We start from the raw sequence: 234,832 nt of genomic DNA on the forward strand, positions 1-234,832 counted from the left end.
GTGTGTGTATGAGTGTGTCCATGTATATGTGTGTGTGCATGTGTTACATTTGTGAGCCCAGAGGCCAAAGGAGGATATCAGGTGTGCTGCTCTCTCAGTCTCTGCCTTCCTGCCTTGAGTCAGGCTCTCTCCCAGAACTGCAGCTCGGCTGGCAGCCAGCAAGTCCCAGCAATCCTCCTGTGTCTGCCCCTCACCACGATGAAGTTACAGGTTCACTCAGTCTCACCTGGCTTATTACATGGGTACTGGGGATTCAAACTCACGTCCTCCCCCTTGCACAGCAAGCCATCGCCCAGCCCTGACTCTCCCTTGAAAGCCGACACTTCTACTTTTCAAGAGCCGTTTCTGTTCTCTGCTGCTTCTTTCCGTGGTTTGGTACTGGCTTCAGGGCGGAAACATCTATTCTTATCTAGTCCAGCAACAATATTAATCTTTTAAAGCCTTTCTTCCGTTTTTTTTTTCTCCTGTTTCCCCCAAGGTCACTTTTGTCTGTGTCATTTTGGTTCCTCTCACACCAAAAGCTGATTTGACCTTTGGTTCCCTATTTATATATCAATACCCTTGTGCCAGGCATTTCTTCCAGAAAGAACGCCATCAATCATACACAGGGCGTGGAGGAAGAAGACGTGGGGATCCTGGCTCCTAAAATTTAAGAAGGTGCGTGAACTCAGGGAGAGGACAGGTGAAGGTCTCACCTTGTTAAACCCCCTAGCCTCAGCCGTGTTCTGTTCTCTGGGGTGGAGTCAGCCTCACCTAACCACCCCAGAAGGTCACTATCACACCTTGAGCTCCTATTGGTAGGAAGTTCGTCTTGTTCTTGGTAGGAGATTCTGTTTCTCACACCCTCCCTGGCTGGGGACGGAATTCAAGGTTTTGGGCAGGTTAGGCGAGTGTGCTTGCCCACAAGAGCTATGCTCACAGCCCCTTGCTGGGGGATTCTAGAAGGTTCAACCACTGAGCCACACCCTCAACCCCTTGCTGGTGGGGTCTGGGCAGGTTTTGTACTACTGAGCTGTGCACCCCACGCCCTGCCTAGGCTCTAGAATCCCCCAGTGGGGTGTGGAGGCGTGGATGTGACTAAGCAGTATATTCATTGCCTATCATACAAAAATCCCTAGCAACACCCGCGCACACGCCGCGCGCGCGCGCGCACACACACACACACACAGAATATAGAGAACCTGCCAGACCCTCCAAATTAAGCTAAGTACCTGTTCTCTGTGTCCCCTCAGCACTGAGTGTACATCTGTTCCCATTGTGTCAGTTATCTTGGCTGCACTACAAATTACTTCGGAGCTTAGCGTTTTAAAATGACAGCTCTCATTTACAGTCTCGTGGCTCTGTGGGCTGGGAGCGCGGGGCACGATGGGATTGACTTGGCTTTGCTCCGCGGTGTCTGGGGCCTCAGCTGGAAGTCCTGAGGCTTGAGGGCTGAAGTCACCTGCAAGCTTGACGGAGGCTGGCTGTGCAACAGATGACTCACCTGGCAAGCAGGTTGGGACTGGCGGTTGGCAGCCTGCCTCTCTTCCCCCTGGGTGGCCCTCTCCCCAGGCTGTCTGAAAAGTCTCCATGATACGGCAGCTGGCTTTCCCCGGAATGGATGATTCAAGACAGTGTGGTGCAAGTATCACCTACCCCCCTCCATGTGGGTGTGCATGTGTGTGCGTGTGCGTAAGCCAGAGTTCAACGACAGGTCTTTCCTAACAGTTTTCTACCTTATTATTTATTATTATTTATTTATTCTTATTTTATGAGTTTGCCTGCAAATTTATGTAAGTGCACCGTATGTGTGTAGTGCTCAAGGAGGCCAGAGGAAAGCGTCAGATCCCTGAACCTGGAGTAACACACGGTTGTGTATAGCCATGTGGATGCTGGGAGCCAAACCCAAGCCTTCCACTCGAACAGCAAGTGCTCAGGATTACTGAGCCATTTCTTCAGCCTCTCATCCTATTTATTTGGTCATACATTGTCCAGTACATTTCATACCCCAATAGGATGTATTTGGATCTTTTCCACCCCTCCTTTCTCCCCTCCAGCTCCTTCTGGATGCCCCATTCTCCTCCAAACTTCCTGTCTGCTGCAGCAGTTAGTAACCCACAGAGCTCTCTGTTAAGGGTGGGTTCCTGTGAGCCCCTCCCCTTCACCTTGGTTTTTGAGACAAATTATGCCAGGTGCTCTTGCTTGCCAAGTGTGATGATGGATTCTAGAGTCAGGTCTTAGATGATCCTCTCCACACCAGTGAAGAATAGTCTGGTTTAGGGTAGCCTCTGGGCATGTCTGTGGGGATTACCCCTGTTCAGTTCATAGACGTGGGAAGGGGCTCCCACTGTGAGTAGCACCATTCCCTGGCCAGGAGTCTAGGACTAGATAAACAGGAGAAAGTGAGCCGGGCAGTGGTGGCGAATGCCTTTAATCCCAGAATTTATGTGGCAGAGACAGACGGATCTCTGCAAGTTTGAAGCCAGCCTGGTCTACAGAGCTAGTTCCAGGACAGGTTCCAAAGCTACAGAGAAACCCTGTCTTGGGGGAAGAAAACAAAAAAAAAAAAAAAGGAGAAAGGGTGGCTTGGTGAGTCAGCTTAACGCAAGCTCAACCTTCCTAACATGGCAAGCCTTTAATACAAGTTCCTCATGCTGTGGTGACCCCCAATCATAAATTATTTTCATTGCTACTTCATAACTGTAATTTTGCTACTGTTATGAATTGTGATGTAAATGTCTGATATGTAGGATGCCCACGAGCTGACCCTTGTGGGGGTCACGACCCACAGGTTGAGAACTGATGGCTTAATGGCTAAAGGGACCTGGGTTAGATCCCTTAGACCCACAGGTGAAAGGAGAGAACCAACTCCTACAAGGTAGCCTCTGACCTCCGCTTGTGCCCGCTCCGCACACAAGGTAAAAATAAATAAACAAATGTAATTAAACAGTATTTTTATGAGAGAAAGTGAGCTGAACACAGTGTTCTTGCTTCCTTCTTCCTGCTGGCGACATATGGGGACCGGCTACTCCAACCTCCAGCCGCCTTGGCTCCCAACAGCAGTGGGCTGTGCTTCACAACCAGGGACCAAACAAACCCTCTCTCCCCCAAGTCGCTTCCCTCACAGCGTTTTATCACAGCGACAGGAAAAGAAACCAAGACGCTCAGCAGACACAAGAGGGACCCGCCAGTTCCAGGAGCCGCTTCCTTGATCACCTGACATCTGACGATGCACGCTCTCATTTCTGCTTGTTGGAACTGAGTCTTGAATTTTCACCCAAAACTGAGAACTGGTGAATGGAACTCTGCTTTGCAGGCGGGGGATGCAGTTAGTGGGGTGCCTGCTTTGCATGCACGAAATCTTGGGTTCCTTTCATAGTGCTATATAAACTGGGCACAGTGGTGTATGCCTGTGTCCCCAGCGCTTTGTCGGTGGATGTGGGAGGACCAGGAATTGCAGATGGTCCCTGATTATATAGGGAATTCGAGGCCAGGCTGGATTTAACAGAGACCCTATCTCAAAAATAAAATCTAAACTAAACTTAGAAACTAGTCAGGCAGTGGTGGCGCACGCCTTTAATCCTCAGCACTCTGGAGGCAGAGGCAGGTGGATCACTGTGAGTTCGAGGCCAGCCTGGTCTACAAGAGCTAGTTCCAGGACAGGTCCCAAAGCTACAGAGAAACCCTGTCTTGAAAGAAAAACTATAAATTTTGGATGGAGGCCTCTTGCGGGCTTTGTGGGCGCATTTGAGGGTCACCATGCCATTAGCATGACATTATTTTGATTTACATACTTTCCTTTGCCTCTCCCTATTTTGTAGCACCCCCATAAGGCCAGGCTCTGACACCTGGCCCAGCACCAAACGGAGTGCCCAGTAGAGAACAACTTAATGTAAGAACCCAATTGTGCTGTGTGTGTAGATCAGAGGTCATTGTCAGGTGGTATCTTCTGTCTATTCTCCACATTATTTTTATTGTTGTTGGGTTTTTTTTCTTTTCTTTTCTTTTCTTTTCTTTTTTTTTTTTTTTTTTTTTTTGAGGCAGGGTTTCTCTGTAGCTTTGGAGCCTGTCTTGGAACTCATTCTGTAGACCAGGATAGCCTCGAACTCACAGAGATCCTCCTGCCTCTGTCTCCCAAGTGCTAATTAAAGGTGTGAGCCCCTACCACCCCGCGAGGCCAGGCTTTTTACATGACTGTTTTGGATCCAACTCAGGTCCTCTTTCCCACCGTGATGGACTGTGAAAACCCTCCAACTGTGAGCCAGGATAAACCCTTCCTCCTTTAAGTTGCTTTGCAAAGAGAGACATAATGATTACTGACTGAGGCAATGTTACCATCACAGCAAAGGCTGGTAAGATAAGGGACCTTTCCCACCTCCAGTTTCCCCAGCAACAGCTCAGGTAACTCTTCCTTTTGATGAGGTTAGGGACACAAGGGGGAAAGCCAGTTAGTGCCAGCAGATATGTGGGCCCATGAGCACACAGGCATTAATTATGGAATAAATTATATGTTTCTTGTATAGAGAGAAAAAGAGTGTGTGTGTTTAAATAAATATAAATAACAGATTAAGGGAAATGCAAATTCACTGAAAAGTAATTGCGGTTGCGTTCCTTTTTTTTTTTTTTTTTGTCAGCACAGCTATCTTTATGGGGATCATAAAAACCTTTGAATTGTTAAAAGAGATCCAGGGGCTGAAGAGATGACTCACCATGTAAGAGTGCTTGTTGCTCTGACAGAGGGTCTGAGTTCAGTTCCTGTCATCCACACGGCAGTTCACAGGCATCTGTAACTACAAATTTTGGATGGAGGCCTCTTGCGGGCTTTGTGAGCGCATTTGAGGTAACTACAGTCCCAGTGAACCCAGGGGCACCAGGCACTCATGTGGTACACTGATATATATGCAGACAAAGCACTCATATAGATCGATAGGTCGGTAGATAGATAGATAGGCAGATAGGTAGGTAAGTAGATAGAGAAAGAGAGATGGGTGATGATAGATAGGTAGATGATAGATAGATAGATAGATAGATAGATAGATAGATAGATAGATAGATGATAGATAGATAGATAGATAGATAGATAGATAGATAGATAGATAGATGATAGATAGATAGATATAGATATGATAGATAGATAGATAGATAGATAGATAGATAGATAGATAGATAGATAGATAGATAATTAGATGATAGGATGTAAAAGTAAAACAAAAACAACAGGAGATCGCCGCCCAACACTTGGGGAGGTAGAGGCAGAAGGATCAGAAATTCAGTGTCATCCTTAGCTACATATCGAGTTTGAGATCAGCCTGGGTCTCAAGCCAACAAAGAGAACAAGAGAAAGACAGCGATCTCTAAAATTAGCATCCTAGGTGTTCTAGTATATATGCAAACTGTGATCAACGCTAGAATGTCAATACAGTGCTAAGCGCCTGAAGAAGGATGGAGAGACTCCAAGGACTGACACAGAATAATTTCCACCATAAACTAACAGTTAAGAAGTGAATTGAAAGAGCTGTTGGGCTAAAAGTTGTGCATTTGCTTATGTTCATTCATGAAAAATCTCATGACTTATCTTTCCCTGGAGTAAAGAGTGGGAGGTAAAACACAAGAAACCAACCATCTGCAAACTGGGGTAAGAGAGAGATCTTCCGCAATGCAGCCTTCACAAGTTCTGGATTTTGAATCATAAGACTATTTTGTTCATGTTTAAAAATGAAAGTAAATTCTCTCTCTCTCTCTTTCTGTGTGTGTGTGTGTGTGTGTGTGTGTGTGTGTGTGTGTTTTGCAGTCCTAGAAAGTAAGAGCATGAAACTAAACACTAAAAATAAAGAATGTGGCTTGTCTATACAGCCCCTGCCTAGAATCCCCCAGTGAGGGGCTGGAGTGTGGCTTAGTGGTAGAAAGCTTCCTTATCATGTACACGGTCCACGGTTTGATTCACAGCATCACCAATAAAAATAAATTAAGTAAATAAATATTTGTTTTTTATAAAATTATTTATTTTATATGTATTAGTGTTTTGTCCACATATATTTCTGTTTACCACATGTGTTCCTGGTGCTTGTGAATGCCAGAAGAGGGTGTCAGATCCTGTAGAACTGGAGTTTCAGATAATTGTAAGCCATCATTGGGGTGCTGAGAATGAACCCTAGTCTTCTGCAAAAGCAACAAGTACTTTTGTTTAAAATTTTTTAATTATTTTTATTTTATGTGCTTTAACTACAATGTATGTCTTGTGAAAGTGTCAGATATTAGAGTTGCAGACAGCTGCGAGCTGCTCTGTGGTTGCTGGGAATTGAACCCTGGTCCTCTGGAAGAGCAACCAGTGCTCTTAACTGCTGAGCCATCTCTCATGCATTATATCCCAAATGTAACTTCCCCTCCCTCCATTCCTTCCAATCCTTTCTCATGCCCCCCCCTTTCACCTAGATCAGCTCCTCCCCTGTTTCCCTTAAAAAAAAAAAAAAGAAAGAAAAAAAAAACAGAGAATCCACAAGAGTGACCCTGGCAGGAAGTACTCTTAACCAATAAGCCAACTCTTTAGCCCTTATTTTTATAAAAGGGGGGTGGGTGGGAGGGTGTGTGGAGGGAGTGGGAGGGGACGGAGTGGGACTTTGGATTGGTATTTTTTTAAAGTAATAAAATAAAAGTATTATTCTTTAATAATGTCTATTTTGTATCTAGTGTGTCCATATGTGTATGGGTGGGGGCATGCCATGGCATCTGTGTGAAGGTCCAAGGACAACTTGTGGGCTTTTCTCCTTACACCACCTCAGTCCTAGAACCCAAATTCAGGTTGTCAGGCTTGGTGGCAAGCACCTTTCCCACTAAATCATCCTGACGGTCTTTTTTTGACTCTTTCATATACATATGTAACACAGTTCGGTCATTCTCCACTGCTTTTTGGAACCATTTCAGATTCACCAGCTCAGTCCACTACGGCTCTTCTGCTCTGGTCTCTTCCAGATGAGCTCTGCCATCTCCTGCCAGGGCTGCTACCCCCACTCACTCCACAGTGGGTCCAGTCCCTCACACGTCCATGACATTGCTCCTAACAGCCCTGCCCACATCACCTTCCACCACCCAAGCCACTCACTCATGCATTTTCCTGAAAAGATTCCTTGCCACCAGGGCAAGCAAGAGTGTTCAGATGATCCCAGCACTCGGGAGGCAGAGGCAGGTGGATCTCTGTGAGTTCGAGACCAGCCTGGTCTACAAGAGCTAGTTCCAGGACAGGCTCCAAAACCACAGAGAAACAAAAAGAGTGTTCAGAGGGTGAAGGCACTTGCTGCCGAGCCAGACTGTCTGAGTCCCATTCTGGGAGCCGTGTGGTGAGGGGAGAGGACTGCCAACCCTCCCAGAGATGCTATGGTATGCATGCAAGACACACATCAATGTAAAAAACATGGCCATCATGCAGGTGGCATTTTCTTTGGCCCGCCAGGCAGATCCCAAATATAGACACAGAGACTTATTATTAATTATGAATGCTCAGCCTCAGCTTAGGCTTGTCCCACTAGCGTTTTAAACTTAATTTAACCTGTTTCTATTCATCTACGTTTTGCCCTAGGTCTTTTTACCTTTCTTTCACTCTGTATGCCCTTCCTGCTTCCTCTGAGTCTGGCTGGCTGCCCCTGTGTCTCTTTTCTTTCTTCCTCCCTTCCTCCGAGTCTAAATTCTTCCTCCCACTTACTGTCCCTGCCCAGAAGTCCCGCCTATACCTTCTCCCTAGCTATTGGCCATTCAGTTTTTTATTAGACCAATCAGATGCCTCAGGCAGGCAAGGTAAACCGGCAACACATCTGTATGTACTTAAACAAGTGCAACACATCTTTGCATAGTTAAACAAATATTCTTAGCTGGGCGGTGGTGGCGCACACCTCTAATCCCAGCATTCGGGAGGCAGAGGCAGGTGAATCTCTGTGAGTTTGAGGCTAGCCTGGTCTATAAAGTGAGTTCAAGGAGAGGCTCCAAAGCTACACAGAGAAACCCTGTTTCTAAAAAAACCAAAAAAAAAAATCTGTAGCACCATCAGTTCTGTCAAAGAGCCCTTTTAGATGTTACAGACACAGAGATTAAGGACAGTCCTGTATGTGCTGTGCTGTTTGCCAGGCATGACAGCATCTGCCTATATCTCAGCACTGGGAGACTCAGACAAAAGGATTGTGAGCTTGCCAAGGATACATGTCACCCCATAGCCACTGATTTAAAAAAATTGGAAGTCAGGTGTGGTGGTGCATACCTTTAATCCAGTACTCAGAAGGCAGAGGCAGGAGGATCCCTGTGAGTTTGAGGCCAGCCTGGTCTACAGAGCAAGTTCTAGGACAGCAAGGGCAGTTACACAGAGAAACCCTGTCTGGAAAAAAAAAAGAGGTGGAAAGAGGAGAATCGGGAGTTCAGGGCTATCCTGGGCTACAGTGAGCTCAAGTTTTAAGGCAGAGTGAACTATGTGGAACCCTGTCTTTTTTCTTTCTTGTTGTTGTTTGTTTCTTTCGAGACAGGGTTTCTCTGTGTTACAGTCCTGGCTGTCTTGGAACTCACGTTGTAGACCAGGCTGGTCTCGAACTCAGAGATCCGATTGTCTCTGCCTCCTGAGAGCTGGGATTAAAGGCATTTGCTACCACCACCTGGCTGATGGAATTGTCTTTTAAAAATAATAATAATAAGTCCAGTGAGATATCAGCGTGTAGAGAAGCCTGCCTTGCCATTCTAGTGACCTAAGTTCAGTTCTCCAGAACCCGTATAAAGATGGAATGTCTCTGTGTCTGTGTGCCGTGTGAATGATGTGTGCATGCATAATTAATCGGAAAAAAAAGATGGAAGGAGAGAGACAACTCTACAAAGTTGTCTTCTGCTCTCCACACACTTGTCCCCATAACACACACAAATTAATATATTGTAAATACAAAGATTTTTTAAAACGTCTAATGTGGTGACTCACGCGTGTAATTCCAGAACTCAGGAATGTGATGTAGAAGAATCAGTTTGATGACTGTCCTACGCAGAGAAAAACGCTGTTCCATGCTCCCGCCTCCCCGCCCCCCCCAAAAAAGACATAAAAAAGAAAATATAAAACGGATACAAAGTCGGGTGCTGGTGGCACAAGCTTTTAATCTAAGCACTCAGGAGGTAGAGGCAGGCAGATCTCTGAGTTCAAGGCCAGCCTGGTCTACAAAGAGACTTTCAGGACAGCCAAGACTACACAGAGAGACCCTGTCTTAGGGGGAAAAACAGATGCAAATCTAGACTGCAGGATGAACTCAATGACATCCTGTCTTTCTGTGGCGTCTTCACAGAGCCTAAGCCACAGACGGAAGTCAACTGTACTGTGACATTTTCTCTCAACCGACTAGACTGTGCCTACCCAGCTCCGCTGCCCTCCTGGTACACTGTACGCACGTGAGCCAGGGTTATCATGATGCCAAGACAGAACCCAATTGTCTGTTTTATCTCTGCAGTCAGGCGATGTCTGCCAAGACCAGGGAGTGGGCTTTGCATTCAAAACGTTACATGAAGATGGGATTAGAATCAGGCCTTGAAGAATGGAGATAATTTTAACTGTTGCTGTGAATGTGAGGAGGCTCGTGGACATCCCACTGTGAGGCAACAGGAGTCAAGGAGGCTGGGATAAGACCATAGAAGACCTGCAGTCTGCGACAGGTGCAGTGAAGGACCTGTGTGCACATGCATGGGGGGAGGAGGGATGTGTAAGACGAATGGGTTTAGCTTCCTAAAAGGTTTAGTTGTTGTTCAATTATCTCATGCATCCCAGGGTAGTCTTGAAATTGCTATATAATCTTTTTCTTTCTTTATTATTATTTTATTTTGTGTGTGTTTGTGTGTGTGTGCGCACGTGGGCTGGGGATTAAACCCAGGGCTTTTAAGTAACCAAGTGCTCTACCACTGAGTCACACCCCAGCCCCTCACTGGGGGATTCTAGGCAGAGGCTCTACCATGATCCACACCCCAGCCCCTCACTGGGGATTTTAGGCAGGGGCTCTACCACTGAGCCACACCCCAGCCCCTCACTGGAGGATTCTAGGCAGGTGCTCTGCCACTGAGTCACACCCCAGCCCCTCACTGGGGAATCTGGGCAGGGGCTCTACCACTGAGCCACACCCCAGCCCCTCATTGGGGGATTCTAGGCAGGTGCTCTACCACTGAGCCACACCCCAGGCCCTCACTGGAGGATTCTAGGCAGGTGCTCTGCCACTGAGCCACACCCCAGGCCCTCACTGGGGGATTCTAGGCAGATGCTCTACCACTGAGTCACACCCCAGCCCCTCACTAGGAGCTTACTGAGAGAAGTTAGTCACCAGTGGAGTGGTGGGTCCTGGAGACTCTGCCTTGCATATCCTCCTCTGTTCTACTTGCCCAATCCACCAAGAAGTGAAACACGGGAGCTGGAGAGATTGCGCAGTTGTTCAGAGCCCACACTATTCTAGGGTTCAGTTCTCATCATGCATATCCTGCAGTACCCACTGTCTGCAAAACCCACTCCATGGGACCTGACACCTGCATGCAGGTGCACAGACTCACTCTCTCTCTCACATACACACACACGTGCATTCAATATCCTTTGATGATCCTATTCTGATTGGTTATGTGTAGGTGTGTGTGTGTGTCTCAGAATGTAGTATGTATCCATGAGTATAGGTATACACAGAGGCAGGGGATCCTCTGAAGCTGGAGTTACAGATGGGTGTGAGCCACCTTCCATGGGAACCGAACTCTGGTCTGTGGAATAGCAGCCGTCTCTTCAGCCCCCTTAATATTTAAGTGAAAAGCAATCTTAGCCATATGTTCTAGATGTCTTGGGATTCTGTCCAAGTATGTGGGAACAACTGACCCATACTGAACCTCTGAAACCACAAATCACAATAAAATCTTTCCCCTTTTTTTGAGACAGAATTTCTCTCTGTAGCCCTGGCTATCCCAAAACTCGCTCTGTAGACCAGGCTGGCCTCAAACTCACAGAGATCCACCTGCCTCTGCCTCCCAAGTGCTGGGATTAAAGGTGTGCACCACCACTGCCCAGCTTTAAAAGATAATTTTATCACGTTTCTTTGTGTGTGTCTGAATGCATGTGTTTTACATGTGAATACATGTGCCGTGGCACACATGTGGACATCAGAGGACAACTTTCAGGAGTCAGTTCTTTCCTACCACGTGGATTCCAGAAATCAGACTCAGGTCTTCGGGCTTGGTGACAGCAAGCACTTTCACCCAGTGAGCCATGTTGCTAGCCGCTGTTCGAGAGATATTCTAGGAGAATAATAAGGAAGTTGGAATGCTGGCTCAGTGGGTAAAATGCCTGCCAAACTCGCATGAGATAGACTTTTGGCATCCATACACATATATACTTTTGCATGCCCAGCTCCACACATGCGTGTGCACAGACACATATACTCACATATTCCAAATCCAAGAATCAGGGAGATGGCTCAGTGGGTGAAGCTCTGCTGCCCAAGGGGCAAGCCTGAGAACTGGGGTGTGGAACCCAGAGCCCACAGAAATGTTGGAAACGCCAGGTGGAAGTGGCAGCTGCCAGGAGTCCCAGCATTAGGAAGGGGGAGACAGGAAGCCGGCTAGCTAGATTGTCTATATAGGTCAACTCTGGGTTCAGCTGAGAGACCGTGTCTCAAGGGGGAAGGGGGAACACAGTGGAGGAAAACTTCCTATGTCAACTTTAGGCTTCCAGACAGACAAAGACAGACAGGCAGGCAGGCACGCACGCATTCGCACGCACGCATTCACACGCACACACCCCAAAACAAAACAAGCCAGGCAGTGGTGGTGCACACCTTTATTCCCAGCACTCACGAGGCAGAGGCAGGTGGATCTCTGTGAGTTCGAGGCCAGCCTGGTCTACAAGAGCTAGTTCCAGAATAGGCTCCAAAGCTACAGAGAAAGCCTGTCTCGAAAAACCAAAAGTAAAATAAAATAAATCCTCAAAGCAGAAATCTAAGAGAAGGACAGGAGTCTAAAGCCTGGGTTGAATGATTTGCATTAGGAGTGATTCAGGCTGATGAGATGGCCCGGGGTGGGGAGAGGGGGGGCAGCTGCTTCCTGCCAAGCCTGATGACCCGAGGGCAATCTCCAGGACCCACGTGGAAGAGGGAGAGAACTGATTCCTGCCAGTCGTCCCGACCTCCACACATGTTCCACAGCACTCCCCACCCATATACACGTGTACATGTGTGCATATGAGTATATATGTATATGTGTGTGTGTGTATGTATGTATGTGTATATGAATTCTACAGAATGAACAACTCTGCACTGAGGGTTTGCCTGACAGTTAGGAGGCCCTCCCCAGCACCGCACAAACCAGGCATTGTGGGACACATCTTGAACTTCCTGTGAAACCAATGATGACCCCATCTCCTGAGTGCCGGGGTGACAAACAGGTGTCTCCACACCTGGCTTTGTTTCTGTGCGTCATAGGTAGCATACAGAGTATACTTCTTGTTTTGCTTTGCTTTGCTTTTGGTTTTTCCAAGACAGAGCCTATCTGTGTCACCTTGGCTGTCCTGGAACTCACTCTGTAGACCAGGCTGTCCTCGAACTCACAGAGATCTGCCTGCCTCTCCCTCCCAAGTACTAGAAGTTAGGGTGTGTGCCACCACCACCCGGCTCAAAGTGTATTTCTTTATATCCTTTCAAATCTGCTACAAATATCTCTCCTAAACGGATAAAATCATGACTGATAGTTGCCAAATCACAACATTTATTAAGGTCACAAATTCACATGCTTCTGAGGTTCAAATGAGAGGTCTTGGGTAGCAAAGACTGGAGTTCTGGGGGTTGCAATAGCAGCATCTTGAGGGGAGGGCGTTCCCTGGCCTCCTCAGAGTAATCTCTACCGCGTTCATGGTTACCAAGCAAACATGGTGAATCACTGCCGAAGAAGTCACAGGATTTGGACATACCAGGAAAGCAAGGATGGTATTCCAAAGGCAAGCAGAGAAAAGTGGAATCATGGCAAAAGTTTCTAGAAAGGTTTTTTTTGAACATGTGTGTGTGGGAGCGCATGTGTGTGTGTTTATCCTTGGAGGCCAGCAGAAGACATCAGATCCCCTAGAGCTGGAGTTACAGGCAGTTGTAAAATACCTGGCAGGGGTGCTAAGGACTAAATTCACATCCTCTGAGAGAGCAGCAATGCTCTTAACCACTAAGTCATCTCTTCAGCCCCTACTTAAAAAAAAATAGATGTATACATATGAATGACAATGTCATAAGTTTCTCGCCTCCCACCTTCTTTGAGACATGACCTCTTTGACATTTTTTCTACTACATATGCTAGGCTGGCTGGCCCACAGCCTTCTGAGTATTTTCATGTCTCCACCTTCCGTCTCCCCATAGCCCAAACTTACTGTGGGTTATGAGGATTTGAACTCACCTCCTCCTTATACGAATGCGCTTTACCAGCAGAGCCTCCCCCGACCTCACTCCGTCTCTTTCTGTTCTCTCTCTGCCCTGACATCGGCTGACTCTGGTTCTTTGAGCCATTGCTTGTGGTCTTTTTGGCTAAGATCCTGTGTTGCTTTGCCCAGCTGCTGCTGAAGAACTTGATAGCTCCCGGCACCTCACCGGTAAATAAATATTACGAGTGAAGGACAAAAGGAATTAATTTGCCAACAATGACCCTGCTTGCAGCTGCTGCTCCCCTCCCATCCCCTCTAACGCCATGTTCTTATTTAGGACACAGAAAAGTTTAGCAGTGATGAAAGACTAATTTGTTAGGCTCATTGTTGGAGGAAGTTACCTAAGCCTGGACAGGAAGGAGGGCAGTTAACCCATATCATATTCGGTTTCTTTTTGAGACAGGGTTTCTCTGTGTAGCCCTGGCTATCCTGGAACTCACTCTATAGACCAGGTTGGCCTTGAACTCAGAGGTCTGCCTGCCTCTGCCCCCAAGACGGGATTAAAGGCACTTGCAGCAGCTGCTGCCCCCAGCACCTAGCCGTATCAAATACGCGCGCGCGCGTGTGTGTGTGTGTGTGTGTGTGTGTGTGTGTGTGTGTGTGTGTGTAAAACATTCTTGTGAAAGTCAGAAGACATTTTGTGGGAGTCAGTTCTCTCCTTCCACTATTGTGGATCCTGGGGTTTGACCTCGGTCTTGCTGGAAAGTTCCTTCACCCACTGAGCAATCTGCAGACTCTCATATGGAATCACTGAGGGGACACAGGAAAAGCAGGGAAATGGGTAGTTACACCCAAGAGGAAGAAGGGACAGAGTATTTCACGCTGGGGCTTTCTTGAGGGCGGACTGATAGACCTCCAGGGTCCATCCTGGGGGCTGTGACAATGTAAAGCTCATGTCAGTCGGTAAGGGCTGGCTGGGGATGTGGCTTCGGTGGTAGAGTGCTTGCTTGCCGAGCACGTTTGAAGCCCTGGGTTCCATCACTATGCGGCGAATTTGAAGTCAGCCTGGTCTACATGAGTCTAACACTCTCTCTCTCTCTCTCTCTCTCTCTCTATATATATATATATATATATATATATATGTGTGTGTGTGTGTGTGTGTGTGTGTGTGTGTGTGTGTGTGTGTGTATTTTATATATTATAATATATACATTCCTGGCAAGGTTGTTTTTTTCAAGACTGGGTTTCTCTTGTAGCTTTGGAGCCTGTCCTGGAACTCATTCTGTAGATCAGGATGACCTTGACCTCACAGCTTCCGGACTAAGGGCTTGTGCCACCATTGTTCGGCCCTCACAAGGTTTTTTAAATGCCCCACCTGCCCTTAACTGCCTCCTGGCCACTGGACCTCACCCTTAGTACCAACATAGTGGTAGATCTCCAAGAATTTGACTTTCTGCTAAAACAAGTCTGTGTTCATTAGGACTGTAGCCAAGTAGAAGCCAGTCACTAAATATTTTGAATATCACCCCTACTCGGGGTCACGAAAAAGCGAAATCCAAGCAAGTGTGACAAATGGTTTGTAGAAAATGATCTAACATCGAGCCGAGGTTTTGGCTTCTCCTTGGAGCTTTGGCAGGAGTTATACACATAGGCGGGCCAGTGTTCTGCTTGATTTGTGCAGCAAAACAATGGCTTAGTTTAAAGAACAAAGGTCTAAGTCAGGCCAGCACTCTGTGTACAGGTGTGAGCTCTCTGGCCGCGTCCATCCTGGAGTCAGCCTGCAGTCTGTTCCACTCCCACTCTACCCCAGGGACTAGGAGACTGAGAACTCCGAAGGAAGCCTGCTCAAATGTCATTCAGGTCTCCGGAGTGGTTGGTAACAAAGACTGACAGGCTTTGCAAAGCAACAGAGGAGTTTGTTGTGGTGGCGCACGCCTTTAATCCCAGCACTCGGGAGGCAGAGGCAGGCGGATCTCCACGAGTTCGAGATCAGCCTGGTCTATAAGAGCTAGTTCCAGGACAGGCTCCAAAGCTACAGAGAAACCCTGTCTTGAAAAAACAAAACAAAAAACAAAAAAACAAGCATCTACAATTCCAGTTCCAGGGGACCCTGTGCCCTCTTCTGAGCTCCGCAGGCACAGACACACATGTAGGTGAAGCACTCACACACAGCTGTTTTTTGATTTAGCATTTGTTAGAGTTCATGTTAATACTCATCCTATGTTATGTTTTAAATCAGAGTACAGTCAATAAAATTAATGCTTTTGTTGTTGTTGTTTGTTTATTTTCTCTTTCTTTCTTTCTTCTTTTTTTGTTTGTTTGTTTTTTCGAGACAGGGTTTCTCTGAACAGGCTGGCCTCGAATTCATCCATCTTCCACCTTCCTCTGCCTCCTGAGTGCTGGGATTAAAGACATGCACTGCCTTTACCTGGATGTTTACTTTATTTTTAAAGAATAGACCAGGCATTGTGATGTACACATTTAATCCAAGCATTTGGGATGCAGAGGCAGGTGAATCTCTCTGAGTTCAAGGCCAGACTAGTCTATATAGTGAGAGCTTGTCTCATTCATAGATAGATAGATAGATAGATAGATAGATAGATAGATAGATAGATAGATAGATAGATAGATGGATGGATGTGCTGTGCATGGTCGGTATAGATTTAAGTTTCAACCATACTCCTCTTTAACTTAAAAAAACTAATTTTATGTATATGTGGTGTATGTGTGTGTGCGCCTGAGTGCATGTGTGTGCGCCATGTGCTTGCCAGAACCCTTGAAAGTCATAAGAGGGTGTTGGATCCCTTGGAGCTGGAACCACAGATGGTTTTGAGCCACTATGCCACCATGTGGGTGCTGGGAACTGAACTTGGGTCCTCTGGAAGAGCAGCCTGTGCTCTTACCCGCTGAGTCGTCTCTCCTGCCCTGCACCCACTATTTCCACCTCACTGATGGTCAAGTTTCTAGGACTGGAACGGTGGAATGACAGCCAGCTGTAACCCCAGGTCACATCTGTCTCGTTCTGGTATCTGCTGGCTGTCGGACCTTGGGTTGTTCCTGTCTGCTGTCTATTGAGACTAGCACTGGTGTACAAGCAATTGCAAGAATGCATTTATTAGAATGGCTGCTTTCAGTTCTTCTGGACATATAATTTCAGAGAATTCTATATCTGAGAATATGCAAGGACTTCCGTTTCTCACGATCCTCAATGACAAATTGTTATTTTTCTCCTTCTCGTTTTCTTTTTATTTTCAGATGGGATCTCAACGCAGGCTGGCCTCAAACTCCCTGTGTAGCTGAGGATGACCTTGAAGACCTTGAACTTTACGTCCTCCCGCCTCGCCTCCACTTCCTTCCTGCTGGGATTAGGGATTTCAGGCACACACTGTACTCCTGGTATATTTTGTTTTTGTAGATAGCTTCTATTATGAATTTGTAATGTTTTATTGTCGAATATGTTTTCAATCCTATCCATTCTACTTTTCATTTTAGACTATACGTTTCATTTGCTTCCTTCTTTTTTATTTTGTTTTGTGCTTTTTTTTTTGAGTCAGGGTCTTATATACCTGAGCCATACCTTGAACTCCCAGCTCCACCTCTTGAAGGCGGAATTACAGGCTGCGTCTGTTTTTTGTGGTCGTGAGAATCAGACCCCGGCTTTCTGCATGTCAGACGTGGACTCAACCAACCGAGCGAGCTATAGCTCTGGCCGGGCAAGCCACCTTTGGTCTGGAGTTAACTGGCTGCACGGCACCCTGTGTCTTTGGGGCTGCTAGGAACGTGAGCTATCCCCAGCCAGGCTTTCCCACAGCGCATTATCTGGAATTCGGTTTCTGTGCAACACACGTGCTGATAAGAACACAGCTGACCACCCGAGAGGAGACTCAGGAATGATTAGGGATCTCTTCTCTTCTCTTCTCTTCTCTTCTCTTCTCTTCTCTTCTCTTCTCTTCTCTTCTCTTCTCTTCTCTTCTCTTCCTCCTCTCTTCTCCTCTCCTCTCTTTTCCTCTCCTCTCCTCGTCTCTCTTTTCTTCTTTCTCCTCTCCTCCTTGTTCTCCTTTCTCGTCTTCACTTTCCTCCTCTACTTCCTCTCTTTCTCCTCCTTCAGTTCCTCCTCCTCCTCTTCTTTCCCTCACCCATATATCCCCCCTCCCTCCTCTTTTCCTTCCTCCTCACGTTTCCCCTTCCCCTTTCTCCTCTTCTTTTTTTACTTTGCTCTGTAAACTTGAACTGTCTCAGCTTCCAAGACTCTGGTGGGGCCCATACAGCTTCTGAGTTTCTCTGTCCGTAGAACAGACTGGAAACGGCCTACAGGCAGTAAATTACCGCATTGTTAGAGCTGGCCTCATTTGTCAACCCTTTCTTTAAAAGCCTGGTTTCTAGTTGTGTGTGGTGGCTCAGGCCTGTGGTTGAAGCATCCAGGAAGCTGAGTCACAACAAGCCTGAGTTCAAGGCCAGCTAAGCCTATATAGTAAGTTTCAGGCCAGCCTGTGCCATAGCAAAATACTTTGTCTCAAAAAATAAACCAATAAGGGCTAGGGGTAGTGATGCACACCTTTAATTCCAACACTCGGGAAACAGAGGCAGGCAGATCTCTGTGAGCTCTAGGCCAGCCTGGTCTACAGAGTGAGTTCTGGGACAGCCCAGGGTATTACACAGAGAAACTTTATCTCAAAATAAATAAATATAAGTATATAAATTTTATATAAGTATAAAAATTAATAAGTTAAAATAATTTAATTAAATAACTGGGGAAGTGAATCCACGTCCAGCCTGGTTCAAGTGCATGGGCCTTACTAGGGCAGTGATGGAGTACAAGGCAGGCACAGACAGAGAGCTGGGACCAAGTGGTCTGGGGTCTCTGCTGGGGACACCGTAGCACCCTGGATGGTCTGAGGTCTCTGCTGGGGACACCGTAGCACCTGGATGGTCTGGGGTCTCTGTTGGGGGGGACACAGTAGCACCCTGGATGGACTGGGGTCTCTGCTGAGGACACAGTAGCACCCTGAATGGTCTGGGGTCTCTGCTGGAGACACAGTAGCACCCTAGAAGATCAGTGTGTTCATGACAGAGTTGAGCGGAGAGGCGGAGTCAGTGCGTTTAGCTAGACAAGGAGTAGGGTTTACCGTACACAGCTGGATCAAGGAGACAGGATTAGCTCACCTTGGTAGGAGCAGTCTCTACTGGGGATGAGTCTTCAGGCTGTAGACACACAGGGAAAGAAAGAGATGATGGACATTTTCTGCATACACTGTCAGTGTTCACACTTGGACCAGAGGAAGAATCTGACATCTCTCTGAGCCTGGGGCTATGAGTCCTTGACGTGGCTGTGCCCTGTCAACAGCAACCTTCACCTAGGACTTCTCTTCCACAGGGCTCTCTCCACTTCCCATAGCTGTCTAGATGGAGACCCGTGTCTTCTGTTAATCTTCTACTCTCCAACCCCTTCCAAGACAACACAGAGCTGGGGCAAGAGGATTACATATAGTTTGGGGCAGGGAGTGGTCACAAAAGTAGCTGGAATCTCAGATGAGGAATGAATTCCTCTCTCTACCTACTCCTGACGTTGTTGGGGGTCTCATGCAGGTAGCTCTGATGGAGACGGCAGTGGCTGTTATGTTCATGGCTGGACCTGCAGGCGGGGATCCAGACAGGTCTGTGTCTCCAACCACAAACCTTGCTCCTAACGGAAAGGAGTCAAGGACAGGAGAGACAGCTCCGTCGGCAAGGCACTTGTACAAGCATGGGAACCTAATTTCCATCCCCCTAGTCAGGTGTAGTAACAGGAGTTTGTAGTTCCAGCCCTGGGTCACAGAGATGGGGATTCTTGGGGCTAACTGTCAGCCTAGCATAAGCAGTAATCTCCAGGTCAGTGAAAGACTGTCTCAAAAACAAGGCGCATGGGACCTGGGGGACAAAACCCGAGGGTGACCTCTGGTATGAATACACACACACACACACACACACACACAAGCACAGCAGAAAAAAAGGCCGTTGGCCAGGCAAGGCCCTTATCATATTTCCTAAGCACCAGAAGCAGCTGGACAAATAATGACAATAAAATGGTCCCTGAAAACTGATCTAGTGGTATCTGGGAGACCACACCTGCGAGGCTGGACTTTTCTCCTGCTGATGGGGATATGTGATCCAGTGACTGACAGGAAGTGTCAATTCATCCCCAGCCAAGACAGAAATCGAGTAACAAAGGCCAGGGGAGTGCTTACCATTACTATTCTGTGTGTGTGCGTGTGTGCTTATGTGTGTGTGTGTGTGTGTGTGTGTGTATGCGCGCGCGCGCGCGTGTGTGTATGTGCCCCACATGTGGGTCAGTCCCTGAGGACAGAAGTCATCAGATGGATCCCTTGGAGCTGTAGTAACAGTGGTTATCTATCAGCTAGTGTGGGTACCGGAAACTGAACTCGAATCCTGTGACAGAGCAGCAAGGGTTCCTAATTGCTGAGCCACCCCTCCAGCTCCCACTATGATACTTTTTGATTTTTTTTTTTTTTGGTTTTTCGAGACAGGGTTTCTCTGTGGCTGTCCTGGAACTAGCTCTGTAGACCAGGCTGGTCTCAAACTCACAGAGATCCGCCTGCCTCTGCCTCCCGAGTGCTGGGATTAAAGGCGTGCGCCACCACCGCCCGGCTGGCTATGATACTTTTTGAAAAAGCTTGCTTTCCACCCACCAAATGACCCAGGTTCCGTCGACTTAACTCCCCAAGCGCAAAGGACTCCTACCAGGGACATCACCAAGGCTTCCACCCAGCCACCAGGGCAGTAGCAGAGGAGGGGACCCCAGGCTGCCTGTGCTCTTGCTGATTATGAGGGGACATAGGCTTGCTACTCCCTGATATGACCTGGGTGGAGCAGAGACAGGAGGAGGAAGCAGACCACACCCTGTAACACAGGAACCGACTGAAAGCTGCCAGAGTCCATGGTCATCCTAATTTATTCTTCACCTGCTATGGCAGTGGGCAAGTGCACTGCTTTGCTTACCATTCCAAGAGGCAGAGATAACTGTTGGCTAAAGAGAAGCTGCAAAAGCGGTGGACAGCACAGGGGAACCGCTAAACTCTGAAAAGAGTACAGATGCCTTTTTTCTTCTTTCTTCTTATTTTTTTTATTTTTATTTAGTTATTTATTTAGTTATTTATTTTGAGACAGGGTCTCACTAAGTAGCCCTGGATGGCCTGAAACTCACTACATAGACCAGGCTGACTTCAAGCTTACAGAGATCTACCTGCTTGAAATTCAAGCCATGAGCAGTCATGCCATGCAGCAATGTTTTAAATGGACAAAGATGCTGCCCTTGTGTATCCGGATGGGACTGGGTGGAACCTCCTTCTGGGGATGAAGCACATTTGTGACTATGACAGTTGGAGAGGTGGAGTAGAGTAAACTGCCTACTCTCTCTTACATCTGGACTTCTGTATTCTTTCTTCCTGTGTGTGTATGATTGTGTATGTATGTATATATGTGTGTGTATGTATGTATATGTGTATTATAGATATGTGCATATATGTGTGCATGTGTGTATATGTGTGTGTGTGTGTGTGTGTGTGTATCTATGTATATAGTTTCCTGTCCTGGAGATCAAATACTGTTCCCACCTGCTGACTCAGCAGTGTGTGTGTGTGTGTGTGTGTGTGTGTGTGTGTGTGTGTGTGTGTGCTCATGTGCACAAGTATTTGAAAGCCAGAAGTCTCCAGTAGCCAGAGCTCCAGTGGTCTGGAGCTCATTGATTTGGTTAGACTGGTTGGCTGTCAAGTCCCAGGGATCCCCCTGTCTCTGCATCCCCAGCTCTAGGATTACAGGTGGACACTGGCTTTCACGTGGGTTCTGGGGATCAAACTCAAGTTCTCACGCTTGCCTGGCAAGCACTTCACTGCTCCCAGCCCTGGACTTTCTAGTCTTCATCTGTATGTAACACCTAAGCAACCTCACCACGTCCGTGCCCCTACATAACTCCCTGTACTGATGACTCTGGAACCTATCTCTCTGGTTCTGGTCTCTCCTGGAATCAGGCCTGGCACCCACCTCCTTCATCAGCCCACGTCTGAAACAAAACTGTTGGTTTACACCCCAAAACCTCCTCACTTCCAGCCTTTCCCTTTTGCAGGCAGTGACCAAGGATGACTCTGAACCTCTAAAGCTCTTACCTCCACTTCCCAAATGCTTGAATTACAGGCCTGTGCCGCCATTCTGGGTTATATGTAGTATTGGGGATTGAACCCAGAGCTCAGTACTTGCTAGGCAAGCTTTCTACCAACCGAGATAGATCCCTGGCTCCAGAGTGGAGTTTTTAAAATTGAAAGACTCAGGTTCAAATTCTGACTGAACCCCAAACCAGTTCTGTGATACACTTCATTCAACATGTTTTCTTGAATAATTTTTTACATACATTTTTATTTGTGTGTGTGTGTACACTCTTGGAGCTCAGAAGAGAGCGTACAGGGGTCAGTTTTCTTACAGGAGTGAGCGCTCCAGGGATCAAGCTTGGGTGGTAAGGGTTGGTGGCAAATGCCTTCGTCCCTTAAGCTATCTTTGGCACCCCACCTCAAGTTTTTAAGTGGGGGCTCCACCTATGGCATGGGTAAATAAGACATCTTTTATAAAGCATTCATCCTCCCCTTCTCTGCCTTTCACTTTCCCCTTCAGTCCCTCCTAGGGCCACTTCTTTTCTGCCTTGCACGTCTCTTGTCTCAGCCTGGAACAAGCCTTTGAAATTTGGCGGGAATTAGTGCCAGGCCGGAGGGTGAGCACTGCGCGCGCGCGGACCACCTCCTTTCTCTCGCACGCTAATTTTGCAACCTTAACAACCAATAAGAGTCAGCCTAGGAACCCGTGGCGAGAGGGGGCGGGGACAAGGAGAAGGGCACGCGCTGTGCTTGCACGGTGGGGGGTCTCTGTGAACCAATGGAAAAGGCGGGAGGCCCGTTGGCAGTGGGGCGTGGCTGTGGAGGCTCCAGCAACCCGAGGCCGTCCCGAATCGCACCAATCAGAGCGAGGAGGTGGGAGGGGACTGGCTAATCAGCGTGCAGAACGAGACGAGGAAGGGGGCGGCGGAGTTGGTCGCGGTCGCGGTCGGGGCTGCAGGAGCTGGTGTCAGGGTTGCCGGGCGTGCGAAGGCGGCGGAGGCGGGAAAGGCAGCGAGCGGTTGAAGGGGAGCAACCGCAGACTTGCAGAGGAGCTCGGAGGAGAGATGGTGATGGCGGCTAAGAAGGGCCCGGGCCCGGGTGGCGGGGTCGGAGGGAGCAAAGCGGAGGCTGAAGCGGCTTCGGAGGTGTGGTGCCGCCGAGTGCGGGAGCTGGGCGGCTGCAGCCAGGCCGGGAACCGCCACTGTTTCGAGTGTGCCCAGCGCGGGGTCACCTATGTGGACATCACCGTGGGCAGCTTCGTCTGCACCACCTGCTCCGGCCTCCTGTAAGTGGATCCCGGGAAAAGTGGGTTTGGGGTGAAGGGAATCGGCAAGGAGCTCGGGAGGCCAAGGGGGAGAACCCAGGCATTGGACGTGGTGGTGGAAGGTCGCCTGCTGCAGAGATGTGTCGTGGGGGGGAAAGGGAAACAGCGCGGGGGCACGGAAAGGCGAAGCTGGAGTCGCGCTGCGGAGGGAAAGGTGGGGGCTGTAGAAGGACACGAGGAGAAGATTGGAGAAACTCCCTGAGGGAGGCGAAGGCGAATTGCAGGTGGGGAGAGAGAAAGTGTGGAGAATTGAAAGGAACTGGGGTGGGGTGGGGGAGGGATTTAAAGGGCCAGAAATTGACATAGACCTTTAAAGGGAACTTTAGCTAGGGATGCATTGTGTCTCAGTTGGGAGAGAGCTTGCCTAGCATGCTCCGAGTCCCGAGTTTCCATGCACAGCACTGCATCATACTGAGTACCGTGGCACTCGCCTGTAATCCCAGCACTGAGGGGCCGGTGGATCAGCAGTTCAAGGCCAACCTGTGATATCTGGGACCCTCTCCCCTCCACAAAAAAGGGGGGGGGAGGATGAGGGGAAAGGGGAAAGAAGTAGGGAAGTCAAGTTTAGGATAAAAGTGTCCTGTTCCTTCTAACTTGTGTGCCTCCAGCGATGCGATGTAGCCGGGAATGGAAAACACGACGCGGTTTAGCCCAGGTTGACAGCCTAGAGTGGCAGGTGCGATGCCAGGGATCAGGTGCAGATGCTAATCTTCAGAGCTCTGGAATGCTAGCTAGAGGGTAGACGACTTAGGAAATCTAATAAGGGCAGAAAGCCAAAGGGTTATCCTGGCGGACGGCTCAACTTTCCTGAAGCGATGGGGATCAGAGTGGGATATTCTTTTATTTTTTCCTTTTCCTACCCCCCCCTTTAAAGTTCCATTTTGTTTCTCTATTTTGTACTGTGGGGGCTTCCATGACTTGTGTAGGGACCAACAATTTCCTTCCAGGATGTGGGTCTTGGGATCGGACTCAGGTCCACGGGCATGGCTGCAAACTCCCACAGTTGCTGAGGCGGCTCACTATTTTTTTTTAAATGAGATGGAGCCTCATACAGGCCAGTCTGACCTTTTTGGTTTGTTTGATCTTTTGAGACAGAGTTTCTCTTGTGTGCTGCCCTGGCCAGACTGGCAGAGATCCTCCTGCCTCTGCCCCCCGAATAGTGGATAGGAGTCAAGGCCTGCACCACCTCTGCCCAGCCCAGGCTGACCTTTAATTCACTGTGTAACTGAGGCTAGCTGTGGAAGCCCAGATCCTCCTGCCTTCACCTTCCAGGGGCTGGGATTACAGGCATGCACTGCCGTCCTCAGCGTGAAGTCATTCTTAAGTGCACTAAGTCTCATCTAGTAAACTGTAAACTTGGGGGACAGTTTAATATTTATAATGATTTATAATTAATAATAATGGTTGTATCCAGTATGGACACTATCATTCCCTGCTACTTCTTTTTTTTTTTTTTGGTTTTTCGAGACAGGGTTTCTCTGTGGTTTTGGAGCCTGTCCTGGAACTAGCTCTTGTAGACCAGGCTGGTCTCGAACTCACAGAGATCTGCCTGCCTCTGCCTCCCAAGTGCTGGGATTAAAGGCGTGCGCCACCACCGCCCGGCTCCCTGCTACTTCTTATAACAGTGCTTGCCCAGATTTCATATATAATAAGCTCCCCTTCTTTAGGGAATTATTTGACTAACATCAGGTACCAGATCTTTGGGTTTTGTTTTGTTTTGTTTTGAGATAGGGTTTCTCTGTAGCTTTGAAGCCTGTCCTGGAACTAGCTCTTGTAGACCAGGCTGGCCTCGAACCCACAGAGATCCGCCTGCCTCTGCCTCCCAAGTGCTGGGATTAAAGGCGTGCACCGCCACCACCCGGCAATCTTTGGGCTTTTAGGGAGTTATTTTACCCCGTTTTCTAGTATTATTTTAGTATGCTGCTATTTTGGCTTTTTTTTCAATAAGGAAAGTTATCCTGCTCTTATATGCAACCAGCTTAAAAAAAACAAGGAGTATTGTTCTCATGTGACAGATGGGAGATCGAAAGCAGAAAGGAGTTTAGTAATTTACCCAGTGCCGTATGGAGGATTCTGTTTCCAGCGCTTGTTATTTAGTATGAGTTATGATCGTGGGGAGACCAGAAATGAGGATTCAGGTATCCTAGGAGACAGTTTCGAATTATGTCTCTACTCCATTGTCACCCTCTTTTTCAAATTTCTATGGCTTTTTTTTTCTTTTTTAAGGCAGAGTCTCCTGTAGTCTGGGCTAACCTTGAATATGTAGCTGAGGATGTCTTTAAACTTCTGTTCCTTTTGCGTCCACCTCCTGGGTGCTGGGATCACAGGTGTGCACCACCAGCCTGGTTTGCGAGGTGCTGGAGTCCAGCCCAAACCCCCCCTTACACACACACACACACACCGTCCTCTCTCAGCTGCACTTCTGCATTGTGAGGCTGAAAGTGATTGGGGCCGGGCAGTGGTGTTGCACGCCTTTAATTCCAGCACTCAGGAGGCAGAGGCTGGTGGATCTCTTGAGTTCGAGGTCAGCCTGGTCTATACAGCAAGTTGCAGGACAGCAGAGTCTACATAGAGAAACCCTCTCACCTCCGCCCCCACAAAAAAGAAAATGATTTTGGTCTAAGTAAAAAGCGTTGTGGCTGGGCGCCGTGGCCCATGTCCATGATCTCAACATTGGGGCGATTGAAGCAGGATAGTGGTGAATTTGAGGTCAGCCAGGACTGTTTGGCTAAACCACACACACACACATTCACACACACACACACACACACACACACAGAAAATGCATGGGTTCGAGGGGATGGCTCAGTGGATAAAATACTTGCTATGCCAGCATGAGGACCCGAGTTCAGGTCCACAGTACCCAGGTAAATGCCAGGAGGTCGTGGTAGCTTGCTTGCAATCCTATCACTTAGGAGGTGGGTGTAAGGGGTCCATGGGCAAGCCGGCCAGCAAGACTGGCTGAATCAGTGAGCTTATGGTCCAGGAGAGGCATTGAGCAACCGAGGAAGGCACCCAGTGTCAACCACTGGCCGTTGCATGCACTGGCACTCACACACATGTGAACATGCGTATACACGGAATACGGAATACCCTCCCTGACCCTCAAAGGGAGGTAAGTGTATTATAGCATATGGTAAAAAAGAAAGCATAAATCTTGGAACGTTTTGAGAAGGGAGATCTGCTTTGTTTTCCTGATACTTGGGCCTGAACTCAGGACCTTATACACTATTGGCAAGTACTCTGTGGCTGAGCCATGCCCCCCAGTCCTGGAAATTCAAATTATAGCATTGAGTAGAAGTGAAGAGAAGCCTTAATGATTCCTCAGAGCTAGGTGCTAGAAAGAAACTGCCAGAGAACTATCAATTAGTTCTAATAGTTAGTGGTGATGGCGCGGAAGATAACAATCTCGTGGTGAGCTGGGGCTGAAGAGATGGCTCAGCAGTTAAAAGTACTTGTTTTTCATAAGATCCAGGGGCAGCCCCCTGTACCCATAAAGCAGCTCACAACTGTCTGTAACTTCAGTTCCAGGGGATCCAGCATCCTCTTCTGGCCTCCCAAAGCACTAGGCTTACATGCGTAGAGATATACATACAGATGAAACAGTCGTATACATATTCTTTGTTTCTTGGTTTTGTTTTTTCTCGAGACGGGGTCTCACTGTGTTACTCTTGACAGTCCTTGAACTCAATCTGCCTCCTGAGTGCTGGGATTAAAGGCATGGGCCACCACCTCCCAGCTCATGCACATATTCTAAAAATAAATAAATTAAAACGAACAAACAAAAAACCAGGGCATTGGAGAGATGGCTCAGCAGTTAAGAGCACTGGCTGCTCTTTCAGAGGTCCCAGGTTCAATACCTAGCACCCCCATGGCAGCTCACAACTGTCTGTAACTCCAGTTCCAGGGGATCCAACACCCATACACAGTCATCCATGCAGGCAGAACGCTAATGCACATAAAATAAATCTTTAAAAAGAAACAACAGTAGCAACAAAACCAGAGCCCAATGATTAATAATAATAATAATAATAAACTAAACACAGACCTTTGGCAGGCGGATTATGTATCTCTCTTGGTAGAGAGTTTGTCTAGGTTGCGCATAACCCCAGCTTCAATCCTTCACACTGTGTAAAACCCAGCTGCAATCCTATCACTTGGGTTGACACAGGAGGATAAAAAGTTCAAGGTCATCTTTAGCTACTTAGTGAGTTTGGGGTCAGCCTGTGATCCAGGGAACCTTGTCTTTAAAAAGAGAGATAGGCGAGGGAGATGGCTCAGCTGTAAAAGTGCCTGCTGCCAAGCCTGATGACCTGAGTTCAGTCCCCAGGACCCGAAAGGTGGAAAGAGGAGAGCTGAGTCCCCCAAGTCCCAAGTCATCCTCTGGCCTCTGCACACAGGCCATGGCACAGGTACTCACACACACACACGCACACACAGAGAGAGAGAATAAATAGGTATAATTAAGTTGGGCGGCTGGACGAGGTCTCACTACGTAGCTCAGGCTGTCCTAGAACTGGGCATGTAGACCAGGCTGTCCTCAAGCTTAGGGATCTGGCTACCTCTGCCTCCCAAGTGCTGGGACAGAAGACATTCACTACAACATCCAGCTTGGAAAGATAAAAACCCTGCATAAGCAGTAAGTGCTGACTTTGTTACCAGTATTTTACAGATTTTGGTCTCCTGATAATCTTCGTCTTCTATAATGAATATCCCTCAACCAGGACAGGAGGGAGGCCGAGGGATCTAGGCCACAATAAAAACCTGATTTCCTTTGCTGGCAAAGTTAACTGCTTCCATATCAGTGCAGAATTTGTAGAAACTTACACCTCTCCCTCGAGGTCGCTGTCCCAGCTCTTGGTCTCGCTACTGAAGAGGCTGACACCTGGGCTGGTGAGAGGAGTCTGTGGGTAAAGGCACTTACTGCCACCTCTGATGACCAGAGTTCAATTCCCTGGACCCCCATGGGAGAAGGAGAGAGAGAATTGACTCCTCCGCATTGTCCTGTGTCCCCCATTGGAGGACCAGGGCTCATGCGTACTGCACGCACACACATGCACACACACAGGCACATACACACCAATGTTACACACGCACACACACACACACACACACACGTATTAAGGACTGGACTGATGACTCGGTTAAGAGCACTTGATGTGCCAGGCAGTGGTGGCACATGCCTTTTTTCCAGCACTCAAGAGGCAGAGGCAGGTGGATCCCTGTGAGTTCGAGATCACCCTGGTCTACATGAGCTAGTTCCAGGACAGACTCCAAAGCTACAAAAAAGCCCTGTCTCGGAAAAAAAAATTGGTGTTTTGCAGAGGACCAGGGTTCGGTTCTCAGCACCCACACGATGGCTCTCAGTGACCTATAGCTTGAGTTCCAGGAGAGCCAGTGCCCTCATCTGACTGAGGACACCAGGCATGAATGTGGAGTATATGCACACATCAAGCAGAGCACACATAAAAAATAAATTAAAGCCGGGCGGTGGTGGCGCACGCCTTTAATCCCAGCACTTGGGAGGCAGAGGCAGGCGGATCTTTGTGAGTTCGAGACCAGCCTGGTCTGCAAGAGCTAGTTCCAGGACAGGAACCAAAACCACAGAGAAACCCTGTCTCGAAAAACAAAAACAAAAAAAAAATAATTAATTAATTAAAAAATCTTTAAAAAGTTTTTAAAATGTACTTAAAGAAGTTGACCCTTCCAGGCAGTGGTGGTGGTGCACGCCTTTAATCCCAGCACTCGGAGGCAGGTGGATCTCTGTGAGTTCAAGGCCAGCCCGGTCTACTGAGTGAGTTTCGGGACAGTCTCCAAAGCTACTGAAAAACACTGTCTCAAACACCACCACCCCCAAAAGCTGTTGCCTCTTGTAAGGTCAACAGTGGATGTAAATTGCTGTGGCGGGCCTTGTGCCTCAGACTGCGCGGGCTGCTGAGGATCTTCTGTGCCCACAGCACTCAGTTCTCAATGGGCTGTCTAGGTGGTTCAGTGCGTAAAGATGCCTGCTGCCAAGGTTGACAGCCTGAGTTCGATACCCAGGACCCACGTGGTGGATGGAAAGAACTGGTCCCGAAAGGTCAGCCCATATACAGTCCAGGCCCACCTGCCCAGGGAGGCACCACTGGGCCCTCCCATATCAATCATTAATCTAGAAAATGCCCCATTCCCTCTTGCCAGAAGAATTCTGTCAGGTTGACCAGCCAACCAGGACACGTACCTCAGAGTACGAGGAACTGAATTCAAATGCCCAGTGCACTCAAGAGGCAAAGGCAGCCGGATTGCTACAAATGTGAGGCCAGCCTGGTCTACATAGGGAGCACCAGGCCAGGCGGGACTAGAGATGGCTCCATGTTTGTCTGTAGCTCCAGGGCCGTAAGGAGCAGAGACAGGAAGATGCTAGGGTTTGACGGCTCCAGATTAGGTGAGAGACCCCATCTCAGAGAACAAGGTGGAGCAACACACCTAACACCCTCTTCTGGCTTCCTGAGTGCCGCGCGCGCCACATCCCCCACACCGCACAAAATAAAAATGTCTGTCTCCATGTGTGTCTCTGTATTACCTGCATTCGATCCACTGGAACTGGAGCTACAGGTGATTGTGAGCCTCCATATGGGTGCTGGAATCAAACCTGGGTCCTCTGGAAGAGCAGCCAGTGCTCGTAACTGCTGAGCCATCTCTCCAGCCCCCTGTGTTTCTTTTTTCTTTTCTTTCTTCCTTCCTTCTCCCCCCCCCCCTTTTTTTGAGTCAGGGTTTCATGTAGCTCAGGCTAGCCTCAGACTAGCTACAGAGCCAAAGGTGGCCTTGAAGTTCTGGTCCTCCTGCCTCCACCTCTCAAGTGTTGGGATTGCGGATATGCATGCCCTTCTCTACCCGGTTCAGGAGACTTGAACCTAAGGCTTCACTCATGCTAGCAAGCAACTCTACCAACTGAGCCGCATCCCCAACTCCCTGAAAAGCAGATCAAAGAGCAAACGCTACCCTCACCCCCCTAGTTAGAGAAGAGAAGTAGCAGAGTAGGTTTTTATCTTAAAGGCCATCTTTCTGTTTGACTCTCTTACAAACATGGCTGCCTTTTAGAGATGGAGCCTTCTGGGTTCAGTGTTGCGGAACAGCCAGGGTTCCCAGTTGGCCAGATTGGCTGACGCTGTGGAACTGTCTGTTCTAGCCAAAGCTTAATTCCCTAAGGTTTGAGGAAAGAAAAAAAAAGTCACATTTATTTATGTTTGTGCGTGTTTATCGCGAGTGTGTGTGTGTGTGCATGCCAATGCTATGGTATCCCTATGGAGGTCAGAGGCCAGCTAGGGGGAGTCACTTCTCTCCTCCCACCCTGTAGGCCCTGGGTTCATGCTTAGTGGCAGGTCCCTTTCTTTACTCACTGAGCCTTCTCACTGGCCAGAATCACACATTTCAGCCTTAGCAGACAGGTATCCTACCCTCCTCCCCCGGCCCGCACAAGCTTATATGTTCACACTTGCTTTCTTTGTTTTTTGTTTGCTTGTTTTTCAAGACAGGGTTTCCCTGTGCAGCTGTCTGGGAGCTCTCTCTGTAGACCAGGCTGGCCTTGGACTCTAAGTTCTGCCTGCCTCTGCCTCCCGAGTGCTGGGATTAAAGGTGTGCACCACCACCACCACCACCACCAGCAGCACACTTTTTTTTTTTTAAACGAGGTCTTTCCTCAGCTGTAGCGGTAGCCTGCCACATTGGCGTTCCTGGGAAAGCTGCTAGTCTGTGTAGTTTCTAAATTTACATGCGCCTGCGTACGGGCTACCACAAATGTGGTTGCCAAATCCGATCTAGTTTTGATCGTTTTGTTTTCTTCTGATACCTAACTTCTGCCTTTGGCAGTAGTGGGGATTGAACTTTGGACCTCATTGATATGAGGCAAGCGCTCTGCCAGTGCGCTACAGCCCCAGCCCCCCAGTGCCTAATTTCTTTAACCAGAATGTAGATGTTTTGGATGTTCCCCAGCATACATATATGCTTAAGATCTTTCTTTGTAACTGCATGTATTTATTTATTTGTGTGGAAGCCAGGGGGCAGCTATAGGCATTGGTTCTCTGCTTATACTATGTGGGTCCTGAGGATCCAATTCAGGTCATCAGGTTTGGCAGCAAGTACCTTTACCTGTCAGGGCATCTCACAAGCCCTTGTATTGCTCTCTTGTTTGTTTGTTTGTTTTTCTGAGACAGGGTTTCTCTGTAGCTTTGGAGCCTGTCCTGGAACTAGCTCTTGTAGACCAGGCTGGCCTCGAACTCACAAAGATCTACCTGCCTCTGCCTCCTGAGTTTTGGGATTAAAGGCATGTGCCACCACTGCCTGGCTCCCTGTATTGCTTTTTTGTATTTGTAGGCTCATGTAGCCCAGGCTAGCCTCAAACCCCCTATATAACCAAAGCTGGCTTGCCACCTCACAAGTGCTGGGGTTATAGTCAAGTGTTGTTGGCTTGGTTCCAACTCCCTGTGTCTTGTGTACTTTTGATTCTGATTCTGCTACAGGGGGCTGGTCCTGCCTCTTGGTACTTAAAATGAGATCAGCACCGTTACTAGAAAGTGTCTGTTGAGCGAGTGTGAGGGCATGCACACGTCACACGTAACCCAGCACTCGTGAGGCTTAGGTGTGAGGGCATGTACATGTCACACGTAACCCAGCACTCGTGAGGCTTAGGTGTGAGGGAATGCACACGTCACACGTAACCCAGCACTCGTGAGGCTTAGGTGTGAGGACATGCACACATCACATGTAACCCATGTAACCCACATAACCCAGCACTCGTGAGGCTCAGGTGAGGGCATGCACAGGTCACACGTAACCCAGCACTCATGAGGCTTAGGTGTGAGGACATGCACACATCACACGTAACCCAGCACTCGTGAGACTTAGGCAGTGGGGCAGAGTTTAAGGTCAGTCTGGGGAACCTACTGAGACCCGTGTCAAAGAAAAAGCATCTACTGAGCAAAACCTTAATGTTTTATGTTTGTGTACATGGTCATGCACACATATATGGGGCCGGGGTGAACCTTGTGGGTCAGGTGTCACCCACCTTGGCTTTTGTTTTTGTTCTTTTTTTAAGACAGAGTCTCTCACTGGCCCGGATCCCACTGGTGAAGCTAGGGCTGCCTGACCAGCAAGTAACGGGGAGCTGGCTGTTGCCACCTCCCTGGTCACAGGCCACCACATCCGACTTTCTTTATGTGGATCCTGGGGTTTCAACTAGGGTCCTTGTGCTTGTTCTGCAAACACATATAGACTGAACCATTTCCCTGATCCTTGATCTTTCTCCGGCTTTCTTAAAAGCCACTGTGGGATAAACCACTGTTTGGAAGGAAAACGGACGCCGGTCAAGGTGGCCCATGCCTGCAGTCTCAGCACTTGGGAGCTGGAGGCTGCAGAACAGGAGTTCAAAATCATCTTTAGCTGTGTAGCAAGTTGAGATCAGCCTGGCCTGCGTGAGACTCCTGCCTCAAAATATCCTCTCCCCCTAAAAGAAAGGGAGGGCGGGAGGGATGGAGGAAGGAAGGAAAAAAGGAGGGAGGAAGGAAGGGAAGTAGCTTTGACGCTAGTTTTTTGTTTTGTTTTGTTTTTTTTTCTTTGCAAAGCAAGCCCTGCTTCTGTGCCCTTGGCTGTTAGGTCCTTATTTAATCCTTAAGTGACTAATAGACACTGTTTAAAGAATTTATTTATTTATTTACATTGGTGTTTTGCCTACATACGTGCTTGTGTGAGGTTGAAGGAATTGTACTCAGTTAGCTGTCATGTGGTTGCTGGGGATTGAACCCTGGTCCTCTGGAAGAACAGTCAGTTCTCTTAACCATTGAGCCATCTCTTCAGCCTTCTAACAGACACTTTTTACTCCCTCAGTGAGAATCAGGACATGGGAGCACTCCAGGCGGTGCCTCAGTTTCCCTCTCTGGCTTGCTAGAAGTGGTTGCTGGCTGAAGCACCCTGCCTCTGTGGAAGGCAGGTGTAGCTGGCTGTCCTGTCACTCAGTACTTTTCCACCTGTTTGAATTGGAAAGCACACATGTACCTTGCCCTGTTTATTTCCTTTTGCTCCCTCGCCTCCCTCGGCTCTCATAGTCACCTTTACCGGGCAGAGGTAAATGACAGTTTCATTTACTTATTGATTCAGGCTTTGTGTATGTGGGTACATGGGGGTGTGGCTCCAGGCTAACGGGGTGTGTGGGGGTGTGGCTCCACGCTAAGGAGATATATGGGGGTGTGGCTCCATACTGTAGGGGCGCATGGGGGTCTGACTCCATGCTGTAGGGGTGCATGGGGTGTGGTTCCATGCTGTAGGGGTGTGTGGGGTGTGGCTCCATGCTGTAGGGGTGTGTGGGGTGTGGCTCCATGCTGTAGGGGTGTGTGGGGTGTAGCTCCATGCTGTAGGGGTGTGTGGGGTGTGGCTCCATGCTGTAGGGGTGTGTGGGGTGTAGCTCCATGCTGTAGGGGTGTGTGGGGTGTGGCTCCATGCTGTAGGGGTGTGTGGGGTGTGGCTCCATGCTGTAGGGGTGTGTGGGGTGTGGCTCCATGCTGTAGGGGTGTGTGGGGTGTGGCTCCATGCTGTAGGGGTGTGTGGGGTGTGGCTCCATGCTGTAGGGGTGTGTGGGGTGTGGCTCCATGCTGTAGGGGTGCATGGGGTGTGGCTCCATGCTGTAGGGGTGTGTGGGGTGTGGCTCCATGCTGTAGGGGTGCATGGGGTGTGGCTCCATGCTGTAGGGGTGTGTGGGGTGTGGCTCCATGCTGGTGGTGTTCCTCAGGGATTCTCCTCCTCTTTGGGTTTTGTTTGTTTATTTTGAGACACAGTCTCTGTGTGGCTCTGACTAACTGGGAGCTCACAGAGATCCCCTGCCTCTGTCTCCCTGGTACTGGGAGTAAAGGCCCCAGCCCTGTTGTGCCCTAACACTCATTCTCCCTCTGGTCTGGAGCTCACCAGTCATGCATAGCCTTTTTTCCCCCTGAGACAGAGTTTCCCTATGTAGCCCCAGCTAGCCTGGAACTCGCTCTGTAGACCAGGCTGGTCTTGAACTCAGACCTGCCCCTGCCCCTTCCTCTTGAGTACTGGGATTAAAGGCATGTGCTAATGTGCCTGCTAGCCTAGCTTTTGGTTCTGGACATCAAACTCAGGTCTTTGAGCTTGTGAGATAATCTCTTTCCATCCCAAAGTCCCTGATTTATTCATCTTAATGTTATAGATCAATGAATAACTTGAAAAACCTCTAAAGAAGTAATTAAAAAAAAAAGGTGCAAATAAGCCAGGCATGGTGGCATAAGTCTGCAATCCTAGCCCTGAGAAAGGATGAGTTGAAAACTCAAGGCTAGCCTGGGCTACATAGACCTGATCTAGTCTGAGGTACATAGACCCCTGTCTCAAAAAGCAAAAGAAGAGCCAGTGAAATTGCTCCTGAGGTACAGGAGCCTGCCACCAACCTTGGTGACCTGAGTTCAGTCCCTAGACTCCACATGGAAGGGGAGCACTGACTCCCTGAAGTCGTCCTCTGGCCTCCACAGGTGCTCTGTGGCACACGTGCCCCCGCACACATAGACACACACATAAATAAGGAAGCCCGTGAGACGGGCCAGTGCGTAAAGGTGCTCGCTGTCTAAAATAAATAAATAAACAAACTAATGTAATTATTTTAAAAAGCAGAACAAGAGGGAAAAAAGCAGCTGGGGATGGTGGCACACACCTGCAATCCCAGCCCTTGGGAGGAGGGAAAAGGAAACAGAGGTGAAGATAGAAACAGGAGGGAAATGCAATGCATCAAGGCTTGAGAGTGGAGAGGAAGCCAGTGGGGCGGCAGGCGCGTTCCTGGCTCTGCACAATACAGTGTTGTTTATAGAAGCTGGGCAGGGAGGAGTGAAGTGGGTTGACGCAGAATTTAGATGGAGGAGATTTTTTTACATTAGTGAAATTGACCTTGAAGCAGGGTGACAGGGACCTTCCTCAGGACTGTTGAGTCCCTTAGCGGAGACTTCTTGGCCTGTGTCAAAGACGATGGCTCCGTGGGCAAAGACCCTGGCTTGGGAGCCTGATGACCTGAGTTCAGTCCCCAGGACCTGACTTCCCCATGCATGCTGTGATGCACACACAAGTTACAGAAATCACTGAAAAAGGCTTATTTATTTGGTTTTTTTTTGGTTTTTTAATTAGAAAAGAGATAAATAGGTTTAACCACTCCTTGATCACAAGTAGCAGACTGACGCTTCTAGCAGTAAAGAAACCCAGACCCAGGGTGTTGAGTCTGAACACAAACATTCAGAGGAAAGGAATTCCCAAGTTTGAATCTGGCACCGAGGAGAGGCGACACTAGATGCTGGGTGGGACTGGGTTTTTCCACTGTTGACCTGGCAGAACCTTCTGATCTCAGCCTCAGCAGGTTTGGGGCCCTCGTGGATTGAGATCGAAGCAGAAATATAGGCCGGCATGAGGGTGATGAGGTGTGGGAAGGTGGGGAGACTTGGATCTTTAATAAAATCAAAGGGGAGGAGAGGGAGGCAGGGAGAGGCCCGCGAAGACTCGGGTGTCTGGGCATGCAAGAAGTTGCCTTGGCAGAGGACTCTCGGGTATTCCGAATACTATTAGGAGCCTGGCTCTAAAAAGAAAGTAGAGGCTGGGGACGTGGCTCTGTGGGTGGGATGTTTGCCCAGTGTAGCGGAAGGTACTGGTTGGTCTCCAGTAGCTCATCCGTCGGGCATGGTGGTGCACAGGTCTCATCCCATCATTGGGAGGTGGAAGCAGAAGAATCAAGAGTCCAGTGTCATCCTCAGCTAATAGAGGAAGTTCAAGGTCTAGCCTGGGCTGCATGTTCCAGAAAGAAGTAGGGAGGGAGAAGAAAGAAAGTAGAGGGTGGCACTCACTGGCTTAAGGTGGAAGCCATCCTGGTCCCTTTGCTCTCTGTTGCTTTCCTCTGGGGCTGCAGAGATGCCACGTGGGTAAGAGCTCCGAGTTCAGACCCCCAGCACCCGTGTTTAAAGCTAGGCATGGACATGTAATAGCAGGGACGTGGGAGGTGGAGGCAGGGGGATGGCCGCTTTCTCTGACCTACCACGTGCACACATGCATGCACACACCACAGACACATTAATTAATTAATTGAAAATTATTGCCCAATTCAAGCTGGGCAAGTAAATTTAATCTCTGAGTTTGTCTGGCATGAGTTTGCCATCATGGAAGGGCAGTACCCCCTTCTAATTTGGGGGTGTGGGTGTGGGGGGGAGAGCCTGAATTTTGTTGGAGACACTGGGTGTGAGCCAGAGGGTTGGGTCTGTTTCATTCCAGGCCAGTGAGTCACATCTGGCCCATCACATGACCCTGGCACGCACATGACCCTGGACCAGACCCAACCAAATGCGAAACACCTAGGCCTCTCTCTCAGCTGCTGGCAGGAGAGGGCCCTGTTTCTACATCTGTGTTCTCAGCCAGCAGTGACCTCCGTATGATTCAGAGAGGCAGAGTCTGACTCAGGCCCTGCAAGGAGAAGGCCTCTTCCTGAGCTGCAGCCTCCTTGTGGAGAGTTCTCCCTGCCCCCCCCCCCTCCCAGGCTGCCTGTGGTTATTCATAATCTAGTCCCCAGGCATCAAGGTCAGAGCTGCGCTCTCCAGTTCTCCTGCACAGCACTCTGCACACCGTCAGACAGAAACAGAAACATCCTGTCCTGCGCCTCCCCTCCCTCCGGAGATAGCCCTCCTGTCCAAGCTCCTGCAGAAGGTCTGCTGTTCTTTGTCAGCCACTTTTGATTGATGCCTGCCTCAGGTCTGCCTCCTCCTCCTCCTCCTCCTCCTCCTCCCCTTCCCCCTAACAAGGAAGCGCCTCTGTGTTTACAACTCCTAACAGTTCCTGGTTGTCCTTTCAGGAAATGTCAGTGACCTTCTTATGATAGGCTTCAAATCTGTTTTTCTAATGTAAACATAATAAATTTCACCGTTCCCATGACCTGGCCGGTTCTCTTCCTTCCCCACTGCTAACATCCTGAATCGCATTCTCTCTAATCCATCAGTGTCTGGGTGGCATCTATGGCAATGAAAAGTACACTTGAACAGGCTTCTCGAGTCCCCACCAGGTTTTCTGTTGGTTTGGTTTTTGGTACTGAGAAGTGGAACCCAGGCTTGCTTTATGCACTAGGCCACTGGGCTGCATCACTCTACCTGTGTGTGTGTGCATGTGTGTGTGTCAGTGTGCGCGTGTGTGTCTGTGTGTACGTGCGTGTGGTGTGTGCGTGCCTGTGCACGCTTATGTGTGTTGTGTGCGTGTGCGCACGTGAACACATGCACAGTTTATTTGTGTATGTGTAAGTACATCTGCACATGTACGTTCTTGTGTGGAGGCCCCCATCAATTTCCAGTGTTGTTCACCTTGTTTTTTTGAAATAGGGCCTCAATGGGACCGAAGGCTTGCCGTTCTCCCAGGCTGGCCATCTAGCAAGCCATGGGGATCCTCCTGTCCCTGCCTCCCCAGCCCCGTAGTTGCAAGCATGTATCTGTATCACAATACAAGCATGTATTACAATATTATATGTATTTGTAATACAATACAAGCATGTATTACAAATGGTTCTGGGAATCAAACTCAGAATCTCAGGCTCACGCAGCGAGCACTGTATGGGCTAAGCTGTCTCCCCAATGTCTTCTCTCAGACTTTTCCTTCAAGGCGGGGTCTCACCAAGTTACCTAGGCTGGCCTTGAACTAATTGTGTAGCCAAGGCTGTCTTAGAATTTACAGTTCTCCTGCTTTGGCCGCCCAGGTAACCAAGGCTAAAGGCCCGTACCATACCAGTGAATTCCTTGGTCGTTGGATACACTTGGTGGCCACAGACTATGTCCTTTAATTTTGTATCCCCCCCCACACACACACAGCCTCCATTATAATGCCTTGTACTTTGGCCAAGTAAAGACTTGGTGGTGGCCTGGTGTGGTGATGCAGGCCTGAGTGGTTGGATCAAAGGTTCTTGGCCAACCTAGACTCCATGTGGCTTGGTTTGTAGAGATTCAGAAAGGCTTGGCTTCTGTCCCCAGCACCACATAAAATACACCCTGGTGGCACATGCACACCTCTTTTCTTTAATTTTTTATTTTTATGTACATTGTTGTGAGGGTGTCGGTTCCCTGTAACTGGAGTTATAGACAGTTATGAGCCGCCACGTGGGTGCTGGAAACTGAGCCTTGGTCCTCTGGAAGAGCAGCCGGTGCTCTTAACTGCTGAGCCATCTCTTCGGCCCTGCTTGCCCACCTTTAAGCCTAGCACTTGGGAGGTGGAGGAAGGATGGCCAGAAGTTCAAGGTCATTCTCCGACTATATCTCGAGTTGGAGACCAACCTGGGCTACAAGAGAACCCACCTAAAAAGACAAACGAAAGGGACTTAGTTGTGGGGGGATGACAAAGTGGACTCTGGCTAGCATGCAGAAGGCCCTAGGGGTCTGAACAGGGAGAATCCTGGGGTTAAGAAGAGCAAACAGTAGGAAGGGTTTATTAAAGCAGGCTGGAGTGGCTGGGATAGAGCTCAGTCGGTAGAGTATTCATGGATCATGCATGAAGCAAGCTGGGGTTCGACCCCAGCATGCATAGAAAGGGACGTGGTCTCTACCACTTGTAATCCCAGCACTCGGGAAGTGGAGGCCCTGGGATTAGGAGCTCAAGGTCATCCTTAACCATGTGGCGAATTCGAGGCCAACCTGGATATTTGAGACCCTGTCTCAAAAATAACGAAGGGGGAAAGCAGACCGACTCAAAACCAAATCAAGCCATGAATGAGCAGATGCTCAGTGGGCGCTGACTGCCTGGGAAACCTGATCCTGTCTAAGAGCTATTGTTTGCTCCAGGATCCAGCTCTGCTGTCCGGTCCCCTCTCATCTTTCCTTGGACGTCACCCTCTTGGATACTGCTTGTTGTTTCATAAGGGCATCTGGAGAGCCCTGACTCAAAGGTCCAGCAGCAGGATGACTGGAAATGACCTCGTCTGCAGTGTCCGGCCTTGTAAGGAGCAGTTCATCACCCAGGAGCAGCCGCCCCGCACTGCTCGCTCCGTGGCTTGGCGTCTGCCCTCTCCACACTCCGCCATCACCTGTGATGGCGCGTTCACAGCCGTTCCTCCAAACTTGACAGGGATACCTTTGTGCTGGGCACGCACGTGCAGATGCACGATCCTCACTTAAATCCTTTGTATTTTATTATTGGACAGGTGCGGGTGTCCTGCCTGTATGTATGTCTGTGTACCTTGTGGGTATAGTGTGTGTCTGGAACCTGGGTTACAAACGGCTGTGACCCACCGTGTGGGTGCTGAGAATCCAGAGCAGGTCCTCCAAGAGCGGCGGCCAGTGCTCTGAACTACTGAGCCACCTCTCCAGCCCCTTATCTTTATTCATTTACTTTTTTTGAGACAGGGTCCACAGTCCTGGCTGACCTTGAACTTGCTGTATAGCCAAGGATGGTCTCCACCTCCCCAGAGCTGCGATTGCAGTTCTCAGCCACCACACCCGGGTTCTGCAGGGCTTCATGAAGCATTCTACCACCTGAGTTATGGTCCCAGAAGCTACTCAATGTGTCAATGCCAAAGAGGCCTCAGTATCAGAGATGCTCTTAACGTGTGTCTGCGGTCTCTTATTTTCCTGGTCTAATTTATTTGTTTTGGCTTGGCTGGCTTTGTTTTAAGATGAGGGCAATAAATCTACCCCAGAGTAAAATTTAAAGTAGAAAACAAGGAGGACCTGAGAGGCTGAGGAGGTGGTTCAATGGATAAAGGCACTTGCCACCAAGCCTAACGACCAGAGTTGGATCTGTATGGTGGGAGGAGAGAACTGAGCCCTGGAAGTTGTCCTCTGACCTCCACGTGTGCACCATATAATATGCATGCAATAAGTAAATAAATTTAATTTGAGAAAGGAAAGCATGAAGCCCCTGCCAGGTCAAGCCCCCTGATTTCCCATTAGGATCTCTCCGCACCAGAAGACCAAGTGACTAGGAGGAAGAAATCTTTCTTTTCTATTGTAATCCCACAGGGTGTGTGTGGGTAGACCTGGCTCTCCAGGGAGTTAACAGCAAGCCCAGAAGCGTGGCTGTGAGCCCATGTCATTCTATTTTGTGGTCAAACTTGACTCCTTCCTGCTTGATTAAAAGATCTTGGAGGAAGAAAGCCTGGGCTGTTTCTTTATCCAGATATGGCTTCCCGAAAGGAGGCAGGGCAGGGCGGCTGTCCTCTTCCACCCACAACCCCATCCTTCTGCTGAGAGAGAAAGGCAGCTGGCTTCCAGATTCCGGCTGCTCGATGTTCGCCTGTCTCTGGTTGTCGTCGTCAGCTCTAGTCAAGGACCCCGTTTCTGCCTTATCTTGTGCTTGGCGGAGTTCACGGAACCTCAGGATATGCCGCCTTAGATGAAGAAGACCAGCAGGAAGTGGGATGTGGCTGAGTAGCTCAGCTCCCAGAAGTCACCCCTCGGCCTATGGACAGGATCTGACCAGGCTAGAAGAGACGTCCAGATGACAGGCTCTTCTGCCCCTGCTCCAGAGTCGCTGACAGGGTCACAATGTGTCTGTCTCTCATTCCAAGTGTACAGAATGTTCTCATTTACGTTTTTTCCCTGATATTAGGAATTAGCTTTTGGTAGAGATTTTTAAACTTTTCATTATATTTATTTATTTATTTAGTGTATGGAACACAAGTGCCCCAGTGCGCATGGAGGTCAAACCCAAATTTGCAGGAATCATTTCTCCCTTTTTATTGTGTGAGTCTCTGGTTCTCCGGTCATCAAGCACTGCAACAAGCTTCTATACCCACTAAACCATCTTGCTGGTCTTTGGCAGAACTTAATGTTGTGTAATATTCCCCCCACCCCCATATTAGGGATAGACCCTAGGACCTTATGTATGCTAAGCCAACCAATTTTCAAATGATAAACCACACCTCAGCTCCCCACTGGGGGATTCTAGGCAGGGGCTCTACCACTGAGCCACACCCCAGCCCCTCACTGGGGGATTCTAGGCAGGGGCTCTACCACTGAGCCACACCCCAGCCCCTCACTGGGGGATTCTAGGCAGGGGCTCTACCACTGAGCCACACCCCAGCCTCTCACTGGGGGATTCTAGGCAGGGGCTCTACCACTGAGTCACACCCCAGCCCCTCACTGGGGGATTCTAGGCAGGGGCTCTACCACTGAGCCACACCCCAGCCCCTCACTGGGGGATTCTAGGCAGGGGCTCTACCACTGAGCCCACCCCGGCCCTGGCATGGGTTGAGACTGTCTTACGTGCTGTTGTTTTGTTTCTCCTTCCTTACTCAATGCGTACATTGCCCTGGCTCACCTCTCTATCTCTGCCCTACAGGAGAGGCCTGAACCCCCCACATCGAGTCAAGTCCATCTCCATGACAACCTTCACTGAGCCTGAAGTCTTGTTCCTCCAGTCTCATGGGAACGAGGTGAGCAGCCGCCACAGAGGGAGGAGGTAGCAGACTGTGGCTCGGCCGGCCACTTGCTAGCAAAACTTTGCCTCAGGATGGTTGGAAAACCCAGTAGTTTCCTTTGAATTTCTTTTACCTTTATCTATTTAGAACATGTGTCTGTCTATCTGTCTGTCCGTCCATCTGTGGAAGGGGGAAGACAAGGTTCTCTTCCTTTACCATCTGGGTCCCAGGGATCCAGTTCAGGCCATCAACTTACCTTACCAGCCCCCAACAGTTTCTTCTGGAATGGATTTCTCTTCATAGTTTTATTATATGCTATCACTTGCTTTACATATGTTGTATTTTATGTATGGCCTGAACTACTTACTATTCATGTATAAACGGTGTGGCAGGAGCGCGGTCTGATTGGTAAGTGCCTGCAGAGCCCCCCATAGTTGATCTTGGAAGACTTGGCCTGAGGTCACTAACCAGAGATCCACCCACGGTGCCGTTCACACTGGTGCTGTTCACACACTAATGCATTCGTACACTCCATCGCTTCCGTCCTTCCAGGTTTGCCGCAAGATCTGGCTGGGTCTCTTTGATGCTCGGACATCGCTGATACCCGATTCCAGGGATCCTCAGAAGGTGAAGGAGTTCCTCCAGGAAAAATACGAGAAGAAAAGATGGTAAGGAGCAAGGGGGAGACCCAGGTCCGAGACACCTTGTTCGGCAGCCCCGTTTCCAAAGTATTGCTGGCATTTTTAAGATCAGGTTTCAGCTGGGTCTGCTCCTCACCCTGACTCCCAGATTCAGTTGGTGTTAAATTCCAACATCAAATAACAAATTGAAACTGAGCATATTGGTTCATGCCTGTAACCCCAGTTCTTGGGAGAGTGAGGCAGGAGGATCAGAAATTTCTTTAAAAAAAAAAAGATTTATTTATTTATTCCGTATATGACATTCTGCCTCCATGTATGCTCGCATGCCAGAAGAGGGCACCAGATCTCATTACAGATGGTTGTGAGCCACCATGTGGTTGCTGGGAATTGAACTCAGGACCTCTGGAAGAGCAGTCAGTGCTCTTAACCTCTGAGCCATCTCTCCAGCCCCCAGAAATTTCAAGTCATAGCTGGGCAGTGGTGACATATGCTTTTAGTCTCAGCACTCAATAGGCAGAGACAGTTGGCTCTCTCTGAGTTCAAGGCCAGCCTAGTTTACAGAGCTAATTCTAGGACAGCCAGAACGACACAAATAAGCCCCGTCTCAAAAAACCAAACAAACAAATGAAAATGAAATTCAAGGGCTACTTTGTGAGCTCTGAGCAAGCCTGGGCTACGTGAGACCCTGTGTCAAAATAATAAAATGACAAATTGACGTGAAAAAAAAGAAACTTGTTATGTGTGTCACTAACCCTGCAGTTCTGTTTGAAACATGTAGCCCAGGCTAACCCTGAACTCCCTACATCCCAAAGATGACCCTGAATTTTAGATCCTCCTGCTGCTGCCTGCTGAGTGCTGGGATTACGAGTGTGCACCACCACATTTGGCTTATGTGGTATTGAGAATTGAACCCGGGACCTCATGCCTGTTCGGTGGGTGTGTTACCCGCTGAGCCAAATCCGTAGCCCTAACCCTGCAGTTTTGACGTCCTTCTTGTTGAAAATGATCGGATTGAGCAGGTAGATCTGTCCACATGCACTAGTTTCTACAGCTCAGTAGATCTTGTCTACACACATGTGCATGCGTGTGCCAGGGCGCTTGTGTAGAGGTCAGGTAACAACTTTGTGGAGCAGGTTCTCCTACCAGGTGGATCTCAGGGATCGAACTCGGGTCATCAGTCAGGCTTGGCAGCAAGCACCTCAGCCACTGAGCCAAGTCCAGCCCTCCATCTGTTTTTACGGCAGCGTCTTTGAGTAAACTGGTCACCGGCTGCCCGGTGAGCCCCTGGGACCACTTGTCTCCCCCCTAGAGCTGTGGTTATAGATATGCTTGCCACCACGCCTAACCTTAGGTGGATGTTGGGGGGTGTGAACGCAAGTCCTCCTGGTTATACAGCAGGCATTTTACCCACTGAGCCTGAGACCACTTCCTTGGGGTGTCCTGAAATTAAGATGCTTCCAGAATAAGGGGTGTATGCAGGGAGTAGGAAGGAACTAGAGGTCAGGACAGGCTGAGTTCCTTGCTGAACAAGGCACAGACATTCTCTGTGGGATCGAGAGGGAGAAGTCAGGAAATCTGGTGTGCGGGTGTTGATCCTAGCTGTACCAGAGGGAGTTCAGGGCTAGCCCAGGCAACGTAGTGAGACCCTGTCTCAAAAGAAAAAGTGCAGAAAAGGCTTCCTTGTAACCTGTGGGAGGCCCTAGCTTCACTCTCTAGTGCTAAGAGAGAGGCAGAGACAGAGAGAGCCCCAGAACGTAAAGGAAGGGGGCTCAAGAAGGAAGGGGGGGGGGGCTGGAGAGACATATAGACCCAGTGGTTTAAGAGCACTGACTGCTCTTCCAGAGGTCCTGAGTTCAGTTCCCAGCAGCCACGTGGTGTCTCCCAATCATCTATAATGGGATCTGATGCCCTCTTCTGGTGTAAAGGTATACATGCAGATTAGAACACTCATATATACATAAAATAAACAAATCTTTAAAAAAAGAAGAAGAAGGGCTGGAGAGATGGCTCAGTGGTTGGGAGCTTTGCCTGCTCTTCCAAGGGTCCTGAGTTCAATTCCCAGCAACCACATGTGCTCAAAACAGGTCTTGTAGTAGTGCTATCAATATCATGATGTCATATTAACCAGGTGGAGTTGTTGTGGGGCCCCATTTTCTTCCTGGAAACTTCAAAGATTACTGCAGGAAAATTTTTAAAAAAAAAAGAAAAAAAGAAGAAGAAGAAGAATCTGGAAAATAAGAAAGCTGCTCCATCCGTACTGTTGTGTGCATGATTAACTAAAACCAAGACGGTTTGAGATGTCAAAAGAGGGAGAGAGAAATCCTGTTTTGTTTTTTTAAACATGTATAATGTTCTGCCTGCATACCAGAAGAGGGCACCAGATTTCATTATAGATAGTTGTAAACCACTGTGTAGTTGCTGGGACCTGAACTCGGGACCCCTCCAGTCCTTTTTTTTTTTTTTTTTTTTTTTTTTTGGTTTGTCAAGGCAGGGCTCTTCTGTGTAGCCCTGGCCATCCTGGAACTCAGTTGTAAACCAAGCTGGCCCTGAATGCAGAGTTCCTCCTGTCTCTGCCTGGTACTGGGATTAATGGCACCCACCACCACCTGGTGAAATTCATTATTTTTTTTTAAATTTAAATTTATGCTAAATTTAAAAATTCTTAAATTCTTTGAAGAACGGCTAGGTGGTGGTAGTGACACTCCTTTAATCCCAGCACTCGGGAGTCAGAGGCAGGCGGATCTCTGTGAGTTCGAGGCCAGCCTGGTCTACGAACTAGTTCCAGGACAGGCTCTAAAGCTACAGAGAAACCCTGTCTTGAAAAACAAAACAAAAAAAAAACTTCTTTAAAGAGTCCGGGTGTGGCACATACCTTTAATTCAAGGGAGTGAGTTGTGGGATAGTTATATTAAAGACTTGTCCACAACCCAGAGAAAACTGGACATTCCTGAGGGGAAATATTTATCAAATTCTGGGCATGGTAGTATATGCCTGGAATCCCAGCTCTCTGGGATTGAGGCAGGAGGATCGGTTGAGAGTCATTTATGGGTACATTGTGACACCACGTCTCAAAAAGCCAAAACACTGATGGCAAGATAGCTTAGCAGGGCAAGGCACTTAGTAACCTACCTGAGTTCAGTCCTTGGGACCCACATGGTGGACGGAGAGAACAGATTCCTGCAAGTTGTCCTCTGACCGTCAGCGGCACACACGTCTGTACACTCAGACTTGCACATGTGACACATGCATGCACACGCACATAACAATAAAAAATCCTTTAACATAAAGAAAGATGCATTAAGATACCTGGGGACAGCTGGGTATGGTAGCTCATGACCAAACAATCTGGGGGCATGGCTCAGTAGTAGAACATTTATCTTAGAATCCCCCCAGTGAGGGGCTGGGGTGTGGCTCAGTGGTAGAGCCCCTGCCTAGAATCTCCCAGTGAGGGGCTGGGGTGTGGTTCAGTGGTAGAGCACTTACCTTGCATGCACAAAGCCCAGCTCACAGAAGAGACACACTCAAGAGAACATTGTTAGGTCACTAAATACTTTTTATTCATACTTTAGGTGAAGCAACAATAAAAACTTTGTAACTTGTGTTTTCTCAACCACCTTAGCTGAGCACGGTCCAAGATTTTCGCTCTTTCATTAGGATAACTGTTCTTTCTCATAGGTACGTCCCCCCGGAGCAAGTCAAAGGACCTTCTTATAGCAAAGGCAATGCCTCTACGCCTGTCCAGGGCTCTGTACCGGAAGGGAAGCCCGTGCGGACACTTCTGGGAGAACCTGTGCCATCTCTCTCTGATGCTGCTTCCTCTTCGAGCCAGGTAAGCCTCTAACCTGATCGTCCCCTTCCCACTGAGGTTTGGTTTAGATTGTGTGGAACTGGGCATTGCTTTCCAAAGTCAGATCCTCTGGGTTTAGCAAACCAGCAGTCCAGGAACTGGAAGCTGATTCTCAACCCTGCTACCACCTCTAATTTGTGTCTGGTATCCGGGGACCCCAGCAGGAAGTGGTATCTAATGACCTCAGTCCTAACCCTCCCTTCTGAGGAGCCAGGACAGCGCTTGGTTTTGGGGGCTGGAGAGATGGCTCAGCGGTTAAGAGCACTGCCTGCTCTTCCAAAGGTCCTGAGTTCAATTCCCAGCAACCACATGGTGGCTCACAGCCATCTGTAATGGGGTCTGGTGCCCTCTTCTGGCCTTCAGGCATACACACAGACAGAATATTGTATACATAATAAATATTAAAGAAAAAAAAACTGGTTTTGGGGGCCGATATTCTGAGAGGATCAGCTGAGAGTTACAAGAGGTACTTAGAGGTCTGAGGAACCTGACACACTCTTTCGGCTCCCACAGGCACCAGATACATACATGGTATGCTTATATAAATGCAGACAAAGCACCCATACATATAAAATTAAAAGGAAGAGAGCCACGCAGTGGCGGCACAGCCTTTAATCCCAGCACTTGGGAGGCAGAGGCCAGTGAATCTCTGAGTTCAAGGACAGCCTGGTGTACAGAGGAAGTTCCAGGACAGCCAGAGCTGAAACAGAGAGACCCTGTCTCAAGAAACGAAAACAAAATTAAAAGGAAGGAAAGAAAAGGGGAAAAAAAGAGGCACTTAGGTGATTTCTGCATGGGAACCCTCTCAGCCCACGCCACCACCTTACCCAGCCTTCTCCCTGCTTGACCGGGGGCAGCCTGGGGAGCTCTGGAGGGACCCAGGTCACGGATGGGATTCTGACTGCCACACACAATTCTTCCCCCAAATCTGCCAACCAGTCCCAGGTTCGTACAGCCCAGGCCAGAAGCTCCCAGCCTCCTTCCCAGTCGTCCACCAAGAAAGCCAGCACCGACCTGCTGGCCGATATTGGCGGGGACCCCTTCGCTGCTCCCCAGGTGGCTCCAGCCTTTGCTGCCTTCCCAGCCTTTGGAGGTAAGTGCCACCTGCGCTGAGAACCTGTCTCCACCACATATATTACTACAAATACATTCAGTCCACTGGGGCCTGACCCTTCTGTGGGGCTGGAAGAACAGGGGCTCTATTTGGAAGTTTAGCCCTACAGCATATGAGTGGGGGTCCCGAGTACCTCTTTTAACATAGGACCCATTTGATGACTTTATCCCTGCTACAGTGGGAAAAGGGGGGCCAGGTATAGTGGTGCTGGCCTGTATTTGTGATACCTGGGAGGCTAAAGCAGGAGAATAAAAAGCTGAATAACTTTTTCCGTGTTTGTTGTGCATTTTCACGCGTGTGCACTTGGAAACCAGAGAACTACCTTGCCCGTTGTTCCTCCGCTACCAGCCACCTTTTTTTTCTTTGTATTTTTTTTTTAACTCAGTGTGACTGTTTCACGTTCTGTGTGTCTGTGTACCTCATGTGTGCCTGGAGCCCACAGAGATCAGAAGAGGACTTTATAGTCTCTGGGACTGGAGCTACAGACGGCTGTGTGTCACCGTGTGAGTGCTGGCCAGCCATCCCCAGTCCTCTGCAAGAGCAGGTGCTCTTCACCATTGAGCCATCTCTTTAGCACCGGCCTTTTTAATTCAAATAAAGCAAACAAAAATCAGTTCTCACTGGCCTGGAACTTGCCATGTCTCCTAACCTGGCTAGCCAGTGAGTCTCAGGGATCTGTCTCTGTGTCTCCAGTGCTGGGATTATATATAAGCGTATCACATGAATTCTGGGGACAGAGCTACCCTCTGGCAGAGGGAGACAGATAGACAGATAGACACATTTTGCATCTGTTTTGGAGACAGGGTCATGCTATGTAGCTCAGGCTGGTCTCAAACTCATGATTTTCCCACTCCAGCCTCTTGAGTGCTGTGTTCACAGGTGTGAGCCACCATGCTTGGTGTCTTAGGTTTCTGTTGCTGTGATTAAAACACTGACCAAACCAGTTGGGGGAGGAAAGGGTTGCTTGGGTTCACAGTCCCTTGAAAGAAGTCCTAGCAGGAACTCAAGGCAGGAACTGAAGCTGGAACTCGGGAGAGATCTGCTTGTAGGCTTGTTCTTTGTGGCTTGTTCAGCCTGCTTTCTGTTTTTGTTCTGTTTGTTTTAAAATTTTGAGGCAGGGCCGCATGTATAGCTCTGGCTGGCCTGGAACATACTGTGTAGACGGGTCAGCCTGCTTTCTTATATAACCCGGGACCGCCTGCCCAGGCTGGCACTGCCTTCATATTAATCAAGAAAATGTCCCCACAGGCTTACCTATAGGTCAGTCTGATGGAGGCACTTTCTTGTTTGTTTTGATGGCAGGGTGGGGAAGTCTCTACAGCCTTGGCTGTCCTAGAACTCACTATGTAGACCAGGATAGCCTTGAATTCACAAAGACCCCCCTGCCTCTGCCTCCCAAACGCTGGAATTAAGAGTGTGCACCACCATGTATGGTGGAGACGTCTTCTCAATTTGAGGGTCTTCTTGCTAAATGACTTTAACTTGTTTCAAGTTGGCAAACTAGTCAGCTGTGGTTGTTTGAAAGAAAATGGCCCCCAAAGGGACTGGCACTATAGGAGGTGTGGCTTTGTTGAGGTGGGTGTGACCTCGTCAGAGGAAGTGTGTCACTCTAGGGGCGGGCTTTGAGGTCTCCTATGCTAAAGCTACTCCCAGCGAGACAGTCCATTTTCTGATCCAAATGTAGCCAGCGCCAGGACTTCCAGCATGCCACCATGCTGATAATGGGCCAGACCTCTGAACTGTAAGCCGCCACCTCAGTGAAATGTTTTCCTCTGAGAGTTGTGGGTCACAGTGTCTAAGACATCAACACATCTGGCTATGTATACATTTCCTGCATGCAGCCTTTGTGTTCCCTCCGCCCATAGGCCAGACTCCTTCCCATGGGGGCTTCGCCAACTTCGATGCCTTCAGCAGCAGCCCCGGCACTTCGGCCTTCGGGAGCCTCCCCGCATCGGTCCAGACTCCATTCCAGGCTCAGCCAGCCCCTGCAGGTAAACTCCTTGCCCATTTCCTGCCTCTCTTCCAGTAGCATCAGCATCCACGTTCATGCATCACCCCTGCGTCCTTCTCTCCTTCACATCCCCAGTGATCGTAAAATAGGCTGAAAAACTGCTTCTCCTTGAAGGGTAGAGCCTGGGGCTGCCCTGTCACAGACAGAGGGTGCTGTGGTCCTATTTTTCACATAAAATCAGTATCAGCACAGATTCTACCCCAAGACAGTTTTCTTTTTTAAAAAAAAAAATATTTTATTTTGCTGGGTCTTGGTGGTGCAGTCCTTTAATCCCAGCAGAGGCAGGCGGATGTCTGTGAGTTCAAGGCCAGCCTAGTCTATAGACCGAGTACCAGAGCAGGCTCCAAAGCTACAGAGAGAAACCCTGTCTTGAAAAACCAAAAAAAAAAAAATTGATTTTGCATATTTGTTGTGTGTGTGCACACTTAGGCAGGTCCGTGTGTGCCGTGGCACTTGTGTAGAGGTCATGTGACAACTTTCATGAGGTCGCATAACGAGTGTCTTACCTGCTCAGCCATCTCGCTGCTCCTCCGACCCAGACAGAAAGTTTCTGGGAAGCCTGGAAGCCTGAGTCCTACTACAGTGTGTACATCCTGTTCTTATTGTCTGTAATATCCTGCCCCAAAGGGTCAAGTGGCTAGGTCAAGTTGGAGGTGATCCCCAGGCATCCACACAGACCCCTTCCGACATCAAAGGTCTTTAAAACCGAGTCTTTTATTTTTAGGAATCACAGGAGACTTTGGGTCCCTTTCAAGCCTCCAGTTCTTTCCAAAGCCCCCAGACATCCGTCTTCACAGCCTTAAGCTGCCTCTCTTCCTTCGGCTGTTCTGGACACCAGGAGTTGGCAGCTGAGGGCCGTAGAGACCAGCTGTCTAGGGACAAGCCAATGACTCACGCTCTTTTCCCCCTCTGCCCTCCCTCTCCCTTCTCCACCCTCATTAGCAACCAGTCGGATGCTAACCGGAAGTTACAGCTTTGGTGAGTCCTTTGCAGCCCCCAGCCTACTCAAGGTCCACTGAGCCACACCCCAGCCCCTCACTGGGGGATTCTAGGCAGGTGCTCTACCACTGAGCCACACCCCAGCCCCTCACTGGGGGGGCTCTACCACTGAGCCACGCCCCAGCCCCTCACTGGGGGATTCTAGGCAGGTGCTCTACCACTGAGCCACGCCCCAGCCCCTCACTGGGGGGATTCTGGGCAGGTGCTCTACCACTGAGCCACGCCCCAGCCCCTCACTGGGGGGATTCTGGGCAGGTGCTCTACCACTGAGCCACACCCCAGCCCCTCACTGGGGGGATTCTGGGCAGGGGCTCTACCACTGAGATCTACCCCAGCCCCTCACTGGGGGATTCTAGGCAGGAGCTCTACCACTGAGCCACACCCCAGCCCCTCACTGGGGGATTCTAGACAGGGGCTCTACCACTGAGCCACACCCCAGCCCCTCACTGGTCTTGAACTTTCAGTCCTCGTGCCTTCTCCGTTCTATACTGATAAACGTGAAAATCCAGACTGACGAGATTGTCTGTTAAAGGTGCACACTGCCAATCCTGACCTCACAGTCCAGTCCCAGAAACTCACAGGTGGAAGAAAAGAATCAGCTGAGGGAAGTTGTCCTCAGGGCTTCACCTGGCATCGTGCTCTCCCAGACACACACTAATAAACACATAACGTAGAAAGAAAGTTACCTTAAAATCTGTACAAAGGTTCCCGTAAGTGTGTACAGAAAGTAACGGGCGGTTCAACCTTGACACTGACCAAGCACAGACTACTAGACATAATGAGAATTTTTAATTTTCTTTTTCTTTTTTCTTTTTTTGTTTGTTTGTTTGCCAAGACAGGGTTTTCTTTGTAGCCCTGGCTGTCCTGAAACTCACTCTGTAGACCAGGCTGGCCTCAAACTCAGAGATCTGCCTGCCTCTACTAAATGCTAGGAGTAAAGGCATGCGCCACCACCGCCTGGCCCAACACATTGAGAATTTAATAAGCCAAGAGAGTAGGTCTCTGCAGTCTCCTCCATGGGAAAATGGGTTTAGTGCAGAAGGGAGCCAGCTAAGGTGACCTGAGGAACTATTTAGCATGTTTTCTCTCTAATAGAAGCAAGGTTTTGTTATCAACTGACAGAATCACTTCCTAGAATATATTTTTCCTTCTTTTAATAATTTATTATTATTATTTTATGCACATCATGTTTTGCCTGCATATATGTCTGTATGAAGGTGCCAGATTCCCTAGAACTGAAGTTTCAAGACAGTTGTGAGCTGTCCTGTGGGTGCTGGAAATTGAACCCAGGTCCTCTGGAAGAGCAGCCAGTGCTCTTAACCACTGAGCCATCTCTCCAGCCCCTCTCCCCCACTTTTAAGGATTTATTTTATTTTTATTTGCATGTTTGAGTGTTTTAGGCCTACATATGAGTATGCCCCATGTGTGGAGACCAGAAGAGGGCATTAAAGCATCTGGACCTGGAGTTAGGTGGCTGCGAGCTGCCATATGGGTGCCGGGAACCAAACCTGGTTCCTCTCCAATAGCAGGAAGTGGTCTGAACCACTGAGCCGTGTCTCCAGCCCCAGAATAGAGTTTTCAAACACGATCCTTTCATGGCTGGACTAGGAAACAAAATTTCCTTAAGTTCCTACAAACAAGAGTTACATATAAGCAGGGCGGTGGTGGCGCACGCCTTTAATCCCAGCACTTGGGAGGCAGAGGCAGGCGGATCTCTGGGAGTTCGAGACCAGCCTGGTCTACAAGAGCTAGTGCCAGGACAGGCTCCAAAGCTACAGAGAAACCCTGTCTCAAAAAACTAAAAAAAAAAAAAAAGAGTTACATATATTGGGCTTGAAAGATGACTCAGCAGTTAAGAGCACTGGTTGCTCTTCTGAAGGACCCAGGTTTGATTCCCAGCACCCACATTGGTGGCTCCCAGACATCTCTAACTTGACTTCCAGGGGATTTGGTGCCCCCTGCTGGCCTCTTTGCACCAGGCATATGATGTATGTGTGTGTGTGCGTGCAAGGAAAACCTCATACAAGTAAAATTTTTTTAAAAAACACAGTCTTTGAAAGCTTTCGATTTTATCTTATATTTACTTATAGTTAGGTTGGTATGGTGCTTGCCTGGCTTGTCCAAGACTCTGGGTTTGATCCTTATCACCACATAAATCAGGCATGGCAGGCCAGGCCTGTCATCCTGGAACTCAGAAGTTTGAGGTCCTCAGCTACATAGTGGGTTTGAGACCATCCTGGAATATGTGAGACCCTGCCTAAAAGAGACACAGAGAAGGGCAAGGGTTGGGGAGATGCCCGCCTGTCGCACAGCTGATTGCGTTCCAGATAGAGCTGTAAGTCCCGAGGCTCCCAGCCTTCCCCAGCAGTTGGTCCTGGCGTCTCTAACTGCAGACAGTTCGCACCCTCACCCCCATCCTGCCACTATGGGCAGGAAGATGCTCACTGGATACGCTTGGCGAAAATGAAGTGGAGCCGCTCTATGGAGGGTGTAGCTCAGGGGTAGAGCACCTGCCTAGCACAGCACATGCGAGGTCCTGGGCTCCATCCCCAGCAACACAAGAGACAAGGGATCTGTTGGACTTGGTGAGAGCTTTTGACAGGTGGGCCTGTAGGCTGATAGGCTGGGTTTTATTTGTGTAGGTCAGAGGAATGTGGAAAGGGGAGGTTGCTAAACATGCAAAGCTCCTTGAGGCCAGCGAGAGAACTCATTTGTAGCCAAGCCCGATGACCTGCGTTTGATCCCTAGAACCCACATGACAGAACGAGAGAACCCAGCTACTGCGAGTCCCCTGGCCTCCGTGTGCTCCCCTCTAGGCCAGAGAATTAGCAAATCAATACTAAGCTGCTGCTTTGGAGCTGGAGATGGCTCCGTGAGTGAGCTGAGTTTTTAAGCCCAGCTTTGCCCTCTAGTGTCCACAGGGAAACACTTCCCAGACTGTGAGCCAGCTAGGGCGGAAAGAGCTCACTCAGGACCCAGCTGGGACGCAGAGACCCAGGCAGTACCCAAGAGTTGACTCATTCCTGGAGGCAGCTTCATTAGCTCATAAACCCCATTGCTCTGAGTCAGGCAGGCAGGGGAAAAGCACGACCCAGGTCTACCTGCCTCACATCCTGTGGTTGGAAGCCTGAAAGGGGGGGGGGGGGGCTGTCGAGCTGACTCAGTGGGTAAAGGCGCTTGCAGTGCAAGCCTGATGACCCGAGTTCGAGCTCCAGAACCTCCGTAAAAAGCACTTGCACCCACACACAAATAAGTAAATGTTTAAAAAAAAGGATAAATACAGCCTTTGGAGGACGCAGGACATAGAAATTCAAATTACAGTGTTGGAGCATTTGAAAGAAGCCAGAACTGAACTGGAATGTGGCTCAGTGGCAGAGGACTTGCCTAGCATGGATGAGGTCCTGGGTTCTCTACCCAGCACCCCTGGGGTGGGGGCAGCAGGGGAGACACTGAGCATGATTGCCTCCCGACACTCAGGAAGCTGAGGTAGGATTGCTGCCGGTTCAGGGTCTACCTGGGCCACATAGTAGACCCTGTCTGAAAAACATCAAAGATTAACCCCATGGTAGGGCACTTAGCTAGCATACACAGGATTCTAGATTTGATTCTTGGTACAATTAATAAATTAATTCTTTTGTTGTTGGTTGGTTGGTTGGTTAGTTGGTTTGATTTTTTGAGACAAGGTTTCTTTGTGTAGCCCTGGATGTCCTGAAACTTCTCTGTGGACCAGGCTGGCCTCAAACTCAGAAATTCATGTGCCTCTGCCTCCTGAGTTTTGAAGCAGTGCCCACTTTCCTAATTAATTTTTAAAATGAATTAGGAGCTGGAGGGGGAGGGCTGGAGAGATGGCTCAGAGGTTGAGAACACTGACTGTTCTTCCAGAGGTTCTGAGTTCAATTCCCAGCAACCACATGGTGGCTCAGTCATCTATAGAGATCTGATGCCCTCTTCTGGCATGCAAGCAGACTTGGAAACTAACACTGTATACAAAATAAATAAATAAATCTTTAAAAAATAAAAGCGAATTAGGAGCTAGGACTGTAGCTTGGTTGATGGAGTGTTTATCCTGTATACACAAAAGTCCTAGATCCGATTCCTAGCCCCGTGTATTCCAGGCATACTTGTAACCCCAACACTTGGGAGGCTGAGACAAGGGGAAAGAGGAGAGTTCAAGGCCAGCCTGGGCTACACATTGAGAGCATCTCAAACGAGAGAAAGGACGAGAGGAATGCCATATTGCTGCAGAGACAGGCATCCGTCTAGGACGTGCAGGTCCAGCTGCATGACAGGAAGGAAGACAGCCAAGATGGGGGTGGCGGTTTACCACACTGGGGAGCTCCAAAGACCTGGGCCTCACCCTGCACTTGAGGAGATGAAGTCTCCCACGCTGGGTGGGCTGACTCAGCGAGTCCAGGGGGTGCCTTACCCATCCTCTCTCCACCCTCCACAGTCACCCCTCACCTCCATCTCCTCTTCTGCCCCTTGGCCCTGGTCTCACCCCGGCTTCCTTGTTTTATCTCATCATCCAGGGAGCGGCCAGATGTCTGCATTTGGTGCTGCTCCTCTTGCGGCTGGCACCCAGTCCAGCAGCCTCGCAGATGTGGGCGGCCTCCTGGGACCCAGGGTGGCAGCTGGAGGTCTCCCTGGCAGGTGGGTCCAGACGTGAAGGTTGGTGACGTTGTCCCAGGCTGATAGCGCCTTATGGCCTGCTTGTCTTCCCCTTGGCTTCCCGGCCTGATCTGGGGTAACACAGTGGGCTTGCCTCCTCGGGCCCCCTTGCCCTGTTTCTGCTGGGCAGTGCCCATTCTCACCTCTCTCCCTGTGCCACAGTGTTTTCGGGATACCCAGCCAGGTCCCTGCGTTACAGTCGTCTGTGCCAGGCGTTAGTGGCAACGCAGCGCTCACCTTTGGAGGTGAGTCCTACCCGTGGAGACCCGGAAGGGGGGTGGGAGAAGCACCCCTAAGATTGAGAGAACTCAGACCATCTTTTTTTCTCCAACCTCTCTGCTGTCTGCAGCCTTCACCAACCCCTTCGCCACCCCTGCCCAACCCCAGCTGCCTTCTACCAACCCATTCCAGCCCAATGGCCTGGCCTCAGGTAAGTCCAGAGCTGCCTTCCACCATTTCAGAGAGCAGAGTCCCCTAACCCTGTGGCTCTTGCTACCCAAGGAGTAGTCAGTCACCCACTCCCCCCACGTACCCCATCTGTCCACTAGCCCAGGCTAGACCCATCTGCAGGTCCAAGCCACCTAGTGATCTGAAAGCAGAAGCATCCCTGTCATAACACACAGAATTCCCCAGAAAACTCACGCAGGTCAACATGGTGGTGGCCCCACACCCCCCAGTCCCATAGTTCTAATACTGCCTAAGGAAAAGGATCACAAGTTCAAGGACAGGCTGGGGTGCACAGTAAAGTCCAGGCCACCCTGGTCTACATAGTGAGACCCAGTCTCCAAAAAGAAAAAAGGAAGGAGAGTCAAGAAAGAAGGAAAGGGTGGGTGGAGAAGAGGGAGGAAAGAGGAAGAAAGAATGTCTTTTCCCCATTCAGTTCCCATTGGCTGACCATGTCGTGATGCTCTTGTTTGCAGCCCCTGCCCGGATCCCTGGGGGATCCACCCTGTCTCCCATCAGTGCCTCTAGAGCCACAGTGAAATCAGAGATCCTTATCCCCTGTCCTTCTGAGCAAGGCCTTGTGGTGCCTCCCCACTTACCTACTCCACAGCCTCTAGAGTGTCCCTCAGACTCCTCTGACCCCCTTAGCTTGATGGAGTCTTGGGGCCAGGAAGACAGGAAACCACCTAGGGAAAGCTGAGTCACTAATATTCTGGGTGCCACATCCGTTAGAGGTCACAGTGGCTCTGTGAGGTGGGTGCCACGCCCACATTAGGGATGAAAGAGTGGGGCTGGGCGTGGTGACAGATCCTCCCAGCACAGGTAAAAATAAAGGTCGGAGTTCAAGGTCATCTGTGCACAGTGGACAGCTTGGGCTACGTGAGAGGGGAATGGGGGAGGCAGAGAGAATAAATGAGACAAGACACAGATCACCTTGTCTGTGTCCTTTTTAAGGGGCCCAGTTTGGTGTGGCTCCAAGCCAGGAGCCCCGAGTGCAGGGAGATCACAGGGTCGGAAGCTTTCAGGGGTAAAACTGAATTGCTTTGTGTATTCTTCCAAGGTCCTTCACTGTGGGAAAAGTGACCCCATTCCCCACAGAAAGGGTTTAGGGGTAAAAGCAACTGTTGTCGTCTCACCTGCCTGTAGGTCACCTGAGTGTCCCATCTCACCCCACAGGGCCTGGCTTCGGGATGAGCAGTGTCGGGCCTGGCCTCCTTCAGCCGGTGCCACCTACCGGGGCATTCGCCAGCCCCTTTCCTGCCCCGATGTTCCCCACACAGGCTGCACTGACTGAGCAACAGAATGGTAAGAGGGCCGGGTGTGATGCCCCCTCCCCTGTGGTTCCCAGCAGGCGTCAGGCAGCACAGCCCCTGAGTATGTGTGTGGTCTATCCAGGCACTCAGGACCCCACAGATGCTCTTGATGTAAATGGTGTGTCATTTCCACACAAGCCCTGAACACTCAGTGTGCACACCCAGCTGCCCAAGAGACTAAGACGAGTTCAAGGCCTGACTGGACACTTAGACTCCATCTCGAGAACTGAAGAGGGCAGGGGTGTAGCTTGCTGGTAGAGCGAGGAAGCTAGGCTTCATTCCCAGTACAGAAAAGAAAGGAGGAATCTACACGTGTGTGCCTCCACGCGCGCACACACATACACACACCTCTCCATATGTATATTCTTTTAAGAGGAATTTTATTTTGTATTATTTTACTTTGTTTTTCCTGCGTGTCTGTGTAGCGTGGGCATGCCGTGCCTGAAGAGGCCAGCAGAGGGCATCAGATCCCCTGCACTGGAACTGTGAATGGGTTCAGCCTTCACCAACCTACTGGGATTTGAGCCCTGGTCCTCTAGGAGAGTGGGCCTGTGTTCTTATACTTTTTGTTGTTTTGTTTTTGGGTTTTATTTTTTGTTTGTTTTTCTTTTCGAAACAAGGTTTCTCTGTATTTCTCTGGCTGTCTTGGAACTCACACTGTAGACCAGGCTGGCTTCAGACTCACAGAGATCCATCCGCCTGCCTCTGCCTCCCTGAGTGCTGGGATTAAAGGCGTGCATCACCACTGCCCAGTCTTTTTGTGTTCTTAACTGTAGAGCCATCTCTCCAGCCTTTGCTTTATTGTTTGTTGGTTGGCTGGTTTGTTGTAGTTTTGTTTTCGAGACAGGGTTTCTCTCTGTAGCTCTGGCTGTCCTGGAACTCACTCTGATTAACATTTCTTTGGGGGTCGGGGTACACACGTCACGTCACTGCTATGAAGGTCAAGACAGTTTTGTGATAGTCGGGTCTCTTCATGTGGATCCTGGGGAGTGACCTCAGGTTTGGCAGCAAGAGCCTTTACTACTGGGTGCTGAGCTGAGCTGAGCTACCTCGCCAGCCCTCTTTGGTTTGCAGTATGTAGCCCAGGCTAGCACTGAATTTATGATCGTCCCACCTCAGCCTGCCAGGTGCTAGGGTTGCCTGAGTATGCCACTCCGCTCGGCTGTTTATCATCTAGTGCAACAGAATGCCATGCAAATAGCAGTTAAACTGTATTAAAGAGCTGACAAGAAATTGGGGGGGGGCAATGCATGTTAGACGTAAATTTTATCTTTATTTATGTTTGTGTGGTTGGTTTTGCTTTTGTTTGAGACAGGATTTCTCTCTCTGTAGCTGTCCTGGCTGTCCTGGAACTCGCTCTGTACACCAGGCTGGCCTGGAACTCACAGAGATCCACCTGCCTCTGCCTCCCAAGTGCTGGGATTAAAGGCACGGGCGCCACCATTGTCCAGAGGCATATTTTTTTTATTATTTATTTATTTATTATGTATACAACATCTGTCTGTGTGTATGCCTGGAGGGCACCAGACCCCATTACAGATGGTTGTGAGCCACCATGTGGTTGCTGGGAATTGAACTCAGGACCTTTGGAAGAGCAGGCAATGCTCTTAACCTCTGAGCCATCTCTCCAGCCCCCCAGAGGCATATTTTTTAAATTGAACTTTTATTTATATGTATGTGTGTGTCTGCGTGAATATGTATGGGTAATCCCAAAGGCCACAAAAAGGCACCAGATGCCCGAGAGCTAAAGTTATAATCTGTGAACTATCCAGTGTGGGTGCTGGGAACCCAATTTGGGGCCTCTGAACGAGCAATGTGTGCTTTTAACCAGGTGCACTCGCATGCACACCCGTACAATGCACGAACACCTTCACATGCATGCGCACACATATAAATACAAATTTAAAAAATTTTTAAAATAGTATTTTTTATTTTTGTGGGTTTTTTGGTTTTTTGTTTTGTTTTGTTGAGACAGGGTTTCTACTCTACACAGCCCTGACTATCCTGGAACTCACTCTGTAGACCAGGCTGCCCTTGAACTAAAAGATCGCCTGCCTTTGCTTCCTGAGTGTCAGGATTAAAGACATGAACCACCACCGCCCGGCCAAAATAAATATTTTTAAAGATATTTTTTCAGTTCATAGTTGCTTGAATCTTAGGAAGACAAACTTCTTGCGGCGCCTGAACTGTACACACAGAGACTCTTCTGACCAGTAGAGGGACCAGATGAACCACAGACCTGCTGTGTCCCCTGATGGCTCCATACTTTTCTCCCGAGAATTCGGGAAGGGTCCCCCCGGGTGTTCACTAGAGATGTAGCAAGTGGCTCCCCTCCAGGAAGATGACAGACACACTCAGCCAAATTATTATCCTTGCCTCCCAGGCTCTTCCTTTGGCGACTTGGGGACCTCCAAACTGGGACAGAGGCCTCTGAACCAGGCGACTGGGATCTCCACCAATCCCTTCATGGTGAGCACCACACTGCGGCATCGGAGACACGGCTCTGCAGAAGGCTGTATTGTGGGGCGTAGCTAGGATGCCATCCGTGAAGCATGTGTGTTCGCCCTTGCACTCACAGAGGCCAGGGGAGGGCTTGAGGGGTCCTCCATCGCCCACCACCTCCTTTTCTGGACCCAGACAGCCCGACCGGTGGCCAGCAAGCCTCCTGTCGCCGTCCCCAGAGCACTGAGGCTGCAGGCACACCAGCTTTCTTCTTGGGTGCTGGAAACTCCTGCTCAGGCCACCATGCTTGACAGCAAACGCTTTTTTTTTTTTTATTATGTATACAACATTCCTTCCATGCATGCTTACATGCTGGAAGAGGGCACCAGATCTCATTATAGATGGCTGTGAACCACCATGTGGTTGCTGGGAATTGAACTCAGGACCTCTGGAAGAGCAGTCAGTGCTCTTAACCTCTGAGCCATCTCTCCAGCGCCCAAACGCTTTTACTCCTAGAGCCAACACCCCTCCTCCCTTGTTTGAGACCGAGTCACACTTTGTAGCTCAGGCTAGCCTAGAACTCATGATCCTCCTGCCTCCGCCTTCTGAGTGCTGGGTTTTCAGGTGTGCATCGCATCACCACACCCAGCTCTCAGGTCCCCTCTGTGTCCCCCTCCCTTCTCGTCCCTCCCCCCATCTCCCTTGCTCTGTGAGCCTCAAGCACAGTTGTTCTCCAACAATCTCCCCTCCTAACCTACTAACCTTCTGCTTTCTTTCCAGACTGGATCCTCAGCATTTGCCTCCAAACCTCCAACCACAAACCCATTCTTGTAGCACTGTGTCCTTGGGGGAAGAAGGGGCTCCCCCATCCTTTGTGGAGGAGGCTCTGACATCCCCTGAGAGCCCTGGTGACCATCTGCCTGTGGGGCATCTCTGTGGGTCTGAGGCTGGGGTTGGGCCTGCTTTGCAGGGTTAGGGACCCGGGAATGGGAGGCTTGTGGATGAATCAGACTGCGGCCTCCTGGCCTGCTGCCCAGAGGCTTCCTCCCTGCTCGCTGTCATCTACCCAGGAAGGAGCCCAGAAGGAGCGAAGATACCCTTGCCAGGAGGCCCCACAGTGGGTATTTCTGTCAAATTATTGAGTCTGAAAACGGGCCTCTATCTTGTCCCTCCTGGGCTGGAGTAAGAGAAGTCAGGCGCAGCCCCCACGGCAGCCTCCCCCCCCCCCCCCCAGCAGCTGCTCCAGGCCCAGCTTCCAAAGCTGCCTCACTTCTCCCAGATAGAAGTAGCGCCAGGAATGTAGGGTAAAGATGAGGCTTGGTGTTGACAGCCTCCAGACAGTCCTGGAACTGGGAAGCTTCTGGTGTCCAGTCCTTTTGTTTTCCTGGCTCAGCCACACCCTCTTTTTCCACCCTCATCCTCCCTCCCAGGCAGCCCCTGTGCTGGCACTCAGGACCGGGAGCTTTACCCACAGAGCACGCGTGCCCAGCTCCTGTCAAGCACTTTAGTTAGCCCTGTCGTGTTTGGATACCAGTGTTTTATATTTATAAATAGAGAATTTTCTAATATAGCCTATTATATACATACATACATATATATATATATGCACACAACATATGTAAACAGATAGACACCCAGCCATTCTTCCTCTCCCAGACAACCCTTTAACTCGGGTATGGAGCTGGGCTTGCCGCAGGCCCGTAATCCTAGAACTTGAGGGACTGAGATAGGAGGATCACAAGTTCAAAGCTAGACTGGGCTAGAGAGTGAGTTGAAGGCTGATCTGGGCAATTTAGCAAGACTCTGCCTCAAAATAAAAAGGTAAGAAGTAGCCGGGCGGTGGTGGCGTATGCCTTTAATCCCAGCACTTGGGAGGCAGAGGCAGGCGGATCTCTGTGAGTTCGAGACCAGCCTGGTCTACAAGAGCTAGTTCCAGGACAGGCTCCAAAACCACAGAGAAACCCTGTCTCGAAAAACCAAAAAAAAAAAAAAAAAAGTAAAAAGTAAAAAAGAGGGCTCAGGATATTGTTGGGTGATAGAGTCAAGCCTAGAATCCCCCAGTGAGGGGCTGGAGTGTGGATCAGTGGTAGAGCCCCTGCCTAGAATCCCCCAGTGAGGGGCCGGGGTGTGGCTCAGTGGTAGACATAGTGGTAGAGTAGGATTCTCCTGCAAACTTGAGGAATAGGGTAACCCATCTGTGCCTGGATAATAAAACCTGGAGCCCAAGGGGTAGAGGAAGGACAACCAAGTGTCCTCATTCTCCACAACACACATGAAGAGTACCCAGGGCCTAGGCTTTTCCAGTGGAAGGTCTGCGATTGGCTGGGGCGTTTGTTCTTTTCTTCCTCCACATTCCTCCCACTGCTCCCAAAGATCTGCACCAAAGCTTGTTTGGAGGCAATGTTGGAAAAGTCTGCATTTGAAAGAAAAAAAAAAGTGGCTCTCGGTGTCTTGCTTTGTGCCAGCTGGAGTGGACACAGGTCAGTCAACACGACTCTTCCGATCTGCAGCGCCTGGGCCGATAAACATGTGACCGCTACCAGAGGCGGAACTGTGTACCCTCTGCTAGCGAGAGTCAGGGATGAGTGTGGGTCCCCATCTGGGGTTGGAGCCCCGTGGCCACGGGGCAGGCAGGGAGGCGGGCGCCACAGGGAGGTGGATTTGTGAGTAAACAGGACCCTACCCCCACCCCAGAGTGTCCTAGGCACCTCCAGCAGTTCCTTACCTGGGGCTGTGGTGTCGGTAGCCAGGTGTTCGAAGGGGATAAATACTGCCTCTAGCGGAGAAGAGGGCCAGGCCTTGGCCTTGCTGTTTACCCCGGGAGGCCTGCGCACGCCCCTCCCTGCAGACCTCAGCCAAGAGTTCCTGGCCCTTTAAACTGTTCATTCTTAGGATTTCTCTGGACCTTCCGCAGGGACTGGCAAAGGGATGTGGAATTAGGTTATCAGTTTCTTTGCTTTATAGATTTTTCTGGAAAGATTTCTAGCTCCTGCTATTTGCTAAGCCAGGCTTGGCCTTCCCTCTTTGCAACAAGATTCAGTCTCTCACAGTTTCTTACTAACCTAGCCTCTTCCCTCCTTCCATCTCTTGGGAGGGGGGAGGAGGGAGGTCATCCAGCTGGCTCCTAGCCTTTGTACCAGATTTTTCTGTATTTACTGTTTCCCTTCTGATTTTTTTTGGGGGGGGGTGTCATCTTTAGTATCACCCTACCCCACCAGCACAAGCATGTGTAGCTTAGGCTATCCTTACTTAGTGTTTGGGAGCTAAGGTTCCTGGTGTGTACCCCCCCCCACACACACCACCCATACCAGGCTGTCCTCCTGCTTCTTGCTGCTGCTGCTGCTGCTGGTGGTGGTGGTGGTGGTGGTGGTGGTGGTGGTGGTGGTGGTGGTGGTTTTGAGCCAGGATCTTGCTGTGTAGCCCTGGCTTGCCTGGAACTCGCTACATAGCCTGGGCTGGTCTCAAACTCACTGGGTAACCAATATGACTGGATTTCTGATGCACTTATCACACAGGTTTATAAGGTGCCCAGGATCAGGCCCAGGCTTCTCGCATGCTGGGCAAGCACGCTCCCGAAAGAGCCACATCTCCGGGTGCTTCCCTTTCCCCTCATTCTGCCTTAAGCCAGGAGTCCCAAGCTTATTTTACCCGGCTTCCCCGGCTCTGGCTCCAGATCACTTGAGTTTTAAAAGGCCCTAAAGCGAGGCCCCGTTTGCCCTCTGTGTAAAGTCACACTGTGCCTTATCCCAGGACCTCCTAGCCGCCATCCCTCCATCCTGTCCTGTACGACATGGACCCTGGCCAGCGTCCTGGGCAGGGCTGGATGACTGGGCTGAGAATCTGCCTGGGATTAGCCTCAAACATTCCCTGGGCATGGGCTGGGGCTGAACCACTGTCCTTGGCAAGGAAGGGCCCAGCACCCTCGTCCATCTAAGCTCCCCAGACCAATGGCAGAAACAGCGGAGGCACACCATGATGGGGTGTGTTGCCTTCTTTGTACAGTCTCACCTGACTGCTGTGAATCCAGGTGTGTGTGTGTGCGCGCGCGCGCACACGCACGTGCACACATCACACACAGACTGGAACAATGCATTTGGCTCATACACTCTGTACGGGCCCTGGCCAATCTCTATCCATACCATGCAAGTGACAGCCCTCTGGCTCAGGTCTGTCAGTCAGCCATGGGCAGCCTCTGTGGGTAACAAAGCAGAAGCTGAACCTCAGGAGTTTTCTCCGCGTGAGAGCTAGAAGGTAGGATGATTGAGGGAGCTCACTGTATAGCTTGGTCCCGTACCCCCATCCCCACCCCTCCACCCCCACTCCTCTCCACACACACACCCAGAGAATAAGCCTTCACAGGGACCATCCACAGCCCCTACTGAATGGATTCCTACCCCTGCTAACAAAAGTCTTCCGTAGACGTCATGTGCCTCCAACCTAGCAAAGGCCTAAATTTGCCACTTCCTGGGTTGCTGGGGTTTCAGACTATAAAATATTGTGCTTAAGTAGTGCCAAGAGTAGAGTTGTTGCTATGACAACCGAGATAAGCCAGGCTTTCCCTGGTACCCAACAGACCAAGTCACCTGGCACCGCTTCCGTCCCTTTATTCTTGCTAGTCTACACCCCGGGTGCTTGGATGGCTGCTGTTTCCTGCTTTATCTTTTACCCAGCACTCCAGGGCTGAGTGACAGAGTGTTTAGAGCCGCCTGTGACAGCAGCTGTGATTTCACAAGGACAGATGTTTGCGAGATGACCAGGCTCAGGGATCAGGAAGAAGATAGGGAGAGACCCTTCCTGGATAGCTTTAGTCCTGAGGGAGTGAGACTCCTTCCTTTGCCATGGAGTCCTGCTCGCTAACTGGCTAGAGAGCTGCAGTCCCCACTGTGCGTCCCACTCGGGGGCTCTGGGGTTACAGTTGTGCGTGACCATGTCCAGCTTTCGGAGCATCCTGAGGACCCAGCTCAAGTCTCAAACTTGCACAAATGCTTTACCCACACACGGGGCCATCTTCCAGGACCTGCCAACTGAACTTTGGGCATTTCTTTCAGCCCTGCCTGGGTGGGGCTCTGGCAGGCCGGGAAGCCCCTGGGGCAGGCCTCAGGTATTAGATACCCATACATATGATGATGGTATTGGCTAATTGCTGTCAATACAGTGTTTGGAAAGGTGCCTAACAAGGCCCAGCTTCATGATCAGGGCAAGTGAGCTCCCTGCTATCCCAGGTTACAAATGGGCATGGGCCTCTGTTTGAGCCACCTTTGGACTAGCCTGAGAAAAAGACCCGCGTTCCCCTGCTTCTGTTTACTTGTTATATGGGTGCCTTACCCGAGGGAGCCCCTCCCCGAAGTACCCCAACAGGGTCCCGCAGCTTAGCCTTTTCTCCAGATCTGCAGCTTCCCTCACGGAGATTTTGATTGCCACAGCATTAGGGGGTCCCTATGTCTGCTTAGGCACCACTACTTGTCAACTAAGCGTTGACAAAATGCGCCATGCCGCTCCCAACCCCAGAAAAACAAAATATCCAAGGGGCTGGGGACATAGCTCAGATGGTAAATGCTTGCCGTGCAAACCTGATGGCCTGCTTGATCCTCAGAGTCCACATAAGAAGCGGGGATCACGGCAAGCCTTGTAATCCCAGTACTCCCAGCAGATAGAAGACGACCACTAGCCACCAGTGGTGGTCCACACCTTTAATCCCAGCACTCAGGAGGCAAAGGCAGGTGATCTCTGAGTACGAGACTAGCCTAGTCTACAGAGTTCCAGGACAGCCAGGGCTACCACTAACCAGCCTTGAAGCTCCCAGGCCAGCATGCCTGGAGTACACAGCAGCACAGGGGCACAAAGGGACCCTGCGTCAACGGGATGGAAGGCAAGAACCAACTTCCAAAAGTCAGGCAACCTGGTTATACACATAAATATTTTAAAAGCTGGGTGTAGTAGTATGCCCTTGTAATCCCGGTGCAGGGTAAATGGAGTCCGACAGATCCCTGGGGCCTCCTGGCCTGCTAGCCTTATGTACTAGTCGAGTTCCAAACCAGAGAGCCTGTCTCAGAAACAAGGGGATGGCTCTTGAGGTCGTCCTCTGGCCTCCACAAGCATGTGCACTCAGTCTGACCTCTGACACCCCCCCCCAAACGTCTCAGGATGCAAAGGGTCATGAGGCATCTACCACAGAACCCCGGCTTCTGTGAACACAGCCACCATCAGGTTCAGATCAGCTGTTTGACTCCAGGGCGGTGAGGGGCACTTTGAAGGTGTCCCTGAGAAACGACCTCTTCTTTCGCTGTGTCTCTCAGTGGCTACCTGGATGCATGGGAATCTGGAGGGTACAGCTCGTGACCGGGGACCAGTCTACTAGGTTCCCTATCCTGGGACATCCGTCGCCCCAAACTCATCGAGGAACCACCGACAGAACTTCTGCACAGTGTTCAGCAGCCAAGTTCCCTGAATAACTCAGGAGCAAAGGCACAAAAATCATCTCTGGTGGGATGGAGAGGGACACTGAGGACCTGAGGGTGGAGGCTGAGCCGGGTGGCTGCTGTCAGGATGACCGGCTAAGCCGTTCTTCTAATCACCAGTCCCATCACTGCTAACCACAGCTGCTGCGGCACCCTGGCTTTCTGGCTTTCGGGATTGCCCCAGGCTGCCCCTGGCGGTACTCCTCCACCCCCATATCTAGTCAGCTGATTGGTGGAGACACCCCCCGACTCCCCGCCCCTATGAAAGTTTGGTCCCAGCGGTGCAGGACTCCTACTCTAGCCTAGGAGTCCCTAACCCAAGTTCCTGCACTCGGGCGTGGGAGGGTTAACTTGAAGGGGTGGAGATTCTCACAGGGAGGCTGACCTAACTGAGGCTGACCCAGCTGGGTCAGCTTTCCTTAGATCTAGGAGTCCTGGTGTCACTGGCCACTGGGACGCTTGAGTACAGGCTCCTTGCTCACTTCAAGTCGGGAGAGGGCGTAGGGAGATGCAGGGTAGCTAGAACGGTTGCCATCTCCCAGGTCTCTGCTACTCGTCCCAAGCTGGTGGTGGCTCAGGGGACCAGACCTATCCAAATCAGTCCTTCCGAGGGCACTTGATTGCCTTTGGTTGGAGATGAATCCAGCAGGTACGGGTCCTACAGTCTCCCCCGGGGCCGAGTCCACGGACGTGTCCCTTGGCCCACCATTTCCCTGGCCCTGCCCACCCGACGTGCGGCTTTGTGGCCACCTGCGGAAGCAAAAGTCCCAGCGCCGCCGCTTTTTCGTTCTGCGCGCCGACCCTCCGCGCCTGGAGTGCTACGAGAGCGAGAAGAAGTTCCTCGCCAGCGGCTGCCGCCCACCTCGACCCCGGCGCAGCGTGAGTCTGGAAGGCGCCTGCACTATCAGCAAGCGTGCGGATGCCCGCCAGCGCTACCTGATCGTCGTCTATACCAGCGACAGCAGCCTGGGTGTAGCGGCTGCCAGCGAAGCGGAGCAGCAAGCATGGTACAGCGCCCTGCTGGAGGTGCGCGCCTCTGCCGCTGCAGCTGCTGCCACGGCTATGGGTGAGCCCTGGGACACGGAGGGCAGGGGTTTGCAGACTTAGCTTATCTAAAACTCGTCTCCCCCAGATCACCAAAGGTTCAAATCTTGAGCTTTTTTTTCACACGTCTTGGTTTCTTGGGGCACGGTGACCCCAACCCCTGCCTCTCACTGACTTGCCTATCTATTCTCTCCAGGTCTCAGTCCCCTAGAGGCCCCTGAGTCTTGGATCTTTGCCCCGTTCCAGGACGTCTGGCCTGTGACACTGCGGTCCAAGGGACTGGGGCGAGCACCAGGCCTGAGCAGCGGCACCTATCGCCTGTGCCTGGGTTCTGGGGCTCTAAGCCTCCTGCGGAAGCCAGGAAGCAAAGGCTCCAGAGACAGCCGGGCATCACCACCACCGGCCCTGCGCCTATCCTTGCTCAGTGTGCGCCGCTGCGGCCATGCAGACTCGTTCTTCTTCCTGGAACTCGGGCGCTCAGCGCCCACGGGTCCCGGGGAGCTGTGGATGCAGGCGCCTGATGCAGTGGTAGCCCAAAACATCCATGAGACCGTCCTGGCTGCCATGAAGAGGTTGGGGAGCAGTGCAGCCAGTGGCAAGGATGAGCCACCGTCCGCAGATCCTCCTAAGAGTGCTTCTGCAGCCCCTCCCCGGGTACCATATGAAATCCCTGCTTCTGCAGCGCAACCAAGAAGCCCGGGTGAGAGAGCAAAGCAGGACTATCTCAAAACCTTGGGAAGGATGGGGCCCGCACCCTCCTACAAGGGGCTAGATCTGGGCGGGGACTACATCACCATGGGAGTCAGGGATGACTACGTGCACATGGCAGGAGGAGAGGTTGGTGACTACATGTTGATGGCACCCCCAGGCCTTCCCCCCATCCCTGCCAGGATAGCTCCTGGCAAATCGCTCCAGGATTGTGAGAGCACAGAGTACATGCCCATGAATAGACTCTCACCAGGGCCTTTTTACTACGAGCTCAAGGCCAAGGAGCCTGAACTGGGCCATCGAGGTGCCCTCTGCAGCATTAGGGACAGATGGAGACCCACAGAGGCTCCGGCCTGCTCTTCCCAGCTCTCAGAGGTATCTGGGGACTACATGTACATCCCAGACTGTGTAGGCATGAGCAGTGCTAAGCCTGGGTCCCTGGACAACTGCCTCAACTATGTGGACTTGGACCTAGTTCCTCCCCTGGAAGTGCCTGGAGCAGCCCCTGGGGAGAGTCCACATAGCTATGCCAGCATCAAGTTCTAGAACCTTCTAGGAGATGGTCAAGGAAGATACAAAAAGAAGAGAAAAGTTGCTAAGTGTACAGCCAAGGCCACCATGTTCCCTGTCAGGTGCTATGCCCCCCTTGCCTGCCACCACTTCCAGCCACACACAACCTACAAACCTTCAGAAATAGGTTCTCCCAAGAAATTACTTTTTTTTTTTTTTTTGAGACAGGGTTTCTCTGTAGCTTTGGAGCCTGTCCTGGAACTTGTTCTGTTGACTAGGCTGGCTTGAACTCACAGAGATCTGGCCATCTCTGCTTCCCAAGTACTGGGATTAAAGGTGTGAGCCACTTCTGCCCTGCGAATTTAGACTCTTTTAAGAGAGAAAGTTCTAGAACCTCTCTCACCCCAACCCAAAAAAAACCAACCCTAAAGCCTTAAGCAGTTTTGGGCCTTCCCAGATGAAACCCGGATCTTATCTGTCTCAGGCTAGCTGTGGCCAAACTAGAAATGAGGATTCCCTACCCAAATTTGGACAGCCCTGTCCCCTAAATGTTGATAGCTAGATGTCACTGTGTCCCCCCAGCCCAAAGTTATCCTCACCCAACTTTTTCAAGTCAGAGAGCTATTCCTAGGGCCCCAGCTCAAAAGTGATGGGAGCATCGGGGATCATGTTTGTGCTCCCCAGCGACCTGGCTCCTGAGCCAGACTCCTGCGGTGCCAGCCAAGCTCCCCTGGCGGTTCCTGGGCCTGACCAAGCCAACCAAGTCCTTGCTTCCTACAGCACAGCCCGTCACATCCTGTGGACCCAATCACCCATTAAAGGTGCTCTGCACCCTGACTGTCTTGGCTCGATGGATTTCCCTGCCCCAGGTAGTGGGTGACATGAAGGACAGGCAAGTAAGTGTGGTGGCATGGAGGAGCCCAGCTGCCTCCACACCCCACGCCCCACTGTGGCACCTGTTGTAGAGTCTAGTTCACAAACTAACTCTGGTTTATTATCAACAAAACAGCCTGGGGGAGAAGCCAGCACTCATGGAGGGAGGGCACTATAGATGGGGGGTATCTGGGGTCTGTGTGGGACATGGGTCAGTGCTTCCAGAACAGCTCTGGCCACCGTTGGGGCCTGGGTCTTCAGAGGCAGAGACAGGGTCTGGGCAGCTGCTGGAGGTCAGAGGGCTTGCCAAGGAGTTCGAGCTCAGCTCGCCCTGGCTCATCTGCAGCAGACCAGCGAGGGCAATCATCTCTGCCTCGCTCAGCCAGGTGGAAGAGCAGGCCTGGGATGAGGAGGGACGCACAGAGGGGGACATGATGGCAGGTGGGAGCAGCAGCTTCCGAGAGCCCATTGCCTGAGAAAACAGGAAGGGAAGTTTGTCCTCCCACGCCTTGCATGGAGAGGAAAGGGAATCCTGGAGGGAGGCTCCCTCTTACCTGCTGAGGGGGCTTGGACAGGTACAAGGGAATACGCTGCCCACAGGCGAGCAGAGGGTCCAAGAGAAAGACATCTTCATAGTTTGTCACGGGGAGCCCTGAGGAGGAGAGCCTGCTAGCTTGGTGGCCTCGGCCTTCCATCCTAGCCCTTACTGTAGCTGCTGCCCCAGAAATATCCCAGCTGAGCTGAGGGGCCAAGGAAAGTACCTGTATCCTTGGACACTTGCTCTTCTTCTGGATGCCCTGAGGTAGGGATCCTGCCCCAGACATCATACATAGGCCAGGAAGGATGACACAGTGTCCTGCCGGACAAGGATACGCCTGACCCACAGCTGGCCCCCTGCGGAGAACAGGAAGTGACTGAGCTCATCTTTTATGGCATCTCTGCTACTTGGAGACAGAGCCACAGATCCCCAACTCACCACCAGCTGAGGTCTCGCGTTAGCCTCGTGGCCGGGATCCAAAAGCGGCAGTGGGGTCATCCTTGAGGGGGTGACCTGGGTGGTCACCTGGGAAGAAAGAGGTACTACGAAGGATAGAGACAAGATTAGAACAAGTTCTGAATCTCTGGGGCCTTGTGGGTAAAACCAGCAAGGCCTGGTCCCTACCTGGGGCTTCCGTGGTCGTGGTCGGCTCTGTAACCAGATGATTGGAGGCCAGCGGCAGCTTTCTTCCGGTCTCAGATGGGCTGAGGGCCTGGGGCTGTGGGCTGTGTGAAGGGAAGGACATGCTCTTCCACTTCCCAGTGCTGACCTGAGTCAGTCACAGAGCCAGCAACCCAATTCCAGCACCGACCTCGGGGATTTTCTGTTTTGGAAGGCGCCAGCGCCACCTCCTAGCGGCCCGCACCAGGCCCTCACCTGTCCTGCACGGGCGCTCCTGGCTCTTCCGTGGTTTCCTCTCCAGAGCTCCATTCCCCGCCGTGGTCACTGCCCGTGGAGAGGCCTGACTCCTCTGTGGCCTCCTCCCGGCCTGAGCCCCATGGCCCAAGCCAGGGCAACATCCTGTGCCTGGTGGAGCGCCGGGCAATACCCACCACTGTGCCCGCGTGTGGTCCTGACTACATAGGCGCCCAAATCTTAGCTACCTCAGAGGTGTCGCCACGACGCCTGCGCGCCAGTTTCTACAGCCACGAGGTGCGCTCCCGCCAGCTTCTCAAGGGCTCCCCCTGGCGGCAGAGCCACGGGGCACTTGCGCCCTTACTGCCCCTCTACCCAGCACGGAAACATCACCAACATCACGGTCTACCCTGGGACCCACCGAGAGGACCCAGATCCCCAAGAAGTTCGCACACTCACAGACAGGCACACACCTGAGGGCCAGCCTACAGGCCTTGGGCTTTTCTTTATTGTGTTTGACACAACACTCTTCACCCTGACCAGGGGCTGCACTCGAAGCAGTCCAAGGGCAGGGGGATACGCAAGCCCAGTGCTACACACAGGGCCGTGGTCACCAAGTCCTTGTTAATAGGCAGGGCCCAGGTGTCATCTGTTCCCAGGTCAGGTCCAGTGGGTGTTGGGGCTAGCCCCAACCTCTACCCCTACGACTGCTCCAGAAGGGCGTGAAGGACAGCAGCGATCTGAGGGAGGCCCCTTCCAGGGGCCCCCTCCTCTTCCAGGATGTGGTGGGGCTGGCACAGGGACTCCTGGGGGGAGGGGCCCAGGTTAAGTTTTTCTCTGGCATTCCCCAAGCAAGGTTGGCGGGGTTGGGGTGGGGGTGGGGGCTCTCCTGGTAGACACTGCCCCATGCCTGGAGGCAAATGACACATGGAAGCAACACAGAAGGCTCAGGGGCAGGAGGGGTCTGTCATTTCCAAAGGGAAATGCTGTACAGGCAGAATGACATACACGGAGCCCAGGCAGGACAAGGCCTGGCTGCAGCAGGAGCTCACATAAGCACACACGGAAGAGACAGTCTATACAGTTTATACACAGAGCCAAGGCCCATAATGGGCCCACATCCCCTACAAATATAGAATTCTCTCTACAAAATAGAGATAATTTAGCTCCCCCACAGCAGCCAATAGGGGGAGGGAGGAGAGAAGGGAAACAGCCAAGGTCTGTCATCCCTCTGGGGGACAGAGGGCTAAGGGAGGACAGGAAGGCACCCTCAGCACTAGTGGAGGAGGGGGCTGCTGTGGGCATAGAGTGGGGCTTCTGAGGTCAGTGTTTGTGGGGTCACTAGTGTCTTTGGTAGGGCTGAAGGCACCACCGGTGGGAACATGGTTGAACAGGACTTATAAATAGAAGGCGGGGAAGGAAGGGGCAACGTCGGTCCTAGGAGCCCAGGAGCCGAGTGTAGACGACATAGAGCAGCAGCATGGAGGCCACGTAGAAGAGGAGGAAGCCACCCAGACCAGAGGAGGGCTGGACTGGGAGAGGGGCCTTGCCCCCCACCAGGATCACAGCCTCCAGTATGGTCCGCAGTCCCTGGGTGGTGCCCCGGAGGAGATCCGAGGGCGAGCACAGGTCAGCCTGGGAAGGGAGGGCAGGGCAGGTGGACAAGGACAAATCACAGATGTTAGCAGCATCAAGCCACATACCTTCCCACCCTTCCCTCACAAACCAGGACCACAGCCAGAGCGGTACCAACATGCAGACATGCAGGACAGGGAGGCAGGAGAGCAGGGCAGGAGCTGTGAGGGGTGGGCCCAGGATGCATGCTCTCTGTAGAATTAGAAACCCCTGTGGATGGAGCTCCGCCCCTCGTGCACAGTGTTCAGCTGAGCCCTAGACACCAACATCTCCCAGAGCAAAGAGCAGGCCCCATACCTCAGGCACACCCATTTTTCGACAGGCTTCTAAGAAACTCTCCACGTTCTTCCGAGACTTGAGGGCACTGAGCTTTGGCTGGAGGTGAGGAGGAGGAAGAGAGTTTGCACAGGCAGTCACACACCTGTCCCATCCCCTCTTCCTCCTCCCGGCTCCCACTGACCACAGCAGGTGAGGGCACATGAATGAACGGTACAGAGCGAGGCCGCAGCTGGTTGGCCAGCTGGCAGAGGATGACCCCATTGGCTAGAGCCTCTGCCAGGTCCTCAGGCAAGGGCTGCTGCAGCCGTGACTCAAGGACCTGGAGGCAGAGATAGGAGGAGCAGGTAGGGTCAGCAGGGAGCTCACTCCATCCCTTCCCCTCCTTGACGACAGTTCTAGGCCAAGAAAGAAGGGTCCTGAGGAAAGAAAGGGGAAGGAGGTGCCAGGCTGGGTCAGGCCTCTGCCTATACGGATCTCACTCCGCTCACCTGGCGAAGTTGGGAAATCAGTTCCTTCTCGTCTATAATCTGAGAAAATGGCCGAGATCTCAAACTAGACTCCGGAGAGGAAGGGCCTAGGAGGAAAAGGAGGACAGGGATAGTTTTGCTTCATGGATAAACTTTGGAGCCAGCTTTCAACAGTCTTGTATCAATACCACCTCCTGCCTGTAGATTCTCCATGAAAAGGGACAATACCCCCGAGAGACACAAGTCCCAAGAGACAGGGGTCCTGAGGTTAGTGCCAGAAGGACAAAGACTCACCGGAGCCACTCTGAGAAGATGAACGGAAGAGGAAGCTGTTTGGTCTCTGAATGGAACCCAGTGGCCTGGGAACAGGAGCTGTCACTGGGGGGGAAAGCCAGGGACAGGCAAGAGAGACATTCCCTCAGTGACCCACTCTTCCTTCAGGCCTCTATGTCCCAAGCACCCACAAGCCACCATCTAGAACACTGTCCTACCTGGTCCAGATGATGGAATGGAGTCCTGGGAGATGGGGGATGGTGTGGGAACTCCCTGCCCCCCTGAAACTCCCAGCTGGGTAGCACTGGACTTCGGTGGGCCACTGAGGGAAAAGAAGGGGCTCAGAGACGGCCATGAGGAAGGCGTAGGGAAATGGATCTCGGGAGGACACCTACTTGGAGGTGGCCTGCGTGGATGAGGCCGAAGCACCCGCGGCTCTGATCCCCCGCTTCAGGACACTGGAAGAAGCAGACAAGCATGAGCTCTGCAGTCAGGCCACACATTCAGAAGAACAGAGCCCAGAGAAGTTTGCATCTGCCTGCTGTGCAGCAGCCCCAGGCCCTCACCTGTCCCTCCTGGGGGATCCCCATCCCCCACTCTGTTGCTGCTGTTGCCTCCGCTCCCGCTCCTGCCACAACTGCAAAGTGTCTGGACGTCGCCTCTCCTCCCCTGCAGGCTCCTCCCTCCTGGCAGAAGACAGGGCAAGAGAGACCTTTGTCAGGTGAAGGGGAGGTCCCCGGGCTGTTGAGTATGGAGCAAACATGTGAGTTTGGGGGTTGGAATACCTGCTGCTCCACGTCCTCTCCACATCTCCTGCTACGGAGCTTAATTCAGAAGGCAGCTGCTCCTGAAGAGAGACCAGCAGAGGCTGAAGAAGGCTGGTCCCCCAGTTTGCAGTGACTTCCTTATTCAGTGCCCTTCCCCTGGACAAGGGACGTAACTGGGTCCTCACCTCAGCTACACTCCGCTCGTCATCCTCCCCAGGAACATGGCTGTCGATAAAGTCAATCTGCTCCATGTCTCCATCGCCTGCAAGGCAAGGGCACGTCAGAGAGCAAGCAGGAGGGGGCTTCCAGGCCCACACTCACCCCTCACCCTCCTGGGCAGACTCCCTTGCCCACCAGAGCCATCTTCCCTCTGTTGTCTAGGCCCCCGGGGTTCCCGGGCCAGCTCTGAGATCCGGAATGACAGCTCTGAGAAATCATCTGTGGACTTGAAGGCAGAGAGGCAGAGATGGGACATGGGCTCTGCAGGGCTGAGGACCACATGGGTTCAGGCCTGCAGAGTCTCAGACTGGGGTCAGGTAGTAGGGAGGACGAGTCCCAGCCATGACCTCTTACTGGGAGGTATCTCTTAAAAGGTATTAGGTACAGAGTCCCCAGTACTAAGACCCTCCCAGTGATGACATTCCCAAATGTCCTTACAAAGGAGGTCCTTACCTCATTTCCTGACCACCTCTTGCTGCCGCTATCAACGCTATGGAAGCCTGAGTCCAGGCCACCATCATATCGACGTCCCGGAAATAAGTCTTCTGCAGGGCTGGAGCGGCAAGAAGACCTCATCAGCCCCAGGCTGGCAGCACCCCTACCCTCCCACTAGAATCCAGGAGTGGTCTCTGGTCCCAAGAAGGGGATTCCTTCCCCTTATCAAGAGCCTTACCAAGGACTAAAACTTGGAGGACGGGAAGGGACCAGGTCCCCAAGGGCAGCTCCTCGCCGTCCAGCCTCCATCGTTAAGTACTTGAAGATGTGAAGCTTCCCCTTCAGACAGATCTGTGAGGGGCACCTGCATAAGAATGAGGTGGCTCCCCAGGCCTTACTGGACCCTTCTACGCTAACAACATCACTGTCCTCAAGTTCACCCAGGCTGCACTTTACCTGGGCAGGTGGACTCTGGAGGGGGTTGCTATCCAGCAGAATGACCTGCAGGTGCCTGAGGCGGCAGAAGGAGACCGGGATGCGGGAGACACGGTTACAGGAGAAATCCAGGCGGACCAGAGGAAGGTCCCCCAGCTCTAGGGTTGGGCAAGGGAAGAGTTAGGAGAAGCCCAGGCCAAGGTCTTGAGTTCTCTCCCTTGCCCTTGACTCTGACCAGCCAGTCACTCCATCACAGCCCCCACCCTGGCTGGCTCAGCTCATTTCCCAGAAATGACCTGCTCCTCTCCACACTCCGATCTGAGTCGAGCCCTGGCTACTTCAGCTCAGCCCTATGCATCCTCCTCCCCTGCCTGCCCCCACTGAAGTCCACTGTGCATTCTTCACTAAGCAGCACAAGACACAAACCAACTGGTGATTACTGCACAAAAGCCTCCCATGCCACAGCCATGACTGCGGACGTTGGGTGGGTACAGTGTACAGGAGGGCACACAGTTCAAAGCCAGCCTCAGCTATATAACAGTTCAAGGCCATCCTAGGCTACAAGAGAGCCTGTCCCAAAAACCCACAATCAATCAATCAATCAATCAATCAATCAATCAGGAAGCTGTTTCCCAATCCCATGTCTTCTATGAATCTTCCACACACCTCAGGGTCTTGGGATTCACTCTTCCTTGGTAAGCAAGAAGCAATGTGCCTGGATCTTTTAGGCTCCAGGAAGAACTCCCTATATTTACGCCCCTATTACTATGACTAAATTTCAGGTGGTAGATAATCACCAAATCCCTGAAAATGGTGTTCAGAGGTTGGATCTACAGGAGGTAGCTGGGTCATGGGTCTGTCTCTACGAATGGAACAGGCTAGTCCATGGATGGATTCCTAGATTAATGGACCATCAGGAAGCAGTCTTCTCTCTGGCACTTTTGAACCATGCTGCCCTGTGATGCCCTCGACACCCACAGACATGCGCTACCTGCACAGAGAGGGGTGTAGGTGTTTAAACAAATCCTGTGACTTGGTCCTCAAGCCCCAGTGCTGGCTCACACAGCACCAGCACTCAGGGCTGAAACACAAGGAGCACACAAGTCAAAGGCCAGCCCGGGCTTCGGGGAGACCCTGTCTCAAAAGACAAAGAGGAGTGCTGGTATACAGCTCAGCTGGTGGAATGCTGATCTGCAATGCATAAAGCTCTATAGGTCTGGTCCTCAGTATTGCAGAGACTAGGCACGGAGGTGCATGCCTGGAATCCCACCACTCAGGAGGTAAAGGCAGGAGAAGTAGGGTTCAAGTCCATTCTTGGCTACATACTGAGCTGGAGGCCAGCCTAAACTACAAGAGACCATCTCTCAAAGAACAAAATAAAAACAAAATTCCCACTGGGTGGAGTAGTGCACGACTTTAATCCCAGCACTTGGGAGGCAGAGGCAGGCAGATCTCTGTGAGCTCCAGGCCAGCCTGGTTTACAGAGTGAATTCTAGGACAGCCAGGGCTAGATGGTGAAACCCTGTCTCAACAAAACAAAACAAAACAAAATCCCTCAGCTTCGGTTATTTTCTTCCAGTAACAGAAAATTCATGAAGACACTTAATGGACTTGGAAAGCAGAGGGCAGAGGCAGAAAGGGGGAGAAGGAGGCAGGGAAGATGGGTGCCCATTACTCTTGTTCTTCACAACCAAATATGCACCCTTCCTGTTTGTCCTTCTAACTGCATCCCTGCTACATCACGCTCCCACTGCTTCCACGCTTTTACTCTGATGCTCCTCTGCCAGGACCACCTTCTAAGGTCAGCTATGCCAGTGATGTCAGTCACTTCCCAGGCTCCACCCTGCTGCCCCCTCTCACTCTCTGGGCTCCCAAGCCTCCAGCTTTAGCAGTTCCCTATGAATGTGTGTCTCTCGTCCATGAAGCCACTAAACCTTTGAGGACTGGTCTCAGATCTCAGTCACATCTATTGGGGGGGAGGCCCCTCACCTGAAATGCAGGAAGCACACACCCCAGAACAATGCTGGCTGAGCACAAGAAGATATGCCTGCTTCCCAACAGAGACTATCAAGTGTCGGTACATCATAATTACCCCACTGAACAGGGCTGCTTAGACTCTCATGTCAGGACTACTCCCCCTCCCCAATCCAGAGTCCTTGTGAGGAGATTCAGAGCATCACCTGGCTAGTGTTTTGAGAGCTCTCACTGGGGTGAGGTGGGTGTTGGGTGGGCCTTAAGGTCCATTCCAACTTTAGGATTCTACAGCTGACTTCCCTCCTACCCTTCTTTCCTAGCCTGCTCCCACATAAAAACAGAACTATGTATCCACGCCTTCCCAGTCTCAGAAGGTTGCCATGGTCAAGAGCAAATACCACTGTTTACTGTTTGCTTTAGATACTGAATATCACTGAGCAACAAGGCAAGGTCATTTTTTTATAAGATGTCTTCTTGCCTGTGACTTCTCCAAGGTAGCAGCATTATTTCAAATTCAGTGTTTGTGCCCCTCCATTTCATATGTTGAAATCATAACCTTCAAAGTGATTGATACTAGGAAGTGGGGCCTCTGGGTGGCAATTCAGGTCGAGAGGGCGAAGTCCAGAGAGGATTAGTGTCCTTATAAAATAGAGCCCAGAGACCCCAGGAGCTCTCTCCGCTCTCTGTGAGATGAGGAGAGGGGTTGTAACCCACAGAGGGCCCTAATACCACCTGACCACAGAGCAACCTTATCTAAATGTGAGAATGTTAGTAGCCGTCTGGTCAGAAGCCCCCATCTACAGATCTCCCGTACAGCAGCCTCGCTGGTGAAGGCACACACAAGCTCACACATCCTCTGGGCTTCATCTTCCTTACAGTCAGAAGCCCCCATCTACAGATCTCCCGTACAGCAGCCTCGCTGGTGAAGGAACACACACAAGCTCACACATCCTCTGGGTTTCATCTTCCTTACCATCGGGCAGGGTACTGAGCTGGTTCCTCCGAACATTGAGATCCCGCAGGGAACGGAGGCTGCACAGCTCCACGGGAAGGGACTGCAGCTCATTGCTGCTCACGTCCTAGGTCAGAGAAGGCACTATAAGCCCAGAATCAGCAGAAATTGCGCTGCTATTTCTCTCTGGCTACTTGCCTTTAGTCCAAGCCTTTTTTCCCAAGGTGCTTCCTACCTTTCTCTAGTTACCCCCCAGAAGTCCCCGGAGCCTGGCTCAATAGTCCCTCTTCTGGCCCGTGCCCTTTATTCTCACAAGCTGCCGCAGGCTTCCTAAGGTGCTGATGTCTGGAGGCAGGGCTCCTAGCTTGTTGTTGCTGACAATAAGTACTCGAAGGGGCAGCTGGCAGATGTAGGGTGGCAAAGCTGACAGCTGGTTCCGGCTGTGAAAGGGAGAAAGGCAGCAGCCTCACTCCTCAGGCAGGGCACCTCAGCACTGGGCCTGCTCTGGGGAACCAGGAGCACTGCTCAGGGCCATAGCACTGGTCTCTGAGGCCTACAGAATAAGTTCCCACTACCTGAGGTTGAGGTAGGTGAGGGCTGTGAGATTCCCCAAGGCTGGGTTCAGGCATCTCAGGCAATTGTGGTAGAGGCTCAGACCTTCCAGGGACACCAGCTGGCATGCTGCCTCGGGCACCTCGGGAAACCGGTTCCGAGACAAGTCTAAGGAAAGTAAGGGTCAGGAAAGAGCTAAGGAAAGAGTCAGCCTTGCACAAAGAGACTGAATGTCCCCTGAACCAGCTACCCAGATCCCTATCCTCCGCTGACTGAAAGAATCAAGCCCACAGGGCTAAGGAGATAAGTGGATAAAGTGCCCGCTGCACATGAGTGAGGACCTGTGTTCGAGCCCCCAGAACCCATGGCTAAAAAGCAGAGTGTGGTAGTGTTCACTTGCAATCCCACCACCGGGGAGTCGTGGCTCAGTGGCTCCCTGGTGCTCACTGGCCAGCTGACCAGAGAGCCTAGCTGATTCAAGTGACCAGATCAATGAACAGACCCTGCCTCAAACAAGCAGTGGGTGGCACCAGAACAGCTGAGACTGATCCCTAGTCTCCACAGGTGTGTGCACACATAGACATACGATCATAAACGTGGGCTCCCTGGGGAGACAAGTCTTCTACACACTGAAGCACATACAAGTACAACCAGAAAGGCAAAGAGAAAGCCAGACATGGGAGGCTATGGACAGACCATAAACACCACCTTTAAATTTACAAATGAAGTTCCATGTGGCAGCTCATGCCTGTAACTCCAGCAGAGTGCTGAGAGAAGAGAATGCAGAGTTCAGGACTAGACAGCTAGACTTGACTCTGCCCCCACACACACACCAAAACTAAGACAAATGTTGAGCTCTCCCAGCAGTGTGGCAATGCTCTATAGCACTGTGCTGCTCATGTTCCGAGATGTCAGGAGAGGTGAAAGGTCACAGGAGGGGGTTATGTTTGTGAGAAAACAGTCTGAGGGATGAAGAGAAGGCTCCATGAGGGAGCACAGTCACTACACAAGCGTGAGGACCTGAGTTCAGATCCCAGCACGTGTGTAAAGAGCTGGGCATGGGTATGTACTGTGACCTCAGTGCCGAGGATAGGGTGGGGTCAGAAGAAATGAGCTGGGCTTGTGGGCTGCCAGCCTAGCTCCAGGTTCAGTAAGAGATGCTGTCTCAAGACGATCAGGCGGAGAGTGAGGGAACAGCACACCCGACATCCTCTGCAGGCCTCCATACACACGATGAACTTACTCTCCCACTCCCCACCAAAAAAAGAGCCTGGTCAGGGCTGGTTGTGACTCAATGGGTTTAGCACACAGAAGGCTCTGGATGTGATCCCAGTACACAAAAGAGAAGTTGAAAACAACAGTAAGATGATAGGCAGGAAAGGTCAAGGGGATAATACAGAAATCTCTGGGGGAACCACAGGGAAGTCCTTCCTCCCAGCTTCAACCTGTTTTCGACACAGGGCCGAAATCAAGGACAAGATATATCCTGGCTCTAGGGATTAAGTAAGGCCCTAACACTTGGCTAGTTTTCTATCAGCCTCCAGCCCCAAAGGATTATGAACGTCTAAGTTCAGGAAGTCTAGGAGGGAAAGGAAGTAGGCTAAGCTGGGCTGGGAACCAGGTTCTCAGAGTCCTCGAGGTTCTTCCCATTTGGGGTTCCTTTGTCCCCAGGCTGGCTGTCCTATTCCCAACCCTAGCAGTCTTCCTCTGCTTCCTCTCTGACCTAGACCTCAGGTCAGCATCTTTGCATTTACCTTGAGCAGAGCACAGAATGAAGGTGAGGACTGAGGAGGGGCCTTTACCCCCTTCTCTCAGACAGTGGCTCATGGCAGTGCCAGAGGCACTGTGGTTCCTTCCAGTGTAGAGATGCAGACCAGAACCCTAGAAGCCTGTGTTTCTGTTTGTTCTGTTCAGCATGCCTTGGGAGGTGTCTGGGCCTTTTAGGGGAAATCCTAGCAAGAGCTGTTGTGAGCTTCTTTAAGGGCCCTCCTTCAGAAGGGGGTAAAGGCTAAGAGAAGGGGAAGCTGGGGAATATTCCCCAAGGAAACGCATCTTGTGACAGGAAATGGAGCAGTTGTGGCTTGTAGGATCTGTTTTCCCAGGGGATATTAGCCTGATGCTCTACAAACTGCTCTCTTCCTCGCCCCAGCCCTAGTGAACACAGACAGAGCTAGTGTGGGAAAAATGGTTCCGGAGAGGGTAGAAGGCTTGCATCGGGTCCTACACTCATGCCTGACACCTGCCTGTTCCTCTGTGCCCACAGATGTATAAGTGAGGGGGGTAGGGAGTGTGCCTGTATTCATGGGAGTGGAGGCCACGCTGAGATGGGGTAAGGACCTGTAGAGGGGCAGAAGTCAGGGGCGGAAGGAGCCCAGGCTGGAGGAGGCAGGGCTCAGGGGCACAGGATGTGGTCTGTGGGAGAATGATCTACACTTCTCCTTTGCTAGAAGTTGCCCTCCCCCAACCCAACCCAGCTCTCTACTAGTAGGCCAAGGGAACACCGCCCTTGGGTGTTAGGGGCGTCCACAGAGGGAACACACAGGGCACAACAAGCAGGAGAGGGTCCAGAATAACCCAGCAGCACAATGCTGAAGCATTTGGTCTGCGCTGGAGAGCAAGGGATGTGGAGGACAGGGCACCAGGCAACTCTGGGCTTCTGTCACACACACACACACAACACACGCCGGCCCCAGGTTAGGAGTACCCAGCTTGGAGAGAGGAGACAGAGGACAGCTGGACATAATGGAACCCACCTGCCTAGAACCTGGGCTCCGAAGAGACTGAAGAAGGCAGAGGGGGGCTTTCAGGAGGCTGGGAATTCCCCACTTTACCACACAATTGAACCTGTACCCAGGGGAGCCCTAGCTGCACCCTCAGTCGGAATGCTGGAGGAGGAGGCTGGGCAAGGGCAGGAGCTGGGAGGGGCTACGAGTGCTTGGTAGTTTTCCCCCAAGAGTCCACTCACTGAGACAGAGCCCTGAGGAAGTAAAGAAAAACATTTGGTCTTTGTCAAAAAACAAGCAAGGGGGGAGGGGAAAGGGAACAGACGGCCAGTGTCACACAGCTGCTGAGGTCAATCTGGAGCTTGGGGGTTGGGGGGACCTGGGAGGGGTAAGAACCGCTCGTGGGGCTCACCCATTCCCAGGACTCATTCAGCTGTATAGGGGGAAAGAATTAAAACACAGGCAGATTTAAACTTTTTCTCTCTAGAGCTGAAAGGAGAGTGTGTGCCCCAGTCAGGCGGGGTGACCACAGGTGGGCAGGCACCTGCTGCAGCAATGTGCTCTTTGATCCAGTCCGAGGGCCCCTGCCGGCCTGGAGATGAGAGGAGCAGGAGAAGGGGCCCTCGCACTCCAGCCCAGACTGGGGTGGGGCTCCGGGAATGCAGTCCTGTGTTCCGATCCCCGCCCTCAGCTGCCAGCCCAAGTTCATAGGCTGCCTCCTAAAGCAGCTGAAGCCTGACTCACCTGTCATAGTACAGTCCCCAGGGCCTGGCCAGCAACAGACACAGGGTAGAGGGTACATGATTAGAGGAATCCCAAACATACACACAGCAGGGCGGAGGGGGCATGATTACAGGGATCCTGAGGGCGGGGACTGGAAGGAGCGTCTCCAGGAGGTCAGCACTCCTAACTAAGAGATCCAATTTCCTTCCTTTCTGCAAACTGCCTCAAGTTCCTCCCCTAAGGGAAAAGCAGAACCTGAAATGGTAATTCTAGGGTTCCTATGAGGTCACAGGCTACACAGTGACCTCACAGAGGCAGGAAAAAGATAAAGGGGACAAGGATAATGGATGGAAAGTTAAGTGCGGGAGATTCACTTCTTTCACACACACACAGTCGGGCTCGGGCGGACGGCGGGAAGGGTCTGGGACTTGTGGAGACTACGGTAAAGCAGGAAAAACATAGGGTTGTTAGGGGCGACCTTTGGGAAAGATAATTTGGGGCTGCTGGAATCGAGGTGGAGGAGTGTGGAAAGAGTTGGAAACGACCAGGAGGAGGCAAAATGCAGTGATTATTGAGATTATCAATGGGGGGGGGGGCTTGCTTTAGGGGCCGAGCAGGTCTAGGATTGCAGAAGCCAACCAGGTGAGGGGCGGGGCCCCACTACAGGTGCGCAGTATGCAAATAAAGGGGAAAGTCACAGAGAGCTCGGCCAAAAGTGTTGTGTGCAAGCTTGAAGCGAACTCATTGTCCAGCGGTTCTTACAGCGGAGAGGGGAGGTCGCAGGCTCGATGCCAATCCCGAGGGGCGAGCCTTCAAGACTGCCAGGTGAAGGGGGTGGGCCTGATTCGAGCGCGAGGCGGGGCTATGCAAATGAGGGTCGCGGTCCCGTGAGGGTCCGCTCCTCTCTTTCTCTCTTTGGGTACCGGCGCAACTCACCAGCCTGGGTGATGTCTGACAGGTCGTAACTGCGGGCCGCGCCCCGGGGGAAGTGCTTCAAACGCCGGTTGGACAAGTTCAGAGTCCCGGTGGCCACAGCCTCCTCTAGGGCTCGTTCTGCGCTGCGGCTCCCGGGTAGACCAGGAGACCCTGGCGCGGGGACTGAAGCTGCAGCTTCCTCACCCCCGGCGGCGAGTGGGCCCGCTACCGCAGCCGCCATCCGCTCCCGGCGGCTCCCGCTGCCTGACTGACGGCGCCGGCCGGCCCTCCTCGCCCCTCCCCCACCTCGGAGCCGCCGTAGTCGCCGCTGGAGGGCGGAGACGACGGTCCGGGACCCCGCGGACCAATCATGAGCCAGAGACGCGTTAGAAATGCCCAATCAGGAAGCGCCAAGGGGGTGGAGCTTCTTCACTCTAGCCGCCACTGAGGGATGGGAGGGGTAAGAGCGGAGCACTCGCCAACGGCCGCGGCTTCTGGCCGGCCCGCCCCGCGCGGCGACATCCAATCACAGCCCTTGAGGCTAGAGATGGAGCCAATGAGGCCCACCCAGGAGGCGGGGACAACAGCTCTCAACTTTTAAGAGATTAAAGACTCAGAGCCCACAAGCCTGAGAGTCAGGCCCTCTTTCAAAGAAGCCCAATTGCAAGCTAGATCCACGTGAGTGACTGTCAAGACGACCAATTAGAACCTGGAAAGGGCACCTGTCCCGGCCTCTTCTCTGAAAGACGGCTCTGTCTACCAATAGCATAAGCGAGGAGCTGGCCCTTTGACTAGACAGCAGGCGGAGGGAGCTGGAATCTTTGCGACCCAGGTACAGATCGTGAGCGCGGCGTGCTGCGCGGGCTAACAATGCAGTCTTAGAGCCGAGTCCTAGCTGAACATGCTGGGGAACAAGCCGGAGTCCGGGAAGTGAGGAAGGGAGAGGGATGCCCCGGGCCAGCGCGCAGGCAAGCTGTCTCAACCCAAGGGACCATTTCCGGCTCTGCAGGCTGAGTCCCAGCCGGGGACTCCTGGGTTGACCGGTGAGGGGATTTCCAGCCCAGACAGGGAAGGTCGCCAGACCTGGCAGCTCCTCCAGAGTGGATGCCCAGACCAAAACTTAGAGACTACGAAGGCTCTCGTGATCTTCCAGAACAAAATCGTTGTTTTTGTTTGTTTTCTTGCTTTTTAGAGATGGTTTCTCTGTGTAGCCCTGGCTGTCCTGGAGATCTGTAGACCAGGCTGGCCTCGAACTCAGAGGTCCGCCTGTCTCCGCCTCCTGAGTGCTAAAGGCACTAAGAGACTAAGGTGTACACTACCACTGCCCGGCACACAAGGGAGGAAGAAACCGAGGTTGAGCAAATATCAGCCCTCCACGTGAGACTCTTTCCCCCACTTTCATAATAATTTTTTTTCTGTTGGAAACCTTTTTTTTTGGGGGGGGGGGTTTCTCTGTAGCTTTGGAGCCTGTCTTGGAGACCAGGCTGGCCTCGAACTCACAGAGATCCGCCTGCCTCTGCCTCCTGAGTGCTGGGATTAAAGATGTGCACCACCACCGCCTGACTTGTTGGAAACCTCTTATTTGAAGCATTGTGTAGTGGCATGAACCTGCCGTACCAGCATTTGGGAAGAGGCTAGAAGGATCAAGACTTTGAGTTCAGTTCCAGACCAGCCTGGGACATGAGGAGACTAAAGTTTGTTGGGGTCTTTGGTTTTCTTTTTCTTTCTTCTTTCTTTCTTTCTTTCTTTCTTTCTTTCTTTCTCTTTCTTTCTTTCTTTCTTTCGCTTCATAAGGTGAAATGAAGTACAGAAGGGGTTCCCAAATGGAAAGGTAGTAAAAGAATACTTTTTTTTTCTTTTGAGATTTATTTATTTTATTTTATTTATTTATTTTGGTTTTTCAAGACAGGGTTTCTCTGTGGTTTTTGGAGCCTGTCCTAGAACTAGCTCTTGTAGACCAGGCTGGTCTCGAACTCACAGAGATCTGCCTGCCTCTGCCTCCCGAGTGCTGGGATTAAAGGCATGCGCCACCACCGCCTGGCTTTGAGATTTTTTTTTTTTTTTGGATTTTTTGAGACAGGGTTTCTCCGTAGCTTTTGGTTCCTGTCCTGGAACTAGCTCTTGTAGACCAGGCTGGTCTCGAACTCACAGAGATCCGCCTGCCTCTGCCTCCCGAGTGCTGGGATTAAAGGCATGCGCCACCACCGCCCGGCTTTGAGATTTATTTTTTAATGAATGTTAGCATTTAATGAACCTCCCTGTGTGGCTCCAGCCACGGGAAAGACACCCCCAACACACTTGATCCCCTCAGCTCTTCTGTTGCAGAGTCTGGTCATTGTTGACAGGCTGCTACGGCGGCCTCCATGCCCAGAACTCTGCAGTATCCCAGTCCCACCGCCCTGATGACAGGAGCAGCTCCTGTCCTGGTTTGCAGCAGCATCACCAGTGTCCGCTGACTGCTCCGTGTCCACGGTTTATCCAGGTTGCCAGTTCCTCTGGTTCCTTTCTGAGTGGTAATGACTCATACCAGCTTTGCCAGAGTCACCTGGATGATTCTGACCCTGTCATGAGGCATGCCACCAACATCCCCTTTCCCCTCCTGGGCGCTTCCAGTCCTTACCAATGTGGCTCCAGCTGTGGCTCACGTGGTCCCGGAATTTCAGTCTTTATCTCAATCTGAGTGGCACGGTGGCCTCAAGGAAAGAGGAAGACTGGCTTTTTGAGAGCAGATCTCAGATAGCTCTGACTGCCTCCAACTGGTTACGTAGCTAGGAATGGCCTTGAACAACTCCTGCCACAGCCTCTCAAGTGCTGGGGTTCAGGTATGCAGCTTAAAACCCTTTGTAGTGACCCAAGACCCCAAGTCAGCTAACTGTGTCGCCAGACCACCAGCAACTGAAGTTGCTGTCTCATAAGTCATGCCTGCTATGCGAGCATGCCTAAGCATTTATTAAATTATTAAAAGTTGGGAGAGAGTTTAGCTGGTTAAGAGTGCAAACTACGGGCTAGAGAGATGGCTCAGTGGTTAAGAGCACTGACTGCTCTTCCAGAGGACCCAGGTTCAATTCCCAGCATCCACATGGCAGCTCACAACTGTCTGAAGATCCAGTTGCAGAGGATCTGACACCTTCACACCAATGCACATAAAATAAAGTAAATCATAAAAAATATTTTAAAAAAATTAGGCAGGCAACCCTGCAGAAGAGGAGGAGGAAGGATTGCATGAGCCAGAGGGATCAAGAACACCACAAAAAAAAAAAAGCACACAAGATTCTGTTTGAAGCACCAATACAGCGGCTCACAGTAGCCTGCATCTCCAGCTGGGGGGCGGGGTCCAGTGCTCTCCCCTGGCTACCACAGGCACTGTGCTCACATTCCACACATACACAATTACAAAGGAATGAAATCTTCGGGGGCTGGAGAGAAAGTTGGCTCAGAGGCTATGAGCACTTGCCGATCGTGCAGAAGACCCAGGCTTTGTTCCCAGCGCTCATGTGGTACCTTATAACCATCTGAAACTCCCAGTTCCATGGGATCCAGGAATGTACGTGGCACACATACATACAGGCAAACACACACACACAATCTTTTTACAAAGTAAATGTTTAAATAAAAGCTGGACATGATGGCCTGTGCCTTTAATCCCAGCACTGGGGAGGCAGAGGCAGGTGGATCTCTGTGGGTTTGAGGCCAGCCTGGTCTACAGAGCAAATTCCAGGCCAGGGCTACAAGAGAAATTGTTTTAACCCCGCACACACTGAAGAAAAGAAGCTGGTGTTGGAATCCAAGGCCATGCACAAGTGAAGCAGATGCTCTACACATGAACTCATTTCCTAGTTACCACAGATAACGGAGATGGTTTTGAACATCTGGCTAGAGTGGCCAATGAAGGAACCTGCTGGGCACATATGCACTGGGCTTTCTAACAGGATTCAATCCCTTTGCACTCCTGGCAAAGCCATAGTCTTACATTTATTGTTGTAGCCCTTCCCCTGCCTGTCACGTGCAACCTCCTCTGCTCTTTCCCCGGGGACAAAGTAACTCCGCAGAAAAAGCTACGCGCCTAGGCTCTAGAAGATGCCCTGAACTCCAGGAAAAGTCCGCCCGTGCCGCCACCACAATAGCTTGCCCTTTGCACATGTGATGATGCCACCCGTCCCCAGGAAGCAGCATGAGATTCGGGACTTGTTTTCTATGATACTGCAAAGAAGCTGCCTTCAGTTCTCACTCGCGTCTCGCTTTTGTGATGTTAGATCAGGACCCCTTTGCTCCACTGCCATTGTCTGCTGATCTTTTTTTTTTTTTCTGAGACAATGTCTCATGTAATGCAGTCATGTAAGGCATTATGTAGCCAACAATGGCCTTGGGTTCCTTTCTCGCCCTCCTGTCTCCACGTCCCAAGTGTTGGGATTGCAAGTGTGCACCACCATGTTGGCTTTTCTCCGGTGCCGGGGATCAAACCCAGGGCTTCATGCATGACAGGCAAGCACTCTACCAACTGAGCTTCCATCTAGCCCTGTACTTTTTTTCCTTTTCTGACTTTGTACTCTTGAGATACAAATCCCTGCAGACCGAGGACTACTCAGGAGGCCCCGTTTTTCTCTTCAGAGTTAAAAGTGAGGAAAATCCACTACTACTTCCGAAGAGAGAAGGACTTACCATCTGCCAATAGTTCACTCTCTGTGTCTCCAGTAAAACATATTATCCCTTGAGCTGCCTGGTGACTAGCTCTGAGCTAGAACCCAGAAGATAGCTCTGGGGTCAAGTTAAGAAAAGTAGGTCACAGTCGCTGGACAGTGAGGTCACAAAAAGGTTTTATGTGCCTTGAGACATGGTGTGGGAAAGGCAGCGAGGACAGGGGCCTGGGGCCAGGGAAGCCAAGGGGCCTGGAGAGATGAGGGCAGGAGCAGGGAGGGGACAGTCAGGATGGTGAGGAGAAGCCGGAGACAGAAGCTGCAAAAATTGACCAGGCTGTGCAGACAGGAAGAGGGGCTCAGGGTGAGGGGGTGGCAAGGCAAGGGAAGGGCAGGGAGTCTCCTGGCTGCAAGAAATCCGGGGACAGGTCAAGGACCAAGGCAGGCAAGGGAGGGGTGATGGCCGAGGTCCTGGAGAGAGAAGGGATGGCTGGGTTTGCTAGCGTAGAGACAGAGTCGGATGAGCCCCAAGGTGGAGTTTACAGAAACACAACAGTTTGACAGCAGAGAAGACAGACAGGTGTGGCCTCCCCAGAACCCCTTTTCTCCTCCGGCAGGTGAAGCGCAGCTGCCCCTCAGGTGGTTTGGAGGCTGGGAATGAAAAGGAGGGAGGGAACCCTATTTCTGTCCAGCTGTTCCCCCCAGAGCTGGTGAGTCTTTGGGGTTTGGCGAGGATTGTGAATGCGGGTCTGAGGGGCAGCCTGTGACTCCCCCACCTCCTCCCTCCTGCTCCTCTGCAGGTGGAGCACATCGCCTCCTTCCTCCCCGTCAAAGATGTGGTCGCCCTAGGCCAAACCTGCCACTACTTCCATGAAGTGTGTGATGCTGAGGGCGTGTGGAGACGCATCTCTCGCAGGCTCAGTCCACGCGTCCGTGACCATGGCTGTGGTGCCCGGCCCTGGAAGAGAGCTGCCATTCTTAACTGTACACTTCCCCTCAGTAACTTCTCCTTGCTCTGCCCTTCCTTATTCTGGGAACTTCCTTCTCGGTCAAGTTGCCTGGTGATCTCCGCACCCCCTGGCCACCTTTTCTCTAGAAGAATCTTGTTACACTCAAACGTACTCCATGGAGTGCGTCCCCCAGGTTCTCTGGCCACCGCCGGCAGACATCCAGTTCACAGCTCTAAGCCATTCAGCCAGGTCTCCCTGCATGCACCAAGGCTTCCAGATCTTACCCTAGAGAAGCCTCTACTCCCCAGACCTGGAGTTTCTTCCTCTTTGAATCAGAGTTAACTTTTGTCAGCTTTTGCAATGTGTTATGTGTGTGCGTTGCACCAGCTAGTGCACGCGCATGTGAAAGCCAGAGGTTGACATTGGTTGTCTTCCTCTGTCCCTCTCCACCTAATTTTTTTTAATATTTATTTTTATTTTATATGTATAGGTGTTTTGCCTGCATGTATATCTATGCACAACATGCATGCAGTGCCTGTGTATGCCAGAAGGGGGCATCAGATCATCTGGACCTGGACTGCCACGTGGATACTGGGAATCAAACCCAGGTCTTCTCTCTGAAAGAGCAGCCAGTGCTCTGAACTACTGAGCTGTCTCTAGCCCTGCCTTACTTTTTAAACAGTCTCTCACTGAAACCTGGAGCTTGCCATGGCTAGACCGGGTGGCCAGCAAGCCCCAGGGATCCTTCTGTCTCTGCCTTCCCCTGCTCCCCTTCCCCAAACCAGCGCATGCTAGCGTTAAAAATATCCATACCAGCTTTTACACGGGTGTCGGGGCTCTGAATTCAGGTCCTCATGCTTACACAGCAGATACTTTACACATGAAGTCACCTCCCAGCTTTTTGTCACCCTGTGAAAGTAGAGATGAAGTAATTCTTTTTTTTTTCATGGTTGTGTATGGTGTGTGTGTCTATAAGTATGCATGTTTGCATGTGTAGGTATCTGCATGACAAGACCAAGGTTAGTATCAGGAATCATCGCCAGTCCCCGCCCCCCCCCCCCCCCACTGTACTCTGTGAAGCAGAGTCTCTCAGTCAAGCCCAGAAGTCTCACTACCTCGCTTGCTCCGAGGATCCCATCTCCCACTTCCAAGGCCAGAATTACAGACAGGCCAAGAAGCCCACCCAGTATTTATGCCTCAACCCTGGTCCTCACGTTTCAAGAACTTAAGCACTGAGCCATCCCCCGGCCAGAGATGAAATGGTTCTTTGTTGTAGTGGCTGTCCTATTTACTGTGAGATGGTAGCAGCGCCAGCTCCTGCGTGATGACAGCCAGTGTCCCTGAGGGACACAGTCACCCCAGCTTGAGGACAGTCACCCGAATGCTCCACTTCAGAAAGGCGCTACCTAGTGACTTCTTTCACACATACATAGAGTTTAGGGAAATGGTCTCAGCAGAGAAGACAGGAGATGCCTGGCCTGCCTTGGCCATCCCTTCCCCTCTCCTTTCTGCACCACGTCTGTGTCTGTCATCAGACTCCCCAGTGTCTGGTACAAGATGGCACTGAAATGCTCCTGAGACACACACATGTGGCCCCGGGACACAGCGGGACAGATGTCGGGCATAAACCAAGGTTTCTGTGTCACCCCAGGAAGGAGTCTGATCCCTAGTCCTGGGGATGAAAAAAGATAAATACCAGGGTGTCCGGGAAAGACCAGTCAAGCTCACCCTCGCCCTGACTCTTCCCACTCCCGTCGCCTCAGCCTTGAAACCATTTCCTTCTGATCCTCAGATACAAAGGGCCTGTACTTCCAGGCATTCGGAGGACGCCGCCGATGTCTCAGCAAGAGTGTGGCCCCCATGCTAGCCCATGGCTACCGCCGCTTCTTACCCACGAAGGACCATGTGTTCATTCTCGACTATGTGGGGACCCTCTTCTTCCTCAAAAATGCTCTGGTGTCTTCCACCCTTGGCCAGATCCAGTGGAAGCGGGCCTGTCGCTATGTGGTGTTGTGTCGAGGCGCTAAGGATGTGAGTAGGGAAATGCTGGGTGCTGAGAACCCACCTCAGTGGTCCTGAGTGGCCTCTCCCTTAGAGGAGCCTAAAAGCAATCCATTTATCCGTAATTTACTTGGTTTTTGTTTGTTTGTTTGTTTATTTTTGGTGCTGGGAATTGAACCCAGGACCTCCTACAAGCTAGGCAAACATTCTATCACTGAGTTAGATCACTAATCCAAAACCAGCCTCTCATTTCTTAGCCCTGGACCCAATCGTCTCATTTCCCATCCCATGATCCACTCGCTTTAGCCTTAGCCCATTCAGATCGCTAGATCCCAGACAGCCTCATCTTGTTCCACAGTTCGCCTCCGACCCAAGATGTGACACAGTTTACCGTAAATACCTCTACGTCTTGGCCACTCGGGAGCAGCCAGCAGTGGTGGGCACCACTGGCAGCCAGACCTGTGACTGTGTGGAGGTCTATCTGCAGTCCAGTGGGCAGCGGGTCTTCAAGATGACCTTTCACCATTCCATGAGCTTCAAGCAGATCGTGCTGGTTGGCCAGGAGACCCAGCGGGCTCTGCTGCTCCTCACAGGTGCAGCCTACAGAGTAGCGGTTTGCAAATATCTAGCAGATTCTTCAGGATCTGTGCCAGGGGAGAGGAAGAGAGGAGTCTGTTACGAGAGGGTTCTACCTTCCTCCTGCTCCAGCTCTGAACCCCCAAAGTTCTAGAATTCTGCATAGAATTTCAGATAAAGTTCCTTCTCAGGCTGGAGGGTGTGGGTCAATCTACATGAAGCACCCGGGTCGACTCCCAGCACCATATAAAGTAGGTATAGTGGTCTATGCCTATACTCCCAGTATCTGGAAGGTAGAGGCAGGAGAATCCTGCGTTCAAGGTTATTCCTAAGATACATAGAGAGTTTGAGGCCAGTCTCCATGAGATCCTGTTTGAAAAATAAAACCAGAGTGCAGAGAAGATGGTACAGCGGGTGAAAGACTTGCAACAAGCATGAGGATGTGAGCTTGGATTCCCAGAGCCAACATAAAGGCCAGACGTGGGCGTGCGGGTCGGTAATCCTAGCATTCATATGATGAGATTTAAGGAGAAAACAGGAGACTCCGGCATGGTAGTGATAATGGTGAGGCTCTAACTCAAACAAGGGAGTTGGTAAGTACCAACACCCAAGGCAGGCCTCTGCCTCCTGCCTGCGCACGCGGTGTGGTATATGAGCCTCTGGAGAGCACCGCTCCAGGGAAAGCCTGATCCCCTCCTAACCTCTGTGCCAGGTACTTCACTTTATACCCCGAGTTGCCTCCTCCCCGTTCTCCCAGTGTCCTCCATAGTTGATTGCACTCTCCTTAAGGTTGAGAGCCTGTGGACTTCCGAATGCCAGGCAGAAACCTAAATGCCCAGGCTTCATTCTTCCCAACACCAAATTAAGAGTCTGCAACATCTAATCACTAGGTTTGCTCTCCGCTAGACCTCCCTGTTTTGTTTTAAGGGTTGAATGTTGGGGGCTGGAAACCATTTTCTTTCTTTCTTTCTTTCTTTCTTTCTTTCTTTCTTTCTTTCTTTCTTTCTTTCTCTCTCACCCTTTTCTTTCTTTCTTCCTTTTAAATCTTTGAGTCAGGGTTTCTTTGTGTAGTCCTGGCTATCCTGGAACTTGCTCTGTAGACTAGGCTGGCCTCGAACCCAGAGATCTGCCTGACTCTGGGCATGAGCCTCCTCCTCCTGGCTCTTTTCTTCTTATTTTTTGTTGTTGAGACAGAGCCTCACTACGTAGGTCAGTCCTGGCTGGCCTGGAACTTACTATGTAGACGTCTGCCTGCCTCTGCCTCCCAAGCATGTCACCGTACTTTATTTCCCCCTCCCTCGTATATGTGTGTGCTTGTGTGCATGTGTTTGCGTGTGTGTGCGTGTGGCATGCACATGTGGAGGTCAACTTTCAGGAGTCACTTTCTCTCCTAGCACGGTTTCAGCAGTTAGAGTCAGGCTGTCAGGCTCGCAGAACTGTGCTTTTACCCACGGAGCCATCTTATCGGGCCTCTCCCCTTCTTCCTGCGGTTCTAGAGCAGTGGCTGTTTCTGTTGAGTGTCCCATGGGTGTTAATCTGGGTATTGACAAATCGCTTCCTCTGTGGAATTACATGCCTCCCTTCATATCCCCAGAGGAAGGAAAGATCTACTCCTTGGTAGTGAATGAGACCCAGCTGGACCAGCCACGCTCCTACACAGTACAGTTGGCCCTCAGAAAGATGTCTCGATGCCTGCCTCACCTTCGTGTTTCCTGCATGGCTTCCAACCAGAGCAGCACTCTCTATATCACGGGTAAGAAACACTCCCATGGTGAGGGAGATGGCTCCATGGGTACAAGTGCTGGTCATCTAAGGCTGAGAATAAGTTCAAGTCCCCAGAGCCCACACAGAGGTGGGCTAAGTAGCACGTCTGTAGTCCCAAAGGCAGAGAAGGCGATTCCCTATAAACTGGGCCAGCCAGTCTGGCATCAAAACAGCAGGAGACCCTACCTCAAACAAGACAGAAGGCACAGACCAACACCTGAAGTTGCCCTCTGGCTTTGATATACATGCTGTGGTACATACATGCCAATACTTATACACATACATCACATATCACACACACAGGGAGAGACACTGAAAAAATTTTTTTAAAAAAGAAGAACAACTATATTTCTCTCTCTCAAGACTGCAACCTTGGGCAGATCCCTCCACACACTGACACTGCTTATGCATGCTGGTGAATATGGTTGGTGTGCTGATTGTATGAGACTCCCTGCAGTCTCTAGAGGGGTCTTATCCCTCGGAAATGGGTGCCCAAAGCTGCTGAGCTGAGGGCTCCCGACCCCCCAGACCAGGGGGGAGTGTATTTTGAGGTGCATACCCCAGGGGTGTATCGTGATCTCTTTGGGACCCTTCAAGCCTTTGACCCTCTGGACCACCAGATGCCACTTGCTCTCTCCCTGCCTGCCAAGGTAGGATGGGGTACGGAGGATGGCGGGCAGTTAGCATGGTGCAGAGTGGAGGGCTGGGCTCTGTGGGTTGGGTGGAACAGAGGGATTCGGGGAGATGGCAGATGGGAGCTGAGTTTCCTGGGGACAATGTTCTCCCATGCTCTTGCTGTCCTAACCTCCCTAGGTCCTATTCTGTGCTCTTGGCTACAACCATCTTGGCCTGGTGGATGAGTTTGGCCGGATCTTTATGCAGGGAAATAACAGATATGGGCAGTTGGGAACAGGAGACAAAATGGACCGAGGGGAACCCACACAGGTGAGATTGTTTCCTGGCAACGCTCATCCAGTCTCCTAACCCAGCACCTAGCTACTTTTCCATATTTCCTAGAGAGCACTTTCTGCTCCCCTAGGCAAGGCTAAGCCCTTCATATATAACACCTGTGCTGCTGCTGCAGGTCTTCCCCAGGGCTGGTCACAGAGGTTTGTTCTGTGCAATGCACACTGTGTGTGCAGAAGTGATTCAGTGATGGAGTGGGCTGGGGACCTGAGTGTGTTGAAGTCCTAGAAAAGGAGATGCAGCCTGAGAAGAGGGCTCAAAGAACAAAATGCTTGTAATGTGAGCATGAAGACCCGAGTCCAGATCCCCAACACCCATGTAAAATCTGTGAGTGCCTATGATGCCAGCACTGGAGGAGGAGGAGGCCTAAGGCTCTAGTCAGTTGGTGAGCTCCAGTGCAGTGCGAGGCCCTGCCTCAAACAAGCAAATAAGGCAGAAGGCACGTGAGGAAGATAGTTACCATTAACCTCTGGTCTCGATAGCCACGTGCATGAATGCACATTCGCTAAATACATACATTTTTTTTAAAGGTAGTATGGTAACAGGGCCTATGGGTTTGAGAGGATTCAGGTGAGGATAGGGAAAGGCATTCCATGCAATGAGGAGAGGGCAGTGATGAGACAGTAAAAAGACTGCCCAGAAGGGCTGGAGAGATGGCCCAGCAGTTAAGAGCACTGACTGCTTTTCCAGAGGGCCTGGGTTCAATTCCCAGCACCCACATGGTGACTCACAACTGTCTGTGACTCCAGTTCCTAGGGATCTGACACCTTTACACCAATGCACATAAAATAAAGCTTTATACACACACACACACACACACACACACACACACACACACACAGAGTGGCACATGCCTTTAATCCTAGCACTTGGGAAGCAGAGATGGCCAGATCTCTGTGAGTTCGAGGCAGCCTAGTCAACAGAACAAGTTCCAGGACAGGCTCCAAAGCTACAGAGAAACCCTGTCTCAAAAAGCCTGGCCAGATGGACTAGATGTTTCCCAGTAGAGCATTTGCCTAGCACGTACAAGATCCTAAATTGAATCCCTAGTAGAAAAAAAAAAGTAGACCAGAAAGAGGAGGAGGCAGAATAGAGCAAGTTCCAGGCCAGCCAGGGCTACACAATGAAACCACAGGCACACAAAACAAAAACAAACCAACCAGGGACTGAGAGGAAGATATAGGCAATATCTATCCATCACTGTCACAGAGGAATGAAAAGAGATGTCCTTGAGTTGGTAGGATGCTTGTCTAGCATGCGTGGGAGTCTGAGTTTCATCCCAGATGTTTGGAAAGGAGGATCAGAAGTTGAAGATCATGGCTGGAGAGATGGTTCAGTAGGTAAGAGCACTGGCTGTTCTTCCAGAGGACCCAGGTTCAATTCCCAGCACCCACATGGCAGCTCACACTTGTCTGTAACTCCAGTTCTAAGGGATCTGATACCCTCACACAGATAAACACGTAGTTAAAACACCAATGCACATCAAATATATAAATCTTTTAAAAGAAAGTTGAAGATCCTTCTCAGCTGCACAGTGAGTTCTAGGCAAGCTTAAGTTACATGTATCCTGTCTCAGTTACTGTTCTGTTGCTGTGAAGAGACACCATGACTAAGACAACTTTTTTGTGGTTGTTGTTGTTTTTGGTTTTTCAAGACAAGTTTTCTCTATGTAGCCTGGGACTATCCTGAAACTTGCTCTGTAGACCAGGCTAGCCTCGAACTCAGAGATCTGACTGCCTCTGTCTCCCAAGTGCTGGGATTTTTTTTTTTGGTTTTTCGAGACAGGGTTTCTCTGTGGTTTTGGAGCCTGTCCTGGAACTAGCTCTTGTAGATCAGGCTGGTCTTGAACTCACAGAGATCCTCCTGCCTCTGCCTCCCGAGTGCTGGGATTAAAGGCGTGCGCCACCACAGCCCGGCTCAAGTGCTGGGATTAAAGGCACGGCCACCACCGTCCAGACCAAGGCAACTCTTAAACAAGAATGTATTTAATTGGGAGTTTGCCTACAGTTTTGGAGGACTAGTCCATGACCATCATGGTGGGAAGCAAACAGGCATGGTGCTGGAGCAGCAGCTGAGAGCTTTACATCCTGATCCACAAGCAGCAGGAAGAGAGAGAGAGAGAGAGAGAGAGAGAGAGAGAGAGGAAGAAGAAGAAGAAGAAGAAGAAGAAGAAGAAGAAGAAGAAGAAGAAGAAGAAGAAGAAGAAGAAGAAGAAGAAGAAGAAGAAGAGAGAGGAGAGAGAAGAGAGAGAGAGAAGAGAGAATAGGCCTGGCAGGGACTTTTGAAACCTCAAAGCCCACCCTCAGCAACACACTTCCTCCAAGGCCACCCCTTTTAATCCTTTAATCCCTCTCAAACAGTCCCACTCCCGGGAGACCAAGCCTTCAGATTATAAGCCTGTGGAGGCCATTCTCATTCAAACCATAAAGAGACCTGGAAATGGCTCAGCACTGCTACCAAGCCGGTTGATCTGAGTTCAATCCCAGGGATCCACAGGGTGGACCGAGAGAATATGCGAATATGCGGATCTCAGAACTGATCGGTGACCTTCACATGAGTGCTGTGCACACTGCATCACATACGAACAAATGCAATAAAAACCGAACAAACAAAAAATAGTTTTTTGAGACAAACTCTCACCATGTAGCCTGGATTGAACTGGAACTCACTTTAATCCCCTGCTTTCCTGTGCCTGGCTGACTTTTTAAGTGTTACTTGTTGGCTTTTTGTAATTAAAGATTTTTTTTTACTGTGTGTGTATTGCACGTGCAAGAATGCACATGTGTGTCCATACAAACATGTGTGCAGGTACCCGGGGAAGCCAGAAGAGGGCATCAGGTCTTGTCCTTAAGGAAGAGCATATTTCATGAGCAGCAAGACATGAAGTTTTTACCAAGGACCAGAACCCATGTAGTCAGTCTTTGGGGGCTCTGTGGGCACAGGAAGGGGGACCGAAAGCTGCCAGTTTGTAGAGCAGGAACAGGACCCTCTTTTCTTCCAACTCCCAAAACAGCAGTCTGCCCCAAGCCTCTAGTCAACTTTCCTACCTTAAAGCCCCTGGCCACGTTGTCTGTCTGTCCTCAGGTTCATTATCTACGCCGTCCCATCGCCCTGTGGTGTGGCCTCAACCATTCCTTGGTGCTGAGTCAGACCTCGGATTTCAGCAAGGAGCTGCTGGGGTGCGGCTGTGGGGCCGGAGGCCGCCTTCCTGGCTGGCCTAAGGGGAGCGCCTCCTTCGTCAAGCTACATATCAAGGTCAGAGCAGAGTCCGGCGAGCGAATGGACAGGGAGGGCAGAGCAATAGAGCCAGGTGGCCCTCAGGGCCGTAGCCAGGACTTACCTGCCTTCTCTCAAAAAGTCTTTAAAATTGGTCGGGGAGGGGCTTGCCACAGTGCGCCCGTGGAGGGCAGAGGACAGCGGGTGAAAGGCAGGTCTCTCCTTCCTCAACATTGGTAACCACCAACATTGGTCATCTCACTAGATTCCTTTTAAAGGAGATTCTCAATGTGAAGCCCAGGCCTGGCTTAAACTCTAGACTTTCCTGGCTCTCCTGTGTCACCATGCCCGATTTACACCTGGGACCCCTCAAGGGACCCATTGGTTCCATTTCCCCTGTACCATGAAATCTCCCTTTCCTGAGCTCCCTGCTCTCTCCTTTGCTGCCTGTGCTGGTTTCACCCAAGTTCACATGGTCCTGGAACTTAGCAAGCTCACTTGCTGGTTCAGGGCCTGTCTGAGAGGGATCAACATAGCATCAGGCTTAGCCAGCTTCCTGGAAGGCCCTGGCAGGGTTGAGCCTGCCTCAGCCCCACCCCTTCTCTCCTCTAAGGTCCCCTTGTGTGCCTGCTCCCTCTGCTCCACCAGAGAGTGCCTCTATATGCTGTCCAGCCACGACATCGAACAATGTCCAGTCTATCGAGACCTGCCAGCCAGCAGGGTAGGGGGAAGCCCTGAACCTAGCCAGGGGACCGGAGCCTTCCAAGACCCTCGGGGGACAGCCCAGGCCTGTGAGGAGTACCTCAGCCAGATCCACAGTTGCCTCACGTTGCAGGACCGAATGGCGAAGATGAAGGAGATTGTGGGCTGGATGCCCTTGATGGCCGCTCAGAAAGATTTCTTCTGGGAGGCACTGGACATGCTGCAGAGGGCTGCTACTGAGAGTAGCCCAGGCACCTCAAACCCTGAGAGCTGACCCCCTCCTCCTAGCCTGTATTCTTGAAGGAAATCAGGCACTGGGCTAGGGGCTGGAGAGATGGAGTGGCGAACAACATTGTGTATACACTGGGGTGGGGGTGGGGTGGGGGTGGGGTGGGGGGCGAGCTGTGGAGAGCAGTGCTGGACATGCCAGGGTAGCGTAGGGTGGTAGGGTAGGAAAATATTTTTTAAATATTTAGGGGGCTGCCCAGGAGGGGCCCCCAACCTGACTATCATGGACAAGAAATTTGATGGACAATAGAATAAAAGGCTAAAGGAAGGCCTCTTTTGAAACCCTGGGGCCTTGTGGGAGACAAGGGATGGAGGGGGCCCTGGCCAGTGAGGGAGGAAAGACAGAAGGAGCCCAACCTGTTGGTTTACTGAGAGGTGTCAGCACCCCAGCTCACTCCAGAAAGTTCACTGTCCTGTGGGATAACCCAGTCAACAAACCTTGCTTTTCCAGTGTGGAGCCTGCGCTGGGTCTGGAATCTTAACTGGAGTCTGCTCACTTTGTGTGTGACAGAGTCTCACTGTGTGGCCCAGGCTGACCTCTTTAATCATCCTGACCCCAGCTGCAGAGTGCTGGGATTACAGGAGTGCTGTCAGCATGCCTGGATTACCCAGCAGTCCAGTCTTTACCTCTACTTCTGGAAGGGCCATGCCCTAGCCCCGAGTCCCGTGAAGTCAGCTCCCGTTCTCTCCTCTTCCCGTTGGTTTCCAGTGTGGGGCAATATTATACAGGCCACACATTTCTGCATTGTATTGGCAGCCGGGCTCTCAAACCACAGTCGCACCTGAGGTCACAATAGCACGTACAGACTGGCTGGCTCCTGGGTCAGGATAGCTAATGTGGTTCTGCTCCCTTCTTTGTAATTATGGGGATCGCTGGGAAGAGTTGTTAATCCAAGCTGGTGACTTTAGTCCTGCTACTAATGATGCTAATGAATGCTAGTGAACTTCCCCCTCCGTTTACCTGTGGAGATAAAAGCTGTTTTGAGAATAAACGCGGGTGATCTTCAGGATTTGGATGGACCCTGAGACTCCCTTCAGATACTGCTGTGTGAACTGTGTCTCAATTATTCCCGCACCTCCACACCAGTCCAGAGAGATAATTTATGTTGGGGTTGGACCTCGACATTCCAAGCCCAGTCTTTCCTGTCTGTTCCCTTACTTTCTGCTCCTTCCCCTCTTTGCTCAGGGAAAGGGATACTCCATGCCTCCCATAACCCTTCTCCAGTACCTTAAAATAGTTGGAAGAGAAAATAAGGAGTCAGAACTTTCCTTCCTTGGCCTGTAATATTCGCCCAGTGTTAAAGGAAAAGTCATAAGCAGGTGTAGAAGAGCCTAGCTCAAGGGTGCAGGCCTGTAATCCCAGCACTTGAGAAGCTGAGGCAGGAGGATTGAAAGTTCTGGCTAGCCAGGACTTCATGGCAAGATGGTCTTAAGCAATAACAACCACCATCCAGTGGGACGGTGAATGGCCAAGAGACTCCAGAAGGACATCCTCTCTGGATGCTCAGAAAGCAACAGGTGAAGCGGTCCAGTCTACCTGAAAGTCTCCAGGAAAGACCAAGTTCTCAGGCACAGGACAGAGTGGAGTTGCAGATGACATCATTTGATGGAGATGATGTTCTATCTTCCCCTTGTTGCTCCCAGCATCCCTTAGTCCATCAATATATGTCCAAGACCTAGAGAGGCCCCTGCAGGGACTCACCACTGTCCCAGCTGTCTCCCTGTCCCGCCTCCCCTGCCGCCCGCCCAGTTGGCCAGTCCCCACGCCCACACGCCCAGGGCTGCCTCATCTGGTACTGATTATCCTGCTGGTGCTGCTGCTGCTGCTGCTGCTGGTGTTGGTGCTGCTGCTGCTGCTGGTGCTGCTGCTGAACTCAGCTGCTGCTTCCAGTACTTCCCCCTACACAATGCTGCCTGCTGCCCTCACCTCCTTCCTGGGGCCATTCCTTGTGGCCTGGGTACTGCCCCTTGCCCAAGGTCAGACCCCCAACTACACCAGGTAGGTTTCCTGTCTTTCAGATGGCTTCCAGAGGGAGCTGCAGAATGCTTGTGACTTCCTGGGAGGGCTGCGCCTGTGGGTCTTGGGAGCTCTTCTGCCAGCAACCCCTTCGCATCTCATCTTCCTCTAAGATTCCTGGTCTCCCTGTCTGCTGCAAAGCCATGCTGGTCTGCAGACTGCCACCGTTCCCAGTCCTTCAATACCGTCCTCCTACCCTAAATCTCCCTTTCCACCCAGAGCCATGCCTCTCCACGGAGTTTGAACCCAGAAAGCCAAGACCTTGAACTTCTTTTAGCTGACATTCAGGAAATGAGACTGGGGGAAGGGCAGCAAGCAGAAAGTCAGATACTGGTCCTTAGCTGGAACCGGAGCAGGGTGAAGGTGGGAGCCCCTAACTGTATGTCCACTGGTGCTCCCCTCATCTCTCTGGCCCCCTCCCCCCCATGGCCTCATGGCTTGTCACATCTGGAAGTAGTTAGGCGCGGCTCCTGTCCTTGACTGCCAGGCAGGGCAAGGAGGGGGTTGAGAAAGCGAGGGGGGGGGGACTGAGGAGGATTCCGGGAATTCCTGTCGGCGTGGGGGTGGAGCCTCTAGGGGCTGGAGAGATGGCCCCGTTGTCTAGCCCCACTTTCCCTGGTCCTTGGGCAGGATTCCCTGTCCCACAGGATGGGGCCTCTCCGGCACCATCCTCCTGTATTGCCTGGGGCTTCATAGTCTCGTGAATTGTTCTCTAGTGGTTCTCCCCGTCTTCTGTCCTCCAGACCTGTGTTCCTGTGTGGAGGGGATGTGACGGGAGAGTCGGGTTACGTGGCAAGTGAGGGTTTCCCCAACCTCTACCCCCCAAACAAGAAGTGCATCTGGACAATAACGGTGAGAAGGTCCCTCCGGCCATCACTGCCTTTCATCATTCTCCCGGCACAACCCTGACAGCTCAGGGTACCCTCCCCACCGCCAGGCATCAGGTCTGGGAAACCCTTTGGTCACATGGGTGTCAGGCTCCACAGTAACATGCTCTGACATATCCTGACCTTCCCACCCTTTTGTCCTCCCCCACTACCGGAAATGGAACCCTCGGATTTCAGCACATTAGGTCAGGGCTTTACCAATAAGGTACATTCCAGCCATTGATTCATTTAGCTTTTTTTCCCCCCAAAATAGCTTGTTCCACTAATTTAATCACATAATTTTTTTTTTGGTTTTTCGAGACGGGGTTTCTCTGTGGTTTTGGAGCCTGTCCTGGAACTAGCTCTTGTAGACCAGGCTGGTCTCGAACTCACAGAGATCCGCCTGCCTCTGCCTCCCGAGTGCTGGGATTAAAGGCGTGCGCCACCACCGCCCGGCTTAATCACATAATTTTTTAATTTATTTTTTTATTATATACACTTGCCAAGAGACGGTGCCAGATCTCATTACAGATGGTTGTGAGCCACCATGTGGTTGCTGGGAACTGGACTCAGGACCTCTGGAAGAGCAGCCAGTGCTCTTAACCTCTGAGCCATTTCTCCAGCCCTCATTTAGGTTTTTTGTTTGTTTTTCTCTTTGTGTGTGTGTTGTGCATGCGTGTGCACACTCATGCATGTGTACAGAGGTCAGAGGGGTATGTGGGGTGTTCCAGAGCTCCACCGCTCTCCGCCTTGTTTCCCTGAGACAGTCTCTAAATCTAGAGCTAGTCTGAAGGTCAGCAAGCCCCAGTGGCCCGGCTGTCTCTGCCCCCCACAGGGCTAGGGTCCCAGGCCTAGTGTGGAGCCCTTTAAATGTGGCCTTTTATATGGGTTCTGGGGATTCGAACTTGAGCAAGCACTTTTACCCACTGAGCCATCTCCCTACACCCCTTCACCTTTTATTTCTGAGACAGGGTCTTTGTAAATTATGGGCCTTGCATTTATGATCCCCCTGCCTTGGCTTCCCAAATAGCTAGAATCATGGACATGCACTCATGGTGCTGAACCTTAATTCCTTGTTTTTGGAGTCAGGGTCTCATTGTGTAGTGTAGGCTGACCCTTAAACTTTGAGGCAGTCCTCTGATTCAGCACGGTGAATCTTGGGATTACAAGTGTGTGCTGCCAAACTAGTTTTTGTTTGTTTGTTTTTTAGTTTTTTTTTTTTTTTTTTTTTTAATGGTAGCAAATGCTGAATCTCTCTCTACTCCTAACTTGCTCCAGTTCTCCCCCTTCAGAGACCACAAGCTGGGAGTAGAGGCCAGGTCCTTTGTGTTGCACTGGCCTTTCCTGCTACCGCTATTACTCTAGAAGTACCTGGGGGAGGGGTGATGCCTACTGTTAGGGTTGTTTGGGACCTGATTTTGGGCTGTCCCCCATTCCCCTTCTGTCAGGTGCCTGAGGGCCAGACTGTGTCCCTGTCCTTCCGAGTCTTCGATATGGAGCTCCACCCTTCCTGCCGCTATGATGCTCTGGAGGTCTTTGCTGGATCTGGGACCTCAGGCCAGCGACTGGGACGCTTCTGTGGCACCTTCCGGCCTGCACCTGTAGTTGCACCTGGCAATCAGGTGACTTTAAGGATGACAACGGATGAGGGCACTGGGGGACGAGGCTTCCTGCTCTGGTACAGCGGTCGGGCCACCTCAGGCTCTGGTGAGCATCCTTACCTCCTCTTTCCCCTCTCTTGGCCCCATCCCGGTTCAGGTCCCCACCCCTGCCCTAACCTCGACCCTCCCCAGATTATTCCCAAGAGTTAGGGCCACCATTACTCCCTTTCTTCTCACTAACCGCCCCTTCAGTCCCTCCTCCTGGTCTTCTCTCCCCCTCCCGCTCCCACTTACCCCTCTTCCAGGGCCTCCCCCAGGTGCGAGGCGGAAATGGGTCATGGACCCGCGGGTGGAATGGGCGGCCTGGGGTTACTGGGACGGTGAGTAACTGCCCGCCCCCCTCCGCAATCGGGCTCCTCTGACGGGAGTAAGGGGGCACCCTGAAGCTGGGGGACTGGGATTCCCTCATCTGGAGCCCCCTATACCCAGTTCTGGGATCCCGATTGCGGTCCCATCACCCCCTCCCGGCAGCACAAGTCTCTCTGGAATGTTTCAGGCAGAGACCTCATCAGAGGGGAGGGAACCCTCCCAGGGAACCCTCCCAACGTGAGAGCTCTCTAGCCTGCTTTAGAGGATTCTTCTGCTAGGCCGGGATGGAGAGATGGGATCTCCTAGGGGAAGAGGCGTGGTGTGGCGGCGGGTTGGGGAGGGGGCAGAAGGGATCCATTCAATCGTTTCCTCTCTGTTGGGTGCCCCAGCCCCCGTCTTCCCAGCTGTTTGTTGACCCGCCCGCTCCGCTGTTCCCTTTCTTGTCCCCTCATCTTGAGATCCAGACTTCTAGCTGCCTGAAAGCTCCCAGTCTAGAGCTTTCTACTCTAGCTGACCGAGGGTCTCCACCGCCCCCCCCCCACCCGGTCCCTCTCTCCCCTTCTCAGAGCACCAGTTTTGCGGGGGGCGGATGGAGAAGGCGCAGGGAACCCTGACCACGCCCAACTGGCCTGAGTCGGATTACCCCCCAGGCATCAGCTGTTCCTGGCACATCATTGCACCCGCAGACCAGGTACTGACCTCTCGCCTAGGCTGCCCACCAGCACCCAGGCAGCATCCTTAAAGCAGACAGCCAGCATCATTGTATCCAACGTCTGTGTCCTGATCCCTGAGCTTGCCCTGGTAGAGAGCAAAACCGGACCCAGACCAGCTTACATGCAAGCAAAAAATAAGTGCAACCACTGGTCTTAGGGGAGGGAAGTACTGGGTCCTGAGAAACTCGTGCGCGCGTGTGCGTGCGTGCGTGTGTGTGTGTGTGTGTGTGTGTGTGTGTGTGTGTGTGTAACTCAATGGGGTGGAGTAGGAGTGAGCTAAAATGCACTTGACCTTGCTCACCAGGGCAAAGGGATGCTCCCTGTATGGAATAGGTGTGTGTGTGTGTGCGTGAGTGTGTGTGTGTGTGTGTGTGTGAGTGTGTGTGTGTGTAACTCAATGGGGTGGAGTAGGAGTGAGCTAAAATGCACTTGACCTTGCTCACCAGGGCAAAGGGATGCTCCCTGTATTGAATAGGTGTGTGTGTGTGTGCGTGTGTGTGTGTGTGTGAGTGTGTGTGTGAGACCCTTAAGCTAGCAGTGTAAGAACACTGAAGCAGGAACAGGGGGACTGACTATCTATGCTACTGCCAAGTACTCCTGGGGCTGCAGAGGTGCAGGACACTATTCGGTCCGCCTTGACCTGTCCTGCTACGCAGCCAATGCCTCTCCCAGGTGATCCTGCTAACCTTTGGGAAGTTCGATGTGGAGCCAGACACGTACTGCCGCTATGACTCCGTCAGCGTGTTCAACGGGGCTGTGAGCGATGACTCGAAGAGGCTGGGGAAATTCTGCGGAGACAAGGCCCCTAGGTGAGGGATGGGTCCTTGTCGGGGCACTGCTGGGGCTAACTCCTCATCCCTGTGAGCAGTTGTCAAAGGCCATGCAGGGTTAGAGGGAGGCTCGGCTGACCAGGCAAGATCTGAGCTCTAGGATTCCAAACCATTGGTCTGAGCAAGTATAGGAGCTGGCAAAAGTTTAGCATATCTTCTGGAGTCCACGGAGCCTCAGGGGACTCTGACATCAGAGGACGAGTTTAAGGTTGACCACCGAGGTACACAGTCTGCCTTGATGCCTCAACCAATTCTCCTCTGCCCACTGCAGTCCCATCTCCTCTGAAGGGAATGAGCTCTTGGTCCAGTTTGTATCGGATCTCAGTGTCACCGCAGATGGCTTCTCGGCTTCCTACAAGACCCTGCCACGGGATGCCGTGGAAAAGGGGCCAGCCTCAAGCCCAGGGGAAGATGTCCAGTCTGGTCCCCCATCCCACTCTGACCCAAAGACAGGAACTGGACCCAAAGTCAAACCACCGGCCAAACCTAAATCCCAACCTGCAGAGAAACCAGAGAGCCCAAATACACAGGAAACTCCAGCGGTCCTGGGTGAGTGTGAAAAGGTGGCAGAAGGTACTAGATAGATGGGTAAGAGCACTGGCTGCTCTTCCAGCGGACCCAGGTTTGATTCCCAGCACGCACATGGCAGCTCACAACCATCAGTAACTCCAGACATAGATGTAGGCAAAATACTCATATATATAAAATAAAAAGTGGGGGCTGGAGAGATGGCTCAGTGGTTAAGAGCATTGCCTGCTCTTCCAAAGGTCCTGAGTTCAATTCCCAGCAACCACATGGTGGCTCACAACCATCTGTAATGAGGTCTGGTGCCCTCTTCTGTTCTGCAGACATACAGGCAGAAGACTGTATACATAGTAAATAAATAAATAAAAAGAAACTCTTTAAAAAAATATAAAAAATAAAAATAAAAAGTGGAAGAAGGGGCATGAACTAAAGGAAGCACTAAGCTCGTCCTTGGGTCAGCATTCATTCATTCAACACTCATGGTGCCGGTCTCCCGTCAGTGTCTGGAACTGGTGCTGGGAAGCCACCCTGAGTTTCCATCTATAAAGCTGCTGCAATTTCACATGAGACGGCTAGGGCAGGGTTTGCTAGAATCTCCCAGGGAGGGCTGAAGGCACGGCTCAGAGGTAGCTCTTTCCTAAGATCCTCACAATAAGGGGCTGGAAGCTTGTCTTGGCTGTAGAATGTCTGTCCCAGAATCCTCTAGTGAGGATCTCAGGTGTGATTCAGTGGCAAGGTGGTTGCCTAGAGCCCTCCGGGGAGGGCCGAAAGGTGTGGCTCAGCTCTAGAGTTCCTGCCTAGCATGCACCAGACTCTGGCTCCATTCCTAGTGCTGCAAATAAAGGAGCAAATAGGCCGATGTGAGGCAGATGGTCCTCCTGCCCTCCACAAGCAACCCCGTCTCTCCTAGATGCATCCAGTGTCACCTGTCCAAAGCAGTACAAGCGGGTGGGCACCTTGCAAAGCAACTTCTGTGCCAGTAGTCTGGGTAAGACCCACCATCCTGCCCTCCCGACTCCCCAGGCCCTCATCCAAGCCCAGCTCCAGCCACCTGACTCTTGTCTCTCACCCCTGCCCTTCCACAGTGGTGACCGGAACGGTGAAGACCATGGTCCGCGGCCCAGGTGAGGGCCTCACCGTCACCATCAATCTCCTCGGAGTCTACAAAAGCGGAGGCCTAGATCTGCCCTCTCCGCCCAGGGACACCCCTCTGAAGTTCTACGTGCCCTGCAGGCAGATGCCCCCCATGAAGAAAGGTAAGGGGCATGGGAAATGAGGATGGGTACTGAGCGAGTGCCCTGGAGTCATGAAGGTGCCAAACCTGGTCAAGAAGGTGTCACCAGCTCTTAGTAACTCCGAGCTCTCAATCTCCTCTCTCCCGTCCAGGAGCCAGTTACCTGCTGATGGGCCAGCTGGAAGAAAGCAGAGGCCCCGTCCTCCCTCCAGACAGCTTTGTGGTTCCCTACAAGCCCAACCAGGACCAGATCCTCAATAACCTAAGCAAGAGGAAGTGTCCTTCCCTCCCTAGGCCAGCTGCCTGAGGTCCCAGCCAGATGCAGCCTGAGTGTGGTGCTCTCAACCCAATAAATGTTTCGTAACTCAGGAAGGGATCGTATATCAGTTCTATGGTTGCGTGGGGGCGTGCATCTTGGATTTCAGAATACTTTTTCCTTGGGGTAGAAGATGAACTCGGACTTCCACATGCTAGGCAAGTACTCTACCACTGAACTACATCTTCAGCCTGCTTTAGGAACACAGGGTAGGAGCCAGGGAGTGGTGGCACACACCTTTGATCGCAGCACTCAGGAGGCACAGGCAGGTGGATCTCTGAGTTTGAGGCCAGCCTGTTCTACAGAGCAAATTCCAGGACTAGCTTCATAGCTACTAGGAAACCCTGTCTCAAAAACCCGGCACCCACATGCTCACAACATTTTGTAACCAGTTCCAGGAGATCCAATGGCCTCTTTTGGCCTCTGCAGGCAGCAGGGTATATGCAGGCAAATCATCCAAATGCATTAAAAAAAAAAAGTCTTAAACACCAGCTGTCTCCCCGCCCCGGCCCCAAATCCTAACTAGAAGCTGAGTGTGTGCCACCTGTAATCACAGTACTTGGGAGGTGGAGGTAAGGTGATCAGGAGTTCAAAGCCAGCCTGGGCTATATAGTAATTGGAGGCCAAATCTGAGTTATATAAGACTGAGTATCATGATTTAAGAAGTTAGAAGAGCTGGGCTATGTTGGTTCATGCCTTTAATCCCAGCACTCGGGGCAGAAGCAAGCAGACTCTGAGTTTGAGGCCAGCCTGGTCTACAAAGTGGGTTCCAAGACAGCCAGGCAACACATAAAAACCCTGTCTGGGAAAAGCAAAGAGAAGTTAGAGGAATGTCAGCTAGGTACTAACACTCCACTGCTCCAAATATTGAGAACTGGGCCATGGAGATGGCATGCTGCCAAGCCTGACGACCTGAGCTCTGTCTTCAGGAGAGAACCCACTTCTGCGAGTTGTCCGTCCTCTATTTGTACAAATGCACGAACACACACATATAAAATAAACAGGGCTGGAGAGATGGCTCAGTGGCTAAGAGCACTGGCTGTTCGTCCAGAGGACCCGAGTTCAATTCCTAGCACCCACATGACAGCTCACAACTGTCTGTGACGCCAATTCCTGGGCTTCTGACACCCTCATACCAATAAACATGCAGGCAAAACACCAATGCACATAAAATAAAAATAAAGTATTAATAAATAAATTAATTAATTTGTAGCATTCTGAGGATAGTTCTCCAAATAGATCTCAGTTTTACCTTTCCGGCCTCCCTCCTTCCTCCTCACTTACTGTTATCTCTGGTGACTCATTGTTTCCCATTCAGCTCGCTCTCTCTCTCTCTCTCTCTCTCTCTCTCTCTCTCTCTCTCTCTCTCTCTCTCTCATATCCATTTGTATATGCATGCATACGTGTTTAGAAAGCAAAGGAGTCATCTTCAAGATCACCATCCACCTCTTGTTTCTTTTGATATTGTAATTAAAAAAAAAGGGTGTGTGTGTGTGCCCAAAGAGGCCAGAAGAGGGTGTTGGGTCCCCTGCAGCTGGAGTTACAGATGGCTGAGAGCTGCCTAACATGGATGCTGGGAACCGAACTTGTGTCCTCTAGAAGAGCAACCCCTGAGTCATCCCTCCAGCTCCACCCTCCCTCCCCTGCCCTTGTTTTGAACAGAGCTCCTCCTGTGAGATTCTAAGAATGCACTGCTGTGCTCCGTGTTTTTGCTAAGGATGACTGCCAGCGATCCCCACCTCCAAGACAGTTGGGCTTAGGATTTTGCTATCCCTCCTTCTACAATTCTTTCCCATAAATACATTTGATTTCTTCCTAAGTCTAGTCAGACCTCTGCTCAAAGGTCATCTAATTCATTCCTTTGTCCTTGCCAAATGGCAGATTATGTTTTAAATACTGAAAACACACCAGGAAATAAATGCCCCTGTTTTTGAGAGGAAATTCTCTTGAGGAAAGAGTCAACCAATTATGACATAATGTATCAAGAAATGTGCTATGAAAAGAGCAAGACAAAGTCAGGCGGTGGTGGTGCACGCCTCTAGTTGCAGAGACAGGAGGATCTCTGTGAGTTCAAGGCCAGCCTGGTCTACAGAGCAAGTTGCAGGATAGCCAGGGCTAACAGAGAAACTGTCTCAGAAAAACAAAAACAACAACAACAACAAAAGCAAAACAATAGCCAGGTGTGGTGGTTATCCCAGCTACCTCAAGGACAGAAACAGATCTACAAGTTCAAGGTCAGTCTAGGCAATTTAGCCCTAGTCTCATGATAAAAATTTTAAAAGGACACTATGGGACAATGCTCTTGTACATTGTAAAGATTTGTCACTTGTACTGGTTTAATAAAACACTGATTGGCCAGTAGCTAGGCAGGACGTATAGGTGGGGCAACCAGACTAGGAGGATTCTGGGAAGAGGAAAGGCAGAGAGGCAGTCACCAGCCAGATGCAGAGGAAGCAAGATGAGAATGCCTTACTGAGAAAAGATACCAAGCCACATGGCTAAACATAGATAAGAATAAGGGCTAATTTAAGTTGGAAGAGGTAGTTATAAGCCCGAGCAATAGGCCAAACAGTTTATAATTAATAGAAGCCTCTGTGTGTTTATTTGGGATTGAATGGCTGCAGGACTGGAAGGGACAGAAACTTCTATCTACAGACTAGGAATGTAGCTCAGTGGTTGAGTACTTGTCTATCAAGAGTAAGACCCTGGGTCTAATCCTCAGTAACACAAAAAAGAAATAAAACAAAGCAAAAGCATGATAAAAGGAAAATACAGTTTTCAGGAAAGGCTTTCCATAAAAACACTTAGATTTTAATTTTTTGCACTTATTACACATGCGCACATGTACACACGTGTGCTTCTCTCCTCCTACCACGTGAGTCCTAGGAATCCAATTCACGTCTTTGGGCTCCACACAAACTCCTGTACTGGCGAGTCATCTTGCCAGTCCACTGTTGTGGGTTTTGTTTTTATTTTGTTTCGATAGGGTCTCACTATGTAGCCCTGGCTCCCTCAAACTCAGACATCCACCTGCTTCTACCTGGATCTAGAGTGCTTGGATCTGAGGTGCCTGCCATCATGTCAACTCCCCTCCCCTCCAATGTCTGTGGGGTTTTTTGTTTTTTTTTTTTTGTTTTTTGTTTTTTGTTTTTCGAGACAGGGTTTCCCTGTGTAACAGTCCTAGCTGTCCTGGAACTAGCTCTTGTGGTCCAGGCTGGCCTCAAACTCACAGGGATTCACCTGCCTCTGCCTCCCGAGTGCTGGGATTAAAGGCCTGCACCACCACCGCCCAGCCTGATGTGTGTGTGTTTTTAAGACAAGGTTTCACTCTGTAGCCTTGGCTGGCAGAGAACTCCCTATGTGTAACAGATCAAGTTAGTTTCAAACTTGTGGCAATCCACCTCGCCTGCCTTTAGTACCTGGGACTTATACACGAATGTGCCTGACTTCCTCTACTTGTTATTCTCTCTTGTTTTTCTCTTTGTTATTTCATTTTTTCCCTAATCATCATACTAATTATTGATAATTTTATATAAATAAAATGATCTCATCATGGCATTTTTATACATTTGACACATTCACCACCACTATGTCTCTTGTCCCCCACTCCTGTGGGTCCTTTCCCCTTCCCAGGTAGTTCTCCTGATTTCTTGGTGGTTCTTTTTTGTTGTTGTTGTGTTTTGTTTTTTGGTGAATCAGTAAGTTTTATTACTGCTGCTTCCAGGAGCGCAGGCTACTTAATAGTGGTTATTCCAATGAAGAAAATGTCTCTCCCTAGCAATCATTAACTAATGGGCCTTGTGGGCACAAGACTTGGGAGGCAAAGGCAGGTGAATCTCGGTGAGTTCAAGGCCAGCCTGATCTACAGTTAGTTCAAGGATAGCCTGAACTGTTTCACAATTCAAAAAAAAAAAAAAAAAGAAAGAAAGAAAGAAGAAGAAAAAGAAAGTCTCTTTTAAGTCTTGAGAGATAGCTCAGAGGTCAAGAGCATTAACTGCTCTTTCAGAGATCCTGTTTTCAATCTCCAGCAACCATACGGCGGCTCACAACCATCAACAATGAGATCTGATGCCCTCTTCTGGTGTGCAGGCATACATGCACACAGAACACTGTATACATAACAAATCTTTTTTAAAAATCTCTTTAGGCAGGGCGGTGGTGGCACATGCCTCTAATCCCAGCACTCGGAGGCAGAGGCAGGAGGATCTCTGTGAGTTCGAGACCAGCCTGGTCTACAAGAGCTAGTTCCAGGACAGGCTCCAAAACTACAGAGAAACCCTGTCTCGAAAAAACCAAACCAAACCAACAAAAAAAAAAAAACGCTTTAGATTTATTCATGTACGTCGAGACGTCGAGTGTCTTGTCTGCACGTGTATGAATCACGTACAGGTAGAGCTCAAATGAGGCCGTCCAATCCCATGAAACTGGGAGTTACAACTGGTTATAAACCACTATGTGAGTGCTGGAACCGAACCTGGGTCCTTTTAGCAGCTGAGCTAACCCTTCAGCACCTCTCTCCTCCCCCCCTTTTTAAAGTGTAACCAGGGCTGGTTGAGATTCTTGCTTCATCTAGTTCTACTTATTGATTACTGACCATTAACCTTACGTCACTGTGCACACATGTTTTCTCAGGCCCGAGCAGGAAGGAGAGAAAAGCAAAATGAAAAAAAGAAGAAGAAGAAGAAGAAAGAAAGAAAAAGAAACACTAACTCGGAGCCCAGACCCGCCTCCCCGAGTTACTAACAGACTAGAGTTGGCGCTTGGGACCCTTAAATTACTTACCCAAGATGCAGCCAATCATTAGCGCCGAGGGAGGCGGGTTTGGTCACTGACGAACACCAATCAGCGTACAATTAGGCGGAAGCTAGGCAGCACTGACCAATGAGAGAGGCCGTACGGCGGAAGTACATCAAGGAGCTTTCGGGAAGATGGCGCCCTCAGCCTGCAGACGATTGACTGGAGGAAACGTTGACTACCAGGTGATTATCGTGGTACGAGCGGCCATCCAGAGGCGGAATGCCGGAGAGGGCACAGGCCGAGCTTAAGAAAAGGGGTCGGAGACACAACCCGATAACCTGGCTATCAGGAGGGCTCAGGGGGACCGAGTCCGTCGGGGGTGGACCGGCACGGGAAGGCCCGGAAGGGGCGTGGCTTACTGCCCGTACCGGAAGACCCGGATCGGGAAGCGACAAGGCGGGCCAGATTTGAGCCGAGTGGGCGTGGCCACTGCGGTGCGGTTTGGAGGCGGGACCTGTAGGAACCTGGGGCCCAGCTGGAAGGGGAAAGGGTTGAGGAGCCGGGCCTGGGACTGGAGGATCCACATCTAGCGGGGTACCGAGGCAGCGGGGACACCTGGCCGAGCTCTGCTACCATCTCGCCCTGTCCTCTTTCCATTCCTCGCGCCGCTAGCCCCAGACTCCAAGGCCCTCTTATCCTTGTGAGCTCTGCCCTCGGATGTCCGACCGCCTAGAGCCTGCATGCGCCGTGGGGCGCCCCAGGACCAGGAGCTGGTGGGTCCGGGGGCCCCTGGGCGGGGGCCCCGGGGCTCCTCTCCTTCCTCAGGACCCGTCGTCCCGGTGCTCGTCTTTCCCCCGGATCTAGTATTCAGAGCGGACCAAAGGAGTGGACCCCGGCAGCTGCTGACCCTCTATAACCCCACGGGAACTGCGCTTCGCTTCCGAGGTGAAGAGATGGGCCCCTGGAGCTAGGGCTCTGGGGATTGATAGGAAGATATGGCAGGATGTTGTGGGCTGGAGGAGTTAGGTAATGTCCGTCTCTGGGGTGGCTGACAGAAGGGGGCTCTGATAACCCACCATAAGCGAAACTTTCTTCAGGTCTTTTCGTGTGTCTATCCCGCAGTTCTGTGTACAGCACCTGCCAAATATACGGTATTCGATGCAGAAGGATATGTGAAGCCGCAGTCTTGCATTGACATGTGAGTGGGGAGAGTGGGGAAGCAGCCCGGCGTTTCTGCCATCTGTTGCCTTTGGTCTGAGACCTTTTCACCCGCTGGCTGCAGTCACTCTGGGAAGAGATTCTGGGGAGGAGAACTGGATTCTCTTGGTTGGTTGCTTCTCACTTAACTTCCTCCCAATGGGTCAGTGTGATCCGGCATGTGGCCCCCATCCCCAGCCACTATGATGTCCAGGACCGGTTCCGAATTGAGCTGTCTGAGGAGGGGGCCGAGGGACGTGTGGTTGGCCGAAAAGACATCACCTCTGTTCTTCGGGCGCCAGCGTACCCCCTGGAGCTTCAGGGACATTCTGAGCCAACGCCCAATCCAGGGCCTCCTGTGTGGACAGGACCAACCCCAGCCAGACACCTTCAAGAGAGTGAGTTGAAGGGATACATCGTGTTTGTGGTGTTGTGTGTATTGTGTGACTATGTGTGTGGGTGCTTGTGCACATGTGTGTGTTTGTGGAGGCCAAAGGTTGATTTTCCTCATTCGCTCTCCACGTTTATTTTTTGAGACAGGGTCTCAAGCACATTCGTTTTGCTAGGCTGGATTCCCAGTTAACTTTAGAATCCAGGGGGGCTGGAGAGATGGCTCAGTGGTTAAGAGCATTGCCTGCTCTTCCAAAGGTCCTGAGTTCAATTCCCAGCAACCACATGGTGGCTCACAACCATCTGTAATGAGGTCTGGCGCCCTCTTCTGGCCTGCAGGCATACAGACAGAGGATTGTATACATAATAAATAAATAAATAAATAAATAAATAAATAAATAAATAAATAAATAAATATTTAAAAGAATAGAATCCGGTATCTCAACTGGGCGCTGGTGCACGCCTTTAATCCCAGCACTCGGGGGCGGATCTCTGTGAGTTCAAGGCCAGCCTGGTCTACAAGAGCTAGTTCCCAGACAGGCTCCAAAGCTACAACAAAACCCCTTCTCTTAAAAAAAAAAAGAAAAGATGAATCCAGTATCTACCTGTCTCCACCACCCAAAGACTAGGATTGCCCAGGTTCTTCAGTGGGTTTTGGAGATCCGAATTTGGGTCCTCATGTTTGCACTGTCAGCCCTTTTCTGACTGGGTTGTCTCTCCACGGTTATTGTTTTTCTGTAGTACTGGGGATTCGCCTTGTACCTAAGGCATACCAAACAAGCCATAACCCCAGCCCTGCAGTGGGGACTCCTGAATTCTGTAAGGTGAGAAGTAGCATTACTCTAGAAATGAACTAAATGGGGTTTGAAGAAGTCCCTGTGCACAGTTGTTCCTGGCTGAGGTTTTCTGTTGGGTGAGAGAGGAAGACGACTTTGCACTTGTCCTGTTTCTAACTTCTAATCAGGGGACAAGTTCTTCCCTAGCTCCAACTGCAGCGGCTGTTATCAGGCACCAGCTACCTTCAGCTCAATAAGAAGCCCGCACTGAGCAGTCACTCCTGTGTGCTGGGCATGGGAGATACAGAGGTCCCTGCCTGTCAGCCCAGGACACTGAACACAGTACTGAGGGCAGGGCACCCTTGGAGGGCAATAAAATGTAAACCCAAAGGCCAGCGTGATGGCACAAGCCTGGGATACCACCCCTTGGGGGACTACAAAGAAGGAAGGAGGATTGCAGGTTCCAAGCCAGCCTGAGCTACATGGTACGGCTTTGACAGACGGGGGTGGGGAGGAGTGTTGTGGAGACAGAAAAAGTGGTAAAGTGTTTGCTACATAAGAGCGAGGACCCGAGTTCAGTCCCCAGCACCCATGACATGGTTGCATTGTGTTTGGACTTCCAGTTCTGAGGAGGCAGAGACAGGCAGATCCTTGGGCTGGCTAAGCAGTTGGCCATTCTAACAGACAAGGCCAGGTCCCATTGAGAGACCCCATTCTCCCAAAACAAGTCAGATGGTTCCTGAGGAACCGCGCTTGAGGTTGGTTTCTGGCCTCTGTACATATGCATACGTGTGTGTGTACCCACCCACTCGCATCTATCACACACTTAAGAGAGATAACCAAAGCCGGATATGGCATTACACACCTAATTCCAGAACTTGAGAGCTAGAGGCAGGAGGACCAGCAGTTCAAGACTACCCTTGGCTACCTAATGAGTCTGAGGCCATCCTAGACCACATACGTGTGAGTCCCTGTCTCAGAATAAGTAAATGACATGTGAATGAACTCAATCAGAGTTGCTGCCTCTCCGTTGTTCATCCTGGTCCCTGGCAGACCTTGGGCCACTGGTACTCATGTCCCCTCCTTTCGCAGGTCCCCCCCAGCAGCTGGCCACCAGCTCCTTCCTGCTCTTCTTGCTGACAGGCATCATCTCCGTGGCCTTCCTGCTGCTGCCCCTGCAGGACGAGCTTGGCAGCCAGCTGCCTCAGGTTCTGCATGTGTCCCTGGGACAGAAGCTGGTGGCAGCGTACATCTTAGGTGAGCATGGTAGAAGAGCACCTGGGCCCACCTCCAAAGAAAGCACGGGAGGAAGGGTCCTGCATGGACTCTCTTCCTTTTCCTACCCTCAGGCCTCCTCACCATGGTGTTCCTCCGGACCTGAACTCCCCCGCTGGACCCAGCCCACCCACCTTCTCCTTCGCAGGCAGGGACCTGAGGCAGCCACTGTGATGTTTGCACCTTGCCCCTTCTCCCTCTTTTCTGCCCATCCATCAGTTTTCACCCTGCCCGTCACCAAACACCCAGGGATTTATACTCATTTTCCAAGTTGAATAAAATAAGTTTTAAAAATCAAAATGGGAAATGTAGGATGCTTGTCACCTTTTTTTCCCATTTAAATGGTGTGTGAGTGCTTATGCATGAGGCCCGAGATCTCTAGGTCAGATGTCTTCCAAGCGCACGTACATGCAAGCACAGAGATGGAAAGACAGCCTTCAGAGCGGATTCTCTCCTTCCACCGTGGGCATTCCAGGCGTCGGTCTCGGGTCCTCAGATTTGGTGGCAAGTGTCTTTACCCACTGAGCCATTACGCTGGCTCCTATGTCTCATTTTTGGAGGTAAGGACTCTCACTGAACCTAGAGCTCACTGATTGGCTGGGTTCCCTCAGCAGTAAGCTCCACCTCCCCAGCCCCGAGGTCACACATTCATGGAACTGCACTGTTAATCATCAACTTGACAGCTCCTAGAATCACCTGGGAGAGGGCAGCTGGGCTTCAAGAGGGTGATCCTGATTCGGTTCCCTGGGGAGGGATGACCCCCCCCCCCAGTCCCATATGTGGGCTGTACCATTTCGTGGATTTGGCTCTGGGATGAATGAACGGGAAGAGAGGAAACTGAGCAGCACATTCATCACTTTGACAACAGATGTAGTGTGACCAGCTGACCTCAAGCTTCTTTGACTTCATGAACTGTGAGCTAAAACAGACCCACTCTTCCTTAAGTAGCTTGTGCTGGCGTATGTCATCCCAGGAGCAGGGGAGAAGCTGAGACAGCGTGGGTGCTGGGGCTCTGAGCTCAGGTCCTCAGGCTTGCATGACAGGCACAGCAGTGGCTGACCTGTCTCCCTAGCCCTCCCCACATTTTAAGATTTTTTTTTTAAAGATTTATTTATTATGTACACAGTGTTCAGCCTCTGTGCCTGCAGGCCAGAAGAGGGCACCAGATCTCATCACAGATGGTTGTGAGCCACCATGTGGTTGCTGGGAATTGAACTCAGGACCTCGGGAAGAGCAGTCAGTGCTCTTAATCTCTGAGCCATCTCTCCAGCCCTTAAGATTGTTTTTAATATTTTTTTTTAAACTTTGGTTTTTTGGCCAGGCTGGTCTTGAACTTTCCACTTGAACTCTCCTGTCCTACCCCTGTTGTGGCAATTCATTTCACCAATAGCTTTTGGGGTACTGGCCTTAGGACGTGGTTTCTATGTGCGGACATGATCTCCTAAAAGGGAGAAGTGGGGCCTCTCTCACTCTTTTGGGAGGTCAGAGTAGAAGCAAGCTTGGTACCATAGAGTAGATTTTTCTTTGCTTGGTAATTTTTTAAAAAATTTTATTATGGGGGGCTGGAGAGATGGCTCAGAGGTTAAGAGCACTGACTGCTCTTCCAGAGGTCCTGAGTTCAATTCCCAGCAACCACATGGTGGCTCATAGCCATCTATAATGAGACCTGGCACCCCCTTCTGCCTTGTGGGCACACATGGAAGGAATGCTGTACACATAATAAATAAATAAATATTTTACAAAAAATTTTATTACGTATACGGTGTTCTGCCTTCATGTACACCTGCAGGCCAGAAGAGGGCACCAGATCTCATAGATGCGAGCCACCATGTGGTTGCTGGGACTTGAACTCAGAATTTGTGTTTCATCCCTAGCACCGTATAAATGGGGTGTGTGGTATTGCTTGCTTCTAACCCCAGCACTCAGGAGGCAGAAGTAGGATTAAGGATTCAAGGTTGCCCTCAGAGATGGAACAAATAGCGGCTAGCCTGGGCCACATGAGATTCTTTCACAAAACAAAACATAATAAGCAAACAAAATATGGTCTGGGGGTGTCAGTGCTGGCTCAGTGAGCAAGGTGCTGATAAGCCTGATGACCTGAGTTTAACTTCTGGAACTCACCTGGTAGAAGTAGAGGTTGGAGTCCCCCAAAATGTCCTCGGACCTTCACTTGAAGACCATAGCATGCTTATGCCAATTCCTCCTCCGCAAAATAAATAAATGTTAAAAACAATGACAACAACATAGGCTTCAAAAACCCACTAAAAAAGTTACCAAGCGGACTGGAGAGATGGCTCAGAGGTTAAGAGCACTGACTGTTTTTCCAGAGGTCCTGAGTTCAAGTCCCAGCAACCACATAGTGGGGTTGCTCACCAGGTACACTGTGCCAGCTTGAGAGATGCCCCCAAGAAGTAGGCAAGAGTCTCTGCACCTTGATGATGCTTGCCATGTCTACCGTGGGAAGGCCCTGTTAACAATGAGTCCAGGAAGCCTTCTGTTTGCTGTTCTATTCTATTGTTGGTTTTGTTAATGTTTTGTTTTGTTTTCCAAGACAGGGTTTTTCTGTGTAGCTCTGGCTGCCCTGGAAACTCACTCTGTAGACCAGGTTGGCCTCAAGCCAGAGATTCAACTGCCTCTGCCTCCCGAGTGCTGGGGTTGAAGGTGTGCACCACCACACCTGGCTATTTATAACTAATTTTTAATATTTATGTTTATTTTATTATTTGTTTGTACGTGCTGTGGGGGTGGTGACTGTGGAGGTCAGAAGAAGGCCTCAGATCCCCCCTCCCGTCTTTTTTCTTGCCGCAGCAGAACACTGTGACCAAGGCAACTTAGAAACAAAGCTCTGTTTGGGGCGCATGCCTTCAGAGGGTTAAAGTTCACTGTGGCAGAACGACAATGGCAGGCAGAAGGCGGCTGGAGCAGCAGCTGAGAGCTCACATCTTGAACCACAAGCTCGAAGCAGAGAGCACACGGGGAATGATGTTAGTCTTTTGAAACCTCAAAGCCCAGCCCAGCCCACCTCTTCCAGTGAGGCACCTGCCAACTAGGGAGCAAGTATTCAAACACCTGAGACTGATGGGAGATGGCCCATTCAAACCATCACACCCCACCAGATGGAGTTACAGGCGGTTGAAAACCCCCTGATGTGGGTGGCGGAAGAACAGTTGCCCTTAAACACTGAGATACCTGAAAATAGATTATTGCTAATGTAGTAGTCCTGACTGGTCTGGAACTTTTTCCTCCTTTTTCTTCTTCCTTCTTCTCTTCCTCCTGGTCCTTCTTCTGAGACTGGGTCTCACTCTGCAGCTCCAGCTGTCCTGGAACTCGCTCTGTATACCTCCAACACAGAGATCTGTCTGCCTCTGCCTCTCAAGTGCTGGGGTTAGAGGTGTGCACCACCACACCTGGAAATGGAGCTTTGTTTTCTTTCTTTTTTTTTTCCTTTTGGGGCCAGAGAAATGGCTTAGTGGTTAAGAGCTCTTTGTGCTCTTGTGGAAGACCAAGGTCTGGTTCCCAGAAATCACACGGTGGCTCATAACCATCCTTAACTCTAGTTCCCGGGATCTGTCGTCTTCTCTTGGCATCCCTGGGCAGCAGGCATGTACTGGATGAACATACGTGCATTCATATAAATAAAATCAAGCTGGGTGGTGGTGGTGCACTCCTTTAATCCCAGCACTCGGGAGGCAGAGGCAGGTGGATCTTTGTGAGTTCAAGGCCAGCCTGGTCTACAAGAGCTAGTTCCAGGACAGGCTAGAAAAACCATAAATAAATAAATAAATCTTATAAAAATGTATAAATAGCATAAAAAGTTCATTCTGCCTGGCAGATGCTACCACGGTTGGCTAGTTCTTCATTTTAACTGTAAAGGCCCTAGACCTATATAATATACTTTGTGGCCCTAGCACTCAGGAGGCTGATCCTGCAGGATCTTGAGTTCAAGGCCAGCTTGGGCTACACAGTGAGCCCTGGTCTTCAAAAGAAGTCCAGTGGTGGTGGTGCAAATCTTTATTTAGTCCCCACAGTTGGGAGATAAGAGATAGGTGGATCCTTGAGTTTGACACCAGCCTGGTCTACAGGGTGAATTTTAGGACAGCCAGGACTATGTAGAGCCAGGACCCTGTTCCAGAACAAAACAAAACCCTTTATCTACATCATCACATTCTGAAGTGCCATGAGGCAAAGCTTCAGTATATGGCTTTGGGAAGGGGAGGACACAGTTCAGATCTTATATCTCAACCAGGCATGGCTGTACATGCTTTTAATCCCAGTATTTGAGAAGTAAGAGGCAGGAGACTCGAAAGTTCATGGAGAATTCCATGCAGTCTGAACTACAGGAAAACTGCCTGCAAAACAAAAAGAAGGGGGAGGAGGATGTAGAAGGAGGGTGAAGAGGATGAAGGAGGGGAAAGAGGATGAAGTAGGTGGAGGAGGAGGGGGAAGAGAATGAAGAAAAGGAGGTGGAAGAGGAGGAGGGGGGAGAAGGAGGTGGAAGAGGAGGAGAGGGAAGAGGCCTTGAACTGCTACTGCAAAGTCCATTCTGCCAATTTGATGACATTTATTGACATGTTTGGGGGACTCCAATGCGGACATCTTTGTGAGTACTATTCTTTTGTCAACACAAGCAACTGGGCAAGGGGAGAAGGGCTGTGACACCCACTGGATAATGTGCTGTCAGGAAGATAAGAGTTGAGGTTTCTGACCCCAGTTCATGCCCTAGCACCTGAGAACCTCTTGGTGGGAGAAGGGATAGGCAGAGAAACGGTGGTTTCATCCTGAAAATCGGAACCTGGGACATCCAAAGCTTTAGATAAAGAGATTGTCCATTCCCAGTGCCCGAGGAGCTGTGTGAGACCTCCCAAACTATGCTGGGGGCAAGAAAAGAACAAGGAGATACCAACGTCATTTACGCCACTGCCAGCAAGTAAAAGCCGGGCTGCAGCTCTTAAGCCGTGATTAAAGAGAAAGAACTAGGCCAAGGAGTTGGTCCAGCTGGTCAAGATACCTGCTGCCAAGCCTTAGTGACTTGACCTCTGCCCCCAGAGCCCCACAGGATGGAAGAGAAAGCTGCCTCCTAAAGGTTCTCTGACCTCCACACAGGGGCTGTGGCATAGACATGCACACATGAAGTAAAGAAGAACCTAATAAAATTTTTCAGTGGGAAGAGAGTGACCATCATTTTTCTACTTATCTAGAGTTCACATTTAAGGTCTCCATCCTCATCGGACAAAGGTTGGCCCTGCCAAAAAAAAAAAAAAAGGTTGGCCCTAGGGGATCCCAGAGGAAATGTCCTGGACAGGGTCACCCTAAGAGATATGTGACCAGTACAGTCTTACAGCTTACAGGGGCCCAGACTGTGTAAAGGCATGCGTGTGTACATGCATGTGGAGGCCAGAGGTCAACCTTGGGTATTGTTCCTCAGCAAATGTCCACCTTACTTTCCATTAAGATACTTTTTTACATTTGTTTATTTCTTGTGTGTATACACTTGCTTACCCACGAGCACGCACCGGGAGGAGCTGACTCCTCCCACTGTGTGCCCAGACCTTCAGGCTTGGGAGCCAGTGCTCCCGACAGAGAGCTGGAGCTGCTCAGTGGTTTAAGAGCTCTTGGTGGCTCATTCTTTCAGGGACCCAGCACACACAATCAGGTGGCTCACAGCCCCCTGCAACTTTAGCTCCAGAGGATCCATCATCCTCTTCTGGGCGCCAAGAGCACCGCAGTCACATGGGCAAATAATCACACATGTACACGCAAAATTTCAAAAGGCTTTCCACAAATCTCTGGGTTTTTCTTTTCTTTAAATAAAAGGCAGGGTTCCTCACTGGGGACTGAGGTTCCCGGATTAAGCTAGGTTAGTTGTCCAGTGAGCCCCAAATACACCTCCCCAGCACTGGCACTGACAGTTTGTGCCAACACACTCAGCTTTACGTGACTGGACCCAGGTCCCCAAGGCAGGCACTTTACCCATTGAGATGGATTTCCCCTTCTGACCTTGAACTCTCAGTCCCCCTGCCTCGGGTCTCCCAAGTGCTGGGATTACCCCTGTGAGCCACCATGTCTGACTCTGGTCATGCTTTATCTGTTTGGCTTGTTTCATTTTTCCAGACAAAATTTCTTTGTGTATCCATGGCTGCCCTGGAACTGGCTCTGTGGATCAGAGACCCTCCTGCCTCTGCCCCCTGAGTGCTGGGACTAAGGGTGTGTGCCACCACTGCCCCCCCCGCTTCTGTTTCTTCACTTCCACTTCCACTCTGCACCAAGGCTTTTTTACTCAGGGTCTCACTGCGTAGCCCTGGCTGCCCTGGAATTCACTGTGTAGACCAGTCTGGCCCCAACTCACAGAGATCCACCTGTTTCTCTCCCAGCCCCTCTCCCCCAGCCCAGTGCTGGGATCAACAGCCTGCGCCTCCGAGCTTCGCTTGTTTTGTTTGTCTGCTTTGTTTTTATGCTGTGTATGGGTAGTTGGCCTGCAGATATGGCTGTGGAAGACAGAAGAGGGCGTCTGATCCCCTGGAACTGGAGTTATAGATGGTTGTAGGACTCCATGGAGGTGCTAGACACAGAACCAGTGTCCTCTGCAAGAGCATCCAGCGCTTTTAACCACAAAGGCATCTGGAAAACCTGTGGGAACTGGCTCTCTCCTCCACCACGTGTGTCCTGGGGACTGAACTCAGGTCATCAGGCTGAGCACGCACCCCTTACTAATGATCCCATCTCCCTTCCATTATCTTTAGGCTGCTTCCTTAGGCGACAAAACGGCTATTTTCCCCATGGAGATAGCATCTTCAGACACGGCTGTCAGGTGCCTTCTGTCCGTCCTAACCTAGGTCTCAAGGCTGGTGTGGGGATTGCATGAAGAGGAAGCAAGACCGCTTACAGACAACAGATGTTACAGATTTGTTTATTGACATCTAATTCCCTTGGGCCTCCCACCAGAGACCACCCACTAAGAGATCCAGACAGATCCCAGCCTAGGTAGTCTTTAGATATGGAGGACTTTGCTCCTGAAGGCAGAAGGACCAGTAATGGGAAGAAAGCCACTTTCTGGATAAGAGACAGTATGACGGTCACACTGAGAAAATAAGGCTCTCCTACATTGCAGGGCCAACGGCGTTAATGAGAATAGGCAGCCAGGAGAGGTGCATGGGGCACCTCCTTTCGCCTGCACCACTCAAATAGGGAGACAGGAGAATCATGTCGGACCCAGGTAGGGCTTCGCGCCTCAAAAGTTATTGTCTATGTTCCAGACATCACCGCTGAGCGCGTTGGCTGCCCCCTGCAGTGTCCACGTGAGCAGCGCCAGCTGGCGCCGGAAACGGCTCTCTTGGAACCCCAGACCTGGTGCCAGTCCGGAAGAGTTGGCCTTGAAGCCATCGGAGCGCAGCATCCGCAGGTGGTCGAGCAGGGCACCCAAAGTGTGGTCGCCTTGGCCCAGGAAGATGTGGCGGAATGGGGAGTCAGCCGGCGACACATACTGGGACAGGCAGTAGAACTCCACCTGCATGAAAAAGTGAGGCAGGTCTAGATGCCAGCGTGTCCGTGGCTGAAGGCTTCAATCACTCCTCCGTCCAACCGGTCCTAACCCACCCTGAGGCCCTCTGGTACCTGCTTCGCGGAGGACGGTTCTTGCACACTCAACATCTCTCGTGTGTGCATGTATGTGTGTTGAGGCCAAGGCCAATAGCTAGCAAGTCTCCCTCAGTCATGCTCCCCAGTACTTTTTGAGACAGGGTCTCTCACTGAACCTGGAACTTGCCAATCTGGCAAGACTATCTGGCCAGCAAGCCCCGGGCTTCTCCTCCGCCTTCCCAGTTTGAAGTCCAGGCACCCACCACGGAGTCTGAGTTTTACATATGTACTGGTGCTTTGAATTCAAGACCACATGCTTATAGGGCAAACACTTTACCAACCGAGCCCGAGCCCTAGCCCTAGCCCTGTTTGCTTTCCTTGAAAACAAAGACACACTATGTAGCCCTGGCTAACCTGTAATTCATTATATAGACCAGACTGGCTTCAAGCGCACCTTGCCATTTCCTTCTCTCTCTCTCTCTGCCCCCTTCCTTCCTCTCTCTCTCTTTCTTTCTTCCTTTCTTTCTTTCTTTCTTTCTTTCTTTCTTTTTTCTTTGTTTTTCGAGACAGGGTTTCTCTGTGAGGCAGTCCTGGCTGTCCTAGAACTTACTCTGTAGACCAGGCTGGCCTTGAACTCACAGAGAACTCACACCTGCCTCTGCCCACCCCACCCCCGTGCTGGGATTAAAGGTGTGCGCCACCTTTTTTTTGACTCAGCCTCAGGAGCCCTGAGATTGTGGATTTATAGGCGAGCAGCATTTATACCATTTAAAATGTCTATTCTAGAGTCCATGTGTGCTCATGGCTTTGGCCAGCACTTCAGTGGGCACAGCTTCCAGGTCACTTTGTCAAATCACTCATAAGCGGCTGCTCTACAGAATTAAGGGCTATCTGGACATAACTACACATATCACATATGCCAGCATCAACAACTTCTTCTTCTTCTTCTTCTTCTTCTTCTTCTTCTTCTTCTTCTTCTTCTTCTTCTTCTTTTTTTTTTTTTTAGTTTTTTCGAGACAGGGTTTCTCTGTAGCTTTGGAGCCTGTCCTGGCACTAGCTCTTGTAGACCAGGCTGGCCTCGAACTCACAGAGATCCACCTGCCTCTGCCTCCCGAGTGCTGGGATTAAAGGCTTGCACCACCACCGCCCGGCCAGCATCAACTTCTTAAATATGAGATTCAGAGGCTGAGGGAGGGGTGGACAGGGTCTCATCATGTAGCCCAGGTTAGCTGTCTCAACCTTCTAAGAGATGGGAGTACAGGCACCTCCACGCCTAGTTGTTTGGTACTAGGGACCGAGCCCAGGGCTTCACACATACCAGAAAGCACTCCTATCAACTGAGCTACAGCCCTAGCCCGTTTTACTTTTTCCTCTTTCTCTTTCTTTTCCCTTCTCTCCTTTTTTCCATCCCTCTTTTTCTTTCATAGTATTGAGCATAGGCTATGGCCTCAGAGTCCCTTGTCTCTAACTTTGGCTCCACCACTTACTTCCTGTGTGATCTTGGGTAAGTTACTTAGCTTCTCTGAGTCTTAGCATTGGCCTACACTCCTGCCAACCTCACGGCGTCAAGGAAGTCCTGCTATTGAACAAATGAAGTAACGTCGCTGTCCTCTGGTAGTGCCCTACAAATGTCAGCTGCTATTATCATTATTGAACTCATCTGTTTTCCACACACTGCCCATACATTTTTCCTGCTAAATGACTCCAGTCAGTCCAGGCGCCCCCTACAGGCATTTGTCAGCACCTGTGGCTGGTATCCAGGACGCAGCCTTCATGAAGTCCATTTCCTCCGCAGGCCATTGGTACTCCCGCCAGAATCCTTTAAACACTCTACGTTTGCCACCTTACCTCCTTGCAAGAAATTTTCATGATGCCTAGACACACAAAATCCAACTCCTGAGCCTTGCCTGTAATCCCGGTTCCTTGGAGAACTGAGGCATGTGGCTACAAAGGTCGGCTACAAAATGAGCTCAAGACTACTCTGGGCAATTTAGCAAGACTTTCAAAATGTAAAATGAAAAGCCGGTTGGAGGCACAGCTCTGTGATAAAGCCCCTGCCTAGAATCTCCTAGTGAGGGGCTGGTGGTGTGGCTCAGTGGTGGAGTCCCTGCCTAGAATTCCTCAGTGAGGGGCTGGGGGCGTGGCTCAGTGGTGGAGCCCCTGCCTAGAATCCCCCAGTGAGGGGCTGGGGTGTGGCTCAGTGGTAAGGCATTTATTTAACATGCACAGTACCCTAATTTGATCCCCACTACACACAAACACACAAAACCCCAAATTCCCTCAGCTATGCAAAGGCTCCCCACATTGGTCCCTGTTCAGTGCTCCACAGGGTCTCTGGTTCACCTCACAAGAAGGTGAGGTGGCAAAATGGAGTTAAAGGATCCATGCACAGCTCCCAAGAAAGGCGAAGTCCATTTCCCCGCCTCATCCTCCACCCTGAAAGGTCCTCTTTCTTTTGCATCAACCGCGGCAACCCGGGTTTTGCCTGCTCTTTAAACCACAAAGTCTAAAGCAGAGGTCAGCACCCTTTGTTTCTGCAAAAAGCCATGGAGTAAATACTTTAGGCTTTGCAGTAGATAGCAAAGAGGAAGGCCTTTCCTATCCATTTCATCCCCTGGCAGAGTCTGCGAAAGTGACGGGTCGGCTCTTCTAGCCTGGCTGGTTTAGGGACCCTGTATATCCGGTGGTATAGTACGCCCCAGGACAGGGAAAGCTTAAGGGACAGAGTGCTTTAGAACGCCAGGTCCTGGGGAAAGGGACCCCAGGCCAGAAGGGGGCAGGCGGGAGCAGGGCCTCACCCTCATGATGCGCACGTTGTACATGCGCATCAGACGCTCGTCGCTCTGCTCCGAGCTGTAAATCTCCTTCCGCAGCTTCTCCGCCGCCCGGATGTAGTCCCCCCTCGCGGAGTACACCCACTGCAGGGTCAGTCCGCGGGCCTGTGGGTGAAGCACAGTCTGAGACCGACAGATTGGTGCCAGCACCGATGCCTAGGGTGGGCTCAAAGAGCTGGCAGGAAGGGGGAAGAGATGCAGGGAGGAGATCAGGCCTTTGACATTAGAGAGGGCGGATCCCAGGGACTTGGGTCCGACTGGCTGTGTCCTCGGGGATTAGGTGACTGGAAGTAGAAATAAAAAGGGCCAGACTGCAAGACAGGACCTAGATCTCAGGGCTGGGGAGAGGAGACGCCAGCCACCCCTAGAAATGAAGCGGCCCCTAAAGGCTGGGAGCTGGATTGGCATCTTGGACCTTGAGATCCCCAGAGAACTCGTTGAGGTTGCCGATGTGCCTGAGGACCACATCCCCATAGCGGCCAAAGTCGAGCGGCAGCAGGTGGTCATGGCTCAGTCGGATGAGGAGCTGGCCCGCGAGCTGAGCCACCGCCTGGGCCACGGCGGGCAGGCGACCTCGCAGCATCTTGTGCAGATTCTCATAGGTGTCCTCCTTCGTGTGCAGGAACGGGTACTCCCGATCATCCTGCCGGGACATGGAAGGGCTGGGCGCAGGAACGTGGTGCTGAAAGGCTGGGGGCCTGGTGTCCTGGGGTAATGGCTCGGGAATCTCACCTCCATGAAGGAGAACTCCACAGCCGGGACCCCCGCAAAAGCCGTGAAGGAATATGCACTGCTGTCCATGGGCAGGGGCCGAATCCTGGGGGCAGGCAGGTTGGAGGCCTCTGAGGACTCAGTTTCCCCTCAGCCTCCACCCCCAGTCTTTCTTTCAACTTACACTTCGGTATCCCAGTTGGGATTGGTGAGCTGCACTTGCTCGAAGAGCGTCTGTCCGCTGTGGTTAGGGGAATCCACCTGTGGCAGGAGGATGAGGGGCACAAGTCAGGCTGTGTCCTCTTCGGGTCCCACCATCTTATCTGCCATCCCCAGTCCCGATCCTGTCTTGCCTGCTTCAGGATGTTCTCAATGAGGCTGATCAGAAGGGGGCTGGTCTTGGCGTGAAATTTACCATCTCCTGAAGGAAGGGACGGGGAGGAAAGACAGGCTCAGGGAGAGAGTCAATGGCATAGGTGGACCCGCGGGGCGGCCAGGAGGTAACATTGCCCAGCTCACCCAGCACTGAGTTGTCCAGGCTCACGTACACTACGGCTTTGAGGTGTAGCACGCTGAGGTAGCCCTGTGGATTGGGGGAAGAACGTGGAGAAAGAAGGTTCCTCCCTCCACCCCTCCGCATTACCTGGTTTCTTGCCCAGAGCCCCAAATCACCTCCAACCACTCCATGGATCCCACGCTGCCAAAGTCTCCTCCATCCCAACTGATGAACAAGAGGCTTCTTCGAGGTTTGAACCCTAGATGCAGAGGGAAGAAACGGGGCTCAGCACTCTCTTTCATCCTTCTCCATCCCTGTCCCCAGAGGGCCTCTCTTCACCAACCCAGCATCCTAGCCCTTCTTACGTTGGATCCCCCCTGACTTGATAATAATACCTTGGGGTGACATCTAAAGATGCCATTTCTTGCTTAATCGACACTCAGGCCATTGACACTTAACACAGTCTTTATTTAGTTTTCAAATTTTTGAAAATTTATTTGTGGGGGGGGGGCACACACCCACCACAGAGAGGGAAAGCGGAGGTCTGTGGGCACTTGCAGGAATCTGGTCTCTGCTACCACCACGTGGATTCTGGGACTCCTGCTCAGCCTCAGGCTCGGCAACGAGTGCCTACTGTTGCCATCTGGCTGCCCTTATTTGTTGTTTTAAGACAGGGTCACACGTAGCCCAGGCTAGCCTCAAACTCCCTATACGGTAAAAGATGATGGAATAACAGGAGTGGACCATGCATCTGGCCTAGTCAGTGCCTGAGGTCAACAGGCAAATGGAGTTTCCTTTGGCATCCTCACACTTGAGGGTCATTGTGCTTTGTTCTAATTAGTCCCCTCCCCCACCGTGTGCTTGGTTGTCCCCTCAATAGCCTGGCACCTTTCTCTCCCTCCCTCCTTCCTTCCCTCTCTCCCTTATTTCTTTGCAGTGCCAGGGATTAGACCAAGGGTCTTTTGCATGTTAAGCAAGTTCTCTACCACGAAGATACGCTATATATACCTTTTTTAAAAACAATTGTATTTTTTATGGTTTTGTCTTTAAACAGGGTCTTGCTATGTAGGCTCGACTGACCTCAAACTCACAGGGACCTTCCTGTAGAGTACTAGGGATAAAGGCATGTGCCACCATGCCTGGCTTTTTTTTTTTGGAGGGAGTATTATTTTTTTCAAAGATTTATTTAGGGGCTGGAGAGATGGCTCAGTGGTTAAGAGCATTGGCTGCTCTTTCAAAGGTCCTGAGTTCAATTCCCAGCAACCACATGGTGGCTTACAACCATCTGTAATGAGGTCTGGTGTCCTTTTCTGGACTGCAGGCATACACGCAGACAGACTATTGTATACATAATAAAAATAAATATTTTAAAAATATTTATTTACATTGGGGTTTTGCCTGCATAAGTCTGTGTGAGGGTGTCAGATCTGCTGGAACTGGAGTTATAGGAACAGTCGTGAGCTGCCATGTGGGTGCTGGGAATTGAACTCAGGACCTTTGAAAGAGCAGCCAATGCTCTTAACAACTGAGCTATCTCTTCAGCCCGTTGTTTTGTTTTTTGTTTTACGAGACATAGACTCACATAGCTCCAACTGGCCTAGAGTTCATTATGTCTTTGAGAATGACCTTGAAATCTCAATCTTCCTGCCCTAGTCTCCTGAGCCAGACTTACAGGGATGTCTGGTCAACTCATTTAAAAAATTAAAAGTATTTTTGTGTGTATGTGTGTGTGTGTGCATACATACGGTGGCATACATGTAGAGGTGAGGGGACCGCTTTGGGAAGCTGGATCTCTCTACCATGTGTCTTCTACCATGAGTCAGGCCAATGGACTTGGTAGGAGTGTCCTTACTCACTAAGGCATCTTGTCAGTCCCCAGGCTAACACGTTGATGAGGAAATAGCATATTGGCGAAGCTACTTGCCCAGATCCACACACTGGATACTCCAGTCGTGGGACTCGGAGCCCAGTGACCTCTCTCCAGGATATGCTGCCAACTACCTTTGACCTAGGCCTAGCTCAGGCATGACACAGCCCCAACTCACGCAGGTCTTGGCTCTGATCTTACCGTTGCTGACCATGGAGGAGAAGGTCCGCACCAGCTCCAGCAGGATGGCAGTTCCCACTGCAGACTTGGCTGCTCCTGGGCCCCATGCATCCCTCTGGGCCCCGATAACAACATAGTGATCTGAGGAAGATGTGTAGAGCCCACGTCTTAAACTGTCAAGGTCTCCCCATGCGGATCTGGAGGCTGGGTGCTCCCAGAGCCTCACTCGGTCCTCTCCAGCCTCCCCCATCCCAGCTTCCTTGCCGTAGCCCCTCCCATTTCTACACCGCAGCTCTCTAAACCCTGCTGGGTCAGAAGGCCATGCCCATCTCCATCGGCCCTTGCCCAGACGGACTGATCGATCCATCAATAGGCATTTGGAGATTCAAACACACAGGTACCCCCTCCCCTCTTACATCCGGAGACAGGATCTCATGTAACAGAGTCTGACCTCAAACTCATGATTTTCCTGCCTCCACTTCTTCCCAAGTGCCAGGATTACAGGCATGCACCACCACACCAGGTTGTACGTGGTGCTAACAAGAAACCCAGAGTTTCTTCCATGCTAGGCAACCACTCTGTCAGCTGAGTTACTGCTGTTAGAGGGGGACATTCTATTTTGCTGGAGTTTGGGGCTGTCTTTTTGTTTGTTTTTCTTTGTATTGTACACTGGCCTTGAACATCTGATTTCCGGTCTCTAGGTGTGTGCCACCACTCCTGGCTCCTTCTTCTGCTTAATACAGGCTCTCTCAAGGCCTAGGCTCTGCAGCCTAAGCTGACCTTGAACTCATTGACCTCCTGCATCAGACTCTTGAGTCCTGGGATGACAGATGTGGGCTCTGATGTCTGACTAACCCTAAAGCATTCTGGGCTCCCTTCTCTCCCTGGCCAGTCAGTTTCTGCACCTTCCCTGCCTGCTTTCCTCTCCCCAGCTCTTCTGTGCCCAACTCCCACCTCCAACATCTTCCTCTGTGTGTCCCTCAGGTCTCTGCTTCTCCCTTGACACCTGGACAGTGAAGGGTTTCCCAGGCCTGCCCCACCCCGCAAAGTCTGCTCAGCAACCTTTGATTCCCCAACACCAGAGTCGTCTGTCCAATCTGGCCTTTGCTTGAGGACTGGATACCTAGTACAACATCCTCCAACACACGCGTGCTCACGCCCAGAGTGTGGGGAGCTCACTATTAAACAATACTGCCCATTTGGAGGGCTCCTCACTTCCACCCCTTATCAGTCCCCGCTCGGCCTCCATTCCCTGGACATCACTCCTGGCCTTCTCCAGGGCCTCCTGTGCCAGTCTTCTCTGGTTGGTTAGGAGCGGAACCTCCTAAGCTGTGGGGGATGCTGGGCAGACAAGCCCACCTGGCTCTGCGAAGCCCTCGATGCAGGCAAAGATGTTGCTGATGGGAGTCGAAGCCCTGTGGTTGTTGACCACCAAACGCAGGCGTGGCCCGGGTCCCAGCCGATAAGGGGAGACTGAAAGGTGGCCTTTCCATTCCTGGGGGGCATCAGGGCCTTTGAGTTTCCTGGAAAGTGGCGGAGCAGCAAAGTGTTGCAGGGATACCGCGGCCTAGGCCACACGAGAGCCTCGAGCCCCCTTTCCTCCTCTCCTATCCCTGGGGTCTGGCTCGAGACCTTTGTCTTTGTACCTTACTCAATAGGACAGTACAGCCTGGGGCTGCCACAGGCAGTGGCATAGGCTGTGCCCTGAGCGAGAGGGTCCTCAGCACTAGTGGGTGTACCAGATGGTGAGGCCTGGTAAGAGGAGTGCCCACCTAGAGGGTCACCTCTTCCTTTTGGGTGTGTATGCAGGTACGTGTGTGGAGATGTGTGTGCACATGTGTGCACATGTGTGCCGAGGCCAACCTCACATCTTGCCCTCAAGTGCTAACTACATTTTTGATTTTTTAAAAAAAATATTTATTTATTCATTATGTATACAATATTCTGTCTGTGTGTATGCCTGAAGGCCAGACGAGGGCACCAGACCCCATTATAGATGGTTGTGAGCCACCATGTGGTTACTGGGACTTTAACTCAGGACCTTTGGAAGAGCAGGCAATGCTCTTAACCTCTGAGCCATCTTTCCAGCCCCCCTTTTGTTTTTATTTGTAAGTTTATAACACACTTTCTTGTGTGTGTGTGAGTGTTCAGCACGTGTGCCACAGCATCTGTGTGGAGGTCAGAGGACAGCCGCAGGTGTCCGTCCTCTCTCAGTATGTGGGGCTTGGGGATGTTTTTCAGGCTTGCTGGCAAGTGCCTTTACCCATTGAGACATCTATATAGGTCATTTGTGTGTGTGGGGGGGGGGTCAGGATCTACACATGGCATGAGGCTCACTAAGTTCACTAAGTTGGATGCCAGTGTGAGTTCCAGGGACCCACCGGTCTGCCTCTCCAGTGAGGGACTGCATGCACACACTTAGATTTTGTTTGTTTGTTTTTGTTTTTGAGAAAGGGTTTCCCTGTGTAATAGTCCTAGCTGTGCTGGAACTCACTCTTGTAGACCAGGCTGGCCTCAGACTCACAGGAATCCACCTGCCTCTGCCTCCCAAGTGCTGGGATTAAACCCATGCACCACCACTGCCTAGCTGGTTTTGTATGTTTTTAAAACAGGCTCTGGTGACGGAAATCAGGTCCTCATACTTTAGTGGCAAGCCCTTTACTGACAGAACTATGTCCCCAGTCCCAGGGTCATCTAATTCACCCAAGGAACTCTTCAGTAACCCCCCACCCGACACACACACACACACACACTTTTCATCTCTTACTTGAGCAAGAGGTCAGCAACGTCTGCACTGATGGGTTGGGCAGGGATACTGGGAAGGCCTGATGATTCTACGGGAGGGAACTGGGTTTGATTGAAGGAAGGGAAGCCAGGCGTATAAGGGTCTCCGGTTCCCAGGTGCACCTAAAGAGAAAGGGGTAGCAACTCTGAAGCTGGGCTGGACAAGCCCCATTTGTAGAAGGTAGTTTGGCTTCCCCTGAGACTCACATGTCCAAATACAGCCTGGTGTCTGGATAGGCCTGGCTTGTGAGGGTCCTGGGAGAAATCTGCTGGGTCCGGGTATATCAGCACTCCGTGGGCCCCAAAGTCCTGGGCAATGGCTACCTGAGGGGGGCACAGAAAAGCAAGCGAAGGCAAACTGGCTCCTTTCATTTGCCGCTGTCGTCCTGAAGGGACTGTGTGTAAGTGTGTGTAACTGTCACTTGGCACTCACATTGTAGCCCTCCCTCGGTGCCTCTGTAGCATTAAAAAACCTGTGTGCCCGGGGTTGGAGAGATGGAACACTGTTAAGAGCGCTCAACGCTCTTCCAGAGGACTTGGGTTTGATTCCCAGTACCCAAATGGCAGTCACAACTGTCTGTAACTCCAGTTCCAGGGGATCTGACATCCCGTCTGGCCGCCACAATCACCAGGCACATATGCAGTGCACAGACATATATGCAGGCAAAAACCACCAATACATTTACTAAAATAATTAAAAAAAAAAACACCTCTGTGCAAGCCAGGTAATGGTGGCGCACACCTTTAATCCCAGCACTCGGGAGACAGAAGAAGTCAGATCTCTTGGGCTACAGAGAAAGTTCCAGGACAGCCATGGTTATGCAAAGAAAGCCTGTGTGTGTGGGGGGGGATTGAGATAGGTTCTCGCTGTGTATCCCAGGCAGGTCTTGAATTAACAATCCTCCTGCCTCAGATTCCTGAGCTGGGTTACAGGTTACATCCTGCCTGTCTTCCGACAACATTTTCTTAAGATGTGCCTCATTTTTCTTTTCTCCCTATGACAGCCTCCTAGTTCCTTCACATGAAGACACGCCTACTCCCCAGACCACTCGCCTCACTTCACACGCTGTCCTATTTGGGACCCTCACCTTCTGGGCAAAGCTGGTAATCCCAACGCGCACTAGCAGGAGGCTGCCTGCCAGCTCCACACCCTTGGCTCTCAGGTCCTGCAGATCCTCCTGCCGCCCGTAGTGGGCGTACACCAGCTTGCCCTGGGAACCGATGGATCTTTGAGGCACAGTGCCCGTATCCCAACTCGGCTACCCACCGAGGACGTGATAGGCTCCCCATGCCAGGAGCCGGACCCGAGGCGCTCACCGTGGCGTTGCCGGTAGCGCTGTAGGGACAGTAGACTTCCGGATCCTCCAGCGGTAGCTGCTCCTGGGCGCTCCCGGCTGCATCCACCCAGTGCAAGGTGTTAGAGTGAGCCCTGAGGACGGAGAGGGTGAGCACCCCTGGCTGTGCAACCCCATGACATGTCCCCTTGTTGCGTTCCCAGACTCACGGGTCCGGCAACTGAAGCCCCACGTAGTGCGTGTCAGTCCACACGTGGTTCAGCTTGTGGCTCGAGAACTGGTCGAGGATATCTTGCACCAGAGTGGCCATCCTGGCTGAGCCGGCCATGCGCTCCCGGAGGCTGGTCAGCCTGAGCAGAGAAAGATCGCACTGGGGGGGGGGGGGCAGGAAAGGGACTCCCACGTACCCATAGAAGTAGGAAAAACGCAGGCATGGAATGGTATTTAATGTGTCCCGGGCTAGCCTCAAACTCAGGTAGAAAGCATTTGAAAGATTTGGGAGGTGGAGGCAGGAACATGGGGGCTTCGGGACAGGACCTCACCTTGTCTGCTTCCATGGTCATCACCCAACAAGAAACTGTCACCTAGTCTGCCTTCTCACCTCGGGCGGGCTTGTGCTGCCCTCTCAGGGTTTGTTACCAAGGTCTATCTGTTTATCTTTGTAGGGGAAACAAACTACCTTCCTTGTTTATCACCAAAGTGCGGCCTTGACAGAGACCTGGCCATACCCGGGGTGGTCACATCTCCCATGGGTCTCTTGGGTTTTCCGACCTCCAGTCTTAGGATGGAGGTGCTCCTGTCTCTCTAACTCTACTCCCCCACCCCTCCTTCCCTTGTGGAGGATTCTAGGAAATTACTCTAGTACTAAGTCACAGGGGTCACCCCAAAATACCTTTATATTTTTTTTCTGTTCTATTTTAGACAAGGCTATGCTAAATTGTCAAGGCTAGCCACAGGCTCACCTGACACCCAGGTAGGCACAGAATTTCTCTGTTTTAGCTTTCGGATAAGTTAGAACCTGGTTCTCGCCTCCCATTGCTGGGACCCCGGGGATTGAACTCTGGTTGTTGGACTTGGCAGCAATCACCTTTACGAGGTGAGCCATCTCGCCAGCTCTGAGCTTTTGACATCACATTTTGACGACACCTTTTGAGGTTCCGGTGTCCTCCCTTCATCCTCAGTGTATTTGCCAGTCTGTCTGTCTGTCTGTCTTGGGAGGAAACATTTTCGCTGGCTCACATCTCCAGAGCTTTTGAGGTGTTGTCTTTTTCATCCCTTACTACGTGGTAGAAGGTGTGAACTTAGGGAAATGTGGCAGTAGGTAGCCCTACCCACGTTAGCTTTCATAAGATTTTTTTGGGAGTAGGGGGAGTTCATGGACGGCCTTGAACTCCTGATCCTCCTGCTCCCGCCTCCCAGGTACTGGGATCACAGGTGTCAACCACCACACTTACTTTGTGACATCTGAGGGATCAGAGTGAGTACTCTGTCACCGGAGCTCTAGCCCCAGCCTCAGTCTGGGGGTCCTCTAGGAAGACAAAGCCATCTATGATGATCACCCTACTGTGGGTCAAAAGCTACACCACGATCAAGCTTGGGAAGGAAACGTGTGGGTCCAAATGGCTGAATAAACATTAAAGACAGGACTAGCTTAGCTTTGATCATCGGTGCAGAAGAGGAGGAAAATCCAGGTACACACCTGTAATTCTAGCACTGGGGAGGGGGTGCTGAAAGGAGAGGACCTCAAGTTTGAGGGCAGCCTGGGCTACATCGCAAGACATCATCTGAATAAAGCTAAAAGCAAAACAAATGAAATCGAAGGAATAGGAAGAAGGGCTAGTGATGCAGCTCGGTGGCAGACTCCCTGTCGACGAGCACGCCAGGCCCTAGGTTCAACCCCAAGAGCTGTAAACGTGAGATGGCTCGGTAGGTTAGTGGGGCTTGTGGCCAAGCCCGAGGACCTGGGTTCGATCCCTGGGATCTACATGGTTGATGGAGAGAACTGACTGCTGCAAGTTGTCTTCTGACCGTCACGCACACACAGCAGCACCCAAACACCATGCCCTGACAATAAATAAATAACGGTTAAAGAAAGAAGAGGGGCTGGAGAGATGGCTCAGAGGTTAAGAGCATTGTCTGCTCTTCCAAAGGTCCTGAGTTCAATTCCCAGCAACCACATGGTGGCTCACAACCATTTTTAATGGGTCTGGTGCCCTCTTCTGGCCTGAAGGCATACACACAGACAGAATATTGTATACATGATAAATAAATAAATACATATTTTAAAAAAAGAAAAGAAAGAAAGAGGGGCTGGAGAGATGGCTCAGCGGTTAAGAGCACTGGCTGCTCTTCTAGAGGACCTGGGTTCAATTCCCAGCACCCATACCGCAGATCACAACTCTCTGTAACTCCAGTTCCAGGGGATCTGGCACCCTCATACATGCAGCCAAAACACCAACTAAATAAATGAACAAATGTTAAAATAAAAGAAGGAAACCCAGGGCTGGAGAGATGGCTCAGTGGTTAAGGGCATTGCCTGCTCTTCCAAGGGTCCTGAGCTCAATTACTGGCAACCACATGGTGGCTCACAACCATCAGTAATGAGGTCTGGTGCCCTCTTCTGACCTGCAGACAGACACACAGACCGAATATTGTATACATAATAATAAATAAATACTAAAAAAAAGAAGGAAACCCAAAGAGAAAAAACATCATGTAGTTGTCTCAGTACATGCTGAAAAAATAGTTTTTTTTTTAAAAAAAAATCCGTGGTAAGGATGACCTTGAATTCCTAACCCTCCTGCATCTACCTCCTCTGTTCTGGGAGTACTTTTGCCACCTCTGTTCTCTTTCGCTCAGCTGCCTGTCTCCTAAATAAACCATCCTTAAAGTCTCAGGTCTGCGATACTCAAGTCCTGGTATCTGCCGTCCTTCCAAGAACCGCTGAGCAGGAAAGCCAGAGAGGAGGGTGGGAAGACCCAGACCGGCCTTGTGCATCAGGAGAACTGACAGGATCTCCAGTCTGAATTGGACTGGACGCTGGGCTGGGCAGGAAGCCAACCTACTCTTACCTGATGGTGTCCTCCAGGTGCCCCTCTCCAAGGAACCGAAGAAACATGGTCCGGAGGTCACTCCAGTACAACGTGCCCAGGCCGGAGTCGAGGCCAAACTCAGAGTTGACATCGTCGCTGACCACCAACACGGAGTCCCCGCATGCCTGGCAGGACCCTCGAAAGGCCACATAGCCCAGGAGGAAGGCTGGCAGGTGGTAAGATGTGGGTTCTCTCGTGCCCTCTTCTACAGGACCCCAGAAATGCCCCCAAGCCCAGGCCCTTCACTGTGGACGGGGGAGGGAAGACTCACCCCCAGTGAAGATCAGCAGGGCCGTCAGGATCAGATAGGGGGCAGCCTTTCGACGCACTGCAGCCCAGGGGATGGGAGTTGATCTCCCGGGACCGGAGCCTAAGGACTCAGGGCCCTTGAGTTCCATGGGGCAGAACTGGGCAGGCAACTCGACCTCTTCCTCCCTGTCTTCCTCTTCCTCCTCCAGATGGCCCAGATCAGGGCCTTCCACACGTTTATAGATGGTCTGAGAGGGTCTTGGGGACCAGTGTTGCTGTGTGGAGAGGGGAGGTAGGCATGAGATTAGGGGAGGGGCCTAAGAGTTGGGGAAGGATTAGGCAAGAACGGTGCCACTGACTTGGGCAGGGAGGGACCCAAGGGGGATTGGGTGGGGCCAGTCTTAAGCATTAGGGAGGGGCCTGAGAACGTGAACGAAGACCCAATGGGTGTAAATCCACCCCCCATGGTCTTACCGCTCTCTGCAGTAGACCCCAAAGTTGCTCCATGCTTGCGCCCCCTCCTGAATCCTGCAAGTAGTCCCCCCCACAATGATAAACCGTTTGTGGGAGCCCCAGAGGGCCCCTTATCAGCTCTGGCAGGCAGTCTGAGCCTAGGCTGTTCCTCACACCCCCATAGGGTAGGAGCACAGTCTGGCCTCGCTCCAGCCTTCCAGACATCACCCCTGCCCCCCCCCCCACCTCCCCCGTCCCCCAGTTCACGCCAGAGGACAAGAGGTTGTACCTTCTCCTGCCAATCCTTCCACAAACCTCGCTGCTGCCGGCTAACAGCAAATCAATTTTTTTTTAAACCTCAGGGCAGACTTTGACCACCTTAGTTCCGGTCACAGGTGGGGGGAAGGGGAGATACGGACAGGTCTCCCCCGCCCCCATTCCACCCTCTCTTAGTGTCCTTGCGGAAACATCGCTAGCCCCCTTGGAAACTTCATCATGAACATTTCTGCTCCTCCCCACTCCTTGCATCTGGCTTTTAGGCTCCCCAACATACAGCCTTCCAAATAACACGTTAGCTGATCTTCCTGCTCCGACCCCCTGCCTCAGGTAGATCCCAAACTAGCGGCACCCTAGTGGGGTGACTTGGTGGTTTAATCTGACCATAAAGTTGTCCGTCTGTTTGGAATCTGGCCTATATTAGTTTCTGGGGAGGAAGGGCTATAAATGAGCTAAAGGGGTCAAAAGGAATTGGTGAGTGAGTGGGTCCTGGAGTCAGGAAACTCTGGATTTGTGTCCACTTCACCATTAGGGGAGGCAGAAAACGTCCTGACTTAGCCACCTCGGCACCAGCACCGCTTGGGTCACTAATAGGGACTTAATTAGGTGTTTCTCCCTTTAGGGGTCTTCCGCTCTCTAAGAATTTGATGAGGGGCTACTACGGCAGTTTATCTTCCAGCTTCAATTCCAAGCCGCGCCAAAGACACCGGGACCTGCAGCACTGAATGGGAAAGTTCGGGGTCCACCTCACCCTCACTCCCGATCCGGGTCTCCCCTGGGAACCTGCAGATCCTAACCAGGATAGAAAGATCTGAGCGGTAGGGGCTCACCAGTACCCCAGGCCCTGCCTCGTGCCTGTCAAAAGCGGAGTCCTGAGTAGGAAGACACAGCAGCCAAGCTCGCTTTAGCAACAGGTACCTGGATTTCTTGGACCACGCTCTCAAGGAGACGCAAAGCCTGAGCTGAGGCCACACCCACTAGAGCACGCCTCCGGGATAGCCCCACCCCCGTATGTCCTTTTTTGGGGCAGCCCGGAGCTCAACCCACAGAGTCCTCCGGTTTTGTTACTTCCCGGGTCTTGACCCCCTGAAATCTAAGAATTTCGTGCTCAAGCATAGCATAAATGTAGCTGTGACTTCTCACCAGACCCCCGCGACCCACTTCCTATCCCCAAGAAGATCAAACTCTTTTTATTTTCTTAAAACTTTTTTTTTAACTTATTTCAACTCAGAAACATCACAGTCTAAGAAGATGTAGGTAAGAGAGGAGAGGGCAATGGGAGATGGAGGGTTCAGCGCTTTTGGAGGCCTGGCTGATAGAACGCCCCTCTGGCATCCGTCTCCCCACAACGCTGTGGAGGGGGTGGGTGGGTATTTGCGGAGGGGGAGGGGTCGACCTCAGGGGCACTTCCGCTCCACGCACTGCTTCCCGCCCTCTTCGTATTCCTGCTTGGAGATCCACATCTGCTGGAACGTGCCCTGGGAGAAAGCGGCGACATAAGCTGTCAGAATAGCCCTGGCGTCGCCCCTCTACACCCCCACGCCCGTTCTTCCTCCTTACCTGCATGCATCTCTCGCCTACATATCTCCTCCTTTCTGGGAGTAATTTTAGGCAGCTCTAGCACGGAGGAGCTACATCTCCACCTGCTCACTGGGGGATTCTAGGCAGGTGCTCTACCTCTGAGCCACCCCAGCCCCTCACTGGGGGATTCTAGGCAGGTGCTCTACCACTGAGTCACGCCCCAGCCCCTCACTGGGGGATTCTAGGCAGGTGCTCTACCACTGAGCCACACCCCAGCCCCTCACTGGGGGATTCTAGGCAGGTGCTCTACCACTGAGCCACACCCAGCCCCTTACTGGGGGACTAAAAATTCTTGGTTCCTATGTATATGTGCCTGTCTTTGCATGTGCGATGACTGGCCTACATGTACATATGGAGGACACCTTGGTGTCAGTCCTTTCCACTTTGAGGCAGGGTCTCTCCTTTGTCACTCTGTTTGGAGGCTAGATGACCTGTCAGCTTCCGGAGCTGCTCCTATCTCCTCCCATTTTGGGATAAGAGCGCAGAGATTATAGACAAATGCTTTCACTCTGTCCTACTGAGCCATCTTCTCCGCCCTGGCTTTTATTTTGACGAAGGGTCTCACTGAGTTCTCACAGAGGGCTGCTCTGCTTCCACCTGAACGTTGGTGTCTCCAGCTCACGGAGTAGCCTTCTGGGGTGACCTCATTCGTCCCTGCCACTCCTGGGTCAGACACCCAGCTGTCTCTTGGCTACTTCCTGCTGAATACCCTTGACCTTAAACTTTCTGTGCCCATAACGGAACTCACCGTCTTCCTGTAGGCTTTGCCCAGATCTATTCTCCTTTGGTCTTGCCTCACCCCTCCTCTCCCTTCCTCTCCAGTCTCCTCCCCTCCCTCCCCTTTCTTCCTCTATCTTGCCATCCCTTCCCGTTACCGCCCTCCCCCTTCTTTTCCCGTTACTTCACTTTCCTTCTCTTCTTTTTCCTTTCTCTTTCCCCTTCTGTTTCCATCCCCCAGACCCCCCCCCTTTCTTTCAACAGGCTCTCATACAGCAAGGCTGGCCTTGAACTCTGTGTAGCTGAGAACATGAATTCTATCCCCCAAACCCACATTAAAAAAAGAAAATGAAACAAAACAAAAACAAAAAACCCCTGGGCATCCCTAGTACTAGGGAGGCAGAGACAGGCACATCCCTGAGGCTCACTCTGCTTATTCCCCTTGGTCATGCCACAGATCCCAGGACATACCATGGGAAGATTCATGCGTGACACACTGTTATCATTGAACCACTCTTCTATCCCCAATTCCAGGATGTCCCCGCTGCTCACTGCTGACCATGGCTGCCTCACCAAAACCAGATCCTCACCAATCTCTCTGCCTTCGGTCCCTCTGCTTCCCAATTTGTACCCCAAAGAGGCCCCTAGACTTTGGGGAGCTCTCATTGATTGCACTCTCTCCAAAACCAATTTTTTTCTTTTTCAGGGCTGGGGTTATGTCTCAGTCAGTAAAGTACTGGCTTTACAAGCACAAGGACCTGAGTTCGGTCTCCAGAACCCCTGTAAAAAGTGTCTGTGCTGTAATCCCGGTGTCAGGATATGGGACAGAATTCGAGTCTACTGGGTAGCCAGCCTAGTTGAATCCGTGACTTCTGGAACAGTGAGGGTCTCAGCCTCGACAAATGAGGTGGAAGGCACCTGAGGAATGACAGCCCAGTTTGTTCTCTAGTGACAGGGCCTTGCTATGTAGGCCAGACTAGCTGGATCTTGAAATCCTCCCGCCTCGCCTCTCTACTGCTGGGATTACAGGTGTGAATAGGTACGTGTTGTTGAATAAAATGGACAACCTTCAGGGTCTTCTCTCCAAATACTCAGTGGTGTGTCCCTTCCCTCTCTCACCAGTGAGGCCAAGATGGAGCCCCCGATCCAGGGGCTGAACTTGCGCTCCATGGTGCTGTTGCTGGCGATGAGTTTCAGGCGCATGCTCTGGTGGGGGAAAGGGGTTGGGGAAACTGAGCTTCAGCTGCATGCTCTGGTGGGGGAAAGGGGTTGGGGAAACTGAGCTTCAGCTGCATGCTCTGGTGGGGGAAAGGGGTTGGGGAAACTGAGCTTCAGCTGCATGCTCTGGTAGGGGAGAAGGAGTTGGGGAAAACGAGCATCTAGATCTTGGGGACGGACAAGGTAGGCAGGAGGAAGCCACAGAGGCAGGGCTCTGAGCATTCCCATGTAGGGGAATCAGGAGGGATTTGGGGTTCGAAGAGCTAAGCCAGGGTTGGAATCCAGGTGCCCTGAGTGGGGTGGGGTAGGGTGGGCTCTTACCGGTGGGGTCTTCTGGGAAAGCTCCCGATTAAGCCTGTCTGTGAAGCCCTGGAGCAGAGTGTTGCCGCCAGTGACAATGACACTGCCGTAGAGACCCTGGGAGCAGAGAGAAGGGCGAGCCTGAGGATAGCATCCTTCCCTTTCCCCAGGTTAGCCCTCGGCCCCTTCACCCAGCCTTAGGTCCTGGTCTCACCGGGCGAATGTCAATGTCACACATGCCGATGCTGGTGGTAACCACGTGGCCCACTCCTAGCATGGTGTTCCCAGACAGGCCCTGGGGACAAAGGTGATGTGAACTCTGGGGACTCTGCCTCCATTTCACCCAAACCCCTGTCATCTTTCCCAGACTCCCCCACCACACCTCTGGATTCAAGATTCCAGCTAGCCCCACCCCAATCAGCACCCAGCACCCAGCCAAACCTTCACATTGGAAGGATCAAACAGGCCCTCAGGGATCCGAAGTCTCTCAGCACCGTAGTCTGTGTTGTAGCCATTGGGCATTTCATAGTGCACGGTGGGCATTTGTGCGGCCACCCTGCCCAAGAGAGAAGAAGTCTGTCTGGCGTGCTCATGCAGGTCTGCTAGGTGGGCACTCGAGAGGCTCCCATGAACCACAGTTCTGCCCCTCCCCACCTTTGGGGCATCTCATATAGCCCAGGCATGCCTCCAACTCAGTAAGTGGCAGAGGCTGGCCTTGAACTCTTCTTCCTCCTGTCTCTGACTCCCAAGTGCTGGGTATCAAGCTTGTACCACCAAAATCTGTAGATGTGATGCTGAGGACGCAAGCTGGAGCTCTGTATGTACCAGGTAACCTGAGCTATAATCCCAGTGCCCCTCCTCCGCTTTGCATGTACCAGGTAACCTGAGCTATAATCCCAGCGCCCCTCCCCCGCTTTGCATGTACCAGGTAACCTGAGCTATAATCCCAGTGCCCCTCCCCCGCTTTGCATGTACCAGGTAACCTGAGCTATAATCCCAGCGCCCCTCCCCCGCTTTGCATGTACCAGGTAACCTGAGCTATAATCCCAGTGCCCCTCCTCCGCTCTGCATGTACCAGGTAACCTGAGCTATAATCCCAGTGCCCCTCCCCCGCTTTGCATGTACCAGGTAACCTGAGCTATAATCCCAGCGCCCCTCCCCCGCTTTGCATGTACCAGGTAACCTGAGCTATAATCCCAGCGCCCCTCCCCCGCTTTGCATGTACCAGGTAACCTGAGCTATAATCCCAGCGCCCCTCCCCCGCTTTGCATGTACCAGGTAACCTGAGCTATAATCCCAGCGCCCCTCCCCCGCTTTGCATGTACCAGGTAACCTGAGCTATAATCCCAGCGCCCTCCCCCTGCTCTGTAAGACAGGCTGACCTGGGACTCTCCATGCTCCTGCCTCGACCTCCCTGAGTGCTGATATTACAGGAACTTCAGTATGCCCAGTACCAGTTGTGCCCCCTTTCCCTCCCGTAGTGCTCAGTCCTACTCACTGCTCATCGTAAGGGGAGTCCGACACCTGCAGCACCGAGGCCTGGAAGTCTTGGATCACCTCCTGAGAAGCAGGGAGGGGTGAGGTCTGGCCGCCCCCTGTCTCCATCTCGAGCCCCCGTTTCCCCAGCTCCAGTCCACCCACGGTCATGCCCTCCCCTCCTCTAGTGATGCAGCGGAGGACCAGGGGCTGGCAGGGGCGGGGTCATGCCCTCCCCTCCTCTAGTGATGCAGCGGAGGACCAGGGGCTGGCAGGGGCGGGGTCATGCCCTCCCCTCCTCTAGTGATGCAGTGGAGGACCAGGGGCTGGCAGGGGCGGGGGCGGGGGCGGGGGCAGGGGGCTTTTCTCAGCTCCAGCCTCACATTGCACATGTAGTTATGCCAGGACTTGGAGACTTGGGGTAGCTTCTCCTTCTTCTTCCAGTTTGGGGGAGCTCCCTCCCGCACAGGCTCCTGTGAGGACACAGTCTTTGAGCGTCCTTCCCCAGCTGGCACTTGGCCAGCCCATTGGCACATCTGCCTCCCTAGCAGCTGCCTGCCCTCTCTGCAGCTGACCGGCCTTGAGGGGACAGAGACAGGGAAGTGAAGGTAGGGAGAAGCAGAGGTCCTACCTTAGCTGCGATCATGTAAGGAGGGATGATATCAATAGCCATCTCCTGGAAGAGCTCCCGGCACTGCATGGAGATGAAGTCCCCTGCCAGGGGTGACTTGACAATGCCTGAAAGAAGAGACGGCGTCAGAACCTGGCTTCCCCAGGCCGCCCTGGTGCCCCGACAAGGTCCTACCTTGCTGGAGGACATAGCCATCGTGTACTGGGATGGCTGTAGTATGGGTGGCCCCGCTGTCCAGCACCAGGCCTGTGGAACGTCCATTTGCAAAGCTGCCATGGGATGGGTCAAAGAGACAGTAGCAGACAGTGAGAGAGTCTAGACTTGGGTCAGGCCTTGATCCCTCTCTGTTTCCTCAGTCAATCCTAGTCTGTAAATACTGCCTTTGATTTACTTTTATTTTCTTTTTTCAGTTTTTTTGCATATGGGTACGTGTGTGTGTGTGTGTGTACACACATGTGCACATGTACATGTGTGTGTTTATGCATAGGCCCAAGGTTCATGTCAAGAGTCATCCTTGGTCACGCTTCCAACTTATTCGTTCGGGAAAGTGCTCTCAATTAAATTCAGAGCTCCCTGATGTAGCTACTCTTGCTGGCTGCCACCTCCTGAGGCTGTATTTACGAGACTGTGCCATCATGCCCACCAGGCATATATGTGGGTTTCTGAGAACCCAGACTCTGGTCTTCATATTTGAGTGGTAATTGCTTTAATGGCTGAGCTGTCCCATGTGGGGACTGGAAATCAAATCCAGGTCCCCTACAGGAACAGCATGTACTCTCAACTGCCAAGCCATTGCTCCAGGCCCCCAACACACACACACACACACACACACACACACACACACACACACACACGTCTCACTATGTAGTCCAGTCTAGCCTGGAACTCATTGTGTAGCTCAGACTGGCCTTAAACTAAAGACAACCATCCTGCCTTGGTCTCCCAAGTGCTGGAATTACAGGTCTGTATTTCCTAATCCAGTTTCCATGGAGCTGGGGACCAGGGCCTCAGACATGGTAGGCCAACAGGGCCATATTCCTAAGCCCCTTGTTCTTGGTTTCAGTAGCACAGGCCTTGAATATTCATCTCATTAAGCCGTCTGACTACTGGGGTTCCAGGTGTATGTGGTCCTGTGTCCTGTGGACTCCTAGAACTGAGGTCCCTGTCACCCCATACCTAGCAGAGAGTTCAGTGTACCACTGATTCTGTAAAAAAGACGATGGCCTAAACTGGCCATTTGGGAAGAAGCCACCTCCATGCCACGTCCTTTCCCTGTGTGTCCAGTCCCAGTGAGTCCCTGATGTTTACTTGGCCCAACTCCTCCTGCTGAGATTGACCTATGGAATAGGGAAGGGCCATTGACCTGCTCCCCTCCCCACAGCCCCAAGCCTTTAGCCTATGGGGCTTTCTGCACTAGTAAGGTGCAGAGACGTGTCTTCCCACCCAAGATAGTGATCTCCAGGGAACCAGGCCCAGCACCACACCACTCAGCTCATCTCACACACACCCCACCCTGGCCCTCCACCCAGCAGAGCTGGTCCAGCATAGGATACGCGGTGAGCACAGCTGTCTTGCATAAGAAGAAGGCAGGAATGTTGTACTGCTCAAACATCAGCTCCGTCAGCTTCTCCCGCTTGGCCCGAGTGTTCCACTGTGGAGAGAGCACAGGGGTGGAGGAGAGCAGATGGAGGCACTGCCAGAGTGTCGTGTGCGTGTCCGTGTGAGAGTATGTGAGTGTGTGTATGCATATGTGCACAGGCATGTCCAGCAACAGATACGATCATAGGAACAAACACACATATACAGACATCCCCACACAGTATGTGTGTAAACTGATACACATGGAGTCCCAGATACAAACATGCACAGAGATGGAAACACTCCCATACACACATTCACATACATTTCACACATACGTATGCAAACCTACAGACACACATGCATGGACATAAGTATATACACACAGCTTAGGCTAGGAAACAGGTCAGGGACCTTGGTCCACATACAACTTTACAAGGTAAGACTGTAAGGAACTTTATCGGATTGTTGTTTGTCGTTCTGGGATTACAACCAGTGGCCTGGTGCATACAAGACAAGCACTGTATGATTGACTTGTGGCCTCAGCCCTCTTTTGTTTCGTACTTTATTTTGACACAAGATCTAGCTGTGTAGCCCAAACTTGCTTCAAATTGTTGCTCTTCCTGTTAGGGTCTTCCAAGTGTTGGTGTAACAGGTACACCCCACCATGCCTGGGTAAGAATGTGATTTTCCCATTGATTTATTATTTACCCCAATATTCCCATTATTATCTATTCCAATATTTATTTATTTAGTGTGTGCATGTGTGCGTGGATCTGTCTGTCCCTCTGTGCGTATGCACGGGGAGGCCAGAAGTAGAACAAGGTGTCCTCCTCAACTTCTCTCCACCTTAGGTTTTGAGGCAAGGGCTCTCATTGAACTTGGAGCGCACCAATTCAGCTAGGCTTGCTAGCCAGCAAACTCCAGGGAATCTCTCATCTCATCTCCTCAGAGCTGGGGTTACAGGGCTCTGTTGCTGCACTCAGCTTTTTACATGGGTGCTGCGGATTGAAGTCAGGTCCTCACGCTTCTGGGGCCAAATACTTCACCAACTGAGCCACCTCCCTGGTTTTTGTTCGTTGGTTGGTTTTCAGATAAAGCCCAGGGTGGCCTTGAACTTGATACTTAGTTGAGGATGTTCTTGACCTTTTGATCCTCCTGCCTCCACCTCCAGGGTACTGGGATTGTGGATTGTGGGCGTGCAGATTTTGTGGTGTCAGGAGTGGAAGCCACAGTCTCTTGCATGCTAGCCCGGTCTCTACCAACTGAGCTACAGCCCTGGTCCCACACAGGAGTTCTGGACAGGGCTGGATCCGGAGTCCCTGCCCTCCACACCTCAGCTGCTTCCAGGCTTCCACCCCCATCCTAATTACCTCAGACGCCAGGATGCAGGAGAAGATGGTTTCTGGGGAACAACGGGAGACTGAATACAAATATCTAATTTTCCACCTCCCAAAATCCCAGAGAAAACAGAGCCATTTTTAAAAGACAGAAACCTACAAAAGCCACCAAGCACAAGGAGAGATGCGCCACTAGGGAAATGCAAATCCGGCGTCATTAGTCACTGGAGAAATGCTAATCAGGAGCATAATGAGGTCCTGCTTCGCACCTACACAGGCAATGTTGGTAATTAAAAACCAGAAAGGCAGGGCTGCTGAGACGGCCCAGCTGGTGAAAGTGCTTTGCTGCCAAGCCCGGTGGCCTGAGTTCAATCCCCAGGATCCACATGGCGGATGGAGAACCCGTTCCTGCAAGCTGCCCTCTGACCCCCATGTGTGTGCCGAGGCACCCAGGTGCTAACAGACATACACAATAAATGTCCACCCCCCCCCCCGTGCAAAAACTAGAAAGCAGCAAGCTATTGAGGAATTGGAAAGTTCTCATTTCTGGTAGGGCTGTAAAAGGGTTCAGCCATTGCAGAATGTAGTTGTTGGTCCCTTAAAATGTACAATAGAGAAGCTCCACAAGACCCAGTGAGTCCAGTCCTGGTTATATCCACAAAAGAAATGAAAACAAAAGGATCAGTTGATAAGCACACTTGCTGCTCTTGCTGAGGACACAGATTTTCTTCCCAGCACAAACGTGGAGGTTCACAACAATCTATAGGGATCCTACGGAGGCTCACAATGATCTATAGGGACCCTACGGAGGCTCACGACGATCTATAGGGATCCTATGGACACACAATGATCTATAGGGATCCTACGGAGGCTCACAATGATCTATAGGGATCCTATGGACACCAATGATCTATAGGGATCCTACGGAGGCTCACAACGATCTATAGGGATCTATGGACACACATAATGATCTATAGGGATCCTATGGACACACAATGATCTATAGGGATCCTACAGAGGCTCAAGACGATCTATAGGGATCCTATGGACACACATAATGATCTATAGGGATCCTACAGAGGCTCACGACGATCTATAGGGATTCTATGCTCTCTCCTACCATCCACAGGCCCCAGGCACACCCATGATGCACACACATACATGTAGTCTCTATAGGGATCCTATGTTCCTGTCTAGCATCCACAGGCCCCAGGCACACCCACGACACACACACATACATGTAGGCTCTATAGGGATCCTATGCTCTCTCCTACCATCCACAGGCCCCATGCACACCCACGACACACACATACATGTAGGCTCTATAGGGATCCTATGTTCCCGTCTAGCATCCACAGGCCCCAGGCACACCTACGATACACACACACGTAGGCTAAAGGCTAATAACAGATACAATAAGACAAACAATCTTTTTAAAAAAGTGCACACAAGCACTAGAGGAAATCTTGGCACGCAAGTGCCAGTAGCAACACCTTTCCCAAGAACTGGTGGATGGACACGCGAATGGGTGGCTGGATATGTAAACTGTGGTTTGTCTTTGAAGGGGAATGATATTCACCCACAACAAAAATAAAATGCTGGCAAGTATTACGGCATGGATAACATAAAATATGCCAAGTAAACAAACACCGGTGCATGCAGCAGAACATAAAATATGCCAAGTAAACAAACACCGGTGCATGCAGCAGAACATAAAATATGCCAAGTAAACAAACACCGGTGCATGCAGCAGACATGCAGCTCCATGGTAGAAGGCATGCTTAGCACACCAGCCTCTTAGCATCAATCTCCTCCCCAGAAGAACAGTGACACAGAAGTCATATTGTGTGATTCTATCTTCATCAACTATCCTGAGCAGCTATCTGTATAGGGACAGAAGCATCCAGGTGTGGTGGTACATTCCTGTAATCCCAGCACTGAGGAAACTGAGGCAGAAGGATAGTGACTTTGGGCCTAACTCAGGTTACATAATGAGTTCCAGATCACACAGTAATTATTATTTAAGTAATAAGTCCCTAAACTGTTTATCAGATTCTATGTCCTTGGGCTGTTCTCCACTCAAGCTCCCTAGCTGATTCTTCAAAGAGTCAATCTGAGGGTCCCTGAACTGGTGGGACCCTTGACAGATATCATACCGAGAACTGAGCAATACCATGGATTTTGAGAACCCCCCCTATTCCTTGCCTTCACGAGGATCCAAGAAACAGGCAACCAGAGACATCTCTGGCATAGAAGTAGGTAACAGTGACATCACATTAAAAATGGGCTGGAGAGATGGCTCATCTGTTAAGAGTGTCTGCTGCTCTTGCAGAGGACCCACGTTTGGTTCCCAGAACCCACATGGGACAGCTCACAGTCAGCTATAACTCCAGCTCCAGGGGATTTGATGTCTTCTGGCCTCCATGGGAATTTGTACACATGTGAGCTTACCCAGACATGGACACATCTGCATACATATGACTTAAAAATAATTTAAATAATCTTATAAAATAAAACAATTATTTTTAAAATCAAAATAATAAATAAGCTGGGCAGTGGTAGCAAACGCTTTTAGTCCCAGCAATTGGGAGGTAGAGGCTGGTGGATCTTTGTGAGTTCAAGGCCAGTCTGATCTACAGAGCGAGTTCTAGGACAGCCAGGCCTGTTACACACTGAAACCCTGTCCCAAAAAACAAATTAACAACAACAGCAACAACAACAACAATAAATTAGTTAACTTAATTAAAATGTAATTTAGGGCTGGAGGGTTAGTTCAGCACACAGAAGCACTTGTTGTTCTTGCAGGGGACCTGGGTTCAATTCCTAGTACTCTCATGGCAGCTCACAACCAGTGGTAACTCCAGTCTCAGGGGATCTGATACCCTCTTCTGACCGCCAAGGACACCAGGCACACATGTGATACACAGACATACATGCATACATACATACATACAAAACACTCATACACATAAAATAACTTTTAAAAATCTAAAATTTTCCAATTTAATTAAAAAATTTATAAAAATGCCAAAGCAGAGATTTCCCTCAAAAGCTTCCCGTAAAACAGTCCCATAGCAAAGAGAGCCCCATTCTCCTTACACAGGAATCGTCTCTCTCTCTCTCTCTCTCTCTCTCTATCTATCTCTCTCTCTTTCTTTTAACGTACCACTTTTAAACAAAAGCAGGCAACCCACTTGCATCTTCCAAAATAAGATGGATGTTTAAATATGGCAGGAAAAACAGTGTAGGAGAAGGAAGATTCTTAACAACAAATTAGTGACATCTTTAGTAAATGAACACGATACTGGACCCAAGAAACAAGAACAAGATGCTCCAAAAAAAAAAAAGAGCATTCACAGGGATGTGTCCCAGTGGTAGGGCTTTTGCCTAAAATTCTTGACACCCTAATTCCAATAGCCAGCATCTCCCCAGGACAATAAAAATAGTCTTCCAATGTTTTCAGACACCAGCCATCTAAAAAGAGGAAAGGAATTAAAAAGAAGATTCATGGAGAGTAGAAGAGTTTTGTAGAGATTAAGGAGACAGGAGCAGATAGGACCAACACAGTCAAATGGTTGGATTAAGGATCCAGGAGCAGATAGGATCAACACAATCAAATGGTTGGATGAGACAACGCCTTGAAAATTAGAGGGAAAGGTCATGATGAAGAACAAGGGAAGATACAAGAAAATTAGGGGACCCGTTCAGGGGCTGCAAACGATAAGTAATGGGTTTCCCAAAGTGGGAAACAAAGGCAATGGAGTAAAAGGAAATAGTAAAAACACAATTTAAAACTTGCTATTCAGTGGGCCAATGGGTGATTACCGCCAAGCCTGATGACCACACACACACACACACACACACACACGAAACACAGATACACACAAATGTAAGAAAATGACATAATTTTTTTTCACTTAACTGAAAGTCAAAGGTTTCCAGAACAATTCTTTTCTGTGTTTTTGTTTGTTTCTTTGTTTTTCAAGACAGGATTCCTCTGTGTTGCCCTGGCTGTCCTGGAACTCGCTCTTGTAGACCAGGCTGGCCTAGAACTCACAGAGATCCACCTGCCTCTGCCTTCTAAGTGCTGGGTTTAAAGGCATGGGGCACCACCGCCCTGCCTAATGGCTTCCAGAATAATTAATGAGATATTAATTTCATTCATTAATGAAGTAAGCATTATTACATATCATGGTGAAGCTTCACAATACTTAGGATGGAGTGAAAACTAACTACTTTTGGGGGGAAAACCCCAGTAAAATGGTTCTAGGTGTCTCAATAAAACAGTAGATGTTCAAGGACAGCAGAAGGCAATGATTTCAAGATCTGATGAAAAGTGGCTTCCAACTTGGAGTATGATACAAAGTCTCAAAAGAAATCCTTCCTGTAAGGTTACTGAGGGACCTGCTCTATGAGAACAAAGAAGTGAAGCAAGAAAAGGACTCAATAGATACACACACTTTCTCAGAAGAAACACAGAGACCCTTCTAGGTAATGCGGGAGGAAAATGTTAGTATAACAGCTATTTACTGATTTTTTTTCCAAGACAGGATATCTCTGTGTAGCTTTGGAGCCTATCCTGGAACTTGCCCTATAGATCAGGCTGGCCTCGAACTCATAGAGATCCACCTGCCTCTACCTCCTGAGTGCTGGGATTAAAGGCATGTGTCACCAACACCTGGCTTTATTTCTCGATTTTAAGCCAAAGCAGAATAGACTCTGAAAGAGATTTCTTCAATGAGACTAAATTAATAGAATATATCATGGAATTAGTGTTGAGAAAATACATAGATATCGGATGGGTAACTTAGGGTTATCCTGATAAATAAAATTCAAGTAAAATAAAAACCACAATAATCTGGGGAAGACAAAAGTTGCATAAGAATGCAAAAGTAACCATGCTTTTATTCCTTACTCAGCCCTTTTAGCCTGCTATAAAAGAGGATAAACTCAGATTTTTTTTTAAAAAAAATTGAGACAGGATTTCTCTGAGTTACAGCTCTAGTTGTTCTGTAACTTGATTTGTAGACCAGGCTGGCCTCGACCTCACAGAGATCTCACTGCCTCTGCCTCCTGAGTGCTGGAATTAAATACGGGCACTACCTACACAGCTGTTTTTTTTCTTTGTTTGTTTTAAGAACAGAATGTAATTATACTTAAAGGTGGGAACACACTTATGATATAACCAGTTGGGGAGAGAAAGAGCTAAATATTCATCTTCCATAGTAGAAAACCCTTGGATGATGCATAAAATAAAACAAACACAGAGTAGACATGATGGCCCAGCAAAACAGGCTGAGCTCAGTCCTGGAGACCTAAAAGCTGGGAGGTGGGAACCTTCACCGTGACACTCACTTCCCCCACTCCTAAACACACATGTGAAATTAAAACAAAATTAATTTTAAAATGCAATTATTTTAAATTATTTTCAAATGAACAGAAAGGGACTGGAGAGCTGGTTCCGGGGCTGAGAGGACTTGCTGCTGTTGGTGGGGCCCTGAGTTCAGTTCCCAGCCCCCACAATGGACGGCTCACAGCTGCCATTGATTTCAGAGGATCCGATGCCCTCTTCTGGCTTCCATGGCACCGCATGCATGTGTGCATGTGGTACATACACAGAAAAGTCAATGTACACACAAATGCACAAAAATGCATTAAATCATTAATGTAGTCATTCAAGTGTGGGGCTTAGAGATATGGAAGGAGTGGATCCCGATAGTGTCCACCAGTAAGCTCAGCACTCCAGGAGTCTGAGGCAGGAGGATCTCAAGTTTGACGCCAGTATGAGCTACAGAGGAAGACATTGTCTCAAAAGCAAACACACGGGGATGGTAAGAGGAGCCAGCAGGTAAAGACGCTTGCCACCAAGTCTGACAACTTGACTTCAGTCCCAGAGCTCACGTGGTGGAAGGAGAGAATTGAATCTTGCAAGTTGCCCTCTGACCTCTCCCTCAACACAAACAAATAAAACATAAAAACTATATATATATATATATATATATATATATCACATATGAAGCAGGGTGGTGGTGGCGCATGCCTTTAATCCCAGCACTCGGGAGGCAGAGACAGGTGGATCTCTGTGAGCTCAAGGCCAGCATGCTCTACAGAGTGAGTTCCAGGACAGGCTCTAAAGCTACAGAAAAACCCTGTCTTAAAAAAACCAACATATGAAAAAAAACAAAAACAAAACCCAAAAAGTCAACTGAAATTCCAGCATGGCTGAGGGAGTGACTCACAAAGCCCCACCCCTAACTGCGGAGCAATTGTTGATTGATGGCTGTGGGAGAGGGAGAGACAGCTTTCTTCAGGGTGAGACTCGCTGGTCTTACCCCGTGCACACAGAGATGCTACTGAGTGGACTCAGTCTTTTTTGTTTGTTTGTTTGTTTGGCTGTTTGTTTTTTTAAAGCACAGGAAGTTGGGAGACAAAAGTGGTAGAAGAAACAAGGGAAGGGGGGATGGGCTGTATTTAATAAAAAACATTATATGCATGTGTGAAATTTTCAACAACAAAAAATATATACAAGGAAATCAGTGTATTTTTGAAACTGAGTCTCTTTATGTGGTCCTGGAACTCATTATGTAGTTGAAGATGACCTTGGATTGCTGATACTCCTGCTTCTACCTCCTGAGCACTGGGATTACAGTCTAAACCTTTTTTTCCTTCAGTAAGTAGTAGAGTTTGAACCCAGAGCCTTGTACATGCCAAGAAAGCATACTCCACCGGTAATATATGTATATATTAGCTACACTGGTAATATGTGTATATATAACATTGACCAGAAATTTAAGACTGCGTGAACAACAATGGAGCAATGGAGTGGATGGAGCTGGAAGAGAGGAGGAGGGAATGGAAAATAAGCCAGGGAGGAAGGCATGTGGTTGAAAATGATAGGGTGAGAAAGAAAATTCTGGAAAGGAAGGCGAAGTGACTGAGAGTGGCGGCTCCAAGCTAGAGGTGATGGAGGACAGTGTGTCACCAGGGATCCAGGGTCAGATGTGGTCTGGCTGAGCCACTCACCGGAGCCTCCGACATGAGTACCGGGTGCAGGTTGGGCTCGGACTTGACATGTTTGCTGTAGGTATGATCCAGGATGGCTCTGAAGCACTCCCAGTCCTCAACTAGGGGCAGAGGACCAGCGTGGAGAGACAGATGGGAAGGTAGGAAGGAAGGCAAGGGTCAGAGACAGGAAGTAAAGGAGGGAGGGAGGTCAAGTCTAGAGGTAGGTGAGTCCGACTTCAGCTGACAAGCACCCCCTCCCTTAAGTTCCAGAATTCTAGGGGGCCCTGGTCTGAGATCCCTGTAGGGCCATGAGGAGGTTCTGGGACTTGGGCAGGAGCAAGCAAGACTCTTTGGGTATGGAGATCGGTAACCACGTGTGGGGTGGCTCCCAGGTGGTGGGTGGGGCCCTTACTCATGCCGTTCTTGAGGGGCGACATGACCTCTGCTCCATCCCGAGGCACGTGCAGGGCATTGGTGTCGATGTGAAAAATCTTCCCTTTCTTCTCTTTCTCCCCCTCCAGCTCCAGCCCGCCCCCCTCTTCTGCGGCCAGCAGCCCCACAGTGGTGGGGAAGTCAGCCTGGCAATGAGGAACATGAGCGGGCAGCCAGGTTATTCCTTCCTTTCTTGGAGACAGGGTGTCGCTATGAAGCAACTTTCTTTGTAGACCAGGCTGATCTCAAATTTAAAGAGATCCGCATGTCTCTGCCTCCCGAGTGCTGGGATTAAAGGAGTGCTACCATGCCCAGCTGGATCGCCCCCTTCTAGTCCCTTGTCCAGTTCCCTCCAACTGCACTCAATGCCCTCAGCCACCTTCGGCTTCCTCCCCTGGCTCCACTCAAGTGAGCGATTTGGAATGAACTGTGCAAGTTTGTTTGTAGGCCGACCCGCCCGGCAGAGGGTGTCCCAGCCCCAGGGATTTGGAGAGGGGACTGGAAGGCTCACCTTGGGGCAGTCCTCCCCAGCGTACCCAGCTCGGACTGAGAAGGAACCAATGTCAAAGACGAGCGCTCCCACCTCATCTGTACAAGGAGACAGGTGTGTGAGGAGATCCCTTCCCAAATTGTCCCCCTACATAGCTTGGAGAGGAGTCTGGGGGTATAGCCACAGTTTGAACTTCAGCATGGAGTAGGTGGGAAATCCACCTGGACTTCGGCGCGTTCTGAAAGTGGAGGGTCAAAGCCACCAAAGTTCCCTCTTGCCTAGTGGCCTGGCAGGGAAAAGAAAGGTCCAGGGGCCGGGAGGCAGTGCACGCTTGGGAGCCCCAGGAGGATGGAAAGCAGAAGTAGTGGGAGACCCAAACCTCAGGCTGGACCTGATGCAGTACGGAGGTGACAGGCCCAGGGATGCTCAGGGCTTGGGACGCGCGGGTTCGGGACGCAGGGCTGTAGACCAGGCCGAGAACCCGGTACCGCAGGCCGGCTCACCTCCGCCGTAGACGCCCCCGCTCATAGTGCCCTCTCTACGCGGCTCGCGGCCCGTGGGCGGCGGCGGGATCAGCACCGAGACGGCCGGACAGCTCCCGGGATCCCGGGCGGGGCGAAGAGCAGCGGCGGCCAATCAGGAGGCTGGATCCCCGCCCCCAACGGCGCGGCCGATTGGTTATGGAGAGAGACAATAACCCGGCTGGGGGCCGTTGCTTTAAAGGGGCAGCCGCTTCTTCGTGCCGAGTTTGGGAGGGGGTGAGGGTCAGACAACAAGAACCCTAGAGACTGGCTCAAGACACAGAGAAAGCAGGAAAGAGATGGAGACTCGGACTCCCTAGGGTGACGGACCCCATGATGGCATGGGACCCCCGCTTCTTTAGTGTTTTTTATTTTTTAATTTTTTTTAAAAGAATGCAATTGAAGGAGCGGTCGCCAAAGGTGTTCATCCCCCAGACTCCTGAACCAGTGTCTGCCACATTCAGCCTAAATGTAAACATAGAGAGATGGGGAGATGGGAGGATAGAGGGACTAGAGGAGTATGTCTCTCCATCTCTCCCCGTCTTACCACCTTTGTCTTTGGGCTTATTGATTTATTTTGTAGAGCAGACTGGCCTCAAACTCCAGAGACCCACCTGCCTTTGCCTCAGGTGTCATAACAAGGGGTTTATTTTCTCCTATTTAGGTCAGGGTCTCATGTAGCAAAGGTTAGGCTCAAACTCACTGTATCTGAGGATGACTTTGAACTTGGGATCTCCTTCCTCGACCTACCTGGAGTGCTAGGATTGCGTTTATGCTAACTAGCACCCCAGTTTGCGAAGCTCAGGGGATGGAACCCGGGGTTTTATGCATATTAGATGTGAACTCTGCCAACTGGTCCATGCCTCCAGCCCCTTCCCTTTCGTCTTTTCCTGCCACGATTCCCCAGGTCCTTGACCTTGTTCATAGCAGACAATATAGCATAGGTGTGCACACGTTTACCTGTAGGCACTTGGCCAGCCCAGCAAACCCATTTTTGTTTCATTCATCTTTGAGATTCTAAATTTTTTTTTTTTTTTGGTTTTTCGAGACAGGGTTTCTCTGTGGTTTTGGAGCCTGTCCTGGAACTAGCTCTTGTAGACCAGGCTGGTCTCGAACTCACAGAGATCCGCCTGTCTCTGCCTCCCAAGTGCTGGGATTAAAGGCGTGCGCCACCACCGCCCAGCTGAGATTCTAATACATTGCATCCTTTCCTTTTTCCCTTTCTAGACCCTTCTCTATACCTCTCCTTGCTCTTTCAAGTCCATGGCCTCTTTTTTAAGTATATAAGTATATACCCTTAAATATAACCTGTTCTGTCTGTATGTTACTTGTAGGTACATTTTCAGGGTTGGCCATTTGGTAATGAATAACTAGCCGGTTTGCTCTTACCTGGGGAAGAAAGATTATTTCTCCTTCTCCCAGCACTCTAGTGAGCCTTGCTCCACCTCCCTACCCAGATGCCTGTTGTCTAAAATCATTCACCAAGAAGTCCTGCTCTTTGCCAGGGGTAGTGGCAGATACGTGTCTTTGCAACATTTTGGAGGCGGTGGCAGGATAGTAAGTTTGAAGAGAGCTGTGCTATGTAGGACTCAGAGAAACCTTACCTCAGAAAGAAAGAACGAAAGCACAGAAGAGAAAAGAGAAGTTGACATGGTCCAGCTGGCCAAGCGCTAGGACCCAAGTTTGGATCCTTAGCTCTCATCTAAGATCCAAGTGTGGCAGCTTGTAACCCGACGGTGGGGGGCAGGTAGACAGAGGAGGATTCCAAGGGACTTGCAGGCTGACCAGTCTCACTGAATCCATGCTCCCTGGGTTCAATGAGAGATCCTATCTCAAAAAATAAGGTAAAAGATGACTGAAAAAGACATTAGACTTTGACCTCTGTCCTTCATGCACACACACACACACACACACACAATGTGCATGTGCAATTGAACACTTGAGTGCATAAACACAGATCAACACACATGCACACAAAATCCATTTTCTTGAAAGTCCCTAGGTTCTTGTGGGTCCCTGGAACCATTGACATATTAATTTTGAGATTAACAGTTAAGGAATGACCTTGATAGCTCAGAGTGTCGCAGAGACTTTAGGTGACCCATGTGTCCAGGTTTATGTGTTTGCGTGTGCTAGTATATGTGCACATAAGTACATTGATATTCGACACATGCCCACCTGCTGCTGGAAGAGGGAACTGTGACGGTCTTGGAGATGTCTTCCCTTCCTAGATGCTCACTGTGGAGGGTTGAATCATATGTCTGCCATAAGATTTGGGCATTTGAGTACTTGTTCCTCAGTTGATGACTGCTTGGGGAGCATTAGGAGGTATGGCTCAAAAGTAAGTCTGTCTCTGGGTGGAGGACTTTGAGGTTTCCAGATGTGAGCCCTCAGCTGCTCCTGCTGCATGGTCCTGCTCGGTCATCACGGTCTCTAACCCTGTGGAAGCAAAAGCCCAGCATCTTCTCTAAGCTGCCTTCCTCACTTACCACTCTGTCACAGAAGTAGAGAAGTAACCAAGACAGCCACTTGGTGGTGGTGCACACCTTTGGTCCCAGCACTCAGGAGGCAGATGCAGGCGGATCTCTGTGAGTCTGAGGCCAGCCTGGTCTACACAGTGAGTTCCAGCACAGCCAGGGATACACAGAGAAACCCTGTATCGAGAAACAAAAACAAGCAAACTAACAAAAAAGTAACGAATACACTCAACTATGAAAGAGACTCACCCTTCCCAGACAAAAGGTAGATGGGTTAAGCTGCCTGATTGGTTCTGCTGGTGACAGGCACTTACCACAGCCAGCTGTGTCTGACTTCAGACCTGGATCCCTGGATGGGACAGATCCAGGTGTCCCTGGGAGGTGGGAAGTATAGGGCAGAGAGGTGACTCAGGAGCTGGGAAACTGAGATTTCCTCAAGTGATCCCTCTGTTTGTCTCTGTGCTCTCTAAACAGGGGACATCGCTCTGAGCCAGTATTTCTTCATGCTCCAAAATGCAGATGTGAGAATAAAAGGAAAACGGGGGGTGGAGGAGGTCTGGGAGGGGAGAACAATTCTTAGTACTGATATCTCCACCCCCTTCTGTTGGTGTTGGAGATCAAATCCAGACAAGTACTCTACTATTGAATCAGACTCTAGCCCTCACTGGAAATTCTAGGTAGGAGCTCTACCACTGAATGACGTCTCCAGATGAGAGGCTTTCATGTTTTGCTATGCCTAAATTGGGAATCTGAAGTCGATCTGGTGTTGTTAGATAGTGTATTTCTTTCTGGCTTCAGGAAAAGGTGCATCTGGCTAATTTAGAAGGCAATTCGTTAGCAGGGCAGTGGTAGTGCACACCTTTAATCCCAACACTCAGGGAGGCAGAGGTAGGAGGATCTCTGTGAGTTCAAGGCCAGTCTGGTCTAAAGAGTGAGTTCCAGGATAGCCAGAGCAGAGCTACACAGAGAAATCTTGTCTCAAAAAATTAAATAAAAAGACAATTTGCCTCTCAATCAACCATGGCTAATATCATTTGATTCTAGCATATTATAGACATAGTTAAAATAATTACTGCATTTCATTTGTTTCCTTCGTGAATTCAGGAAACATCTTTAGCTGGGTATGTAAAACCATGTCTCAAAAAACATACATATGTTGTTATTATTATAACACATATACAATTAATATATATATTATTTTTAAAAATTAAAAAAGGAAGTGAGGTGAGAGGAGCTCATGTTGAACTGTGGCGATGACTATGGATCCTTTTTTTTTAAAATACTTATTTATTTATTATGTATACAGTATATAATATTCTGTCTGTGTGTATGTCTGCAGACCAGAAGAGGGCACCAGACCTCATTACAGATGGTTGTGAGCTACCATGTGGTTGCTGGGAATTGAACTTATGACCTTTGGAAGAGCAGACAATGCTCTTAACCACTGAGCCATCTCTCCAGCCCCCTATGACTATGGATCCTAAGTGAACAAGGTAAGGAAGATTCCCTACACAGAGAAGCAAGTGAAGGGTCTGCAGATATGAACATGACAGAAATCTGTGGAAGGAGGAGCCTAGCCTAGAAGAGAGTCTATGAGCAGAAGCCGTATCAAGGGTGGGTTAGACTGGAAAGGTGACCAAAGCTTTGTAATTTTATTGCTGCTGTTGTTCACTGGTCTGTTTGAGACAGGGACTCATGCAGCCCCCTCCCCTGACCTCCAGTTCCCTCAGTAGATGTAGCTATTGTTGAGGCTGGCCTTGAACTCTTGGTCCTCCTACCTCTGATTCCCAAGTGCTAGGATTGCAATGGTGTGTATCACCATATCTGGTTAAGAGCTTTGCTTTCTTTATTGCTATTATAATTATGAATGTGTGTGCACGCTATGTGTGTATGACTGTGTGTGTGAGATAGTATGTGCTATGGTGTGTTATTGTGTGTGTGTTATGAGTGTTTGACTGTGTGTGCACTGAGTGTGAGTGTGTGTGTGTGCTATGGGTGTGTGATTGTGTGTGTGTGCATGTGTTATAAGTGTGGGAATTGTGCGTGTATGTGCTATGGGTGTGTGTGTGTATGTGCTATGGGTGTGTGTGTGTGTGCATGTTACGCATGTGTGAGGGCAGGTATGTATGTGGAGATCAGGGAACAACTCTTGTTCGTCACTTTTCTCCTTCGACCTTGTTGAGGCCAAATCTCTTTTGTTTCTATTGCTCGCCATAAACATCAAGCTAGGCGGTCTGTGAGCTTCTGGGTGATCCTCCTGTCTAACGCCCGTCTCACCGCAGGCTTGCTGTGATTACACGCGCACACCAGCACATTCGGCTTTTTTTTTCTTTTATGGTTTCTCAGCATCAAGCTCAGGTCATGTGACTTGCACAGTGGAGCTTTCACCACCCACTGGGCCATCTCATTAGTCCTAGGAACTTGATTCCTCATTACATACACAAAAATGTTTAGTGTGTAGAACATTTCAATAAATGTTCTACAAATATAAATTTGTTTGGTTCTTAAAACAAACCAATTATGAGCATAATTTTGCGACAATAGAGGCAAAGAAGGCTCGCTCATGAACAACGCACATCTGCCAGTCCAGGGCTCAGGAGCACGGGAAGAGTGTAAATTCGTGGTCAGCCTGGGCTACACAGCGACTTCCTGTCTCACAAAGCAAACGCAGCAGGCTGGAGAGAAGGCTCGGTGGCTGAGAGTGCTCATTGCTCTTGCAGAGGACCTGGATTCAATTCCCAGCGCCCATATGTGGCTTACAACAACCTTTAACTCAAGTCCCAGGGGATCTGGTATCTCCTCTGACCTCCCTGGGCATCAGGCATGCACATGGTGCACAGATATACATGCAGGCAAGAAACTGACACGTATCAAATAAGCTACTCTTCTTTTAAAAATGCAAAGCAGAAGAAAGATAACATTAATGGCTACCCAAGGTCACTCAGCCAGCAAGTGACCACTGATCTGTGGGTCGAACTGTATGAAAAGTGTTGATATTAGGGTAAATGTTTTTATTCTTGCTATGACTTCCAGTTTTCTGTATTCTAAAAGGTTTTTATTTTTATTGTGTTTCGGCGGTTTGTCTGCATGTAGATATGTGCACCATGTATATGTATGGTAGTTGTACCTACAGAGGCCAGAAGAGGGATCCCCTGGAGCTGGAGTTACAGACAGTTGTGTACTGTCATGCAGATGCTGAGAATCGAACCCAGATCTTTTGGAACAACAACTGGTAGGTTGTGTGCATGTGTGTGTGTGTTCATACATGAGCAAAGTGCATGCACACACACACACAGATACACACACTCATGTGCCACAGTTTGCCTGTGAAAGTCACAGGACAACTTGCAAGGCTCAGTTCTCTCCTTCCACGTCATAAGTTCTAGGGATCAAACTCAGGTTACCAAGGCTCCGCCACAAGCTCCTTTTCCTGCTGAATCATCTCGCTGACCATCCATCCATATTCTGTAGGTGTCTATTGCCGGTCCTGGTAGCCGTGGACTCGGGATCCATGGTGGTCACCAGATACTGTAGACTACAATAAAACAATCCCACACTAGCCCAGAATGGGGTATAATGAGGGTCCCTTTATTTAGGGGGAGACTCAGAGATCAGCAGTCCTCTGCGTGAGTGGGGGACAGGAACCGAATCCAGCAGCCAAGGGCCTGCGTACTTTTTACAACTGTATATATACTACATGTGGCCACGCTCAGAACAGGCCAGTATCTAAAGGCTATTGGCTGAAGGAGTTCCCACAACAGGTATCAATGGGCACTGGGAACAAAACAGGTTACAGGTATTGAAGAGACTCTCAGAGTTCAGTGTCCATAAAGGAAGATAGACAGTTAAATACTTAATTCAATCAAGTCAACTAAGATCCCCACATTCCGTGTCCATACACAGCTACCGCAAACACTGTATTGATATCTAAAGTCCAGCCCTTATTTTGGAAATGGCTGCGTTTTTGTTGTTGTTGTTTTTGTTTTCTGGGTTTTGTTTTTGTTTTTTTGGTTTTTAAAGAAATGACTTAGTTTTGTGTAAAGTTCTTTCCTAGGGAGACATAAAGAACCCCTTCCCACCTCCTCCTATGGTCCCAACAACATGGTTCTACTACAGCTCCCCCTCCAACTAACGAGTTTACCAGGCTTATTGCGGAGGATGAGCGAAGGAGTCCCGAGCAGACACCCTGGAAGGATGATGGCTTCTCGCAGCTGGAGTCTTTCTTCAGTTAACCTCCTCCACTCTCTATAACTTATATACAGACAGAATTGCATACAAATGCCTGGGAGGAAGTGGGGAGCCCAAGGGTCCAATGGCCCTCCCCCCATCCCCGCACCGCGCTCAAGAAGCAATGTCAACAGCCCACAGGCCCAATTGTGATGAACCTGCATGCTGGCACAGCTGATCTGGTGGAGATAGCAGCTGCTTTGCTGAGAGGACTGTATTCTATCTCCACTTGGCATCTTGTGAGAGTCTGCTTCTTGCTGGCCCAGGTCTCCTCTTGCCTTCTGCCAGATAAAGCCAAATGCTTTGGCCACACAGGAAGTCCTTGGCCCAGTACAGGTGGCAGGAACTCAAAAATACCCGGCCTGGTAGAGGCTGCACTAGAGATGGGGCCAGCATTGCAGCAGGGGTACAGCCAGCCTTGTGAGTCGGCAAGCAGTCTTTAACATGCATCCCAGAAAATGACCTGAAAGAAATGCGCGCGTGCGCGCGTATGCGCGCATATTTGTGCGTGCGCACGCGCGTGCACATGTGTGTGATAGAGCTGAATGGAGTCTAGCTGGAAGGCATCCTGAATTATTTTGTAGACTTAAGGATTGAACCCAGGGTCTTGTACCTGTCCTGCAAGCTCTCTACTGTTTAGCCACGCCCTCAGCCCCTCACTGAGGGATTCTAGGCAGCTACTCTATCTCTCAGAGGTGCTCCAAGCCCAGCTGTATGATTTGGAACAGGGAAGTTATATGATCCAATTTGCATTTAAGAAAGCTATCTGGCAGCTAATTGGTAGGGTGGTTAGAGAAGGGGTACCTTAGAGTCAGAAAAGAAGTAGGAACTCAGGAAACAGCAATTGGTATAAATTTAAGGGATGGATTTACACATATTCAAGAGACAGCGATATAAACTGCTAACCTTTCACTGACTCTATCCTGACTAGATAGGCTTTGTAGCCCAAGTTGTCCTTCACCTCCTGGATTTAGGCTTACAGCCACGCACCACCAAGTTGTTTTTGTTTTACTATAGTCTACTATTACTCTAATAATATTAATACATGACTAGCAACTGCATAGCCCAGCCTGCCTGCGTCCGATCAGCTTTAAACAGAGGGGAAGGACTTGTGGCCCCATTGTCCTAGAGTATCTATCGCTTGTGGTTTTTTTTTTTTAATAAGGGGTAGCTCAGGGTAGCGTCAAAGCCTTGATCTTCTTGCCTCTGCCTCCGCAGCACCTCATACCAGGGTGTGCCCGCTACAACTGGCTCTTGTTTTGTTTCTCTCTCCTTTGTTTCCAGAGTGAAGCGCTCACTGTGCAGAGCAGACTGGCCTTGAACTCGCTGAAGGCTACTCTCCTGTTTTTGATTTCTGAGATTAAAGGCCTAAGCTACCAGGCCCAGCTGCTCTCTTTGTTAAGCTGGAGAGAATGCGGTGCTTCTGGGTGGACGGTGGTTACTCTGTACTAGTCAGTCGAAGACTGGCAGGAGAAGATGCTGGGGGGCATGGGAAACTTAAGTTAGGATGGCTGGACATGGAGGTGCGCATCTGTGATCTCAACACTGTGAGGCTGCAGTAAGAGGAATGCAAGGGTTCTTTCTTTTCTTGTCTTTACTTCCCTTCCCTTCCTTTCCTTTCCCTTTCCTTCCTTTCCCCTCCCTCCCTCCCTCCCTCCCTCCCTCCCTCCCTCCCTCTCTCCCTCTCTCCCTCCCTCCCTCCCTCCCTCCTTCTCTCCCTCTCTTTCTCACTTTTTGGTTTTTCAAGACAGACTTTTTCTGTGGAACAGCCCTGGACATCTTGGGACCCTCTCTGTAGACCAGGCTGGCCTCGAACTCACAGAGATCCTCCTGCCTCTGCCTCCTGAGTTCTGGGATTAAAGGCGTGCGCCATCACACCCAGCTTAACTTTTCCTTTTCTTAAAATTTATTTTTATGTGCGTCTCTGTGCAAGTGAGTTTCGGTGTTCATGGAGGCCATGGTGTCGGATCCCCTGGGGCTGGAGCTACAGGAAGTTTTGAGTCACCTACATGAGCGTTGAGAATGAACACGGGTCCTCTGAAAGAGCCCCAAGTGCACTTCTTAGCTGCTGAGCCATCTCTTCAGCTCTATGGAATACAAGTTTGAAGGCAACCTGGACTACTTAGTTGAGACCCTATGTCAAAAAAATTTTAAGCTGGGAAGTGGTGTCTTATACCTTTAATTCCAGCACTTAGGAAGCAGAGGCAGGTGGATCTCTGTGAGTTTGAGGCCAGCCTGGTCTACAGAGTGACTTCCAGGACAGCCAGGGCTACACAGAGAAACCCTGTCTTGAAAAAACAAACAACAACAAAATTTAAGGTGTGGAAAGTAGCTCAGTTAACAGAGAGGCTTGCCTGATGCACACAAAGCCCTTAGTTTGATGCAGATCTGGGCCTGGTGGTGCACACCTGTAACCCCAGAACTTGCAATGTGCAGCAGGAAGAGCAGAAGTTCAAGGTCATCCTGAGCTATAAGAAATAACAAGAAAAATTTTTTTAGTTTGAGAACATGTTGCGGTGTCTATGAACAGCAGGTGTTATCTGTGTGTGTGTGTGTGTGTTGCTCGTGTGCTCACCTATGCATGTATTTTTCAAAGCTTGTGGTCCACATTAGGTAGCTTCTATTACTGCCCCCCCCCCACCTTTTCTTTGGAGACAGAGCCTCTCCCTTGGCTTGGAGCTTGCTGCTTCAGTTAAGCTGATTACCCCGCAAGTGCTCAGGACCTGTCTCTGTTGCTCAGTGCTGGGGTTGTAGGTGTGCGCTGCCTCTCGTGGTGTTTTTGTTTGTTTGTTTGTTTGTTAACAGGGCACTAGGCATGCACACTCAAGCCCTCGTGCTTGCACTGTAAGCACACTCACGCGGAGACGTTTTGCCAGCTCCTGGAGTGAGTGTCTCTTCAGGGAAGGGGAAGGGCTGACTGGAAGCCTTTGTTGATTTCCATGACGTAAATACTCCAGCAGAGATTGATTTCAAGTCCCTACAGTCCACATCGATTCACTCACTGGGTAAGCAGTTAGGGTGTGAGGTGGACAATGGGCTCTCCCGAGCTGGTATAAGCTGGCACAAGCTGGTGCCAACACACCACTGTTCGTATATCCAAATGCGGATAGTCAGCTTGCCATTGGACAGACGCCAATTCTGCACAGTGCACAGATTCAACTGGGCTTTGAGAGCTATCCGAGGACTAAGTGAGTCAAGGGACCGAGAAGATGGGACAGTTGGTAAAAACGCCTGACGCACAAGCGTAAGCAACTGAGTCCAGATCATTAGCACCCACAGCGAGATGCCAGGTGCGCTGGCACAGGTCTGAACTCGGCACTGGGAGAGGAGATTGCGAGAGGAGACAGCAGATGTCTGGGACTCTCTGGCCGGCCAGCCTAGTCAATTAGTGGACTCTAGGTTCATTGAGAGAACCCTGTCTCAACAAATTCAGGCTGAGCGTGAGAGAGGAAGGTGCCTGCCTTTGACCTGTGCATACATACACATAACTGTGCACCTATGCCCACATGCACATACACATGCGCGGATTGCCACATTCATGTCTGTCTGTCTGCCTCTGTGTCTGTCTGTCTCTGTATCTGTCTGTCTGTTTCTGTGTCTGTCTGTCTCTAAGTCTGTCTGTCTCTCTCTCACACACACATACACGTGCATGCAGAAACAAATAAATAAATATTCCAATAGGCAACACTAGTTGGACTTGGTGGGGTGCAGAAGAATAAAAGGGAAAGGCTATGAAGGTATGTATGGGATGTGTAAGACGGAGGGAGGGCAGGAGAAGGAGGGAGGGCAGAAGCTGGGAGAGATAGGATCAAGCATGACATAGTCTTTGGCTAAATAAAATATACCCTGAAGACAATAAATAATAAATTTTTGAATTGGGGTTGGGCTGGGAAGATGACTCAGTGGGTTCAGGGCGCTTACTGACACTTCAGACAATGTGACCCCCATCCCTGGGACCCACCGGGCAGAAGGAGAGGGCTGATTCCTGAAAGTTGTCCTCTGACCTCCACGGGAGCACATGGCAAGTCTGCGCCCGACTCACACACTGCACATCGTAAACACACACACAATAATAATAATAAACAAAACGAAATAATAACTAAAGTGTGTGTGTGTGTGGTTTGTAAGTCGTGGAAGCAGAAGGCAACTGTGAGAGAAGAGAGAGATGAGTGTGTGTGTGTGTGTGTACAGGTACAGGGAGGAAGAGGCTGATGGAATTCTGTGCCATGGAGTGGACAGGAGGGCAATTGATGAGGACGAAGGGAACTAGGGAAGGAGGGGGGACAGTGAGCAAGGGCACTGGGGTCTACATGTCAGAATGAAACCCAGCACTCTGCATGCTAACTTTAAAAAATTACCTGAAAATTTATTAAAGGGAAAAATAAAGCAAACAATCGCAAGCCTAGTAGAGTTTATCTATAATCCCAGCACTCAGGAGCCTGAGGCAGGAAGCTCAAGAACTCAAGGTCAGCCTGGGCTATACAGTAAACCCCTATTTAAATATATATATATATATATATATATATATATGTAAAGTAAATAAGTAAAATAAAAAAGTAAATATCAACTTGGGGGTTTCTCTGGTTACAGGATATGTATATGAAGCTCTGGGTTTGATCCCCATCCTCTGCCAAAACAAAACAAAAAACCCACAGCAGACATTTGACTCTACGGGATCTTCCCATGCGGCTCCAATCATCAGTACTTCTTTAAGCCTCGATTTCCAAAGCCTTAGCCACTTAGGCCGTCTCTTCAACTGCCTCACTTCTCACGGGGTGTCCTCATGTCCATCTGTGCGAGTTCTCTTGGGTGAATGAGAATAAGATGTCTATTTGTCCAGATAGGGGACTAACGACAGCTCATAGAAACAAGCCCACCCAAGGGGCTGGGACGACAGCGCCAAGAGAAAGCATGTGGACATGAATTTGATCCCCAAAGTCACGTGGAAAAGCAGGGCATGGTGTTTAAAATCTCAGTATCGGAGAGGTGGAGGCAGGCGGCTCCCTGGACTCACTGGGCAGCCAGCATTACTGATTTGGAGACAAGCTGGGAGGCTCGGGAGATAAGCTGTTGGGCAAGATCGCTCGCTATGAAAGCGTGAGGACCTGAGTTTGAAACTTAAGCACCGGAGTTAAAAAGCTGGGCGTGTCCACGCACAGGCACCTGCAACAGCAGCTCTGTGGGAGGCAGAGACACGAAGACATCTGAAGCTTGCTGGCTGCCGGCCTGGCTCCAGGTTCAGTGAGGGAGACCGCGGAGAGTGACAGAGCGGGACTCCGTGGGTGCACAAACACCAGGACACACACGCGCTCCCCACAAGAAAAGGATAAGACTAAGGTGGATGGCGTTCCTTAGGAACATGTGAGGTCTTCATGAATCTGCACATATGTGTGTGTTCATCTGTACCCACACACACACCCACATACACATTGGAACAAAGAAACAACTTGGACCAGGTGTGGTGGCGCCCATCTTTGACCGCAGCACTCAGGAGTCAGGGGAAAGAGGATCTCTGTGTGTTGGAGGCCAGCCTGGTCTGCACAGCAAGTTCCAGGGCTACTTAGAAAGACCTTGTCTCAAAAAAAGAAGTTCACTCAAGTCTAGTTTGGTAAAGTGATGAATTTATAGGAATTTACTAGGTAGCATGGGTGACAGCCATCAAAGGTCACATCCCTGGTGCTCCCTGTCCAGCTCGCAGGCAGCTCCACCAGAGTCTCCTTTCTCTAGCTGGTGTGAGCTGCCTATATAACCCTGGGAAGGGTCCTGTGGGACTTGTCGCTTTTATAAGCACTCTGAGCCTGGCAAGTTTCCTTGGCTTCTTTAGTCTCCTGATGCCCTCTCCTCCCTCCTGCAGGAAATGCTTCCATTCGGAGGACACAGCTACGCACAATTCCTCTCTTAGCCTCCTCTCAGCTCCTTGCAAATGGTTTAGACAAGGCTCCCAGGGCCTCTGTCTGTGTTGCTCAGCCCCATGCATATATCTCCGAGCAGTCTTGGTCCATCTATCTGCAGCACTGACTGACTGTTCTTTTGCATTCCCTACTGAGAACACTTTTGGATTCTGGAACCCCACATTCTCCTGATTGTCTCTGCAGCTCTCTGGCTTCCGCTTTGGCAGTTTCTACAGTGCCTGACCTCTAAATGTTGGAGTACCTTAGAGGTTGGTATTTGGTCATTTTGTCTTTTCCTGAGCCTTTTTTTTTCTCTCTTTGAAATGACTTCATCTGCTTGAATGTGCCACTCACTCTTGGGGCTCTATTCCAAGCAAGATTTCTGTGCTGAATTCCAGGCCAGTTTCTACACCACACAGTGAACATTCCTCTCGGTGCGTCAAACCTAAAACTCTTACCTTCCTCCTCAAGAGTTCCTTCTCTCACATATATTGTGTTCCCTAACATGGTGAGGGAAGAGAATCGATAAAAATTAAGCACCATGGCAAGCATGTATGAAAATGCCATAATGGAATCCATCTTTCGGTTCGTCCCTTCAGGTCATGTGATTGTCAATCTCAAGTGTCAACTCGATGAGAATAGAGGATCTCCTGGGGAACAAGGTTCTAGGAGTGTCTGTCAGGGTGTTTCCAGAAAGATTTAGGGGAAGTGGGAAGACCCACTTTTAGTGTGGAAGGCATTATCACATGAACTGAGGCCCTGGACTGAATAAAATGGAGTAAGCGAGCGAGCACCTCATGCTCTCTGCTCGCAAGCAATGTGACCAGTTCCTTGTTCCCCCACCGTTAAGCTTTCCCTTCTAATTGCAAGCCCAAATAAACCCTTCCCTTCTTAAGCTACTCCCGTCATAACTACAGCAAAGCAACTGATGCAAGGCATCCACACTCAGTTTTCTTTCCATGTCCATCTTCCATCTTTCTCCTCTATAGTCCACAGCTTCCTTGCAAGGTGAGGGGCTGCACCCTCAGTGCTTACAACAGAGCCTTTCAGAAGACCAGTGGGGTCATTCAACATTGGTTGAGTGAGCGAAAACAGGGAAGCCCATTAGCTTGGAAATCTGCATGAGAGGTGGCAGTGCAGCAGAGGCCGGCTTTAGCTCCTTAAGTGGCCTCAAGGAAGACACTTTGCCCCTCTGTACTTTGAGGAAGCTGAAGTAAAACTATAATGTCCTTTCTAAATTCTAATGTTGACTCTATTATCTGTATATGTCATAGAATTCATAAGTCCATAGATGTGCAATCTGAATAATGAATGTTGTTTAAAAAGAAAAATAAGAAAAAAAGCTGGCGGGTAGTGGTGGCACACACCTTTCATCCCTGTACAAGGCGGGCAGAGGCGGATAAGTGGGTTGGAGGCCAACCTGGTCTATAGAGGGAGTTCCAGGACAGCCAGATCTGCACAGAGAAACCTTGTCCTAAGAAAAGAAAGAGAGAAAGAAGGAAGGAAGGAAGGAAGGAAGGAAGGAAGGAAGGAAGGAAGGAAAAAAAAGAAAGAAAGGAAGGAAGGAAGAAAGAAAGAAAGGAAGAAAGGGCTGAATGAGTACTGCTTTTGAGACAGGGCGTTGCTATGCCGGTCTGTAGCTACAAGTGTGGGCTACCACTTCTGATGACCAGGAGTTTTTAAGTGGACAGTGGTGGGTGGTGTCTTCCTCAATTACTCTGCGCCCTTAGGTTTATTTTATTTATGTGTATAAATATTACACTTGTATGTTTGTGTGTGCCTTGCTTGAGCTGGTGCACCAGAAGAGGGCATTTGATTCCCTGGAACTGGAGTTACAGAAGGTTATGAACCACCACGTGGCAACTGACCCCAGGTCCTTTGGAAGAGCAGTATGTGCTTTTAACTATCGAATCATCTCTCCAGCTCTCACCTTAATTTTTGAGACAAGACATCTCACTGAACCTAGAATTCCCTCATTGAGTTAGACGGGCTGCCCAGCAATGCCTCGGGTTTGCCCCAAGTTCAGTCTCTGCCTCTCAAGTGTTGGGACTATAGGCATGGCCATTGTGCCTGGATTGTGTTTTAGGGTATCAAACTCAGCTCTTTGTGTTTGTGTGACAAGAACTTTGCCGACTGAGCCATCATCCCCCAAGTCTCCCCTACACACACACACACACACACACTTTTTGAGCAGGGTCTCATGTAGCCCAGGCTAGCCTCCAACTCAATATGTAGGTGAAGACGAATGTGAACTCTTTTTTTAAAAAAATATTTATTTATTATGTATACAATATTCTGTCTGTGTGTATGACTGTAGGTCAGAAGAGGGCACCAGACCTCATTACAGATGGTTGTCAGCCACCATGTGGTTGCTGGGAATTGAACTCGGGACCTTTGGAAGAGCAGGCAGTGCTCTTAACCTCTGAGCCATCTCTCCAGCCTGAATGTGAACCCTTGATTCTTCTGTCTCTATAACTGTCCACAAAATCCACCACAGCCTATTTTGAATAGTGTGTTTTAATTCCCTAAACTATGAGGACGGTCTGAAGGTCATCCGAAAACTTGAACTTTCCCGAAACACTTTCACAGTCTATGGGGATGAGTCTCCCAACAATCCAGGAGACTTGAGGATAATCGTCAACACACTCATTGAACAGGTTTGGAAACCAAGGCTCATTCTTTTACGATGCTCTCCTGGTGGAGGTGCTTCACGGTTACACAGTCAAGTTATTAAAGCTGCCTGAGATTGTAATCTCAGTCGAGTCTATATTCAGGATTGTGTAGGATTAATAAACCAAAGTATAGTCTGAAGAGGTGGTTCCGTTGATAGAGTGTTTGCCTAGCAGGCTTGAAACCCTGAGTTCTACCCTGCATAAACCGGGCACGGTGGTGCATACATTCCGATCCCGGCACTACCCAGTCAGAAGCAGGAGGATTTGTGAGGTCAGGGTCATTCTTGGCTATGTGGTTAGTGGGCTCCCGATACAAAAAGCAAACACCTCTAGGCTTGCAAATCAATGAATATAGACAGTTATTGCTGCGGTATGAGGCCTAGTCTAGGAAGCCTATAACCCCCACAGGGCTGCGCTGAAGAATTATTTGGGTGTTATTCCCTCTAACTGCATTTTCTGGGCTCCTAGCGGTCACCAACCGCTTTTTTTTCTTTCTTTCTTTCTTTTTTTTTGCCCCTCTGTCCTACACTGGTTGGAACTTCTCTAGCTCCGCCTCCGGGAAGGGGCGTGGCTCCCCGCGTAGGGGCGTGGCCAAACCGAGAACTGGGCCTTCAAGCCTCCAGTCTGGAGCCGCCCAACGGTGGGGGGGGGGGAGAGAAGAATCGAAGGAGATCGGTCACGTGACCGGAGAGGCCTTTTTTTTTTTTTCTTTCACCCTCCCCTATGCCTATACCACCTCTGCTGTCCTTAGGGAGGATGGCTTGCTCCTTTTCAGGAAGAGAACTCCTGACTGTGCTCCCCGATGAGTTGGAAAGCCACGAGACTAGGCTCGTATGGTGACCGAGTCGGGTTTTGCCCCCGAGGCGGTGTTCCCGCGTCCCGACTCCCCCCACTCACCGGCGCAGTTGGTCTCGCCCAGCCTGGCCCTGGGCGCGGCGGCGGCGGCCGCGTCACTGGCGGGCGGGATCCCTCCGCTCTGGGGAGAGCTGCGCTGGACGGTTGAGTTGGGGTGACTGAGGAAATCCATCCGCGTCGCCGCCGCTGCCGCCTCCGCCGCGGAGGAAGACAGGACCTCCCGCGCTCCTGCAAGCGACCCCTTGGCAGAGTCCCACCACCTCAGGTACCTCCGCTGACAAAAGGAGTCCTCATCGCCCCCAGCCCCAAATTCCCAAGGGGGTGTGTGCGGCAGGGGGAAGCCCCCGTTCCTTCCGTCTCCCGGGTTTGGCTCTTGGGAAACGGACGTAACTCCCCAGACCTCCCCTCCCTTCCTCTGGCCCGGTCGTTTCCAAACCCGGAAGGGGAACTGGGGGACCCTCGGCTTCAATAATGCATGCGTTCCCTGCGGTATCAGTGGCATTTTTTTTTTTTGACCCTAAACCCCTGTCCCAGCCCCGCCTGCCTCTTGCTCCCTTAATAGCTGGGGGGCTAAATTCCGGGTTTCTTCTAGCCCTGTCCCGCCCCCTTTCCCCACCACCACCCCGCTGCCTGCCCCGGGGTAGCAACCCCTCGTGCCCACTCGTTTCACACCCTTGCTTACTGTAGACTTGCAGAACTTCAGAATCCTAGGTGGTACAGCCAAGGCCTCAAGGCCACCGTTGCCTTCGTCTCCACCCTACTGTCTGTCTCTTGATTTGGGCTCTGGCTGTGGTTTCTGAGTCCTAGACACTAAACTGGAGATCTCAACACCTTATTATTATTATTATTATTATTATTATTATTTTTTACAAATCCCTACCCCAAGTCTAGCCCCTAGTCGCCTGTCCCCTTTGCCCAGCTTTCTTTTGGGCAAAATGGAGGTCCTAGGAACTGGAGGGCCTGGCCCACAGCACTTCGCAGCTCAGCACCAGCCTGCGCCTTCCAGCTGCCAGATCTGAGGACCCTTGCTTGTCTCCTGTCACACCTGCGGAGGTGGCGGCACCCCTTTTTTTGTTTGGGGGCTGTGGATGCTTAATTCCTAGCATCTAGGCGCTGCTGAGGGAATCTTGGAGGGTAATGGGGAATCTTAGGGCTGGGAGCATGGCCCCCGACCCAGTGGCTTCTTCGTGGCCTGTTTTCCTTCTGCCCCAGGCCTGTGTCATTGCGGCTAGACCTGGGCTGCTGGAAGCTGGAAGGAAGGGGCTTTTGTCCACAGCTGGAGCAGGGTGGTAGCTGTGTCTTTGCCCCCTCCCATCTCATTTTGGAGGGGCATCCCCTGGCACTGGCGTAGAAACCTGAACTCAGAGGGGGAAATATCTCCGGGGAAGAGGAACGCCCAGTGGTTGGGGGAAGTGGGAGCTGGGTGGGGGACGCCTAGGTCGCCAGAGTGCAGTGTGCACGGCCAGATCGCACAGGTGTCCCGGGGAAGGCAGGACGTCGGAGGCTGGAGCCGTGCCAGCTAGGCCTCGGGGGCTCCTGGGCGCAGAGCTGGGCTCTTGGGGTGCCTAGGGACATCGGGCCAAGCCGTCTGGGGCCGCTTGCCGGCGCCTGGGAGAGAACAGCTCCTGGGACCAGGGGCCTCTCTTCGGAACCCTAATTACTTCTGAGCGGCTCCCACGGGCTTTGTGCGGGCGCGGCGGGGCGGGAGACCTCGGTGCCGAAGGGAGCAGGCTGTTTGGGGGCTTGCCTTCCCGCTACTCTCAGCGGCTAATGGGGTGCAGCCGGCCCGGAATGGGGATTATCCCTGGTTGAGCCGTCCCGAACCTATTAGTGTTCAATCGGCTTTTCCCAAATCCTGTAAACAGCCATCCTGGCCGGTTCTGGGGAAGAGGCAGGAGACTAGGTCGGGCGGGGGCGATGGGGGCCGGGGGTGGGGTCACCCACCCTACAGGTCTCTGCCGCGGATGCGGTTGCCTTGGCAACGAGGCTAGGGTGGGGGCACTTCACCAATGAGGTGCTCTCAGTCCGGGTGACGGTTGCCTAGGCAACCCCACGAACAGCCTAGCTTCTCCCCTCAGCCCCCCCCCCCCATCACCACCTCTGTCTTAGCTGGGGGTGTGTGCGGAGGGTGTGCGGTGTGTGGGTGTGGGGGTGAATTTAAAGAGGCACCGCCCCTTTTTAAAATTAGGTGCTGGGAGGGCGGCGCCTTGTGCGGGCTGGGGCGGACGCCAGGTCTGTTTTCGAAGGGACTCCCCCCCCCCCCATCCCCAGTTCCTGCCGCCCGAGTGTCCCGCCCGGGCTGCTGTCCGAGGGAGGGGTTTCCCCTGCTCTTCCTCTTGCACTTCCCACTCTGTTTCCGGGGGCCCGGGAGGAAGATTGGGGAAGTCGTCTGTTCCTTGGCAACGTCTCTTGGGTGCCAGAGACCCCATTCCTGCCCCGGGTACCGCGTCCTCTGCTCCCCCTGCCCTGCTGACCCCTTCCGGGCCACGGGCTTCCACCCCGCCTTTCCCGGCTGCTTCCCGGGCGGTCTTGGGGCCTGACGTCAGCCTTGCATCCCCCCCCTCCCAGGCCTCGGGCCAGCGGCCAGGAGCTGCCTCCCCCAGCCCCCGTCCCGCGGCCCCCAGCCGCCCCCAACCCCGCCCCACGGGCCCGGCGCCATGAGTGAGCTGGAGCAACTGAGACAGGAGGCCGAGCAGCTCCGGAACCAGATCCGGGTGAGGGCCTGACGACTGTGCTGGGGAGGCCGAGCCGGCCAGGCGTGGCTTGAGTGTGCTGCTTCCCTTTGACCTGAGCAGACTGGGTTGCCTGTGGCCGGGGATGTGTGTATGGCTGTGTGTGTGTTTCGCAGGGTGAGAGAAGAAAGGGGATCCTAACCTCCAAATGTCTCCGTTTCATCCTCTCTTCCCTTTGCCTTGTCTCCTGTTTTCCTTTACTTTTTCCTCACCTCCCCCGCTTTTCTACTTCCCTTCTCCTGCTCTGCCCATCACTTATAGGACGCCAGAAAAGCATGCGGGGATTCCACACTGACCCAGGTGAGGTGACTGCAGAGTTACTTGGGGGCCCTTGAAGGGACAGGAGATTGGATGGGCTTCTGTTGCTTGAGTCTCCTTGTGCCAATACAGCTTCTCTGTTCCAGATCACAGCTGGGCTGGACCCAGTGGGGAGAATTCAGATGAGAACACGGAGGACCCTCCGTGGACACCTGGCAAAAATCTATGCCATGCACTGGGGGACAGACTCAAGGTGCGTGGGTGGCCTCTGCCTTAGTGTCTCCAGGCTCTGGGGGTGATTTTACATAAAGGGCAGAATGGTATGGGGGGACTCCAGGTCCCCCCAGGTCTGGTGGGGAGAATCTATGTTAGTTAAGTTTGGACAGACTGATTCCCAGCATCCCTCGGGGACCAGGGATGCAGGATTATACTGAGAGGATTTGGGGAATGTTTCTGAAGAGTGTCTTTAGATGGGAAGGGATAGGGCCCTGTGTTGTCCACACCATGACCTTGTCTGTATTGCCCTGCCACTGCCCACCAGGCTGCTGGTCAGCGCCTCCCAGGACGGAAAGCTCATCATTTGGGACAGCTACACCACCAACAAGGTAAAATTGGCACTCGAAGTGGGTAGAATAGGGCTGCCAGTCCCTGGATGGCTCTAACTAGTGGTGATATTCTCCTCTAGGTCCATGCTATCCCTCTGCGCTCCTCCTGGGTCATGACCTGTGCCTATGCCCCCTCAGGGAACTTTGTAGCCTGTGGGGGTTTGGACAACATCTGCTCCATCTATAGCCTCAAGACCCGAGAGGGCAATGTCAGGGTCAGCAGAGAGCTGCCTGGCCACACTGGTGAGTGGAGCCTGAAGGAGAGGCAGGAACACAGCCGGGAGGGCAGACAGTATGGCCTCTCTGATAAATGTCTTACTACAACTTCCTTTCCCAAGGGTACCTTTCATGCTGCCGCTTCCTGGACGACAACCAAATCATCACCAGCTCTGGGGATACCACCTGGTGAGGCTCTGCCAGGCTGGGTTCCCTGCCTTTGGGTGGTCCAGGGCCCAGCAGGTGGCAACATTTCTGAGCACTTAGCTTCCTCCCCTGTGTGGGGGCCAAGTGGCTCCTGCACCACTTAGGGCCCCAGGCCTTCTTTCCAGAGGGCCCTGTCAGGTTTGGGTTCATGTGGCAGGAGAGTCAGGGATTCTATCCTTCAACTCATTTCTGATCCTTCTTGTCACCTCTCCAGTGCCCTGTGGGACATTGAGACAGGCCAGCAGACGGTGGGTTTTGCTGGACACAGTGGAGATGTGATGTCCCTGTCACTGGCCCCCGATGGCCGCACCTTTGTGTCAGGTGCCTGTGACGCCTCCATCAAGCTGTGGGATGTTCGGGATTCCATGTGCCGACAGACATTCATAGGTCATGAATCTGACATCAATGCTGTGGCTGTAAGTTGGGAGCATTGTGACAGCCCCCTGTGCTCCATGCCCCTGGCCTTGCCCAACATGCTTATGGTCTCTGGTCCACATCTTGCAGTTCTTCCCCAATGGCTATGCCTTCACCACGGGATCAGATGATGCCACATGTCGCCTGTTTGACCTGCGGGCTGATCAGGAGCTGCTCATGTATTCCCATGACAACATCATCTGCGGCATCACCTCGGTTGCCTTCTCACGCAGCGGCCGGCTGCTGCTCGCGGGCTATGATGACTTCAACTGCAACATCTGGGATGCCATGAAGGGTGACCGTGCAGGTAAGGGAGGCCTGTGCTGGGGCCCACAGAGGGTACAGGTATACCATGTGGGCCAGACTAGTCCCTATGTCCTTTTCTTTTCTAGGTGTCCTTGCTGGCCACGATAACCGTGTGAGCTGCCTTGGGGTCACAGATGATGGAATGGCTGTGGCCACAGGCTCCTGGGACTCCTTCCTCAAGATCTGGAACTAACCACCCCCAACCCCAGATGGGCCAAGGCAGGGAGCAGCATCCCTGCCCATGCCCACACTACAGGCCTGGAGCTTTGGGGCTGGGTACACATGCCAAGCCTCCCTCCCTGGGCTACAGGGCCTTGGGTCCTGCTCCTATACCCAGGTTTGGTTCCTCCCGGGGGGGGCCCCCACTGTGGAGATAAAAGTCGGGATGGAATAGGGGAAGCAGAAGGGCAGGAAAGCCCTCACCCTTTGCTGCCCTGGGGCTGGGGCCTCACCCCTCTGGAGGGCCAGAGGCAGGAGGTGGAAACTCCAGGGGCTGGCTTTTTTAAACTGGTTTTATTTTAATTTTTATTATATTTTCAGTTTTTCCATAAAGGAACCACTTCCAACTCTGTACGTAGTCTCCTTGCTTGCTATCCCCTCCCCCACAAAGCAGGCAGGCAGTGGGTATGAGGCTCCTCCAAGCTGTAGACAGAGGGTATTCTACACAAACCTGAGGCCAGCAGTTCCCAGAGACAACCCTACCCAACTCTGCCCCTGCCCCCTGCCATAAAAAAAGCCAGCAGACAGGATGGGTTGGGAGAACACACCAAGTTTTATTGGGAGTATTTACATGGGTAGGCAAAAGGGAAGTCACACTGGGTAGAGGTAGGGGTAAACTGGGGCACACAGGACACCTACCCTACCCTGAACCCCAAGAGGGGGTGGAGCAGCTAGGGCCCTGTAAGTCTGGGATGGAGAAAGGATTAAGATGGGGGTAGGGTGGGGTGTCTGAGCCCCTGGGGTAGGGGCTCAGGGCTTGTAAACATTTACCACTCTCAGAGGGGATGGGGTGGGAGAGGGCTCCCCCTACACTTCCTCACAGGGTTAAGGCCTCTCCAGGCTCATGGGCCCCCAAGTTCAAAGTCTCTTTAGCTGGGGGAAGGGGTAGGAAGAGACAAGTGCCCCCCTTCCCCTGCATTGGCTGTGGCAGGGGCAGGGTAGGTTACATTCAGTCACAACAGGAGTCTCTCCCACCCTCCAGTGCCACCATAATGGCAAGAGGGAAGGGGAGCTGGGGGGCCAGCAGCAGCAAGACATTTCCCCCTGGCCCATCACCCCCTTATTGCTTTAGAGAGAATATTGTCTTTTCACAGACGCTAACACTGTCAAAACCAGGGAGAAGCAGGTGGAGGGGCCTTCCACCCAGAGGCCAGCCTTATCCCCAACACTGACCCAGTTGCCACTTTGGTGCAAAAAAAAAAAAAAAAAAAAAAACCCAACAATAAAGAAAAGTGAAAATGAAAGGTCGCCTCTCTGGAGACAGATGGGAAAGAAGAAACTGGGGCCATTCCCCACTTCCTCAGGGCAGAAAAGAGAAATACATTCATGGAGGGGAGGCAGTGGCAGTCTCGCCCTAATACTGCATTCTGAGCAATGAGGTCGATGGGAGAATTCACTAACATAAGAGCATTTCCAAAAAAAAAAAAAAAAGGCCAACCAACAATGGAGATAAGCCCAGACAGGGGATGATGAGGAGTGAAGTCGGTGAGCGTGAGCGACAGGCAAGGTGGCCCCCAGCCCAGGACACAGGCTCTTGACCTCCAGCTTCACACCCAACATAGAACATCCAGGAGAGGGGCTGCTCGTGCTCTCCATTTGGTCATGGGAGGGTCAGGCGCAGAGCTGTGGTCTCCTTTCCCACAGCTAGCTGCAGATCAGGGTGCTCCCACAATGGCCCCACCACCACAGGTTCAGCCCCAAGCCACCCTTCAGTGTCTTTCCCTCACACAAGCAAGGACTCGGCCATGACAGAGAGGTTGGTGTTCTCCAGCTTCTGGAGGAAGGGCTATGTCCCTTCTTGGAGGGATGAGACGGGCTTGGGGGCCAGAGAATACATTCATGTGGCAAAGGCAGGGAGCTGGGGCTTTCAGTGTCACACCCAGGCTGTCCCCCGAAATGGCAGCAGTGGGGGCAGCCCCTCAGCAGGCCTGAGTTCAGAGCCCACCTCTGACAGGCTGGCACTGGCAGCTCTTTCCCCGGCTCCCCAGTATGGGAGGGCTGTTTAGGGGTTGAGGGCGAGTGAGCTGACGCAGCTCGTCCAATTTGTGCAATGTTCCTCCAAAGCAGCCGAGGCAAGGGGCGACTTTGTGGCCTCCTCACCAGGACACCTGCCACAGTAACCACCACAAGAAGCTGTCACAGCGGGTCCAGTGGGCAGGGCTTCTGGAGAGGGCCTTGCTGGGCAAACTGCCAGCACCCAACTTCCAGTTACCCCAGTGATCACCTTCTGGGGCAGCAGGGTAAGTGCAGCCTTAGGGGAGCCAGGCAAAACAGTTCCATGGAGCCTGGTACCCACTGCCCCAAAATAACAGTGTGATTTTTTTTCTTTCAGCCTAACTTTCTTTTTTTTTTTTCATTATTTTTCATCTTTTCTTAAAAAAAAAAAAAAAAAACCCAACCCTAAAACAAAACCTCTGTGGACCTTCCAATGTCACACCCATTATCCCAAAGGGGCAGATGGGTCTACAGTCTAGTATTTGAATGATACTTTTGTCTCTCCTAACATTTAAAATTAAAGAGAAAAAGAAAAGCCCCTCCCCATCTGTAAAGTGCCTCGTGGTGGGTGAGTTAAGGTGCATCGTGTGGTTTGTAACAAGTGCTGGGGACCCTGCCCCACTTGCTTCCTCCTCTGCTCCTTGTTGGGAGCCTGCAGGCTGGAGACCCGAGGGTCCATGCCACCGCTGCCACCACCCAAGCCTAAAGCCCAGGGGGCTGGTGGGACAGGCTGGTCAGTAGTCATCCACGCTCTCGATCTCACCAGAGGGGCCGTGCAGGGAGTACCCTGAAGCCAGGGGAGAAGTAAGGGTGAGTTCCGAGGTCCTATGGCTGGCCAGCACAGGGAAAGCAGAGCTCCCCAACACACCCACGCTTACCCAAGATGCTGGGGTCTGAGTGGAGCATCAGCGCCCGCCTCTTGGCCTTGCTGCCCTCCCCAGGGCCCAGTTTGGTGCTGTGGTTGGCCTGAAAGGCTGTCTGCAGGGAGGTGCTGCTCAGCCAGGCCTCCTACGGCAAACGAGAGTAGCATCAGGAGAGTCCTGGGTACCCTGCCTCCCCAGGTCCCACAAGACTCTACCTGCTGCTGCTGCTGTTGCTGCTGCTGCTGCCGCTGCTGACTAGCTTTCTGCTTGGCCCTCCGCTCCAGGAATTGTTTGGCAAATTCTTTGGCTTCCAGCGTGTCCCCCAGGCAGGAACGGATATAATCATGGACATCATAGGGGGACTCCACCTCCTTGAGGATCGCTACAGCCATGGGCACTATGGGGAGGGGACAGTCAAGCATGCTGGACAGATCTGGAGTCCCCAGTGCCAACATGGCCTCCCAGGATTGCCTTCCTACCATCCAGGCTGCCTGTGGTGCTCAGGGTGTGTAGCATCTGCTCACACCACTGGGTGAAGCCGTCCTGGGGCCGAGGGATGCCCTGCAGCAGCTTCAGCAACTTCTCTTCCTCTTCTGTCTTTTTGCGAACAGGGCGACCTGACAGGTGGCTGTACGAGTCACTAAGGCAGGCGGGGAATTGGAGGCCACAGGTGAGCCAGAAGCTTAGCACCCACCCCTCCCTGACAGACCCAAGCTAAACAGTTGTCTCACCCACCTGAGAGACGGGCTGCTCCGACTGTTCTTTAGGCCCAGGCTTCGGGCCAGGTTCCCGCCACTCTTGAGGGTGTCTTCCCAGAGTCCCAGGCTGCCACTGTTGCTGCCCCCACTCTTGTCTGGCCCGCCCCACAGTGGCCCAGCCTCAGACACCCACTGGTTCAGAGGGGCAGTGCCCAAGCCCCCAAGCTGCTGCAAATGGCAGGAAGTCAGGGGGCTCTACAATGGAGCCCTGGCTACCTAGGCAAGGAGGCTCATGGGGGGGGGGGGCTAAGGGAAAGGGAAAGAGTCAGGGGAGGGGCATCCTTCCAATAATGGAAAGAACCAAATCTCCGGCTTTAGGAGTCTGCGCTTAGGGACGTACTCCTCCCGCCCCCAGTGATTCTGAAAGCTGCATTGGGGGGGTTCCCTGGGACCCCTGCTGCTTACCACTCGGTGGTTGGGGGCCTGGGCCCGCAGAGGATCCCGGGGTGCCGGCTGCTTGTGCAGCTGCCGCTCACTTTCCATCTGCAGCTCCAGCAGAGTCTTCATGGACAGGCCCTGCTTGGCCAGGCCAGCCCAGAGTGGGGGCGGGGAGCTCGGTGCAGGGGGCACGGGGACATTCGTTGCCTGCTGCTGCTGTAGCAGCTTCAGCAGCAGCTCCTGCTGCCGAACCTACGTGAGGACATAGTGGATGTTGGTGGGTGGCTGGCACCAGGCACAGGCAGGCCCAGGAGACAGGTGGGACTTGAACCTGCTTGCGTCGAAAGAGCTCCTCCTCCTCCTGCCGCCGCTTCTGCTCCTCCTGCTGCTGCTGCTGGCGGCGCTTCTCCTCACGGCGTTTTCGCTCCTCTTCCTCCCGCTTCGCCCTGAGCTCCACTTCTCTGCGCTCTTGAAACTGCGGTGACAAGGAGCTAGTTAGCTGGGCGGCTGCACCTGCTTCAGCCAGCCTTCAACAGGCCAGCCTGCTACTTACTTTATGTTGCAGCTGGAGTTGTTCTAGAATTGGACCCTGAGTCGAAGAGTTAATTGGTATGTCCCAAAGACTGGCCTCACCACCTGCAGGAGGAAAGGCAGCTGCAGAGGCCCGAGCCCAGTGGAACCACCCACAGATAGGAAACAGAGCCTGAGTGTGACAAGCAGGGACTCGGGGTAAAGGGACCAGGATGTGGCATGGGGCAGGTTGTCACTCACCTGACTGTGATGAAGCTGAGGTATGTAAGTCCCAGAGGGGGCCTGAATCTGGCACCGACAAGGACCGGCTTATCGTCGGGAGCAGGTTCTGGTCCCCACCCCTGAGAAGCAAAACACTGGCCCTCAAGACACTGCATTCACTTGTAGCCTGACTTCCTCCCTTCCTCCTTTTCTATCTCACACCAGCATACATATTCTCTGTTGGTCTCTCTCTCTCTCTCTCTCTCTCTCTCTCTCTCTCGCACGCACGCACGCACACACGCATGCACAGTGAAACAGACCTGGGGGTTTTGAGAGCCTGGAGCTGCTGCAGGAATGTCGTGAGCTGCTGCTGCTGCGGCGGCGTCAGGTCCCCCATAGCTGCCTTTTCCCGAAGCGTCGTGCACTGCGGAAGCTGGCGGCTACAGACAGACAGGGCTCAGATGGTAGACCACCCAGGACCACTGCTGTGCCCACATCATGCCCCGAAGCTCCCCATACCTGCCAACCAGCTGCAGAAAGTGCTGGTGCTGCAGCTGCTGGTACAGGGCCGCGGCTGCCAGCTCCTGCTGCTTCTTCAGCCGCTCCTGATCCATGTTCCCCTGCAGGAGGTCAGAGCATGCCTGTGAGTGTGCCCAGCAGGAGCAGGCCTAGCAAGCAAGGTCGTGGGGAAGTCTAAGGTCCTGCTGCTGCCACCACTGGCCTTCCCTGCAACCTGCAGAGCAGACAGTACTCACCAGCAGCGGGGGTGGCGAGGGCCCAGGGGCAAAGGGCACGCGGCCCCACATCTTGATCACCTCTCCCAGAGGCTGGAAACCCTCATCACAGCCCCTCTTCACTAGGAGGGACATGGAGAAATAGCCAGCCTGGAACCACTCAGCCATCTCCTGGGTTGTGAAGGGGCCTGGAACAAGGGTGTGAGAGGGTTAGGAAGTGGCCATGGTAGATTAGAGAACACACTTACATCTGCCCAATCAAATCCGCTCCTAGGAATCTGCTACCCACCTTGGATCTCCCCCTGTGGGTCCTTGTAGAACCACTTTCGGGCAGCGCCATGGCTGAGGGGAAGGGCAGTGGCGGCTGTGGAGTGGCGAAGGCCCTGGGTCTGCATGGTGGCCGTAAACTGTTCCTCCTCCAAGGAGCTGTCCTGCAAGGAGGCCACCAGCTTCTCTGCCTCCTGGGAGTCCAGAAAGAGAGTCAAGTTTGAGTAAACTGATAGTACAAACACCAGAAAGAGGCTGGGCTCAGGAGGGTAGGCCAGGGCCCTGTTGGACAGACCCGAGTGGAGGCCTCTCGAGCACGCACAGGCACACCCTCCCAACCTGCTGCAGGTGCTTCAAGCCTTCTTCATCTTCTAGATCTCCAGGTGGGCCAGGAGGCGAGCCGACTGCAGGACTTAGAGACAGACCCCTCATCTCGTCTCCTGGAAGAGGAGATGAGAAAGTAGGGAGGGGCAGGAAAGGGGACAAGATGGCTCTTCTACCTGCTATGAAAACAGGCTCTCACCACAACCCATCCCTCCCTGGCACTCCCTTGCGCATCAGCTCTAGCCAGTCTACCTTCGGCTGGCGGAAGTTCTTTCTCCACTGCCTCATCGCCATCCTCGCTCGTCGTCCAGAGAGGGCCCAAGGCAGGCAGTGAAGATGGGGAGCTAGGTTTCTCAGGAGGAGGCAATGGGGTCACCTCCTTCCCACCTGGAAGGAACAGATGACTACTTGAACTCAAAACCAAAGGGGCTAAGGGGTTGGGTCAGCACATAAGTGTTTGCCTCCCAACCTTGAGGGCCTGTCTTGAGGGCCTGTGTTGAAATCCCAAGAACCTATACAAACGCCACATGTAGGAGTGTCTGTAATCCCAGTTTTCCCATGAAAACGTGGAAGGCAGAGACAGGAAATTAATGCTCAACAGGTTCGTAGGCCCAACTGGGCACAGACAATGGGAAAGATCAGAGAGCCCACCTCAACCAAGATGAAGGGCAGGGACCTATACCCACGGTTGTCCTCTGACCTCCATACACTGTGGCACATTCATTCACACATATACATACATGATCAAAACAGAAGACCAGGGGAGACCATGTAAGTGAGGTTGCACACGGTGAACATGCACAACCCCGGGGCATGTCTATCCTTTCCAACGTTGGTCAACTCCCTACCCAAGCATGAAGCATGAATGTGGAGAGCCGAGCTATCTGCACTGTACAGACTCCTGGCCCTGCTCTGTAAGGTATTAGTTAGGACCCACAAGTGTAAGGGCTGTGTGGGTGCCTGCTGGCTCCAGAGCTTCTAAAGGACTCCAAAGGTCATTCTGTTCACACCTGACAGAGGTCCCTCTCCACCCATTTGAGTCCTGGCTCGGGACATGCATGCATGCACACGCACAGACATCACAGGTTAGAGGACAGCGCAGCCTCCCTGCAAGGTTATTAGGGCTCACCTGCCTCAGGCCCCTCTTCATCCACCCCTTCTGAAGGCTCCTCCTCCTCTTCCTCCAGGCCCTGGAAATCAAGCTCTTGCTCCTCAGGAATAGGTTCCTTGGGGCCCTTCTGTGTGAGAAAGGGCAGAGTGGACAGTGGGAGAGCAGCTGGGGGACAGCTTCCGTCAACCCCACCTGGTCCCTGAGAAGGTACCTTGAGAGGTAGGAAGGCCCCGGAGGCATCAAAAGTGCCCATCTCCTCATCTTCATCATCCAGGCACCACTCAGGGAGCCCATCCTTGTCATCTTCAAAACCATCAAGCCCTCGGCATCTCCGGAGGTGAGAGCTGCCTCCCCCAACCCGCCCATCCTCTTCGCCACACCCTCCTCGATCCCCTCGCAAATCAAAATCAAATTTGCGCCTCCGTTCCCCATGTTCCCGCCAGCCAGCAGAGCGGGGACCACCATCTGGAAGAGAAAGTTGGAAAAAGAAACAAAACAACACATAGAAACTAGTGTCCAGCCACACCAGGCTCTGCCTTCTCCTGCTCAGCAGGCCTTCCCGCCTAGGATGGCCTCCCTGGGATGTTCCCATTCCTCACATGCGTGGCCATCCCCTTCCCCAACATCAGCCACATCCAGGGAGCAGTTCCTGAACCCCACCTTGCCCCATCTTACCAGGACTGGTGGAACGCCAGCGATCACCATCTCTCCGGGGTCCTGCCCCGAGTCTCCAGCTGCCATCCTCCTCCTGCTCTTCTCGCAGTGAGCGCCAATTCTCACTGTCCGAGCGTGCATGCTCCTTCCTTGGGCCAGCCCCTCCCTCCTCAAACCCAGATCGTGCTGGCATGGGGGAAACAGACAATAAGCACCAAAGAACCCCATGACAACTCACCTGTCCTCCCCCCTCCAACCTGGGAACCCAACCTCAGTTGCCACCACACTCAACACTCTCATACCTCCATCCCGCCTTGCAGACTTCTCAAACCGCCTCTCACCTCTGTGGAAGAAAGATGCTGGTCAAGGCACACACATCATCCCCTCTGCTCTAAGGTGGAGCAGGGGGAGCCAGGGGACATCAGGCTGGGGAGAAAACAACAGAATCCCCAAAACAACCAGAATGAAAGGAGCAGACAGGACCCAGAGGGCTCTGGCCTCCAGTCACCCCACCACTAGCCCAGCTCCCACTCCTCCGCCCTACCTGCCTACCTCATCTTTCCACCCCACCTGTCATCCCAGCTCTGGCTTCGCTGGATCTCCCGGGGATTGCGTCCAAAGGCTCCATCCCCTTCCTCAATGCTTCTTTGGTAAAAGCAGCTGTCACCACGGCCACGGCCTGAAGGAAGAGGGCTCACATCTGGGCTTGGGACCTTCCAGTGCCCCTCTGCATCCTTAGCACCACCCATTCCGACTCTGCCCATCTCCTCCCCTAAAATATATGGGGTGTCATCCTCTACCTCGGCTCCGTGTGCTGCCCCTGCCACGGGAGGTGGCAGCCAAAGGGGGCCCAGCCCCTTTCCCCATCAGCCTCAGTACAGCCACACTGTTCACTGACAGGGAGAAGTTTCTCTGAGGAGGGAGCCAGGGATGGGAGTGAGGACGTATCACTCAGTCAACCCCCATCCTCTCAAGCCCGGCTCCTCCTCCCACCACCCTAGGCCCATTTGTCTCAGCCTGGCTGGGCCCAGCCCCACCTGCTCCTCCTCAGTCAGAGGCTCCAGGGCCAGAGGTTGCAGTGGTTCCTCCTGCAACACTGCGGCGAACTCCTTGTCCTGCAGTTCCTCGGGGACCTGTGAAGGGCAGGAGGCCCAATACACTATACCCTCAGGGCAACTCACTGATCAGGCAAATGGGGGAGGGAATCCTGTCCCATTCCAAAACCTTACCTTGTTCTCCTTGACATAGAGGGCCAGCATCTCCTCTCGCCCATAGCGGTAATCTGCTAGCTTGTATTTGGGCATAGCAGGAGATGGGGGTGGAGAGGTCACACTGCCACCACTCGAAAGAGCCCTCAGCCTAAATCAGGCATAGAAAGGAAGGGAAAGGGAGGTCCACATAGCCATTCCCCACTACCCCAGCTTCTTCCCATGGGCCAGAGCTTGAGCAACCCACCACTCAGGTCCAAAGTTGAGTGTCTCCGCTGCCATCGTGGAGCAGAGACGCTTTTCAAAGGTCAAGGATGAGCAGAGAAAGGAGGACCAAGTGTGTACTGTTCAAATACCTGTAGAGCCACAGACAGGGCCATAAGTAACCATCTGCAGGTTACTCATGGGGACAACACCTTACTGGGTCAGTGAGAGGCCACCATCTGGGTGGTGAGTCATTTTGGCACTGAAGAACTCACCTAAACCAGACACGAGACCACGCACACCATGAGTTAACAGAAGCCAGTCAGGGTAGGGGAAGAGTCCTAGGGGAGTGAGAGAACATGGAAGCTTGAGCCTGGTCTGCCTCAGTGAGGCGCCCTCTGGTGGCCCAACACTCACCTGACAGTCCTGCCCTGAGAAGCAGGGAAGACAAGGGCTCTCTCTGTTCTGGCAGGGCCTGGGCTGAGCTGACCCAGAGTTCCCAAGCAACTAGCTATGGTCTATAGCTTCAGTAGTGCCAGGGAGGAACTTTCACATCTGGGAAAGATCCTTAGGGAGAAGAGAAGGAAGAGGGTGGTTACACCAGTGAGTCAGACGGCTCCCATCCTCTGGCCCACAGCTGCGGGGTACAATGAACTTAGGACAGCTGTACAGGCGTGGTCAGTGGTGCTCTCACGGGGTGGCTGAGATGGCTAGTGCGGCACGGATACAGTGAGAAGGTAAGGATGGTAGTGATGGACTTTCAGGACCACAAACCAGGTAAGGAAGCCATCAGGACCAGGCATGGCGGTGCCCATGCTTCCAATTCCAGCACTCTGGAGACAGAGGCAGGAGGATGGCAAGTTTAAGACCAACCTGGGACACCTGGTAGACCTTGTTACAGTAACAACAAAAGGACTGAGGATTTGGTTTAGCTGGCAGAGTGCTTATTTATCACACAAGAAGCCCTACGTTCTCTCCCCAGTACCACATGCCTGTGATTCCCAAAACTTGGGAGATGGAGGCAAGAGGTTCAGAAATTTAAGGTCATTCCTGGCTACATACATGTTCAGGATCAGCCTATGCTACATGAGGCCATGCCTTAAAAAATAAAACAAGGCACTGGGGCCACTTATGTCCTATGGAGGAACGGGCAGCTTATGTCTTATAGAGGAATGGGCCTCTCATGTCCTATAGAGGAACGGTCCATTTTGGAGAGCATCACAGTAAATCTTGGAACAAGATGACTTCTCTACAGAAAAAAAACTCAAATTACCTGTCTGGAAATCAGAATCAGGGAGCTGGGTTTGGTCAGGAACCAAACACGCACTAAACACGCACCTGGGCAGGCTTAGAGCAGGGGTGTGGCCACAGCACCCCAGACTCATCTACTAAATGGAAACCAAGCCTAAACTCCTTCCCCTACATCAAGAACTGTCCCTCAGAAAAAAGTTCAAGGTGGGAAGAGGGCTACGGAGTTGCTGGCAGAAGGCCCCTCACCATATGGGAAGAGGCAAGTCCAATCTCTGAGGCTGGTGAGCAGCAGGGGCAACAAGGGCAGGTTCCTCTAGGAGCCTGGGTAGGAGACTCTTGGAAGTGGGTTCATCTAGGAAGGGCAGAGTAGAGGAAGAAGGGCAGGCAGTGTCCAGGGGTGTGCGTGGGTTCCTATCACTGACTGGGCAGGAGGCTGGACCAGTGTGCCTCTGCAGTCCCCATCCGCTGCAGGATGCCAGGAGTCTGGAGGAAAGAGAAAGAAAGATGGTCTCCCCTGTAGCTAAACCAAGACACCATGGCAGACAACGGGGTGGCCCAGAATCCAAGCACCCTGGAATCTGGGGTGATTGTGTGGCTGCTGACAGACAACAAATGGGCTGGCCCAGGGCACCTGTGCTGCTCAGTGATGCCCCGGGGCCTCCGCAGACCCCGAGGACACGATGCTAAGTGTAGCAAGTCAGGCACAGACAGCTGGCAGAGAGCAGGCCTAGCACTCACAATGCCCTGGGTTTGACCTCAGTATCACATTAGCCAGACATGGTGGTACACACCTGTAATCCTAGCACTCAGGTAGTGGGTACAGAAGGATCAGAAGTTCAAGCTCCCCATTCCCTGCCCCAAGAGGGCTGGAGATGCTGCCGAGTGGTCAAGCACTTTCCTAGCATGCGCAAGGCCCTGTCTTCAACCACCAGTACTGCCAAAAAAGGGACTTGGGCTGTAGAGACAGCTCAGTGGTTGAGAGTCCTTGAGTTCAGGTCCCAGCATGGGGGGGGGGGGGGGTCAAGAAAGATAAAACCTCTGTAGGATGTTCCTTACAGAGGAGCCAGGGGTTGGGGCAGGCTGAACACAAAAACCTGAAGTTGGGACAGAACTGTTGGCAAATGCTGAACGGGTTCAGGGCTTCGGCTGGGCACAGGGGAGGCTGGTGACAGGTGACAGTGGCATAAAACTGTAAATGTATTGACATCAATGCCACAGATCTGTACACCAAAAGAATAAATGAAGCGGTAAGAATCCTTCCACCTCAACCTTCTGAGCGCTGGGATTGTGCACACGCACGGCCATGCCTGGCTTACACCATCATTTTATCTTATTCTAAGCGCTGGGATTGTGCGCACGCACAGCCACGCCTGGCTTACACCATCATTTTATCTTATTCTGAGCACTGGGACTGTGCACACGCACGGACATGCCTGGCTTACACCATCATTTTATCTTATTCTGAGCGCTGGGACTGTGCACACGCACGGCCACACCTGGCTTACACCATCATTTTATCTTATTCTGAGCGCTGGGACTGTGCACACGCACAGCCATGCCTGGTTTACACCCTCATTTTATTTTTATTCCTTAATTATGTGTATATGTGTAGGGTGGGAGGAATGACGCTGCGTACTCTTGAATGTAGGTGCCCAGGGTCTAGAAGGTGTCAGATCCCCTGGAGCTAGAGTTACCGGTACCTGTGAGTCACCTAACATGAGTGTTGGGAATCACACTCAAGGCCTCTACAAAGGTAGTGTGTGCACTTAACTGTTGAGCCATCTCTCCAGCCCCCGACATCAACAATCATCTTAAGAAAGCTTTAGTGAGGCTGGTGGCATAGGACCTGCTTAGCATGCACAAGCCCTGTAGTCCTGCCCTCAGTATTCATTTTTAAAAAACGTTTTGTAGGGCAGTGTAGAGGGCTCAGTCAGAAAAGTGCTGGCTGCACAAACACAGGACCTGAGATCAAGTCCCAATACTCACCAATACTTACGTAAGAGCCAAACATTTGTGCCTGGGGAGGTAGATATAACCCTAGCACTAGGGAGGTAGAAAAAGGAGGATCCCCGAGACTTGCTGGACATCCAATCTAGCAAAATTGGTGAACTCCTGGTTTAAGCAGATGGCTGGAGAGATGGTTCAGTGGGTAAAGTGCTTGCTGCACATGCATGAGGACCTAAGTTCTAATCCCCAGAACCCATGTATAGATAGATGCATAGTATTCCTACAGAGAGATGGGAGGTGGAGACAGGAGGATCCCTGGGAGCTCATGGACCAGTCAGCCTGATGAATGATGCCTCCAGAAGAGACCCTGTCTCCATCAAGGTGGAAGGACCAACATCTGAGGTTTTCTCTGACCTCCATGTGAGTATACACTCATTCATGCATATACACAAAAACTGAACAAGCAATAAAGTTGAGAGCAAAAGAGAAAGATACAACCTGCAGTCTTCACATCCTCATGAGCATGGGCCCATAAAAGGCTTTAGGGGAAAAGCCACTGTGAGGGCTAGACACTGTTCCCATTCCAAACAAAGAACCCCACACTCCTTCAAACAATCTGGAGCCTACTCAGTCAGTCCTGGTGGAGCAGGCACTGATCTTGGCAGTGAGGGAGCGCTGTCCAGCAGGAGAGTAACAGGGTGCCCTACCCTCACCGTGCATCCTCCCACCCTTCATGGAGCCTCCCTGAATGGAAAGTCTAAGGAAGGAGGGCTGGCAATACAGCTCACCCTGGTAAAGGGGCTTGCAGCCAATCCTGAAGATGTGAATCGGATACCTTAGTATCTACGTGGTGGAAGGAGAGAAGCGTGTCATCCAAGTTATCCTCAGACTTCCATGCACACTATGTACACGTGTACACACACACACACACACACACACACACACACACACAGCTTGAAGGGTAGGGTGGGAGGTGGACACAAGGACATGTTTAATTTAAAAAGAGCAAATGAAAATAGAAAAAGAACAAGCAGCGGCAATGTGGATGTAACAGGGCCACTGCAAAGGCAGGGGAAGACCCAAGGCAAGCGTGCAGGTTCTCAGGCCTGCAAACCAGCCAGAGAGAAGTGCCCAGAACTCAGCAGCACTGGGCTTCCTCCTCACACTGAAGGGACCCAGGGAGCAGCATGCAGTCCACTGCGTGCTGCCTGAAGCCATGTGCTCTTGACTGAGGGAGACTCAACTCCCTGAGGACTATGGACTATGACTGCAGACACCAGGCTGTCAGCTGGGCAGAAGGGTGCGACTGGCTGCTAGCAGGTGGAGACCAGGGATGCTGTGGGCCACTGTACAACTCAGAGGACAACCCAGCACAAAGAAGCATATGGCCGACTAGGGAACGTGGCTCATTTGGGAGAATTCTTGTCTAGCATGCACAAGGCCTTGGGTTCAATCCCCAGCAAGGCATAAATCAGGCAGATAGTGCAGGCCTGTCACTCAGCATGTATCCAGGGGAGGCAGTGGAACATTTAAAATAAGGGAGGCCTGTGGGCTCCCTTGTCCCTCATTAGCCAGTAAAGGTTTCCCTCACTGCACTGTCCAGTGAGAAAGTCCAGAGTCCTTAGGAGGCAAGTCCCGAGGAAAAGCAACAGCATCAGGCTGGAGAAATGGTTCAGCTGATAAAGGAGTCTGTGGCCAAGCCTCATGACCCGAGTTTGATCCCCAGGACCCATATGGTGGAAAGAGAGAACCAACTTCTTCAAGTTGTCCCTTGACACCACCCCCCACCATGAAACAGACAGACACACTGACACATACTTTAAAAATGAGAACAAAACAATCTGTTTGCCCACCCCTCCAAGCTAAGCAACCAAGCTTAGCTTTTCTCTCTAAGAAAGAAAACAGGAGGGCAGCTGAGTTGGGGACTCATCTTTTCCCACCTCACCTTCTATGGCTGCCTATGTGAAGAGTTTTTTCCTCCCAGGTCACCTCTGCTTCGCAAGGCCCCCTCCCCACAGCCCACCTCAACTCCCCCAGCATCTGTGCGCTCTCAGTATTAAAAGAGTGAGTGTGAGCCCTGCTGGAAGCACAGGCTGGAGCTGGAGCTGGAGCTGGAGCTGGCAGCTTCCTCGGGGGCCTGGGCCGCTCCTCCTGTGCCCAGAACTACAAACACAAGCTCAACACTTCAGGCCAATGCTTCCTTACTCTATGGCCCCTAACTCTGTTCCCATCTAAAACAATGTAACTCGGCACCATCCTGTACCACGGCTAACAAGAGTCAAAACCCAAACGCCCCACACTTGAGCCATCAGTCACCCAGTCTGTAGAAGGCGACTTTCCCCGTAAGTATGCATTCTCCATGTGTGGTGCAGGCCCCCAGCAGCCCCAGAGCAGCAGTTACCCCTGCTCTACTCCACCACAGTGACAAGCAAGCCCAGCACTTGGCAATTGTGAATTGACTTCACAGTTTTCAAAGCATTTTCACACTTTACCTCATTTGATCCCTTCTGTCAGCTCGCCTAGCCAGGGGACTCCAGTACATAGAAAATGAAGTTACAGCTTCCCTGATGGGCACCCTGACACCCTCACCACTACCCCGGACTGACAGAGATGTGATAGGTGGCGGGAGCCATCCTGCAAGTTCAGGCTTCATATGTTGAGCCTGAAGCTGGTTTAATTCTTTCTTTCACTTGGGGCTGATGAGGCTTGCTGAGACAAGGTCCCAAACTGTACCCGAAACTGGCCTCACACCTACAGCAGCCCTCCTGCTTCCCGAATGTTCCCACGAGTGGCAGAGGCTTCCAAGCCAAGATTTTTCTTAAGACTTTCACGTTTTGCACATGTGTATGATGTCCATTTACCTGTTCAAATTCACGTGTGGATGCACAGGCACACCAGAGAAGAGACCCTCGGCTGATGCCTGGCATCTTCACTTGCTCCCCACCGTGCTAATTGAGGCAGGGGCTCTCGCCAAGGCAGAATATACTGTTTTGGCGAGTCTAGCTAGCCCTCTTGCAAGGGGGATCTGTCTTCTTGGGACGGCTGGAATGACAGGCGAGCCGCCATGGTCACCTAGCATGTGTGTGGCTCTGGAGATCCAAGCTCTGGTCCTCATGCTGGCTCAAGTGCTCTAACCACCAGGGCCCTTCCTCAGACTTTTGTGCCGCCTTTGATTCCCTTTCCCCTCTTTTTTATTATGATTGTGTGATGCGGAGGAGGGGCACACATGGGGGCAGAGGACAACTCTGTGGAGTCTGGTCTCGACTCCTACCTGAAGTGAGTTCCTGGCCAACAGGCTTGCAAACCAAGTGCCTTGACCTCACCATCGGTCTGTTTCCTATCCCAAAAGCCAAAAAACATGTACAAGGCTAGGGTTAGCTTGGGGTCTCTTCTTCACTACCCCCACAAATCACTAATTTACAACCGCTACCTGACAAAGCCAGTCAACAAAGGTGAGCACACCCTAAAATTTTACTAGAATCCCCATGTGGGACACTCAAGAACCCGGGCCCACCCGGCCAACGGACAGAAAGAATAAGCCAACTTCCTCAAATCCTCCCCAAATTCGGGATACTGATGTACAACCTATTAGTTAAAAGTTGATCTGGGAGGGAGGGTGGTTGGCCGGGCGCTGCTACAACGGAAACAGTTGCATGGGTAGATGCCAGACCAAACCAGACACTGGTCCTAAATGGGTCGGGGGCTTGAGCAGAAAGTGGCGTGCCAGCTTGGAGGGGCAATGGCTGCTGGGAAGGGGCTTTTCCGGAAAGGTAGGACTTTGAGCAGAGGGGAGGACCGGGGTGGGTGGAGGAAAGAGCTGGCCACCAAGTATTTATTTAGCATCTCCCAGGCACAGCACTGCTTGGGAACTATAGTAACTATTGGGTCTAAGAGGGAACACAGAAGGGGCTTTCAACTTGAAAAATAAAAATTAAGGGAAAGAATTCTGGGTAGACTGTGAGGGGCAATGATCTGCAGCTGTCCCATCTAGCGGGGACATATGGACTGGGAAGAGCCCGGTCTAGTGTCAGGGCAGCCCAGCGGCCCCGGCTCAGACAGACAGGTGTCTCACGCGGCCGGACAACTGGGGAGGGAAGAGGGACCTCGATGACCAAGCACTTAGGTGGCCGCTTAAAAACGCAAGAAACCGTGGTGAAGACCCAAGACGAGGCGCTCGGGCAGAATAAAGCTTCCATGTCAGCCAAAGTGCTAGAATACTTGGACCAGCGAGCCCCGCCAGGCCCGGTTCGGCTACCAGAACCGTGCTTGGCACGGAGCGGCGAGAGGGGACACCGCCAAAAGGGGAGGTCGCGGCGCGCGCACAGCACACAGCAGAGAGGCCCGGGCCCGGGCGGGACGTGTCGGGGAGCCTGGAGGGGACCCCAGAGACGCGACCGTTACTTAGGGACCGAACACGGTGGGGTGCGGGAAAGCGCGGGCCGGGAGGACGGCGTGCCCTTCAGGGAGGGGCGCCAGGTGCGCGGGGCGCGCGCGGGGACGGCCACCGTCCCCTCTCCCTCCCGAGGAGCAGAGGGGCAGCAGGGCCTTCTCCCCCCCACACCCGCCCGAACCGGAGCCGCTCCGGGGAGGAAAGGAGGAGGGAGGGCGGGCTGGCGCGCCGGAGGGAGGGCGGGCGGGCGCGGGGCACGGGGAGGAGGGCCCGCGCGCGCCGCGGCCCCGGCTCCTGCCCGCAAAGGCTCCCGGGCGGCCGCCGCTGGCGTCGGGGGCGGGCCTGCTCCGGTGCTCGCAGAGCTTACCGGGGGCGCGAGGTTCCCGGTCCCCCCGGGCGTTGGCGACCCGGGCGCGGTGCTGGCGGTGACGGGCGGGTGGCACGCGGCGGGACCGGGACGGCGGCGGCGGCAGCGGCAAGGGGGGAGGGGGACTGGCGGGCGCTGGCGCTCCCGCGGCGGCCGCTCCTCTCTGTTTGTGTTTGTAGCAAGATGGCTGCCCGCCTCGTACCACGTGACACGGACGCGGGGCCGCCCCCTCCAACGCCACCGCGGCCGCGGCTCCCCCTGCCACCTCGCTCTCGGACTCCGACCCGCCCGCCGGGGTCCCCCCCACCCGGCAGCGCTGCACCCCGCCGCCCACTCCCGGACACGTTGACCCGGGAGTGCACCCCCCCTTCCCGCGCTCGTCACGTGACGGGGTGCCCGTGCAACCTGAGGCTTGGGGAGGGGGGTCCCCACTTCCCCCGCCCTCTCCTGGCCAAGCCCCGCCTCCTCCAGGGAGCCCGCCTGGGTTAGAGGTGAGACAGCCCAATGCAGAATTGTCCCCGGGTCACCGTGCGGGTTTGGGGGAAACGTGAGCGCGCAGTGATTTAGAAGCGGTCAGGGTGAAAGGATTTCCTGGTGGGCAGGAGGAGCGGTTGTTCAAAGCCAGCCTGGGCTACAGAGGAAGACCCTGTCTCAGCGAGCCAATGAACACATCCTGCACTCCAGCGCTTAGGAGCAGTTTCCAGGCCAGCCTGGGCGCGAGACCTTGGCTCAAAAAATAAACCAAAAAAAGCCGAAGGTGGTGCATGCTATAATCCCTGCACTTGGGAGGTAAAGACAGAAGGGTCAGGAGTTCAAGGCCAGCCTTGGTTACAATTATTACCTCTGAGAGTGTTTTTGAAAAATAGAAAAAGATTCAGAAATGACTTTTTTTTTTTTTTTAAGGCTGATGAACTCGGTGGGTGTAAAAGTTTGGTGGGTGCCTTCATGGTTTTCTTTGGAAGTTTGTTTCCTCTCTCCCTCCTTTCCTTCTCCCCTCTGTGGGGTTTTTTGGTTTGTTGTTTGAGATAGGGTCTCACTATGTAGCCTTGGCTGGACTGGAGCTTGCTAGTAGACCAGGCTGGCCTTGAAAGGAGAGACCTGCCTACCTCTGCCACCCAGTGGCTTGGTTTTTGAAACAGTCTTACATACTGTAGCCCTGTGGCCCTTCCACTACCCTGGAAATCCTGGTGATCTTTCTGCCTCTGACTCCCTTTACAGGCATGCACCTCATGCTGGACACAGTTTTGAACATTGTTTCTGGTAAGTGCCATTAGCCTCCGTGCCAAGGAGGACTGACCAGGTATGGGGGTTGGGAGTACAAGCCTGCAATTTTAGTAGTTAGGAAGTAGGTGGAGACAGGAGGGCTGGGAGTTCAAGGCCTGCCCAGGCAACTTGAGCCCTTGTTTAAAAACACAAACAAAAAAAACTAAATACACAAAAGGATCATAATTTTGTTCCAAGCCGAAAGGAGTAAAGATAGAATCAACTCAGAAACTTTTTTCTTCTTTTTAAAAAGAAAATTTTAAAATGTAATTCTGTAAATGTGTCTATAGTGGTCTATTATTTGTGCTTTAATAAATAAAGCTTGCCTGAAGATCAGAAGACAAAGTAGCCACACTAGTCAGCCATGCTGGCCAGGCAGTGGTGGCACACACCCTTAATCCCAGGTTTTGGGAGATGAGGCAGGTAGATCTCTGATTTCAAGGCTACCCTGGGCTGCACAAAATCAATTCAGAAACAAATTAAAGGTGTGGCTCACACCTTTAATCCCAGAGTTTGGGAGTCACACACTTTTAATCCCAGCACTAGGGAGGTGGAGAAAGGAATATAAAGGGGAAGGGACGGGAACTCAGTGGAGGTGGAGCCTGCGAGTCATGGAGACAGGATCTCACCCTTTCAGTGTGAAGATTGGTAGGGGTAAAAGGTCTCTATAGTTGGCTGTTTTGCCTTTCTGATCTTCATCTTGAACCCCAATACTGTCTCTGGGTTTTTATTATTCTTGCTCCATGTGTGTGTCTGTGTAAGGATGTGTGCACGTGAGTGCAGGTGCCCAAGGAAGCCGAAAGGGGGCACCCAATGCCCTGAAGCTGGGATTGTGAGCTGCCTGAGAAGAGTATGGGAACTAAACCGGGGACCTCTGTAAGCCATCCTCCAGTCTAGGGTAGCAGGTCTCGATTTGTGGGTGGCAACACCAGAAGACCATAAGAAAACACAGATATTTACATTATGATTCATAACAGTAGCAAAATTACAGTCATGAAGTAGCAACGAAATAGTTTTATGGGGGCTGGAGAGATGGCTCAGTGTTCTTCCAGAGGTCCTGAGTTCAATTCCCAGCAACCACATGGTGGCTCACTACCATCTATAATGAGATCTGGTGCCCTCTTCTGGCCTGCAGGCACACACAGAAGGAATGTATGTATGTATTATTTATTATGTATACATAATAAGTTATTATATTATTTATTATATTATGTATACATCACTATGTATACATAATATAAAATAGTTTTATAAGCCGGGCGGTGGTGGCGCACGCCTTTAATCCCAGCACTCGGGAGGCAGAGGCAGGCTGATCTCTGTGAGTTCAAGACCAGCCTGGTCTACAGAGCTAGTTCCAGGACAGGCTCCAAAGCCACAGAGAAACCCTGTCTCGAAAAACAAAAAAAAAAAAAAAATAGTTTTATGGTTGGGGGTCACCACAGTGTGAGGGACTGTACTGCAGGGTTGCCGTGTTACGAAGGTTGAGAACCACTGCTCTAGCCCTCCTAATAGTTTCATCTAAAGCTTTCATTGGGGCCACTGATGTAGCTCAGTGGTAGAGCCCCTGCCTAGAATCCCCCAGTGAGGGGCTGGGGTGTGACTCAGTGGTAGAGCCCCTGCCTAGAATCCCCCAGTGAGGGGCTGGGGTGTGGCTCAGTGGTAGAACACCTGCCTAGAATCCCCCAGTGAGGGGCTGGGATGTGGCTCAGTGGTAGAGCCCCTGCCTAGAATCCCCCAGTGAGGGGCTGGGGTGTGGCTCAGTGGTAGAGCCCCTGCCTAGAATCCCCCAGTGAGGGGCTGGGGTGTGACTCAGTGGTAGAGCCCCTGCCTAGAATCCCCCAGTGAGGGGCTGGGGTGTGGCTCAGTGGTACAGCCCCTGCCTAGAATCCCCCAGTGAGGGGCTGGGGTGTGGCTCAGTGGTAGAGCCCCTGCCTAGAATCCCCCAGTGAGGGGCTGGGGTGTGACTCAGTGGTAGAGCCCCTGCCTAGAACCCCCCAGTGAGGGGCTGGGGTGTGACTCAGTGGTAGAGCCCCTGCCTAGAATACCCCAGTGAGGGGCTGGGGTGTGACTCAGTGGTGGAGTGCTTGCTTATCTTGTGCAAGACCCTGAATCCAATCCGTGCCAGCAGGAGAAAGACAACCTTTGTTGGTACTAGACTTGGAAGTGGAAAGCAGGGTGGGGTGATCATTAGTTAAGAAAGGAGGAAAAAGTGAGTGATGGACACGCACTGGAGAATACAGCGGAGCAAAGCAATGGGAGAAGAAACCCAGAAAAGCCTGAAAACCAAACTTTGGTTGAGAACTTTGATTCCCGTTGTAAAGCCAGATAGAGATTTAATCTTTTTAACTTTTGTGTGTATGTGTTCATTGTGTGTGTGAACCTGCCATGACACACATGTAGCGGTCAGAGGATGACTTGCAGGAGTTGGCAACCCTAGATTCAAGCTCAGATCATCAACCTTGGCACCGAGTGCCTTCTCATTGTCCACATGTATGTGTGTGTGTATTTTTACATGTATGTTTGTTCTTTGGTTGGTTGGTTGGTTAGGTATATATATGTGTACACACACGGTGTCTTTTTTGACAGCAGTGGGTACTAAACCCAGAGCTTCAGATATACTAAAGTACTGTACCACTGAGGTATGTCCCCATTCCTGGCGTTTGTTTAGGTAGTTGGTTGGTTGGTTGGTTGGGTTTTGGTTTTCTCGAGACAAGTTGTCTCTGTAGCTCAGGCTGGCCTTAAATCCACAAGAATCCTTCTGCTTCAGCTGTCTGAGTTTGGGGACTACAGGCGTCCATCACCGTAAGTCTAACTTGTAAAACAGGATTTTAAATATCTTGGAAAGACACACAGCTTGAGTCATAGAAAACTCATTTACAAATTGTGTTTATTGTTTTGTGAGTGAGTTTTGTTCTTGGTTTTTTGTTTGTTTTTGTTTTTGCAAGACTGGGTGTCTCTGTGTAGCCCCGGCTGTCTTGGAACTCACTATGTAGACCAGGCTGGCCTAGAACTCGGAACTCAGAGATCCTCCTGCCTCTGTCTCCTGAGTGCTGGGATTAAAGGCATGCACCACCACTGCTCAGTTCTTGGATTTTTTTTTTCTTCTGTGGTAATGAAGTGTTTTTGTTTGGTTGTTTTTATTAGCTTGTTTTTCGGTTGGTTTAGTTTCTTGGGACCCAATCTTGTAATGTGTCCCTGGCTGGCCTTGAACCTGCAGTAGTCCTCCTGGCTACAGCCTCCCAGTGCTGCACCATCACACTTCAGAACTTTATTGTAAGTGGTGGATGTAATGGGCCTATGATGGAAGACGTTAACTTTCTTCTAGCAACTGAGTTGTTCGGTCCACAAGTATAGTTGTCATATTTAAGCCTGGGATGTGTGAGCCTCAGGCACAGGAACCTTCCTGTCTCTTCTCACATCTCACCATCACCAAGTCTACAAGTGCACACCCCTGTGCTTGCCTTTAAATTTTATTTGGGCCCTGGAGATCCAACTTCAAGCACCCTTGGCCAGTGCTGCGTCAGCTGAGCCATGCTCCCAGCCCCATAAATAACGCAGCACTGAGCCATGCTCCCAGCCCCGTAAATAACAAGTATCCCCACAGCTCAAGATGTTTCCTTGGTCCAGCTCTAATTGCTGAGAAATGTTCTGTGAAGCCAGGTGGTGGTGGTGGTGCACACCTTTAATCCCAGCACTCAGGAGGCAGAGGCAGGCAAATGTCTGTGAGTTCGAGACCAGCCTGGTCTACAAGAGCTAGTTCCAGGACAGGCTCCAAAGCCACAGAGAAACCCTGTCTCGAAAAACCAAAACAACAAAAAACCAGAAATGTTCTGTGAATGAGTATTTCAGTTTGTTTTTGTGTTTCTTACAGTGTATTAACTGGAAGATATCGGGCCTCTCCAACTGTGGCCTATTCCATGGAGACCTACTGTGGGCATTCCTGCCATTCCTGGAGAGGCTTTTGTTTGTCTGTCTGAGGTTCTGTTGTTGTCTTGCAGTCCTGGGGCTTGGACCAGCCTGCTTGGGGGATGCACCAGGATACACCCCAGCCTTGCACACTCTATTTGCTGTTGGCTTGGTTTGGTGTTTGCACCTTACTGTGCAGCCAGGTCAGCCTGGCGCTCACAATCCTCCATCTGCCTGCTGCTGTCACACGTGTTCACCACCACACCCTCCCCCTGTAAGATCTTTTCAATGCTTACAGGTGTCCTTCTTGGGTCATGGGAAATTTTGTTTTCAAGACAGGGTTTCCCTCTGTAGCCCTGGCTGTCCTGGAACTCACTCTGTAGACCAGGCTAGCCTTAAGCTCACAGAGATCCGCCTGCCTCTGCGTCCTGAGTGCTGGGATTAAAGGGCGCCAGCACTACCAGGCTTTTGGAGTATTTTCTTGATATACCTTGATAACTTTTCCTAAGATGACACACACAAGGATAAAAGGTTCAGTTCTATCCTCGTAAGTTGGAGGTCAGGTACTTGGATACCTTTTATCCTCTTGCCTCCACCTCCTGGGTGCCTGGACCAACCATATGCCTCCGCGCCCAGGATCCTGAGTGCCTGGCCCAACCATATGCCTCCACGCCCAGGATCCTGAGTGCCTGGCCCAACCATATGCCTCCACGCCCAGGATCCTGAGTGCCTGGACCAACCATATGCCTCCATGCCCAGGATCCTGAGTGCCTGGACCAACCATATGCCTCCACGCCCAGGATCCTGAATGCCTGGCCCAACCATATGCCTCCACGCCCAGGATCCTGAGTGCCTGGATCAACCATATGCCTCCACACCCAGGTTCCTGAGTGCCTGGATCAACCATATGCCTCCACACCCAGGTTCCTGAGTGCCTGGATCAACCATATGCCTCCACGCCCAGGTTCCTGAGTGCCTGGCCCAACCATATGCCTCCACACCCAGGGTCTTGTTTTCCTGCTATTCTGGTCTTTCACAAAAGTCTAATTTTTGAGACCGTGTCTTACACTGGAGTCTGGAGCTCTCTAGCTCGAGCTGGCCTCATGACAACCCTCCCACCTCAGCTTAAGTGCTTGTGTTACAGGTGTGAGACATCGTGCCCAGCCTTAACGGTTTTTAAATTTTGTTTTCACATTTACTTATGTTGAGTGTGTTTGGGGAGCGTATGTGTGTAGAGGTCAGAGGACAACTTGTTGGATTGCACTTTTCTCTCCTACTATGTGGGCCCAAGGGACCCAACCCAGCTCTGGTCCTTAGACTTCAAAGCAGGTGGCTTTACTTGAAATTCCGACGAACTGTAGTTTATCTTTGTCCCCCACTCCCACCCATCTCTGGACTTGTTGCTTACTAGTCTCTTAGAATTTTATTTACTTATGTGTTTGCATTGGTGTTTTGCCACGGGTTTCGGGTCAGTTGTGAGCTGCCATGTGGGTACTGGGAATTGAACCCAGGTCCTCTGGAAGAGCAGTCAGTGCTCTTTAACCATTGAGCTATCTCTCCAGCCCTTGACTAGCCTCTTAAAGGGCTCCCTTACATTTTCTCCAAATGCTTTATAGTTACCAGTTTCATATTTAGACCCACTGCCCATGCTATGTTGTTGTTTCTCAAGACAGGGTTTCTCTGTGTAGCCCTGGATTTCCTGGAACTCACTGTGTAGACCTGCCCACCTCTGCCTCGAGAGTGCTGGGGTTAAAGGCGTGCACCACCAGCCGACTCCGCGCTATGTTATTAAAGGCTCTTCTCTTTCCCTGGGCTGTTTCGGCAGCACCCGAACCACAATCCTTTTGCACCCTGCTATGTTTGCATTTCTGTCAAAAAATGGATTGGCTGGGAGATGGGAGCAAGTGTGCGGCTCCATCCCTGGTGCTGCATAAAGCAGGTGTGCTGGCCCACACCTCTGATTCCCTCACTTGGCAGATGAAGGCAGGAGGACCAGAACCTCAAGGGCATTCTCAGCAAGTTTGTTGTCAGCCTGGATGGAAGAGACCTTTTCTCAGAAGGGTTTGTTATGCTTGTGTGTTTCTGAGATCTCTGTTTTATTGACGTTTGTATCTCTACATCTGCTAACAGCACACTCTTCTTAATCAATGTACTGACATGGTTAAGCCTTAAGGGGCCAGCAAATGGCTCAGAGTGCAAAGCGCTTGCTGTGTGAGCCTTTGACCCCAGAACCCATGTAAAGGTTGAGGAATTCCACCACAGATGTCATACATGTGCCCCATCATCGTATACACAACCATCACAAAGGGTTTTTAAAGTACATGTCTATTTTTTTTCTTTTTGGCTTTTCAAGATAGGGTTTCTCTATGTAGCCTTGGCTATCCTGCAACTCACTTTATAGTCCATGCTGGCCTCGTTCTCTTAGAAATCCTCCTGGCTCTGCCTCCCAAGAGCTGGGATTAAAGGCATGTGCCACCACCACCTGTTCTAATTTTTTTTTTTTTTTTTTTAGTTTTTATGTTTGTGTCTGTGTGAGTGTCTGGGCACCCACATTGGCCGGAAGAGCATGCCAGGCCTCCTGAAGCTGGAGGTAAGGTGATTGTGAGCTACCCAGCCTGGATACTGGGAACTAAACTCAGATCCTCCGGGAGTCACCTTTGAAGAGCAGCAAGCGCTCTTAACTGCTGGGACAATATGAGCCCAACAACTTGAAAAGATCATTTTATCTGCCTTTTCATAAGTTTTAGGATAAATTTTATAGAGGTGGCACAGTGGTGCACACCTGTAACACTAGCACCGGGGAGGCCAAGGCTAGCCTGAGCTACATAGCTAAACCCTAGCCTCCCCACCAAAAAGATTTCTGGTTTATATCTGCAACTCTTCCTGAGCGTTCACCTAAACAAGCACATTGATGTCTGGAATATCTAGCCTTCCATTTCAACATAAATCCCGGAGGCTAGGGATGTCGGCCAGTCGATGGTGCCCACTAATCCCAGCACTCACAAGGTGGAGGCAAGGGGACCAGAAGTTCATGGTTATCTTTGGCTGTATAGCACTGAGCAAAGTTCTCTTTCCAACCTTCAGATTCTGCCTAGGTAGGTGGCCAAATACAGGTTTTACTCATTTCTGTAGGGATCTATCCAAAGGCTTTATCAATCTGGGCAGAGAGCCAGGTCCCCACTAAGGGGCTAGGAACCCAAGTCCCTGTCCCTTCCACCAGAGGGCAGCACGTCGTGACTCGCGGGTGGCGGGTAGCAGCCGGCGTGCTGCGGTGGTGTGGCGGGAAGCTGCAACGCTAGGCACCTAGTGTGGGTCCCCTGCAGAGGGAGGAGGCCAAGGTGGACATCCGGTCTTCTCTCGAGCCCTTCGCTCTCTCTGCGTCCGGGGCTGCTAGGACCTGGGGAAGGAGAGCAGCTGTCCGTTCCGCGGCTCAGACGTGCGACAGACATGAATTCCAGCCTTGCCTCCCGGCCCCTGGCGACCGCAGCTCCTACACTGACCCGAACCCCCCTTTTCTAATCCTTCCAGTCTCCAGAACTGACCCCCGCCGGCGTCCTCGAGTCCCGCCCAGCGGAGAGGAGGACAACCGGGGACCTCGGCCCACGCCCCTCTTAGCCCCACCTCCGGCAGCTGGCCCTGCCCTCAAGAGTCCGGAAGTCTCGCGAGACGGAAGCACCCCTGCGCATGCGCGCGAGGAATGGCGTGGGCAGGAGAACGGAGGCCGGGAAGGCTACGAGCCGACCGGTTCCGGTTTGGGGACGGGGGTGCGCATGCGCAGTGCGTCGCCCTCGTCGGCGCGCTTCTCTGGCGTTCCTGTTCCGATCGCTTCTTCATTGTTTTTTCTGAGGGTCGCTGGCGGCGGCGCGGCGAGCCGCACGCAAGCGAAAGGGCATCGTGGAACGGAGAAGGTAGGCGCGGAGACGCCGGGAGTGGGGAACCACGTGACGAGCGAATTAAAACCGGGAGTGGAGAGAACGGAAGTGGAGGGGATCGAGAGGCCTGGAAGGAAGAGGGTCGTCGAGGGCGCCCCCTTCTGGTTACACCCTTAGGAAGCTGGGCAGGAAAGGGTTCTCCTGTCATTCATTCTCCCTGAATCCTGTTCCTTCTCCATGCCAGGGCCGAAAGCATGGCGGAAAACAGAGAACCCCGTGGGGCCATCGAGGCCGAGCTGGACCCCGTGGAGTACACCCTTCGGAAACGACTTCCTCACCGCCTGCCCCGGAGGCCCAATGACATTTATGTCAACATGAAGACTGACTTTAAGGCCCAGCTAGCCCGCTGCCAAAAGCTGCTGGACGGAGGCAGTAGAGGGCAGAACGCATGCGCTGAGATTTACATCCACGGCTTGGGCCTGGCCATTAACCGCGCCATCAACATCGCTCTGCAGCTGCAGGCAGGCAGCTTTGGGTCCCTCCAGGTGGCTGCCAATACCTCCACCGTGGAGCTGGTGGATGAGCTGGAACCAGAGACTGACTCCCGAGAGCCACTGACCAGGATCCGGAACAACTCAGCCATCCACATCCGGGTCTTCAGGGTCACACCCAAGTAATCGAAGCGGACTCTCACCCATCAATTCCTTTGCACACACACATCCAGGCTCCGTGTGGCTGAGGTTGCTGCTGGTTCGTATGGCTCTTGTTCTGGGCATGGACCTGTTGTCAGAGCCTTGTAAGAAAACACATGTTCCCTCAGCCTAGAGGACTGTAAATGGAGAGCCAAGAAGTGAATCCTCCTTGTTCTGTACAATAAAAGTATCGAGTTGTGTTGGTGCCGGGCTTCCCACGGCCTCTGCTTTCTTGTGTGATTCTGTGTGTGCTTGGATAGGAGCAGGAGGAAAGGGCACAAGTACGTGGGCACAGGAAAAGAACGCACATTGGACTACAGTGTGGCATGAATCGAATCTGTTGCGTGTATCACGGAAGCCCAAGAGTTACAGCGTGCTCTTGGGAAGACTGGAGCGTAGCTCAGCCACCGAGCTAACTGTAGCTGGGCTGGGTTCCCAGACTTGGGCCTAGAGAGGGTTTAAGGGTGAAGCAAGTGGGTTGCGGATATAACTGAATGGGGGAGTTGTGACCAGCGTTACCTAGTTACCTAGCACAGGATTGGGCCGTAGGTTCAATCCCTAGGAACCACAAGAATTATAATGGAGAGATGACCCAATAGGAAAAGCACTTGGCAAATAATCGTAAATACCTGAGTTTGGATACCCAGAACCCATTTCACTCTGCGCACTGTAGCACTGAAATCTAATTCTTATATAGTGAGCTGGGAGTCAGGAGGACCTTCTGCAGCTTTGGGCTAGCCACCCCTGCATAAACCACAGACAAGAAACCGTGTCTCAAGGTGGAAGGTGAGGACTGAAGGCTGAAATCCTGTGGCCCATGGACCCATACTCGCATAATAACACGTATCTGCAAAACTTTTTTTTTTTTTCGAGACAGGGTTTCTCTATAGCTTTGGAGCCTTGTAGACCAGGATGGCCTCGAACTCACAAAGATCCGCCTGCCTCTGCCTCCCGAGTGCTGGGATTAAAGGCGTGCGCCACCACCGCCCGGCTAGACTGTAGCTTTCTAAAATTAGCTTGAACTGGCAGTATTGTTTGCTGAGAGCCAAACCTTGAGCCTTCGTATGCTAAGTAAGCGTGCCGATGCTCAGCCACCCCCCAGTTCTTCAATGGGTTCTAGGTAACTCCTCTACTGCTGAGCTAGGCCCCCAGCTCTTCACTGACACTTTTGACTGTTACACTTAATTCCTGTTCCTGCAGAGCCCACATCCTTCTGGGCATCTTTAGGCTAGAGTCTGATCAGCCAGGTTCAACCATTTCACGGGCAGAGGAAATCTCTCCTAAGTAATTTATTATTGGTTGTGGTGGTTAATCTTTGGTGCCAGCCTGCTGTGATCTCAAACCCTCCAGGAGATATACCTCTGGGCATGTCTGTGAGGACCTTCCATAGAGGTTTAGCTGAGGTGGGAAGGTTGGCCCTGAATGTGGATGGCACCATGCCATGGACAGGGGCCCAAACTAAAAGGCAAATCAGAGGGCCCAGACAAGATGGTTCCGGGTTAAAGGCAAGCCTGACAACCCAAATTCAATCCTAGAACCCACGTGATGGGAGAGAACCAACTCCTGAATGTTACCCCTGAGACGCATTTGTTGGCTTTACGATCTACACAGTGGATCACAACTTTGTTCCTGAAAAGCCAGCTGGCCTAAATGGGATTGCATACACATGTAATCTCAACACTTCTGAGGCTGAAGCAGGAAGGTCTGAGTTTGAGACCAACCTCTGCTGCGTAGTAAATTCAAAGCCACCCTGAGTGACAGAGCAGGACACTGTCTTAGAAGCAAACAAAAACTCAAAAAAGGAAACCAGCATAGTGAAGGGATAGTTTAGAGAATTAGAGGGAAATCTTTGCCAGTCGTACACTGACAGGGATTAATGCCTAGAATTATTAAGGTGTCCCCAAGTCACTCAAAGATAAATCATGTTATCAAGCTAATATGTTGAATACAAAGTACTCGGAGGGACTGGAGAGATGGGCTCAGTGGTTAAAAGCACCATTTGTTTTCCAAAGGACTCCTGTTCAGTTCCCAGAACTCATATGAGTGCTCCAGATCCAGGGGACTCAGCACCATCTTCTGGCCTCCCTGGACACCAGGCATGCTGGTGGTGCAGACATACTTGTAGGCAAACCACATAAATAGAATTTTTAGCCAGGCAGTGGTGGTGCATGCCTTTAATCCCAGCTGGGCTTCAAATAAGAGGTTTCCAATAGACAATATTCATTATAAAAGTAGGAGGGAAAAGTCCCACGTGGAGGTTTGGTATTTGCTCAGCCTGTTTTCTCATTTATGAAAAAAAACAAAGATCTTAGCTGAGCAGTGGTATTGCACGCCTTAGTCTGGGCACTCAGGAGGTAGAGGCAGGAGTATCTCTGAGCTCAAGGCCAGCTTGGTCTACAGAGTGAGTTCCAGGACAGCCAAGGCTACAAAGAGAAACGTTGTCTAGGAAAATATATATATATATAAAATTTTGTTGTTGGTGGTTTTCAAGACAGGGTTTCTCTGTGTAATATCTCTAGCTGTCCTGGAACTAGCTCTTATAGACAGTCTGGCCTTAAACTCAGAGAGATCCGTCTGTCTCTTCCTCCAGAGTGTTGGGATAAAGGAGTGTGCCACCATTGCCCGGTTGCATATAATTTTTTTTTAAAGAAAGCACTCAAAAGAATAAATAGTTTGGCCAATGAATATTTGAAATAACATTCAACATCCTTAGCTACCAGGAAATGCTAATTAAAAACGACTTGAGATTCCATCTCACCCTAGTCAGGATGGCTGTCAAGAAAACAAACTTAAGCCGGGTGGTGGTGGCGCAGGCTTTTAATCCCAGCACTCAGGACGCAGAGGCAGGCAGATCTCTACGAGTTAGGGGGCAGCCTGGTCTACAAGGGCTAGTTCCAGGACAGGAACCAATGCTACAGAGAAACCCTATCTCAAAAAACAAGAAAAAAAGAAAAGAAAACAAAGTTAAATGCTGCCAAGGATGTGGGATGTGGGGAAGACGAATCCTTATACACTGTTGGCGGGAGGGTGAACTGCTGCAGCCACTGGTGGAATCAGTGTGGAGCTTTCTCCAAAAACTAAAAGTGGAGCAACAACTGCTATATGAGCCAGCTAGACCACTCCTTGGCATGTACCCAAAGGGCTCCCAGTCACCATGCAACAGAGATGCCTGCCTGTCCGTGTCTCTTGCTGTGCTATGCACAATACACCATACCAGCCTAGATGTCAAGCCACAAACGAACAGATAAAGAAAATGTGATTCAGGGCCGGAGAGACGGCAAGGCCGTAGTTCCCTGCCTGTTGCCTGCATATCAAGATGTAGCCAGCACCATGTCTGCACATGCTTTCATGTTCCCTGTCACGATGCTAACAGACTAAACATACACGTTATATATGTGTGCAATGTGACTATATACCCACATACACATATATGTATACATACACGTACACATATGCATACATACATGTATACGCATATATGTGTATATGAAGTGAAGTTATTTGGTGAGAAGGAAGGCGGTCAGCAAGGAGAGAGGGAGCAGCAGGGAGGGCAATGGGGGAGGGCAAGTGAGAAGAAAGCATGCCGATCTATATGTACGAAGACACCACAGTAAAGGACTGGGGACGTAGCACCGTGTTGGAGTTCTGGGTTACCACACACAGAGCCCTGGGTCTATCCCCAGCATCTCATAAATTGAATATGGAATCACAAACCTGTAATTGCAACACTTGAAACATGGAGGCAGGAGATCAGGAGCTAAAGATCATTCTGGGTTCCACAGTGAGTTTAAGTCCAGGCTGGGATGCATGAGACTACACACACACACACACACACACACACACACACACACACACAAGCATATATATGTCACCGTGAAACCCATTTATGTGTATGCTAACAAAAAGTGGAGCACGGCGAGGTGGTGGTGGCACAAGGCTTTAATCCCAGCACTCAGGAGGCAGAGGCAGGCAGATCTCTGAGTTCGAGGCCAACCTGGTATACAGACTGAGTTCTAGGACAGCCAGGGCTATACGGAGAATCCCTGTCTCTAGGCTGGAGAGATGGCTCAGCGGTTAAGAGCACTGGCTGCTCTTAAAGAGGGCCTGAGTTCAATTCCCAGAAACCCCATGGCTGCTCACAACCAACTGTAATGAGATCTGGTGCCCTCTTCTGGCCTAAAGGCATAGATGCAGACAGAATATTGTATACATAATAAATAAATAAGTCTTTAAAAAAAGAAGAAACTATATCTTTGTGGCATCTTCCAGAGACCTTTAGAATATGCCATTTAAAAATATTTAATAACTTAGGCCTTTTCATGACAATGAGACACATCTACTCCTGGCAGCACCAATTACTTCAAGAGGAAGATGGGCATCCAAGAGGTTTCTTATGGAGTTTGCTAGCCATTTGGGCAAGAAACTGCTCTTGTCTGGACTGTTTGATGTTATTATGTGTGAACTGGACATGCAGGACCCACACAGAAATGACTGCTGACTTGCCTAAAGGTGAGACGATCCTTCACGGTTCCTGCTTCATGGAAAAGTCTGCCGGATACTATGGGCCTGTGGGCTGAAGATTGGATGCCCCAACGGTACAGAAGAACTTTGGGTGACTGTCCAGGCAGTGAGATGTCTCTGTCAATTCTAGAGTTTTGGAAGTTGCTGACAATGCACTTTCTGTTTACTTAGGTAATATTATATCCTTTTGGAGTCTTTGATGGAGTTGAAGATTAGAAAGTTATAATTATAGTTTTTGTTAATTATGATAAAAGATAAAGTAGAAAAAAAGATAAAGTAGATATAAATGTTGTAACTAATTCTTGCTTGATAAGTTTTGGTATATGTAATTTTACTATGTTAAAGTTAAAACATTACTTTTTATTTAAGCAGGAAAGGGGAAATGGTGTGGAAAGTCCTTCTGTATATTTTTGCTTTTATTGGTTAATGAATAAAGAAGCTGCTTTCAGCCAATGGCTTAGCAGAATATTGCCAGGTAGAAGAGATATAGGTGGAGTCAAAGAGACATCATGGAGCCGCCAGAGAAAGACACAAGCTGCTAGCCGGAACCTTCCCAGTAGGCTATGAGCCTCATGGTAAAATATAAAATAATAGAAATGGGTTAATTTAAGAGACAAGAGTGAGCTAGAGATATGTATAAGCTAATAGGCCAAGCAGTGATTTAATTAATACAGTTTCTGTGTGGTTATTTCGAGTCTGGGCGGCTAGGGACGAACAAGCGGGCCTCCCACTACATGTCTTGAAAAACCAAAACCAAACAAAGAAGTGGAGCGTGGAACATGGAATTCCTGCCCATAATTCCTGACTCACTACATAAACTGGAGAGGGGCTGAAGGGACAGCCCAGAGGTTAACGGTGAGTACTGTTCTTGGGGATGACACAAGAAAGGTTCCCAGCGCCCAGGTTGAGTGGTTCACAATTGCAGTTCCAGCTCCGGGGGCTCTGATGCCCTCTTCAAACCTCCATCGAAGCTTGCACTCACCTGCACACAGACATCATGTAATTAAAAACAAAATGAACCTCCAAAAATAAATAAATCTTCCAGTTAAGGTGATCTAGAGTCTTAATCCCTGAACTCAGGAGGCAGAAGCGGGCAGATCTCTGTGAGCTGGAGCCCAGCCTGGTCTACACAGTGTTCCAGGCTAGCCATGACTACATAGAGAGACTGTCTACAAACATATCCAAGTGTTGTTTTCTTAGCATCATCCCCTAAACAATGCATCATATCTACTGTTTATATAAAACTCTGTATTTAAAAAAATCTAGAGATGAGAGAGTGGCCACAGGTTCCAGGAGCTCTCTGTGTGGGCTCATTTATATATATATATATATATATATATATATATATATATATATATATATATATATGTGTGTGTGTGTGTGTGTGTGTGTGTGTGTGTGTGTGTGTGTGTGTGTGTGTATTTACAGTGCAGGGGCTGGCACATGTGTGTGTGTGCAATGGGTATGCAATTGTGTGAACGTATGTGTCCGTGTGGAGCCCTGAGGCTGACACTGGGCATCCCCTTACTTGCTCTCCACGTTTCTTCTTAGGGCTTTGCCTCTCGATGAGCCAAGAGTTTGCTAATTGCAGCTGGTACGGAGAGCCAGCTTGCCCTAGACAGCCCTGTATCTGCCTCCAGAGGGCTGGGATTGCAAGGGCACAACTACACCTGCCTGGCATTTACATGAGTTCCCAGGCTCTAAACTCTGGTCCCCATGCTCACATAAGGAGTGATGTATTACTGTGCCATCTTTTCGGCCTGCTTGTTTGCTTGAATTAAGTTCCTGTTATGTAGTCCTGGGTGTCCTGGAACTCACTATGTAGCTCAGGCCAACCCCATACTTGTGGGCCATCCTCACACCTCTGCCTCCCAAGTGCTAGGGTTACGGGTTTATGTCCACACCCGCATTTGTTTGTTTGTTTTTAATTGAGATTTGCTGTGTGGTCCAAGCTGACTTCACATCAACATCCTCCTGCCTTGGCATCTCGAGTTCTGGGACTTCAGGTCCATGCCACTACTTGTACAGTTTTATAACAGGGACTTGAGTAGCCCGTATTTGGTATTCTCAGGGGGTGGTCCCCATATTCATTCCCCTGAGATGCCAAGGACTAGTATACACAGGTAGAGATATGTAACTCAGGCCGGCCCGAAACTCACCATGCAGTCCAGGCTATGTGTTGTATTGTCTACTGTTGTTGAGATCACAAGAGTTTAACAGTCCCTATGAATCAGGAACTGAATTTTATTCCAATTATCATGGGGGTCACTTGGTGTGACTCTGAATTAGGTCCTAGTTGGCCAAGATCCTTTCCCATGGCTTCTGCATGTGACACAGCTCACCCTGTAGCTGGGAAGGTTAAGTGGTGATGGCTGCTGTGATATGTAATTGCGGGAGAGGAAAGATTAAGTTCTTTGTGGGGTCCAAAGCGCCTTAACCTTTGACTCAGGTACTGCAGGGTGAATAGGAGTTTGGTGGGCAGAAAAAAGGAAAGACGGTCACATGGGCAGAGGTGTCAGGGGAGGGACTTATGAACCGGCAGGGTGCATTGTGGGTTAGGAGGGACACAGAGTGGCTGTAGAGACGAGGGAGACAAGGCTGGTGACATACGGTGGCACCCCCCTCCATCAACCTGAGTTTTTGTTGTTCTTTGTTGTTCCTGGTAGTGTCTGTGCCTGTACCTGCTCATATATGTGAGGGTGCACGTGAAGGCCAGAGGGAGTTATTTACAGGGCCCCGTTCACCCACCTTTCTCTCTCTCTCATATATGTGAGGGTGCACGTGAAGGCCAGAGGGAGTTATTTACAGGGCCCCGTTCACCCACCTTTCTCTCTCTCTCATTCCTCCTTTGTTTCTGTCTGAGACAAGGCCTCACTAGCTCTGCCTGGCTTGAATTCTCTTTATAGATCAGGCTGACCTTGAACCCACAGAGCTGCGCCTCTTCCCCCCACACACACACGGTAGAACTCAGTTAACCACACTTGGGCAGTAAGCACTTCACTGACTGGGCAAAGGTTTGAGACAGGGCTTCTCTTTGTAACTCAAGTTGTTCTGGAACTGGCTCTGTAGACCAGGCTGGCCTTGAACTCAGAGATGTGCCTGCCTCTGCCTCCTGAGTGCTGGGATTAAAGGTGTGCACCACCACACTGGTTGATATTTTATTTTTAATTATACATATGTCTCTGTGTATATTCAGGTAGGTATGTAGATATATACTCAGATGCCCTCAGAGGCCAGAGGTGTTACAACCCCCAGGAAACTGGAGTCATAGGTGGTTGTGCGCCACCTGATGATAATGATGCCAACCAAGCATAGGTTTGAAACCAAACTGTTGGGCCATCTTGCCGTCTCTTTTCTTGTTCCTTCGAGACACGGTTTCTCTGTATACTGTCCAGGCTGACTGGCCTCGATCCCCTTGCCTTCGCTTCCTAAGTGCTAAGATTGCAGGCTTGAGTAGCCCTCCATCAGCCCCATCGTCAAAGTTTCCTCGTCTTGGAACCTCCTGGTAGCAGACGGAGCCCATAGGAAGCTGGGCTGCCGATGTGTCTCCCTGCACGTATGTGTTCTTGACTCTGCTCCCCTGGCCAGAGCCCAGCCGGGCTGGTGGCAGGCAGCCCTTTCGCATCCTTCCTGCGTTCGTTTGGTTTGTCTTGGCAGCTCCCTCGCACACAGCCTCTGTTTGTTGTTTCTTCTCCACGTTTCCCCAGCGCTCGCAGTTGGGGCTTCCCTGGGTCATTGTCCGCAGACGTAGCCTTCAGGGATGCTACCGAAGGAAGACCAGCCCCTGGGAGGCTTGCTGTTAGAAAACTTGGCTGGAGGCAGGGGTGGAGGGGGAGACCATAGCAGGTAGAGCTGTGAGGTGGAGTACGAGGCTGGAAAGCCTGGGGACTGGTGTCCTTGGCCTTCAGAGTAGCCAGCTCCACTTCTGTTTTCTACGGAGCAGCTCCTGTCAGCGTAGGCCGGGAGTAGGAAGTGTGTCCCAGCACAGCACCCTTCCTCCTCCTTTTACTGAACAGTTACAGAGCTTACAGCGAGCACAGGACGGTTTCTTCCTGCAGAGACAGATCCCCAAGCCGGGCATCATGGCTCATGCTGGCAATCCCAGATACTCAGGAGGCTGAGGCAGGAGGACTGTTACAAGTTCAAGGCTAGCCTGGGCTATGTAATAAATTACAGGACAGCTTGAGCAATTTTAGAGACCCTGTCTCAAAATTTTGAAAAGAAAAAAAAACTATCTGGCAGAGATAAACATGTATTTTTTTTATTTTTATTTATTTTTATTTTTTGCTTTTTTTGAGACAGGGTTTCTCTGTGGTTTTGGAGCCTGTCCTGGAACTAGCTCTTGTAGACCAGGCTGGTCTCGAACTCACAGAGATCCTCCTGCCTCTGCCTCCCGAGTGCTGGGATTAAAGGCGTGTGCCACCACCGCCCGGCTTAACAGGTTTTTTTTTTTTTTTTTGCTTTAACATGTATTTTTAAACGACTTTATTTCTAAAATGTATCTGTTTGGGGAAGTCCGTTCTCCCCCTCCATCATGTCGGTCCTAAGGGTTGGGCGATCAATCTCAGGTTGTCAGGCTTGGTGACAAGCACATCTCCTCACTGGCCCATCTGGCCAGCCACTGACACCTGTTTATCACCTGTGACATTTACTGAACATCTGCTTGTTGTAGGTAAGTGTATCAGGCACCACGTCTGCCGAAAGACTTATCAACTTGATCGTGTGACATCTAATAGGAAGGAAAATAGACTTAATTTCTTTCTTCTCCTACCCCAAAGACAGGGACTCATGTAGCCTAGGCTAGTATGCCTGAACTCCCCCTTCCCACCCCCCACTTTTCTTCTGTGCACATATACACAGAGGACAGAGGTCAACCTCAGGTATCATTCCTCAGGAATTGTCTCCTGTGTGTTTGAATAGAGTATGTCACTGGGACCTGGGACCTGGGTTAGGCTAGCTGGCCAGTGAGCTCCAGCAATCTGCCTGTTTCTAGGAACCGCAAGGCCATGCTACTGCACCTAGCTTTTCAGACGCTGGGGCTCAAACTCAGAACCTCATACCTGTGCAGCAAGCACTTTACCAAGTGAGGCATCTCCCCAGCCCATTTTTTTTTTTTTGAGATAAGGTATAGTCCAGGCTGGCCTAGAACTCATGATTCTCTTGCTTCGGTCTCCCGAGTAGGTGAAATTACAGATGTAGCCTCGACCCGGGACCGTTAACTGACAGAAATCCCTTTTCCAGCATTCTTACTTCCTCTCAGTTCCCCCAAGGCCAAGAGTCTCCGTCCACAACACCCTCCCAGCCCCCTCCCCGCCCAGCCAACTCACTTTCCAGCACAGAAGGTCTCCTAGGCCTTTGGCTGGACTCCCAAGCACAGAAGCCACAGCTTGGAAGCCGTGAGTCCCCCGCCCCCTTCCTTAGTCGGACTCCAGGCAGCTGGGGTCTCCGTGCTGCCTCGGGTTTGCAACAGCTCAGAGAACGGTTGTAAATTTGCTTTTGGGGGGATCCAGAAGGTAGAGGTTTCCTGTCCCACAATGGGGCTCATTCCTGCTGTTTCTTTAGAGCTCAGTTCTGATAGCAATAGCGACTCCTCAAGACCAAGATCCCAAAGAACAAGGGCAGCTAGGGGTAGTCTCCTCTCTAGATCTCCCACCATCTCAGTCCAAGGAGCCTGGCATGGAGAGATAATAGAAAACAACCCACAAGCTGGGCAGTGGTGGCGCACACCTTTAATCCCAGCACTCGGGAGGCAGAGGCAGGTCAACTCTGTGAGTTCGAGGCCAGCCTGGTCTATAGAGTGAGTTCCAGGACAGACTCCAAAGCTACAGAGAAACCCTGTCTAGAAACAAACAAACAAACAAACAAACAAAGAACAACAGCTAAGAGGTGAGTGTGGGCAGGAACCATGCTGGGAGCCTGGCAGCAGAGACGCCATGAGACCTCCCATTGTTCATCCTTGGCTCTCTTCTCAATGTTCCAGGCCACGCACAGGGAAACAGAGGACCCCACTCCCAGCACTGACGTTTCATGACTAGATAACTCCTGGAGTTGTGCAGGACCAAACTTGGATGCGCACAGTGACCCTGATACGGCAAAAACTAACACACATACATAAGTGATGACAACGTCCTGCCTGGGTGTGGGGAAAGGCTGTGAGGAGGAGACGGGTTGGGTGTGGGGTCTGAGGAGGGACACAGTAGGGAGGGCAAGGCAGGCAGAAGCAGCAAGGTCCCGCAAATTGGCTAACCAAGTTCCTATGAGGAATGGTCACGGTGTGGGGCTGGCGAGATGGCTCAGCTGGTAAGGGGGTTTGCTGCCAAGCCTAATGACCCGAGTTCAATCCCCGGGTCCTACAAGGTGGAAGGAGAAATCCAACTCTCGTAAGTTGTCCTCTGACCTCCACGCCTATGCTGTGGCACACGTGAGCATGCCCGTGGACACACACACAGACTAAGTAAGTAAAGTGACTAGGAAGGAGAGTGTGACTAGCTTCGGGGGTGTGTGGTCTCCCTTCTGAGGCAAAGGGAAACCACTGCAGGTTCCTGCTCACATCAGGAGATGCAACTCAGCTGATGGAGAGCTTGCCTAGCACGCACAGAGCCCTGGCTCTGATCTTTGGCATCGCATAAACCGGGTGCAATGGCGCATCATTATAGTGCTAGTTAGTACTCAGGAGGTGAAGGCAGGAGGAGCATGACTTCAAGGTCAACCTTGGCTACAGAAGGAGTTTGGGGCCAGCCTGGGATATATGAGACCTGACTCAAAGAACAACAACAACAACCAATAAATAAATAAATAATTTAAAGAAAGGAAGGAAGGAAGGAAGGAAGGAAGGAAGGAAGGAAGGAAGGAAGGAAGAGAAAAAAGATCCTTGCTCAGGGTCGCACCATGAACGAAATTATTCAAAGGTAGAATTAATGGAATAAGTAGCAGGGATAGGAAGGGAGTAGAAGGGGCTGTGGGATTCTCTGTGGTATGCGTGGACACTGACGAACTATGTCAGTAGAATATAAGCAAACTGGGGGCACACTGAAAGGCAGGATGATGGACCTTGGGAGGGGGTGCTATATAGAATTTTGTTTTGCCTTCTTTTACTAACTTTTCCTCTTTTTGAGACAGGGTCTCATGTAGCCCAGGCTAGCCTCCAATTTACTTTGTATCAGAAGATGGCCTTGAACTCCTGATCTGCGAGGCCATCAGGAGCGCACCGCTATACCCCAGCTTCTTTGTTTTTTGTTTGGCGGCAGATCTTGCTATGGAGCCCTGACTGGAACGTGCTTTATAACCCAGACTGCCTTGAACTCGCGGTGGTCCTCCTGCCTCTTCTCCAGTGCTAGGATTGTAGGCGTGTGCCTGCACACTTAACTAGTAGCCTCCTGACTGTGTCTGGCAGTATACCAGTGCATTTGAGCGGAGGCTGGGTCCCCAAAGCCCCTTAACACCCAGGGGTATCGAGTGGCATCAGAATCGGAGGCGTCATAGACTGACTTGTTCTCTCAGTTTCCCCACAGATACAGTGGTAGCTCTCTCTCCAAAACCCTGGGGGACAGGCCACACCATCCTGCTGGTTCCAGCATATAGAAGCTGGTGGCCTGGCCCTCTCTCCTAGGATTCCCAGCGAAGTCACCGAGAGAGAAGGAACAGGTCCTACAGCCCAAAAGACTCCTCCTTCTGAGACTCAGGTCGTGTCAGGCCATGTTAAACCCCTGCCCCCAACGGCCCCTGGCTCTCTCTCTCTTCTGGAGGATAGGTCAGAGCAGTGACGCAGGAATCAGGGGCCCTGAAAAGAGCAGCCTGTTGGGAGGGGTGCGGTGGTCGGGACAGAGCTCCCATGCGGACGTGTGTGGACGTGTGTCCGTGTGCATGTCTCCCAGCTGGACCACAGTTGGGGAGTAGAGCTGAGCCTGGGTGGCAGGTTCAGGAAGAGACTCTGAGAAGGCCCAGTCGGGGAGACGGTTCAGAGTCAGAAGAATCAGGTTCACGTGACTTGCCACCATCTCAAACGAGCTGCCTCCTGCCTGCGTCTTCATCTTTCTACCCCGTGTTTTGATCACGGTCTCCCCAGTCAAACCCCATGACTGCCTTCACCCCGCTCCCTGCCCAGCTTGTTACACTGACAACCTGGCAACCCTGACTGCTTACAGACAACTGCAACTTCCTGGTGCACCTTCTGAGTCTCTCCTCCTTAGGGGTGCGTGCGCGCGTAAGTGCGCGCGTCCTAGTGTAAGTGTGGCGGCTACAGGTTGACTCTGCGATGCCCTGCTCAGTTGCTTCTCCACTTAATTTTTATTACATTAATTAACTGTGCGTGCATCTCTATGTCTGATCGCCACAGGGCGTGTCTGTGGAGGTCAGAGGACGACTTGCTGCAGCTGATCCTCTACTTCCGGGGGATGCCTGTTTCAGGGATCAAACTCAGGTCACCAGACTTGGTGGCAGGCACCTTCGCCCCCTGAACCATCACCTCCCTGGCCCTCCACCTTAGTTTTTATTTATTTATTTATTTGTTATGTATACAATATTCTGTGTGTATGTCTGCATGCCAGAAGAGGGCACCAGACCTCATTCCAGATGGTTGTGAGCCACCATGTGGTTGCCGGGAATTGAACTCAGGACTTTTGGAAGAGCAGGCAATGCTCTTAACCACTGAGCCATCTCTCCAGCCCTCCACCTTAGTTTTTAAGACAGTATCTCAGTGAACCTGGGGCCTGATGATTAGCTGTCCAGTGAGCTCCAGGGATCCTCCTATCTCCACCTCCCCAGTCCTAGGATTACAATCACAGGCCACCGTGTCCAGTTTTTAATGTGGAAGCTGGGAAATCTAAATCAGGTCCTCGTGTATATGAAGCAAACAATTGCTAAGTCATTTACCCGACTCCCTCCCCTTATTCTCATATATATATATATATATGTATGTATATGTATATAATATATTAAAATTTACTTGTTTTGATTGTATGTTTGGATACTTTACCTATGTGTCTGCGCACCATGTGTGGACAGGATCTGTGGAGTCCGGAAGAGGGCATCAGATTCCTTAGGTATGGAAAGACACATAGTTATTAGTTGCCAAGAGGCTGCTAGCAACTGAACCTGGGTCCTCTGCAACAGCAGCAAGTGCTCCTAATGCTGGTTATCTCTCCAGCCTCCTCTACTTGGTCTCAATCCATCTAACGCCATTGTTGGTCCCTCCCCACCAGAATGTCACCAGGGTGGGCATTCATGACTTGGTCCTCAGGTCCCTTCCTAGTCAGCATTCCATATTCCAAAAACATTTCTCTTATCTTTACATTTTAAAGTGAGATTTATAGGCTTTGTTTTATGTGAGGGCACTTTGCCTGTACATGTGTATGTAGGCCTCATGTGAGCCTGGTGCCCACAGAGGCCAGAAGAGGGCATCCGGATCCTTGGAACTGGGGTTATGGATGACTGAGAAACACCATAAGGATGCTGGGAATAGAACCTGGATCCTTGGCAAAGAAACATGAGCTCTTAACCACTGAGCCATCTCTTCAGTATGTTAATGTAGCTTTTTTAGCCTACAAAATGAATAAGAGTCTTGCACAAAGCAGACATTAGTTCTGGGGATCTGTCTTCTCTGTAGAGCAATTGCATAGAAGGTCTCAGTGTGTGGATGGAAGCAAGACTCAGTGGTAGATCCCCTGCCTAGAATCCCCCAGTGAGGGGCTGGGGTGTGACTCAGTGGTAGAGCACCTGCTTAGACTTCCCCAGTGAGGGGCTGGGGGTGTGGCTCAGCTGTAGAGTGCCTGCCAAGACTCCCCCAGTGAGGGGATATAGGGGTGTAACTCAGCAGTGGAGTGCCTGCCAAGGCGCCCCCAGTGAGGCTGGGGGTGTGGCTCAACAGCAGAGTGCTTGCCTAGAATCCCTCAGTAAGGGCGCGGGAGCTCAGTTATTGAGCATTTGCAAACGTACAGAAAGCCTGGGGTTCCAGCACTGCAAAAACAAAAGCAAGAACCTCACATCAACGGTCCATAGTCCTCAGCAATGTGCCACAGGCTTTCTCTTCTGAAAGTTACCTTTCTGGGTTTTTAGAAAATGAGAAGGGGTGCGGGGAGGAACCCCACAGTCCTTACTTACTTGCATCTGGTTCCTCAACAGGGACACTCTGGCTTTTAGAGCAAGTCGTGAGACTGTAAGGAGCAAAAGCACTTGGGCTACTTCCAGACTCCAGCCCCTAGGTATTTCTGATCTAAGTCTCTGTCCTGGGATAAGGACGCCCCCCAGAGGAGGTGATCTGGTGCCCAGCAATTCATAGATCAGCTCCTCACCTCAGTCTAGGCTTCCCGCGCATCTTACAGATGTGCACCCCACTGGGCTCCCCTCCTGGAAATCGGAATCTGTCCACTCCCCCTCAAGGAAGACCCCCCTGACAGCGTGCGTGCCTGGAACAACCCGCTCCACCCCAGCAAGCACCAGACCCAGGCGTCCTGCCCCTTGCTCTGACCCCAGGTGGCCCCCACCCCTGGCGACCCCTCACGCACACACTGCCTCACCCCCACCCCCACCCGCGCACGCACACATGCTGATAACATCCCCGACCCCCGGCCGGAGCCACAGTGTCCCCGGACCAAGCCTGGCCGGTGGCTGCTTCTAGCTGTGTTCCCGAACAGACCCTTGGCCAGAGCCACCGCGTCCCCACTCTGCCAGCGCTCCCTGAACGGTGACCACCTTCTTCCAGGCTAGTGGGGTGACCTGGTCCCACAGATCTTCCAAGGATGAAGACTAGCAGCGTGGACACTGGCCCAGCCCCGGGTCGCTAAGGGGCCCCGGCAGCCAGTCGCGGAGATGGGGGTGCCCGGTGAGTACTCACAGGCTAGGAACCTGTGACCTCCGGGGCTCCTGTTTGAGCAAGGATTTGCATCTGAAGCTATTGGCCAGGAAGTGGCCGTGTTCAAGGACCAGCGACTAGCCAAGGATCAAGGAAGAGAGAGGGGGTGGGGCAGCCTCCTCCACGTGCAAGCAGAGGTTTGGGGAGCCCCCTCGTGAATGACAAAAAAGGGGGAGATCCAGAGCAGGGACAAAGTTTAGGATTTTAGGGAACTGAGGCGCTGCTCTGTGGGTGAGAAGCTGCTCAAAGAATTACCTGCGTCCAGGAGTCCCAGCTTCTCAGGATCTGCCAGCCTCTGGCGCGCACCCACAGTGAAGTTTGACCGAGAAGTGGATGCCGGTCGCTTGGGGGGTGGGGTGTGCAGCGCCGAGGGGCAGAATGAAAGCCACTCAGGCAGAGAGAGCCTAAGCAATTGCAAGGTCGGGGTCAGCAAAGACTCGCTGAGCACACCAGCCTCTGCAGGACCACCGCCCCCTCCCCTCCCTGCCTCACTCTCAGCCTGCCTTTCTTCTAGAACGTCCCACCCTGTTGCTTTTGCTGTCCTTGCTGCTGCTTCCTCTGGGCCTCCCAGTCCTCTGTGCTCCCCCTCGCCTCATCTGCGACAGTCGCGTTCTGGAGAGGTACATCTTGGAGGCCAGAGAAGCCGAGAATGTCACGGTAAGCTCCCCGGTCCCACAAAAGAAACTGGTTAAGGGTCTAGGAATTTGGGTTCTTTCTTAGCGCTGCCTTTAGGGTCAAGATGAGATGTTTAATCCCAAACCTCTTCCACCCCCCACCCCCCAAGAATGATAAAGCTGGACAGGGGATGTGTGGCCCAGTTTGGTACAGTGCTGGCTTAGTGTACAAGCAACCATGGTTTCGATTCACCTACATCCCTAGTATTTGGGAGGTGGAGTATGAGGATCAGAAATTCAAGGTGAGCCTCGGCTTCATAAGCCTTGGCTAGCCTCAAATTTGAAACCCTTGACACAAAACTCTGTGTAAAATAGGGAAGAATGCTAAAGCTGGTGGCCCCCAAAGCATGCCCAGTAACGCTCAAAGACAGAGAGTATCTGCAGGCTTTTTGGGGGTCTTGATGTGGTGGTGTGTCTTTCAGATGGGCTGTGCAGAAGGTCCCAGACTGAGTGAGAACATTACAGTCCCAGACACCAAAGTCAACTTCAATGCTTGGAAAAGAATGGAGGTGAGTTCTATTTTTTCCCCTTCCTAGAGGTGGGTGGGTCTCAGTCTGACACCCCGATAGTGTGGGAGAAAGAATGATAAAGACAATGCCTGTTGGGATATGGTAGCATCCATTCAACAAATCTGATTGGTTGCTTTACTGCTCCTTCTACCTAGCCGCTAGGGTGTCTGATAGCCAGGGAGACACTGGATGGCCCTTTCTAAGTCCTTTGCCTCCTCTAGGTGCAAGAGCAGGCTGTAGAAGTTTGGCAAGGCCTGTCCCTGCTCTCAGAAGCCATCCTGCGTGGCCAGGCCCTGCTGGCCAACTCCTCCCAGCCATCAGGGATGCTTCAGCTGCACATAGACAAAGCCATCAGTGGCCTGCGCAGTCTCACTTCCCTGCTCCGGGTGCTGGGAGCCCAGGTGAGTAGGGATGGGTGTGGACTCAGCTGAGGGCTGAGCCTGTAAGATAGCTCAATGGGTAAAGGTACCTGCTGCCAAGCCTGATGCCCTGAGTTCAAAATCCCCGGAAGCCACCCTGGGAGAAGAGAACTGGTTCTCTCAAGCTTGGTCTCTCACCTCCACCTACATGCTGTGGTGCATATGAGTACATAAATGAATTCATGTAATAACAAATCTAAAACAAGGAATACTGAGAGCTCAGGCTGGGAGATGGGGTGGGGGTGGCATGCTTGCTGCACAGATGTGAGAAATTGAGTTCAATCTCCATCACTTCTGTTTAAAAAACAAACAAACAAACCAAACAAAACCAAGGTAAGGTGAAATACACATGTAACCCCAGAGCTGGGGCATAGGAGCACGGGGATTCCTGGGACTCACTAACCAGCCGTCCAACTCTGTTGGTGAGCTCCAGGTTCACGAGAGATGCTGACTCAGAAACTAAGGTGGAAGGGCTACAGAGATGGCTCGGCGATTAAGCGTGCTTGCTGCTCTGGCGGAGTTCAGTTCCTAGCCCCCCCACCTCAGGTGGCTCTCAGCAGCCTTTAAATCCAGCTCTAGGGGATCTGAGGCTGGATCCCAGACTCCCTGAGCTCCTGCACACATGCAAACATGCAAATAGAAACAGACAATGCAGAGTGACTGAGGAAGACACACCTCTTGCTTCTACACCTCATGTGTTGCGCACACACATACATACACCCCCACATGTTGTGCACACACATACATACACCCCCACACATTGCGCACACACATACATACACCCCCACACGTTGTGCACACACATACATACACCCCCACACGTTGTGCACACACATACATACACCCCCACACATTGCGCACACACATACATACACCCCCACACGTTGTGCACACACATACATACACCCCCACACGTTGCGCACACACATACATACACCCCCACACGTTGTGCACACACATACATACACCCCCACACGTTGTGCACACACATACATACACCCCCACACGTTGCGCACACACATACATACACCCCCACACGTTGTGCACACACATACATACACCCACACACAAATAATACTGAGGGCGTTCTTCATCATCCCCCCCATTCTGTTCCTGGTAACCTTTTCTTTTCTTTTTCTTTCTTTTTTTTGGTTTTCAAGACAGAGTTTCTCTGTGGCTTTCGTGCCTGTCCTGGAACTAGCTCTTGTAGACCAGGCTGGCCTCGAACTCACAGAGATCCGCCTGCCTCTACCTCCCGAGTGCTGGGATTAAAGGCATGCACCACCACTGCCAGGCTTCTCATTACATTTTCATCCGCAGTCCTCAGCACTGCAGTGACATCATATTTTCTCTTGACAGAAGGAGTCGATATCCCCTCCAGATGCCACCCCACCTGCTCCACTCCGAACCCTCATGGTGGAGAATTTCTGCAAACTCTTCCGAGTCTACTCCAACTTCCTCCGGGGCAAACTGAAGTTGTACACGGGGGAGGCCTGCAGGAGAGGGGACAGGTGACCTGCTGCTGCTACCGTGATGTGTCCACCAACTCGCTCACCGTCACTGCCTGTGTCACGCCAACTTTCCACCACTCCCAACCCTCCTCAAAGGGGTTGTGACCTCCTCACCAGCTTGTCCTCGGGACACTCCAGCATCAGCAGTGACATCTTGGGGAGCCAGAACTTTTCAGAGCTCCATTCTGAAGTCTGAAGATGTCACCGGGCCAACCTGAGGCCCCAGAACAGGAGAGATTCAGACAGCCATCTTGGATATATCTGTTTTGTTTTTGTTGAGACAGGAGGGTCTCACATAGCCCAGGCTGGCCTGGAACTCGCTGTGTAGCTAAGGATGACTTTGGACTCCCGATCTTCCTGCTTCCGTTTCCCAAGTGCTGAGATTGTAAGCGTGCACCCACCCATTTACGGGGTGCTGGAGATGGAAGCCGGAGCTTCATGCATGCTAGGCAAGCACTCTACAAATTGGACTATATCCTCGGCACCCAGAAACCAGCATATAAACTCAGGGACAGAGATCTAAACTCAGTGTCCTGCCGGAACTGTGACCCCACAGGACAAGCTTTGGGGTTCAATCCTTGTGGCACCTACGAAGAATACAGGGACTGGAGATTGAGGGGGCAAGCCATGAATTCTCCAGGTCTCATGGGGTCTTCCCTGACACATGTCCCACTGGACAGTAGAGGGGGTGAAACCATGAAGACAGAATGTAACTGATTCTTAGCTTTCATGGGGTTTGAAGTTTTGTGTTTTTTAGAAATACCACTGGCAACAGCTGAAGTCACCAACACGACTCCTGGCTTGTCTGTCTTCATGGGTGCTCCCCCTCCCAAGCTCTCCTGGCTCTACCCCCCCCCCCAACCTGGTAGCAAAGCATCAGATCTGGGAAACCAGAGGTGGAGGGGGTGGGGCCCTACGTGCTGCCTCGCATGGCCTGTTTGACCTCTTGACCCTCCTGGGCTTGAGGCCACAATGCCTGCCCACGCTGGTCAATAAGCAGGCTCCATTCAAGGCTGTCTCTTAGTGGGCAGCTGCCAACCCTCCAGGACAAGTGTTAGGTGAGCTGGGGATACCACCGAGGAAGCAGCCAGTATGTAGGGGTTCCCATTTAGAGGTCGGTGGCAACGCCAACCCCGGTTAATGGATCAATATGTCCCTAGCACTAGTCACCTACTTCAGGATACAGACCCCTTGTGAATCCAACCACCTGTGTCTTTCGTATTCCGAGAGGTGTCACTCTGAGGGTCAACAGACTGATGAGTGACAGGTACCACAGCCAGGGGATGAGGGTGACTCCAAATTGTTCCTGGGACTCCTTCCCTGAAGTAGTGCTTCAGGTGGGGAGACCCGCACAACCTGTGAAAGACGACAAACACTGTACCAGGACCCCAACCCTGGCTGTTAGTCTGTGTGGCTGTCGTTCATTGTTCCCAAAACAAGGCCTTTAGGATCCAGCCTGAAAGCTCAGCCCAATATTCAAAAGAGATTATTTCTACAGTGCACTGCAGGAAAAATTACACGCACATTGAAGGAGTTAAGGGCTGAAGAGAATTTATTAGGGGTGTGTGTGTGTGTGTGTGTGTGTGTGTGGTGTGTTTGTATGCTCATGTGCCCTGAAAAGAATTTGGGGGGAGGTGAACTTAGCTGTTGAACTACAGTGCCCTCTTCAGGTGCAGTTGGGAATTGTTAGGGGGTCTTCCAAGCGATGGCTTTCCTCAAGGTTTTATTGTGGTTTCCAGACCAGACATCCGATTGTTGCCTCCCTTGCTATGAATGGGCAAGGGTGAGATCTCTTTTGTAGGTTGTTGGAGTTGCAATTAATAGAATTGGGGGTGGGGTTGGTGTTTTTGTTTGTTTGTCTTTTGAGACCAAATGGGCTAAATTGCTCAGACAGTCCTGGAACTTAGAATTTTCCTGCCTCAGTTTCCCAAGTGCTGAGAGCGCAGGCCTGGAGCACTACATCTGGCTTAGCTTTGTTATTTTTTTTCTTAAAAAAGTTTATTTTTGTATCATTTATTTATTATTCTTCGTGTGTGTAGGTCAGAAGAGAGCCAGATCCCCCAGAACTGGACTTACGGGCAGATGTGAGCTACCCAGTGTGGGTCCTGGGAACTGAACTCTGGTCCCCTGTAAGAGAAGCAAACACTTTCAACCACTGTGTTGACTCTCCAGACACATTAGTCTTGTTTTGTTGTTGTTTGTTTTCCGAGACAGAATCTCACTATGTAGCCCTGGCTGTCCTAGAGCTCACTCTGTAGACCAGGCTGTCCTTGAACTCACAGAGATCCACCTGCCTCTGCCTGGTGAATGTTGGATCAAAGGTGTGTGCCACCATGCCAGACTTTAGTCTTGCCTTTTTTAAAAAAAAGCTTTCTTTTTATTTTTTGTGTCTTTCACATCATGCCTCCTGATCTCACCCATCCCCCTCTCCCTCAAGATTAAAACAAAACAAAAATTTAACAGAATAAAAGGGGGAAAAGGGAGAAAGGGAAAAATCTCATCATGGCATCTGCAATGTGACACAGTGAGCCACACAGTGAACCCCTTTATCCTTACATCCTTACACGCAGGCGCTCATCTCAAAGAATCTTTGTTCTGGTTTGAGACCCCTGGTCTCTGCTACACCATTGATGCTGGGCACTCATTGGGACTCTTCCTGACCATCCCGTTGCTGCCCTGTATCATGGAGATCCTGCAGCCCTGGGTCCACAGGACTGACCCCACCCCACCACCCGCTCCATGCTCCAGCAGATCATAGATTGGGTGGCTGTTGGGGTGGGTCAACATACAACTCTGGGTTTGGGTAGTTGCAGGTTGGTCAGCCTGCTAGCTCTCTTCTGTCTTCACCACCAGGGGGAGCTCTCCAGCATTGCCCCGGCTAGTAGCATGAACAAGGGGCAGGGCCAGGCTTCCACAGCCCCGGGGTCGGTTCTCTCACACCTACACCTTCAGGACCAGCTCTACTGTGTTGTCCAGGCAAGGTGTGTAGGGGACACTCTTCTAAGTGCTGTGCATGAGGAGGGGATTTCAGGGCCAGCTCTTCCCCCTGCCTCAGGTGTTGACGGGTGGTGGGGACCTCTCCCCTGCCCCTGCCACCACATGACAGAAGAGTAATGGGGACGGCCCTCCCATGCTCACAACATCGGGGTTGGCTCACCCACACCTTGGCCAACAAGGTCAGCTCTACAGTGCTACCCAGGTGAGGAGCAGAGCCCCATTTCCCGAGTGCTGCTGCTGGCCAGCTCACTTCTCTGTTGCAGGGAGGAAGGGGCAAGGGGCTGGGGGCATCTCTCTCCCACCCACACTGCTCATGACAGACAGTAGTGGGCACAGCTCCCCCATGCTCACGAATCCGGGGCTGGCTCACTTTTATTGTGCTGCCTAGGCAAGGCGCAGGACCTGCTCCTGAATGCTGCAGCTGCTGGGGTCACGGACAGCTCGCCCGCCCTTGTGACCTCTGTAGTCTTGCTTTTAAGGTCAAGGAAAAGCACTAATCAACAGCTGGCGCCCGACCATGAGTTCGACATTTATCAAGCCCAGCGTCTTGCCCACTTCTCTCACTCCTGCAACCCAATACCTGACAAGGAGCGACTCAGGGGGGGAAAGGGTTTATTTCCTTACACTTCCAGGGGGCACACTCCATCATGGCGGGGGAGGCACGGCAGTGGGAACACAAGGCGACTGGGTCAGGCTGCAGAGAGAGACAGATGCTGCTGCTTAGCTTGCGCTCGCCTTTTAATGCGGTTCAGGACTCCAGCCCAGGAAAGGACAGCCACATTCACCTCAGCAAACCTGCCCTGGGCAATCCCTGCCTCGCAAATGTGCCCACAGGCTGGTCTCTCCGCTGGCTGAGACCCTGCCAAGTTGACAATGACCGTGACACCACATCAGCTTAGCTTGGCTTGTTTTTAAGGCTCAGGTGTCTAAATGGTTAAGTATCTAGCTTTCTTGTCGGGGCCTCTGACCCTATCCTCCAGCCTCTCTTCAGACATTTCACTACTTCACATGTTAAGTGTCTGAGGCAGAAGAGCAGGGATTCCAGCCCAGCCTGGGCTATAGAGAAGAGTCATCCTGTTTTTGTTGTTTGTTAGTAGCAATTGAACATTGTTGTAACCGATCTTCTGTTTTCTTCAAGACAAGGCTTCTCTGGGTAGCCCTGGTTGTCTTGAAATTCACTCTGTAGACCAGGCTGGCCTCGAACTCACAGAGATCCTCCTGCCTGAGTGCTGGGATTAAAGGCGTGCACTGCCACCACCTGGCTTGAGTGTTGGCAGCCCACAGAAAAGGACACGGAAGAAGAAAACGGCGTTGTGTGTGCTTGCCCTCACTTTCACTGACAAGTCTGAAGCCCGGTTGCTCTGGGAATCCTTCAACATCAGAGCCAACTTCCTGGGATTCCAGTGTGGACCGAAGAGCAGTGCTTCAGTGTCGTATAGGAAGGCTGGGACATCATCCCTGTGAGCCGAATGATTACTAGGTCTCTCTGATGTGAGACTGAAGGAGAATTAGGCAGAAAGGACCAATGATTTGATAGTGATTTATTGATTTATTTGCTGATTTGCTCAAAGCGCCGCTTGCCCTGCCTACTGGCCGAGCGTGACTTTGCTCGCTAGCGGGAACAGAATGACCTGGGGAAAAAGCTAATACAGCGGTCGTTGCCCTTCACAACCTGCTGACTGCCACCTGTGCCACTGTTAACCTCACTAGCCTGCCCCACTGTGTGGTTTTAGAGTATAATGTGAGAAGACAAAGTGGATCAGGGATCGAAGCCTTTCAAGAGCCGTCGTCCTGGCTTTGGCTCACTGGGAACATCTCCTCTCCTCTATTCTCAGTGGTGTCAGAGTGCTTACTGCAGAATGATTACAAGGCAGCCTCATCCTGTAAGTCAAACAAATAAATCCCCTTTATATATGTACATGAATATAAATGTAAGGGGATTTGCTTTATTTGTGTATATATGTATATGCATGTGTCTGTATGTGGCGTGCATGTATGTATTTATAGGTGTATATATATATGGGTGTATGCATGCGCATGTACATATGTACATGAATGCATGCGTATTTATGTGTATATATGCATGTATATTACGTGTGTATGTATTATATACATGTATGTGTGTGTATGTGTGTATATATGTGTATTTATGTATATGCACGTGTGTATGTATATACGTGTGTATTTATAGGTGTATTTATGGGCATATGCATGTATATGTATGTCTTCGTGTATATATGCATGTGTTTGTATATGTATGTGCATATATGTGTGTGCATGTATGTATATCCTTATGTGTACATGTGTGTATGTGTGTGCATATGTGGTATATGTATATGTGTGCATGTGTATGTGCATGTATGTGTGTATATTATATGTGTATGTATGTATATTTATGTGTGTACATATTCGTTTTGCCAGTTCTTTTCCTTTTGAAAACCCCAACTAAAACAAGCATGGGCTCTTCAGAGACAGCAAAAAGACGTCTTGCTGGAACAGATCAGATACGGTGGTAATCCCAGTGGTGGAAGGAGGGGAAGTGAAGACAGGTGGGTCTTGAGACTCACTGGACAGCTAGCCCAACCTACTTGAAGAGTTCCAGACCAATGAGAGTCCCCATTTTGGAGTAGGAAGGTCTGCTGTCTATATGTTACTTTCATTGGTCAAATAAAAAAACTGCCTTGGCCTTTTGATAGACCGGCCCTTAGGTGGGTGGAGTAGACAGAACAGAATGCTGGGAGAAAGAAACCAGAGTGAGGCAGACACCATGAAGCTCCGGCCTGAGACAGACGTAGGTTAGGATCCTTCCTGGTAAACCACAACTTCGTGGTGCTACACAGATTATTAGAAATGGGTTAATTAAGATGTGAGAATTAGCCAATAAGAGGCTGGAACTAATGGGCCAGGCAGTGTTTAAATGAATACAGTTTCCATGTAATTATTTTGGAGATAAGCTAGCCGGGCACCAGGAACACAGCCTGCTGCTCCTATTTCAACACCATTTCAAACAAAAGGTGGAAGATTCCTGGAGGAATGACACCCGAGGTTGTCCTCTAACCTACACACAGACACACACTCACATGCACGCAGACACACACACACACAGACACACACACACACACAGAAGCAAAACCACAACAATAATTTTTTTTTCATTTCGAGACAAGGTCTTGCTCAGCTGTCTAAGTTGGCCTGAACTTGAAGTCATCCTGCCTCAGCCACCTGAGTAACTGGAAAGACAGACCTGGGCTATCAGGCCTAGAAGGTATTTGTTTTGTTTGAGTAGAGGTAGATGTGTGTGTGCTATGGGAGCTCCTTCTGCTCCTTCAGCCAATAACCTTTAAGATACCAGCCTACCTGGGCATGGTCTCTTTTGCTTTAAAAAGCAGAGGTAGCCCTGAGCAGGTGCTCTCTCTCTTGTTTCCGGCTCTGCTTCTGGCTATTAGACTGTTCTTGGTCGCGCAGAGGGCTGTTGTCTAGGACAGTGATCTGTAAGTTTTTCCCCTTAAATAAATAACCCTTTTATTAACCATAATTCCAAACTGGTGTGTGATTGTTTTGTGAGTTACTTCTATACCTAGCACCCACAGGGATTTAAACTCCACGCCTCCCAGGCTCCATGGGCCCAGACAGTCGCTGCCTGTCTGGTTTGCTCTTTCCTGAGCGGTTTTTAAATCCCTGTCACAGTGCAGTGCCTATGCAGCGCAACACCTATGCAGCGTGAGTCAGAGCGCAAGCAGCTGCAACCCCTCAGGGTGACTCTTTGTTGCATGGCAGCAAATGCGGCTTCTGAGTTGTTGTTCTCTGTCCCTGGATTCTGGGTTTCTGGTTCCGTGTATGGAATTGATTTAATTACATTTACTTTGTTGAGCAACTCATATTTCCCAGTCTTTAACAAATACCAAGGGGGACACTGTAACAGGACCGTTTCTGTCACCTTTGCATTGGTTCTAGTCGTGACTTGGCAACAGCGCCACCTGCTGGATAACAGGTAACGTGGCAGTTTTCATTTCCAATGCAACTTTTACTGCTTTCTTTACTAATACAATGGCTTATATCATGCGAGGCTTATATGACTATGGGGACACCTCAATTTACTGGTTACTAGGTTTCAGTTTTCTCCATATTCTATCATTAAGGAAGACTATGGCACTCCTAGGAATGATACAATCTTTACAGACTAATAATGAACAGCTAGTTGACAGGATTAAAATAATTGAAAAATCAGAGGTTATCTGAACAAGTGGATACTATGACAGACAGAATTGACTCCATATCTAAGGGTACTGAAAGAATTTATACTGTTGAATTTGACATTCAAAAGTTATCAAAAAGTTTTGATAAAGTAGCAGACAGAATGTACCATCAGGACGGCAATCTACACAATATTCAAGAAAAGTCCAAGTAGGAGATGTTATCTTTAAAGGAGAACATTCAAACCTTGGAATCACAAGTGCAGAATAAGTACCAGAGACTTGATGCCTCCATGAAATCACTAGAAATATATACAGGCCAGGAGATTCAGGCTTTACAAGAAACAATGATAAAAAAATTGAAATGACTGAGGAAATTATTGGAGCTGATGAACATGGAAAGAAGGCACAAGGACAGGATGCAATATCGCCAGTGGCTGTCAGAACTGGATTACCCAGGGTTTTAGTGTCCTACCCTGTAATTTACTCTGACAAGGGAGCCAAAGAAGGTGGATGGATGCCAATAGGACTGAATGATCTAAAAGAAATTAAGCAAGCTGTTGTAACTTACAGCTTGCATTCTGCATTTGCAAAGGAGATGATAAAGACCTGGGCTTCTAACATCGGGGCACCCTCACCCGTGACATTTTTCAGTCAGTTTCAGCAGTCCTGGATGATGGACCTTTGCTGATGTTTGGAATTTATTTCAGAGAAGAATCCAAACATATGGAATAACAGGGAAAAGATAATGATCTTGAGGTTTCCTAAGATCAAATCCTTGGTAAAGGACTGTATGCTGACCCACAGGTCCAATCTCTTTATGACGAAGAAGTATTGTCCCTATGCCACAAAGCAGCCTTGAATGCTTGGGATAGGATTAAGGATCTAGGGAAAAGGATGAATCGTATACCAGGATTAGGCAGGGACAGAGAGAACTCTTTACTGATTTTTTACAAAGATTAATTAAGGCTCTACAAATAGGAGTAACAAACCTGGAAGCTAAATGAATAATTCTTGTATTTCTGGCTTTTGAAAATGCAAACTTAGTATGCAAAAAAATAATTAGGCCTTTAAGGTTTAGATCAGCACCTATAGATGAATGGATTCTGCAGACAATGAATGTTGAGATATTTGACTATAATGATAAATCTTGGGTAGGAGAAGCAATTTCCAAAGCAATGAGGAGACATCAAACTGCCAAATGTTTCAATTGTGGTAAAATAGGACAACTGAGAAGGGATTGTAGGCAAGGAATTCCTAGGAATAATGTGTCCTCTGGGAATGGCAAAAATAGGAGACCTCGGCCTTCAGGTATATGTAGAAGGTGTGGTAAAGACCAACATTGGACCAATGGATGCAGGCCAACAACAGAAAGACAAGGCAACCTGATACCATCGGAAAACCCCTTGAGGGGCCTCTCGCAAGCCCCCAAGCCAAAAGTGGCCCAGTCATTCCCAGTCACAGTGGAGAACGTGTCTCACCATGAAAATTTAAAAATCCAATCCTGCTGTAAAAAGCAATACTGGTCTGAATGATGGGTTAAATGTGGAGGATGGGACATGTATATTTTGGCAGACTTCTATTAATGATCAAAGACCAAAGCTAAGAATGTATAAATGGCATTTTTATTGAAGGCTTATTAGACATGGGTGTTGATATAAGTATCATTACCCCCAGAATCTTGGCATCCAAATTGGCCTCTTCAATTCCAACTCCAGTTCATGGGAATTGGAACCCTATCTCACATAAAACAAATCACGAAATAGGTTGAATGCATAGGGCCTGAAGGGCAAATAGGAAGACTAAGGCCATATATAGCCAATATTGCAGTGATTTTGTGGGGTCGTGACCTATTGCAGCAATGGAATACCAGATTAACATTCCTGCAACACCAAAAACTTGTGTTTCTGAGGAAAATATTAGAAGATATTATAGATGATGGAACCAGCCATTTGGGCTGTACAAGAACACAAAGCAATCGATAAACCTTCAAAGGTACCAACAGCCCTACCTTTAAAATGGTTAACTGAGAAACCAATATGGGTTAAGCAGTGGCCTCTAGCTGAGGAAAACTTTCAGGCTTTAGAACAGCTGGTACAAAAGCAACTAGCTGCTCAACATATAGAAGAATCTACCAGCCCTTGGAATATTCCTGTATTTGTTGTTAAAAAGAAATCTGGAAAATGGAGAATGGTGACAGATCTAAGGGATATCAACAAGGTTATTCAACCTATGGGCCCTCTACAATCTGGAATTCCTCTGCCTTCTCTGTTACCAAAGGGATGATCTCTCATAGTTATTGATTTAAAGAATTGTCTCTTCACTATACCTATACAAGAAAAGGAAAGAGTAAAGTTTGCCTTCACAGTGCCTACTTATAATAATTCTCAGCCTACTAGAAGATATCAATGGACTGTCTTCCCACAGGGATTGCTCAATAGCCCCACCCTGTGCCAATACTTTGTCAGTCAGCCATTGGAAATAATTTGTAAGCAATTTCCTAAGTCTATAATCTACCATTACATGAATGACATTTTGTTATCTGATTCAAATATAGATACTTTAGAAAGGATGTTTGAGGAAGTAAAGAAAGTCTTTCCTAAGTGGTGATTACAAATTGCTCCTGAAAAGATTCAAAGAGGAGATTCTGTTAATTACCTAGGTTACAGTATAGGTTTATAGAAAATTAGAACATAAAATGAACAAATTAGGAGAGACCGGTTATGGACCCTTAATGACTTTCAAAGATTGTTAGGAGACATTTCCAGTCTACGACCGGCTGTTGGAATAACACCTGATCTAATTGTTCATTTAAACAAAACCTTAGATGGTGATAAAGATTTGAATAGTCCCAGAGAATTAACAGCTGAAGCAGAAAAGGAACTGAAAATGGTTGAGGAAAAATTACAGGAGGCACATGTGGATAGGGTGAATCCAAATCTTGGTTGTATTTTAGTCATATTACCTTCCAGAATTTCTCCTATGGGAATTTTAATGCAGATATTATTTTAGAATGGATCTTTATACCACATAAACCAAGTAAAAAATTCAATTAAAAACTTATGTGGAAAAAGTCTCTGAATTAATTATAAAAGATAAACTGAGACTTCATCAACTAGCAGGTATAGAACCAGCAGAAATTATAGTGCCTTTCATTACTGATGAAATAAAAAAGTTATGGGAAGACAATGAACCATGGCAAAGAGCTTGTGCTAATTTTTTGGGAGAAATTAATAGCAACTATCCCAAAAGCAATAGATTTAACCTTATAAAGAGAACTTCTTGGATTCTTCCTCAAATTGTACATGATGCTCCAATAACTGGAGCCCACACATGTTATACTGATGCAAATAAATCAAGGAAGGCAGGTTACAAATCAGAAGAACTGAGTAAGGTGGAAAGCCCTTATAATTCTGTCCAGAAGACAGATTTATATGCCATACTCATGGTGCTAAGGGACTTTAAAGAACCTCTCAATATAGTTACTGATTCACAATATGCAGAAAGAGTTATCTTGCATATTGAAACCACTGAATTTGTACCAAATGATACAGAATTGACTTCATTGTTTATCCAAGTGCAAGACATAATCAGAAATAGGCTTTGTCCTATGTACATAACACACATCCGATCCCATAGGGGTCTGCCAGGTCCTCTAGCACAAGGTAATGCAGAAATTGATCAATTATTGATTGGAAGTGTGTTGCAGGCCTCAGAATTTCATAAAACATCACGTCAATAGCAAAGGCTTGAAGAAAGAATTTTCCATTACTTGGCAACAAGCTAAGGACATTATAAAGAGATGCCCTACTTGCTCTTTCTATAATCAAACACCATTGTCTGCAGGAAGTAATCCAAAGGGTACTCAAAGGAATGAAATCTGGCAGATGGATGTGTTCCACTTTACGGAATTTAGTAAATTAAAATATGTACACCACACCACAGACACGTATTCAGGTTTTCAATGGGCTACTGCCTTGAGCTCAGAAAAGGCTGATTCGGTAATCACACATTTACTGGAAGTTATGGCCATCATGGGTATACCTGCACAAATAAAGACAGACAATGGTCCGGCATATGTATTTTAAAAAAATGAAACTTTTTTTTGCTTATTATAATATAAAGCACATTAGAGGTATACCAAATAATCCTACAGGTCATGCAGTTATAGAAAGGTCAAGTCATACTATAAAGGATATGCTGAATAAACCAAAAGGGATGGAAAATACCCCCAGAAATAGATTGCATAATGCTTTATTAACCTTGAATTTTCTTAACACTAATGAGAAAGGAACAGCAGCAGCAGAGAGGCATTAGATAATGGAAAAAACTTCTGAATTGAATCAACCAGTATATTTCAAGGATGTGTTGACTTCACAATGGAAACCAGGAGATGTACTACATTGGGGAAGGGGTTTTGCTCTTGTTTCCACAGGAGAAGAAAAATTATGGATACCATCAAAATTAATAAAGATTCACTTTGAAAGGGAGAAACCTATTGAAACAGAAATGACAGCTCATCCACAATGGTGACAACCATACAGATGGTAAGGAAAGCCATTTAGGGTTGGGGCAGGGTTCTGCTCTAATCTTTGCAGGAAAATACATATCATCAAAAATTCAGGAGACCCTGGATGTTTGAATGCTGACAGAAGAAAAAATAACTATCCACCAAGGAGCATCTAGAAAACAGAATATGGTTTACACTTACAGGTATGGGTTACACTTACATTTACACACACACACACACACACACACACACACACACACACACACACACACACACTAATATATTCAGCAGGTTTTGGAGTCGGCTCTGTACTTCTCTAAATCCAAGCATGTTGTTAAAAGGAACATTCAGAGTTCCTGTCTCATATCAGGAGCCATCTGGTATGGGACAGAAGAAAGACTTTAGGAAAAATTTTTACTTTCTCCCTGCCTTTTTTGTCTATATCATATTCTTCCTTTAATGTAGGTATATGTGAATGATGTTTAAGTTTTTCATGATGAACAATAGATTTTCCTACAGATCCTTTTCCTGCAGTAATCTCTGAAGTTTCCAGGAAGAAGATGGGGCCCCACAGCAACAACTCTACCTAGTTGAGATGACATCATGACGCAGACAGAGTTGTTATAAGACTGCTTCTTTTGTGTGTGTGGTGGGGTACCAGCTGATGAAATGGTGCACCTTCTCATGTCATTCTGGCCAGAACTCCAAATAAGAACTTTGAAAGAAAAAAAAAAACCTATGCTCGGAAACTGTCTGCAACTATACTACAGAGTAATTTTGAAACTTAACCATCACTTTAATTTTGCAGGATCCCATTAAGAGAACATCACCCCCATGACAGCAGGAAGCAATTCTAGAAGACGACGCCCCCATCCCATAAAAGTTTGTTCATAGGGTTGGGAACACTGTTTAGGGTTGTTGATTATTACTTGTACTAGATAGAGGGTTGGGGTGAAAACTATGTTTGTTAAAAAGCGGGGGGATAGTAAATAGTAATAGTGGGTAATAGAGTGAATACTTGTGAGCTATTATTCGTGGACAATTTACATTGGTATAGTATTGTATATTGATACAAGTTCAAATTATATTTGTTACTTTTGTTTACATTATTTGTACACCTATACAAAGTTATTTTGTCAGATTGTATATATGTATGCTATTATCTCTGTTTAGGACATTTTGTATATTTTTTTTCAAGACAGGGTTTCTCTGTAGTTTTTTTTTTTTGGAGCCTGTCCTGGAACTAGCTCTTGTAGACCAGGCTTGCTTTGAACTCACAGAGATCCACCTGCTTCTGCCTCCCAAGTGCTGGGATTAAAGGCGTGCGCCACCACCACCCAGTGACATTTTGTATATTGATACAACTTTTAAGATATATTTTTATATTGCATTATATATTACTCCTACCTCTGATCAAGATACTTATATATTGTTTACATTTTGAGGTCATTGTCCTCATTTGCTGCACATTTGTTTACAGGTTATTTAATATTCTGACATGAAGTTTTAGTCTTTAAGTTATACAGCTATCAATTTTTATAGGTCAATAGTTGTTCATGCTTGCTGTACATACAGTCAGATCAATTAGGTTCTTTAGATACATAGAGATTGTATTCTGTCTAGGTAGGGAATCTTCGACCACTTCAAGGATCTGTGGAACACGGTGTTTAAATAACTTAGGCTTCTGTTGACATGAGACATGATTGCTCCTGACAGCACCAATCTATTCCCGAGAGAATGTTGAGCACCAAAGACACTCCACTTGGAGCTTGTTTTCTTGTTGGGAAAACTGGCCTTTGGGCAAGGAACTGACAAGGCCTCAACCACTGACAAGTTACATGATATCTGGAAATGGATAAGCAGGACTGTCAAATCTTGCCAAGACAGGATAAGATGGTTTTGAAAATTTTCCTGCCTCTGAAAATGGTCTGTCAATTATGCTAGGCCACAGCCAAAGTTGGTTGCTTCAACATTGCAAAATGAGACTTTGGGTGGTTGCTCAGGCAGCTAGTTGTCTCTGTCATATATTGCTCTCTTTGGAAGCTACTTAATTGAACTTCCTGCCTGTTCAAGTAATATTATCTCTCTTCTCAAGCCTTTGATGGGGTTGAAGATTAGATAGTCGTAGTTACCATCCTCTTATGATCTAGCCAAGTCATTTCCAATATAAGACTTAGACTCCTTAGGATAGAATGTTTATTAAAACATTTAACATATGTTTCTTGCTTAATACTGTTTATGCTGATTGTAATTCTAATCTTATACTTGATATCTGTTCCTAGTGTATATTGTTTTGTATCAGGTTTGGAACTTGCTTACTTAAAAGGGGGAGGTGCTACGGAAGCTCCTTCTGCTCCTTCAGCCAATAGCCTTTAAGATACCAGCCCACTTAGGGCGTGGTCTCTTTTGCTTTAAAAAGCAGTGGTAGCCCTGCTCTCTTTCTTTCTCTCTTGCTTCTGGCTCCGCTTCTGGCTACTAGACTCTGTTCCTGGTCGCGCAGAGGGCTTTTGTGTAGGACGGTGATCTGTAAGTTTTTCCCCTTAAATAAATAACCCTTTTGTTAATCCTAATTCCAAACTGGTGTGGGATTGTTCTGTGACTTACATCTACAGGCTAAGACAGGAGAATAGACACTTTTGAGGCAATTTGGAGGATGGCTCCAGACTAGCCCTGGGCTACAGAGTGAGTGACTCCCTGTCTGCAAAACCAAACAAAAGGTTTGGGGATGAAGCTCATGAGTGGGTGGCTTGCCTAGTAGGCATGATACCTGGAGCTTGACTCCTAACACCACATAAACTAGCATGGTGGCACTCCAGCCTCAACTTCACAATGAAGTGTTGGAGGCCAACCTGAGCTACAAGACTGTCTTAGAAAAATGAAACAGGGGTCGACAAGATGGCTCAACTGGCTGCCAAGCCCAACAATTTGAGTTTGATTCTTAGAACTTACACAGTGCACGGACAGAACATGCCTGCAAGTTTTACACACACACACACCCTTCCCAATGTTTCCTGGCAACCTGCATTTCTTCCTCTATGAGTATGTCCTTGAATTCTCTGTCCCTCATTATTTCCAGCTGTTCACTTGGCCCCCAACAGCATCTGCCACTGTCTCCAGTTGTAGAATGTTAGGTCTAAATGATTTTTTCCATCAGAATTCTGCAGCTATTGTTCTGCTGCATTTAGAACCTATGGTTGCTACTAAGGAAACAGAGGCCATGAGGATCCCTGGTCCTTAGTATGTGACTTGTTCCTTACTAACTAAAAGGGTTCCCGATTTTCCCGTTGGCCCTGATAGTCTGAAGTTTCACAAAGTAGTTTCTGTGGCTCTCTGAATCCACGGTACTAGGTTCCTTTTAATCTAGAGATCTGGGTGCTTCAGTTTGGGGACAGTTCTCTTGTGTTTTCTTAGCTGGCCTACCACAGTTATAATCCCAGAATTTGGAGGCAGGAGGATCAGGAGTTCAAGGCTAGCCTGGCATACATCATGAATCAGAGGCCAGCCTGGGCTCTGTGAGACCCTCCCATTCCTTTGTTGTTTCTTTTTAAATTACTTTTGTTTGATGTTAGACGTCCTGGACTGGTTTATCTCC

The 234,832-nt window shown here is 50.7% G+C and overlaps 13 protein-coding genes across 24 annotated transcripts; 8 read left to right on the forward strand and 5 right to left on the reverse strand.

Moving 5' to 3' along the window:
- Positions 1-22,350: 22,350 nt before the first annotated feature.
- On the forward strand, positions 22,351-61,124 carry Agfg2 (ArfGAP with FG repeats 2). Of its 2 annotated transcripts, XM_075975773.1 has the most exons (13): positions 22,351-22,771; positions 41,126-41,219; positions 41,757-41,872; positions 45,521-45,674; positions 46,632-46,785; positions 48,672-48,797; positions 49,760-49,795; positions 54,346-54,466; positions 54,647-54,729; positions 54,834-54,914; positions 56,105-56,233; positions 58,625-58,710; positions 59,464-61,124. In XM_075975773.1, the coding sequence occupies exons 1-13, from the start codon at positions 22,551-22,553 to the stop codon at positions 59,515-59,517; spliced, it is 1,455 nt and encodes a 484-aa protein (XP_075831888.1). In that variant the 5' UTR covers positions 22,351-22,550; the 3' UTR covers positions 59,518-61,124. The 2 variants fall into 2 exon arrangements, with proteins under 2 accessions (XP_075831888.1, XP_075831895.1); XM_075975780.1 differs by lacking the exon at positions 49,760-49,795 and having other exon boundaries at positions 22,406-22,771; positions 59,464-60,743.
- A 3,884-nt stretch (positions 61,125-65,008) lies between these two features.
- Positions 65,009-68,229, forward strand: LOC142851770 (uncharacterized). The gene is made up of 2 exons (XM_075975793.1): positions 65,009-66,207; positions 66,382-68,229. The coding sequence occupies exons 1-2, from the start codon at positions 65,778-65,780 to the stop codon at positions 67,437-67,439; spliced, it is 1,488 nt and encodes a 495-aa protein (XP_075831908.1). The 5' UTR covers positions 65,009-65,777; the 3' UTR covers positions 67,440-68,229.
- A 146-nt stretch (positions 68,230-68,375) lies between these two features.
- On the reverse strand, positions 68,376-70,012 carry Sap25 (Sin3A associated protein 25). The gene is made up of 6 exons (XM_075975851.1): positions 69,691-70,012; positions 69,439-69,539; positions 69,253-69,356; positions 69,038-69,170; positions 68,831-68,928; positions 68,376-68,748 (listed from the first exon to the last, which is right to left on the reverse strand). Exons 1-6 carry the CDS (start codon positions 69,831-69,833, stop codon positions 68,449-68,451), a joined length of 879 nt encoding a protein of 292 aa, XP_075831966.1. The 5' UTR covers positions 69,834-70,012; the 3' UTR covers positions 68,376-68,448.
- Positions 70,013-70,143: 131 nt separating this feature from the next.
- Positions 70,144-82,308, reverse strand: Lrch4 (leucine rich repeats and calponin homology domain containing 4). Of its 3 annotated transcripts, none has more exons than XM_075975830.1 (18): positions 82,040-82,308; positions 77,681-77,825; positions 77,419-77,545; positions 77,127-77,232; positions 74,201-74,337; positions 73,983-74,095; positions 73,763-73,862; positions 73,445-73,535; positions 73,276-73,352; positions 73,109-73,170; positions 72,890-73,009; positions 72,719-72,781; positions 72,542-72,645; positions 72,345-72,422; positions 72,072-72,157; positions 71,765-71,902; positions 71,602-71,679; positions 70,144-71,304 (listed from the first exon to the last, which is right to left on the reverse strand). In XM_075975830.1, the coding sequence occupies exons 1-18, from the start codon at positions 82,257-82,259 to the stop codon at positions 71,107-71,109; spliced, it is 2,043 nt and encodes a 680-aa protein (XP_075831945.1). In that variant the 5' UTR covers positions 82,260-82,308; the 3' UTR covers positions 70,144-71,106. The 3 variants fall into 3 exon arrangements, with proteins under 3 accessions (XP_075831945.1, XP_075831935.1, XP_075831952.1); XM_075975820.1 differs by having other exon boundaries at positions 72,345-72,428; XM_075975837.1 differs by having other exon boundaries at positions 70,144-70,475; positions 72,345-72,428; positions 82,040-82,307.
- Positions 82,309-86,944: 4,636 nt separating this feature from the next.
- Positions 86,945-97,176, forward strand: Fbxo24 (F-box protein 24). The gene is made up of 10 exons (XM_075975865.1): positions 86,945-87,016; positions 87,270-87,362; positions 87,453-87,636; positions 89,395-89,633; positions 89,962-90,196; positions 91,774-91,932; positions 92,472-92,593; positions 92,757-92,888; positions 95,994-96,164; positions 96,739-97,176. The coding sequence occupies exons 1-10, from the start codon at positions 86,945-86,947 to the stop codon at positions 97,099-97,101; spliced, it is 1,770 nt and encodes a 589-aa protein (XP_075831980.1). The 3' UTR covers positions 97,102-97,176.
- Positions 97,177-98,913: 1,737 nt separating this feature from the next.
- Pcolce (procollagen C-endopeptidase enhancer) lies at positions 98,914-105,638 on the forward strand. The gene is made up of 9 exons (XM_075975806.1): positions 98,914-99,114; positions 99,876-99,984; positions 101,447-101,705; positions 102,535-102,659; positions 103,354-103,490; positions 103,783-104,060; positions 104,947-105,024; positions 105,122-105,292; positions 105,423-105,638. The coding sequence occupies exons 1-9, from the start codon at positions 99,023-99,025 to the stop codon at positions 105,575-105,577; spliced, it is 1,404 nt and encodes a 467-aa protein (XP_075831921.1). The 5' UTR covers positions 98,914-99,022; the 3' UTR covers positions 105,578-105,638.
- A 4,929-nt stretch (positions 105,639-110,567) lies between these two features.
- Positions 110,568-114,261, forward strand: Mospd3 (motile sperm domain containing 3). Of its 2 annotated transcripts, none has more exons than XM_075975951.1 (5): positions 110,568-111,268; positions 111,446-111,521; positions 111,719-111,918; positions 113,779-113,943; positions 114,036-114,261. In XM_075975951.1, the coding sequence occupies exons 1-5, from the start codon at positions 111,064-111,066 to the stop codon at positions 114,065-114,067; spliced, it is 678 nt and encodes a 225-aa protein (XP_075832066.1). In that variant the 5' UTR covers positions 110,568-111,063; the 3' UTR covers positions 114,068-114,261. The 2 variants fall into 2 exon arrangements, with proteins under 2 accessions (XP_075832066.1, XP_075832057.1); XM_075975942.1 differs by having other exon boundaries at positions 110,574-111,268; positions 111,689-111,918.
- Positions 114,262-121,059: 6,798 nt separating this feature from the next.
- On the reverse strand, positions 121,060-136,689 carry Tfr2 (transferrin receptor 2). 2 transcript variants are annotated; one of them, XM_075975879.1, is made up of 19 exons: positions 136,604-136,689; positions 135,519-135,572; positions 135,067-135,319; positions 134,775-134,961; positions 131,913-132,053; positions 131,726-131,837; positions 131,497-131,619; positions 130,616-130,732; positions 130,392-130,531; positions 128,984-129,147; positions 127,646-127,765; positions 125,754-125,836; positions 125,601-125,664; positions 125,435-125,502; positions 125,266-125,342; positions 125,103-125,187; positions 124,786-125,013; positions 124,335-124,475; positions 121,060-121,465 (listed from the first exon to the last, which is right to left on the reverse strand). In XM_075975879.1, the coding sequence occupies exons 2-19, from the start codon at positions 135,549-135,551 to the stop codon at positions 121,190-121,192; spliced, it is 2,412 nt and encodes an 803-aa protein (XP_075831994.1). In that variant the 5' UTR covers positions 135,552-135,572; positions 136,604-136,689; the 3' UTR covers positions 121,060-121,189. The 2 variants fall into 2 exon arrangements, with proteins under 2 accessions (XP_075831994.1, XP_075832002.1); XM_075975887.1 differs by lacking the exons at positions 134,775-134,961; positions 135,067-135,319; positions 135,519-135,572; positions 136,604-136,689 and adding an exon at positions 132,791-132,809.
- Positions 136,690-136,960: 271 nt separating this feature from the next.
- Actl6b (actin like 6B) lies at positions 136,961-153,158 on the reverse strand. 4 transcript variants are annotated; one of them, XM_075957011.1, is made up of 14 exons: positions 153,045-153,158; positions 152,563-152,639; positions 152,032-152,197; positions 151,638-151,738; positions 143,250-143,347; positions 141,871-141,965; positions 141,697-141,803; positions 141,449-141,538; positions 141,088-141,149; positions 140,031-140,145; positions 139,804-139,884; positions 139,611-139,706; positions 139,191-139,277; positions 136,961-137,251 (listed from the first exon to the last, which is right to left on the reverse strand). In XM_075957011.1, the coding sequence occupies exons 1-14, from the start codon at positions 153,067-153,069 to the stop codon at positions 137,171-137,173; spliced, it is 1,281 nt and encodes a 426-aa protein (XP_075813126.1). In that variant the 5' UTR covers positions 153,070-153,158; the 3' UTR covers positions 136,961-137,170. The 4 variants fall into 4 exon arrangements, with proteins under 4 accessions (XP_075813126.1, XP_075813131.1, XP_075813133.1 ...); XM_075957016.1 differs by having other exon boundaries at positions 152,921-153,158; XM_075957018.1 differs by lacking the exons at positions 152,032-152,197; positions 153,045-153,158.
- Positions 153,159-169,270: 16,112 nt separating this feature from the next.
- On the forward strand, positions 169,271-174,495 carry Gnb2 (G protein subunit beta 2). The gene is made up of 10 exons (XM_075975929.1): positions 169,271-169,449; positions 171,753-171,898; positions 172,178-172,216; positions 172,321-172,427; positions 172,716-172,779; positions 172,860-173,022; positions 173,118-173,184; positions 173,417-173,618; positions 173,707-173,923; positions 174,009-174,495. Exons 2-10 carry the CDS (start codon positions 171,842-171,844, stop codon positions 174,113-174,115), a joined length of 1,023 nt encoding a protein of 340 aa, XP_075832044.1. The 5' UTR covers positions 169,271-169,449; positions 171,753-171,841; the 3' UTR covers positions 174,116-174,495.
- A 180-nt stretch (positions 174,496-174,675) lies between these two features.
- Gigyf1 (GRB10 interacting GYF protein 1) lies at positions 174,676-191,644 on the reverse strand. 3 transcript variants are annotated; one of them, XM_075975900.1, is made up of 28 exons: positions 191,325-191,642; positions 184,867-185,103; positions 183,787-183,936; positions 183,645-183,710; positions 183,413-183,521; positions 183,187-183,316; positions 182,995-183,090; positions 182,758-182,869; positions 182,528-182,636; positions 182,260-182,300; positions 181,979-182,143; positions 181,515-181,768; positions 181,322-181,430; positions 180,445-180,579; positions 180,208-180,308; positions 179,891-180,062; positions 179,623-179,789; positions 179,387-179,487; positions 179,188-179,307; positions 178,907-179,007; positions 178,689-178,771; positions 178,467-178,610; positions 178,163-178,387; positions 177,735-177,925; positions 177,479-177,639; positions 177,215-177,396; positions 177,015-177,144; positions 174,676-176,923 (listed from the first exon to the last, which is right to left on the reverse strand). In XM_075975900.1, exons 5-28 carry the CDS (start codon positions 183,445-183,447, stop codon positions 176,871-176,873), a joined length of 3,117 nt encoding a protein of 1,038 aa, XP_075832015.1. In that variant the 5' UTR covers positions 183,448-183,521; positions 183,645-183,710; positions 183,787-183,936; positions 184,867-185,103; positions 191,325-191,642; the 3' UTR covers positions 174,676-176,870. The 3 variants fall into 3 exon arrangements, with proteins under 3 accessions (XP_075832015.1, XP_075832030.1, XP_075832021.1); XM_075975915.1 differs by having other exon boundaries at positions 176,720-176,923; positions 181,322-181,427; positions 191,325-191,644; XM_075975906.1 differs by having other exon boundaries at positions 176,720-176,923; positions 177,735-177,922; positions 191,325-191,644.
- An 8,588-nt stretch (positions 191,645-200,232) lies between these two features.
- On the forward strand, positions 200,233-201,262 carry Pop7 (POP7 ribonuclease P/MRP subunit). The gene is made up of 2 exons (XM_075975963.1): positions 200,233-200,401; positions 200,610-201,262. The coding sequence occupies exon 2, from the start codon at positions 200,620-200,622 to the stop codon at positions 201,040-201,042; it is 423 nt and encodes a 140-aa protein (XP_075832078.1). The 5' UTR covers positions 200,233-200,401; positions 200,610-200,619; the 3' UTR covers positions 201,043-201,262.
- Positions 201,263-216,384: 15,122 nt separating this feature from the next.
- Positions 216,385-219,544, forward strand: Epo (erythropoietin). 2 transcript variants are annotated; one of them, XM_075957036.1, is made up of 5 exons: positions 216,385-216,397; positions 216,942-217,084; positions 217,524-217,610; positions 217,832-218,011; positions 219,389-219,544. In XM_075957036.1, the coding sequence occupies exons 1-5, from the start codon at positions 216,385-216,387 to the stop codon at positions 219,542-219,544; spliced, it is 579 nt and encodes a 192-aa protein (XP_075813151.1). The 2 variants fall into 2 exon arrangements, with proteins under 2 accessions (XP_075813151.1, XP_075813160.1); XM_075957045.1 differs by having other exon boundaries at positions 219,392-219,544.
- The last annotated feature ends 15,288 nt before the right edge of the window (positions 219,545-234,832 follow it).

The sequence above is a fragment of the Microtus pennsylvanicus genome, chromosome 1, assembly GCF_037038515.1.
Source record: "Microtus pennsylvanicus isolate mMicPen1 chromosome 1, mMicPen1.hap1, whole genome shotgun sequence".
Lineage (NCBI taxonomy): Eukaryota > Metazoa > Chordata > Mammalia > Rodentia > Cricetidae > Microtus > Microtus pennsylvanicus.

Coding starts and splice junctions, on each gene's coding strand:
- Agfg2 (XM_075975773.1), top strand. CDS start 22,551: ATGGTGATGGCGGCTAAGAAGGGCCCGGGCCCGGGTGGCGGGGTCGGA. Junction 54,467..54,646: donor GCTGGAGGTCTCCCTGGCAG/GTGGGTCCAGAC, acceptor CCTGTGCCACAG/TGTTTTCGGGATACCCAGCC. Junction 56,234..58,624: donor ACTGACTGAGCAACAGAATG/GTAAGAGGGCCG, acceptor CTTGCCTCCCAG/GCTCTTCCTTTGGCGACTTG.
- LOC142851770 (XM_075975793.1), top strand. CDS start 65,778: ATGAATCCAGCAGGTACGGGTCCTACAGTCTCCCCCGGGGCCGAGTCC. Junction 66,208..66,381: donor AGCTGCTGCCACGGCTATGG/GTGAGCCCTGGG, acceptor TATTCTCTCCAG/GTCTCAGTCCCCTAGAGGCC.
- Sap25 (XM_075975851.1), bottom strand. CDS start 69,833: ATGTTGCCCTGGCTTGGGCCATGGGGCTCAGGCCGGGAGGAGGCCACA. Junction 69,357..69,438: donor CACGACCACGGAAGCCCCAG/GTAGGGACCAGG, acceptor TATCCTTCGTAG/TACCTCTTTCTTCCCAGGTG. Junction 68,929..69,037: donor GCAAGTGTCCAAGGATACAG/GTACTTTCCTTG, acceptor TCTCCTCCTCAG/GGCTCCCCGTGACAAACTAT.
- Lrch4 (XM_075975820.1), bottom strand. CDS start 82,259: ATGGCGGCTGCGGTAGCGGGCCCACTCGCCGCCGGGGGTGAGGAAGCT. Junction 77,826..82,039: donor GTCAGACATCACCCAGGCTG/GTGAGTTGCGCC, acceptor TACTTTCCTTAG/ACTTGTCTCGGAACCGGTTT. Junction 72,782..72,889: donor GGATCCCCCAGGAGGGACAG/GTGAGGGCCTGG, acceptor TGCTTCTTCCAG/TGTCCTGAAGCGGGGGATCA.
- Fbxo24 (XM_075975865.1), top strand. CDS start 86,945: ATGGTGAGGAGAAGCCGGAGACAGAAGCTGCAAAAATTGACCAGGCTG. Junction 87,637..89,394: donor GAGAGCTGCCATTCTTAACT/GTACACTTCCCC, acceptor TCTGATCCTCAG/ATACAAAGGGCCTGTACTTC. Junction 89,634..89,961: donor TGTGTCGAGGCGCTAAGGAT/GTGAGTAGGGAA, acceptor CTTGTTCCACAG/TTCGCCTCCGACCCAAGATG.
- Pcolce (XM_075975806.1), top strand. CDS start 99,023: ATGCTGCCTGCTGCCCTCACCTCCTTCCTGGGGCCATTCCTTGTGGCC. Junction 99,115..99,875: donor CAGACCCCCAACTACACCAG/GTAGGTTTCCTG, acceptor TCTGTCCTCCAG/ACCTGTGTTCCTGTGTGGAG. Junction 99,985..101,446: donor AGTGCATCTGGACAATAACG/GTGAGAAGGTCC, acceptor CCCTTCTGTCAG/GTGCCTGAGGGCCAGACTGT.
- Mospd3 (XM_075975942.1), top strand. CDS start 111,064: ATGCGCCGTGGGGCGCCCCAGGACCAGGAGCTGGTGGGTCCGGGGGCC. Junction 111,522..111,688: donor CCGCAGTCTTGCATTGACAT/GTGAGTGGGGAG, acceptor CCAATGGGTCAG/TGTGATCCGGCATGTGGCCC. Junction 111,919..113,778: donor AGCCAGACACCTTCAAGAGA/GTGAGTTGAAGG, acceptor CTCCTTTCGCAG/GTCCCCCCCAGCAGCTGGCC.
- Tfr2 (XM_075975879.1), bottom strand. CDS start 135,551: ATGGAGCAACTTTGGGGTCTACTGCAGAGAGCG. Junction 127,766..128,983: donor CGAGGGCTTCGCAGAGCCAG/GTGGGCTTGTCT, acceptor CATCTTCCTCAG/ATCACTATGTTGTTATCGGG. Junction 124,476..124,785: donor AGTTCTCTGGGGATCTCAAG/GTCCAAGATGCC, acceptor CTTCACCCACAG/GCCCGCGGACTGACCCTGCA.
- Actl6b (XM_075957011.1), bottom strand. CDS start 153,069: ATGAGCGGGGGCGTCTACGGCGGAG. Junction 143,348..151,637: donor TACTCATGTCGGAGGCTCCG/GTGAGTGGCTCA, acceptor CTCTCTCCACAG/TGGAACACTCGGGCCAAGCG. Junction 139,707..139,803: donor GTGACATTGACATTCGCCCG/GTGAGACCAGGA, acceptor CTCTGCTCCCAG/GGTCTCTACGGCAGTGTCAT.
- Gnb2 (XM_075975929.1), top strand. CDS start 171,842: ATGAGTGAGCTGGAGCAACTGAGACAGGAGGCCGAGCAGCTCCGGAAC. Junction 172,217..172,320: donor GGGATTCCACACTGACCCAG/GTGAGGTGACTG, acceptor TCTCTGTTCCAG/ATCACAGCTGGGCTGGACCC. Junction 173,924..174,008: donor CATGAAGGGTGACCGTGCAG/GTAAGGGAGGCC, acceptor TTTCTTTTCTAG/GTGTCCTTGCTGGCCACGAT.
- Gigyf1 (XM_075975900.1), bottom strand. CDS start 183,447: ATGGCAGCGGAGACACTCAACTTTGGACCTGAGTG. Junction 182,637..182,757: donor GGGCAGCACACGGAGCCGAG/GTAGAGGATGAC, acceptor CTCTTCCTTCAG/GCCGTGGCCGTGGTGACAGC. Junction 177,145..177,214: donor AGCAACAGCAGCAGCAGCAG/GTAGAGTCTTGT, acceptor CGTTTGCCGTAG/GAGGCCTGGCTGAGCAGCAC.
- Pop7 (XM_075975963.1), top strand. CDS start 200,620: ATGGCGGAAAACAGAGAACCCCGTGGGGCCATCGAGGCCGAGCTGGAC.
- Epo (XM_075957036.1), top strand. Junction 217,611..217,831: donor ATGCTTGGAAAAGAATGGAG/GTGAGTTCTATT, acceptor TGCCTCCTCTAG/GTGCAAGAGCAGGCTGTAGA. Junction 218,012..219,388: donor TCCGGGTGCTGGGAGCCCAG/GTGAGTAGGGAT, acceptor TTCTCTTGACAG/AAGGAGTCGATATCCCCTCC.